The sequence below is a fragment of the Parasteatoda tepidariorum genome, chromosome 1 (assembly GCF_982258835.1).
Source record: "Parasteatoda tepidariorum strain Cologne lab strain chromosome 1, Ptep-v5.0, whole genome shotgun sequence".
NCBI lineage: Eukaryota > Metazoa > Arthropoda > Arachnida > Araneae > Theridiidae > Parasteatoda > Parasteatoda tepidariorum.
The window spans coordinates 75111934-75343686 of record NC_141755.1 but is presented as its reverse complement, the minus strand read 5'-3'; the positions used below and the strand labels follow the sequence as shown (position 1 = coordinate 75343686).

Genomic DNA, 231753 nt, shown 5'->3' with positions numbered 1-231753 from the left:
ATTGAGCAGCTTGCTCTAAACTATGTTTGTTTGAAGTTGAGGTTGTACAAGACCTTGTCTTCTTCAGACTGATGTGACTAAGCACGGCCGGATAACTGTTTTAAAGTGGTAAATAAATTTTAAAAAATATGCATAATTTGAAGTATTAACATCTGCTAAAAATAATTTTGTTCATCGTCATGTGAAGACTTCAAAACTGATTTTGTGAAAGTAAATTGTAAGTTAATTTTATGAAATTTTAAACAGTCTTGAGACAAATTCGTCACCTCTCTTTCATTTCTACAGGCTGTGGTTACCCTTTATTTGGTGAAGTACCTTAATGGGTACTTCACCAAGTACCTATCCTCTTCAGACCCAAAGTACCTTAATGGGTACTTTGGGTCTGAAGAGGATAAAAAGTAGTAACAACAAAAAGACGTACAGAGATGTCAACTACTCCGGATTCTAGAAAATATTTTAAAAAACGGTAGAGAGCAACATGCTAAAATTTGCAGAATTTCGTGTAATTTTTCCAATAATTTATATGTTTTAACACTGTTGAACTGTAATAAAGTGGCGTATTGAGAAGAAGTCGTGTGTAAAAACCCTATGAATCGAATTTACTGAACCCGGAATTATACATTAAAAGACTACAACTAGATGGCATTTGGCATTTCTGGACGCAGCTCGATCATTTAATACGTTTGTGATCATCTACTGCCGTTAAGGTTTAACTTAAATTTACTACTAATGTTTCATTTTTTTAGACCCGTCGGCACTTCTAACACCTTTCAATTTTAAATTCTTAGGACTATAGCGTGCATTTTATTGAAATAAAATTAAATGAATTTTAGTGCTATACGTTCAAAATTTTGTGTAAGGAATTTGTGAAAAGGGCATTCTGTGTGGTAGTAGAAGAAATTAATGTCTCGACATAAAGTTTAACTGTCACTATCACATTCATGTGTAGTGACTCTTGAAGCTGTTGTTGTTGCTGTTACTTTACGTCGCACTAGAGCTGCACAATGGGCTATTGGCGACGGTCTGGGAAACATCCCGGAGGATGATCCGAAGACATGCCATCACAATTTTGATCCTCTGCGGAAGGGATGGCACCCCCGCTTCGGTAGCCCGACGACCTGCGCGCGAAGTCGAGCACTTTACGGTAGCACAGTTTAACGAGGACCAATACCGCACACCCTCGGTCCCTACGCAGACTGATCCAAGTGGTCACCCACCCGCTCACTGACCGTAGCCAGTGATGCTTGACTTCGGTGATCTGCTGGGAACCGTGTCTTAACGATCCGTCCTCTGCGGGACGACTCTTGAAGCTATGGAGGCACTAATTATTATATCTTTCAAACTATACAATTATATTCATTTTTATTTTTGATTGGCATGATGTACTATCTACAAATTATGTATTCCTGAAATCCGCTTGAAGTCCATAAGATAAAGAAATATGTGAAGAGGATCATAGATTTTAATTTTTCTTTTTTTAAATCCGTAATAGTTACTTTATAGAAAAGATGTGGCTAGCAAAAATAAATAAAATAATTTTCAGCAAATAAACAAAATATTTTTTAAGTTGCTGCCCTCAAAAACTTTTATGGAAAAATGCACCATTTCGTCTTGCAGTTAATGATCGTTAAGACACGGTTCCCAGTAGAACACCAAAGTCAATCATCACCAGCTGAGGTCAGTAAGTGCGTGGGTGACCACTTTGACCAGCCTACGAAAGGACCCAGGGTGTGCGGTATCGGTCCTCGTTAAACTGTTCGGCCGTAAAGTGCACGACTTTTCGTGCAGGTTGTCAAGCAACCGAAGAAGGGGAGCCATCCCCTCTACAGAGAATCAAAATTGCGATGGCATGTCTTCGGATCATCCTTAGGGATGTTTCCCAGACCGTCGCCAATAGCCCATTGTGCAGCTCTAGTGCGACGTAAATAAAATATCTATCTACCTACCTGAAATATTAAAAAAAAAAACGTAAATATGCCAACGAAAAATGAAAAAATAATAATAATAAAAGTGACAAACAAAACTAGGCTAATCACCATGGCTAAGTGGGGCAAATCAGGGTAAAGTGTATTTCCATGCATTATGAAGAGGTAGGGAGGAGCTACGATGTCGTCAGCAAGAGAATTAACATTCATATGAATAAAACAAGATTACAGGTCATCAAGATGAGCTGACGTGACTTGGGTGGGAATAATTTTAGCATTGTCGAAATTGAAGTTATGCCCAATATTCCAATGTGAAGCAATTGATGATTTCTCGAATTCTTAATAACGAACATATCTATCGTGTTCCTTAAGTCTAGATTATAAAGTGCGTTTAGTTTGCCCGGTGTAACCAAGGTCACACTAACAATGAATGTGGTAATAAATGACCCAGTCATTATGAAAGCTAATGGGATCTTTAATAAGAGATTTAAATTTGATTTTGTTAACATTTACTATAATAGGGTTGTACTTTTGAAACCAAATTCACGTGATACTGTTACGGACTGGTTCCTTTCTGTCCTGCCAGTATAGTTTTCGAGACTGGCTGTCATTCGCGAGATCTTTACGCGATGATTCTGGAATCCTAGACGTTCAGTCGTCTTTGAGACAATTCGAGAATTTTGGAGATGCGGTGAAAAATTATATAAAAGGGGGATGCGGTGAAGAATTATATAAAAGGGGGGGGGGATTACATCATCCACGGTTAAGTGGATGATGTAATATCAAATGATTAGGGGCCCCCTTAAAATGGATTTGTTTGAAAATAAATTTTAAAATATTAAGAAAAACAATGATTTTTTTAAAAAAAAAAAATCAATTTTAAATATATATTAAAATTTTTTCAAAATGTTATGATTAAAATTTAGTTCCAATTTAACAAAATAAAGTAAAATTCAATTTATTATTATTTATTTTAATTTTAAACATGCTTTCTGAAATGAAAAAATATATAAATACTTTTATATTTGAATAAATAAAAAATATACGAGAAAAACAACAATCGAAGGGCCCCAAAAATTTGAATGGCCTAGGTCCCCGCGTACGCTCCGGCCCTGAGCATAGCATTTATTTCTGTGCCAATATATATATTTACTGTTCTTGGATCTTTAGGATGCCAAAACGTAAGAATTTAACAATTTTTAATTACTTTGAGAAAAAATCGCGACCTGGAATTAGTGAGGTGACAGCATCTAGTATCAATGTAAATTTTTCTGTTGTACAGAAATGTGATACTTTCGTTGAAGAAAACGTTTCTAGCATAACAAAATCTGATGAATGTGAAAGTGGCCCTCAAAGTGTTACTTCCCACCCATATGACATTGGACTTTTTTCAGAAGATATTACATTATGTTCTTAAACTTAAAAAATCAAATCAAAATTTAACCAAACAATGTTGTCTTAATAAAAAGTCAAAATTGTCTAGCTGTCTAAATTAGGGAAATAATAGTGCTTTATTACAGACTCGAATTTTTAGTAGTTTCAGAAAATTATGAACACCCCCCTTGAAAAAATTCTGCGTACGCTACTGGATTAGATTATTAAAATTTCCACTATAGTTTTCATTAAAAAACCCCCCAGCTTTTTAAACAAACCAGGTTACTTTAGATTTAACAGTATTTAAAATAAAACGAATAGCATAATTTCTTACCGTTTCAATCTTCAACAAATTGAGATGAGACTGCCCATATTTAATAATATAGAATTTATTTATTAAATAAAAACTAACATCATTTAGATATTTTATAAAAAATAAAAATATTATATTTTTACTTGTTTTTCGAGTTTTTTTTCTTTTTTAATTAACTGTTAGTAAATGTTCTCCTCTATTTCTTGATACATCAATTAAAAAAGTATTATTCGACATATTATTTATTACACAACACACAACCATTCTTACATAGCATGTTTTGAGTTGGTAAGAAGTGAAATTGATACTATTGATATAAAACAAACACTTTGTTTGAATTTTGTATCACATGAATGTAAATTATTTTAAATAGCTGTTAAACATCACTTAAATTAATTTACTTTCAATCACTTTGTCAAAATTAAACTGTCAAGACATTGTCAGAAACATTTGAATTGTATCCATTTTCATTCAGTATTAAGAAGGTCATATTATTGAATGATTAAATATGATTTTTGAAGGGGTATATGTCATTGTAAGTGCACATTGAAAATTAATTTTCATATTAAACTTATTCAAAAGACCATTAGCATGAAGCTTTTCCGCTTTTACCCAAAGCTTTTTTGTGTCATTGAAGATATTGTCACAGGTTTCACATTTCAAATAAATATTCCAATTTGTCAAAGTCGCTTTCACATGCATTTAATTTGGCTACCACTGCTGTACAATAGAAAAAAATCAACGTTCAAAATTCAAAATTGAGAATTTGGAATCTCTTTATGATAAACTACATGCTGCAAGAACATTTGATTCAGAAATAAATTTTGTTTTATCAGTTTTCTGAAACCCTATTTTAGCATTTATAGCATTAGCATAGAAAGAAAAAAGTTGTCAAGAAACTTTTCTCGGATTCCATCAGGAAGCACTTGCGTTGCTTTTTCGATTGCGTGGCAAAGGAGAGGAGCCATTTTCTCAGTGAAGGATCAAAATTGTGATGGTGTGTCTTTGGATCATCCTCAGGGATGTTTCAAAGAGCATCGCCAATAGCTCAATAAGCAGTTTTAGAGCAAATTAAACAAAGTATCACTACTACTACATAACAAAAATCACAACTTGGAAATGTAGAGCTCAGATAATAATTATCAACAATTTTAATAACTAATTATTAGAAAACTTCTGATCTAGTGTTGATTAAAAGCTACAAAAAACTTCTAAAAGCACAGCAAAAGAGCACAAATAACATCACATAAGCTTTTGTATAAATAAAATACCAAATAAAGTAATATGCAAACAGATCATAATTTTTTTGTAAGAAATTACTAACACATTAGTATAGAATAGGAGATCTAAAAGTTAACATTGTATTTTTTAAAAGGAATTTAATAATATTTTTCACATTAGTGCTTCTAATGCAACTTTAAGTTTCAAATTTGAAAAACCTATTAAAAATTTAGTTTAATACTTTAAAAAATATTTTTTTCTTCAAAATTTGGCAAATTACTACAGCTAAATCACAGTTTTTTCTTCTTCTAGAAAAAAAATCACATATTCTATCATTTATGAACAAGTGCTGCAGTAAATAATTTATTTACATGAAATGCACAGCTAAAACAGCTGCACAATCATAAAATCATAATTGAAAAAGATAAAAACTATATATGAATGGTTTCTCATATCGTTCCTTAATAGCTTATACATTATAAAATACCCTTATACTACTTTTCAAAAAGAATGTTCTGCTTAATCACACTACATGAATATATGTATCTTTTGAATGAACATGAGAGTGCTTTTTTAATTGAAATTTTAATGCAAAAGTTTTATCACACATGCTACAGGAAAAAGGCTTTTGTCCAGTATGAACAAGAAAATGAGTTCTTAAATTTACTCTAAAATTAAATCTTTTATAACACACACTACATGAATAGGGCTTTTTTCCGGAATGAATAATACTGTGTTGCTTTAAAGAGGACTTCAGTGCAAAAGTCTTATTGCAAACACTGCATGAATAAGGCTTTTCTCCTGTGTGAATAACAAAGTGCTTCTTCACGGAGACTTTGTATGAAAATGTCTTATCACACACACTACAAGAATACTTCTCCGTATGAACAAGAGAATGTCTATCTAAATCATATTTACTTGCAAATGCTTTAGAACACACATTACACGAATAAGGTTTCTCTGTAATGTGAACTAGACGATGGTGCTTATCCAAATGTGCCTTTTGTGTAAAAATTTTTTCGCACATATTACAAGGATAAGGCTTCTCTCCAGTATGAACACGAGCATGTCTTTTCAAATTGCTATTTCTCGAAAATGTTCGATTGCATACGCTGCAAGAATATAATTTTTCTTCCGCATTATGGGCACGGACATGCTGATTGAAATTGCTCTTATTTATAAAACTTTTACCACAAATGTTACATGAATAAGGTTTATCTTTGGAATGAGCAAGAGAATGTTTATTTAAATCAACTTCACAAGTGAAACTTTTATCACACACACTGCATGAATAAGGCTTGTCTTCTGCATGAACACGAGAATGTTTATTCAAATTGCCTTTTTTCGCAAATTTCTTATTGCATACAGTGCACAAATAAGGTTTTAAGTCTCTAGAAGTATGAACACGATAATGCTCATTTAAATTGCTCTTACGTATAAAACTTTTGCAACATATACTGCATGAAAAAGGTTTCTCTGTCATATGAATGCGATAATGTACGTGTAAATCGCCTCTTCGTCTAAAATTTTTGTTACATGTGCTGCATGAAAAAGGCCTCTCTCCACTATGAATAAGAGAATGTTGAACTAAATTTTTCTTTCTTGTAAATGTTTTATGGCACTCATTGCACGAATAAGGTTTCGCTGCAGATTGACTGCAAGAACTATCTTTGGTTGCAAGTGAATTATCACAATCATTTGTAGTTTCATTTTCCGTGTTTTCCATCTTAAAACAAATGTGTATATATATATATATATACTGCTATTTAGCATGAAAACGAAACTGTAGAGCTAATTAATTTTAGAGGATATTTCTGCAACGGTATATGTTCACGCTAACTACAATCGCCAAGCTGTAGTAATCTTTTAATTTGCAGTAAAAAAATTTAAAAAAAAAAAAAACGAACTTCGAGTAGGACACGTTGTGGGATGCTTTTTTCTTAGTTACTTGCAGACTGTAAGTCACCAAACCTTGACGTTTATTTGGGCTTTGATACCGATGCGAAAATCTTCCTGAATATTCAGTTGTAATAGATTGTTATACAATGTTTAGCTGCAAGTCTAATTTTTCTTACATGTAAATGGTTTATGACACACTCCACAAAAATAAGATACATCGTCAAAATGAATAAAATAGTTTATATTAAAATCACTATTCCAATTAAAATATTTACCACACACTCAAGAATAAAATTTCTTTTCAAAATGAATAGAAAAGTGCTTTACTAAAGTTCTTTTCAGGCAAATTTTTATCACACACATTGCATAAATTTTGTCATAGACATAGAGGTAACCCATTTTTTTTTCAATTTAATTGCGCGTAAGTAAAAATGTTTTTTTAGCAAATGTCTTGTTTTCCTACAAACAATGTGGTTCTCTTTAAATAAAAATTACTGATAGTGTTTTCTTCATCAAAGCTAAGTCAGAAATGCATCCCACTAAATGACTGTTTAGATTAGAAATTAAGAAACAGAAATATCAAAAAATCCTATATCAAATATTAAACTCTAATATCGAAACTTGGTAAACAAAAACTAGATAGACAAGTATCGAAACAGGGTAGTTAATAGCCTTGTTTTTGTCCAACTTAATCCTTAAAAAGGTTTTAACTGGTTTATAAGCCTGTCCAAATAATAGACTACGATAACTAAACCCTCGGCCTGCTTGGTTTTAAAAATTTCTGTTATACGATTTCAAGAGATGGCAATACTGCAGTTTGTTTTGTCTTCTGCTATTTTTCGTGAAAATTTTTAGCGGTAATTTATAAGTTCTTGAGTGAGTTCCTCCTTAACCAGATTTCATTGCTATTTACGCCAATTTGAAATCCCTCACCAATTTAAACATTTACTTAATTTTTGATTGTACAGGACAAATACATCGTTTAATAATTTTTAGTCAACTTTTACTTCTGTGTTTTAAAACTGTCGAAGACTGTATTTATAGTTTAATATTTTGTATGTCCTTTTCATATTTCTACGTTGTATTAAGTTTGTATAACTTATTTATGCTTTGTTTTTTTATGCTAAATGAGATTGTTTTAGGATGGTAAAGAATTGTGGTCCAAAACACTCGAACAAATACAAGCGGAAAAAATCGGAAGTTGCAAATAGCGTTTTATTGCTAGGCTATAATTTAATCAGGGTGTATTTTTGTTTGAAGTCTGATCTTTAACTTCGTGTGTTTATTTTTCGCATTTTACTAAGCCAAGAGACACGCATGTTTTGAACAAACAGCTCGATTGTGATACCTGTAAATTAACCGCGAGAACGCTCCATCCTAAAAAGTTACACCTGCTGGCACCTGGGGTATCTCATACTTCAATTTTTGAAATTCGATACAAATAGCGTTATCCATTTTTTAAACAGTTCTTAATTTATCATAACTGAATAGAACTTGAGTGATTAGAGAAATGTTTTAAAAATAAGTTTATAATCAAGTAAAATTCGTTCATTTGAAAATTCTAGTAAAATAAACATACCACTAAGTTTAATTACATAACTAATATAAAACAATCACCATGAACAAATCGTGTGTTTGTAGCATGTATTTATTGTGTATTTTTAAAAAAATTTTTTTTGGCATTTTCTTCCATTTGAACTTTGTCAATCAAATGTCATGGACTCATTTGAAACACATACCCTTCTTTTGCATACAGTATTTTTAAAATTTTTCTTTTTATAACCGTCGTTGAACAGCCGACTCAATTTTCGGGTTTACGACTACTAATGTTCAACTTCGTAGCCTTGTAATTTTGAACCCATCCAGAAGACTAGGAAACTTCTAGATCAGTACCCCCAGAGGTATTGATTTGTTATGGGAACATGGAGGACTTTATGACTTGACGGATTTAACGTGCATCAGTCAGCATTTACTACACGGAGAGTCTTCGACCGGCAGGGATCGAACCCACGACCTCTTAGGCATGGGCCCAGTGCCCTACAAACCAGGTTATCCCGGCCCTGCATGCAGTGTTTAAACTTCTCAGTTTAGTCTCAATCTCAAATTGTCATTCTAGGCAACTTTTTATTAACTTAAATAGAAAATCCTTTAAAAACAGATGCTTGCTTCTATATTTGAACAGGGATTAGCAGTTGAAGCTGAAATAAATCAAGCATTTATTGCAGCAATATTCAGGGCAGAAGAGAAACGTTATTATTAGCACACCTATTAGTTATTCTGGTAATTGCATGGTTTGCTAAAAGAGATTTAAAATGTAAAAATCTTGCAAGCAGAAATATTTGAAATGTTATGCAATAGAAGTTAATTTCTCTTACACACATTCCATATGAAAAAAACCGAAAAAAAAAAAAACCACACACACACAACTATGCACATGAGGTGTGCCATAATCATATTTCTACAAAATAAGCTAATCAATCCTTTTCTAAAACTCTTATTTTAAATGGAAACTTGTTCAAAAAGTCAATTAGACAGTTAATACTAAATGCAATGGGGAATTTTGGCTTCACAAGTTAGGAATATAAATTTTTTTTTTTTTTTTTAAAATTTGAGATCTGATGCATCTCAAGTCCATTTTCGCAGGTTGAAATTGGATTTGTCAATTTAACTTCTACTAAACATTTGTCTAAAAATTGTCCAGATTTTCACATAATGCAGAAATCATATCAAAAAATTTTAAAACCTGTTTTTTATTCAATATTCTTAAATTACAAACACTTTAAAACAAGAGTTTCAAATGAAATGGCATTTACCATAGTTATGTTGTCAATTATTTTTTCTCTCTATTAGGAATATTCAACTTTTTTATAGAGCTGGGCTATGATACACCCCACAAGCATCACATGGGCTAATTAATAAGGGTATATGCAGGACGTTATTTAGAAAAAAGGAGAAAATATTGTTTGAACTTTGTCATTGCATTAGTTGACATATATTATCTAGGTCTTGTGCAGGGTCTTAACTAGGATTTCATTTTGGCAGGAGTTCACATTTTAGTTTATTGTTTGACTAAATAACTCTTTGAATCACATTTCCTTTATTGTTTAAATTACATTTTTTACAAAATTATTTTAACTCATTTGTTCACATTTTTGTACCAACTGTAAGGGATTTATCGCATTCTTCAGCCTGAAGACTTTTAAAGCATAACATTCAGGATATATCAGATTCAATTAATTATTTGTAGCTTAAAACTTCTATTTTATTTTGATAAAATAAATTACATAATTACAATTATCTCATAAAATAGCTAAAAATGTATCAGCTCTACACATCTTTATTATATTCGATACATTGTTTCTGGTGATCATAGCAACATCTTCAAACTCTCCCTGTTACTATCAAATATCAGTCCTCTTTCACTTCATAGGGTGATAACCATACACAGAGTGTTTACCCTATTTTCTTAATCTTCATTATAGCAATGCACAAATTAGAGACATGAATTTATCGAAGAAAGTTTCTCCATTCATCAGCACACAGAAAACTGGTTTGTTGTAGAGGAAAGCAACCAGTTTCTGCATAAAACTGATGTTTGGTTCTATACTTAAACAATTGATCTGAAATTTCATTTTGTTTTGGTTATAAAATTTGTAACTATATTTTTGTATGTTTATTAAGTGATTCTTATTTTCTTTTAGTCAAAAAGGAAGCATAAAATGGCCCAGACCAGTAAATGGGGAATATGGCTTAAAAATGCAACCAAGAATCTCCTTTTTAGTGTGCCTGTTGTTGTTGTATTTTTGGATAATGTGGGATATGTTGCCAAAGTAGAAGGTATATCAATGCAAGTAAGAAATACCACAAACATTTTTTTAAATCTATTATATAGTATCTGTTTGTATAAAATATGTATTTTTTGTGAGTTGAAATCAGTTGTGTAATGCGCACTAGTTTGGTACATTGCTTACAACATTTTAACACTAGTTACTGCTACAGACAGGGATATATCTTAGGAATTTCACCTGGATATTCAGTTACCTGGCTGTAGTATACTTCTTTTTTTCTTTTAGTATTCATTTTTTTATTAATCAACTGTTATTATTTCATCTTGTTTTGAAATTTGCTTTACTAAGTTTTTTCTATGAATTTTAATTTTTGTTTAAGTTCAACTTGGTACTCTCTGAACTCCAGCCATCAACAATACCAATATAGCCTGACGTGCCACACATCTGGATCACAATACTTAAAAATTTACATTGTATTTTAAAACTTACTGAATGCATAAATCTTTCATAATATTAATTAAAACATTTTTAATTAAAACATTTTTAATGACTGATTTACATAATAAAATTGAATATTAAAAATGGAATTATGGATATCTATCTTGCTCTCCAAATGAAAATTTGAGGATATTTTAAAATTGCTGATTTGAAATAAAATGTACCCATGTTGGCATAATTTGCTAGTTACTGGGCAAATAGATCAAAATACTCAATTTTTTTATAAGAAGGAAGACAAGACAGCTTTCCCTGTCTTGGAAATTGTTTACAATAGTGCAAAAATATGAAAACTGTTTTTTATTTTTTTAAATTAACTGTTTTTTTAACGATAAATTTGAAATTCTATAGGTGGAGGTGGCATGACCACTCTTCAGTTTGGTATTAACTTAAATTATCAAAGATATTCAGATGAAACAATTGAGGATAATTGAGGTTTTACTGTAGTGTTCTATTACTTAAATTACATTTCGGTGGAGGTGGCATGACCACTCTTCAGTTTGGTATTAACTTAAATTATCAAAGATATTCAGATGAAACAATTGAGGATAATTGAGGTTTTACTGTAGTGTTCTATTACTTAAATTACATTTCATTATGTCCTTTAATTTTATGGTATTAAATATTTAAATGCAAAATGAAGATGAAAATTATTGATCTATTACCACAATTTTAAAGCATATTTTGTGTTTATTTCTTATTTTATTTATAAATTACAGTTGAACCTTGATATTACTAATACGAAAGGAGAAACTAAAACATCTCGTGATTTTGAACATTTGTGATATTGAATGTTCCCCCCCCCCAACAATTTAATTAAAATAATTACTATACTGATATTTTAAAAGATGCTCAACAAGTATTCACTTCAAAAAAAAAAAAATATTTATTTCAAGCAATATATTTTCTTTTCATTTGATTTGCAGGTTTTGCTAATCTGGTCATCTTCTTTTCTGACATATCTCTAGATCCCTTTGCCTCTTTTAATATTTTTGATTTATCATAATCACCATATATGAAACATTACAGTCCAAGGCAGTGCTGTATTTGTAAAAAAAAAATAATGATTTGGGGGAATTAATCTTTTTATAGGGTGTATGTCATAGTTAACTGATTTTTGTTAGGCCAAGCAACGACCAGTTTAAATTACTTGGCCAGCATTAATTTTTAAAAAAAGCAGAAATTTTTTTTTAAAAAAAAGGGGGTTTGCTGCCAATTTGCATTATTTTTATGTTTGATATATTTCGTCATAAAAGCTATTGATAAATAATTGTTTAATATAATAAACTATCTAAATTTCTATTATATATAACTGAGTTAGCACACAATGGACAATTACAGTCAAATTTTTTTAAAATTTTAATGCATTCAGAATCCCTCAAAACTCCCAGAAAACATTTTATTACTTTTCTAAGAAGGCTATTTATTTAGTTATTTTCAATCAAAAAACGCTTACTTTCGTTTTCGCCTGAAACGGGGAGTCACGTGATTATTCACGAACTGACGTCACACGTGTCCATCTCCCGTTCACTTACAATAGCTGTGCTGTGAAAAGCAATACGTTCTTGCTTTCGTTTAAATTTTCTAATTAAATCCAACTATTTTAGATGATCTAAAGCTATCTGAATAAAAAAATTGCGCCTTAATATCGCTTAATAAAAATGTGGATTTGATATAACGTATTTTTATAATGTTAAATTTCAGTGGTACCCACTGAAACATTGTTAATACTTGACGAAATTTTCTAGCATGGAATATTTATGATTTTTTAGTTCAATAAAAAAAGTGCATGGCATTGCTTATAAATAATGCGTTATAAATACAAAATAACTTCGTTTTTTCATTTTTTAACTATATTCTTAATTTTAGTGTATACTTCAAGTTCATTTATATATATATATATATATATATATATATATATATATATATATATATATATATATATATATATATATATTCCTGCAGATTTTATTAACTTCACTTTAATTGCCTTAATCTATGTTTTAAGAGTATTTGAAATCAAGCATATGCATTTATTTAGTTCTTTATCGCAGAAATAAGAATAAAATTTTATAAATGCATATAAAAATAATTTTTCGCCGTAGCAAAGTTCCTATTTACTCAAAGAATAAAAATATTGAGAAAAAATATCAACATTACTGTTTATTTTTTAATTATTTAATAAATAATAAGGAATGTGCATTAGAATTTCTTTCCATTTTGTATAAGTTAATTTTTTATTTTTGTTCTCTAACTTTAGTGAAACAAAAACTTCAAGCTTATTGATATTCGCTGAAATTTTGTGGATAAATTAGTTAATTAGATATGGATAAATGAGAAATTAAGTGAAATTTTAAGTATAACTAGATTATGGTGATGATGATGGTCAGATATATTTCAATGGACTAGATTCTTGAAAGTGTTGATACGTTTTCGGCTATACCGTATGCATAACCTGAGATTTTTTTAAAACTACTTTATTAAATTTTTTTAAATTAAAAATGTATAATGTATTAATTTTACTATTTTAGAATTCCTCATTGCAAGCACTGACAAATAGCTTTCAAAAATAAAGAGAGAAATGAACAATAACCATACTTTATTAATACTATATTACAGAAAAAGGAATTAAAATTTATAAATTTAAAAATAAAAATAATTTCGAACTGTAACGGAATTCCTATTTAAGCTAGGAATAATAAATATAAGCGTTAATGTGTATTTAAATATTTAATACATAGTGAAACAAAAAAAAAATGACATAAACTGCATAAATATTTACTTAAAAAGAAAATCCTTCTACTCTAGTAATAAATAAATAAATTAAAGAAGCAACATTAAATTACATTATTTGAATTTTTGATCATTAACACATAGATTGTAACGATGATGAACTGATATTTTTCAATGGAGTAGATTTATGAAAATACTGATTTGTTTTAATGCAATAGCGAATTATAAAATCATCCATCCTATATCAAAATGTATAAAATTTCTATCCAATCTGCGACTTATTTTAATTAAGTAATTAGGTTGTAATGAAGCATTATTTTAAATTAAAAGTAAGTGGAATAAAATAGTATTTTCTATGAATTTTAACACCACTGATTTCAGCCGAAAAGAAATGTTGATTCGCTGTAAAGAGCTACATAATCATTTCTTCAGATATTTTAATAATAAATAACAACGTTTGAAGTCTTAAAATCTTTCTTTCATTTTGCACACATTCTCAGAACCGTGAATTTAATTCACAAAATTTTTACTGATTATTTACAAAGGATGTTCATACGATATACGTGATATCAAAACTAAAAGAGCATTGAAATAGCCTTAGCGGATGGAGACGGCACGTTTCCCTTCGGCACATTTGACGTCATAACCAATCAGGGGTCGTTTTTGATTGCATCACTTACGGAGGCCTTTTGGGGCAATTTAAATGTTTAATAACTAAATAAATTAACATTTGCCGAAAAAAACAATCAGATTTTCGGTTTCAGGAGAGAATTTCCAATAAGTTAGGCATGAAAATAAAAAAATTTATGATATGCTGTAATTGTCCATTCTTTATTAGCACTTGAAAAGTACTATGCAATTCTTATTTGTTAAGCACATTGCCTTGATAGCTAAAAGATAGAAAATATATAGATGCATATACACAAAAAAAGATACAGATTTGTTTTGTTAAGAGCTTAGTAGTAAGAGAAGTTCACATTTGTATTAACTTATTTTACTTACTTTAAAATTATTTTTATTCAAATAAAAAGTGAATTTCCTAAGCCCCTCTTTTTCGTTATTGCTCGAAGATAATTATTTGATCTTAGATTGGTTGCCTTGCTTACCAGACTCTAAAATATGTAAAGCAGAGTTATAATAAAAAATAATCATATTTAATATTTTTAAAATTTTACAAACCACATGAAATTAACTAAAAGCAACTTTATCTAAAGATTTCACACTAATTAAATATTTGTAAATTCAATTTAAATATTTACTTTAATTACTTATCTTTTCAACAACGCCAGAAATTTTAAACGCTATAAACGTTTCCGAAATTAAGTTTTTTTTACTGGAACTATTCTTATATTTTCATTGCGTTTGTTTACAGATGAGCCCTAAAATTGCACCAATTGGATTTGAAAACTCGCTTGCTCTTTTGAATATAATTAGTACAATCGACACTTCTGTCAGAGTGAAATTTTTTTTTCTCAGAACCGAGTAGAAATGTTTTTTTCACTTTGTGACATTTTTTTTTGGATTCATTAAATTAATGTATTTTTTGTTATTTGATTAGCAAATATTATTAGGTATACGCACATCTTGCATGTCTACATCTTAAAACTGAATTGTTCAATAATATCTTTTCAACCTGGCAATCTGTTTCTTATTGAGTTTTCTGAATTAAAATTTAAAAAAGCATCTAAAATTCTTCAGAAATTAGGACAAGAAGTTTTTTGTGAAATCGGGTCCCTGAGAATTATATTCGAATAAAGAGGTTTTCTCCTAAGAGCAACATCACAAACGAAAAGAGCATTTCGATATTTTTCTGATATCAAAACATTTGTTTAAATTAAAGATCCATGATATCATGGTTCAACTGTAAAATAGAATTTTGACTTTGATATTTACTGTAACAATTATTTTAATTTTATATAGCCAGCTTTGAATCCTGAAGAAGATAAAACAAATGATTATGTGTTGCTAAATAAATGGGTGATGCGCAAGTTTGAAGTTAAGCCTGGTGATATAGTAGCATTGACGTAAGTCATGTTTATTTTTTATTTACTTATGCTTTGTTTTCTAACTCAATATAGGTGCTTTACAAAAGCAGTTTTTGATGTGTTAGACCCCCTTTCATTGTCAAATATAGAAGAACTATGATTATCTGAAGCTGTTTAATCTGAATACCTGTTAAACCAAAGTAGATTCAAAAAATTCATTTTTTAAAATATGTTAAAAAATATTTTACTATCTCTCTAATCAAAATGTTTTGATTATTTAAAGTAGGTTTGATATAAATAAAAGAAAACAGGTTTAATCATTCCTCTAAGTCGTAATCCTTTTATCTCAGCTTGTCACAATTTATTTAGAGCGATTGAGTCCTTTGTGCATAGATTGAAAGAGAAAAGGCAACAAATTGTTACCTCCTTGATTGTGGTTAATGTTTATTTTGGGATTTTTCCTGCTGTAAAAAGATAAAGTCTTGTATTAAAAAGAAAAAGAATTGAAAGGAGTAAAAATAGAATAATTGATTAATATGAAATTTTAATTTTCAAATATAATTTCTTTTTCTAATTTTATTAATATTTGCCTAGATTTAGTTGGATAAGAGGCTTTCTAATTAAATTATCTTTTTATTGAATGAATACATAGAATTGATCATTTTATGTGAGTAGCAAAATAGGGTTTTGTTATGGGTTTTGAAAAGGAAATCAAAAAGTTATAATTTTTGTTGCATCATCCATTTTTCCCCATTATCATTAGTTTTGTTTCTTGCCTATTCTAGTTTTTATTTTTGCTTAAAAGAAACTTATTTTGCTATCTGTGCAAGGGAAATATAGTATCCTAGTGCAGTGATTATTCTTTTTATGTGTTATAGCAGTGTTCCCCAACCCGTGGACCGGTACCAATCCGTGGATCAAAACCGGGCCACCCATTTCATTGAAACTGAATTTAAATTCCTAGGCTTATACCTCAAATTAAAAATATCTGTGTTCCATTAAAATTTTATTTATTTAAAAAAGGGGGCACTCGAAGGTAGTGACATAAATTTTTTAATGTTTTAAAAAGTAAAAGAAAAAAGGAAAAGAAATTAGTTTTAATTAAAAAAAAATCAATCATCATAACTGTAAATATCATAAATTAAACACGAAAACACGGCGCGATATTTACATTGAATAAACTGGACACAAGCAACACACGTCGGGTGTCATTGCCTCCGATTACCCCCTGATGGAACCGTCTCATTGCAAAGAAACAAGCTCAGGGTTCTCATTGATTTTATGTTCTAGTAAGTTATAATGTTAAATCCCTTTATATTTATTTTTTTGGTGCAACTGTATTTTATTTTGAAGACATGTTTAAATACAATTAAATTAAAATTAATAAATCAAAATAATCTAAAATATAAACAATCAACGTCCCCCCCCCCAGCGGGCCGCGTTAAAATTATCAAACGTTGACAGGTCCGCAGTGATAAAAAGGTTGGGGAACACTCTGTTATAGCACATCAAATATGCTAAAAGTCGTAGACCAAACACAAAAATAAAGTTAGGTCACATAATTTTCGAAAGCAGAAAAAATTGGGATGAGCACCACAGAATTGTTCTGATGTGGAAGAAATTAACCAAACTTTGAAAAAAGTTAGCAAAAGTTGTTTTCAGTTCCGCATTATCACCAGAAGTATAAACTACTTATGTGAATATCATATTACATACTTGCTTTTCTTTGATGCAGTTGTGTGAGTTTTTAAATGTAATTGAAAGCTTTGATTCTTCAATAATAAGTCTTTTCTTATTTGTCTATCATTAAATGGAATGCATATAAATGCACACATTAATTAGATGAATATAAGGAATTAGAGAGTTTGTTGACAACTGAGTATCACAGTTCATTTGTATATATTTTTTTCTTTTAAAAAATCTTGAAGCTTTTCTTTCTGTATGTTTTAGTTTTTAAAACTTAGTTTAAATTGCAATTTATTTTATTTCACATAAACTTTTGTAGATTTTATAGGTTTTAAATTTTAGCTTTTAGTAAAAGTAACATCTTTAAAAAACTGAAACATAAATAATTTACTCATGTGTAACTTTGAAATCTGAATTTATTCTGTTTTTAATTTGGACCTAAACTAAACTCAGTGGCATGACAGCCCATAGAGGGCCAGCCTACTGTGCCCATCTTAGTTTTCTTGACCTTGGGCTCTGGGATGCAGGAGCAGATGTTCCGGTCAGGTGGTCAGCCGAACGCAAAACCCCCAGTGTTTAGTTCCCTAGCACGCTTGGTAATCATTTATCGACCCACTGAAGGGATTAAAGGCTGAGTCAACCTTGCCCGACCCAAGGATCGAACCCAGGACCCGTGGCACGAGAGCTCGAAGCGCTACCACTCAGCCAGCGGGCGTCATTAATTTGGACCTACTTTTGCTATAAAAGGACCCAAAAGTTTGAAAATCACTGATAGTGAAAACGGAAAATGGAGCAAAGCTTTAGAAAGCTTTCTAAAGAATGTAAATAATAGAATAAACTTTGAAATCAGCAGACGATTCAGAATTATAGACTGCTTTTTGCAAAAAGTTTTTACAATAAAGAGTGAAAGAGTATTTCTGAGGCGAAAGTGTAACTTAAATTTAAAATTAATTATCTTCATATTTAAATGATGAAAGCATATTTTGTAATTGGACAAATTAAAACAAAGTTTTTATAGTATGGCATTATTATTTTAAAAAAAATATATATATATTGAAATTATGTTTAAAAAAAAAGATTTCCTCTATAATCTCAATATTTTGATTATTTGCAGTATGTCTAATATGAATAAAAGAAAGTAAATATAATTATTCCACACAGTTCTTATCCCTTTCTCTCATCCTGACTCAACATGTCAGACTACTGATGCCTGACTCAACTGGTTGAGCCCACTGTGCATAAATTGTACGACAAAGGACAACAACTTTTTACTTCCCTGATTCTAATTAATGTTTCTTTGTTCTTTCTCCTGATAAAAAAAGGATCAGATCATCTCATAAAAAGAAATCAAGTTAAAAGGATTAAAAATAGAATAATTGGGTATGAATTATTTGAAATTCATGGTCCAAGTGCTGCGATAACATGAAGCAAATTGAGTTATAGCAACAATCGAGTTATTGTACTTTGAGTTATTGCAAGTTGACTCTAATTCCTATAAATTATTTTCTTTAAAGTTATGTTGGCGTTTCAAGAAAAAATGTTTCTTGCAATTATATTATTAAAATACTTACTAAAAGCAAATTATTAATTAAAAATTAAAACTTTTTTGCAATTTTAATTTGAATATTGTCTAAAGTAGCTTCCTATTTGGATTTGAAATAAAGACTAGATTAACTACTAAGTACTTAATAATTGTTTTCATTTATACTACTTAAAATAAATGAATCCTTGAAAGTATTTTTTGTTAAATTTATAGCAAAAAATAATTTTTATGACTTAAATGGAAATTTCCTGCAAAGGACTTTGGACATTAATTAGTTACTAATAATTGACCAAAAGTTTAATTTATCTTTTGCTATTTATTTGGGATGTGGTGGATATTTAGTGTGAAAACAGCTTTTGCACTATTGTAAGGACTACAGGTCAAACTGTGACTTTATATTTGCTTGACCCTCTGTGATTTAAAGATTCATTTACGAATGCACCTCTAAGAAAGTTTTTATATATTTGATTTTGATTACTTATTTTTACTTTCTGATTGAATATTTTTGATTTGGATTACTTAGAAGAATTTTCAAATGCCTGCGTTTATAATTAATTTATTTTTAACTTTAAAATTAAATAAGTAAAATATTTTTTCGAAATAATGGGCATCCCACTCAGCAACTAAGCATTGATTGAAGTGTTTTGGCTGAATTTTTTTGGATTACTTAAAAAAGTTGCAATTTACTGTTTGTTATGTTTTTGTTTTATTGATATTTTTCTTATTTTTAACTATTGAAATTTCCATGATCTGGCAGTTTATATTTATTCCAACAGTTAAGTCTGATTACTGCAATTATCAATAGTTGCATTTTTTTAAAATGTCTAATGTTTCTAATTGAGTATGCAAAATTGAAATAATTTCTTATTTAAATTGACTAAATTAAGCATATAAGTAACAATCTGTATTTTACTTTGGATAACTTTCAATTTTTTTCTACCTAAACTATTGCTCAATAGGACTGGTCTTGTCTTAGTAGAAATTGATCTTCTGGGAGATATTTTTTATTTTTTAACTGTGGTAACATCAATCTAGCATTGAGGCTTCCATATTGTTATTGCCTTGAATATCTGTTTGCATTTCCAAGTGGTTGGTTGATTAAATTTTTTTTTCTTTTGCTCTTAAATTCACTCACCTCAATGATTTTATCTTGATATAGTTATCACTTACATTTCATTTTCATTCCATTGATTTCAGTTTGTAGAATACCAATTTTGTAGAGTCACGATGTCTCAGGGGATAGAGTGCTTGCGTCGCAATGAGGTGACTCTCAATGGGATAATAAATAAAAAAATTTGGAGACTGAAAATTGATAAGAGTGACTTGAAATTTTTAAATTATGTTTTCCCACTAGCTGTGTGTAAATTAATTTTCTGGTGATAAACATATTTTAATTTTTAATTATACCCATTTAGTTTTTTATTTATTCCAATACAATTGGTGTTGAAGCTTATTAAATACTATAATACTATAAATACTATATTTTGTACATGAATAATTAAAAATACTAGTGCAGAGAAATTTGAAATTATTATTTTTTCTTTAATGTATTCTGAACGAAACTAATTTACTCTTTATTGCATATTTAATTGACAAAGTGCCTCCGTATCTTTAAAATTCTGGGATGTGTAGCTTGAACAAAAATGACTATGCTTTTATTTTTTAGATAATTTTTGAATGATAATTTTTTAAACATTTTAGTTAGGAATATTTATTGTTTTAGTTATATTATTGATTTTGAACAATATTATTTATATATTTTACAGATGATTTGAGGGGTAAATATGAAAAAAAAAAATCTGATTTGAGTCAAATAAATCCATTTTTGCAAATTTAAAAAAAAAAAAAAATCATGATTTTTGCCTGTCTTGCATGCAGTAAAATTCGCAAATATAAAAGATCCTTAAAAATTATACGTAAGAAATTTATATTTTTTTTTAAATTTAGGTTGAATTTTATCCAATGATACTAAAAAATTGGAATAAATCCTCATACTGTTACATCTGCAAATAAGCAATAAAAGAATTCTTCACTTTTTATATTTTACAGTTTATTCCCTTAATACAGCTTTTTAATTTATACTAGACGCAAGTTTAGGAATGTTTTAAAAATGTATCTTAACAAACTTCCATCTGTGTGTTTGCTTGCTATTTTAAAAAAATAAAAGGAAAATTTAGATGAAAAGTAATCTGGAAATGCTGTAATACTCTCTAAGTGCTTTTGTAATCTTCAGCAATTGCAGCCTTGCTGGAGGTTTTCTGCTACTTTCTGGTTTATAAAGAGTTATTCAGAGACGTTTAATATTAAAATAACATGATTTTTTTTTACATGGGTGTCTTTGGCATGGGGATATTGAGTATAGGTCCAAATGTTTTTTTTTTTAATAGTCAGAATTCTCTTATAAGTCTTTTAGTATTTAAGACAAAAAACAAAAATTTTAATGAATCTTCATCGATTTAAATTCAGTTACCTTAAAGACAAGTGAAGAAACAATAAAAAAATAATCTTTTTTCAGTTATTTTTAATAAGTGGAATTTTTTATTTTCTTTTGATTTTTGTGTGTGTGAAATTTAGGGAACTGTTGTAGCAATGTTTCCTGATTTCGTCCCTCCAAAGAAAATTTGATGCCTGCGACATCTATGATTTAGTTTATTTATACATTTTGATGTGTACTTTGTACTTTTATTTATGTCACACTAGAGCTGTACAATGAGCTATTGACTGGGAAGCTTCCCTGAGGACAATGTGAAATAATATGCAGTAGTTTCTCAAGGCAATACTCATTTCAAAGTAACAATATTCCCCCCCCCCTTTATATTGAATAGTGTAAAAAAAAAAAAAATTGAAATAAACAAAAGCACTTATTGGATAGGCAGAATTCTTTATAATGGTTTTAGTTTATTTTTCTTAAAGAGGCATAGTAGTTTTGAAGCTTTATTGCTATTTATATTTAAAAAGTAAATTCCTTTTTGTTTCTAAGCATATTTTTTTTCTTCTTTAAAATGCATATAGTATACTTTTGAATCATTCTGATTTAACTCATTTTATTAAAGTAAGCTTTATTGCAGCTTTGACAAAACAAGCCATTGAAAATAATAGTTTCAATTCCTTAAGTTCATATCAATTAAAACTTTTTTATTTTCAAATTTTAAATTTTTTTTAAAATTTATAAAAAAGTGAGCAAAAATTGGTGTTTAAATTGTAATTAATAATGAATATATATTTAAAATTTAAAGCAAAAGAAAAAATTTTTGTGAAGGGTTAGGAAATTAAAAAAAAAGTGAAAAAATTCCATTCAACTACTACTTGTTTTTGAGTTATTCTTTGCATTGAGTTATTCTTTGCTTTTTAAAAAATGTGGTTTTTGAAACAAATTTAAATAAACTTAATTTCAGAGGTAGAGTAATTTTAAACCAACCCAAATCTGTTTCTTTTAAAGTGCTGTGTAGTCTGTAATATTGTTTTAAATTGTTTTTAATACCTAGTTTTAGTTGTAAAAATATTTTTTTTTTTTTTATACTTCATGAAACTCATCTTTCCTAAAATTCCAAATTTTCTCATAAAATTCCAAAAAGTTTTTATGCATACAGTAATTTATAATTTGAAATATTTTATTCAATATATTTATCTTTTCTTAAATATTGTTTAATAAATATAGATTAATTCAGTATACTTTTTTTAATTCTTTATTTATAATTCATCAAATAAAATTGATTTACGCCATAATTATTTCTGAAATCATGTACTATTAAGGAAGTTTATCTTTTATCATATTAAAATATTATTATTTTTTAAATAAAATAAAATGTACCGAGAGGTTTAGAAAACTTTTCTGATCCCATTAAATTTTTAGCTGAAAATGTGAATTCAGAGTTACTCTAAGCCAGTGTTTCCTAAATGGTGTTCTGCGGAACCCTAGGGTTTCGTGGAAGAGTGAAATGGGTTCTTCTTTTTATAACAGTGAGGAGTTTAGAAACCTCAGATTATATTTAAATCAGCCTATAATTTATAATTTATTTATTCTTCCGGTTGCTTTTGTGAAATTATTTCAAGTAAAATGCAATCAAAATAAATTAATTAAATTGAAATATAATAAATAAATATGTTTCCCTAATAATCATTTTCAACATTTATAGCAGTTCTTTTAAGTACCATAATTTGGATTATTTTATTTATTTTCAGATTATGTATATGCACTTAAGACAAAATCATATCTAGACTAAATTGAGCACAAGGACTACAAATTTAACTGTCATTTATAAAACCTAGTTTAAGGTGGTTAATGGTAAAATAATGAAACATCTTCATTCCACTAATTAAAGATTTAAAAATAGTCTTCTATAAGGCATAACGCTCACAATTACTTTAATGAACTTTATTTATGAAGTTGGATTCCGTCGAAGGAAGGTTGATTATTTAGGGTTCCATAGTAAAAAAAAAATTGGGAATCTCTGCACTAAGCTATGGTATTAGTAACTACTTAGAATAATAGATGTCGCCACTATGTGTTCTACACCGATAGTCTGTATTAGATATGCTTTTCTGCCTTTGTTGCAAAAAAATAAATAAATAAATAATTAAATTAAAAAAAAAATTAATTTAAAAGGAAAAGAAAACAGACGATGCCACTCTTTATTAATTTTCTTAATTACATTGAACATTACATTACTTAAGTAAAATGATATGAAGTGATTTTTTAATCTTTACAAATGTACTAGGCGTACAAATAGTTTGTACACAACGCACATAAAATAGTTTTATTTGTTGTTTAAAAAAATAAGTAAATAAATCTATAGTTTTAGTGAAGGTATGTAAGTATAGTAAAGCAGCTACGACTATTTGACAGGATAGTGGATCCATAAAGTAGCTCTTGGAAGCTTTTCTATTGCAATTTGTGAATTACTAATGTTTGTGTTTTGAGACATTACATAGCAATTCAAGATTGTATTGGTTTTGTGTTATTTTGAATTGGTTTCCACCTCTATGGTATCAAACGATATCGTTCACTTGTCACCTCCCCTAATTCTAAATGATATTCAGAACAAAGTCAGAGCCATTAAATGATTGCAGTTATCATTGATTCTGTGCTTTCTTCGTTGTTTATTTAATAACCAGTTTGGACTAAAATTTTTGATTTGCGAACATTATTTGTAGACCCTTTATAAGATTAAAATCTTTTATTGCATTTACTGCATTATAAGTTTTCCGAAATTTTTCTTTTCAAATTCATTTCTGATTATTGATTAGAGGTTGTACCCGTGGACTGATGTCCACTCTTGCCCATCTCTAGCTAGCCACTACCCGAACGTTCCGCTTCGGACATTTCCTATCCCCAATGTTCGGAGATAATTGACCCTTTGCGGTAGTATTTAGTTCATGCATAGTTCTCATACTGGTCAGAATTGGATTCCTGCAAGTGACGTCAATGTCGGTAAATCGTGGCAGTTGTCGATTTAGAAAGTTGATTTTCGAAACGCTCCGCCGTCGCATGAAAATATAACGTTTTTTTTGTTGCTAATTATAAGCTGTATTCATAACAGCTGTGAGTTATCAACAGTTATTCATAACTGTTAAGTCAAATTCAGCCCATCTTTGGCCAGCGCCCTCTATGCTGTTTCTATAAATGGTGCAAAACGGCACTATAAATAAGAGCCATAGTTTTGTAAAAATTAAAAGCTCTTGTGGTCTGATTTTTTGATATTTAAAAACTTGCTCCAGTGCTGCATCATCTGAGAGCATAGAAATTTGCTAAAATTGAGAATTATTCATTGATTTAAACAGTTTACAGCTTGATAAAAAAATCTCGCCGAATTGGCGATTTTTAAAGAGGTTTGATAAGGCCATTTGTCAGTTCTTAAGTCTGTGATAGTTATTGATCTCAAGATGGTATATGTAGTTTAAAATTATTGCTTTTCCTTAAATGTAAAACACTTAATAAACTGTAGTTTTTTTTCTAAAATTAGTTTTATTTTCCTTGGCTAAAGAGCTTTGAAAAACGCAGTTAAAAACTAACATTTCTAAATTCAGTTCGAAAACAAAAATTTTCAGCGACTGTCAAAAAGTTTTCTTTTGTGGACTTGTGTACTTAATCGCATGATAGATTGATAATTAACTAATTCACTGCAGTTTCATAAATTGTGAACTCAATTACATTGTGGTATTAAAACCTTTATATCCTCCTTTTAACGATGCGAACAACTATTATTTAAAGCATTAAAAAGCAATTTACCGAAGATGTGTCTCATTTTTTAAGAAACTTTTGGACAACTTTTGTAATAATGATATTGGGTAATGATCATAAACTGTAAAAAATAATAAAAATAAAAAATGCTGATGTATTTACTGTATTTTCTGAAGCTCTCCCCCCAATAACTATTTTATAGCGCTTGCCCTTAATCTTTTAGCTCTTTGTAAGTGTACAGAGGTTTTTGTTTCCTTGCCTTCTTTTTATTGCCCCTCTTAAATTTAGTATCTACCTTATCTGGGCCGTAAAACGAGCCCGCATTGGACAACTATAACTCTCCAACTCAGTAAGACCACTCTTTTTTGTTTTGTTTTGTTTATATTTAACATGAGGTTGAAAATTAAAAGTTACTCCCCAGACAAGAAATATCTTGCAAAATTATGTGTCGGTAAAGTATTAGGGCAATTAAATAGCCTCGAATAAGGGGTGCTGGGATTAAATCCCATTGTACTTCGTTTGATGGCTTAAAGTAATTATAGCTGTTTATTTCTTAAAAAAAGATTTAGTGTCGTTTGTGTGATTAAGAAAATGAACGTAAAGTGCTTAGGAAAAAAAAATATTCTTACATTTTCTTTGTCTTTACACATTTTTTTTCATTGTGGATATTTACGTTTTTTTTTTTTTACATTCTTTTATGTTTTATGTTGTATTTATTTAATTTATTATTTCTGTATAATTTTTTTTGTGCGTAATTTGTATTTTTTCTGACGAAACTTCGATTTAGGGAATAGTAGTACGAATCGAGGATCGGAGGGAGATTTAAAGTAGACAGTTGGGTTTGCTGTGTCTTCGAACGTAAATGCCTCAGATTTCTTAAGACTTATTCAGAATTGCGGATTGTGGTATAAAGTAAAAAAAAAAAGGAAAAATCGGACCACTTTTAATAACTTTTGATCTAAAAAAGTCGTCTATTTAAAATTTGATTTCTCAGGAACATTACTCTCAATAAATCTGATTACTCTCAAATTTTGTATTTTGCCATGTAAAATTAGCTACTTTAAAATGATGTAGAAAATTGTGTGCCTGACAATTCAAACTTTTTTTCGACAATTATAAAATAAAATAATAAATATTTACTAAAATTTATTTTTTGCATGAAATTGTCTATAAATAAACGAATTTTACAATTGTGTGAAAAATTTTTTCAATTCGCTTGAAAATTTTTCGAAGTACACGCGTAAATTTAACATTAGGGGATTTAAATTTTGGATCGCTCTCCTGACCAAACTATTAGGACCATATTTTTTAGATCGCAGCTTCCCCTATATTTTGTGAGTCAGAAATCCTAATCCGTTGAAAGAGAAGGTTTGCTTATTCAGGGAAAGAACGTTTTTCTGTAATTTCGTAACTTAAAATATCGTGTGCACTAATTAATTAGCGTTTTTATGGTCACTTCCTCGAACCATTAAGATGGAAACCTAGAACGTGAAGATCCGATCATTAGATGAAAAGTTATTCAGGGTGGTCCGTTTTTTTTCTTGGCGCACTGTACATGTATTAAAATTATGCTTTATTATTATATTTAAAGTATAAATATGCTCTGAAGATTCAGTTATCGCGAGCAAAATATAATAATAAACAAATAATAATAAAATAAAAAACAATTGAATAACTTTTGATCCGATGATCGGATTTTCCAGCATTGAAATTCATTCTTAGGAGAAAGTTATACCGCGGGATAAGTGCTTCATGGCAAATCTGCTGTACATGCATTAGCAATTTAAAGTATAGAAAAAAGTGAATTCAAGTAAACCGAGAAATTACAAATGCTGATTTTTAATTTTTTTTTTTTAAATATCAAAATGCAAACGTATTTTTAGAATTACTTCCTGCCGTGTAATCCTAAGCAATCCTCCCGCGGTAAAGCATCCTTTTAAAATTCGAGTGGTAGACCTTAAATGTGCAAACGAAATCAGTAACAAATCCCATTTTTTCCAGATAGACATATCTAATTTGTGATAAAGTTTCATTTACCTCATTTTTAACCTCATTTTGAAATTTTTTTCTTATAAATATGGGGGATATCTGCTTCCCAAAAAATATTTTCCCTGTAAAATTGCTCAGGAGAACAGCTCGAAAGTTAGAACTCTGTGTTATTAAATTTTCATTTTACGTATTTCACCATATCTCTGTATATACTTAAGCTAATAAAAATTTTTTTTTCTTCATTTGCTGATATAAATTTTTGTTTATCCATGGGTAACTTCCTGCAAAAAGTTTGTATAACTTTTTATTATTAAATTAATCTTCTCTTGTTTTTAAAATTTTGATATCTTTTTAAAATCTAAAATCTTTATTCATAAAATCAAAATTTTGGTTGCTAGAGGTTCAGTAGATACTCAGCAATAAAATTTTTTTTTTTTGAAATCTAATATTTAAATTTTTATTTTTTGGGAACTATTTGACTGGTCTCGTTCAAATTTTAAACTTTGTCATTTAAAATTACTAAGTATCTGAAAATGTAATAATCTGTATACCTTACTATTCAAAGCATTTTCAATGATTAATGTTATGAAATATGGACTGATACAGTGTGCGTTTATGCTCACTGTATGCCTATATGTTAAGCAGATTCATATTGGACGGGCAATTAGGTACCAACCATTGTATGTTAGGAAACTTTGATAGCTTGTATTTTGATTTATAGTTAACTGAAATTCTTATTTTACCCATATATTTTGGTTATAGAAGATTATCTTTTACTTCTGATGAATCGAGTTCTACGTTACGTTATTCATATAATCGATATATATGATGTTGAAAAACCGTTTATTTATTTCCGCATTGACAATGCCAATTAACGATGCGTTTTGTGGATATGTAAATTCGAATATTCGCATATGCGATTATTGATAATGTGCACTATCGATTGGATACCTGCAAGTGACGTCATCGTTGGTAAATGGTGGCATTTGTTGATTCAGAAACCAATTAGCTTCGACACTCTCACGTGACGTCGCTTACAGGTATCCAATTAAGTCTGATATAAATCACATCACATCGTTAGGCTTAATCATTTCACTTCTTCTCGAGTTGCAAGCATCCAATTCTTTAACGGTGATAAAAAAATATGTTGAACGTTTATTAAAATAAATGTTTGATATTTTAAGTATGAAGACGTTAAAATAATAAAAGATAAAAAAAATTCATGCCAAAGCTTAGATGGTTTAGTCATGTTCTAAGTATCAGAGAAAGTCGTCCCTGTAAAAAAAAAGGCAATAAAAAGCAAAAGCAAATTCCATCCGAAAATGGTGGATGTCGTCCCCAAGGGTAACCGGGAAAAAGATGGATGGATCATATCAAAGATGACCCCCAAGCTTTTTCCTGCTGTGATTGACTGAAAAAACAAAAACAAAATCCAGAAAATAGAGATGTTCCATAGAATAGTGAAGAAATAATCGAATGCTATGCTAGTTGAAGTTGTAGTATTTATTTGAGTTAAAAAGTTATTTATCGATAATTTAGTGTAATCTTAGTTACAAAGGAAAACTTTACATTCAGAGTTTTCTTAGAAAATGTGGTAAAATTAGTTTTCAAATTATTCCCACCTTACAATTTACTGCCACAGAAAAATTTTTATCCGTAATAATTGTTCTGATCTGCCTTATTTCGCCGAAAAATAATTTTTTGAAGTGAGCAAAGTTTACCAGAGAAAATGATTTCCTTAATGGATGATTTTTTATATCTTTTTCTAAATTTCAGTTATAAGTCGTTTTTTTTGTTCTGGAACAAAATAAGACGTATTAAAGTACTTTTAGAGTAAGAAATCATTGTACAGTTGTTTGTTAATTATGCAAAATTTGATAGATAATTTTAAGTCTTTTAAATAGAAAAGTCTTCATGGAGAATTTCCTACATTTTATCATTAGATAACACTCAGAAAGCTTTTGAATGCCTTCTTTCATACAAATTTTTTAAAGGAAATTTTCAGAATTAGCTAATCAAATTTCGCGTTAATCATTATTTATTTGCATGGAATAATTTTTTACCAAAAACATTATCTTTTTACATTCCTTAAAATTAATTTACATTCATTCAAAATTTATTCTTTAAAATAAAAAAATAGAATGCTTTATTATTTTAGTAAAATGATTCTATAAGTAGCATAGTTTTTAAAACACTTTTTTTTTAACTGCTAAGTTTATTTTTGTTTACTTCCCAGAAGTTGTCTTAAGAGGTACTTTTCAATAGAAAACAACTTTGCAACTTTAACTTTGCCCAACAGGTTTTTGATTTTTTTTACTGAAATAGAATATATCGAAAAAACATTTGAATACCATTAATCAACTTTCTAAGTTTTTCCCCAAGTCTAGAAATTATTTTCCTTTTTTTCAATTGATGCATGATTTTACAAGTTTTTTCTAGAAGTATAAAACTAGGCGAAGTAACCACGGTTGACGATATAATGATATCCAAGCTGTAGTTACTTCACTTAACTGTCCACTGCAAATCCATCAACGATCACGCAGTTACAGATGTAGCCAACGTCCAATACAAATAGGGCAAACTGAAATTGATTGAATGATCATGTAACACTGATCTAGGTCAGCCTCTGACTTAAACATCCCTATATTTTAAAGTATTTTTGTATTAATAAAAATTTCTATGTCGAATGGCAAACACACATACTTTTTAAGTTTTAGACAGAAAACAATATTTTTCGAAATGCTGATGATTTTTAAGGTCCTGTATTAGTTAAATGTTATTTGCTTCTGTAGTTTGGAATAATTGTTTTAGTAATTCATTTTGTTTGTTTAATTAATTGGGATATAAGTTCCAAATTTTATACTTTTTTTTAATGTTATGTCTCTTATTTTGAAGCAATTTTCTTCTGAAAAAAAAAAAATGAGAGTATGTATCATTGTTATGTCATTTTACACACTTTCAAAAGAATTTGTGTGCCAAGAATGGCAACGTTCAACCATCTGTGTTATTTCTTCCGATGATTGTGAGCTGAATCGGAATCTGGGAATTAAAGATAATTCGTATTCTGTTCAGTTTTCTCAATTATTTGTTCTTGCCTGCTATAGTCTATAATTTTGGGACTTCACGGCTTTGTTTTGCTTGGAGCACTTTCAGAATTGTTATAAGATTTAGGTGACTTTGTTTTTGAAGTTAAGAATATTTATGCTTGATGACAATTCATATTTAATATGATTGTATTAAAAAATAATTCGTCTGCGTGAAATTCCTCGCTTAGTAGTTGAATGTGGGTTGAAAACTGAAAAGGCTCATTTTTCCCTAATGCTCATATTTGTAAACACGTATTTTGAGCTTTGTCCGTTTTCGTAAACACGCATTTCGTGCTGCGTTCATTTTATTAAACACGAATTTCGAGCAGTGTTTATTTTCGTAAACATGTATTATGAGTTTTTTTTCCTTCCATTTTCGTAATCACGCATTTTGAGTTTTGTCCATTTTCGTAAACACGAATTTTGAGATATGTACAGATCATAAAAACTCACGGGCGACCTGTAAAAATATTTTAAAACATTCCTTTTTCGCACTGATTAATTTGTGTTTGGATATGAACCTTTCCGGTGTGACTAAGCTTTTAGGTTCTAATCCTTCAAGCACTCCTTAATTAAATCTTCTCAATCATGATAATATGAAGCATCCTCCTCATATTGTGATCCAAAAATAGCTTAGTTGTTGTGAGACACGAAATCTGATGCATCAAATAGGATGAAATTTGGTAGTTTATTGTAACATCGATCGTGAGGAAGATAGTGTCAAAACTTGAGTGAAATTATTAAAAAATGCAAATTAGAATCTTTTTTAAATATTAAGAAGCGCCTTAGGTGGGATTTCGCGATTTTCTTATTTTTGCAAATAAGAGGAAGGAAAAACCAGTTTAAAAAAAAAAAAAAAAAAAAAAAAAAAAAAAAAAAAAAAAAACGACAACATTACATCCGGTCAAAAAGTTCTCCTTAAATCTGGTAACAAAAACCTCGAAAATTTTGAAAGTTTTTAAATTGGTTAGGTTTACATTTTGCGATGAAAAAACATAGCGCAAATGTAGATTTTTGCCTTTTGCTTATTTTTGTTGACGAGAGGGGGGAGTTTAAAAGGGTGATCAAAAATATGTTTACTTACGATTTTAAACGACCCTTAAAAAATTTAGGAAAACAAAGCAAATAGTGAAATAAAATTGAAACAAAGGAAAAAAAATAGCGAAATGTCAGAGTTAACAAACATAATCATTTTAGTACTGTAATGAATTAGCTTCTTACAAAACAAAACACAAGAAATAGAAATACTTTATTATACCGAAACGATAGTTTGTAGGTACTGCATTATACACTGAGGTGACAAAAGTCATAGGATATCTCTTAATATTGTGTCGGACCTCCTCTAGCTCCACGAAGTGTAGCAACTCGATGTGGCATGGACTCAACAAGTAATTGGAACTCTCTTGTAGGAATATGCAACCTCAATGGATGTCCATAACTGCAAAGTTGCGATTGCAGGATTTTGTTCGCGAATTAACCTATCGATAAGCTTCATATCAGATGATTTAGGAGGCCGAATCTTCCGCCAGAATTGTCCAGAATGTTCTTCAAAACAGTCGCAGACAATTATGGCATGGTGAAGCGGCGCATTGTCATCCATAAAAATTCTATCGTTGTTTGAATGCCCATGAATGGTTGCAAGTGGTCTCCAAGTAACTGAACATATAACCATTTACAGTCACTGATCTATGCAATCAGACCATAGAACCCAGTCCATGCCATGAAAAAGCAGCCCAAAACATTATGGAGCCACCACCAGATTGCACAGTGCCTTGTTAACAACTTGGGTCCATGGCTTCGTGGGTTCTGCGCTACACTCGAGCTCTTCCATCAGCTTTGACCAGCTAAAATCGTGACTCATCTGACCAAGCTACTGTTTTCCAGTCGTCTTGGGTCCAACCAATATGGTCACAAGCCCAGTTGCTTTTGTTTTATTCCATATGCGGATATATTTATATGTTGAATTGAATGTAGGGTTTAATGACACAAGGTCCACAAAAGGACATGCTGCACTATATATATATATATATATATATATATATATATATATATATATATATATATATATATATATATATATATATATATATATATATATATATATATATATATATATATATATATATATATATATAGCGCTGTTTTGTGAAAAATTTTGTATTGCATCGACGCAAATTTCATTGAAATAATCCTTTTCTTAATGACCTCTGTGTTGTTTCCTCTTAATGTAACATATTTAACCATCGTGTGTTTCTAGTAGTTTTTTTTTTTATCTCTTTGAATTGTCTAATGGTAGTGATGCTCACCGCTTTCTAACTCTATTGTCTTTCTTGCAAGGTTCATTTACACATCGCATTCAAAATCACCATTAGATAAATCTTTTGTGAAAACTTTGTTGAAGTTAAAACTTTTTCCCCTAAAAAGTTTAACAAAGAGAAGAGACTAATGATAAAAGTTCATTCGCGATATCCTTTGTTACATTTATAATGATATTTTTTTTAGAGGATGCTAAATTGTTCTAACAGTTTTGGAACTAAACCCACTTCATTATGGAATCAAGCATCAACTTATAAATGTATTTAATTAAATATTTGTGCTTAAATTAATCCAAACTTGTAAAAGTATTATATGAATGTCAGATTGGTTTGAAATGATGTAAAATGTTTGATGCTCTTTTTTGGGACGTAACTTTACAGTATGAAAGTAAATTTTTGTAAAAGAAGGTTAATGTAGTTTTATCAGCAATAATTATTCATTTTATTAGTTTCATTGGTTGTATTAAGCGGAAGTGAGATTCGAAAATCATTTAGTTTCTCTTTCAAATAAGCATGTAAAAGGTAGAATTTTATTTGTATTAAATTTTGAACAATGCTTTTAAGTTGCTTCTACATTTATCCTTTAATCTATCTAAACTACATTTTGCAGTAGATAGTGATGAAGCGATTCCTAAACTTTTGACTCAGTTCAATTTTAAGGTATAATTTATGCCACTTTTTTTTCTTCTTATCTTTTATTTTTAAATGAAGACTCCAAGAAATGTTTCTATGGAGTACCATTAGAAATATTCAATAAAATGCTTTTAAAGAAGTTGATACTTGCAAGTAACTTCATTGTAGGTATGTCGTGGCATTTGTCGATTCAGAAGCCAATCAGGCTCGACACGTACAGGTGATGTCGCTTACAGGTATCCAATTAAATCTGACTTAAATCACATAGTTAGGCCTAATCACCTCACTTCTTCTCGAGTTTTAGGTACCCAATTGTATAAGCATTAATTATCTGGTGTTGCAAAAATAGCTAATGGTTTAAAAATCTATTCAAGGAAAGTGGAAGGAGATATACAGAAATTGTACAATTTGCTGAGTGCTGCTTCGGAAACACCTCACTATTTCTCACAATTTTCGGAATCACTTTTTATTTTAAATTTTAAAATTAGTTACGAGGAAAAAAATTGTAAAGGATTGTTTCGAAATAGCACTCATTTGTTGGAATTTTTTTTCTGTCATCAGTGCTATCTAGAGACGAACTTTGTAATTAATTTTGAAAGATGTTGAGAATTAGTTTCTAGTTTCTTAAAAAGAACGTTGTAAAACTTGCATTTCTATGTTATTCCGTTTTCCTTGAATTTTCGATTGATCAATTATTTTTGGAACATAAGGTTATAAAAAGGAACTTGTTTTTAAACAGTAAAAATTTAACGTAAAGTATTGAGATTAAATAAATTTTTTTAAAGTGTAAATAATTAAAATTATATTGCAAAGTATTCGAACTATTGTTCTGTGTACCTAGTGTATATGTATTTTTTAAACTAAATTGTAATAAAATTATTCCTTTTATAACTTTTTCCAAAATAATTGCGAGAAAAAGATAAACCTTTGACTTCCCTCACAATATTGTAAATTATGTTTGTTGTTAAAACTTTTATTTTACATTTCCTTTTAAAAATTTATAAGAATATTAAGAAATTATTTCATTTTTATATAAAAAATATCGATAAAACTGCATTTAGAGAAACGAAGGAAAATCGTTATAAAAATATTAATTTGCTTAAAAACATTCCTAAACAGCTAAGCATATTTTTAAAACCACTCGTAATTGTTTACAATTGTGTTTAATTTTATTTCAATTACAATATTTGGTTTGTATAACGATTTTTGTGCCTGAAGTAAGCATTTAAATTATTTTTATTTTCTTACATTGTAATTTTTAATTCTATTGTAATTTTTAATTCTATTTGGCTTAGTGTGGCATAGTTTGGTTTAATGTGAAAAGTTTGTTTGCAGTTATAGATTTTAATGTGGTTTTTAAATGTCCAAAGTTTAACCTACTATTTATTATAAAAATTTTCCTGGTATTATGATTTGTCTTTATTGTTTAAATAGGAATTAAAAAAAGTTGGTTATTGTTTTTACAAATAAGTCTCAATATTTTTCTTAAATAATAATGTAAAACAAATAAAAGGTGTATTTATTAATCTGAACATATTACATTTTGCTGGCCATTTTTGCTCCAGTATACATACATAAATTATGGAATTTTTCGAAAATATATTTCAATACATAACATTTTACACATAAACATGATTAGCTGCCTGTTTATCGTAGATTCTTCAATCATGAAATTTGATTAAGAAATTCATTTAACTTTTAAAAATTTATAATGTATAACAATGTGTCTTATATATTAAATAATTTGAGATTAAGTACCTCAATAATTTTTCATCTCACAAACAACGTTTGAAACAACTTTTGATGTGAATATTCACCATTGAAAAATAAAATTTCACTATACAGTACAAGCTTCATCTAATGTACAAACATTTTAACAAAACATCTAAACAAAATTATTTTAATATGTGTTTGCGCTACTTTAGCTTTTCTAAAAAATTCTAATGTGATTCAAATGTTCTTTTTTAAAAACTTACTCTTTCAAGGGAATCATGTCCGCTGTCCAGATAGAAATTCATCATAGTAATGATCTAGCGATGATAGAGCGTTGCCTAGCAACGGCAAAGAGATGAATAAAAAAAAAAAATCTTTATTTTGATTGCAAAATTTTGCTGCAAAGTATTCTTACCAACTGTTTTAACAATATCCTCCCCGAAAACTGAGAAATAATATTGCCAAAAACATCAACAAAAAAAAAACTAACTTTATGATGCCCTAATTTATGATGACGCAAAATAGCTTAAGTTTTTTTAAAATTATTTTTGTCCTCTTATTGCTTCAAATTTTTGCAAAGTTGTGAATGTTTTCCCTAAAATCAGCACCAAAATAATAGTAATAATAATAATAAACATTGTTTGTATGTAGAAGGAACTCCCCTCGCCACAAAAAGTCTATGCTGCTATGGAAACAAGAAATAGCACGCTTCAAAGAGGGGAGCTTCACTCGGTCCTGATTCAGCTTATCTCTCCCACGTGACCCAAAATCTGTCTTAAATATTGACTTATTACCCTACTGGAAATAGTTGAACCTCGTAACCATAGTCACCGACACTGTCTAAACGAATGGCGAAATGAGTTCTTTCCATCGATAGAAAAAGGCATAGACTATATATGCCTTTTTCAAATTTACTTGGTGCGAAAATTTTACTCTACGCCTGAGAGCAAATTCCCCGATTTGGTAACCCTGCATTATCGTTGCTAGGCAATGAGTTTGTTTTAAGGGAAACATCATGGAACAACGGATAGCCTTCCCTTGTTGCACTGGTATTCTAAAGTAATTCTTTATATAAAGCATTTACATACAATGGCGCTTTAGCTTGGGCTATTTTAAGGACGTGGCATTTATGCGTTTTCATGCTATATATTATACTTCACTATAATATTTGTTCACGATCCTACATGAGACATCAGTGGACTATGTAGATTTTCCATAGGTATTTGAGCCATATTGCTTACCAGTGATTTTTCGGGTGTGTCGTATTGTCTTTGGCGATATTTCCTGGCGGCAACTGTGACGACACACACGACTACCATCATGGTGGTGATGATACCCAGAACTGCAGCTACAGCGACATTGCTAGTGTGGTGTATGCCCTGCATCATGAAGCTTTCATCTTTAGTGCGGGCTGAAGTGCAAGAAAATTGCACGTACTGTCTGTCTTCTTTATTCTTGACGCCGATGCAGAATTTATAAGTACTTTTTGGCTGAAGATTGTTTATGGTGTAGGAGCGAAAGAACTGACTCACTGTCACTGATTGGTATTCTTTTTTCGTATTCGTGCCATTTTCCCTTCGATATATTATTTCATACTCAGGGAAGGAATTTCTAGCTGTACCGTTCCACACGACGGTCACGAAAGTGGACGCTATACCCAAAGCAAAAATGTTAATGTCTATATTTTCAACGATTAAGTTAGTGACGGCTACAACTTCACCCATGGGGTTTTCTGCTATGCAAGTATACGTTCCCGAATCTTTGGGCTTTATGTGATATAGCTCCAGGCTGCCAGTGTTCTTAAACTGGATATGAATATCATTGGACGTTTGGTTAAGGACAGCGCCATTCGGTAAAATCCAGTGGATGTTTGGGACGGGTATGCCGTTTGCTCTGCATTGAAAGATGTATTTTTCTCCTATCTTTTTATCAACTGTAATGTTGGAGGGTCCCACAAGAAAAGGTTGGCACGTGTCAGGTATTTGCGAGGCCTTCAAGTCTTTTACCGGGGTTTTGTGAAACTCTGAAGGTTGATCACACGTCATGATGTCTGAATTGAGGATCTCAATTCGACTTGCATTGCTACATAACATTTCGTGTATCCATTTTATGTTACAGTCACATAGAAGGGGGTTATCATAAAGACTTATTTGCAAAGGTTTTAGAAACGTTTTGATTACATCTCGGTTGATGGCTGTTAAGTTGCTACCGTGTAGGGACAAAATCCTTAGGTTCGGGACATTTATGAATGCGTGGGAGTCCACGAACTGGAGCTTCGTGTTGTGGTGTAAATGCAAAGTTTTTAGGTATGGTAAATCCCAAAAGGCACCTCGGTCGATAAGAGTCAAATCTGCAATGTTTTCCACAAAAGCTTCTTCGAGTGTTAGGTGGACAAAATCACCCGTATGCAGCTGTGGAAAAAAGTTTCCTCCTAATTTCAGGATTTTAAGATTTTTAGTTGCCTGGAGAGACGTTGATGGTACTTTGAAGAGTTGATTATCCTCGATATAAAGGGAAGTTAGATTCTCCAGTCCATCGAATGCGTGGTCGCTGACGCCGCGAATTTTGTTACCGCTAAGTGAAAGCTTTCGGAGATTGCCCAGTGCCGTAAAAGAGCCGCTATTAATGTAAGAAATGTGATTGTTTTCAAGGTGCAATTCTTCCAGTTTTGGAAGTTCCTTGAACCATTCTGGAAATATGGCATTCAATTGATTGTGATCAAGGTTCAAGCGACGTAGTTCTCGCAATCCATCAAAAACATGCTCTTCAATGAATTTTATCTGTACATGTGTCATGACCAGTATGCGCAATCGATGGATGCCTCTAAAAACTCCGTTAAAAACTGTCCTGAAGTCATTATAGGACAAATTAAGAACTTGTAAATTTGTAAAGTTGTGGAAAATAAGACCTCGGCCGAGTTGTTTGATTTGATTGTGGGACAAGTCTAGCAACAAAAGACTATTTAGTGGAGGTAGTTGATTGTAGAGATCAGTCAGATTGTTGCTTTGTAGGATTAGAGCATTCGTCTCTGGCGGTATTCCTTCTGGGACAGAAGTTAAGCGATGTTTGGTACAGTTGGTGGTCTTCAAACTGACGTTACCGAGGAAACTGAAGATCTGAGAGGAGCAGCTGCAGGAACTTGGGCATGGGGCTACTGGCGTGGTGACTGTAGTGGCAATTGCTTGATGGAGAAGCGGTGGCAGCAGGAAGAGCAGATGTATCAAAAATGGATCTTTCATTTCGGACCACGACTGCGGTCCATACTCTGTTCACAGGACATAGCTTTTCAATCCATTGTTGAAATACTCAACTGTTGCCTGAAATAAAATGTTAAATTTTAGTAATAACATTTAATACAGTTATTATGATTTTTATTCTATATCAAGTGAATCAGTTATCAGATCCATATCTATTTTGCAATTTTCATTTTAATGAAACTCGGTACACATTTTAGTATGTATCTAAAAATCTAAGCTCGGCGAAAGTTTCAGATGGAGAAATTTTATATTGTAATAATAACGTAGAGCATATGAGAAATTATCATAAGCAAAGGAAATTCAAGTTTAATGGGACATAATTTTTTAAAAAGTAAAGAAATTTCGTCCCCAGATTTTGTGTTGATTTTTCTATTAAATAAATCATGTACAATGAAAAGTTTTAGATTTTTAAAATTAGCAGCACATTTGTTTTATTTTAAAAAAACTTTTCTTAAAATACCTAACGCAACCAAATTTGAAAATTTGTGTTTTTGCCTATAAACGTTATGTTTTTATTTCTAATAGTAGTTGTAAAATTACGATAAATTCAGCTAAACAGGGATTACGAAGTAAGTTTATTGAAATTTGTGATGGAATAGAAATTTAAATTATTACATTTTTTTGAAATCTGCAATAATTCTAAAACTATTTTTTCAAAATATTTTAAATTTTTACACCTGTCTAACATTTATTTATAAAGCATCTACACAAAATCTTTATTTGTTGCTATAAAAACTATGCTGACGTGGAGTAAACTTGAACGTTTTCTGATCACAATTTGAATCCTCACTTAAAACTATTGTGTCAGTTCTCCAATCTGAAATCTTTCTGCATTTTTTTATACATCTTTCTATTTCTGAAAATTGTCCTGAAACATAACTGGAAAGTTTCACCCCTACCCTTAATTTTGTAAACTGTGGAAATATTAAATTGGGAATAGATATGAAAACAGGTCCACTTGAGATCTAACTCTCCAACTCAGATATAAGTGATGAAATAGTTTGTTTGAGAGCATTTAAGATGAATATAAATGTTCAGTCATGAGATTAATGCTCTTAAAATAGTTCAACGTACACTATTACGATTTTGATAGGCAGAAAGTTTGCTTAATGTGAACTTATTCGTATGGTGTTTACTGTTTCTGGCGAACACTTTCTAGGACAATCGGAAGTGAGAAATTTGAGTAAGAGTTTCTGTGAATATCGGATTTGTCAAGACCCCGGCAAGCAAATGCCACGTTCTCTTATGAATCCTATGCTGCTACTATTTCTATTAACTATTTCACTATCAGCAAATGCTGATAGTGAAATAGTTCAAAGTAATCAAAAAGTTACAACTTGTGACTTTCGTAGATCGCTTTGCCTGACGTGGGTAAAGGCATGGTACAATTACCTTTAGTTATATGTAGTCTGTGAATAACTGAAGGTGTTAACACCCCATTTAATTATATAGGGAACGTTTATCTTTTTAATAAAATTTGAAGTCAAATTAATCTATGTGATTAAAGTCAAAGTCATAAACTTTAAACATGTACAATCATTAGTCGCATGCGAAATATCCCTGTGATTGAACTTAATCTTTTATAAACAAATAACATGCACGTCTTAAATTGAGAAACTAAATGTAACTTAATGTAAAATATAAAGCAAACAAATGTTGAATTGAAACTATATAAGTGGGTATGCAAACAATTTCATTTTTTAAAATGTTTTTTATGTAGGTTGCTATTGCATGCCGAATTTTGAAAAATCATTCTACCTTACCCAGTAATGTAATATATGTTGACAATTGGGTACTTGCAGCTCGAGATGAACTGAAGTGATTTGCTTAACCATGTCATTTGAATTACATTTAATTGAATACTTGTAAGCGCGTGTGTGTCGAATCTGATTGGTTTCTGAATCGACGAATGCCACGATTTACCTACGATGACGTCACCTGCAAGCATCCGATTGTGAATCTTATATTAAAATACAATTCAACGGTGTAGAGATGAGAAAAAAAAATATTGATTGTTTATCTCTGTACAGAAATAACATTTAAGATTGAGTTTCTACTAGTCGCTGATTGATTTAGTTACATGCAATATTCAGTTTTTGTGTTTACATTAAAATAATATAAATAGTTAATCACATTCTTTAATTGTGATTTTTTTTAATAAATTTTTACTAGCACGTGAATTCTTTTTGAAGACTTTTTCTTTATTATTGAAATTTGTATTGTTTGGAAGATTTTAATTGTAATTTAATTATAAAAAAGCAAGAATGGGTATCTTTCTAAAATATTTCTACATTATTACAATACTGAATTATTAATTATAGTTCCGAATCGAGCAGAAATGCGCAACTTCTTCCGAACACATTTTGAAATTGCAAATGTCATTTTTCAAAATGCAAGAATCTTACTTTAAAGTATAATTACTGCAATTATAATGCAGTTTAAGAATTAATTACTTATTTATTATTTTTTAACTATATTTTATATTGACTATCAATAATAAAAACTGCTTGTTTTTGAGTAATCAATTATTAAGATGATTGATGGAATTCACGAATTCCCAACCGTTCTCCGTTTAGCTTTCTTTTTTTTTCTGTACTCATTATCTTTTCAGTTAAATTTTCTTTCGTTGATTTTCCTTCGTAATCCCTCACCATCAGAGCTCTTAATTATGTAAAAGTCGACTTCTTTTAATTACAAAAATGCCCTTTCCCTTTTAGTCGCTAGATAAAACTTAATTAGGCTCACGTGAAGTTGGGTAAATATGACGAGATAGTAGTGCATTTAAAGCGCAGTTTTTGAGATGATTTAAGTATGAAATTAAAGCACCAGAGAAGGAGGCAAAAGCATTTTTTTTCGAGGAGAGAAAATTATCTAAGCTTTTTTAATTAATAATGCAAAACGCGATTAAATAGAACTCTCGTGCCGGGCATAATTCAAGCTCATGAATATGATATGGTGTTGCAATCTCTTTTTAAATAGGGTTTGGACGATAACAAAAGAACTTAACATTTCTTGGTATTTTTAATAAAATTATTCCATTTGCTTGGTATAATTAAATAAAAAGATTGTTTTTTTTTACTGCTTTGCCAGTGTTTTTTGTATTACCGAGGACGTTAAAATATTTACCCTCATCAAAGAAACTTTTAAAAATAAACGATAACAAATTATACAATTCGTACCTCGTGTAAAAAAAAGTTTTTTTTTAATTCTTGTAATTTTTTTCCGTTTTCTAAATAAAAACGCTTATTTCAGTTTTGTTAATAAAATTTAACTTTGCTCTTAGGGTTGAATTTGACAGGGAAGCAAATGTTAGCTTTCTAATGTATTTGGTTTCCTGGATGCGAAGTTATTGCCATTATTTAGATGAGAAATCGTAACCCCAGTGTTTGAGTGAGATATTTATGCCAACACTTGAAAGAAAGATCCTTGCCAATGTCTGGGAGAAAGAGAACTGCCAATGTTTGGTTGAGAGATCATTGCCAACGCTAGCATGAGAAATGCTTCTGTAAAATTTCTGTAGATAGAGTGATCCATTCTCCGAGCCAAACACCTCCTATGCTAATTATCAGAATGAAAATCGCATATAAAACGACTAATTCGAAACTTTGGTCACACTCTATAATTGCAGTGAACAGTGAATTTTGTACTTCAAACCTTACTGAAATGGTGATAGTATTGGTGGTATGGTACAGTGCGTAGTACTTACAAGTAAATATTTAATTTCAAAAATGTTTTATTTTTAAATTTTTATTTCTCAAGAACTATTTGACCAATTGTAGTGATTGGTCTGTAATTTCTTATTTAAAATTAAAATGTTATAAAAGTTTGTATATTTTATAATTTGATACCTGCAAGAGGTGTCATCGAAGGTAAAGCGTGGCATTTGTCGATTGAGAAGCCAATCACACACTCGCGCGTTTGACGCACACGCGTGACGACGCTTACAGGTATCCAATTCAATCTGATTTTAAATCACAAGGTTAGGCATAATCACTTAATTTTTTCTCGGGTTACAAGTACCCAATTAAAAATGTTTTCGACTAATACTGAGTTAAATGATAAAAAATAATAAATAATCAATAAAATAATTTTTTGTATGTATTTGTCTGTCTTTTATGAACAAGTTTTATAATTGTGTGGAATAAGTTTTCGATTTGCTTACAAGTATCGAAATATACTGAACTACGCTAGCATTAATTTTAAGTGACCTAAAATTTTGATTGCTCTTCTGACTAAATTATTAAGACCATATCTTCCAGATGGCGTCTAAACCCATATTTTCATGGTTAAGAATCTAAATCTGTTGCAAAAAAGGCATGTTTTGAAGAGAGTGTTTAAACTCGAAATTTAAATCGATTCTTTGCTTCGTGGCAAAAAACTTTTTTAATAAGATTAATCTTCGTTCACATTGCACTGCGAGGAAAATCATAAATTTCGCCAATAGTTGAATTTGTGGAATATTTAAATTATTTGTTTTTATTAAATCATTAGAGCAACCCCGCTATATATCGTAATTTTTAGCAATTCAAGTGGTAAACATTTTTAACAACCATATTTTTCTTTTCTATATCTTCAAGTATTTGGTTAAAAATAATACTAAACAATAATTGAAATTTGAATAAAATAAAAAATAAAAATTTGCAACCGCATAATAATTTTAGAAGAAAAAGGATATTCTCCTCGCATAACTAAATTCGCAAAGAGTTCTTAAACTAAGTAATCTACCGAAATCATTCCGTATTCAGTTTCGAGGCACAATAAATTTTGTGAAAGTCGTAAAAAGTGCGTAATCCTTTTCTTACCTACGAGCCTAAAATAAGATAAAATATTTTATTTATGTATACAGCGTGCAACACTATTACTTTGCGAAGTGAAAATTTCATTTTCTTAAAAGGTTCTACTTGTTCATGTAATAAATATAGCGATTCTTTTATAAATAATAAGAACTGTGTTAATATATTGTTGTCATATTGTTAAAGTAAAATATTTTCCGATTATTATTTAGTTAAAAAATACAAATAGTTTCCACTTTTGTTTATCTTATTTTTTTTTCCTTATATGAACATAAACTTTTGCGCGGATTAAGTAATTGACTTTAAAGCTCTTTGAATCGATCAAGTCCTTACGTTGAAGTGCTTTTACAAGCAGTGCTTATATCTTTTTATATATTCGAGGTAAGTAATTGATGGAAATAATACAATTATGGAGGATGCACCTTTATTTTAGATGCTTTGAAAGGAAGCATTTTTTTATGTAGTTTTTATTTATTGATATTTACTTAAAAAAATCACATGTTGACAAATTCTAGCATAATAATCTTTTCAATTATGAAGACTCGTATTTTATAATTATTTATTTAATAGCAGTTTTACTAAGGCAAATTTTACTTCATTACATTTTACATCATGATAAATATCCTTTTGATTAAAATATATGTATTTGTATGTTTTTTACTGTTTTATATTTGGTATACCATGCACCATTCTCCCAACCCCTCAACTTTGTTACACGTAAAGGAAAGGCTCTCATTGACAAACCGTCACCAACTTAAGGTTATATTTTGTTATCTTAGCGGCTTTTGGCTCTACTGGCCAATGCCAAGAAGCCTGCTTTTTGAAGCCAAGAATTTTTAATTCAGAGAATGCGTTTCTTGTTTTTTTCAGTGGCACAATCTATTGCCAAGAATAGGAAATCAGTCACACACACACACGCCACAGCCCGTTTTACAGGGAGGACCCAAACATCCTCCATTCATGCATCCAATGATCGTAATTTTGACCTGAACCAGAGAACGATCAATATTCAATTCTATACCTCCAGGGGTATTGATTTGTTACCTGGAGGACTTTGTGAACCCGACAGATTTAACGTGCATTAGTCACCTTTTAATACTCGGGGATTCGTCGGCTGGTGGGATTCGAACTCACATTCTAATGAACATGAGCTCAACGTTCGTTAAATTATATATTTAACTTTAGATCGTGAAGGAAAAAAAAGAAAAAAAATTGCTGAAATAGCTTGAAATCGCATTTAGACAATCTATCTTAATATTAAAACTTGCACTAAGTCTTATGTACATATTATTACTAAATTTTCAAAGAGTTTTTTTTAAAGTTTATTATCGTAGTAGATATTAATTTAAATATAGAATTCAAAATAGAATTTAAAATTAATTCTTATGCGAATGGGGAAAAAAAAAGAAAAATTTCGGAAGATCTGAAAATGTTTGTAAAATACTGCATTGAATTTTGCAAACCGTTTTATTTTGTCACATTGTGTAGTATTTAAAATCTATCTAAAATTGATTGGATAAAGGAAATATTGATTTGAGAGTTAGTTATTGTGAAATTAAGATGAACTACAAACTTAGAAATTCATAATTTGCATTTAATAGTTAGATCGGTTTGTGTAAGAAATGTATAAATGAGTGCATCTTTCACAAACACAGATAATGAAAATCTTAAAATAATAAAAATGTGTACTAGTGCAATCATTTTATCACCCACTATTATAATAAAATTCAGGAAAACATGCTAAAATGTCACAAAAAATTATTTAGCTGTAATTTAGCGATCATAATAAATGAAAATCCGTTATGGTAAGTGAGGCCTTTGGTCCTTATTCATTATTTTGTTACATAATTTAGTCTTCCAGACCGTTTAAAATTACCAGATTAATATTACCCCAATATAACATTACAGAACATAGCATTACCCTTAGATTAATATTACTCTCCGATATTTTAAAAATTGTTTTAATTTCCCATAATAGCCAAGTAAATAAATAATGGCTGCTTTTATGACCTAGTTGCTTACTTGACTCTACATAGGTTATATTATGGTTTCAGGTCATGGAAATACTATGTAAATGTTGTATATAATGTGTTGAAACGAAAATTCATTCACAGTAAAATAAAGCATCCCATTTTTAATGAAAGGGTTCTAGTGCTATTATTATTTATTTATTGTTATTTTTTTTTTAAAGTTAACTATTGATCGCCAACCATTGCATTGTGTGATTTCCATTTAAATTATTTTTGCCTCTCTTCACTTCATCAGTTTGGGATACATTATGCAAATCATCGTCTGAAGAGTTTTCGAACTAAAGTATTTTTTTTTCTCCCTCCTTCTCCCTTATCGATTATGTCAGAAACCACACGCATTATCAAAAACCACCATTTGCTGATCTTCCCTCATTAAACGGAATGAACTCTTGGGGAAGGGGAAGGAAAAAAAAAAACTGTTTCAACTGAGTTTATTCAGCTACTTCGGAATCGGTTTCTTTTCATAGATTGATAGAATATATTTATTGTTAGTGATGCATGAAAAGCGTTACGTGTATCGCCCACTAAAGGTATGATTTTTTTTTTGCTTTGCAGTTACATGGTGCGTAGCGTTTTTAAAAAGTGCTTAAAGGTGCTTGTTTTTAATTTTCGTCATTTAAATGTTCCTAAAGGTGCTTTTTTTATTGGGTGTTTTTAAAAAGTGCTTAAATTTTCCTTTTCGAAAATGAAATTTTTTTCATTACCTTGTCGATTTTTGACACGTATTGTGCAAAAGCATGCTTTTCACACTGTTCTGTTCATTCAAGCACAATTTATTTCTGCGTACCGTAGGTCCTTAGCATATGAAGGCTTCAATCATTTTACATGTTAGATGAAATATTTGCGAGTCCGCTTGTGTGTCTACTGAGCTGAGCTCGGTGAGATTATTGCACTTTCATGTGCAATTCTGCTGCATTTTGCAAGATATTCTCAATTTCAGGCTTCATTTTCCACCCTCTGACCGAAAAATCTCTTGATCATTTTATAATGGCTAATGTAATCAAGAAGGGTTCTTTGTCAGAAACTAGGTATTTTATCATGATCATCTAAAGACTTTGAAAATTATTTTGCATTTTGTTAAAGTATATAGTGCTTAAAAATGTATTTTGAGCACTTAAAAAGTACTTAAAAGGTGTTTATTTTTTGTTGAGAGATTTGGCTACGTACCCTGAGTTAGTTACGCCTTTAAATTTAAGTTTAGTTAGTGATGTAGATAGTGGTAGAGAAATTTGACTTAATCGATAACGATTTAAGTTATTTATTGATTTATGTACTTTTTTTTAATGAAGACTAAAATTATAAAATAAGTAATTGATTATATTTACATTTCAAATTACATTTTAAAGTTGATTGAAAAAATTAAATTTCAAAGTTTACTGGAAGAAAAAAAAATTTTTTTTGTTACACCTAAACCGGAAAAAAAAACAAAAAACATGGATTGCATAACTTTTTAATATCGGTTGTGGGGATTTCGGATTTACGAAAATTTCAGAAAAAATAATGCGCTTGTCGCTTTTTGTTTGAGGTGCAGAAAAAGAAAAAAATATTTTGTTCTTTTTTACCGATTTAAGAAACTTTTTGTTTAATTTTATGCTATTACTTTTTTCTTTTTAGTTTAATTTCACGTAGTGTTGTAATATAGCAAAGCAAATAATGGCTGCTTTTATGACCTAACCACTCACTTGATACTACGTAAGTTATATTATGGTTTCAGGAAAGGTTTTCAATATATATGTATATATATATATATATTGAAAAGTGGTCAAAACTCCGATTTGAAATGAATTCTGTTATTAATGGCCGGGAATGAAACTCGTATAGTCATCTTCTACAGAGCTCCTGTTGAAATTTGGGCACACTAGCTAGTCACAAAGTGATCAAAATTTCGATTAAAAAATATGCTCCCACAATCTAGTAAATCCAGAGACGAGTTACGGGGACAGTAGTATTCCGTGGGAGAAACTTTTCATCTCAAATTTTGTTTCACCTCCATAACTGATTAAAAATTTAAAGTATAAAAAAAAAGTGTGTTCAGACAGACCTGTAGAGTAAGCTATGAAGTTTCAATTGTCGAAAAAGAAGTTTCAAATTGTCGAAATGCATACAAATTATTGGAGGAAAACTTCCCCATTGCTCAATCGTAAGTTATTCTCTCATAATTTGTTTTCGGGGCCGGGATAGCGTGGCTTGTAGGGAGTTTTTCCCATATCCGAAAGTTTGATCTCCCATATCCGAAAGTATGAGTTTGATCTCCAAAGGCTGAAGAATTCCTGTGTACAAAATGGTGACTGGTACACGCTAAATCGGTGTCACAAAGCCCTCCAGGTTTCCACAATAACTTTGGGGTACTGGATCGTAGATTAATCATGCTCTGGTTCTGGTCAAAATTACGACATGCGCTTGGATGGATTGTGTGTGAATGTGTCCTCACTGTAAAACGGGATGTGACGTATGAATGTTGTCTCTGGATCATCCTCAGTAATGTTTCCCAGATCGTCGTCTATAGCCCACTGTGCAGCTCTAGTGCGACATGAAAAAAAGTACCAAATACCATAATTTGTTTTCATTTTGATAATTTTCAGCATTTGAAACTTCATGATTTACTCTATAGGTTTGCCTGCACTCACTTTTTCTATACTTTAAATTTTAAATTAGTTATGGAGGTGTAACAGAATTTGTGATGAAAAGTTTCTCTCACAATATAAAGTCCTCTTAAGTAGGCGTGAAAATAATATTGCAGCTGCCATTCATAGTTCGGGGATGCATGCAAAGTGTTTCATTTTTTTAAAAAAAAAAATAAGAAAAAATAAAAATATTTGTGTTATACTTCAAAATTTTTATCCTACAACACTTAAATACGTACTTAAAATAATAACTCAAATGGGATTTTATTGCAAATGGATTTGTTAATATTTTAGAACATTGAAACGTTAAAAATTTTAGCAACATATTTAATGCTTCAACGATAGATTAACTATATTATTCTATGAAATAAGTAGATAAAAAGTAGAGTGGGATGATTTTTTTTAATACGTTAATTGACACATGTGATAACCAGTAGGTATTTGATCAAATAGCGGATTTAATACTTCAACTCAACAAGCATAGTTTCTAAGTACATTAATTGTAACAAGTAAGTACGTTAATTGACACATTCAGTTATTTTATGTGACAGCCAGTAAGCATTTTATAAAATAGCCGATATAATACTTCAACTTAACAAGCATAGTTTCTAAGTACATTAATTGTAACAAATAAGTGCGTTAATTGACACATTCAGTTATTTCATATGACAGCCAGTAAGCATTTTATAAAATTGGGGATTTAATACTTCAACTTAACAAATATAGTTTAAGTACGTTAATTGACACATTCATTTATTTGTTCAGTTATTAACATGTGATAACCATCAGTAAGCATTCTATCAAAAAACGGATTTAATACTTCAACTTAACAAGCATAGTTTCTAAGTACGTTAATTAATACAAATGAGTGCGTTAATTGACACATTCAGTTATTTCATGTGACAACCCGTAAGCATAAACAGCGGATTTAATACTTCAACTTAACAAGCATAGTTTCTAAGTACGTTAATTAATACAAATGAGTGCGTTAATTGACACATTCAGTTATTTCATGTGACAACCCTTAAGCATAAACAGCGGATTTAATACTTCAACTTAACAAGCATAGTTTCTAAGTACGTTAATTAATACAAATGAGTGCGTTAATTGACACATTCAGTTATTTCATGTGACAACCCTTAAGCATTCTATCTATAGCAAGCTATTTCATACTTCAACGAAACAAGTATAATTTCATTAATTTTTATCAAAAATGACGTTAGTTTCAATTACGATGGTTCTTTTACCACTGGTTAAATTGCGGAATGGGTAAATTTCAATCCTATTTCATTAATAGTGGTTCAAATAGTTATATTTATGCACTTTTTTTTCAAATATCAGAACTACTAAAACTGTGTAAGGGTGGCAAGGAACAATATTTGCTGTCTGAATCGTCAGAGATACTGTAATAAAATCAACTATGTCCTTGAAACTCAATTTCATTATTGAATATCATTTACCGAATTCCATTATATAATGTTCAAAGATTAATAACATTATAACAAATTTTTTTTTATATATATTTCTGAAATATTTGTTTCCACTTACGTTGTTCCAATTATGTGGCTCGACGATTCTTTTTTAAGAAAAGACAATAAATAATTTTTTTTCGATCGGTAATTTTTTTCTCTCATTTTTATTTATTCATAGTAACTATTTCTGTTAACTTTAATGAAAAAATAAACCTTTCCATTATCCTTAATCAGAATATATCCATCCATTATTTTTCTTTATGGTTTTTCAGAATTTTTTCAATCGTTTTTTTTTTTTTTATGTTCTCCCAATGGTCTAATAAAGAAGAGAGCTTTATTGAAAGCCTTTTTCCGGAATAGTCTGTTGTTAAAAATGGATTGTGAGTCACGTTTCCGGGATCAGTTAAGATTTCGCCATTTCTCTTGTCCGACATTCCAGATAAACGTCTCCTTTTCTTCCTGCTTAACAAAGATCCCTAATAAAGTTGAGAATAGAGAAGCTTTTTTATCTCCCCCCCCTCCTTAAAAAAAGTGCATTTTCCAGTTAAAACAATTTTTTAAACTTTTATATTTAAAACGAAGTATTTTTTATATACAGACTATCTAACACCGCTATAGCACAGACCCAGTAACGGGTTTATTATAAATGATGGATTATTATATATAAAATCTTTGAAATAATATTCAGTTGTATTGTTGAAAATGGTGATTGAATAATTTGTTTTTTCAATTATCAACTAATTAAATATATAAAGTCTCTTCCTTACAGCAAAGTTCTTCTTATAACGAAATTTTTATATTGAACGTTAACGTTCAAAGTATTCTTCAAGTAACGAAGCGGCAGTCTCACTTAGGATGCGTAACGTTTTTAAAAAGTGCTTAAAGGTGCTTAATTTCGATTTTCGTTTTTTAAAAGCCCTTAAAGGTTCTTTTTTCATTGGGTGTTTTTAAAAAGTGCTTAATTTTCCCTTTTTCAAAATTAGATTTTTTCTTTACTATGTTGATTTTCGCTTCGAATTATGCAGGAAGACACAGTTCACATTGGTCTATTCAACGTTTTCATAATTAATTCAACCCCAATCTATTTCGGCGTATAGTCTGTCCGTAGCGTATGAAAACGCCATTCGTTTTACATGATTCAAAATTTCATGATTTTTGACAATTGTCAAAAACAATGCCAAAAGGTTTTTTTTTTTGACATGACGGTTAAAACAAGATAAAACTATCGATTGTCAAAAACTTTCCAACCCTGCCTAATTATGATATTTTTTAAAGTGCTTAAAAATATTTTTTGAGTGCTTGAAATGTGCTTAAAAGGTGCTTATTTTTTGTTGAATAATTTAGCTACGCACCCTGTCACTGTAACAAATTTTTTAGTTGTTTACTTTTTCAGTTTTTGTCAATTTTGGAAATTTTTAGATTATTATTTTTTTTTTGATTTTCGTTATTCGTGAAGAAAGTTGCAGTTAAAAGTTGTAAATTTTTCTGTTCAACCAATTTGCTCACTCATTTGTCTTTTTTTTTTTTTTTTTTTTTTTTTTTTTTTTTTTTTTTAGAATCACAACCATTATTGATTCCAGTAAAATGACACAACTTAAACTCTCCTTTATAGTGTGCATAACTTTACTTTTAATTAAAAGTTGTAATTAAACTGCTGTTTGTAGAAAATGCAACACCATGAAGGAATCATCAGAATCAAATGAAATTCGCAGCAAATGTCAATTATAGGATATTATGCAAATTAATAAAGTTTCAGAGCCATCGCGCGTGCGTGGCGCGCGCAGCGCCCTCTGAATTGATGCTGAAAGCGTATAAATAAAGTGCTGTAGCGGGACGTTGAAAATAGTCTATGATTATTTGTTAGTGGCAAACGTTTAGTGAGACCTGAGTATGCCTCCACGACGGAAGAATAAGAAATTCAAGCAACTTACGGAGTTTGAACGAGGGAGGATAATCGGCCTTCGAGAAGGAGGATTTTCCTATCGCGCAATAGCAGCTCGTATGCAGCGGAACAGTTCCACAGTGATGCGAGTTTGGAAGCAGTGGACCGACGAGCACCGAACAACTCGAAAAACAGGCACTGGACGACAGAAGGTGACGTCAGAGCGCGATGATCGACACCTGCTCCGCATGGCGGTGAATGATCGCACAGCTTCCTCCAGGCAGCTGGCAGCACATTGGTCTACTGCTACAGGTGTACAATTGTCGGCTTCGTCAATTCGTCGTCGTCTGCTGCGCCGTGGATTGCGTGCAAGGGTGCCATTATACAGGATTCCCCTCACGGCGGATCATCGACGGCTGCGTCGGCAGTGGGCTCTTGAGCACAGAGACTGGCGAGCTGATTGGCACCAAGTTGTCTTTTCAGATGAATCACGCTTCAATTTGTGGACCCATGATGGCCGTGTTCGTGTTAGACGTTATGCCGGTCAACGCTGCCTTCCTGAGTGTATTATTGAACGACATAGTGGTCGAACACCCGGAGTTATGGTCTGGGGTGCGATTTCGTATCATGGACGATCCAATTTGATACGAATTGAGGGTAATCTCAATAGTAACAGATACGTCCGTGAAGTGCTACAGCCCGAAGTCGTTCCTTTCCTTCAAGGCATCCCTGGAGCTATCTTTCAGCAGGATAATGCACGCCCACATGTTGCGCGGACTGTTAGAGACTTCTGTTCAGCACAACGCATGCAACTTCTTCCTTGGCCTGCTTATTCGCCGGATATGTCGCCTATTGAGCACGTGTGGGATATGGTTGGTCGGCGTCTCACTCGTGATCCGCGTCCTGCAGTTTCCAAAGACGAACTTTGGTTGCGCATACAAGCGATATGGAATTCTCTTCCTCAAGCAGATATTCAACATCTGTTTGACTCCATGCCACGTCGTATAGCAGCACTTATTGCAGCGCGTGGTGGCTGCACCAAATACTGATTTCGGACGCTTAATTTGTTTCTTTTGTTTTGAAAATTTCATCATTTATTTGTATCAGTACAAGTCGTTTCTGCATTAAATTTCATTTGATTCTGATGATTCTTTCATGGTGTTGCATTTTCTACAAACAGCAGTTTATGTACCTCTTTTTTGAGCTTTTCCCATAGTCTACAACATTTATAAAATAACATCAAAAAAGAAAATTTGAGTCCACTTAAACGAGCTACCACTTTCTCAGCTATTAACTACATGCGCATGAGACAACATTAGTTGAATAGCAATTTGAACGGAACCACTGAAAACGTTCACTATAACCTAGTATTCACTGTATTTCGGGTTTATTATTGGGGGGTAAGATTGTATTTTGTTTTTAAAAATTGTTTTATTTCTACCCTTTTTACAGAAATGCTGTTTAAGTTATTAATTTTAAAAATAATAATCAGATAACAATGTTGTAAGGTAACATCGCCAATCATCATCTAATAGTTAACATCATCAATCATTTCAACGATTCTCCTTCAGGACTAGGGTTAGGATTGATGTGTTACTTGGCATCAAATTCTAATTCCAGGTCTCCCATGTTAACCCATGGTGAGTTATATGGATATTAATTCCCTATTTATTAAGTCCCCAATCAATATTTGGAACGTCTTTGGTTTCATTTTATTAATTAAAATGTATCTTATTGAATCTAGATACTAAATTTTAGTTTTTAATATTTTTAAAAAATCTTTCCGAAGTTTATATAGTATCTCTACTTGACAAAAGTTAAAAAAGAGTACCCATTAAACTTTAAAATTTTAAATTTTTTAATTACAATGTGTACTTCTATTTAATACTTAGAGGACAACAGATTCGAGTTTTTTTTCTTTTCATCTACTTTAGAAAAGTTTTCTCAAAAATTACTCTCCTGTAAATTCAAAAAGTAAAATTCATTTTTACATTTTACTTTTTGTATTACATTAGTATTTACATTTAGTAAATGTTTTCAAAAAAGTTTTTTGTATAGTTTAAACATATGAGGTTGAACCCGCTTTTTATTAAGCTAATTTTCTAATTTTATTTTAACATAATAAAATTTCCTAGCTGCCACTATTTTACAGCATAAGATGTTGTTTATCTTTTTATATTGTAAGGTTTTACTTTCTTTAGATATGAATTACCTTTTCATTTATGATTTTTAAAGAGTTTAAAAGGTGGGTCAAAACTCCCTACTAGAAAGAACCAACTTTAATCTAATCGAGTTATTACGCTAAGGAAACTAAAAAAATATAACTTACTATAATTGTGTAATATGAAATATGTATTTACGGATTAAATTTGAACTGAAATTGTTAAAGAAATTTAGTATGCAAACTATAATTCTCTTTAAACTGCATTAGTAATTTTAAATTTAAAGTATAGAGGACAGATAAACCAAGAATAACTTTGAGTTTTTGATGAAACTTTTTTTCCCAAACATGAAATTGCAAACTTTGTTTTTGATTATATTTTGCTGATTTTCGGTAGTGTAATTGATCCAATTATTTAAATATAACGTTATTTAGAGTTTTCTTAAGTTTTGATTTTTTATTTCAAAAGTCATTAGCATTTGAAGTTTTTTTTTCAAGTCATGTGTTTTATCCATTAATGTAAATCTATCCTAAATTAATTAAAATAAAGTAATATTATATTAATGTTAATTTTATCTTCGTATTTTTAAGAGGAAATATGTAAAACATTGTAAATTTTACATGTTAATCCTTATAAAATTTTGAATTTAATATGTTAAGTCTGTGATGGTTTTAAAATTTAAATTCAAAAGCGTTTCACTTTTTATTGTTAAAAAATTTCCAACTCTTAAAAATAATGAAAAATAAATGTTTTATCTCAAATTAGTTTCAAAAATTTTACTCTATTTTAAACATTTTATTTTTGAATAAATATAATATGTTTGAGATGAATATATTTTAAATGCATATTGTTTATATTTAAATATTTTTAATATTTGAATATTTTTAACATTTGAATATTTTTAATATTTCAATATTTTTATTATTTGAATATTTATAATATTTGAATATTTTTAATATTTGAATATTTTTAATATTTGAATATTTTTAATATTTGAATATTTTTAATATTTGAATATTTTTAATATTTGAATACTTTTTGATTATATTTAATATTTGAATACTTTCTGAATATTTTTAATAAATGAATATTTTTAATATATGAATATTTTTAATATTTGAATATTTTTAATATGTGAATATTTTTAATATTTGAATTCATTTGATTATTAGAATTTGGTGATTATCAAATCTGCTTATTTTTCCATACTTATTTTCGATAAATCAATAAGATGTAATTACAATTTATAAACCGAAGAAGTCTGTTTTTAAATGATGCTTACTGGAATTCGTTGTTCAATTTTGAAATGAATTTTATTGGTTGATAATGCTTTGCAGGGTACACAGGTTTATGGAATATGGCATTAGGTAATTTACAAAATCCTTTTGTTAAATATTCACTATCAAAAATTTGAGACGAAACATTTATTTGATTGTATAAATATCTTAAAATTACAGTGACTGTTTTGTTAATGTTTATAATTACGAGAATAGAATTTTAATACTATGTTTTATTTTGCACTATGTTTTATTTATTATTAAGTATAAGGTAAAATACTTGTGTTTCTTTTTCTTCTTCTAGAAATTTATATAGAATAATTATTCTATTGCTGTAGAAAGTTGATAAATTAATTTTTTTTAAAAACTATCTAACTTCCAGGACTTCCAGTTTCTACATATATATTATGCATACGTATGAATTAAAACAATTATTATTTTTAAGTTTCTACTTGATCATGTGTAAAATAACTTAATAACAGATCTATCAAGCTTAATTTTGTACATTTAAAAAAAGAAAACATCTAAATCAAAATTTGCATAGATTCAATATGATTCTATATAATTATATTATTATCAAATACATAGAATAATAGAGATCTAAATTGATTTGATATAATATAATTGTTAGACTCAAATCAATTTAGAGATTCGATTCTAATAATTATATTAAAATCAAATCTCTAAATAAGTCGCAAAAGTAAATGTTCAACATCTTATAAAAAATTTTTTCGATGCCTATTTTATTAGATAATTAAACTTTTTTCATAATTGCTTTGTACTGTTAAAGAATTTTTAGTCCTATTTCCAAATTAGTATTTATGTTAAATATAATAATGTTTTTTTTTTTAAATTGCCAATTGTAGTTATTATTTTAAACCATTTACAAGTTAACGTTCCAAATTTAAATAACAGTTTGTTTTTAAATGTAATATGTATTTTTTATAAATTTAATTTAATATTATTATATTAGATTAAAATTTTATGCTGAAAAATTTCACGTATCTTCATTTCTTTAATGATTTTCTCATTCTCAGCCCCTATTTTTTGTTTTGGTAAATTTTAATGGTTTAAACCAACTAATGGTCAACCGTTAATAAACAATGTAGGTTTAAACCATTCAAACCAATATTGATGTCTAACAGTCAACTTTGCTGCTTGGATATATCTTTTTCATGTTTGCTTCGATAATAACTACAAATTTGGTACAAAGTCTACAGAATAAAAGAAAAAAAAAACATTCGTTTTAAATATTTTATAGTTAAGAGAAAAATAATGAGTGAAATTTCTTGTCTGTATTAAAATATTTCAATAGAAATAAATTCAGCTGTTTTATGAAAAAAATATTTTTCAATCCGTAACAATAATTATGGAATGCATTCAAGATGGCAGCGTTTATTTTATCTTTACTTTATATTAATATCTACTCATATGCTAATTTTATTAAAAAAAGTACTTAGTTGTACCTTATAAATTTGAATTAATAGTTAAAATTTATTAACTTTACGATAATATTTCAGACTGCAATTTAGAACGTGAAGAATTTAAATTTTGTAGCCAATTTTTACCCGTGCATTAAGTGGCCTCCATACGTGTTTTGTATTTTTTTTTCGATAAATATAACTTGCTTGAATTTCATATTTTTTTCTTAATTTCTGTATTCTATATTTCACATCAATTTGTTAAATAACATTAAAATAAATGAAATTTTTTATAAAGGTATAAATAATTTCATAGATAATGTTATTTTTGAATATTGTTCCAATATTGCTTTTAGTATCGAAGACCAGAGGTTGAAAAACGAATTAAATTTTAATTTAAAGAACCGGACAGGTTAAGTATGTATCGAAGCATCAGGAAGATGTATACAAAAACATCTTCATATATCCTTCTTATTGGTATTAAGAAGTAAATTAATATTCTCGGTTTATAATCGAGCATAAATAGTTCATAAACATCGAAATTCTGATGTTTAAAAACTTGACTTTAAAAATATTTTATAATAAAGACCTTATTGGAATACACGCCTTTTTAAATGTTTTTTTTCCAATAAATTGTTAGGTACCAATTGTTCCTTTATAAAATATTGACAAACTTTATTGAAACAATGAGAAACTTTTTTATTATCTTTTTTTGTGGTTGAAAGTATACTTGTAATTCATCAAAGTCTTATGTTTAACTTTTTATTTGTTTCATTCGAACCAGCTAAGCATTTATTTTTACGAAGACTTAAATTTATCCGCAAGTTCTTAAATATCCCTCATCGTTATCAAGTCCTTTTCCTTTAACTCTTTACATACTCGTTAACTTATACTCTTGGCCAAGATAACTCTCCTGCCTTCAATTGAAATGACAATACAATTGAAAGCAGGAGAATTTTTATATTTTGTCAGAGCTTAACCACACCGTTATATAATTAAAATGCATTTCTCTGCATGTTTAATTTTTTTAAATGTAGCAATAGTCAAATTATTTTAAATTAAATTTATAAATATAAGAATTAAATAAACATAAATAAATTTTTCTAATCAGTGAATAACTACGATTTAATTCAATGAGATACCTTCAAAAATGATAATGGCACAATGTTTGATATGTGGGATGTTAAGTCTAGCTTGTGTTCATTATTGCATTAATTGACGAAAATATAAACAGAAAACGAAAAAAGGAAACGCTTGTTTAACAATTTAATGTGCTATTTAAGGAACTAAATATATAAAACATAACATAAGTTTTTTACGTTAGTGATTGAATATTTTTAACGCATGAATAAATGTAATTTGAATTGCACATAAAATATTAGGATCGGCTTTGAAACATAAAGGGAGGCAGAAAAAAATTTTTTTTTCGCTATCAACTTACTGCCGAAAACTTTTATATGGTAGATAAAAAATGATACCGAAATTTTTTTAAAATAAAAATTTATTTTTCTGATTTAGTATACCTTTAAAAGAGACACTAAACACAAAATTGTGCAATTTTTTAAAAATGATTTAGTTAGCCGAAATTTTTGTATAATTTTGTTTTATTAATGCAATTGTGCATAATATATGTTTTTGTCAAAACTGTAATTTAATGTGCTCTAATGAGCTTAAGGGCTTGCTGATAGAAATGCATTATTTTCCTGTTTTTTTTTTCTATCCCTACAATTTACAAACATGTTCTCATAACGTACCAATAATATATATATATATATATATATATATATATATATATATATATATATATATATATATATATATATATATATATATATATATATATATTCATAACGTGCTAATATATTTTAATTATTTTTTAAAGAATAAAAGAGTGCCTAATTTATGTAATAACAATACAATGTAATAATAACGAGGTAATAAATAATAATGTGTAATCGGGAAAAATTTTGGGTTAAAAAAAACTTATAAGAACATTTTTATTTTTATTAACCTGTACAACTTTTGTACGTCTTAGCATTAGGTGGATTGGATATGTCTTTAGCCAGCCTTTGTATATACCATATCTGTACACCATCCTTAGTTAAATATTTTATAAATATTTGTTATAAATATTTATTTATTGATATGTTTTAATATATTTCAACAGCTGATAATGGTTTTATACATCGTTGTAACATTATTATTCATCATTTAACGATGACATTAAATAGTTGATCATCAACAGTTGATTATGGTTTTAAATAACCTTTTATATTTATTATTAAAATTTTGACATTGACATTAAATGTGAGCTAATATATTTCAATAGTTGATGAGGTTTTAAATATCCTTTTAATGTTATTATTAAATTTTTAGCATTGACATGAAAAGCGCGCTATGAAATTTCAACTGTTGATTATGCTGTTAGTTACAGCAGATGCTTCTTTCAATTTGCATATGAAATGCATCATCATCTTGTATCTAAAATATTTGCAAATATATTCATAATTTCATTGCAAATTAAAGTTACCTTTTGATTACTTTTAAGTAAGTTCCAAACTTCTGCAAACATGAATCGAATTAATTTCTTATACTATTTTTAATTTATTCAAATTATTTGAAATCATTAAAATAAATTTCAAAAATGAGGAAATATTAAATTTTTTTTCTGAAATTGAGCCTTTAAAAGAGCACCACTCTTAACAAACTCTTTGAACAACTGTGACCTAAATAATTCAAGAAACTGGTCTATAATTTATTAAATTTCTTTTGCCGGATATCCGGCAAAACAGACTCATGCACGATTGACAAAGGTCAGCTCTCACCTGATAGATATTTATTCCTGTCAACTACTATGACTCTTTCGCACACTTTTCAATAATCCGAAAATATTTTTTCTCAGTCCGGCAGATGTATTCCCGGACTCCCGGATGGATGAGCAACAATCCGGTTCACGCGTTCGCTGAGGATCGTCTTCTAGCTGAATGATGAGAGTCTGCACGAACAGTCAAACAGCGCTTGCGCCCTTTGTTTCTGCGGCGCCCCTGTGCCGTTCCCAATCGGTCTCTCTTAAGCAGCTTTTGAATTTTGAGTTGAGAATATAAGATTATTGCATCCATTCGTCTTCGCCGTTTAAAAGAAGCAATGTTTGTTTAGCGCCCTAGAATTGATTGTTTGTTGTTCGTAATGTATACATTATGTGAACGATAAACAGTAGATCTATTAGCTTAAGTGCTGCTTGTTTTAGGAAATAGATCATAAATAATAAATTTTGTGAAACCGATTTTATGCATATTGTTGAAAACTTATAAATGGGTTTTGGAGATTTACTAAAGAAAAAAAAATATTCTGGTTTTCTCAACTATAGATTATCTACAAACTTTTTTTCTTCTTTTCTTTTCCTTTTTTATTTACACTTTCGAATGTTTTACAACTCAAGATTTTAATCAGAAAAAAAGATTTCCTTCGAATTATTTTTACCTGTTGATTTTATTTTTAGATGATAAAACAAAGCTAATTTATTTACTAGTTTTGTTTTCGTTTATGAGTTTTTTTTAAAACTAAGTTCAGTTAGTTTTTTTAGTTAAAGTTCTGAATTTAAATTGTCATATCCAATCTTTTTTTCTAACTTATTTGTTTTTTATTTATAACGTAATAAGAAACGATTGTTTTCGATTGCTAACTAATTGAAAGTAATAACTATTTAACTATAATATAAGTTCTGGTTGATATCAACACACCTACCACTTTTTAACTCTGGGCATCAACCCAACTTCGTTATTTAATTCTCGATCTTTTAATGGCTATGGTTGGAATGCCACTTAATGTTGATCCCAATCATATGACAAGTTTAGCACCTGAGCTTTCTCCAAACACACCAACGAGAAGAGTTTCTGTCACGACATATTTAACATACAACTTTTTACGTATACAGTTTTCACGACCACCACCTTTCCACAAAGCTATATGTAAATCAACATTTTGCACTTCTAATTCTAAATCATTTGCAATTCTATGTAAATCTTTTTGCAATTCTTCTGAATTTGATTTTTACAAGGTACCGTTACTTGTTGTATACATTACGTTTTAAGCATGTAAAAAAACTCTAAATTCAATATGGAAATGAACTGTTCATTGATAGTGTTGATATAAAAACCCTGTCATTTTTTTAAAACTTTAAAAGCCTATTCTGAAATGCGCTATTTTTTAGATATAATACTATAGGTTTATGTTTTGTTTTTGATGTCTGAAAAGGTAGTGATACTAACTGTACCATAATAGGTGTTTTATTTTTGATGTTTGAAAAGGAAGTGATACTAACTGTACCATATAGGCTTATGTTTTGTTTTTGATGTCTGAAAAGGAAGTGACACTAACTGTACCATATGAGTTTATGTTTTGTTTTTGATGTCTGAAAAGGAAGTGATACTAAGTGTACCATGAAGATTTTTTTTGGAGGGCAGCTTAAAAATGCTATTTTAGGTCCCCAAACCTTCTGAAAAATGTTTTTAGTACCTTTAAATAAGCTCCATTGATGTAGGTGAAACCGCTTCCACCAATTCACATCAGGTTTAAAATTCAAACTTATCTGAAAATTACTTTCATTCGTTTTCATCAAGTTTTTAATAATTTTGTTGCTCAGATACTTTTGAAATTGACATTTAAGTTTTATTTTAACTTAAAGTTTCACCCGTAATTACACCAATGATAATTTCTTTTTAGGTAGGGGGTTGCCGCAATCTGGGAAATATGGTCCGAATAGTTTGGTCAGGAGAGCAGTTCAAAAAACGTGATCCCTTTATGTTAATTTTACTTTTTGAGAAGTACGCCATATCTCGAGAACTTTTTAAGCGAGTTGAAAAAATGTTTGCACGCAATTATAAAATTCGTTTATCCCAAAATAATTCCATGCAAAATATAACTTTTAGTAAATATTTATTATTTTATTTACTAATAGTCGAAAAATATAAATTGTAAGGTATATAATTTATTTTAAAGAACGCAATTTTAAATGGCGAAATACAAAATTTGAGTGAAATTGATCAAATAGTTCTAGAGAAATCTAATTTAAAGCATGACGTAGTTTTAAAATTAGATTTCTCAGGAACTATTCGACCGATTTTGTTTTCATTCTGTACCTCCTATGTTTTGGAGATCAGAAATCTAAATCCGTAAAAAAAAGTATGTTTATTCAGAGAAATCACGTTTTTGTGCCTGATTTCGTAACTTGAAATGTCGTCTACACTAATTAATTAGCATGTTTGAGGTCACCCTTTCAAACATTTAAGATTGAGTTCGAGAACGTACAGATCCAATCATTAGATCAAAAGTTATTCAGGGTTGTCCGTTTTTTATTTTGCACACTGTACTTTTCAACAAAAAATGGACTAAAAATGTCATTAAAAAAATGAAGCTTAAAAAGAAGAACTAATTGCAGTTTTGAAATAAGCAATGCGAAAGTATCTAAAATCTAATAAAAAAATTCATGCGACAGAAAACTAAAAAAAAAATTTTCTCCAATTTTTTTCTCAGATGATTTTTCTTTTAAATAAGTCTAGTGAATTTCTTTGTTCATAATCGACCTTTCACTTGCAATGCATTTTCTCAAGTTTTGTTTATGCTTGATCAAATTTCATTTCTGTTGTGTTCCCAGCTTATTGAAGTGTCTACCAGTTAATAAATTTTTTTTTATCTGTCATTCTGTTATTGTGTAATTGGGTTGTTGTAATTTTCCATTGATGATGTCATTTCTCTGAATTTAGTTTTATTCCCGTTTACTGGGGAGCGAAATTTTGATTTTAAAATTTATAAGAAAAATTTAATGTACTTGTTTTTTGTGTTACATATTGTGTTAGTCGAACCCCGCTATAGTGAACCGTCTGCGGACTCAGTAATGTGTCCACTATAACCGATGGTTCACTATATCCAAATTTTTTGAAGAATATTTTTTGCATAAGACAGTTGAATGATTGAAAATTGGATTTGCATTTTTGCATAAGTTATTTAAAAAAATATTAACTAATTAACAGATAATAAAGTCGCTAAATATTAGTCTAAATACGTCGCTAAATATTAGTTTTATTTTCACTTTTTATGAAAAAAATTTGTGATTTTTGATTGAACACAATTTGATTTTAAATTGAGTTCATCAATTTTCTTATCTACAATGTACAAAGAATGCAAGATTTTTACATTTTGAACAAGATTTCGAACCATCTTGACAAAGCATCTCCCACGTTTTCTCTTTGAGCTCCACGCAGTTTTTTCGATGAAACCATGTTTTTGTCGTATGCCGCAAGAATTGCACTTCGATTTTTCCAAATGTTTGAAACTGTCGATTTTGACAAGCAAAATTCCTTAAACAGTGTCGATTGATTGGTTCCATCATCAATACGCTTTACAATTTTAACTTTGTCCTCTATCGAAAACGCTGCTCTCTTTAGAGAATTTGCCATTTTCACTGCTTTTGAAATAAAAATTTTGTCTCAAATAGATAATGTAAGAATATGAAGAGAGCATCTGTAGAATGAGTTAAATTGTTCCCCTTTTTGATTGTCAAGGGGTGATTTGTAAAGAATATGGTTTGAACAGATAAGAAAATTCCAAAAATTCAGCAGGTGGCCAAGTTAACTAGTTGTAGAGCAAAAAAGAGATATAGCGAGGCTTGTCAGGGAGGGGGGAGTCTAAGATCAATGATCTGTTTGACATTTATAACAGTATAGTTAGAAGTGATAAGCATAAAGGAGAGTAATATGACACATTTTATAGGAATGCATTCATTTTCAGTCCCAACACCTACAAGTTTAAAGATGGAGGACTGAAAAAGATATTTAAGGAGATGAAATGTGAGTCCACTATAACCGAGTTTCCAAGTTCTAAGCTGTTCACTATAAGCGTTAAAAATAACATTATTTAAATAGGAATACGGACGGGACCGCTAAAAAAGTTCACTACATCCGAGTGTTCACTATATCCCAGGTTCACTATAGCGGGGTTCGACTGTATTAGTTGTAAAAATACACGAAGAACTTCCTATTCCTACGAATGGATTCGTATATGGATCCATTTGTCGTAGATTTTATCACACAATAAAGTATTTCACCTCATTATTTTATCGTTTCAACTCACATCCTACTCTCATATTTGGAAAAGTAAGAAAACAAGTTCGGACTAATATCGTCGCCAAATTAAAAGATTCTGTGCCTATGCCTTAATCCCTCACGACATAGATTTCTCGACGTTCGAGCAACGGCTTAAAGGGGGGTGGATGTCCAATTAAGGCTTATTCTCTACACTCGTCACGTAAGGCGTAAAGATTTAGGAAAAGCCTTGTTTGTTGGGCACTCTTTGCTTTTCCTTGTTTCACTTTATTCGCCAGAAAATCTCAGCATTGGGAATTTCTCTTTTCTTTTTCTCCTCCTCCCCACTTCTCTTTATTCTTTCTGGGAAGCACATCTTTGGCTTTTTCCAATTCCGAGCTGTTCCAATTTGCCGTTAGAACGTTGTAGTGATCATTGATTAGAGTTGCTGACGACGACTCTTCGTGTAGACGTGTTTAAACAAGTTGTGTTTCGGTAAAATGAGGAGCTGGTTTGTTCTGTGTTGAAATCGAGGAGATGTGGTTTGTTTATTGGTTATTGCAGCTGAGATTCCACCTTGCTCCGCTTTATGAGCAATTTTTTTTCCTGTAAAGCGAAATTCAGGTTTCAGTGTATAATTTTTAGTTTGTTGAACTTGACGAAAGTTATTTCACAAACCATTTTATATGAATAATTTTCAAGTTCATACAAAAGTGCCTCTTCGTTTCATTGTTCTTGTAATATATTTGTCTTTAAAAATAACTTTTGCCGGGATAGCCTGGTCGGTACGGTGCTGAACTCATGTACAGTAGTTCGTGGGTTCGAACCCCGCCGACCGAAGACTCCCCGTGTAGTTGGTGACTGATGCACGTTAAAATTCTGTCTTGTCGCAAAGTCCTCCATGTTCCCATGACAAATCAATACCACTGGGGGTACTGGATTGGAGATCGATCGTTCTCTGATTCAGGTCAAAATTACGATCTGTAGATGAATGAATGGATGTATGAATGGGTCCGCCTTATAAACAGGTGTGGCATGTGATGTGGCAGAAGTCGAATTCTTGGCCATAGATGGCGCCACTGAAAAACAAGAGTCGCACACTCTACCTTAAATTTGCTCGGTTTCACCAAGCAGGCTTGCCCGTGTGGCAAGTGGCATTAGAACCAACCAACCAAAAAATAACTTCAAAATTAACCAAAAATTTGAAGTTATTGTTTCTAATTATTTACCATTTTGATATCAAATGAATTATTATTCAAACAAAAATGCCTCTGCCTCACCCTTGATGAAATATTCTGAATCTGACGGAAGAGGAGAGTTCCATTGAAATTAGAAAAACGATTCGAAATGCTCCAATATTTTTTAAACTTTGGTCTTTTAACCCTCAACTATTCAGAACGACTAACCTACGGTAATCGTTTCTACATATAGTCTTAAGATTATATTTTATCACCGGTGATCGATTGGAAGGCATTTTCGTATTTAATTACGTATTTTTGTTATCCAGTTCAAAAGCAAGGGAACTTCTCGGGTGGCTTACAACGGCTTTTTCCAGTTTTGGTTAACTGTTAATAAGCAATATTAGTTTAAAGCAATAGTAACGTCAATCCTATCTGATTGCTCTGTTCAAGTCAAATCTGATGCTTTGATGTGTATTTTTCTCAATTGTGCTTTGATATCGCTTGCAATTTTACGCTGGATATAATGACTAATAAGAAATATCGTTAGAAATATTTTATCAATAAAAGACTGAGCTCATAAAAATAAGGAGTATGCATTCCTGTTTGCATTTAAATATTCAAGACAAACAAACAAAACAAACTCCTTCTTAAATTGCTTGAAAAGGGAAACCACGAAAACCTCCCACAGTTAGACCAAACTTTTATGACCTATAATAAAATATTCATCACTGGAGGAATTCAACGTCACCACTGTGGCCGGTAATGTACAGTGCGCAAAAAATAAATTAATAAAATAAAAAAAATGAACCACATTGAATAACTTTTGATCTAATGATCGGATCTTCACGTTCTAGAACTTATTCTTAATGGCTCGAAGAGGTGACCTCAAATAAGCTAATTAATAAGTTCACAGACGATATTTTAAGTTACGAAATCAGACACAAAACATACTTTCTATGAATAAACATACCTTTTTCCCAAGGATTTAGATTTCTGACTCTCAAAATATAGGGCATAGCCGCAGTCTGGGTAAATATGGTCCTAATATTTTTGTCAGGAGAGTGCTCTAAAGTTTGGACCCCTTAATGTTAACTTCACTTTTTGCGTATTTCGCTATTTCTCGAGAACTTTTGAAGCGAAATGAAAATTTTTTGCACACATTTACATAAATCCAAAGATTATTCCATGCAAAAAATAATTTTTAGTAGATATTTATTATTTTTTATTATTCTATTCAATTATGGTCGAAGAAATGTTGAGGTGTAAGGTATACAAATGTTTGCTGCTTTTTAAAGAATATAATTTTATATGGCAAAATACAAAATTAGAGCAAAATCGAATTTTAAATACCTGACTCTTTCGAAATTCATTTTCTCAGGAACTATTCAACTGATTTTGTTCAAATTTTGTATTTTGCCATGCAAAATTATATTCTTTAAAATGATGCCAAAATTTGTATACCATGCAATTCAAAAAAGAAAATAAAATCCGTCATTAATTAAATAAATAATAAAAAATAATAAATATTAACTAAAAATTATTTTTTTCGATATATAAAAATCTTATAATTAATAATTTAAAATGCACCCGTGGTTTTTTGAAGCACTTTTGCTAAAGAAAATGAAAAAGCCGCAGTTGAAGTACATTACGTTTGAAGAGCAAAGCTATAATTTTAATCTACACATGCCACCTTGGCGTGAAGAGTTATCTTGGCTTTAGAACTGACGAAACACTTAAATATTTTAATAGTTATTATCCCCCCCCCCCCGCATGTTTGGAGACATTCTTCCACGAAGATGAAATTTATCAAAATCAAAATTCCGTTTTGATGAAAATGCTGAAATTAAAATAAAAACATAAATTTAGTTAATATAGCGAGACGTCAAAAAAATTTCTTAACTGAAATCCGTTTGTGAAAATTTCGGCTGTTGTTTCTCTGACTTATTGGTTTGGTTTATTTTTACTACAATAGAGGGAGCTTCTTGTCTAAGAACATTATTCATCCTTGGTAGAAGAAAGTTGATAGAGAAATTTTGAGAGTTGTAAAGTTACCGAGTTACAATTGTTTTATGCTATATTGCGAAAAACGTTCTTGTTTTTTTTTATGCTGTCATAAAATTTAGATATAATTTAATTTCATTATCTTGACGTTAATAGCTTAAATTTATGAATAAAAAATTTACAGGAAAATATTTAACTGGTTTATAATAAGAACAAAATATCATTAAAAAAAATATGGAATGAAAAGCTATTTATAAATTTTTAATAATTTATAATTATTTTGCACTTGGTTTTCCTACATACTTGTTTCTAAAGAACGTGTTTTTAGAAGTTATGTAATTTCAAGAACAAATATCCCAGAAACTATGAACCAATTTGTACTATTTACTTATATGACGTCAAAAAATAAAATAAAGTCTAGTAATTATTTTGAAACTATTTAATGTAAAAAAGGAAATATTTAAAATTATGAATTTGTTCTGAGTGTGTGCACATGCTGAAAGTGAGTAAAATAAACTGAATAATGGTAGTGGGATTGGTTTTCAAAAATAATTTTCGAAATGGCTTAAAAATGAATGTGTGATAATAGTTTTCAGAAAAGAACTGCCATGAACGTTGGAAATAGTTGTCAAGAGAAACGTAATTTTTTATTCTTGATTTTTTGAATTTTATTTTGAGTTGAAAAGCTTGATGGGCTCATTGAATCTTTTATAAATGTCATATTTTTTTAATAATTTAATCAAAACATTGTTATTGAAAAAATATATTTTAAGTGTTGTTAATTTCTTTTTTCATTGCTATTTCATAAATAATCCTATCCAAATTTCACACACACACAGATTATAGATTATTTTTTTAAATTTAATATTTTTAAATTGAAAAATAATTGCTGTTTTTAGCTTTTTCGAAGTTTGTACTCTAGAATAATTAACATGCATGTATGCAAAATAAAATATTTTAAAAATATTTTGATATGTATACTGCGTTAAAGATAATTATTATTATTATGTTCTTTCTTTCTTTTTTGTTCTTTCTTTTATTTAAGTATTTTGCTTTCATTTTTAATCGAAAAGTATTTAACATTTTTTCTTTCATTTATTTTTATCTCAGCTTTCTTTTCTTACTTTAGTTGTTTCTAGACGAGTTGAATTTTGTATCAGTACATTCAGCATGTGATTCAGTTGGGGCAACCATAAATTAACTTTTTGTCTTTTTAAATCGAAAGTAATGCGGCAATTGGTTGTCGATGAGGTTATCCCCTGCCTTATCGATAAAGCTAATGAATTTTCCCTTTTCCCTTTTATCAATCAGACGATAAGGCTCTCTTACCGTGTATTAAATGATGACTTGTGTACGTTAAATCTGTCGGGTCACAGAGTCCTCCTAATTCTCTTAACAAATCATTACCTCTGGGAGTGCTGAATTAGAGATTGATCGTTCTCTGATTAAGGTCAAAATTACGATCTGTGGATGAATAGATGAGTATATGAATGCGTCAACCCTGTAAAACGGACTGTGACGTGTGTTTGGCTAAAATCGTATTCCCAACCATATGCCATTGCGCCACTGACAAACAAGAAACGTACCCTATGCCTAAAATTCGCTTGCTTTCCCAATCAGGCTTGCTGGCATGGCAGATAGGCAATTGAAACAACAGTGACAGGTTCTGTTAAAATTTGGAGGAGGCTTCGGCCTACCTCGCCTATCATCGCGTATTAACGGCATAGCCTCACTGTTTGGCAAAATTTTTATGTATTATTATAAAAAAATTTCTCTTTTAAGCTACTATGTATTTTTGATGCGCAAGGATTTAATAATGAAAGTCTACTTATTGATGGGTATATATATATGAAAATTTATGAAATGTTTTGTCATTCAATTTTTTCAAGAGTGATATTAAAATTTTGGATTCTTTGATGGGAGAATTCCTGACAGCCTATTGTGATGCATAGGCAATTTCGTTTTGTTTGGAGTAAATATTAGTTCAGGATTTTGAAATGTGTTTTATAATATCTCTTTGTTTTGTATTTTATTGTAAGCAAAACATTGATTTTATCCAATTTCCCAATCATTTATTTAGTTATTTGTTAATTTTTGCTAATTGTATTAAACATAATTGTAGCATTCAGTTAATTTTCATAATTCAGCATATTTATTGATTTAAACCAATTGATTAATTCACCAGGATATTGTATTAAATATAATTGTAACATTTAATTAATTTTCATAATTCAACATATTTATTAATTTTAACCAATTGATTAATTCACCAGGATATTGTATTAAATATAATTGTAGCATTTAATTAATTTTCATGATTCAACATATTTATTAATTTTAACCAATTGATTAATTCACCAGGATATTGTATTAAATATAATTGTGGCATTTAATTAATTTTCATAATTCAACATATTTATTAATTTTCATAATTCACCATATTTATTAATTTTAACCAATTAGATTAATTCACCAGGATATGCGATGGATCGACTGAGTTATTCGGAAACATTCATTGTACCCACAGTATCTTAATCATCAAGATAATTACTCTTGATCACGTGCGTTAAACTTGCTTCATTTAATTTTAATTTAATTTAATTACTTCTCCCTAATGACTTCCCTGAACACTTAATTAAACCAGTCTTTTAATTTGAAATATATTTTTCTTTACCCCCCCCCCATTTCTGTAAAATCAAATACAAATCTTTATCACACATACATATCAAATTAGAATCTTTTCAAGTCTTATAAGAATCTAAACATAAAAAAAAAGTTGGAATCTCTTCAAGTTTTCTTAGAATTCTCTGAAAATCTTTTCAAACAATTTTCAAACCTATAAAATCATTGGAATATTAAGTTTTCCTCTGGGGAATTAAAAATTTCAAGCCTCTTCAAAGTTCGAAAACATTGTTCGATTTATTTGCACCGATCGTTTCTTTTTTTCTTTTTTTTCTTCTTTTAACTTTGAAATGTGTTCTCTGTGCGAGTAAGAGAAGCAGGATAAGGTACTCTTAATGAGATTTCATTTTTGACATTTTTTCATTCAACATCAACAACATCGGGGAAAATGCTGTTGTCAGAAGATCCGAACGTTCTCTGTATGTTTTGTAGAAATCCCATTTAAATTTCTTCTTCCTCTTTGCTGTAAACAAATGAGGGTAGGGGAAACAGTAGGGGACATAAAAGCAGAAGCCCGGGTTCAGAAGAAGTAAAAGATTCGGAAAGATGGAATACGGCTGTCTTTCTTTTATTTCTTTACCGTATATATCCTCTTCTTACAAAATAGAAAGATTTTTAAATCCGCAACTCCTTTTGATCGACGTTGCCCTAGATCTTATTCAGCGCATATTTTTTTGTATAAAAGTCCCTCCAAAAATGATTTTTAGAAGAAGGGATTATTCAAATATATGATCTTGTTGAGAGAGGAAAACGAAAAACCGATTTTTGCAATATTTCCCCTACAGATAGATTTATATTTTGACTTTTTATCGAAAAGAGATTTTCACTTAATAAGGACCTGTCAAATAAGATGCAACTTTTATTTTGTTTCTTTCATTTAAAAGCCGAATCTGCGAAATCCCAGCGGCTTTTGGTTGAAGCTTTGTGAGCAAAAGAAATCTCATATTTCTTTTTTTTTTCCTGCGTCGATATTTTACGTTATGTTATAGTTTGGTATTCAAAATATTCTCAAGTGAAGGTATAGTGTGAAGAGAGTATATCCCTATTAAGGTAATCTAGGATGAATGTCAAACATCAATGGGCCTTTAAAGAATCTTCGAAATTCAGATCGCCCATAAACAAGGAATATCGGCAGATAGGTGTGAAATAGTCTACCGACCTTGCTGAAATTAAAAAATTTGGAAAAGTTCTAAAAAAAAGAGACTGGAGATTTACTTGGGGAATATAATGTCAGAGTTTTTGTCAGAACAAAAGAAGGATTATTGTTTTGGTTGAAGCAAAAGAAGTCTCATATTTTTACGTATATATTTTATGTTATGTATTAGTTAGGTATTCAGAATGGTTTCCAAGTGAAGAAATACTGTAAAGGTATTATATCTCTGTTAAAGTAGCCTAGAAATGAATGCCAAACATCAATGGGTATTTTAAGAATATTCGTCTATATTTTATATTATGTATTAGTTTAGTATATAGAATTTTCCAAGTGAAGAAATACTGAAAAGGTAGTCTATTAAAGTAGTCTAGTAAAGATAGTATAGTAAAGTAGGTATCTCTATTAAAGTAGCCTAGAAATGAATACCAAACATCAATGGGTATTTTAAGAATATTTGTCTATATTTTATGTTATGTATTAGTTTAGTATACAGAATTTTTCCAAGTGAAGAAATACTGAAAAGGTAGTCTATTAAAGTAGTCTAGTAAAGATAGTATAGTAAAGTAGGTATCTCTATTAAAGTAGCCTAGAAATGAATACCAAACATCAATGGGTATTTTAAGAATATTTGTCTATATTTTATGTTATGTATTAGTTTAGTATACAGAATTTTTCCAAGTGAAGAAATACTGTAAAGGTAGTCTATTAAAGTAGTCTAGTAAAGGTAGTCTAGTAAAGTAGGTATCTCTATTAAAGTAGCCTAGAAATGAATGCCAAACATCAATGGGTATTTTAAGAATATTCGTCTATATTTTTTGTTATGTATTAGTTTAGTATACAGAATTTTTCCAAAGTGAAGAAATATTGTGAAGGTAGTCTATTAAAGGTAGTCTAGTAAAGTAGGTATCTCTATTAAAGTAGCCTAGAAATGAATGCCAAGCACCAATGGGTATTTTAAGAATATTCGAAATTCAAACAGCCCAAAAGCAAGGGATATTTTTTCCCCAATACCCACCCGAATATTTATTTTCGTTATTCGGTAATCAGAAGAGCATATTTGTTGACCACTCTCTCAGGGCCACTATACTGGCCAACATTGCTCCCACATTAACAAGGACATATAGTACAGTGAAGAAAAGAACATCATGCCTTATCCGGGATTTGAATCCGGAACCTTTCAGACTTGAGGTCAGCTCTCTGACTAACATAGAGGCCGGTCGGCTACGCAAGAAATGTTGACAGATTGACGTGATATGACTACTGACCTTGCTAAGATCAAAAATTTTTAGATTTTTCTAAAGGAGAAGAGACTGGAGATTGATAGATTGATTTGGGGAATTTAGTGTAAGAGTTTTCATTGAGAAACTGACCAAAAGGGGATCTGCTCAAATAAAAGATTAATTTATTCTGCACATGACTCGAAATTAAATTCATATTTTGATGGAGTTTTTAGTTAACTTCAAAATAAAATTATCATAAAGCAAATTCGTGCCAAACATTTGATGACGTGGTATGTATAGTATATACACGAATAATTCGCGGTATGGGAAGAATTATTTAATTCTTGAATAAGTTGTGACTCAACATAATAATTTTCAGTCACCTTTGTGCTTCATAACTCAATCGATTTACCAACTAATTGTAAGTTTAAAATCGTCAAGTTGCGCACGAAGTAAAATAAAAGAGAATAAAATCAATATGATTGAAAGGATGTTATTTTAAATTAAATATTCAAATTGTGCAATAACTTCTCCCTTTTGTTTGCGAATTTAAAACAATGGAGATATGAGTTTTCCTTAGGTTTGATAACATTTGAATAAATTGTCATCAACTAAAACAAAAATTATTAAATATATATTGATTATTGATATATATTGAATATATATGTATACACCGAAGAGCCATTACATTATGACCACCCTTCATCTATAACAATGGGCTCGCCCAGGTTTTCATGGTTTCTGGCCCAGGAACAATGTTTTCATGGGGCACATTAGGACCCATAATCCTCATAGAATAATCCCTGACGTCTGTAAGCTACTTGAACATAGTTGCAGACCAGGCTCACCCATTCATGGCAACAGTTTTTCCTGCGGGGGATGGTGTTTACCAACAGGATAATGCACCATGTCATAAGGGTCGAATCGTCGAGGAACATTCCAATGACTTTCAAGTCATGTCTTGGCCTCCAAATTCACCTGACCTTAATCCAATAGAGCAATTGTGGTCCTACTTGGAAAACCAAATTCGTACTGCCACGCTACCCCCTCGCAATGTGAGGGAATTGCAGGACCAGTTGGTGAGCGCTAGGTACCAGATATCTCAGACTACCTATCAGCACTTTGTGGAATCAATGCCACAGCGGGTGCTAGCAGTTTTGAGGGCTAAAGGTGGTCCTACATGTTATTAGCAGGGTGGTCATAATGTGATGGCTCTTCGGTGTACACTGAAAATTATAAATGTATTGATTTTATTCGTTTTTATTTTGCTTTGTACGCATCTTGACGATGTTAAACTTATAATTATTTGGCAAAGCATTTGAGTTACAAAGCGCAACGGTCCCTGAGAATGTTTGTATTTTGTCACAACTTAATCAAGAATTAAATGATGTTTTCCATACAGCGATTGAGGGAGCTAATTTGTTTCAGTATGTTGCGTTTTAGTTGTTTAAAATTTTTATAATGCAACGGATAAACGTCTAACCAGGTTCATAAAATTTTTTTGAAGACACTTTTGATAGCTATTTTTTTTATTCATCATTATTTTCGACTTAACGAAATTCTAAGGTGTGAATGTAACATTATTTGTAAGATTTACTTGAAAACTATAGATACCAACTCATTTCCAAAAGCATATTAAAAGTTCAATTTTCACCCACAAAATATAAAATATTCAGCATTGCATCTCGAATAAAGTGAGAGTAACAAACGGAATAATTTTAGATCTAGTTAGAACTGTGCAGCAGTTAAAACTGTTGTAGTAGTATTAGCCGTGCAACAGTATTTATAAATAATGAGAATGTTCAAAAAACGAAATTGCTGGAACATATTTAAATATCACACTGTTAGAATTTTCATTTTCATCCTAAAATTATGGTAAAATAACCGGCAGCAGTGCGTCCACCCGATTAATTATAAAATTTACGGTAAAGAACTTTATTTACGTTTACGGTTTTGAAATCGTTCACAACTAGTATGATTATAAACCAAGAATACAAAATTATACGGTTTTTTAACCATTTACAACTAGAATGATTTCAAAACTGTAAAAACGAAATTTATGGGCGTAGGAGCTAGACTTTTCGTTAGGTAATGGGCATTGGAGAGTGCAGACTCGAACGCCAGCTCTGTCGATTATGAGATTGGCAGATTAGCTCTCTCGGTTATAATATGTACGCAATTGCAAGAAACTAAGTGGCTTCATTAGGTTAGCTTAGTTGGTGTGATAAAATTCTGGTTGTTTAACCGTATTGAGTGAAAGCAATTATTGAACGGTTTTCTCGCAGTTAACAGTTTGATACCGTCTTATTTATGGTCCTTTGACTGTTTTGTTTGATTATGGCAGAATAACAAATAAATTTTCAGTTTTGGTTTTTCCACTGGCAACAAACAGAAAGGCTCCTGTACACACAGGAGCCTTTGTGCAGGAGCATAGGAATAGTGTTCCCTGGCACTATGGCTATGCTCCTGTGGGACATAGGCATAGTGCAGGACAGGAGCATAGGGATAGTGTCTCCTGAAGAAGTGCTTGCTGTCTTGCCAACACACATATCTTTTCTTTCATTACTTTTTCCTGCTTTAATTGTTTTTTTGAATATCTAAAATAAATTGTTATTTAACCATTTTTTCCGAAAAAATTTCTGACAGTGCATGTCAAATTAAAGTTTTTTTTTTTTGTGTGATTTTATAATTTATAGTTATAACTGCTTGTAAATCATTGCTAACTACTCCTTTATGCGAAAAATCCGACGATTAGGTCAAAAGTTATTCAACGTCTATATTTTTCTAATTTTTTTTTTAGTCTATCTACGTCAGTAAAAAGATTCAAAAATATTTTTTTATGTCTTTGTCTGAAACAATCATGTGTGCTTAATCGGATTAAGTGCTTTATCATTAAAAAGCTGAGAATAATGAAATTACTCGACTAGCTTTAATTCTTTTCTTCAAACTCGATAAAGTTTCGAATTATTAAAATGTTCTTTCAAGGTATAAAATAAGAATATTCTTCATTGCTATTCTGTGTCCCACGAAGTAAATTCAGCTTGTTGTTATCGGTAAATTGCAGACACTTGTGCTATAGTAAGATAAAATGTATATTATAACTAATGGTTGTGTTCTCAAGTGTGTTTATTATTTACACTTATCGTTATTAAGCCTATCAAGCTGATTATTGTTAATTAAAATCGTTAGTGTTCAGAAAGTAATTTTTTTGAAGGGTTTAATTTACTTATTTAAAGAGTGCATTTTACAAATCGGTTAATCATGTATACTTCTATTCTTTTTTAAATAAATTGTTTTACAGAAGTTTTTTAACCTTTGTTACAACTATTTTAGAGTTAATTAATTCAGCGGTTATACATTTTTTTCAGCTGGGAAACCCTAAACGATCGAACTTCTTTTGGCCGAACCCTGACGTTTAAAAAACGTTTATGAGAAAAGTATAAAGATGCTAATTGAAAAAAAAAACTACAATTAATTCAGAAACATTTAATGTGAATTAATTTTTAAAAAATACTAACAATAAGTCTGTTAGGCAGTTGAATTCGCAAGTCTGCAGCGACTTCGGTTTTGCTGTATAAGTTAAGTCTAGTAGTTTCTGCTGCATAAGTTAAAATTGAATAAAATAAACTGATTATTAAGCTGGTGTTTATAAAAGAACTGTTATAAACTGTGAGAAGGGTTTTCAAAGAAAAATAATTCTTATCATTGAATTTCAAAGTTCGATGAGAAATACTGATGCATTCATTTGTAAATGCATATCCTTTTGGTAATTTATTCTATTATTGTTAAAGGAAAAGCTTTATATTGCAATTTTGCAAAAATGAATTTATAAAAATAACCTTAATATTAAAAAAAATGGTGGATTATTGGTTGGATACAGATCTATTACAAGTTTCAAAAATCTTACTGGTTTAAAAAAAAAGTCCTAACTCGCGGAACCCTAGGGGTCCGTGGAACACCATTTGCGAACCGCTGTACTAATGTACTGATATAGAATGTTTTCACGCTATTACTTTCGTCCTAAAATAGCCTGTTTAAAAATATTCTCTAGTGGATTTTCAACTTATCGCTCGAATTCATAATTAGGAATGTGCTCATTAAAATAAGCATCAATTGTGAAGGCATTTTCATTGTTAAACGAAATTTCATTTTAAATTATTGTGAGTAACAGGGCAATCAAATGAATCATGGGTATGTAAAGGAACATTCATCATATGAATCCCTTCGAATAATATATCATAAACATTTTAAAGAATTGTCATAAAAATGTGTATTGAAAAGCTATGATAAATATTAGAACATATTGTCTGGAAAAAAATTATGCAAAAAATATGTATAAAAAACCTATTTATATGTGGTTATAAAATAAATTAAATAGAAAGTCCATCATAAATGCTTTAATGAATCGCCATAAAATAAAATGTGTTAAAAATTTCCTTAAAAATGTAATTATTAATTTTAATAAATTAATTCTGATGCAAAATAAATCATAAATGTTTAAATGAATTGTAATCAGAGGAATTGAGAGAAAAATCCTAGAAAAATATATTTATTACTTGTAATAAAATGAAGTAAGTAGCAAAATTCACCGTAAATGTTTGTGAATAAATTGTTATCAAGTAAAATGTGTTAGAAAATTCTTCAAAAATTTAATTATTATTTCTAATAAATTAATTATACTGCAAAATATATCATAAATTTTGAAGAATTGTAAGATTGATATTGAATTATAATCAAAGGAATTGTGTAGAAAAATGTTTGAAAATATTAATTGTAATAAAATGAAGTATGTAGCAAAATATGTCATAAATTTTAGAATAAATTGTCATCAAATAAATTGTATAGTAAAAGTTGGACATAAGTATTTGAATGAGATGTAGTAATAAAAAAATTGTATTTAAAAGTTTGTTCTAAATATTTGACTAAATATTTGAACGAATTTTGATAGAAAATTAAAAAGAAAAAGAACTGTTAATTAATTTTAATAAAATTTATAATATAGCAAAACCAATGATAAATGTTTGAAGGAAATGTGTTGGAAAATTTATAAAAATATGTTTATTAATTGCAATAAAATGAATTACGAGGCAAAATTTATTACAAAAATTTTAATGAATTGTTTTTGGAAATTTATCATAAACAATTAAATTGAGATACCGTCCAATGTATCCATATCAGATATTTGAACTAATTGTCTTTAAATGAATTATGACGAAAAAATATTTGGAAATACCTGATTAAATTGACTTAAAATGAATTGTATAAGAAAATTCCCCATAGATATTTTCATTTTTACAATAGCGGTAACTTGATTAAATTTAATGCTCGAAATATCTAAACCTGATATATCTGATTGTGTCTAATTAAGTTAGAAATACATACTTAAAATTCCACTCGTTTCTTTGCAGAAAACTCTCCATTTATGAAATTGGTTTCGAACTAAGGGTTTTCTGGGACTTCCGCCATAATCACGTATACAGAATTGTAATTACATTTATTATATTCTGACAGGGACACTTCCAAAAGTTAGGGACACTGATATAATTAGTTTCGGAAAATGCGATCGCTGCGTTTCGCTGATTGAGTTATAGCAAATGAATTATCCCTTTAATTTTGATCGTAGAAACTTGTCTGGACATGCATCTCAACACTTTTGCTATTCCTGTTCTTTATTTTAGTAATTGCAATTCTCCTATTCTTCTCTGAATATCTATTAAAATTTTATTTGTTATCAAGGTGGCTTCGTGCACAAACGCCCATGATTGCTTGCTGGGATTTTTTATTTCTTTAACATGTTGTCGCACTCTTTTAATTTGACGGTCATGCTCAGAAACACATGTTTTTTTTAATTGTTTATGATTACCATGTGAAATTGATTGTCAGTTTTTTGTTTCGAAGAGAAAAAATTATCACGTTTGGTCACAGTCTTTCTATGAAAACTCTTGACGGCTGCAACTGTCATTTGCTCATCGTAACATTTTTTTTCAATACCCCTTAAAAAAAAAAACTGATTTGTTATCTGGAATGTTACATCTTTTTTTTTCTCGGTGTATTACTGAATAATGAAACAATTAAATTTATTATTACTCTTCGTACTAATACTGTTCCTTTTTTTGTATTCAGTGAACGTGCAGGACCAGGTCACCTATTGGTCACGAAACTTTTCTTGACCATTATTCCAAATTCAGCGATTTTCAAGATTATTTGAGATAACTAGTTTTCAGGTCAAGTTATCAACTAGTTATCAAGTTTGATACATTCGATTACCGCAAACTCAAACATGTTTATCACAAATTCAGAGCAGAGACTGCATTTCGCCTGTCTTTTCATGTTGCAAATATTTTTATTAAATTTCTTTACTCTCTTTTTAAAAATTAATATATTGACGTAAAAAAAATTTTCTTTTAAAATTTATTTCAATAATTTTTTTTACACTCCTTGAGGTATCATTGTGATGCTTTTTTTCGTAAATAAAATGAGTTTATATATTTTAATGAGCTGAAATTTTTAGCAAATTTAGTCCCATACGTAGTCATTAAGATATCATACAGCCAAAAATAACCTTCAGTTACTTTTTGATGTTCGATACATTTTATGCTACTAAGATCGTTAAACCTAACAATCTTGGAGCTTTTTCTGGTTCAATTTTTCTAACGAAATAGCTCCAACTAGATGCGGGAGACTTCCTCAAATTTTAGAAAGTGGGATGCAATTTTTTCTCTTTTGTTGCATGAATTTGCATAAGATCAACATTTTTCAACTTTTGTTGCGATCGTAAAACTTTGAGGCTCTTTGATGTGAGGGATCAAAGCAGTTTTAAGACCAGGAAAAGTCACGGAGGGACTATAAATGCTGATTGAACTGTGAAATTCCGAACCAAAACAAATTTAACTAGTCGCAGGATCTTAACTGGGCCAACAGAAACATCTGCAAGAGAAGAAAAAACTTTCAGTTCAAACTCTTCACTATTTCAAGATTATCATCTGTATCTTTCATTTTTTTCCCTAGTTTATGACGTTTATTTTGATCTCTTTTTTTTTCTTCCCCTTTCTGCTGTGGTTATTACTCTCCTATTCCTCAGTTTCTCATCATCTTTTGAAGGCACAAAAAAGTTCTTTTTTCTTCATCTTTTTTTTGGAACGAAAAAGTTGTGAAAGAAGAAGGAAATAAAGTGAGGGAAATAAAAAAAACTGGAAAGATGAACCAGAAGCTTTTCGAAACTCCTTTTCCGGAGAAAGACAACTTCGCGGTTTTTCAATGATAGCTCCGGATTAAGTAGACAGGCGGAGCAGTTCTTTCCGCAGATTACTTTTCTTCTTTTATTCCGCATTTTCTCCCGAAAACTTCCATTTTGTATGCTTTTCCACGACTTCAAAAGCGTTAAAGAAAATGTATTCCTAAATTTTTCTTTCTTTTTTTATTGCATTCTACAGCGTTTGATTGAATTAAATTTTGCCATTTTCCCATGGAGCGGTGATGTTTGCATATAAGAACATTTTCTTTCCAATGTTTGCCATCTGCCTTTGGCTTCAAGTACTTGAAGTATTAGAATGTAACTAAAGGTTTGCGAACAAATACCAAGGCTATAAAAAAGAATTGTTTCGAGAAGAAAAGTTACGTAACAATAGTTGACATATTCTCTAACAAAGATTATTTTGACATATTAAAATACTTAATTTGATTTTAGGCTCCCGTGATAAAAAGTAAGCTGTGGTGGAATTGAAAAATTTTAAACCATTTTATTGGATGTTGCAAACATTACGTTTCTTTCTTTTTTCTTTGTTTGAATTTGTTTTTAAATATATTTCCTCGCCTCAGCAAATAGTTTGTTTGAAATACGAACTAACTATGCGCATACTCTACATATTTTTTGCAAAAAGAAAAAACCTCCGATGAAACTGTTGTATAATGGCATATTGATTCCGGTTTTAAAAAATGTGATGCGAGTAAGAATGTACCATAAGCGAAAGAAAGAACGTCCTACCCTAGATAATATTGCAGTGCTCTTATTTTCATGTACTAATTGATTTTCATGTACTAATTACCAATTTTAATGGTTTGAAGAGATAGTCACAAGTAGGCTAATTAATTTGTGCTATCTTTCAAGTGAGATGCGGAATCAGACATTAAAAATTAGAAATATTCTAATTAGTGCTAACTTTAAACTAAGGTACGGAATCAGACACTAAAGCATGGTTTCCCTGAATAAATTTACTCTTTTCCAACGAGCTGAGATTCATGACTATCAAAACATAAAGGTAGCAGATATATGGAAAATATGGTAGAACTCATATGCTAAATAAATATCCAAAATTTGTGTGCTGAGTACGTATGCTAAATTTAAGTGCTGAGTAAAGGTCTAAAAAGTGTATGCTAAGCATGAGTCCAAAATCACATGCTGAGTAGGGGACCAAAATCATAAGTTGGCCATATGTCTTTAACTTCGAAATTGTTAATTTGTTGTGATATCGATTTTTTATCTGCGATCACTTGCATACCTATTTCTAACTTGATAAATTAGACATCAATCTAGATTAAGAATAAACGTTGAAAAATGTCCTTTTTTAATCATTGAAATTTTCTTTATTTTTCATGTTCTGAAAATTAAATAAAAAATGGTGGAATTTTAAAGATAGCAAACGATTTTAAGCAATGTTTGTGCATCCTCTTTTTTGTTGTTGTTGTTGTTGAATGTCTTGAATGTTTCATTCAATGAATTATATTCAAATCCCAAGATTTTGAAACGAAACTGTAAAAATGTTTTGTGCATTTGAATACCAAAAATGGTTGCAACTTCTTTTCACCAAGGTGGTGTTTCACTAAGTGTTCCACTACATAAAAACAAGGATAGTGTTCGTGTAGTCAAACACCTAGAATGTTCTTTTACACTCTTTGTTCTAAAGCAGCTGCCACTATGTTTGTTATTCAGTTACACTAAAATTTATAATTACAGTAATCAGTAAAGTTACTTTTACTAAAGCAAAAAGATGCATATATATAATATTTCTTTAAATAAAATTGGTTTATGTATATCAAAGATACACGCAGCACAGACATAATATTAATATGAATTCGAATAAAACCGAATTGAATAGAAGTTAAATATTATAAAATTATTTTGTACAATTGTCAGATTCATGTAAATCTTATGAGAACATAATTGTACATATTTTATACAACTTAAAACATACATGTATTTTATAACAGTTTTTATGAGTAGTATGCCAAATCAATCCGACAAAATGATTGAAATTACTTGGCAAATAATCGACCATAATCATTATTTTTTATCAATCATTAAATATAATTTTACAACCGTCGTTGAACAGCAAACCCAATTTTTGGGTTTGCGACTAGTAATGTTCATCTCCGTAGCCTTGTAATTTTGAACACAATCTAGAAAACAAGGGACCAAGAATTGGGAGAAATGTGCCTTCGTGGAAGACTATTTGATGGAACTCACCCGCGTTTGCGTTACATGGAGAGGATAAGCACGAAAATATCCCACGGTTAGCCTGACGGAAAGGGGACTTCAACCCATAAATCACCACTGAGGATATTTTACTTCATCACTGTGGTCGGTGCGAGCCGTATCGACCAGCCATCCAGCCTACCATAATTCATATCGACCATCCATCGCTGGAATTCGAACCCAGTTCACTCCATTCGAAGGCGAATGCTCTATCCCCTGAGCCGTCACGGTTCAATAAAAGATAATTGATACTTACTTGGCTATAATAAGTTTTCAATTAAATCCGATAAAAAGCACTCATGTTTCACTTATGCGCTTTATGTAAACAAACCGCCACCTTATCTGCCATGTTTACAAAGAATAACTACACCCTTTAAAGTGTGCAAGAAAATTCTATTTGGTTAACCAACCAAACCAAATTCGGATAGGTATTGCACAGTGTATATATATTTATACGTTTCAGTAAGTTTCATCCCTAGTCTGATTTTAGTTTTACTGCAAATTTTAACATTTTTAAGAACAATACGAAACCTATCACAGTAAAATAATAGACAGGTTCACATGTTTTTGATTAAAAACGTTTATGAACATGTTTATTTCTGTACAGCTTTTTTTTCTATAATATAAGTATTTATTTGAATAAACCATTTAAAGATTTGATATGCTCCCATGACCTATAACAAATAAATTTATTTCAAAGAACTAAATGAATTTTTCTTAACTGATTTAACTGGAAAATAAAGTGTGGTAATTTTTGAAAAGATGTAATTTTTTTTAAATAATAACTAAAAAGTTTTAATTGAATTTTATTTTTTTATATTCTTAAAGTTACATTTTTGAAAGGTTCAAAAAATTTATTATTTACTTTAAAGTCTTAAAAGGTAAAACAATTATTAAAAGAATTAAATATACAAAAAGGGCTAAAATCATTGAATTCAACTCTAGAAAATATACCTTTAACATGGTTTATGCCTTTAAATTCCCTGAGACGTTACGCATATTTGATGGGGGATTTTCTTAAGTCACTTTAAAGGAAAAATTTTGATCTACCATACTCTTCAAGCATTTTACTTTATTCCAAACATTCCATAAAGAACGTAAGAGGGGAAAAAAAACGAACTTAAAATAACTCTGAAATTTTCAAAGAAAACTTGAAGTGGTCGCAAGGAAGGATTTAGTTGGAAAAAGCGCAACCTTTTTTTTCTTCTTCCTCCGTCTATTTTTCCTTTCTTTCTTTCTTCATTTTCGTTGAAGATGAAGAGAAAATGTCGAGGAAGAAGTGGATAGAACTGCAGACTTTGGTGCATAAAGGGGGGACGATAGAACATTCCTCCGAAGAAATATGTTCCATTCGCAAGAATATGACAGCTTGCGGAGGTGGACTTTCGAGGAGCTGAAAGGAACTCCAACTTTGAAAAGGACAAAGAAAGAAAGAAAAAAAAATAGGAGCTTGCTTGGACAAAGTATATATTTATGAACCTCGTATATCATTTAAAGAGCAGAGCCATGGCGACGAAAAAATGTACATAAATATATAGATCTTCTTTTACTGTGGGAACTAAAGCTAGGCAGCGCTGTCTGGCGATCATTCCCTTAAAGACTATATTTTTACACATGTGACAGTTTTAATGGCTGCTTCGCAAATTTTTCAATCGCTCCTAGAATATTAAAGTTATTTATGTGTTTTGGCACGTGAACGTGATCAATGAATTACTTGATATAGATGCTTTTCTTTTGCGGTCAATGTTGCGGAAGTTAATGTTTGAGTTACGAGATTTTGTTAGTTGTAGTACTTACTTGCTGTTTTCGGTTGCCATATTTGCGTCGTGCTTCGTTAACTAAATGAACTTTTCAAAATTCTTAACTGGGACATACAATATATTATTTTTTGTCTATGTATATGTTTTATCTAAATCTTAAATCTTAATATCCAAGTTATTTTAAGTCATTCAGCTCTATAACCAAGTTTAGACCAACAAGTATAGAAAAGCACGTGCCTGTAATAATTGTAAAAAAGTGGGATGCGCCCGCTTACTTAATTTCTTAATTTCTTCTGTGCTGTGTTCTTTTGGCTCGTATGCAATGGATTTCGCTAAGAAAAGTAAATATGTTATTAATTTAAGTAATAACCAACGGTTGCTTACAAAAGATTCAATTAAATTATTTAATTATGAACATTTTACCTTAGCAACGTGGAGATGAAGTAATTTAAAGGTACTTCTCCGTTTCGGGGGGGAGAGGGGGTCATAAAAATCTATTACAACAGCATCTTGCATTTGGTTCCTATATAAATTATTTATATTAAAATATTAGTTACTTTCAATTAAAATCAACACCTGAAATATCTATAACAATAATTAATTAAGCATTAATGATGCCAGTCTTATAGCTGGATAAAAATCGAAAGTGCTTCTAATCATCATCTTTCACCACCTTTCAGTTACATGGGACAATCAAACAGGTTTTGTTATTTTTAATCTTATCCTAATCATCATTAATCATATGTCTTGTTCGGATAAGGCGTTTGATTTTTTTTCTTGTGCAAACATTAATTTTCTATCCTATATTTCTATTTTTTTACAGGGATTTTAATAATATTTAATAATAGCTCTGTAAAAAAAAAGCTTTTTGTTTTTACTTCTCAAACATAATAAAGTTGTGCAACGAATTTTATTAATTAAAATGTCTTCTTTTTCATGGAAAGTCAAAACTATGGTTGAGAACTTTTTATATATTATACCAATATTTGTTAAATTATTCTAATCTGAATTAGGTCTGGAAGTCTGCAAATTAATTAAACTCAATGGAATATTTATTTTGTTCGAAGAATATAGATTGAAAAAAAGTGTAAAGAGTTAAGAGAATTCGTGAAGTATGATGATGAAATTTCTGTTACGTATCTTCGTTTGCATGTTGATTTGATCATAAATCATATTTCTTTAGGATTTCAGTTTTAATCAGCTAACTCTTCTTATAATGTTTGCCAATCGTTTCTACGCCCAGCACTGAATTTGCATATCAAATATTTATTTTTCTATTTTTTTTTTAAACTCTTTGTTAAACATTAGCTTTAGATTATTACAAAATAATGAGATCAGTTCAATTGGTGCATGCGTCTTCTAATCTGATAAAAATTCTATGTTCGAAAAATTCCTGGTAGATAGGCAAATAGGCCTCGGGTGTTGTTTGAACTTTACTTTGGGGAAAAAAAGAATTAATAGTGATTACCATTTTTAATGCAGGAATAAAATAGTTGAGAATTTTTCTTGTTCGTAAAATAAAAGCGTTGGTGACAGATTAACGTGCTGGACAAATCATTATCAACTCTACGCGTTGACTCTTTTTATTTGAGTTCTTCTCGTTTTTCTTTTTAATCTTTCCTTTTTCAAGAGCCCATTGACTGTCTTGAGTCAAAGATGTTGATTACTGTCTTAATAAATTACCATTATTGCTTAGGCTTAATGTCTTTGGATGGAGGAGCTATCGATTTTCCTATCAATGCTATTGTTCTCAATTTTGCTGACTAAAGCATTTAATTATGCTGGTTAATAGCTTTTTACTTGTGTTTATTCTAAAATAAGTTTAAAAAAACAGAAGACAATTTTATTGTAGTTTATGGTTGCGTTTTTTGTGCGTGTACTAATTAAAGGAACTGACTTCAATGCGTATTATAATACATAAAGTCTAATATATTTCTGTCTATAAAAAGATTCGTTTTTTTCTAAACAACAAGATTGTGCCATGGTAAACTCGTGCTCGGGAAATTAGCTACCTGACATGAATCTGATAAAAACATATAGTAGAAGTAATTAAAACAGCAGCAATTTATTCTATCTATTATGAAAAGTATTGCTTTTCAGAATGCCATTCTGTCGTCAAAAGTATTTTCTTTTTTAAAAAAGACACAAATCAAAATTTCAACCCAGATCCAAAAAATGTGAATCAAAATTAACCGAAGTTCAAGATAGTGGAGAAAGATTCTTCTAGACAATTCAAGATTCTGTAATATCAAACATTAATTAATTTAGAGTATCTAAGTTAAGCTTCTCAAGCAAAAAAAATAAAAAAATAAAGAAATAGCCCTTTAATACTAATTATTTCACCTTATTTACTTTATTTCACATTATTTACTTTATTCACATTATTTACTTTATTTCACCTTATTTACTTTATTTCACCTTATTTACTTTATTTCTCCCTATTACTTTATTTTACCTTATTCATTTTACGTCATCTCATTTACTTTATATCCTCTTATTGACTTGACTTCTTGACTTATTTCGCCTTTATTTACTTTATTTCGGCTTATTTACTTGATCTCAGTTTATTTACTTTATTTCAGCTTAGTTACTTTATTCCGTCTTATTTACAGTATTTCACCTTACTCACTTTATTTAATCTTATTTACTTTATTGTACCTTTTTTGATTTATTTCACCGGAGGTTTATTAGTTAATCTTTTTGCAATCGTATAGATATATACAGCTACTACAGCTGTATATATCTACACGATAGCTGTATATATCTATACGATAGCTGTATATATCTACACGATAGCTGTATATATCTACACGATAGCTGTATATATCTACACGATAGCTGTATATATCTACACGATAGCTGTATATATCTATACGATAGCTGTATATATCTATACGCGCACACTGATTTTATTGCGTTGAACAATACTATAAACTTTCGTCTCTAATTTTCGGAGACATGTGACATTCAAAATAATAATTTACAAATTGTGTTTAAGTGTAATAATATTGTTTCTTCTTAAAAAAGAATTTTTTCTTCTTCATTTTCCTGCATAATATGTTCGTCTAACAATTTTGACAAGCATTAAAATTATATCTAAACTTAATACCATAGAAAAGGATTAATTACTAACTCTTATGGTACGTGTTTACTGACTATTCTCTTAACTATCATGTAACTCACAATGCCTTCCTTTAGTTACACAAACTGCAAACCAATAAATTTTATACATTTATTTAATGAGCCGCTAAACAATTTGAGGATTCTGATCTCCGATCGTTACACTCTATTCTCAATTGGAACAGTTCCTACCTGCTTTGGAAGTCTCTCTCTAACAATCGGTCCTCATTAAAGCAGCCCAACCCGAATCGTGTCGCCGGTCCCTTGTTAGTTTAGATTGTGATTTAATGAGGGGCATTAGGATCCCAGAGCGTCCTTACAAGATTCCTTCCTCTAACTACGCCTTCTAATCGAAAAAATTATGGTCTCCCTTTTAAAAGGAGGTAATTGTAACAGAACCCGGGAATGCTGTTGTCTTTCCGATTGGTGTGTATCGGTGGTACGCGAGAGTTAATGACTGCCAATTTCATTTTGTTTTCTGTGAGTTAATTGTTTCTGACGGATGAAAAGAATGCTCGAGTGCAATGAAAAATGTGTTATTGGGTATTGATTTCTCAGGAATTCGTATGGTGACGCTACAAGTTTTTGGAAATTCAAATATGGGAATTTTAAAAATGGAAATGTTAAGTATTGTGTAAGTCTCAAAATTTTTAATAATTCTTAACCCTTTGACGCAGATGGGACACTGATGTTTCACTTATAATACTTTTCACTTATTTTATTGCCGACCGGGCTGTGTAGGGAGCAGGGAACTGTCCTTGCAACAGAAAGGTCCTGGGTTCGAATCCCGGGCAAGGCATGGTGTTTCTTTCTCTCTCTCTCTCTGTGTTCTATGTCCTTTTTCCTTTGTGTGTGAATGTGACTCGCCCTATAAACGGGTTGTGGTTGTATGAATGGCGTGGCAGAAATCGAATTCCTGGCCATAGATGGCGCCACTGAAAAACAGGAACAATCCCCACTGCCAAAACAGGCATACGACAAAAAAAACAACTTTTTTTATTATATAATAATTTTCACTTATTTTACTAAATAATACTTTTCACTTATGTTGGCCTAAATTAATACGAGATGAAAAAAGTATGAAAAATATGTTAAAAAGAATTCTGCGTCGAAAGGTTAGGAATCAAAACTGACAGTTGAAAATTGTTACTTAATTTGAATGTTTACAAGAGTGGATGAAATATAAACTAGACTGAACTTTTATACTTTTCCAACGACATTACATACTTTTATCGGTGATTTTCTTTCTTTAGTCTGATCAGTATCACATGAAGTTAGTGTGTGTGTGGGGGGGGGCAATCAGTTTCCATGTAGTAAATCGTTATCTATTAAGTTTTTGTCAGAGAATGAGGTTAATTCTTAAATTTTTTTTATATAGGCTGGCTACGGGGGCGCTTGGTAAAAAAAGGCAATCCACTATCAGCAACAAAACCATTAATATTTGAATATGTAGAAGTTGGCGACATTTGAATATATAGAAGTTGGCGATTATTACTTGGATTAACGTTACTTTTTGATTATTAAAAGAACAATTTAAATTATTACAAATTTATTAAAATATTTTTAATAGACTGAATAATGACTAAAAATTGAAATAATAACAGTAATAAATGAAGTAATAACGATGATTCTAACAGCAAGAGATCAGGAGCATAAATGGTAAAAAAATAAACCCATTTTACCTCTTTTTTTAACGAAATCCAACTTTTGCCTTGGTATACATATCAAATAACCAATCAGGCTTAAAAATTTTGATGGTGTGATCGGATCTTCAAAATAATCTCCTCGAAATATCTTCCGAAAACCTAGTTTGGCGAGATTTAAAAAAAATCGTCATGGGGTGGGATATTCTAGGATCCTCTCGAGTTTTCTATCTTATCTTACGATAGAGAAGGATATAATTTTAATATTTTTGTTACCTACTATGCTGAAATGTGCCGAACTCTAACTTACGGTGATTTGAGTGACTTAATGGCTACCCGGCAGTTTTTAAATTGCCACTAAAATTCATTATATAAAGAACTTCGACAACATCACTGTCATCTCTTGAAAATCTAATATATATAATTCTCTTACGTGGCTCCCAAATTTTGGCTGTATTTCTTTTCCGCCGGTGGCAACGTTTGCTTTGTTTTGTTTACGTTACTATTTCTCTTACACGGCGACAAAAAAGCCTCATTACAACTCCCCGAATGGCAACGCTAGAAAATAGATCAATGATTGCCGCCAAAAATGTCACATGCCAAATCTAGCTGAGGTGGCTCAACCTATAGCTCTTTTAAAAACGGAAACTGAAGTAACCAGAGAGCATCAGCTGTGGCAATCTCATACTATTAAGCTAAGCAGAAGTGAGTAGTCTTTGTCGATAGATCTCTATTTTAGTATTTTGTCGAAAGCGCTAAATTTCACGAATTTCTATATTACGAATTTATTTGACGATTTTTGATTTATATCACGAATTATACTATAGCACATTTCTAATAGGTTTAACGAATTACATGTCATTTATTTGAATTCAAATTTATTTAAATGACTTTAGTATTTACTAAAAAGATGTAATTTTTTTTTAAAAGAAAGTTTTTATATGGATTTGAATGATTGTTTTGAATTCTTAGAATTCTGTGCATTTGCAATGTACCTAAGTTAGTAGCGAGCGAAGCTTGCTTGGTTTGCGAAGCAAACTATATAAGATTGCGTAGCAATTTTCGGGGGTTGGCGAGCGTTAGCGAGCAGGGGGCGCAGCCCACTGGTATAATTAAAATTTAAATCAAAGTACATCCGCGCGAGCAACAGATAGACGGTAAAAATTTTTTGTTAATATATTGTTTAAAATATTGTAATTAAGGTGTTAGGATTGGAAGAGAGGGTGAAGAATTAGAATAATTAATTACAATTCTGCTGTATATTCGACTTTAAAGTTTATATGTTGTACAAGACTGTTATGAAAAATGTCCAAGATGGTTGTCAAATCCGACTAGTTGCAATATTTTTAACATAATGTATCGACCAAAGAACGTCACCGCTGTTTATTACTAAGAAATATATTTTTGTAAATCAGTGGAGCGTAACTACCACTACGAATATTAAATATTAATTCACTAGTATATAAGACTTGCTAACTCAATTCTGTCATGAGGTACCTTTTGATAGATGAAGGTTGACGTAGTCAATAACTCCTGTTCCCACATTGGTGACCCGAGGACGTGCTATGATCACGCCTATTTCGATAAATGGTAAACATTAATTAGTTGACTTGCTTATTTGTGACTGCGTCATCGTTCTCCTCGCGCTGTTGCTTCTCAGTCTCATTTACACAAAACGGGATCTTGAACGCACTCGACTGCTAATAGCAACACAGGAAGACCACACTCACCACACAACTGTAAATTTAATACAGCTCTCACCTCAAATGCTCAAAATGCGGTTAACTTAACACAGCTCTCTCGGTCTTTCACAAATATGGCTACTAGTGGTATCCGTTCATCGAATCCTTTCCCTGATAAAATTCTGCCTCGGTAGTGCTGTAGCATAACTACCACTACGAATATTAAACATTAATTCACTAGCATATAAGACATGCTAACTTGATTCCGTCATGAGGTACCTTTTGATCGATGAAGGGTGGCATAGTCAATTAAAGATATTGTGTACTGATACTAATGGGAGTTGTAAAATTATTTTCATTCAGAATTCATTGAATTAAATATATTTTGCATTACAAATCTGAAGAGTACTTATTTGGGCGTTCTAGTAGTAAATGAATTGGCTACTTTTTTTTTCTATCTGCACACTAACCGTGCTTTCCATCATTAAAAAAAGATGAATGATTTGAGATCCCATTTGGTCTGTCATTTTCTCGAGCTTCTTCCACGTGATTCATGAATGTCTCCAAAATATTGCCCCTATTCATTTTTTGAAAGGCATCCATTAGAAAGAAATCAGCTCACCCGAGAGCACCACGTGATTTTTTTTTTTTTTTTTTGCTTCTTGAGACGATCTCCGATGCATCATCCATCTCAACTGCTTTTGATGATCCAAGATTTGTTTTTTGTGTACATTTCCCCAGTCGATAACCGCATCATTAGTTTTGAATTTTTAGAGAATAGTTTTGAAGATCATCTTTCCTTCCAACTTCTAATGCTTCTTATGGAGTCTAGCGTTTTCGTACTTGCGATTTTGCTTATGAAATCTGTGTCTGCTGCTCTGCATTTTAGCGTTTGATTGTCTCAACTTTAGGTTGTAACTTTTTTAATCAGAACTGGCTGCTGATAATTAAAATATGTGTTATCTATTAATGAATATACTTTCCTTTATTTTTCCCCGAAATGCTTCTTAAGGAGTCTAGCTTTTCATACTTGTGATTTTGATTATGAAATCTATATCTGTTGCTCTGCATTTTAGCTTGGGATTGTCTCTACTTTTATGTTATAACTTGTTAGTTGTTTAATCAGAACTGGCTACGGATAATTTAAATATGTGTTATCTATTAATGAATATACTTTACTTTATTTTTCCCCGAACTGCTTCTTAAGGAGTCTAGCATTTCGTACTAGTGATTTTGCTTATGAAATCTATGTCTGCTGCTCTGCTTTTCAACGTTTGATTGTCTCTACTTTTATGTTGTAACTTGTTAGGTGTGTAATCAGAACTAACTACGGATAATTTAAATATGTGTTATCTATTAATGAATATACTTTACTCTATTTCCCCCTGAAATGCTTCTTAAGGAGTCTAGCTTTTCTTTTCATACTTGTGATTTTGCTTATGAAATCTATGTCTTCTGCTCTGCATTTTAGCGTTTGATTGTCTCTACTTTTATGTTATAACTTGTTAGTTGTTTGATCAGAACGGGCTACGGATAATTTAAATATGTGTTATCTATTAATGAATATACTTTACTTTATTTTTCCCTGAAATGCTTCTTAAGGAGTCTAGCTTTTCGTACTTGTAATTTTGCTTATGAAATCTATGTCTTCTGCTCTGCATTTTAGCGTTTGATTGTCTCTACTTTTATGTTATAACTTGTTAGTTGTTTGATCAGAACTGGCTACGGATAATTTAAATATGTGTTATCTATTAATGAATATACTTTACTTTATTTTTCTCTGAAATGCTTCTTAAGGAGTCTAGCTTTTCGTACTTGTGATTTTGCTTATGAAATCTATATCTGTTGCTCTGCATTTTAGCTTGGGATTGTCTCTACTTTTATGTTATAACTTGTTAGTTGTTTGATCAGAACTGGCTACGGATAATTTAAATATGTGTTATCTATTAATGAATATACTTTACTTTATTTTTCCCTGAAATGCTTCTTAAGGAGTCTAGCTTTTTGTACTTGTGATTTTGCTTATGAAATCTATATCTGTTGCTCTGCATTTTAGCTTTTGATTGTTTCTGCTTTTATGTTATAACTTGTTAGTTGTTTGATCAGAACTGGCTACGGATAATTTAAATATGTGTTATCTATTAATGAATATACTTTACTCTATTTCCCCCTGAAATGCTTCTTAAGGAGTCTAGCTTTTCGTACTTGTGATTTTGCTTATGAAATCTATGTCTTCTGCTCTGCATTTTAGCGTTTGATTGTCTCTACTTTTATGTTATAACTTGTTAGTTGTTTGATCAGAACGGGCTACGGATAATTTAAATATGTGTTATCTATTAATGAATATACTTTACTTTATTTTTCCCTGAAATGCTTCTTAAGGAGTCTAGCTTTTCGTACTTGTAATTTTGCTTATGAAATCTATGTCTTCTGCTCTGCATTTTAGCGTTTGATTGTCTCTACTTTTATGTTATAACTTGTTAGTTGTTTGATCAGAACTGGCTACGGATAATTTAAATATGTGTTATCTATTAATGAATATACTTTACTTTATTTTTCCCTGAAATGCTTCTTAAGGAGTCTAGCTTTTCGTACTTGTGATTTTGCTTATGAAATCTATATCTGTTGCTCTGCATTTTAGCTTGGGATTGTCTCTACTTTTATGTTATAACTTGTTAGTTGTTTGATCAGAACTGGCTACGGATAATTTAAATATGTGTTATCTATTAATGAATATACTTTACTTTATTTTTCCCTGAAATGCTTCTTAAGGAGTCTAGCTTTTCGTACTTGTGATTTTGCTTATGAAATCTATATCTGTTGCTCTGCATTTTAGCTTTTGTTTGTTTCTGCTTTTGTATTGTAAATTGTATAGCTATTTCATCACAGTTAAATACAGTATATTGAAATATACTGTATTTCTAATAAACATAACATTTTATGAAAAGATAATATCATCAACACAATTCTACTGCTTTCATTTTTTTTTAAAAATGTAAGTAATGAATGAATTTATTCCAAAGTGTGTTATTTATTAATGTTCATTACATTTAAAGAAATAATTATTTTTTCAATGTTTGTTATTAAAATATTCATTACATTTAAAGAAAGAATTATTTTTTCAATACGAAACATATGCATTAATCTTCCGACTAGCGCGTCACTATAAGAATGTGAACGAATGACTCAGTTTGTTATAATTCGCAAAAAAATTCGATTAGTGATCTTATTTTTACGATATTTTTTGTATAGGCCGGTATAGCCTGGTTGGTGGGCCCCTGGGCCTGTATTCAAGAGGTCGTGGGTTCGATCCCCGCCAGCCGAAGACTCCTCTTGTAGTAAATGGTGACTGATGCACATTAAATCTGTCGATTCACAAAGTCCTCCATGTTCCCATATCAAACCATACCTCTGGGGGTCATTTATTTCCATTTAAAAAATTTTGTTTCAGTAATTTACTATTAATTAAAAAATATTAATTTTTAAAAAAGAATTCGTTTTAAAAATTTTAATAATTGATTGTGGGATTTTAAGCTAGAATGAATTACAAATGGGTTTAACTTAGTATCGAGTGAAGCAAATGCTCGCTTACATTCTGTCTTTGTAATTACATTTTTTTTTGAAAGGAAAATTTAGAACATTTCATAGAATGTTTGATTCTTATTGCAATTTATTTCTTACTCTGGAGATTCGTGTCATCACATTGCATCGTGAATGAAATTTTCCAAAGTTAGTTTCTAAATCCGATTTAAACTTTAAAGCTCCTTTTCTACTTCCCGAAACTTTTCCAAAAGTGTAGATATATTTTCCCGTAGGAGTCTTGATACAATTAGAAGTTCAGGATTTGGAAAGATGCCATTCTTAGAAGAAGAAAAAAAAATCACTTTCTCTCTTTGTTTCGCTTTCAAGATTTTATTTGGTTTGTCGAGAAATGTTTTATCTTTTAGTTTTACTAAATAAGTTTCAAAGTTCTGTGACCTTTTTATTTTTTTTTTTTTTTTTTGCACCTGAGTCATTCTAAAAGTAAATCAAAAAAGTTCGTTGAACAGCCGACCCAATTGTAGGTTTACGACTACTTATGTTCAACTCGGTAGCCTTGTAATTTTGAACCAATACAGAAGACAAGGAAACTCCTGGATCAGTACCCCCAAAGGTATGATTTGTTATGGGAACTTTGTGACCCTACAGATTTAACGTGCATCAGTCACCATTTACTTCGGCCGGCGGGGATCAAACCCATGACCTCTTAGACATGAGCCCAGTGCCCTACCAATCAGGCTATCCCGGCCCCAAATTGAAGTATTGAAAAACTGAAAAGAAATATTTTCAATAATTAATTTTTTGTAATTTGGAACTGATTCCTTTTTTAAAAAAAGTTACATCACGAAGAGTGGAAAAATAATTTTTCCTATTATCAAATTTGTTTTTATTGTTTTTACTACTACATTACTATTACATTTTTTTCCAAAAGATTAATTTTTCGTCTATTTTTATCTACGTTTTCGAACGACAGTTCCTTGTATAAATGGCTATACTTTTCAAAGTTAACCTATCTAATAATTTTTTTTTGAAAATTATATTATTCATACTTTTATTAGTACCGAAATGAAATATGTTTGACGGATTGGATTCCTTATAAGCTTCATCAAAAGTAAAATAATTAAGTAAAATAAACTATTTAAAAGCTGTAGTTTTCAAGTCAACTAAAAAGGTGAAAATAATGTTATTTTTGACACATTTGTATATGGCGCATCACTTTCGAATAAAGTGGAGGTGAATTTTCGGTAGAAAGGTCCCCGTACAAATCTTATGGAAATTAATTCTCTTTTCAGATTGGGTAAAAATTTAATGTGTTCAAAACATTCTCATCAAAAGTTCTCCTCGGCCAAAAATTGACGCTTTCCGTGATTCGAAACCTCGAAGCAAAAATAGTAACAGTCAATTGTTTAATTCCGCCTTATCCTTCCTGGAAAATATGCAACTTCAATGTCAAAAAATGTGATTTTTCTGCTGCTTACTTTCCTTTCCATCTTTAGTAAAACTTTTATGTAAAGAACTTTATAAAGAAAGTTAATTTAGGAATATATAATTAAAAAAAATTAAAAACCTATAAATATATTTTTTAAACACACAATATTTTTTTTTTTTTAAAAAAAGTTTATAATTTAGAAAACACCAAATGCAGCTCTCGATTTTTCGGCTTGCCACTAACCTGGCGCTCCGGGCGATAGTCCGCCTTGCCCGCCCCTTTCACTGGTTCTGAGGTTAAATAATGAAAAAGCTAGTAGCACGTCAGCTCGTCCGGCGCTAGTACCTAGCATTACCATTCACCTAAGCCAGTGTTTCCCTAACTTATCACTTTTGTGTACCCTTTCTAAATTTTTCGTAACGCTTTGCACAAAATTTAAAAATCACAACTGGCTATTGACACCACTCACTGCTATTATTCACTGCTAACTGTGCAAAAAATAGCCAATATAAAAATATTTAATCGTAAAATTTTCCTTGTTAGCTTTGTTTCTAAATAAATTTTTTTGAAGTTTTCGTTTGCTGCAAGATATTTCGCATAAGAACGCGTACCCTCTAAACTGTTCCCGTACCCCTGAGGGTACGCGTACCACACTTTGGGAAACACTGACCTAAGCCAATGTTACGCGTTTCAAGCATCTTTCACCACAATGACCACTGCCCTTATCTCTTATGTTTGAGGCTTCTCACGTTGAGATATCTCAGAATGTTTTGAACTACAACATATTAAATTTTCAGGCAATTTGACTGAGAATTAATTTCTATAAGATTTGTGCGAGGTCTTTTATTTCAAAAGGGATGCTTTCTGCGTTTTTCGTTTTAGATGTGATAAAAGTGTAATTCTTTTCCCTTTTTGCATCATCTTGAAAAACGAAGCTACTAAAATTTTTGTCTTATTTTAATACTTTTTTTTAATTTTAGTTTTGTGTCTGTTAAATTTGTCGATGTTGGAAAGTAAATAAAATTTCTATTGGTTATAAATTTTGCTTGAAATATTCAAAAAACAGTTGTAAATTTTATTGTCATCAGACGCAGAGTTCCTGTTGTAATTTGGCTCTTGTAATTCCCTTCAAGCTTGCCTGAATTTCGATTAAATGATAAATTATCTTTAGCAATAATATCGTGGTAAATTTTACTCTAAACGATTGGGAAGTGAGCGCAACTTGCATTGCCAACTAACGCAGAGCTTCATTCAGAATGTCAGTGTTCTAGTTATTCGAATTTTGATTGAAGATTAAATCCCTTTTGTAAAAATATCGTGATAAATTCAGCATGTAGCGGTCAAAAACTAGCACAGGGCTCCAATAAAAGTGTCAGTGCTCTCGCCATTTGAAAAGAAGTCGAATTTTGATTGACGATTAATTCGATTGACCTTTTGCGAAAATATCGTGATAAAAATTGTTGTAACAGACAGAAAATGAGTGCATTTAGAATTGTCATTCAGTAGAGTGCTAGTTTAAATTTGAGTCCGCTAGCTATGAAAGTAGATTAAGAATGAACATGACGTTCGTGAACAGGCGCCTGTTTTTAAATAACAGTATCTCGCAGTGAAATAAACAACGTTTTTATACTTTTTTTTCTTTTTTTCCAGACGTGGACACGTACCTAGGTTTGCAAAACCCTTATTCGTATAGTCCACGTCTGGTCGACAGTCTAGCTCGCACAATACACAGCACATAAGCAAACAATTACAAAATTCGTAACTACACCACAAATACAAAGCACAATTGCGTTATGCAGATGACAATGTGTATCACATTAGTTGATAAAAAATAAATAAATAAAAAAATGAAACAACAAATGAAGCAAGAACAATAGTGAGTACACCAGTACATATAGGTGAACAGCAAACAGCAAATGGATGTGAAAAACAGCATATGTAGTTGTTGACAAAAAGAAACGTATTTTTTCTTTTTTAAAATTTTCGTTGTGACAAATTTTGAAGAATAATAAAAAAAGAGAAAGAAAATTTAAAGGTTTTTCAAAAGTCTAAAAAGTTATGGAAAAAGGTTTTTTTTTTTCTAAAGTTTTTTAAGGTTTCATGAAGATCAAAATTTTGTAGGAAAACATTTATAATGTAAATGTATCTAGCTGTCGATGAATTTCATTCTTAGCGAATGTAGCATTTGTTGGTATGTCGGACAGTCTGAGACGAAGGCTGAATGATCAGGGTTGTAGCTGGTACCTTTGTACGTGTTCGAGTGCCAACAGTTAATGCAATAGCACTCATCGCAATTGCATTCATGGGTGTGATGATTTCCGCCACATTTTGCACAGGTTGCAGAATCAGCCGTGCACTGGTTCGTATGGTGATCCAGGCCTTGACACCACTGGCACCGTCTGAGAACTATGGTTTCTTGATGATACACTTGTTAAGACCAATGAAGATATTTTTCATTTTCAGATGATGGGTAGCTAGTCTATGCGATACATTTACTACGATGTGTTTTTTTGTGTGGAATGGATTTAAGATACTTTATAACGTTGTCGTCGTTCGATGAGTAAACGGTTTTATACTGGCATACGAGCTGACAATTTTTTTTTCTCTGCAAATTTAACAGATTTTTTTTTACCTGTATGGAAAAAGAGAATGAACGATTGTACGCCGTCTTCATTTTTTTATTTTATTTGAATGTGAACAATCCATTTTTTCACAAATTAAATTTCTACTGCAAAATTGGATTCTTCACAATAAAATTAGTATTTTTCATACGTCTTAACTCCAGAGTATTCTCTTTCGTTAATATTTCATACAAATATAAATTTATCCAACAATCATCCGTCTCTCGTCATTTTTTAGTTTGCTTTTATATCCAGACCGGCAATACCCTGCAAAAAATGACCAATAGAAATCAATAAAAAAAAATGTATTGATCTGTACGGGGAAATGGAACACTGATATCAATAGAGTAGATCAGTACAATGGACTGGTCATGATATATTGATATCAGTAGAGTAGGTCAATACAATGTATTGGTCTATATCAGTAGAATGGACTGATATCAGTAGGGTGTACTGGTCTGTACGGGGAAATGGAACATTGATGTCAGTAGAGTGTACTGATCTGTACGGGGAAATGGAACATTGATATCAGTAGAGTGTACTGGTCTGTACGGGGAAATGGAACATTGATATCCGTAGAGTGTACTGATCTGTACGGGGAAATGGAACATTGATATCAGTAGAGTGTACTGTTCTGTACGGGGAAATGGAACATTGATATCAGTAGAATGGACTGGTCTCTACGGGGAAATGGAACACTGATATCAGTAGAATGGACTGATCTCTACGGGGAAATGGAACATTGATATCAGTCGAATTTACTGGTCTGTACAAGGAAATGAGACATCATGGTCCCATCAGAAAAATAGACTGGTCTAAGTTAGGGAAAACAATATTAATGAAAGCATATTAGATAGGTTTAAACAAGAAAATGCAACATTATTTATCTTTTTTAAAATGCAAGATTTAGCTGAATTGGTCAAATGCTCTGTATGCACCATAATAAATTTTCTACTAGCTGCAGCCAGTGGAAAATTTAATTAAAATTAATAAAATATAACAGGACAGTATAAAAAAAATACTTATTTAAAGCATCTAAAAATGTTTTGAATATTTAAACACTGCTTAAGTGGAAGGATAAAAGAATTATATTCTAAAAAAACATACTTCTTTATACCTACACTATGCTAGTTTTAAAGTTAACTTTAATTTCCTTTTCATATTTCCAATTTAATTTTAAATATAATTTATTACTAAATTATATTTTATTGCTTAATATAACTATAAAAATAAACTTAAAATGTGAGTTCAAGAGGGTACTTTATCGGAAAAAATTCCTGGTATAAAAAAAATCATGCCGGCGTATGAAACACCGGTTCTGGTATGATACTGGATCGGGAATTATACCAGACCCAGCGTTTCATCAGCCAGTATCATACCGAAGCTGGTGTTTCACAAGTTAGCAGGATACTGGCTCCGGTATAATACCTAAATTGTAGTTTCATTATCTAGTATCATGCTAGAGCCAGCATATACTGGTACTAGTGTACTGTGCTCAGCATACTGGAATAGTGTTTTAAAAAACGGTTTAAAACGGTTCTTAAAAACGGTTCTTAAAACAAGCGTATCAAACTGTGTGTTACTACAGTTTGATACAGGATTGTTAGTGAACAGCTCTGAGCGGGAAAATAAAACATTGATACACAATTGGGTAAATAAGTTAAGTCACCTGATCTATACAAAGAAATAAAATACTGACATCAGTTAACACTTTATCAAAAACTATAGTTTACATTATGTTTATAAAAACAAATTAACTTTTTTTTAAGCTTCTTTATAGTTAATTAAATTTTTTTAAACAATAAATTAAAATGTTAGAAAATTATTGTCAATAATTTTTGAATCTACAATACTACACAAAAAAATGTTTTGGAGATGGATGGATGGATTAGAAATGTTACTTTATAGATAGCCAAAAACCTGACTAAAATAAACAAGTCAATTTATTGTCATTTCAAGACCCCCCTCCCCCCCCCCCCATTGTGTTTGACATAGCATTCTAAGAGTAAAAAGTTTCAATATTTAAGAAAGAAAAAAATGACAGAACAATCTTAAAGTATACCATAGGCTTTAAATCCTTATACACACAAATGATATACCATTTATTTAATTTTTATCTATATATAGCTTGTGCTAAGCATTTGTCATCTTACCAAATATGCTAAACTTGAAATTTGGCAAAACAAAAATGTTATTTTGGGGAAAGTATTGGCGAATGCTGTTTTTGAACAAAAAGAAAAAATTATCCATTCATTGTTCATTTACTCCTCCCCAACAGCAAAATGATTCTTAATTTGTAGTTGCATTTTTATAAAATAATTCAATTTATAATAAATATGCATTTTCCTACAGAAAAAATCAATCATAAAAATTTTTTTAAGATTTACCTTTGGCTTAGAATTTTAAAAACTGGCTAATAATTTTAAATCCTTAGCATGGGTTATGTATATATAGATAGTAATATCATAATTAAAGGTCAGTAATTAAAAAGAGCAGGTAAACAAATAAAACACAACAACAGCAGCAAAATTATAATGGAAAATCATACTTAATACAATGGGAAATTAAACAGTAAGAATAACCTAATACAAATTTGCAAAAAATTATAGTTTAAAATTAAATAAAATTAGCATTATTAAGAGAAAATAATAAAATGTCATAGTAAAAGGTAATAATATACAGATAAATTTGCTATACAGAGTGAAGAGTATATTAAGACTCGTGTAATGTAGGTATTTATAAAAAAAGTTCACATGTTTCGCACAGAACTTTTAAATTAAAACATATTTCAAATTTTGAAAAAACCGAATCACGCACTCTTTTTCAATTTTCACTACTTAACACAGTCAAAATAATTCAGAGCAATAGTAACGCATTGCAGAGGAGGCCTAACCAAATCTTTTTCGCAGCATCCACGTCTGGCTCATTCATTTTTTAGTCTTTCACTCTTACAATGGTCGAGAAGATATCATCAAATGGTGGAGAGTAAAAACGAGTGGAGGAAATTAACAGCAGTATTTGTGAAGTGATCAGCTTTATCATATCCAGAAATGTCGCAATGGCTCAAGGAATAGAAAGTTTGCACTGACCACAGTGCTGACGTAAAATATCCTTAGTGGTAGACGGATCATGACGCCAGACTAACCGTGACATGTTTGCCTGGTTTTCTTCTCCATGTACCCCAAATACAAGTCTTGTCATGCATTCCATTCAGCTAGAAAATTTTAAACAGAACTTATCAATGTAAAAGTATTTTATTTGAATAAGATGTTAAAAGTTTTCATCACAATGTACACAAATACATTCATGAAGATTTTATTACATTAAGAATAGGTTTAGCCAAAATAATTTTTAAATTTAATATTATTGATAATTTAATATTATTGAACTAATTTAACACGTTGAATGCCATAGGGGTCACCAGTGACTGGCGCTGAGTTTGTTTGTAGCGCCCCAGGGGTCACCAATGAACGGCGAAGCCTAGATTATTAGAAACGCATAATTAGAATACATTTTTAATGCTCCTAATTTTTTTTATATTATTATCATTACTAAGAAGAAGGTTAGGAGAAATTAGGTTGGAAGAAATTAATGCAATACATACTGAAAAAATCATTTTGGCCAGACGGGCAAGCCGTGTAAAATTAGCGTGGCATTCAACATGTTAAAGAAAAGAAAAAAAAGTTAAATCCAGCTAAGATTAAATTCATAAGAAAGTGTAAGGATTGTTTTTAACCCATAACAAAAATGGAGTAAACAAAGAAAGTTTAAATGCAAATAGAAAAGTAATTATTTATAAAAATAACTACTTCTAAAAATAATTATTGTTCATAAAAATATTTAATAATTGAAATTTTTTTTTGCATTTGCTTGAACACAGTCAAGACAGAGTAGCAAAAAAATATTTAATTATATCATTTAGTTATACTAATAACATAAATTTTATGTAATTAATTAATTATACTAATAATATAAATTTAGATTATCCAAACATTAAATTGCCTTTCAGAGAGCAAAAAAAAAAAAAAATTTCACTGTATATAAAGTTTTTACACATATCTTTACCTTAAAATCAATATATATTTTTTTTAAATATTGTTATCAAGCTTCGCTTCATATTTTTTGGCTACAGTTCAGGAAAAGCATTAAAAATAACAAAAGAATTTGTGATTAACACTTAAAATATAATGCAAAGTTTAAAAATATTATACACAACTAAATAAATAATTAATTTGTTACTAACGATGATATTAATGGGAATTTATGTAAATAACATGTGAACAATGTGCTTCTATTAAAGTCTCATAAAGAAACCCAGAAAAAAAAACATAAAAAATACTTTCTTCTCATGCAATGGATGGAATCTGTATATGATATACGAGTATATCGTAACCCTACCTATGCATGCACATGCAGTAATAATTCAAGAATAATATACATGTATAGATAGCTTAAAATATCAATAAAACTCAAGCATACGTTTTAATATTTCTGTAACTAACAAAGATGTAAATAAAAGTAAGAAATAAAGAAAAAATTACACTTACTAAAATATTTCTCCCCATAATATGCTTCATTCTTTCCATGACGCTCTATTGTAAACATTGAACGTAAGTCGAAGTAATGTGATTGGCTGTAACTTCAGACTGAGAAACGGAATGAACTGGGGAAAAAGTTGAAAAGGAACTTTCTCAAAATTGGGAGTGTAGGCAGCTTGATATGATTTAACGAACGATTAAAACAGATTTAACGAACGATTAAAAGTCGATTCTCGTATTTTGCATGCTCCCCTTTCGTTTCTGAATTAATAACTCCTTTTTGCTTTTATAGATTCAATTGGATTGAATTAACTATGTTTCTACAAAACAAATTTACTTATTTAATTCAAAAAAGTTTATTTTGTTTTATGATCTAAATTTATTTAAAACAAATTTCAAAAAGGGACTGAAATTTATAAATTTATGATGGCGAGGTTAATGTTTGAAGGTAAAAGGTTTGAGATTTTACATGAATTTTTAATTTATGTAAATGTATTTCTTTTGCTATGAAGTTGTTTGAAACCTAAAATAATTAATTTATTTTGCGAATAGTTCTAGTTTAGTATAAATTCAATAATAATAATAAATCAATAAAAATTAATAACAACTTATAATAAAATTTAAAGTGATACAATTAATAATATTTTTTTTTGCCATCATGACTTTGATTAAAATAAATTTTGTAAATTACAAAATAAATAAGTAAGTAAATGATAAACTAATAAAAACAAGTTTTATTATTAAATTACTTTTATTATAAAATTACTTTCATTTGAATGACTTTAAGCAGATTTTAAAGTTATTAAAATGTGTAAAAGTTTTACTCAAAAACTTCCTTTCTTCCAAAATTATAAATTGATTTTAATAATTTTAAATATGTATTCTTTAATTAGTGCACATAGAAAGTGTACGTTTTCACTACCCTTAATATATATGTTAAGAATCCTTATAAAAATCGAAGAAATTAATTATCGGAAATCAGTATATAATCAAGAAAAAAAAATTATAAAATAATGAAGAATTATTAACTAAGTAATCTAATTTTAAAAGGTCGTAACCTGTTAGATTTCTGGAAAAATATGTATTGTAAGCAAACGTATGTAAAGTAATTCTATAGGCACCTGTTGATGTATTAATGAAAACAAATATCGACTAATAAAATACCTATTGATCAATAATTGCTAAGTTTTACTGGTGTCAATAAAAATCTGTAGATATCAGTTCATACATTGATAAAACAAGTAGAATACCTAACTGATCAACATCTATTGATACAAGTACCCTACTGATGTCAGTAGTCATCAGTTGAAGTGTGAAATACAGACAAGTATATACCAATAGAGTACCTACTGATCAATATCCATTGATACCAATACACTGCTGATATCAGTTGAAATGTCAATGGGAACAAGTACAGACCAATAGAATTCTATTGATCAATATCTATTGATACCAGTACACTACTGATATCAGTTGAAATGTCAATAGGAACAAGTACAGACCAATAGAATACCCTATTATTCAACATCTATTGATGCCAATACACTACTGATATCAGTTGACATCAGTTGAAATATCAATAGAAACAAGTACAGACCAATAGAATTCTATTGATATCAATAAATGTTTTTATTGATTTCTATTGATCATTTTTTGTAGGGTAGTTTTTATTCATTTAAAATTGAAACGTTTCATAGGGAAAGTATTGGAAACATTTCTATAAAAAACAAATCAGCTCTTGCTTCGTCACAACATGAGAGAGAAATTGAGTTTGAAATGAAATCTTTGTGATATCCGTCAGAGCTGCGAGATGACAAATTGGAAGAAAATGACGACAGTCAGTCGATATCGGTTTTCCGGTACCGGTAAGACAGCCTCACGTCCCTTTATAACTCAGCCCGCCTCCTACTTTTAAATATACTTCATCGTTTAATCAATGACCTTAGGGCTTTCCGCTTGAGACAAATGAAGTGATATTGCACTTATCCATAAAAAAATACACCAGTTCAACCTATTCAATAAACACTATCGACTGGAAAATTTTTCTTAAGCACATGCTCGTTTTTTAAAATAACTTGACTACCTTTTAAAACTAGTGTGAAGGAAAACATTTTCAAATTTTCTTTTTGAATCGTATGTATAAAAAAAAGCAATATTAATGAATGTCTTTTTTTATATTAGTTTGAATGAAAATCTTTTGAAATTGTTTTTGATTTTTTTTTATGTATCAAATCGAATTTTTTAGTTTTTTTCCCCCTATGTAAGAAGTATTTTTGAACTTTCAAAAATACTGCCTACTTTTAAATTCTGTATGAAAGTCCGATTATGGTTACCAACGTTTGGAAAGTTTGCATTATTTTCTTCAAAAATTTGTTCGTTTTTTTTTAAATAACTTTTTTTTTTTTTTTTTTTACAAAAAATATCTTTTAATTCTCAAAATTTTGATTATCTATAAATGGGACAAAATCGTTCAGTAAGGCTCAATCTATCAACAATACAGCTCTATGAGCGCAACACTTAAAAAAAGACTCTTGGTAATAATAATTAGATATTGCTAGCCAAATCAAGGATTCTTCATTGGAGAAGTTTACCATCACCTTATATGATTTCATAGCAGGAAAATGTGCTAGTCAGGTTTCAGTTGTATTTCCAGCCCATTATTTTGTCACCGTCATTAAACAGCCGACCCAATTTTGAGTTTACTACTTCTAGTGGTTAACTTTATAGCCTTGTAATTTTGAATCTAATCCAAAAGACAAGGGAACTCCAGAATCAAGTATTTTGAGAAATTTGTCGATGTAAAGTTTCTTTTTTTTTTTTTTTTTTTTTTTTTGAGGGAATTAACCTGCATTGGCGTTGTATGGAGAGGAAAACCACGAAAACTTTCAGTGGTTAGCCTGATGGCTAGGGGATTCTAACTCACGATCCGTCTACCACTGAGGATATTTTACGTCAGCCCTGTTTTCGGTGCGAGTTGTGTGCGGAATTCATTTGTATTATTGTATCTGATATTGTACTTAGTACTTAAACGTATCTAGTACTTGAACGTATCTTGAAAACGTATGAACATCATGAAATGAACCGGTACATTTAGTATCAGTTAAATTTTAAAGTATAAAGTTTAATAAAGCTCCTGAAACTTGTAAAAAAAATTCTGATAATCAGCAGTATATTGGTATCAGTTAGTAACAGATATAGATAATTTTATTACTTACCCATTTCTGCTATTAAACATTGCAAAACAATGAATAAACCAAATAAAGTGAATTAGTAAAAGTGATTTTGGTTTGTTACGATATCATCTTCAATGTGATACACTGGTTTTTAAATTTACCTCTTCCTTAAAATTTTCTGGGAATTTAATATTATGAAACAAATGCTTGCTCTGCATCACTTTAAAATTTGAAATTCATATTGTATTATTTTATCTAATTAGAATGACGTAGATTCACAATATTTATTTCCATTAGTTTTTTTAATATTTTTCGACAAAATTAATTGAAAATTCAATCCCTCGTGATATTTTAAATCTTCAATCGCTTAACCATCTGTTACTTACGAATTCCCTTTCATTTTCAGAACCCCGTGGTTTATCGATTATTGTAACTAATTTAGGGTAAAACTCAAACCACTAATTGCAGGAAAGTTGTTATCTGGAAACGCTTCAATTAGTTTCATTAACACATGAGGGTAAATCGATTTCGATTCAGAGGCAATTTGTTGGAAAAAAGTGGAGTTTTCCCTTTTACTAATTACCAAATAGTTTAGTGCACCGCCCTCTTCAATCCACTATCGAAACGGTCAAAGACAAATAGAATTAAATGATACCCTATTTCGAACGAATAATTTAGTTTAAGATGTAATGTCATTCTAGAAATTTTTTTTAATCGATTTTTTAGTGTAAAAGCTACTTTTTATTGCCTAAAAATGGAAGAAAAAAAAGAATTATTAATTGTAATGGCAAAAGTATCCAAAGAATGTACAATAAAAATAAGAACTTAGAATTTATTGAGGAAGAGAATGGATTTATAATATTATAAGTGCAATTAAATTTTAGGGTTTTTTTAAAGCCCAATATCCAGGCTTTATTAAAAAATATGTATACCAATTGACTATTCAAAGCATTTTCTGTTTTGCCGTCTACTTCTCCCTAGTTTACGAATTTGTGATTAAAAAATTATTTATCTCAGAATGGATTAAATTTTTTTTTTACATTTAGGGTAAGAACCCTAAATTCTGCTTACTCAAGCTATGAACCATTTATAAAAATAAGCTTTTAGGAACAATGCCAGGAGAATGACTTGAATTTGTAAAATATTTCAGTGTTTCCAAATACTAGTAGGGGAGAGTGGGGTCAATTGTAACATTTTTTACTTAACTATTTTTAACTAACAAAAAATCCAATATATTATTTGTATTAATTGACAGACGAGTAAAGTAGACTAGCCTCTGCTAGAAAAATATAAATACCTTATTTTAAATGTTATTATATAAGTTATTAACAATTTTTGACAGTCGTGCACTTGTTACAATTGTCCCCACTTACGGGGTCAATTGTAACAGTTCATAAATTCAACTAAAACATAGTTAATTATACATATTATCATGGTTGTGATATATTTTTTATTGATCAAAATAGTAGCGATATTTTAGGAGTAAAAATAATAATGAACAGAGACCTAAAGGGTTAAACTTTTAACTTTAAGGGGTTAAAAATTTTAATTTATGCTGTGAAAGGTGACAAATAAAATAATGCACATGCAACATAATATAAATGATATAGGAAACTATTGGTGGTTCTTAAAGAGTTAAGTAATTGTTTGTAAACATAAGAAATGGGACCTAAGGGGTTAAACAATTGCAATTGAAATTATGAATTTTATTTTCAGCTGTTACAATCGTCCCTTTACTTATTGTTACAATCATCCCCAAGACGCCATTTCAGCTTCATTTGTTAAAAAAAATGCTAGTTAATTAACAAAACTAATCTTTTTTTTGAAATGCTAATTAAGGTGTCCACTTACATATTCGGTTAATAATTTTTATTTATTTAAACAAAATTACTTTGTTACAATATGATATTCTTATGCCAAAAAAAGTACTTACGTAGCGTGAAAATATCTTTTGTGATGTAACTCTTTCAAAAGTACATAAAAATGGTTGTCAGTAGGGGGGTGTACATGTAGATTTATTAAATACACCTTGTGTGCCACCTAGGAAGTAAATCTAGAACTCGACACTCGAAATTTTTGCTCTGTCACAATCGTACCCTGTTACAATTGACCCCACTCTCCCCTAGTTTGAATGTCACTACAAATTTACTATTCATGTATTTTGATTTGTTGCCTTGCTCTTATACTACTCCCATAGTTTGGCATAATTGAGATTGCTTGTTAAATCCTTCCCAAATGTTCTGAAAATTCTTTTTGAAACTCGTTTACGTTCAATATTTTCAATATTACATTTTCAGATCAGCTGTGAGTTTCTTAATCTGAATACACCACATAATGCGTGTTTGAGAAAGTAGACTTTGCTTAAAATGCGTTCTTTACGAAAATGAATATATCGAAAATGTGAATTTTCAGTTTTCAACCCAAATTTAACAACTAAACGAGAAATCAATGTGCTTCTGCTTCCTTATTTCTTTTAACACTTACCATAATTATTATGGGACAAAGCTCCGTATTCCGGAGTACATATTACACATATTACAGACATAACTTTTCAGGCTCTCGTATTCAGATTCTTATTCTATTCATATTCAGAACTCTAAATGATAAAGTGAGTTTTGAAACTATAAATTCCTACAACGAAAATTTACTGTTATAAATTTATAGCGCGTGTTGTTACTATGTAAAAACAAATGTTGGCTTTTGAAATCTTTCTTTTTAAAAAAAAGACGAATTTAATAAAATTTGCCAAGTGATTTATGCAAATGGACGATATCACATTATAAATTTATTTGGATTCATTAGTTTATTCTTTTAAAAAAAGAGCGGAATCAAATGTCATGTCCATTTTCGTAAGAATAAATTTCGAGATGTGTCTACTTTGTTAAGCACATATTTTGAGCAGTTTCTGTTTTCGAAAACACGCATTTCGAGTTATGCCCATTTCCGTAAACACGCATTTCAAGCTGTGTCCTTTCTCTAACAACCCACATTTTGTGCTATGTCAGATTTCGCGTTTGTAAAATAAATAAATAAATAAAAATATTAAGACAAATTTATTTCAATAAAACATGGAAAAAGATTATTGACAAGTGCATCGGAATTTTTTTAAGAATATTTCCCCTTCAATTTATCGAATATGAATAAATTGACCTTAAATTGATTGCTGCATTTATTTTTATGTATTTAATATCGATTAATTTGATTATGAACCCAACTCGTGACACGAAAGAGTGCAATAAAAATATGATTATCGTGTTAGTTTCAATTTTTCAATTATTATTTACATGATAATTTTTTATTTTCTTTCATTCTAAGTTTTTTTTCATGCATTTCTCTATTGTAACTTATGTTACAAGAATTATTGTTTTCCCTAAATAATGGGTTCTAACTTCCCAATTGTTGAAATAAATCGTAACCTCGAGGAAGTACCGAAGTGCACTAAAATTTTAAATCTTTTACTAGATCAATACAAGCGTCAGATTGATGGGTACCTGCTTGTCTCAGAAGTAAAAGTGGCCTGTGCGCAATGCTGACCACATTGCCACACTCATGCCGTTGGTTACGAAATTGTGGAGCCTTAACCTACATCGCTCCTGGCCCACATAGGACTGTTGCGGGAATGCTTTACTTAACTAAATTACTAATATTATTTTTTTTTCGGAAATGAAATTCCAATTCGGCAAAAGCAAATGGGGTTCTTTTGTCCCCTAACTAGCGATTACAACAAAACGACTATCTTTTTGAGGACAATCATAAAGTGGTAAGTAATCCTGGAGGTTGCCCCCTGACATCCTCTGTACTGCTGAATTGTGCTATATTTTCTTCTTTTTTAAAGTGAGTTTTATCTGCTGTTATAGCAAATCTAGTCCTGATTGTATTTCTGTATTAAAAGAGAATGGATAATAAATACGCGTACCTGCCAAGTCTCCTGTTTCTTAACGAAGACTCCTGTATTTTACAACTATCTCCTGTTTACCTGCATATTCTCAAATTTCTCCGTATTTGTTGCAGAAATTAAAAGAAAAAGGGAAATAGGTGATAAAATATCCACTGATGGCAAAAATACTTCTCTTATTCCTCAACAGATTGTGCTATTGCCAGTACTGCAGTATGTTGAGTGTTAATTGCTTAAATCGAGTCGTAAAGGCTCAGGGGATAGAGAGTTCGCTTTCCAATGAGGTGAACCCAGGTTCGAATCCCAGCTATGACTGATCGGTACGAATTCAGCATCCGGCTTGCACCGGCCGCAGTGCTGACGTGAAATATCCTCAGTGGTAGACGGATCACGGGTTACAGTCCCCTTGTACTCAGGCTAACCGTTAAAGGTTTTTGTGATTTTCCTCTCCATGTAACACAAATGTGGGTTAGTTCCATTAAAAAAGTTCTCCAAGAAGCAAATTTCCCCCAATACTTCATCCAGGAGTCCCTTGTCTTCTGGATTGTGTTCAAAATTACAAGGCTACGTAGTTGAACATCGTAAGCCCAAAATTGGGTCGGATAGTAAAATCTCCGTTATTTTATTTCTCCAGTGTTGGCAGATATGAGTACGAAACAAACAAGTCGCCATTATTTGCAATTAAAATTAATTTGGTATGCTCTATTTCGATTACTTTATTTGAATTAATGCGCATATAATATATTCTATTGTTACTCTCTTTATAAGTAGTATTATGCAACGATAAAGCAACGGAAAGAATAATGCCGATATGTTTTGGAAAACAAAACTGGTATTGCAGGTACATTTTTCCTTAAAAAATACCTTATAAAGATATGTTTCGAGTTAAAGAACGACTATTCACTTTCAAAACATATCGTAGCTTTTTGTGCAGACGGAAGCATATCGAAACTGCGTTTTAGAAAAGAACATAGATTTGAAGTATCCTCGCTTGAGTACTTTTTGAAGCCATTTCAAAAGTTTAAAGGTATATATCCTTTCTTTTCTTCTGAACATATGGTAATTTCAAAAGAAAGACTTTTCGCCAACTGTGCCAGACCTTATGCGAAGTTGGAATTGAGTTTGCTTTAAAAAAGATTGAGTTTCTCTTGAAAGTTAAAGCGCTAGAACAAACAATAACTTATATTTTCTTCGAGAATGTATTGAACTCAAAGACTTACACATAGTTCGATGAATTTCTTTCCTTGTAAAAACATCTTAAGCTAATATACTTCCCATTTCTTTTTTGCTTTTCAGAATCTAGAAAGACATTCGTTTAAAGTTTTTATCGTTTTTATATTATTGCTATTATTTTTTAAAAAACAAGTCTAGACGAAATCATATAGAATTAATACATTCTAAAAATGTTCACTAAATTGTAATTGTGATATAGGTACAACAGACGCTTGCGTTAATAAATAATGACTACAAATTCTTTATTGTATTACAAACTTTCTCTTACTGAACATGAAGGCGTTACTTTTTAAATGTTACTTGTGAAAATGTAAGTTAAAATGTAACGATCTTAATTTATTGTCATTATGTGTTACACTCATGTCATATTTTCCATTTTGTTGCATCCTTTATTTTCATTTTGTTACATGCATCATTATTATCATCATTATCTTCTTCATAACTTTCGCCTTACAGTTACTCATATTTTTCATGTTTTGTTTCACAATTTTTAAGCTTCTTACAGTTTTTAATTTATTTCATCTTCGTCTTGCCTTATATTCCCTTTGAAACAATTAAACTAATTCCTTGGATAACGCTCATTTTTAGCTTTTTCTTCTGAACTTGTCAGTTGGTTGAATTGAGATATTTATGCCATTAAGACTTATTTTTCAAAATGTCTGTTTAAGCTTAAAGAAATCAAATGAGTATTTAACGTAAAATCAAAAAATATTTTACTGGAATATTTCACACATGTAGCTTAACTAAAAACATAAAATTTTTATACTTTTTGAGTGGTAAAATCCAGACGAAAATATATATGTGTTAACTATACCATTTGCGTCTACCTTGGTCCAGTCTAATATACAATATTGATTCTAGTTTAAGGTACAATATTGAGCTAGGTCCAAGGTGCAACAAGCACGCTCTTTTTTAATTTTATTAGACCTTAAGAAATAAATTATTTTTCCTAAAAAAATTGGTATTTTATATTGCAGAGAATAGCATTATGGTACTTATTCATCTTAGTTTTTTTTTCCAAATGTAAATATAGCAAGGTTTTACTTTTCAATCAAATTTATAGGGAAAAATTACTCAGCAAGTGGAAAATGTAAAACAAAAAAAAATCTTTAAAATATGCCAAGAAAACTTGAAATAGTCCCCAATGCAGCAGACAGTACCTGTATCAACCTCATACACTGAATGCAAAATTTCTCCTCTGGGATTAAATATTTACCCTTGTCCGAACTATAAAATACTAGTAAATGGTGACCGATGCACGTTCAATCTGTTAGGTCACAAAGCCCTCCATCTTCCCATAACAAATCAATACCTCTGGGTATTGATTTGTTATGGGGGAACTAATTCAGGAGCTCCCTTGTCTTCTGGATTGAGATCAAGATTTCAAGGATACGGAGTTGAACATTGGTAGTCGTAAACCTAGAATTGGGTCGGCAGTTTAACGACGGTTATAAAATTTAAAAAAATACTCTATCCTTCTTTCTCAGGCGAAAAGAATGCATTCCTACTATTCTGTAATTTCACTGGAAAAGATGTCACATTGCGCTGACTACTCAAATATTTTTGTTTCGTTTCTTTTTGAAAAATGTTAGCTCTTGGCCTGTCACAGATTGTGACACTTAAGTTGTAAATCTCTTTACTGCATTCCGATCCACAACGAAAGCTCCAAACTCTAGCTAGATCGAAACTATCGACCACATTATTCTCCTATGTTGATGTATAAATTTTCAAGAAATATTTTCCAAAAACATCTCGATCCAGGGGGTTTGTCATTCTCCTCATTCTTATTCTCTTCATTGCTTATGGACACATCTGAATAAATAAAAAAATCATCTCACCTAATGATTTTCTATATACTAAACGCTGCTAAACAATTAAGTCTCCAATTTTATCTCCATTTGTAATGGAAGGTATTTAGACTTCCTACAATATGCGATTTTGGATAAATACAAAACAATTGGCGACGCTATAACATTTAATATTTACTGCTATTTATAAGTTAATATATAATTATAAGCATAATTAATTCAGTTTTGAAAATACATAGTTAACGAGCAGAAATATATTTGCATTCATTATACCTTCAATATCAAAGTAGTTCAACATAGTAATTGTACATAAAGTTACGTTGTCCTAGAAACGCACAGTTTACGTTTATAAAAAATAAAACATTGTTGTGTGTGATTTTATTGACCTTGCACACCACAGTACTCACCCCCCCCCGTAGTGAGCTACTCAAATGATGAAGAGCTGTGTAAAGAGCTGGAATGCGGACTGAGCGTGTAGATCTAGTCACTTGAGATGGAATGCCAAGCTTCTCTCTTTTGACTCCATTGTCTTGTTCTGTTTGCAGTTTTAGATCTTGTAGATCAGTGGTTTCCAACTGGCGGCCCTGGGGCCACATCCGACCCGCGAACTAAAATATATTAGTTGTCATTTTTTTGCGGACAATTTTCGTAAAAAAATCTGTATGGATTTAAAGTACTTTTCTCGTTAATAAACACCTAATTTCTTCGTTTCTGTGAAATTTAACATACCAACGGTGCAAAAAAATTTATTTCTCATGTTTTGCGTCCAAGAAAGTATTTATTCAAATACAAAAATAATCGTATATGTTGCTTTTTTTTATTTCATTTTTTTGTATTTTGTGAATATAATTTAGCATGTGTGTGTTAGAAATTTTCTCGAAGAAATTCTCCGATTTAACTTTTTGAAACCACTCATTTGGGACAAAAATATCTACACGCACATTTGTAAATTTTAAATTTAAAATGTAAATATCTATTCTCTGGTGGTTGCAGCAGACAAACCTCAATTTTCTCATTGAACATTTTGTATGCTACTATGTAAGATTTGATACCAACCGTTTTAAAGTTTTATATCTTAATGATTAGATATCTGTTGCACATTAATTGTTTAATACATAGGTGCACATTAAAGTTATCGTACCCCGAATTTTTTAATATGCAATTAAATATTTTTAAAAATCTACTTTAAAACTTTATATGGTCCATAATACGGTTGTTGCAAATTGTCTCGAACACTGTCGATTACGGATAAATACGTGTGAGCAAGTTTTTAATTCTTTGAATACAAATAATTTCTGCTTTGAGCGATCATAAAATGAACGGGCTTCAATTTTTCTATGGTGCTTTTTAAATTCTGATTGGGATTCGATATTTGAATTATCAAAAAAAAAAAAAAATCACATGATAGATTTTAATTTTTCCTATACACGAGTTTTGCTGACGTGGCTCGACAATCATCGTGCGAGATAGTGCGTAAATCAAATAGAATAATTTGAAGTGACTTCGTCTAACTTGGATTTTCATATCAAATTATGCTTGCTTTCAAAGTACGATACCAGCGTTCAACAGCCATGAGCTTGTGGGTGATATGCAGTAGTTCTATTTCTTTTAAAGCCAAAAAAATTTAAAAATTCTTGAAAGAATTTAAACTAAAATTGATCAGTAGTAATTACGATTGGAATACCGTAGCGAGCGAAAAAATTCTTCAACAAAACATCAGAAACTGTTTTTGCTCAAATATCAGGTAAAGGAATGACTTTTGCCCATCGCATGTAGTGATCAATTATCGAAAGGCAATATCGAAATCATTCTTCAGATGGCAAAGAACCAATTAGATCTAGATTAATTTTTTAAAACCGTTGGCAAATGATAGGATATTCTTGTAACGGAGTTTGAACATGATTAGAAATTTCAGAGTTTTGACATTTTCAAACAACTTTAAGTCCAATCGCGAATGTCTTTGTTAATTGTTGGCCAAATGAATTTTCATATGACTAATCGAACATTCGCTTTAATTCCAGGATGTAAGGGATTGTGAGTACTTTGTAACACTACTTTTCTAAACTTAACTGGAACTTCTATGGCAGCATCACAATATAATGATTTTATTAATTTTTGTGGAAGCATCACAACATGACCAAAAATTGGAATTACTGCAAATTTTAATGAAGAATTTTGAGATGTCATTAGTTCTTTTAACTCATCGTCAATTTCGTGAGGTTTGGCTAAAGATTCAAAATCAATTTGAGATGAATTTCTTATCTCCTCCAGTCTTGATAGTGCATCAGCAACCATGTTGTCTTCCTGAAATGTGAATTTCTAGAGTGAATTAGCTAATATACTTGAAATGCCTTTGTTGTTGTGGGGATAATTTCTCTAAATTTTGTTGGAATGCGTACACCAGTGGCTTATGATCAGTGAATAACGTAAATTCTCGACCCTCCAACAAATAACGGAAATGCTTAATAGACGAGTATGCAACTAGCAGTTCTCGATCATACGTGCTATAATTCTTTTGTATTGGTGTCAGTTTAACAGAAAAGAAACCTAGTGGTTGCAAATCACTACTCACAAGTTGTTGCACCACTCCACCTATCGCTAAATCCGAAGCATTTATCATAAGGACAAGTTTAGCAGATGGTACTGAGTGAAACAAAATTGCTGCGGTTTCTACAATTCTTTAGAGGTTGTAAAAACCTTTGAAGCTTCGTCTGACCATTCGATAATTTGATCATCATTATTTTTGCTGTTTTTTTAAATAATTGTATAAGCGTACTTGGTGTTGAGCTATTTGAGAACTTGGGAATATATAAATTTATAATTCCCAAAAATATTCTAAGTTGTTTGGCTGTTTTGGGTTTGGTGAAATCTTTGATGACTTTGACTTTTTCTTCTGCTGGGAGAATTACATTTTAGAGACACAATATGGCCAGTAAAATTTACCTCAGGCTTAGCGAAGTTGCAATTACTGAAATTAATTGTTAATCCATATTGTTGCAATCTTTCGAAAACTGTTCTGAGATGATGTAAATGTTCCTCGTTTGAGCGAGATGCAATTAGTATGTCATCCAGATAGACGAAACAGAATTCTAGACCACGCAGAACGTCATGCATGAATCTTTGGAATATCAGTGTCGCGTTACGGAGTTCAGAAATCTTTTAGGGAAATTCAAATAGTACGAAGGGCGTACTAATAGTCGTCATTTCTGTCTGATGATTCCGTAGGAATTTGATGATAAGCTCGGTGAAGATCGAATGTGGAATATACAGTACAACCTTTTATTTGTGCATAAAATCAGGCTGGTGTGGTATGGGATATCTATCCGGTAGTGTAGCTGCATTTAATGCGCGATAATCCCTGCACGTTCACCATCCGCCTTTTTTTTCCTTGACGAGGTGTAGTGGACTAGACCAAAGGCTGCTTGATGGTCAGGATGTGTCACACTCAAGCAACTAGTAGAATTCTGCTTTGACGATTTTTAATTTATATGGAGCCAATATACTTAAGATGTTATGGGTAGACCTTTTGTAATAATAGCATGTGTGGCATTATGAATGATGTTAACTTTAGCCAGTTTCATCTTTTCTGAAGATCTTTTGAATTCTTGCAATTGAGAATGTATATCTGGATCTTGATGGTTACTATCGATGGGTGTTAAAATGAAGCAATTATTTTAGTTTGTAATTATTTTAATTATTTTAGTTAGCTTGTAATTATTTTAGTTTAGACTGATAATGATGTTAAAGGATTAATAAAACGCTTATGTTTAATGTCGACCAAAAGTCCACGTGCCTTAAGAAAATCTGAACCAATTATTCGCTTTGAGACATCTGCTATAATAAAATTCCATTTGAAACGTCTTTACAAGCCTAATTCCAAACTGATTAGTTCCTTGCTGATTGGAACGTGTAATAGTGTTCTGTGGATTACTATTTGGGAGCCGCTACGCTAGATAGATCAAATAAACAAAAATGTTCATCCGAAAGTAATACATGGTTGAAGTTTGATTTAAACACGTGTCTACCTTGTAATGCAACACCAATAATCTAATATTCTAATAAACAAATGAAAATAGAAATTATGAAAATAAATATTTTTTCCCGTCTGTTGAAATATTTACCGAAATTGAAATATTTATCCTATTACATTAATGATCCTTTCAAAATTCTCTTTCATAATAAGTCTTTGTTATTTCTTTTTATTAAATTATTAATTTCTTAAAATAGTCCAGCGTTTTATTGATATGCTTTTATACATTTTGCTTCGAATTGCCATTGTTACCCAGCTCTATTCGTATATTCCTTATAGAACTTGATGAAATATAACTCGCATGCTGAATCGGGAATTATTGCAGATATTTTCCTCTTCAACTAAGCTCTTGAAAAGAATCAGATATCTTTGTTCTAGAAACGAAGAGTATCGACGTATTTCGTATCGACGATAATAATAAGTACATGCTTCTTGGAAAGAACGTTATCGGTCGAGATGGGGGGAAACAAAAGATTTTAACAAGCTTCACTGCGGATTTCATGTCTCGTATTCTCATTCCTTTATGTCACGTACATTTAAACGATCACCAAGATTATTCTTTTTTCTTTTGTTTGGAATGTTTTTCCCCCTATCAATTTAGAATGAATTCCTTAGAGAGAGATGGGAAAATCTCTTTGAATGGAATTTTTTTTCCATCTTATTATTATTAAAATCATTTTTTTCTTATATCAAAGCAGCTGATTTGCTTGTTTGTTTTGCTTAGATATTTGTTGCTTTTTTGTAGCTACTAAACTCTTTTTTTCTTCTTAAAAAATTCGTTTTTTATCTGACTTTTGTAAGAAAGCCGCCAAACACCACGCTCGCGTGTTTCCGGTTATTGTGTAGAAATAGAACTAAGTCATTTCAACTAAACCGGAGTGTAGGATTAACCGTTTCACATTGGTTGTAAATGGGAGAATCATGTCATATTTTATCAATTCTCCCCCATTGAAAATGGTTTTACTCTTGTTTCCATAGCAACTGACAACCTCAGTTCTCGTGAAAGCTGGTCAATATATTGTCGGGGATCTGAAATATTTTTATAAGCTATTTCTTAAACATTATAGTTTACATTTAACTTCATTACCACGTTTTTAATTTATTCGCTTTATTATTTGTGATAATAGATTCTTGCAGTTGAGATTGTGACCACTGTGGGTAGAACGTTCAACTTTTAACTGTGCTTTTATCCCTGATGACAATGCAAGTTTAAATCGTCCCCTGAGCGCAACAAGCAGAATTCATCGTCAATTAAAACTTTTAACCCTTTCTAGCTATCTAGAATAATCTGATTTAAACTGCATCTGTGCCTGCTTTGCCCATTTTCTGCCAAAGGTGCATAAACGCTCTATTTAAATATATTTTTTTTTTATAAATATTGTGGCTTATACTTTTCATCAATTTTATTTTTCTGCTATTATCAAAGGTTCTGAAGATGCTTTTGAAATATTAGTAATTCAATTGGAGTAAACACTTTCTAATGAGAAATTTTTAAACTACGCAAATTTTTTTTAACTTCAACACTAGAAAGACTGAAACTTAGTATATACCCATATTGCCCAAAAGCAGTCAAAATGACTGTATTGTGCAAGAGTAACTAATTTGTAAAGAAATTTGTTTAAAATTCATTTTTAATATTTTTTAATATTATTTACAGTTATATAACGAGTTATAAGTAAATATTAACAATAAAAAAAATTATGTGTTGCACAAAAAGTCACAAAATTCTAAGAAATTGTGTCATCATTGTTTTTCTAATTGAAATTAAAAAGCAGTCAAAATGACTTCCTTGGACAATCTAGTGTTAAATGGTTGTTGACAAATTCGACTTTCTGAAAATGTACAATAAGATACCTGCAAGTGACGCGGTGTGTGTATCTCGATCCCGATTGGTTGTTGAAACATGGCATTTGTTTACGAAAGCAACTGTTCTTTCTATTCTATTTCGAGTAAGTCAAGCCCATCAAGCATTAATTCTCTTAAGTGACACATTCTATATTCTTACATAAAGATTCTTTCACAATTTCAATTCTTTCACTATGATTCATTTACCATATATTTCTTACCTAACACAAAGACAGGAAAAAGCCGTGTAGAAACAAAGTAATTATGCATCGAAGTTCCCAGGTACACAAAACAAAAATGTGCCACCTTTATTATAAAATATGTAAACAAATTAAAAATCAAAGTTAAGTAAAATATGTACACGAGAAAGAATAATATTTCAGTAAATTCAGCTAATTTGATGGGTGATACACCGTTGTATTTAATTAACTTCACGTTAGCTAACATGAGGTTAAGTAACGTGACATTATGTGGCCACGGTTATATTCAGTCAACAAAAGACATCTCACAGAGAGAAACAGCGGGATTCGAGACCGCAACCACTGGGTTTGTAGTCAGGAACGCTGATCGCTCCCTTTATGATCTTACTAATTTAATTAGTAAACAATATTTTTAGGTAATATCTTTATTTCTTTTCATTCCCGAAAATGCAATCTTCAAGATTTTGCTTGAAAATACATAGCTGCCAAACGCTTCCGGTTTTCCCTGAAGATTTTATTTCCATATTTAAAGTGGTAGCGAAATTCATGCTATTCCGCTAAAAGTTTTGAATTATAATAATAATTATAAATGAGTTTGACCACCACTACATATAAATAATTACAACAAATATATAAAAGTAAATTAGTCTTTACGATAGCTAATTTCAACCTGTTTAAAATATAAATATAATTTTGAGGAAGATAGTTTTTCGGTAATTGTTTTACTACCACTTGGAAAATCTATTCTCGAAAAGAGTAAATGTTGGCAGGTATGAAAATATAATTGGTATCTTTTAATTCTATTTTTTTTAAATTAATTAGAAAGTATTAATTAGATTATAGAGAGAAAAATAATCTTTATATATTTTTTGACAGAAGTTAACAATAAAAAAAATGAAAAGTAAGATTTCAGATCTTCAAGTAGTATTTAGAATCATTAAGGTTGTGTGCCTTCCTTTAATTGCATTTGAAAATTCTAAAACTGTTTTGTATAAAGATTAATTGTTTTCGTATTTTTTTCTGAAATGGTAGAAATTCCGAAATCTAAACCACAATAAACTTCCTGAACTATAATTAATTAAACAATAAAAATCGGAAGCTTTATATGAAAGTCTCAGAATCGCTTTAAAATATATACCCATCAGTGCGTGCAAACTGGGACTAAATTATAATTGAAATGGCCGAAAGAATGCTGTTGTTTTGCTGTTTGTTTATTTCTTTTTTTATTACCGAGGGAAATCTTTTTGTTCAACGTTTCACAGACGTGAGATTGCTCACCTGGAAAAAGACCTGCAGTATAGGAGGATTATTTGTCCATTACGAATTCCGAACGAGGATTCTTGTGGGATTTCGGGATTTCATTGGGGATTCTACGGATATCGAGCTGGTGATTCAAAAAATTGTTTCTCTCTGGGCTTAGTATATGCACAAATAAAGTTTTTTTTCTCTCCCTCTTAATTTCTCTTTTTATTTGCACGCATTATTTAACGTGAGCATTAATTCGAATTACTAACAGACGCTCTTAAACTCTCGTTATCGAAATGCAAGATTCATCTTTAAATATGGTATTAAATATTGATTAAAGGTTTTGTTTTGAATTTATTTTTCTTTTAAAATAACAGTTTATTTGAAATAATTTTTGTTTCTTCTCATTTACGTCTGGCAAGTCTTGAAAATGGGTGCCTATTTTTGAGTGCTTGAAATATGTCGGATTGATATTTCCAATCTGTATATTTTTGAAGCGAATGAAGGTTTTTAATCCAGTAACATCTTACCACTTTAGTTTCTTGGTATTATTTATTTAAATGGTTTCTTCATTTCGGGATGGGGGAAATTGCATTAAAGACAATCTTGATGTTTAAAGCGATCTGTAAAGATATTTAAAGAGGAAGCCATCATAAAAACGTTATTATAACAAAACAATCCATTTTTATACTCATTCATTTGTTTGCTTGGAAAAAATGGAGAACTGTCTATAATTATTCTGATTGATTTTGAAATAAATTAGTACTAAAAACAGTTCTGCATTAACGATTTCTTCGTTTTTTTTTAAATGTGAATGTGAGATTAATCAACGCATTGTGTTTTACAGTACTTTAGTAAAGGCCTGGAAAGATTAACAAGTTTTGAAAATAATAGATTGATCCCAACAGTACTTGTTAACAAGCTAGAAATTGGTTATTTGTAAAAATATTCTTCAGAGGATTGAACCACCTTTTAAATAGATAAAATTGGAGAATTACGCCGTTGTGATTAATACATAGTTATAGGGATTATTCAGATGAAGGATGATAAGTTCGCATGTCATTTAAGTCCAAGTTCCTCCATCCCAAGAGCTCTATCGTCAATCCAGACTTTATAAGTCATAGGATGACGTCTACAATGAGTCGAAATTAAATATGTTCAAGTAAAAATCATGTTCCTTTGTACTTTACCTTTAGTTGATCAATTAGTTAGTTGAATGTAGCAACAAAAGGAGTATTGAAAATGCATTGCAGCTATTAGAAATTATTTGATAGATTGCTTAGGATCAACTGATTTGCATGTTCAAAAAGTAATTTCGTTTTTTTAAATGAAAAATACGACTTTATTTTAATGTATAAATATTTTATTGGATGATATATTGTCGATTCTGGACCCAATACCTTTTGGCATCTTTCTAGCAGTAGCAGGATTCCATGATCATAAAATGTTTTTCTTTGCTGTCAAAAAACTGGTTTAAGAAATTTTTGAAGTAAAAGATTTACCATCAAAATTTTTTTGTTGAGACCAGATAATTGTTGTAGAGCTTTAAGATTAAACCTTAGGCTTTTCAAATGATTATGAGCGGTCGAATTCGATAAATTTAACCTCTCCACGATCTCACGAGTTGTTTATTCACAGGTTTGCATCAATTAATGCCTTTATTGTGTCCTTATCAGCTTAAACTGGTGTGGTGCAATCTTCGTGCATTGTAATCCAAATTTTGCAAAACAGTTTTGGCACTGGCGTACTGCCGTTACATCTTCTCTCCATGCACATCGGATAATTTTTTTTGTTGCTTAAACAACATTGTATCTTCTCGATACTAAAAAATAATATATACCAAAAATTCTGCTTCTCACTTTTTATGTTAGAAAGGGCACTAACCAAAAACTACTGCTTAGAATCAATCGCACTTTTTCGCAGCAAACCTTACTATATCTGCCGTTAAGATATATAATGATTATACTGCTTAAATGTGACGTTGGCTTGTGAAAAAAAATATATAATTAAGTTCTCTGTTGGGAAAAAACTAAATTACTTTCCGAACAACCCAGTAATTCAGTCTCGTACGTTAGACATCTCTGTAGGATGGCAATGTAAAAATGGTAGTAAATAGTCGATTTCAGCTTTGATTCCACAATTCGATATTTATTCTGGATTATATTTCGCTTGATTATTATAAATTAATTTAAACTGGATATATTCTTGATAAATATACAGCAGTTGCGGAATGCAGCAAATCAAATACCTTCTTGATAAGTTTTCAGATTATGATAACTAAACTTTTTGTTTTTGGATAAAAATTATAAACAGCTTTTTTTCAAGATTATAGATTGAACTGACAAATTTTTGAATATCCTGACTTTTAATTTACACCTTCTTTACGCTCATTTATGATACTAATTTAATTTGCTTATAAAGAGCTCATTCAAAAAATATTACAGTTTTTCAATGCTAGTACATTGTATGAAAGTTTAAAAAAAGTACTTATTTTTGATATTTTCATAATTTATCATCAGTGTCTCGACAACTCAGGGTAGGTCCTGGCCTTCCCCAAGAGCTTTCTTATTTACCCGGTAATACCTTTTAATGCGATAGTGCTGCAGCTTTCATTCTCGCAATTAATTCACCAGATCACAGGCTTTCCTTTCGAACGATTGCTCGAAAACTTGTCATTAATGTCTCAAAAGGAGCTCGTATTTGGCTAGCATGCAAACCGTATAATCTGCCCTTCTCATCCTTTGTGGTTTTACAAACTTAACATTGTTACAATCGCTAAAGATATTGTTAAATTTGAAGTTTTATCTTCTTCGTTACACTCCGTTAACCTCTAAGACCCCAGAAATGTTTTTTAAGACTTTTCTTTTTTTCTTTCTAAATTTAACAAAAGACATTCATGTTTTGACCATGGCCCAAGTCTCAGAGGCATACGTCGAAATCGGACAAAATATTGTGTAATGCAGCAGCAGAGATTTAATTTTAGTTTGATATGATTAGGTTAAAGATATGTTTTTAAACCATAAAATACACGATTGGCTGCAATAATTAATTTGTTTAGTTATGGTCCTCAATCTTTAAGAGAATCAATTTCGGATCCAAGACAAATGAAACTGTTAACAGCCTCAATTTCATGAGAGTCAAATAAGGAAAAGGGAATTCGGGACAAGATGGCTAAATACTGGGTAAAGCATATATACTTACTTTTGCCTTGATTGAATGCCAAATTAACTTGTTTTGCTTCTTGTTCCTGTGTCAGAAATGCCTCTTTCAAGAGCGTTTGGGGTTCGAGAAATTAGATAAAAATCGCATTCAAAATTCAACATTCGCGTGTTTTTGATGAAAATTAAACCTGCATTAAATCTTACACTTTTGATGAATCTTTTTATAATTATGTTAACAAGCATGTCAAAAAGTCTTACACATTTCTTAATTTCCAATGCTGCTGTATAATGGCTGTACTAGAATTTTAACTATATTTCTCTCATAGTTAAATTAACAAGTCTGATGAGCTGTTTGAACTCTACCTTGGCATTTGCTATGGAATATCTATAAAACTTTTTATAGGTTCCGTAACTTCGACATTTTTCCAAAATCCATTTATATTAAAAATTTGATTTGCAGTAGATTTTAGCCTTTGAAAATTAAATTGACATTCTCCATTCACGTTGTCATAAACTCAAGCCTACAAACGAGCTTAGAACAAATTGAACTCATTGATGATTACTTCAATAATTAATTTATTGTACAAACGATTAAATTAAGGCGATAAAAGGAATAAATAAATAAATGTAAGATAACAAATCCTGGAAAGCATTGATAAACTGTTAAGAATTCTAGAAGCCAAGCTTTTTTTAGATAAAATTATTGGCATCAATTTTTAAAAAAACTTCTCAATCAAAAGAGTGTAAAAATTATTTTAAAAAAATCAATTTTAAGAAATGGCAGTTGAATTATTCTTTTTTGAGAAATTGAAAAAAAAATCGATAGCTTGAAGAAAATGGTTTGTGACTTTTTCTCAAAAAATTGCGCGAAGAGAGAGAGAGACAACCCATTTATAAGCCGATTAGAGTGCACACTCAGCAAAAGCTTATGATGGAGAGTGTCAAAACTGTCTGGCATTCCCGAGCAAAAGCCTCAAATCCTCGCCGTAAGATGTCACTAAAAGTTGGCAGCTGTTGGCGAGAGAAGAAAGCAAGGAAAAAGGCAACTTTGTCGCAGAGGATTTGCGATAGAATTCCTGGTTGGAGAATTTTACTTGACAGTCTATTCTTAAAGGCTACTTATGGAGTGAGAGAAAAACTTCAAACTTCATGACGTATGCAATGTATTTTTTTTATAAATTTTATTTTATTGTGTTTGAGCCCCAGTAGAAATTCCGGTGTAAAAAACAACAGATTCAGAATTAAAACAAAAATACAATTTATGAAAGTGGTTTCTGACTGTTAAAGTCAAAATTACTTACACACATACGAATAAAAACCGAACTGCTAAATTTTAATTTAAAATAACTTGCATACTATTTATAATTTATATATTATAATTGAACTTTTTTTGCGCTAAAGAAATAAAATGCGCTTTTATTTTCTTATCAAATATTTTATTTGTATCTACAAAGTATCATATTTCTGAAATTATAAATTGTAAGTTTTTATTAGGAGTAGAGGAAAAAAAAGTTTGTCAACGATCAGAATGATGAGAAATTGAGTTAAAGGTAAACTGGTATAACAGAAAATTAAAAAATATCTGTATGACTTGAAGAAAGAAAATGAATTTTTTTTTCAGCCAGAAAAAAAAGAGAGAAAAATATTACCAGTGTAAAGGGTATTTCGTTTGTAAATTACATATTAGATCACACGGCAAAACATGTTTCTTTAAGACATGATATCTATTATAGTTCTTAACTTGTATCTTAAACATACGGCTTGTTGAACATTAGAGTAAATACTATAGGAATTATTTATCATGAGTCATGAAAGTTGAGGATGGGATTTGTGTACAGATAACACATCAATTTTTATAATTGGAATAATTACAAGCGTATAGAAACTATTCCTACATGCAATAGAAAAATCAACGCAAGTGGCAAAAAATTGAGAGTTTTATATACTTGACATTTACATATGATAACATATTGCAAAAAAAAAAAAAATTATCTGTTTTCTACAATTTAATTTTGGCTTTTATATTATTAGCAATAGAACAAAAATAACTTGGCAAAATGGCTTAAACTCGATGAAATGTATCCGCTAAACTTTGTGAACTCACTTTCTAAACAGGCAGTTATTAAGCCTAGAGGCAGAGTTAAGGGTTTTGAGGACTAATTTTCATGTTTTTCTTAGGGGGCAAATAGTATTTTTTTTTTTTTTTGTACGGAGAGCTTATATCTAAACGAATATACTGGGCCAGTACCTAAGTACCCGCCTTTTTTTTCGAGTTTTAACATTCTGCATGGCATTGTTTTGGCATAATGTTTTAAATTATTCAAACGAGGATACCTTGGATTTCACTGGAATCTTATCTATAATTTCTTTTCTTTGTTTTTTCTTCTCTTTTTCTTTCTCCTTTCTTTCTATTCGAGTTAAAGTGAATTTTCAGATCATTGAAATGAAGTGACAAGTGAAAGAAAATAAGCATCTTCTCTTTATTTTTAATAAAGGTTCAAAAGCCACAATAAACTGCTCGTAACATTTGTGCTGTGTACGGAGAGGGTGCTATAGCTGAGTGCTTAGTATGTTAAGTTAAAAAGAAAAAAAATGGAAAATTTAACTTTTAAGTCGCGTCATGTTCTAACCGTCGAGTTAAGTTCCAAATTTTCGAGTCGAAACCGGGTGACTCCTAATAACGAGTCATTGTAAATTTTGCTGAATGATGGGAAGTTTAGAACAACAAAGAAGAATTCATTATTCCTTAATTAGTTGTTGATTTGTTTTGAAACGTAAATATGAATTTTTTTTTAGAAATTACTGGGGATAATTTCTTATTGGGGATACAGAATGCTTTAAGTAGAACGTGTTGAAGAATTTCTTCAAAACAAATTTTTAGTTCATTAACTAACGTGGAATAAAACAAAAACGCAATTCCATCTCCATCTAGCTTTTCAGTCAGCAGAAAGCTAGTTGGTAGTCCTCATAAATAAACCTCTAAAATCAATCTGAATGCTATATTCAAATTTGGACGTTATCTAAAACGAAAAGGTAATTCCATCTCCATCTAGCTTTTCAGTCAGCAGAAAGCTAGTTGGTAGTCCTTCTTATAAATAAACCTCTAAAATCAATCTGAATGCTATATTCAAATTTGGACGCTATCTAAAACAAAAGCGTAATTCCATCTCCATCCAGCTTTTCAGTCAGCAGAAAGCTAGTTGGTAGTCCTTCTTACAAATAAACCTCTAAAAATCAATCTGAATGCTATATTCAAACTTGGACGTTATCTAAAACAGAAACGTAATTCCATCTCCATCTAGCTTTTCAGTCAGCAGAAAGCTAGTTGGTAGTCCTTCTGATAAATAAACCTCTAAAATCAATCTGAATGCTATATTCAAATTTGGACGTTATCTAAATAACATCGCAATTTGTTTTTCTCTGTACAAATAGTTACGATAAATAATCGTCATCCCTTTTTTTCATTCCATCTCTCGTTCGAATTACGTTCTACCAGAGCTTTCTGTTTGCACGATTGTTCCCCTCAGATATAACGGATTTCTCATTTCACGCACCAGAGACTCGATGCGGTATGGAATCTCTCTGGAGATTGTGTAGACAGAAGCACCGGGTACAGAATATCAAGAACAGAAAGAAGAATAAAGAAGGAAAAAAAAGGATAAATAAAACCCCGGATGAAATCTCTGGTCCTAAGAGATAAAACTTTCGACATTGAATTGGTTTTCTAAAACTTCTGTTTTTGCTGAAAACGGGAAAATGATGAAAGAAATTAATTTTCCTTCCGATGATAATCCATAGTTCTGATTATACATGGAAATGGAAATGATATTTTTTTTAAAAACCATTTTTGTTTATTAGTTTTATTTTATGAGGTTATAATAAATGTGGATGATACTGTGTATGGATAAAAACTTTGTAAAAGTTTATATTTTGTTGGTAAAAGAGTTGAGAAAATTTTTAGTGCGTGGAAGACCGTGAATAAGTTTTGATGTAATATTTGAGTTTTCAAATACTAAGACTCAATTTTAATGGTTCAAGGATTAACTTTAATCAGTGGTAGACAAGGCCGGGATAACTTGGTTGGTAGGGCACTGGGCCCATGTACAAGAAGTCGTGGATTCGATTCCCGCCGGCTGAAAACTCCCCTTACAGTGAATGGTGACTGATACACGTTAAATTTGTCGAGTGTCCAAGTCCACCATGTTCCCACAACAAATCATACCTCTGGGGGTACTGATCCAGGAGTCTCCTTGTCTTATGGATTTTTCAAAATTACAAGGCTACGTAGTTTAATATTAGCAGTCATAAACCCAAAAACTTGAGTCTTCTGTTCAACGACAGTTATAAAATAAAATAAAATATATTGCAGTTTATAATCTTTCTTTACGTTACTTTCCATACATATGTATCAATACATTTAGGTTTACATTTGCACTATGTTGGTTTACAAGGCGCAAAATGAGGAAGAGAGCACCTTAATTTTTAATCTAGTGGTCAGATTGTCATGTGGCCATTATGCGATTTCAGTGATTCAATAGCCTAACCTTATTATTGCTGATGATATTTTAAGTTAAGAAATCAGACACAATAGCGTACTTTCTCTGAATAAACATTAGTATTTTTTTCAACGGATTTAGACTTTTAAACCTCCGCAATCTATAGTATACTGCGACTTTCAGGAGAAGTCCTCCAGACATTAGTTTCGCGTCATAGTGGGTACTATGGTTACGAGGAAAAGTCGCTTCGAACAGGGGTGAGGGGTGAATAGTTTTGTCTTAATTTTGGCATAGGTCGGCGTGAGTAAACCAATCAAATCCTCCATTCTTCCATTGCACCCCCATTAGAAATGTGCTCTCGCTTGTTACCATAGCAGCTGACAGTCCCAGATTTTTAGTCTGAAGGAGTTGTCCTCAAAGCCGCACTATAGCAATCTTAGCTATTTCGCTAAATTATGAGACCCCTACTATGGGTCCCATAGTTTAGGGAAGGTAACAACAGAAAGTTAGAGACCCTTAATGTTAATTTCTCTTTATGTGTATTTTGCTATATTTTCAGAACTAATAAGGCGAATCAAAAAATGTCATGCTCTTCATTAGTTTAGAAAATTATATTTCCTATTTTCTTTTAAATTTTAGTTTTTATTTCAAGTTTTTTTAAAATTAGTCTCGGAATTATCAAGCGTTTTCTGCTTATGAACGGTCAATGTTGAATCCTATTTGATAGTGGACAGTATGTGACCGTGCAATTAGCACTTCCCATAACTTACTATCAATGCCCAACCAATTAATAAAAGTTTACTGTTAAGACTTCTGAATAAAATCAATGAAATAAATTTAAATGTCAAGGCTGTTAACATTTTTTAGAGCTATTATTTTGTGAAGATCCTTTAAAAAAAGTTGGTGTTTTAAACGATGATGGATCTGAACGTTTCATCCATAAAACCTGTTAAACCAAACGGTTTTAACAAATCCTATGTTGTTTAATTGCCAATCTTGTGCAAAAACATGCATTACAGAGACTCTTAGTATTTAAATTTCGATTGTAGATTTTTAAAAAATTTTTAACTTTAGAGGATATAAAAGCTTTCATACTGTTTTTAAAATAAAACTATGTTTTTCGTTCATAATTGAGACCGTTTTCAAATAAGTTTATTACAAAAAAGTTACTGATATTGTGTCAAAAAAGATGTTTAAAAATACTATACTGCAGCTACTTTAATCGATCTAATGATTATTTTCTGGTAAAGCATAAGATTTATTTCAGCTTAAGTTTAAAATAGAAAACAAAGTGTTTTACGATCTACACGAATTTCAGTTAAAAGTGTCATTAATGCATCTAACGGTGTGCGTTTTGGTACAGATTTTGCTTATCAGCTTTGTAACATTCCATGTAAAAGAAATATAGCTTGCAAATTTGAAATTCAAAGTTTATTTTAAAATATTTACTACAGAAATTGCGAATGAATGCAGAAATTGTGTTTTCCCTATAGATCACAAGAGAATGACTAATTTAAGTAAATTATACCCCTTTAAAACCTAACAAAGCTTACATATTCATAAACTAACTCACATAATCTCTCACTGACCTTCGTTTGAAATCTCACAACTTTAAATAAATACATATTCTGCAGAGTCGTTGGTTCAAATTAATCTCTTCCTTCTGTTTGTAAGGTAGATAATTCATTCATTTGCTGTTCGCAAGCAAACCAATTCTGCTTCAACGATATGAATGAAACTCTAAGTAAATGGAGAAAGACGCTTTAGCCTCAACAACTAGAATAATACCTGATATTTCCATTTTAATTCTCTAGCTTTTGTATATTTCATCCTCTGCTTTGTCTTCCTTGTTTAGACAAAATTGATAAATACCCTCACCAATGGAACTCTTTTGGAATAATTGTGGTTAAGATTAGTTGAATGGCAGCTATAAAATCTATTTTTAAATTAATATGGAAACATAGATCAGAATATTGGTCTTTATTCAGATGATTTTCTCCATAACTTGTAAATTTAAACAACTTATTTGTGGGAATATATTCAACACTCCCGACTAATACAGTTAGATTTTTTTTTATTATGTAAGTAAAGATAAACTTCACAAATAACGCAAGATGAAACGGTAGGAATTAACAAATAGAAAGAGTCACAAATGCAGTAATTGTTTGTTTATTCAACCCTTTGCTTACGGTGTGCAATGTTGTACCATCACATGTGGTCCACATATTGTACCATCCGTAAGCTAAGGGTTAATTCATCCCTGTACTACAACTGCAAAATTATACGACACCCCTCAAATCGATATTTTAAATACCCTTGTTACCTAAACTACTATTAGAATAGTCTCAAACAGAAAACTATTAAAAAAGAAACTTTAAAAAACAGTTTTGCAAAGATTTATACTTTTTAGTTAATAATTTTCTCTAATTAAAATAATCATGCCACACTTATATAGCTATAAAGCTTTATATTGAATAAATAATGCGCTGAAATACATTTGGCTCCTGTTCGTAATGTGCGACGTACGTAACAATCGAGTCGTTATATCTTCAAAACATTTAGTACCTTATCCATAGCCCTTTTTAAAACACACTCTCAACAATAACGAAAATAATCTCTCAAACGAAAATAGTAGAGTCAGAGTCTTGAATTGGAAATAAGGCTTAAACTGTAATTTATGCTATCTCGCTGAAACACATTCACGGGACTTAAAAGAGACGAATGCTTTAAGCATTGAGAAAGTTACTTAACTGTTACAAAAAGAAAATCGCTAATCAGACAAGATTTTTTGCACTTTGATAGCCATTGAAATTCTCAATATTTGTATATTTCTATGCATGTTTCTATCTATAATGCAGGGAGTGCATAACTTTTCAAATGCTATAACAAATGGTTTTTCTATGTAAATTGCTAGAATTTTTCTCACTGACATTTTGCACTATTTTTATCAACACGTTGAGCAGTATCAGGTGCATTTTTGAGAAAATACGAATCACGTATTGTATAGCAATACGAATCACGCTAATAACAGAAGTAAATAAATAAAAAAATTTATTTGTAATGAGTAAAAATTAAGTAAATTATATATAAATTTTCAATAATTGCTTAAAACATGTAAATTTTTTTGTTCTATATCATATTTTACACCGTTAGTTATTGATGACTGACTGATGTGGCCTAAACAGAAATTAGAGTCACTCACTGGGTTGACTGAGTCACATTGTAAGTCAAAGTGTGAGTCAGTCACGTTGACTGAGGTTTCTGTCAACGTGTTTACAGCATAAAGCGCTAGCGAGAGGTGGACAAAGTTAAGATTAATAATTAAAAACGATTGACACGAACTCGCGACAGTAATGAAAGTACCTTATTTCGTTAATTTTATAAAGCGAAAAAGCTTCCAAAAAACAACTGGATGACTTATGTAGCAATAGAATTGTTACCAGCTTTCTTACAGCTGTAAAATGGTTATTAACTTATTTTAAAATGTTTTGAAATTTTGTATTCTATTTACATTGGTAGACTAGACCCAATTTTTTAGAATGTTTATTATAATAATTAATCGAACTTATTCTCATTGTCATAAAAAATAGTGCACCTAGAAAGAGTTGTCGGAATGACACCAAACTTTACATACGTAAGTACAACAGTGATATAAGTAAGTGATTAAAATTCACAGCATTGGCCAACGACTGTCCAACTTTCCGTCCCAAGTGGTCTAGGTATGCTCGCTTGGTGACAAATCTGGGGATCGAGCAAACCTCAGAAGGGTGGTAATATGGCGGTAGAATTCTGTGACAGTCGTGCAATATGTGGCCGAGCATTGCTGTGCTGAAAAATGGCTTCTGAGAGACCTGCCATGAGTGGCATTACGTGTGGCTGAAGGGTGTCACGAACGCTGTCCTAGCCCCGTGGGTCAATATTAGGGATGATCGTTTGTTTAATGAGATGACACACCATGCCATCACACCTGCTGTAGAAGCGATGTGCTGCTGTACAGCTTAGTCAAGATAGAAGCGTTCACCATGAGATCGCCACACTCGTTCATGATGGTCATGACTGCCCAAATTAAGTCTAGATTCATCTCTGAAGACATCCATTCGGTTGGGGAAAAAATTACTACATAAATGCACAATATGAAGAGATTTCAGAACACTAACCTACATTCACGAAATCCTATTTTTTTCGAATGAAGCGAGAAACAAACACAACTTAACTAATTCACCTAAGAGAAGTATTCCATTCCTCTATGCTATAATTATAATCATCGTTCATGATGTGATCATTCCGAAATAAACAAAAATAAGACTGGCACGCTAAATTAGAGTGACAACTAGTCGACTCTACTGTATCAACTAACCGTTTCCCTAAACTGTTGCTAGAGGGCGCAGGCGATGCCTTCTAGAGAGATATTGGCACAGTAAAACTTTTTGAAAAGCATCGTGTTAATGTTTTAGTGGATTGTCCTTATAAGTATTACAGTTAACGTGTGAAACTTGAGATGTTAAACAGTTATAAAGTACGCTGAAAGTTATTCAATGATGCAATTATTTCGATTCACTGCAGCATTATGATACACTAAAAGATAAAGATAAAATAAAAAACTTTTCTATCACACAATCGGAATTTTAAAGCTTTGTATTTTGGCATTCAAATTAAAAAAATATTGAGATTTTTAAAGCATCACATTTTATATATTTTTATTTTCAAAATCAAGAATTTTATTCTGAAATAGTTACATTTTGTTGCACGTTTTACTCATTCAACATTTTATTTTAATACCGATATTGTTGTTTTCAAAATTTTATGCTGAAATTTAGTATTCTACTCTCAAAATTAAATTGTAGCTTCGTTGATTCTAATAAATTAATTTTATTCTAATCATTTTCGCGAAAGTAATACTTGTAAACATTCTTTTTACATTCTTTAAGTGTTTCTGATCCGTTATGAAGAATTAAAGACTTAAGAATTTTGAACACATGCCAGACTAACATTCTTCATTTTTTTCTTCCAAATAAAAGCTTAACTTTTATTATTATTTTTTTCCCCTTCCATTGTTTTCATCTCCGATCTTGAAAAATTCTTTTTTATTTGAATTTTCAACGGCAGAGAATTTTTTTTAAATTTTTGTTTTCACAATGAGCTCTTGATTTATGACAGAAAATTAAGGAGGAAAAAAAAATTATGATAAATTCCTTTTGTATTATGTGTAGTATTATCTTAGTCTTTAAAGTGTGTTTTATGACTTTGTTCTTTATTATTGTACCACTTGGGGGAAAATGTAATTAACTCTAAAGATTTTTTTTCTTCTTTAACATAGGAAATATTTTAGTACTTTAACTTAGCCTCCTTCTCATTTTAATTGCATTTGCTGCGCAATCAAATCTATTTATTAGAAAAAAACTTTTTCCAATATCCTTGTTTTTATCTCCTTTTGTCTTCTTAGGAAAAAAAATATCATTAATGTTTTTGTATTTGACAATTTTTTTTTTCAATTTCAGAAAATGGTATTGTCAATACAACTGAAGAATCTAAGTAGGATCAATAATATAAACTAGTTAAATTCATGGTCGCATTTATTTTATTTATTTATCAGAAACATCTTTCAGTTTTGAAATTTTTAAAAGTATTTTATTTTTGCGATAAGTTTTTTAAACTTGTCTTTCCATTACATAAAACGAATGCTTTACTATTTAAAACTAATAATTTAAGAATATATTGAACATAAAATTGAATTTAAATTTGTACCTTTGTATTTGTTGTGTAAAGCCCTCTTTTTCCATGTAGCATTTTTCATTAATTGCGCATTAGTTAGCATAAATATTTGTTAAAATGTATAGGATTTTTTCCTCTATGGTAAAATTTGGTATGGTATTTTTACTTTAGCCTTAATGGTACATGGGTGACTTATTACAATTTCTGATTTCATGAAAGATGACTTGTTTGTTTTATCTTACACACTCTTAACTTTTTCTCTAGCTGTTGAAAAAGGATTTTCGCGCTATCATTGGCGAATTCTTCTTTTTTTTCTGGTGGCGACCATTTTCTCCGACGAAGTTTTTTTCGCCATTATGGTGTTGTGGTAATCTTTAATGGTTTGTACGTCATTAATTTCATTTGCTATTAATCACTCGTTGCGAGGGAAAGATAATCTTTACCATTGTTCTTTTAAGTTCAATTTAAGTAGAGATGTTTGAAATATTTCCGTTAAAAGAATAATATATTTAGTTTTAGAGGTTAGAAAAAAACATTATTGGCTTGAAAGCCTATATTTGTATATTTTTATTGCTATAAATGAATAATACTTTAATGGAATTATTGATTAAAAATGCTAAATGAGAATTTTAATGTTGTGTGTTTGAGAAAATAAAGTGTCCTATTTTTTTTCTTTTTTAAAAAAGAATACTGTAATTCAGTCCTAATTGTATTATTGAGTTTTAAAAATAAGTAATTAATTTTTTAAATTGAACCAATTAGAGAAATCGAAACTCATCCGAAAAAGTTTCTGCCTAACAACCGTCTTTTCTCGTTAGTTGTATCTTTCACAGTTTAAAACGTTTTTTTTTTTAACATGATATTAATTAAGTAACGGTAATCACCAAAAACGTATTTTCTATCAACGAAATTAACTTTTACTAATTCAAAATTTTCTAAAATATAATTGCTGTTTTTGAAAACTTACATCAATAACCATCATAAAGTAAAAATTTTAAATTTCTCAATTTTACCACGCTTATATCAACTTGCCTTCGTGTATGTCTGTTCAGGTGGAATTTTGTAATCGATTTTAAACTAACTTCCCGACTAGCTACAAACTTCAAATTTGGCACATAGTTCAGAATTGGATGGCAATGCATGAAAATGAAGAGAAAAAAGACATACTAAGTAAAATAAAATTAAAATTAAAGAAAAATTAATATTTTCGCCATTGTCTTTTGTTGTCGATTCGATTATTTCAAATTAGTGTCACATGTCAGTTGAAAAGTTTTGTGTACAGTGAGTGAGAAAATTGAGATTTTGGAAGTGAATACGAAAGAAAAAAAAATTAAACTAATATTTTTAAAAACCACGTTTCTGTAGTGGTGAATAATAATTAAAAAACAAAAATTTGAAAAACGAAAAACGTGGGGCGCATCGAATACATAACAGTACATATACACATACATATACACATTTTCTTACTCATGCACAACCACATACACATATACATCTACATACACATGCATATACACAAACATATTCCACATACACATCCACATTCAGATACAATTACAGATATACAAACACATATTCTCATGAGCACACATACTGTTACTGTTATGTATTTCATGCTCCCCACGTTTTTCGTTTTTCAAATTTTTGTTTTTTAATTATTATTCTCCACTACAAAAACGTGGTTTTTAAAAATATTATTATTTTTTTTTTTTTTAGTTTTAATTTCTAAATTAAATTTGACGTATTATTGGTCGTATTATTGGTATTTTCAACCATACGCCGATACGAATTTATTGCAAACTTAATAAGATGTTGAATTCAGCTATGTTTCTACTAAAGTTCAATCAGTATATTATTTGCCACTATGATTTGCATCTTCTGAAAATTTCATTTCAACCACGTCATCCTTTTATGGTGCAAACATGAATTTATGTACACTCGTGCCTCGAGTTCGCCGATTTGGTGAACGCCACCTAAATTGTAACTCCTCAACAAAATATTTTATAACCGTCCTTGTACAATCGACGCAATTCTTTGTTTACGACAACCAATGTTCAACGATGCCAGCCGGGGGCAAAATTCGCCTCGACCAGCCATCGCTGGGATTCGAACCAGGGTCACCTTATTGGAAAGCGAGTGCTCTGTGCTCTGAGTCGCCACAGCCACTGCTTTTAATAAAATATTGATTTGGTTCTCGCATTCTTAAATAGCATAAATTAAACGAAAAAATAAAAAGCGATAAGTGTCCGCCGCAATTAAGAGACTTGCCGCGTTTTTTTTTTTAAATTTATTTTTTATTTTTAAATTTTGTTTTTGTCATGTTTTGACGAATTTACAAAATAGACTCTGACTCACTGTGGTTTTCTGCGTAAAAAGAGCATTGTTTATATTTTGCCAAAAATATTCGTGTCCGTCATTCAAATTACTTTGCAATAGATAAAAAAAAGTCCCCTTTTCAGCACATTAAGTGTGGTAATTGAAAAGTATCACTAATTTTATTTATGATGTATTTCTAGTGCAGTTTCTGTAATGTTTTTACAATGCTCAATTTTGTTTCTTTACTTTGATTTTTTGTTTCTTAACTTGTTTTTTAGTTTATTCTATTTCTTCTTTTAGATGTCCCAGAGATCCGGATCAAAAGCTAATAAAACGTGTTATTGCTTTGGAAGGTGATACCGTTAAGTAGGTATAATGTTTTAACCATAAAAATATTTTAGTTACACGAATAATGTTTCTAATTAATCCATTCTTTTTCATGACCTACTTTCAATTAATAGTATCTACACCCTTGTGCAAATTAATTGAAACAAACTTTTTTTTTCGTGTTTTTTAAAGAAGATGTTTTGGGGTTGTTTCGGTTACAATGGGGTTGAACCTTTGCAGCCTATTGACGGTATGATGCGTTCTGAGCAGTACATTACTATTCTGGGTAAAAAAGTTGTTCCAGAGTTGAAGAAACGATACCCTGATGGAACAGGGATTTTTCAACAGGATTTAGTTCCTTGCCGTACGTCCAAAATTGTCAAGAAATTCATGTCTGAGAATCAAATTGAGACATTGGAATAGCCAGGGAACTCTCCGGATATCAACCCAATTGAGAATCTCTGGGCCATATGCAAGAATCGCCTATTAATTATGGACTGTACAACTATGGAGAAGCTAATCACGGCGTTAATTCATGTGTGGTACAAGGACACAAATATTATAAATGACAGTAAAAAATTAGTGGAATCCATGCCGAATCGTGTCCAAATATTAATAAAGTGTCGTGGAGATCATATTATTTACTAAAAATTTTTGAGTTTGTATAAATTTAAATAAAATAACATTTTCTCTTAGTTTTCTGAATTTATTGAGTTTGTTTCAATTAATTTGCAAAAGGGTGTATAACTGATTCATTATGATCTAAAAAGTTTTAATTATTTCCTATCTAGATCTAGATTTTAATTATTTCCTATCATTTTGATTCTTTAGTTCCTAATACATTTTCTTTCACAAAAAAGCAGGGTTCCCACGGGTCAGGGAAAGCCTGGAATTGTCTGGAAATTTTATTTTAACTCCAAAAATCAGGGAATAGTCAGAGAAAGTTGCAATTTTTTTTACGAAAACCCGGGAAATTCCTGGAAAAAACAGTCTTAAAATTGTCAGTAACAGTACTCAGTTGTTGAGATTCGAGTTAAATAATTCTAACAACTATTACAATTATTTATTGTAAATATTTCACATTTTAGTCAAACTGAAATGCTTCTTTCCTCATATAAAATATTTATTTTACATAGAAAATCTAATACTTAGCATTACAAATAAAAGAATCAAAATTTTCTGATGAAAAATTTCGTAACGTAGATAAAATATGGTATTGATTTTCATTAAAATTTACCTGATATACATGGAAAAGACAGGGAATTTTTTTTCTGAAATTGAGTGGGAACCCTGAAAAAGTTTAAAAAACATTATAATTTGCAAATCACCAATTTCTTTTTTTAATGTTTAATATCAAAACAAAATTACAGCTTAATCTAAATATATTTGTGAGAATTTCTTTATGTAATTTTAATACTTCATTCTATGAATGAAAAAAACTTACCGCTTATGAATACATTTTAATTTAAATATTAACTTTTTTAACCAATTCACCTGCTTTAAATTAAGGTAATGTTTTACGTAGCATGAAACAAAGCTTTTCAATTATTGGGCGTCATTTTCTTTTTAAGTAAGGGGCTGATATAACAAATTTACTTTGATTTGATCATTTGGTTATACTATTAATTTTTGGCCCAATCAAGCACCATATTTTATTAGCACTATTAATCCGCTATATAATTCTCATAGCCGACAAAAGGCCAGGTTAATGCCTGTACCGGTTGTTTTTCCTATAACAACAGGAGGTCACAACACCTCCAACAAAAGATTTCGGTACTAGGGCATTTATTATCTCATTTAAAAAAAAAGTTTATTATTTTCTAAAACAACAGAAGAGTGAAATTAAGAAGAAGCGAGTGAAAAAATAAGTATTTATAATTGTTAATAGTCAGGTGATTCACTTTTTTTTTTAAATATTTTTTTTTGTTGTATTTTTTGCCTTAATTTATACTTTATCCAGTTTTATAAATGAAACAAAATATTTTAAGCGTCTATTTTAATATGACTGGATTAGTTCCAAAATTCCTTTTGGTAAGATATTTTGTTTATTTTGAAACGCTTTTTTTTTCCTACGTATTTTTTACTGCTTAAATCGAAAAGATCTTCCTACTGCTAGTGAGCTTAGGATGATTACTGTACCAAGTAAATGTTTTGAGAATTAGAGCAGTGAGAATTAGAGCAGTGATGAAGTCAGCACTCGTTTTTAAGGAGGAAAAAGACTCTATAACATATGCGTAGATTTAAAAAAAAATTAATTATTAAAATGTGTATTTATCTCTTTGCGTTAAAGGAATACTGGACGTTAAGATTAAGAAAAATCGTTCAAAAAACCATTATTTTGTTTCTGAGATATTAAGAAAGTTCATACTTTATTAAGTAATATGCAACAAACTGTGTTTTAATCGAAATTTTCCTTACTGAGTTTACGCCCATAAAAATACATTAGGCGTTATTTTCTTTCTAAATTACGTTTGAATTCCACGATTTTATTGCAAATTTTCTAATTAAATTTCTTATTTAGGTCCCGTTTGAGAAATTTAGCTTCATAACAAGAGAGTATTCACAAACCTGTGCAGATATTTACTAGGACTGGGCTATAAGTCGATGTATTTTATTTTATAATATAACCGTCGTTGAACAGCTGACCCAATTTTATGGGTTTACAACTACTAATAACAAGCTTAAGCCCGTCCCGCCCCCGTCAGGGGGCATCCGGGGGCACTCCGAAAGTTCGAAGTGAGCGTAACAGTTCAATTACATGAGCAAACATATTCAAAATTTTCAAATTAGAGTTTTAACAAATAGGTGGAATATTAAATATGAAATCCAGAAAACGGTGCTACTTAGAAATAAACTAAGGAAACAAACATTACAAAGAAAATAAACAGTAACAATCAGAAGAGATATTGATGTCGCATCTTCAGTAGGGGTGCAAAGTTAATAAAAGGAAACAATTTCACATGGAAAATAAAGGATGTTTGTAACTCAGAATATAATTATGGCTGGCACAACAGTACTAAAGTTATCAAATTCCAGTAATTATTATTATTATTTTTTTTTTAACAGAAAGGACATATATATACCATATATAAAAACTCTAGGAACACAAGTGATTAAAATTTTCAAAATGAGGAATCACATAGGGGCAGAGATTGACAAAGCATGAGACTAAAGCTCCAAAAAAAAAAACATTTTAAGAGAAAATTCAAGTAATATTCAAACCATAACAGGTAAGTTAATAAGCCGTGATTTAGGTGTATTTTTCCTAACAAGAGGCAGCAAAAGGCCATTAGGATTCAGGGAGGTTACTAAACAATTGTTACTAAAATAATTGTTACTAAACAATTTTCTTATTATTTCCTCAATTCCCTTTTTTATTTTAGGGTTTGACCAATGCTGCTTTATAAACTCGTAGGTGGTTTTTGAATGAAAAAATTTCTCTCTAATGTGCTTAAAATTTGTACACTGGATTAAAATATGTTCCCAATCCTCAACAAGCTGACAGGTACTGCACAGCTGAGCTCCCCCAAAAAACCTGGCTTGATGTTGTCCATGACAGCCGTGATTAGTTAGGAATTGATTTAAAAAGAAATTCCCCATGATTTTCCTCGTTTGAACTTTCGGGAGGAGCTCGAATGTGTGCCTTCCCTTTGTGAAGCTGTCACTCCATCTCTCCTGCCATTCAATCAATTTTTCGCGTTCCAAAGTTTTTCTTGCAGTCCGCCTGCTAGGATCTTCAAACAGGTCGACCGTTGATCTCTCACAGGCTAATTTGGCTAACCTATCAGCTTCTTCGTTGCCCTTATGGCCTGCATGTGCTTTTATCCAATGTAAAGCGATATTGTTTGTGAATTCTTGTTTTATTAAGTGGACTAAATACTCTTTAGAGTTGCTGCTTTCCAAAGCTTGCAGGCTAGACAGGGAATCCGTATAAATTGAGATATTGTCCGTAATTCCTTGTTCTTTAAGCCAACGAATCGACTGGAGAATGGCCCATAATTCAGCCTTAAACACGGAAACGTGATCAGAGATGCGAAAGGTTTTTCTTTCAACAGGTTCTCCCTCCAGATAGGCCACGAAAGCGCATCCTGTCTTAAACTCATTGTTAACTAATATTTTTGATCCATCTGTAAATAATTCTAGTCCTTTATAAGTAGGTAAATGCAGTTGATATTTAAGTAAAATTTCTTCAGCCGGATGATAAATATAAGGTGTAGGTATTGGTTTATAGATTGTATGTTCTTCTTCATGTTGAAAAATATTATTAAGTTGAGCTTCTATGTTTACTGCCATATCTAGAGGAATTGTTCCAGCAAGTACTTGGAGAGAGTCAGTAGATGCAGTCTTGTATGCCTTAGTGATAGATAGTAAAGAAGTTCTTTCCATTTTTTTCAATCTATTAATGATTCTTACCTGTTGGGAAAACCAAATTTCTGCTCCATATAAGATAAGTTTCTGAGTGCTGTTTAGGTAGATGAATTTCCGAACATCAGGGCCAATCCCCCAGTCGACCCCAGAGATTCTATTTAGTTTAGCTTGAAATTTAGTAACTTTGCTATAGATGAAGTCAAGGTGAGGCAACCAGGAAAGCTGATAATGCAATCTAAATCCCAAATAATCTATGGTTTCCCTCGTTGCAATGTTAGCCCCACAGAGTTTTATAGTTGGTCGTCTTGAGACCCGATTGGCTTTAGGAAATACAATCGCGACAGTTTTCTTGGTACTGAATTGAAGATTGTGGGACGTAGCCCAGTTTTCAAATTTCGTCAAAATCATAGTTGCTTGGGGTCCAAGTCTATCAAGAAATGTTCCGTTGAGAAGTAAAAGGAAGTCATCAGCGTATGCGATTATTTGCTCATTAGATTCCCTTTTCATATTTAAAAGAGTGTTCGCTATAAGTAGCCATAAGATCGGTCCCAGACTTGAACCCTGTGGGACTCCTCTTGCTAGAGGTCTCTCCAACTTCTCATTCTGGATATCAAACAGGATCCTTCTGTTGTCCAAAAAACTTGAAATCAACTTAACTAAGTCATAGGAGCAGTTGCAGGAATTCAATTCTTCTATAATTTTGTTCCATAGCTAGGACGCCATCAAAAGCACCTTTGATGTCAAGGGAAATACCCAGTGCGTGATGTTCATTATCCTTTATTTTCTTAGTTTTCTCAAGTAAGGACTTCATAGCTGTGGTAGTCGATCTACCTCTCCGAAAACCGTGTTGATCTGTATGTAGAATGTTATTAGATTCGAGGTGAAAGATTAATCGATTTGTTATTATTTACAACTACTAATGTTCAACTCCGTAGCCTTGTAATTTTGAACCCAATCGATAAGACAAGGGAACTCCTGGATCGAGTATTGGGAGAAATTTGCCTTCGTGGAAGACTTTTTGATGGACCTAACCCGCATTTGCGTTACATGGAGAGGAAGACCACGAGAACCTCCCACGGTTAGCCTGACGGCAAGGGGTCTCTAACCCATGATCCATCTACATCTGAGGATATTTCACGTCAGCACTGTGGTCGGGGCAAGTCGGATGCGGAATTCGCATCGACTAGGATTCGAACCCGGTTCGCCACATTGGAAGGCGAACGCTCTATCCCCTGAGCCATCGCGGCTCTAAATCGATGTATAAAACCCAAATCGATGTATTGCGAAATATCACTTTAACGCATATATCGGCAGACCGATATAATGACTTTCGTTTTAGGCGATGCATCAGAAATCTGATTTGGTAACCACTGGAGCTATAAAGACGATGTTAGTTTCGTGATGTTAAATGACGAAGAGTGAATTGAATCATAACTCCCGGTTTCTAGCGTGAGGATCAGTGTTGAAATTCTCGTTTCTTTAAGCGCCATTTTTGTCTTGGGGTTTCTTTTCCGTTTTAGGGTCCATTTTTGTGTTTGGGTGTTGTCTTTGGGTACGTTTCTTGGAAGTTACAGCGGGACTTACGTAATATTGCGATCGGTAAGTGCCTTTTGTTTCGTTGGGATTTAACCTTTCTTGTGAATTATTTTCAGTGAGACTTTTGCTACTTAGCGATCGTTTCGTTGTGCATTATTTCGACACTTTTTTTTTTCTTTTTGTCTGTCGGGATTTAATGATTTTTGTCAATTATTTTTGACAGACCTACTGTTACTTTGCGATAGCTGCGCAATAGCTCTTACATTTTTGTTCTGAACTTAATCTATTAATGAAAAGAACATATGAATAAACGAAAGATTCTTCATTGATTTTTTTAATAATTGGTTTTCATTTTAAGCGATACAATTTAATAGGTGTATTTTGTATTTAACTTTGTTATAAAAGGTTTTTTTTTTTAAATTTATTTAATGCACGTAAATATTTGATAGAATTTGATTATTTTAAACCAATAAACCTTCAGTCTTTTTTAATTATGAAAACAATTAAAACAAAGCCTACATTAATTTAATTTGCTTTTATTTTTGAGAAAATTAAAACTAAGTTAGCGTTATTTTTTTTTTTTAAATTTGGCTATTAGTTAAAACAAATATATTTTTTTAATCAAATAAAAAGTTAAACAATGTTTTGAAGCTTTTTAATGATAGTACTTAAAGTATTTTTTTTTTTAATTTTTCTTAAAATTCTTTCAATACTTCTTTCTTTCATAATTTGTTAGATAGTCAGTATCATTTTTAAACAAATAAATCCTACGTAGCTTTTATTTTCGAAAAGGAAAATAATAATAAATAAATAAAAAACTTAATTTTTACATTTATTAAGTATACAATTTGAGTATTACTTAATACAACTTTATTATTTTGAATAAATAAATAGAAGAAGATCTAACGATGTTTCAAAAGCACTGTTTTTTTCAACAAATAATTTCAAGTGAACATTTATTTGGTTTATTTTCGTTTTTTTCTTCTTTTAATTTTAAATGCATGTTTGTAAAATATTTTGTTACAGTTTTATTATTATTTTTATACCAATAAATCTTAAGTCATTTTTAATTCATAAAAAATTAATATAAACCTTGGGTTTGTTTTTACTTTGACATGTTTATTATTTTAATTGAAAAAATTAAGCAATGCTATTGAAGTTATAGAAGCATTTTTTTAGAATTAACATTTTCTTTTGTAATAGATTTATTCCTTTTACTTATTTTTGAATGAGTTGAAGATTTCTGATTTTTGAAAATTTCTGAAGATTTTTTAAAAGATGCTAAATCGCGATGTCTAACATTCGATGTATCACGATATAACATTTCTTACATCGCCCAGTCCTAATATTTACAAATGTGTAACAATATTGAAAGGAGGATTCAATGAAATAATAGTTTACTTTTTTTTTAATCTATAGGATATATTATATGCTTACTTTAGATTTAATAAAAAGAAAATTAATTTGTAAAAATGACAAAATTTAAAAAAAAAAAAAAAAGGGTTTGCTACCCTGTACTTCATAGTAGATTTCTTTTAAATAACACATATTATTATGGTTACTTTCCAGGGCAGCTAATAAATTAAGATACGTATCAGTTCCTGTTGGTCATTGCTGGATTGAAGGAGAAAATTTAAAACACAGCATGGATAGCAATTTTTTTGGTCCAGTGAGTATATTTTGGCACTCTTATTTCTAATCCGAATTCTACTTCCGTTTTGGTAAAACAGAAAGCAAAATACGCTGAATAAATTTTGATATCGTGATTGAAATTGAATATTCATCCAATGGATGGGTGGTCTAATGTAAACAATAACAAGCGTCCTTAAACCGGAAGAAATTTAGAAAATTTCCGGTGTATCCCTCCGCTTATGTTATGGCTACGAGGCGATGTGTGAACAAGCCTAATATTCTATGCAGTTTTGTTGTTGTAATTTGGGTTCAAATCTAAACATAATTGTACCATTCATAAGAGCTTTCAGAAATGTATTGATTCTCAGAGGTCGTAAGGCCAAAAAAATTTTTGGAAAGTTAATATCTCATTGTGAATAATTCTTAAGGTTTGCCATGTTTTGTATTTTATCCCTTATTTGGCTACATTTGAGAAAAATGTCGCCAAAAATAACTTTAAAAATATCTTTTTAAGATAGCCCAATTAGAAAATATTCTAATGATTATAATATTAATATGATAATGCTGAAGTTTAAAGGCTGAAAGAAAGAACTCGGTACATGTGAAATACTGCGAAAGATATGATGCAACAATATGATGGCGCGTTTTTTCAATCTGCGGCGTAAAAATATATCGGAAGCAGTAACCCGGAAGTCCTGAAAGAGCAATTTTACCACTAGCGCCACCACCCTTAGCTTTACACGATCACCCATCCATATGTTGCAATTTTTTAAAAAAAAAAAAAAAAAAAAAAAAAAAAAAAAAAAAAAAAAAACTCTCCAGTTATGAATTATGAATGAAGACAAAATTAAACGAAGCAGACAAAACGAAAAGTTAGACACCCTGAATAGGATTTGATAAAATTTAATTAAATTTGTATTCCTTTATCCACTATATTGCAATAAGGGTTTTTAAAATGGTTTCCAGCTACGAATTTTAGTTCTGAAAATTAGAATCTTAGCCTGCTATCCACCGCGTTAGACATTGTTTAGGATGGAGTATCATTGGGTTGGTATATCAATTATTTAATTTTTTTTTCTCTCTTCGTATACTTTTTATTTTATGTAACAAACGGATACAGTTTGTAAAGGCAAACTTTTCTAGGATTTAAAATGCTCAACGCAAACGTGATGAACAGTTTTAGTTTGATATTTATGTTTGCCTCATAAGTAAGGCGATCTCCGATGCAAGGGAAGCTTCAATCGATTCTATTACGTAACATTCTTTGCTGCGTGTTTTTAGGGAAAAGAGGAAACCTCTTTGCTTGCTTCAGAACCGGATTTTGCTTACATTCAGAGCAAAGAAGTGGCTTTTATGAGGGAAATATTTACGTTTTGGCTTTAAGCTCGGTTTACAGTTAATTTAGCTACGTCACAAAAAGAAAATTTGACTAGTTATCCTTTGTCCCCATGCTTGTTTCATAGGTTTGATTTCTATGTATCCATAAACCTAATATACTTTTGAAGTATTTTCCGTTGACTCTACGATACAATGCATTGTATGTATTCTAGGATGTGATATACTCAGCCCGTTTAACTTACATGCTTTAAAGTGTTGGTGACACTACTAATAAATTGTTTCACTTTACATGTTGGTGTACATTCTTCGCATGTTTACAGAATATGATGCTCTGTGTTCTATTGCAAAATGTGTTTGCATAATTAATCTATTGACCTACATAAATGTTAACTAGCACATAAATTTTTTAATGTCTGTTAAAATCTTCCATAGTAATATCTAACAGTAGATGCAATTTGTACGAAGTGTTATTCTTTTAAAATATAATGATAACTCAGTTATTGAGTTATAATTAATATCACGCTCTTAACAATAAATTATTTTAATGAAAAAAATTGTATTCCTTTATTCTATAAATTTTTTCCAGGTTGCTGTAGGATTAATAATTGCCAAAGCATCTCACATCGTGTGGCCTCCCTCCCGATGGCAAAAGCTAGAATCACGACTTCCAACTGACAGGGGGCCTCTAAAATGGCCCAAAGCAGATTTTTAGTCATCCTTACAGAATAAAAAAAAACTAGTTTCGTAGTTCAATTATTATTCAATTGTCTTCCCTTTAAATAGACGGAATTCCATCATCAAAGTCTCTCTGAACAAAGTCTTCAAATTTGTGTACTTTATGTTTTCGTGGTTATCTTTATGTATTCGTGGATTTTTTTTTTAAATTCATATTTTTCATGAATAGCCTTAATAAGTCATATATTAATTTAAGTGAAGCTGAACTAATAAGGAATTTCTTTAATCGCAGAAATGTTTACTGGATATCAAGCATGTCGCAGGTTTTAAATCAAAAAATGCCATTTTCAAATTTTTCGCGTTTCTTTTTCTTAATCATTTTATTATGTGTTTATAATACACAAACAGATTTTAAAGAAACAGACCTGTTAAGTACTAAAACAAACTTGTCTCACCAACATCTGCATTGTTGTCATTGCATTTTCACGGAACAAATGTGTATATAAAATTTGAAGACAATCCAAATCTTTAGCATAAAATAAAATATGTAATCACGGTATTTGCATGCAAATCATTATCTCTCAAAAAATTATTTAGGAGAATTTAAGTATACTATTGGAAACATCTAGTATATAAAAATTAGAATCTCAACTAATTAAATAATAAATTGATAGAAATAAATTGTATTATATTATCGAAATAATTATATCATAGTTCTTCAATTTTTGAGAATTTAAGTATACTATTGGAAACATCTAGTACATAAAAATTAGAATTTTAACTAATTAAATAATAAATTGATCGAAATAATATTGTATTGTATTATCGAAATAATTATATTATAGTTCTTCAATTGTTGAGAATTTAAGTATACTATTGGAAACATCTAGTACATAAAAATTAGAATCTTAACTAATTAAATAATAAATTGATCGAAATAATATTGTATTGTATTATCGAAATAATTATATTATAGTTCTTCAATTGTTGAGAATTTAAGTATACTATTGGAAACATCTAGTACATAAAAATTAGAATCTTAACTAATTAAATAATAAATTTTTCGAAATAATATTGTATTGTATTATCGAAATACTTATATTATAGTTCTTCAATCGTTACTAGCTATTTCAAACAATTTTTAAACTAAAAGTAAGCACACTGAAGTTAATTATAACTATTTATTTCTTTTTTGTAAAATGAATACTCATTAAAGAGAAGCATGGATATTAATCTTTATCTATAACGCAAGTTTTATTTGTACGAGTACTATAAAGAAATATGTATGCCATAAATTTTAATCGCAACGTGTGTGAGTATTTTAAATGAATGAACTTATTTTTGTGTAAATAAAAATATTTTGAAATCCTTTGTTTGTTCCTACTTAATTACGGAAAAACGCAAAAACAGGTTACTATTTATGACAATTTATGAAAAGTAAGCAGGCAATTTTATAGCGTGTTAGAGTAAAATTATGTATTGTTTATAACATAAAAGTAGATTATAACTTTTTAGAATCCATAAAGTTACTGAATTAGAGAAATAATTTCACAAACTGCTTTGTTTTCTAAATATTCGCTAATTACAAAGGAAATGTTTTAACTTTTCATAATTGAAAAAGTTCATTTCGAACAAAGAAACGAGATCTGGATATCGGTTAAGAACTTTTGATTTCGCTCCTAGTCTAGATTATCTTTTAGATCAATGAACTATAAAGACGTTATAATACTGCTATCATATAACTACCTTAAAATGTAAGAATGAACCAGCCCTTCTCTATCTTCTCTTTAGCCCTGGACTTTTCTATAACTAATTTTATAGTATAAACGGTGTTTTTTTAAAAAAAGAGAATCATCCTGAATAACTTTTGATCAAATGATTGGATTTTCATGTACTCAAATTTAGTTGTTCAAGGGGGTGACCTCAAATATGCTAATTAATTAGCGCAGTTTATATTTTAAGCTACTAAATCAGACATGAAAACATAATTTCTTTGAATTAAGTAGTAAGTATTTCAACGTATAGTAAGTTTTATAGTTACATAAGTATTTTATTTTATTTTATTTTATCCGTCGTTGAACAGCTGACCCAAAAAATAAAGATTAATGATTGATAAAAGTATTTAATAATTTTATATAAGCTTGGTTGTTTCTTGGTTGAAAGTTTTTATGATAGAAATGACAAAAAATAAATTCAAATAATACTTCAAATACTGTACAAATGTAAATGCTGTTTCGTGTAATATAAAAATTAAACTGCATCTTAAGCTAAGTTTGCTGAGGTATTCACCCAATGTCTCTCTTAATTAAAGGCAATGTAAAATCCTTCACCTTTTTAGCGAAATTTAAAATGCTTTTATTGTGTTATCGTAACGATGGTGCGGTTAGAATTTGTCTCTGTGCAAGTGTAAGGGTTTTGCATTTTAGATGTATGCAAATCGAACTTTATTTATTCATATTTTGTTTTAATGAATATTGTGATTTAATCAAACAGTTCTCTTGATATAAATCTTGAATAAGAAAATACTAAATATAGAGAAGTAAAATATGAAAACAATCTTTTCCTGTTTGAGTTAATTAATCTACGTAAAGGACTCCTTGGATTAGCATATTAGATAAATTATTTTAAGCAAATTCGAATGCATATTTCTGACTACTCAGAAATAATTGAAATTAAGAAAGAATATATATATATATACTTTCAAATTTATCCTGAATAATTTACATGATTTGGTTTGTGATAATTTTACTAAGTGTCTATGATGTGTTCGTTGAGATTTTTAAATGTCATATCTTCCCCACAAAATTATTCAGCATTTAGAAGTACAATATTTGACACTTTAAAAAAAAAGTTATGGTTTAAATTTCAAAACAGTTATAGTTTCGGTTTAAATGCTCGTAGTGTATCAGTACTAGATGATTTACTAGAAATAACACATACTTAATAACAGGTAATATTTTGATGGTGATCGACCTAAAACGGGATCTTTAAATTGGTTGACATAGTACCTGACGCACTAGTGGATCTACCAGGCTGTTGTCAATATATATCATTTTTGTGGTCAATTTGAAAAAAGTAAGCATATTTTTTTTGCTCAAATACTCACCATATTTTGAAGTAATTTTCATTTTCTTCCAATACACAAGATAAGTATAATGTTTCTAATGAGATGTTCAATATTTCCTTCCTCTATCGAAGTTATTGAGTTAGTAAGGAACAGTAGTTATGGAATAATCATTCTTTAATCTTGAATCCTGAATTTAATCCTTGATTACCTAAATAAAAATTTTAAAAACATGCTTTTTTGAAACTTTTCAATCATCATTTGTCTAAATTTAAAAAACAATGGCTATATACAATTGTTAAAACTAATTTTTCAGTTTGGTAATCATTTCATAAAAATGATTACCTAAAACGTGAAGATCCAATCACTAGATCAAAAGTTATTCACGGTGATCTGTTTTTTGTTTTTTTCGGGCATTGTGCATTTGAAGGATAATAAATACAGGTGCTGGCATTAGAACAAGAAGAAAAAATCTATTTTGTTTTGGAAACTTTTTAAGATAAAATATAATTTTTTTCTTTTATGTTTTTTTTTTCTTCCTTCCTTTTTTTTCTTTTTAACAGCGAATGAAGCATTCAGTTTTAGAATCATCGTTTTCGTTTCAGTGAAAACTATTTCGATTTCAAACGATATCTAATACAATAATTCTACGCTAAACGGAGTTCTCTAAGATGTTCTGCTTTCGAGGATCAATCTAAGTATGAAAGATTATTCGTCGGGAATGATAATTTAAAATTCTCAAATTTCGCTTGAGAAGAACTGATCAAAGAAAGTGCCAATGTATGATATCGACAAGAGAGTGTTTTGTTCAGTGAAACAAATATCCATTTTAGAAGTTGAAAGAACCAGTGAGATATTAAGTTATTTAGCTTTAAGAGCTCAAAGTTCCGAAAGAAATGAGTTCTTCATACGAGTAGCTTCAGAGTTTGCATTTTAAAGTAGAATTTTAACGAAAATGGGGTAAGAAGGTAGCGGCAATAAGTTTTCCGTACGCAATAGTACAGGAGTATTAAGGCTGTTTTCTAAAACTTATTTGTTAAAGAAGTTCTTTGAACTTAACTAATTCTTTAATTTTATACTACATAAACTACTCGCAGAAAAGATTTAATAGGAACTAACCTCCAACACATACATATATTATACACATTCCAACACATACTAAAAATACCAACACATATTTTTGGTTGTAATTAAAGCATCAGAAAAAAAATATATAAGAGGGGCACCGGGGTCCTATCTGCGTCACAAAATGTTTTCTCCGTCTAACTGCTTCTCCCGGGCAAAAGTACTTTGATTTCAATTTTAACTATTTTCAAGAGATGTCATTTTCAAGACTATTAATTTTAACTATTTTCAAGATGTCTGCGATATTTCCAAAGTTCGTTAAGTATTGAATTTTGGTAAGAATTTAAAATTTGTCCGGTAGCCATTAAATCACACAAACCACCAGAGTCCCGATCTAAATCTCTTAGAACACTTTTGGGATGAATTAGAGCTCAGATTACGTAGCCAGCCAATTCGGCCATCCTCACAACAAGCACTTGTGGCGTAACTACCACTACAAATATTAAATACCAAACACTAGTATATAAGACATGTTAACTTGATTCTATCATGAATTCAGTGAACTTAAAGACTTGCTGAAGGACCAAGACGTGCGGCATCTTCTCACAACTTTAATCCAGGGGAATTCCCCATCCAACTGATGTACTACTGTATCAACTCATGCCTCACCTCATCATGGACTTATGATCTGATCCTAACTTTGAACTGTATATGACCTCTAGTCTAAATGCCAAAACAGTATAGATGAATCGGTATCTTTAGATAGATGAAAGTTGACATAGTCGATAATTAAAATCCCTTCAATGGTGACCTGTGGACGTGATATGAACTTGCCAACATTGATCAATAGCCCACATTAAACAATTGATTTGCTTAAAAATATACTGCTCAAAGAAAAAAAAATCCGGTGAAGTAAATAAAGTCTCCCTTTCAATATTGAAGAAAATAAAAAAAGTAATGAGCGAAATGCTATAAACAAAAATTAAGAAGGAAAAAAAAATTAGCGAAATACCATAAACAAAAACGAAAGAAATATAATGAGCAAAATTGATGTAAATAAATAAACAGCATGAATCAACTAGAGTTATTCGTTCATCGAATTCTATCACAGATAAATTCTGGAAGGGGAGTAATGTGGCGTAACTACCACTACAAATATTAAATACCAAACATTAGTATATAAGACATGTTAACTTGATTCTATCATGAGGTACCTTTTGATAGATGAAAGTTGACATAGTCGATAATTAAAATCCCTTCAATAGTGACCCGGACGTGATAATTTAACATAATCCACATTAAATAATTGATTTTAAGCAAATCCACTGTTTAATGTGGGCCATTCATCAACGTTGGCAAGTTCATATCACATCCAGGGGTCACCATTGAAAGGATTTTAATTATCGACTATGTCAACTTTCATCTATCTAAAGGTACCCCATAATATAATCAAGTTAACATGTCTTATATACTAGTGATTGGTATTTAATATTTGTAGTGGTAGTTACGCCACACACTCACTTTAATTGTGATAGAAGTCAATTCCAATGGCCAGCTATCAATAACTGGTGGAAAGTCTTTCCAAACGTGTGAAGGTTGCCATCGATGCAAAAAGGAGACCAACATCATATTAATAAGTGTCTCAGGACGCTCTGAATCCAAACCACTGGGTGTCCGGATAATTTTGGACAGATAGTGTATACACATAAATGCTATTGCTCGAAAAAGACAAGCTCCGTCACCAATCAATGATCTGACAGTATGTGGCACCATAGTACCGTTTATGTTTAAAATTTCTATAGCCGTCTTAGAAAGGATAAAAAATCTAAATAATTACTTCGAGTTTTTCTATCTGTAAAAATACAGAATTATTTTAAATAAATATTTAGCGTATAACTAATTTTTTATCACAACTTAAATTGTTACTGAAGCCAACCTAACAAAATAGATTATAACTTTAGTATTACTTGTAGATAGAGAAATTCCCGAATTTATGGTCCTAGTCCTGTCGGTTGGTCGGGGTGCCTGAGGCCGAGGTTGCCCTTTACCCCTTCATCATGGGATGTGGATCCTTGAGGTCCTTGTTTCCTAAAATTGGAAGTAAAGAATTAGTAGTGAGCACATTGCTCGAGTAAAATCATATTAAATGATACATTTTGCAGTACATAAGATAATTAAGTAAGAAAAAATAAAGATAAAAAGTGTACTTCTATTAAGAAGTTTGTCAAAAATTTAATTGTACTCTCCAGGTACAATTCTCTTTCTCTCTTCACATTCTCTACTCACATTATATTATTCACATTTTATTATTCTCTACTCACATTATTCTCACATTATATTCTTATTTCATCCATTCCATTTCATAGTGCCCCTTTACAAAGCTTAGCCAAGTTTCATAGCAAATCAAGTCGATTTTTGTCAACCGAATTCAGCGTTAATAGGCAAAGCATAACAGTTACTAATAACTAGTGCGGAAACAACAATGACCTTAACAGCATTGCAGTGTCAAAGTTAAGTTATTAATCTAAGTTAATTATACTCAATCGCTCTATCCAATTCGTTTGCATCATTTTAGAAAAATAACTAAGTTTACTAGAATATCGATGTAAATTTTCCTAAAATTCTGTATTTAGAAATTTCGTTTGAATAAATGTTTTAAAATTCAGACGCCATACTTGACGCTCATGATTTAATCTTACCAAGAAATTCTCTACGAAATTATTTTTTAATCTGCTATAGTTGAAAATAGGGAAAAATTTAAAAAGAAAAATACAACAACAGAAAGATTTAAGACAAGCGGAACGTATAAAAAAAGGAAAAAAAGTAACTTCAAATTGCTTTTTTCATAACTTTGACAAATGAAATAAAAATAGATTATTGTTATCTTTAAAAACTTTAACACCCATTAAACAAAGCAAATCTAAAATAATCCTTTTCAACAATTTGTTTCCTTACTTAGTTATAACTTCAAATAAAACAAGTTTTTCAAGTGTTTCTGGAGGAAAGAAAAGAGTGTTTTCGTTTTCTCAATAGCTACTTGAAGATCTTCAAGGGGCTGTTCTATTTCTTTCGTCTTGATTAACTCGATGAGTTGACATCGCCCAGACGCTTTCCATAAGGGGTATTTCGGAAACGAGACCTTCTCGTTTCTATAACAACTTGTTTTAACGCTTTAATTTTTTGATAAGTTCTTTTTTTCACTATACAAAAAAGCTTCATAGAAATATAGAGCCAAAAGAAAAAACACAATATTTCTTCCTGCTGTGAAGTTTTTTTTAACATGCGTTCGAAGAAACTTGTTGATTAAGTCAAGTTTTAATTGCCGACCCAAGACAAAATTCTTGATGGGACCAACAAGATTTTTTGATGGTTTATGTTGGTTTCATGTTGGCCCAACTCTACATGATGGTAACCAACATCCAACTATTCCCATCATGTCATAATGGAATTTGATGGGCCAACAAACTTCCATCATTTCATGTTGGAAGATGATATTTGACGATATGATGGTCCACCAACATGTAATGTTGGAAAATTTTGGGCCAACAATTTCCATCACTTCATGATGGAAAATGATGTTTTTCAATCTTTCAAATTTTACATCTGATCATTTTATCAATCTTAAAAATATTGTTTTTGAATATTTAAATTGTCAATAGTTCGCAATCAGGCATAAAATTCTTTAGTTTAAAATTTAAAAATAAATGTAAATATAAATAATATCACAAAAAAATGGCATATGTTCTTTTTAATCATAACTTGCACTCAATATGGATATAACTCATAACTTGCACTCAATTCACTAGGATTATTAAACATCAATTCACTAGTATATAAAACATGTTAACTCAATTTAATATTGAGGTATCGTTTGATTATATTTTATTTTTGGGTTTACGATTACGATAGGTTTTAGTTTGCGATATTTTTGGGCACAATTTTTGGGTTTACGACTTTTAATATTCAACTCCGTAGTCTTGTAATTTTGAATCCAATCCAGAAGACAAGGGAACTCCTGGATCAAATATTGGGAGCAATTTGCCTTCGTGAAGGACTTTTTGATGGAACTAACCTGCATTTGCGTTACATGGAGAGGAAGACCACGAGATCGTCACGCGTTTAGACTGATGGCAAAGGGACTTTAACACATGATCCGTCTACCAATGAGAATATTTTACGTCAGCACTGAGTACTTTTTGATAGATGAAGGTTGACATAGTCGGAGGATCCTATAACAGGGATCTAGTTCCCACCCAAGCAACAACATCTCCTTCAGGAGCTCCAAAAATACGCTTTTAAAAGCATTAATTAGTCCTTTCTTCTAGCTAAATCTTATTAAAAACAGGATGTAATTCCCCATGGCTTCTCCGGTGAGTCTTTTCCAGCCTCTGGCGCGCCTATTTTTCCATTTCTGAGTGTTTGAAATCCGATGTTCCATTGATCTAGGCTTAGAGTATCAGGCCGCCATATTAACGTGTCATCCACTGCAAGTGGATTCTATCGCAATTTTCAACAACTAATATTTTTTTTATCGTCTTCATTTCCGGCTCAAAACACTTCATTGCATTCGCCCATGCGATTATCTTTCCTATTTTATAAAGTTTTAACTTTCCGGCGGCCTGGTACTCTCATAATCAGTATCTTTTTAAAATATGTCACGCATAGGTATAGGCTGTCGCTATGTTGAAGTTTGTCATTTGTAAACGCTGACTTTGTACACTTTAAATAATATCTTATCGTTGGTATTTTAGTCTAATTTTTTTATATGTCTTTCCCCCAACTGCTTTTGATCGATCGCCATTATAAATTTTAAAATCACATCACTTTTCAATGTTAACTGATGTTCCATTCCCAATAGCGACAATCGAAACAAATTTCATGAATACAATTACAGTTAAGTGCTTCTCCTCACGCCTTTTCCATCATTTCTTTATTAATTAATTTTTTAGTATCTTTTAATCTTCTCGATAGATATACCAAATTTTTGTTGTCACATTCCAATATCAAAGTCAGTGTTTACAATGTCATTAGTTTTTGTTTCTTATTCTACATATGTTCTTTCAAAGCTTTTTAGTATCATCTTACATATGTTAGGGCATTATTATTCTTCATTATGTTTTACTTGTGTACCATTAAAGTTTTATTTTGCATCTCTGTATATTTTTAATCTAACTATGTTACTAGCATGTACTTCACTATTATCAACACAACGCCCAATGGAACAGTACTACATAGCTTAGGGCTATACTCTTTCTCCAGTTTCCAGTACATCGGAAGAAATTTGCTGCGCTTCAATAACTTGTTTTAATGACATTCCCTGGCCATACCATTTGCCGAAGCATACAATCACGTTTAGAACAACATTCTTTCTATCTCATTTTATTTTTATAAGCTAGTCAATGTCGATATAGCGACCGCCTATACCCATATCATTTAACATCTTCTTTAGTCAACATCTCTGGCCAAGAGTTAATCTGATGCATAAAAATTTTAATTCTTGTTCAAATGTATTTATGCGCTCAATATTCCCCGTATCCATCAATGTTATTTCATTGTATCCTATCATATGCTTTTCCATCCCTTAACTCAACCTAAATATTTCATTGTTTTTCTTTTTCAACTTTAATTTGAGTTTATACATTTAACTCTTTTTTAAATTAATTTTTGCTCGTGTAGTACATCATATACTTCTAGTTTTTGTATGCATGTCGCCACTGGTTACACCGTTATCATTCTGACTTCTGTCCCAATTTGAAGTTGCCTTGTTGCTTGAAGTTGCTTGAAGTTGCCTGTTTTTTAATAGTTTCAATAGCTTTTAGTGACCTCTTATGTGTATAACCGGGGGGCGGCATCATTATTATTTGCAATGGAGCATCGGATTCACATCTAAATATAGTGTATTAACATCTCAAGGAACCCGCGGAGGTTGGAACATGACTCACCACTGCCATTTTTCTCATTTTGCTTAATTTTCCAAAAAAATTTCAATTTCCCTTTTGTTTTCTCACTCCCCATTATCCCCATCTCCATTAATTTCTGCATTATGTCCTCGTCTGGTTACATAGATGTCATGCAAACTTATGGTGAACAAAGTGGTGTATCAAGATCCAAGGCACGTGGAGATTTCCCCACGCCATCAATGCATAAGAAAACTGAAAGACCATATAGGAGAGGTGTCAGCTCAACTCCACTCTTCTCCGGTGAGCCTAGGCATTCTGCTGGGCATCCCTCATCTTTTGGCCATCCCTCTACCGGCAACAATATTCTACTAGAATCAGCATCAATCAATCCACAATGCAAACATATCATCAACAGTAACAGCGAACAGGAACATACTGTTTCGATTTCATCATCGCCTAATTCTACTCCAACTGACAACGCCTCAACTTCAGACTGGCCCCTCCTAGATCCGTTTGATGACCTGGATAAACTGCTCGCAAATCTCATCAACAGCATAGATTACAAAACCGGAAACAAGTTTAAACTCCTGATACCTCAGAGAAAGGTCTGTCAAGACACCGTCCACAAAATTAGAGAACTTTTCAACAAACAGAATAAATTTTAACTTCTCTCAAACAGCCACGATCTGACGAAGTCGAACACTCCACTAACTTGAAGAATTTAGAACATCAAATCAAGACAATTTCCGTTCAACTTGCTGACATGAAGAACACTTGCTGCGGCCCTCTGAACAGTGAGACCTTGATGAGTACACGTCCACCTGTCCCAATCATTATCACCACAGAAGATGGCTCCAAACCTGACGACATAATAAATATCATAAACAAATCTAATCCAAAACCACTTGTGACAAACGTATACAAAACGAAGAATCTCATTGAAATAAAATTCCATACACAAGATGATAAGGTCAATTTTACAAAAAGCATTGAAAACAAACTCCACTTCAAAGATAAAGAGCAACGCCTTACTCCGCTCATTATACTTAATGCACCAGCTCACTTCGATGGCACAGACATCGCTAATATTCTCCAAAGAAACTGTGACACACCCAGCACTAATAACGTAATAAAATACGTCAAATCCATACCTCATAAAAGAGCTACAGACAAACACCACATCATAGTCATCGTCTCCCATAGACTCGCAACTAATCTCCTTTCGGCTAGATTCATCTTCATAGGACTGAATAAGTGCATAGTTAAGAAAAGATTAATCCTCGGGAGATGTTCATGGTGTCAAGGTCTTGACAACCAGACTCATCAATGTCAACAGGAATTCGCAACATGCGTGACCTGTGGTAGCCAACATCACTCCAGTGAATGCAATTCAAACACCCATCACTGCATCAACTGCTGGCACTCTAATACGTACTTTGGTACTTCACACAATCCCCATCACCCAGCTTATGCTGCAGATTGCCCAAGCTACAAGACTGCACTCTCCGCACTTCGATCAAATTTTAATCCACATTAACTTATCCTCCTGTGCGATTTTTGCACACAGAGATCTGTATCGATTCAAAATTCTACGCCTCCACCCCGGCAGTTTCAGTGACTCCTACATTCTTATAGTCAATGACTACTTCAAAACTTTAATTTATTCTTCTTGAATTCACAAACTTTCAGTTGAACTCACAATTCTCCATGAGAAACGCTCAAAACTTTCTTATTCACAAACTCTAGTTGAATTGATCCCCTTAAAGAGAAACTCTAAAAACTCCTTTTCTTCTACGAGATTCAATTACCTTTTTTTTTTCAAGTATTTCAAAATTCCTATTTTACAGCCTCTTAGAGAGCGCTTCATACCATGCATGTAGCAACTCTGATCTTTTCACCTTTCAATGCTACTTATCCATTAAGTTTTTAATTACTGTCATCTATTGTAACTTTCTTCAAAATTTTGTTTTTCATTTACACTTTCTTTATTCGTTTTTTTTTAAACTAATGTGATGCACCTATGTATTATGTGAGCTAGACCTGTGGCCAGACGTGGACTATACGGTTAAGGGTTTTGCAAACCTAGGTACGTGTCCACGTCTGGAAGAAAAGAAAAAAAAGAAAAGAAAAGTCGAAGGATCCTTTCCCAACATTGGTGACCTGCGGACGTTTTATGAACTCGTCTGCATCGAAAGTAGCGCCTACTTCGATGAATGGTCCACATTGAAAAGTTGACTTGCTATTTGTGACTGCGTCATTTTCTTCCTCGCGCTGTTGCTTCTCAGTCTCATTTGCACACAACGGGATCCTGCACACACTCGACTGCTAATATCAACTCAGGAGAGACCACACACGCAACCGTGAACTTAATACAGCTCTCCCAGTCCTTCGCAAATACAGAACTATCACTAGATATCCGTTCATCGAATTCTATCCCTGATAAAATTCAGGGAGGGAGATGGTATTGTGGTGTAACTACCACTACGATTATTAAACATCAATTCACTAGTATATAAGACATGCTAACTCAATTCATTAATGTAGTACCTTTTGTTAGATGAAGGTTGACTTTGTCTATAACGACTTACCCCACATAATCAGCAGAAGCATAACAGAGGAATGTTACAGAGATTATGTAATAAATTCAAAATATTTTTAATTTTGAGCATGTAAATTTGCACTACATGTGCATTAACATGTAATACAAAATAAAAATTGTAAAGAAAATACTGCAAAGAATGATAAGTAATATTATAAATAAAATTTTTACGTAGTTGTAACAATAAAATAAATTATGGATAGATAAAAGTTATCGCTTCTAATTTTCCAATCTATTGAGGATAAACGCTAAACATAGAAGAATTATCATTTTTACTAAAAATAGTCAAGTAATTTACATTCAAATAATATCATTTTGAAGCAATGGTTGCAAGTTTATTTTTGTCATGAAAGGACATTTTCTGCTTTATGCGAACTGGGAAAACAACAGCTGTCTTAAATTAGATGGGTGGATTGAAAACAATACTTATAAAAAAATAAATCATTGAACGATTTTAAGATTCAGTTTCATTGTCCTCTAAGTCATTACTACTTCATTATAATTTTTGCAAATTGCATGGAACATTACAGTCACAATATAGGGTAAGTCTAGGATAGATGTCCATAGTTTTTTTCAAATCGAAATAAAAGTACTAAGATTAGAGATACAAGAAGTGCATATGCGTATTTTAAATTTTCATACACGTTCGCAACATATTTTGTGCAAAAAAAAAAAAAAAAAATAACGAAATATAGAGCACAACAAATGAATTTTTAAAAAAAAAAATTAAAAGTGGTTATCACTTTTTATTGTCTAGGTGAGTTGGCCATCCAATGCAGTAAAGGAAAAATGAAGTTAACAAATGCAAAATAACACATTTTTTTGCTGTTAACCAGGAAAAACTTAAGTTGTAAAGAATGAATTTTGTCATGGAAAAAAAAAGAAAAAGAATATTGTAAACAAAATATATGTACACTCCTGGTGTATAATTTGTATATTTGGTGTATAGTTGCCACCATTTTTGGTGTTGAGCTGAACTAACTACATTAATTACAGAACTGTAATTATTGGGCAAAAAACTAAATAAAATTGACAAAATAACAATTGTTTGAAAGGAATAATGCGTATATATCACTAATATGTGCTAAAAAGACATGTTAAATTTGTGCTAAATGTGTGCATGGAAATATGTGTAGTCAGTTGTGGTCTAGTATTCTTCTCCACAGCTAATACAGTAATTATCTGGACTGATCAAATGTTAATGAAAAAGTGATTTGAAGTATGAATCTCAAAGTTGATGTTAACCGTATATTTAACATGTACACGCTTCATGTCAGTGCATGCACCTTACGCATCTTATACAGTCATCACTTTTAGTTGTGGTCTAGTATTCTTCTCCACAGCTAATACAGTGATTCTCTGAACTAGTCAAACGTTAATGAAAAAGTGATTTGAAGTATGAATCGCAAAGTTGATGTTAACCATATATTTAACATGTTCACGTTTCATGTCAATGCATGCACCTTACGCATCTTATACAGTCATCACTTTTAGTTGTGGTCTAGTATTCTTCTCCACAGCTAATACAGTAATTCTCTGGACTGGTCAAACGTTAATGAAAAAGTGATTTGAAGTATGAATCGCAAAGTTGATGTTAACCGTATATTTAACACTTCAATGGTTGATTCGGTCCTTGCTAAACTCACCAGTTACTAATCCTAACGGTGACTTGTTCAATTAGCTTTTTTTTACTTCTCCCCTTCGATATTGAAATTACTAATATCCTCTCTCGTTTTAAATTAAAGTCATTTTCAGGAATGTCAACAAAGGTAGAGTCTCTTAAAAATCCTATCAGCATTGTAAATCCTATCAGCATTTGTACACGGGGGGTGTTCGGCCGACGGGGATTGAACTCACTACCTCTCGGGCATGAGCCCAACACTCTACTTGCCAGGCTATTAGGACCCCGTGAGAAATTTAATCTGGCCATCTCTCCTCTACGACAATTTGATCTAGACATACCTTACATAATCTTACTTTTTTAATACAATAAAATTATAACTTGTAGAAACAAAAACAATTACATGACATTAATGTGAATACAACATACATTAATTCCACCCATCCAAAAAAATTGTATTTCAAAACAATTTTATCGAAAACCGCAGTTCACGTGGAACAACCTAACATATTCCAGATTCAATTCATTGCATTTTCAGTTCAATAAATTACATTACGAACTCAATATAACGCATTCTAGTATGAAGCTGTTATTTGGATTCACCATATTGCATTTCAAAATCAAACATTGAATGCGAGTGATACCTTATAACTGAACTTATGTAACTTTTTATACGCATGTTCATGAGTGTATGAGCAAAGAATGTGGATTTCAGTGATGAGGATATAGAAAAGGAAAAAATGATTATGGTTTTTGAAAATCTTTTAAAAACAATGCTTGTAGTTTGGAATAAAACAAAAGGAATGGGCTCAAAAAATGCCTTTTACTCGTAATGTTTATCCTTTTCCCTATTTATTTCCCAATGCCAAATACGGATGTACTATTTTTTCTATCTGAAAAGATTCTTGTGCCTGTTATAAGGATTATTTGTCCATTAAAAATTCCAAGGAAGAATCCCTAAAAGAGATTTTCGGATTTTAAAAATAGTTTTTTAGTATCGCAAATATATTCGTAATTTTATTTTTTTCTGGTCTTGTTTTGTTTCAAGAAAAACATTAAGGTTTTTATGACAATACTAGTTATTTTTACTTTGTTATTTTTGTAAATTTGCCTATATTATATATACTGTATCTGCATATTCGAAATTAACTATAATAAAAGGTATATTCGAAATTAATTGGATACTAAAATAGTATTTTAATGAAAAGAAAGAATAAACTTAGTTTATCTAACGCTTTAATGTGGAACTTTTAAATTGTTTGAAGTTTCAAAACCTTAAGCGCCTATTATCAAGAAAATGATTGTTTTGAAATTACGAGGTGATTATGAAGTAACTTTGCCAGCTATGTCAAGAATAAAAGAATATCCAGAATATTCTGTATTTGCACTTCAAGAAGAAGATCACGTATACCCACACATGTAAACCTATAATATTATCGCCATATGATCGTTTTATATCCGTCGTTGCACAGCCGACCCAATTTTGGGTTTACGACTACTAATGTTCGACTCCTTAGCCTTGTAATTTTGAACCGATCCAGGGGACAAGGAAACTCCTGGATCAGTACCCCGAGTGGTATTGATTTGTTATGGGAACATGGAGGACTTTGCGACTCGACAGATTTAACGTGCATCAGTCACCATTTACTACACGGGGAGTTTTCGGCCGGTGGGGATCGAACCCACGAACTCTTGGACATGTGCCCAGTGCCCTACCAGACAGGCTATCCCGGCCTAACCAGCTGATCGTTTCTAAACAAAATGGCGTGTTAAAGTTGAACTAAGTTTCTCACACATAAGTTAGAATGTTAATTAATGTGAAGCTAATTAAACACATCGCCGTATCGCAAACAGAATTTATTAAAATTTAATTCTTTCTCTTCTACGTCTTTTAATTAACTTAGATAATTAACTTCACGATGCTATTTGTTATTTCAAAATGACAATTAAATTGAAAAGCTTAGAAACAATGGCTATCTCTATTAAGCTTTTTCTTTTTGGCTATCTCTATTGAACAAAAGGAGCAGTTTTTGTAGAAAGTATTCAATGATGCAAAAATCTGCTCCGAACATAAGATATAAACTATGATCTGAAGAATCTCGTGTCTTAAGATGCAGTCCTTAATTTTAGGAAAATTGGTATGGACGTTATAAACTATCCCGTTTCAGCAATAGAAATTAGAGCTATAAGTTTTGTTTAAAATTACAAGCTGCAAATTTAGATTAGTGCTTTATAACAGTAGCTTTCTACAACAACTTTTGAAGATACGAATGTGTCGTAGTAGCCCATTGAAAAGAGAATCGAATTCTGGTCCGAAATGGCCATGTTTAGATCCTCGATTTCGCCAAGACCTACGCGTAGCGAGTGCATGTGATATACATGCTTGTAAAATCTGAAGAATCAAAAGTCTTGTGGTCAGACATTAAGCAATACCAAGGGTGTACAGTCCGCAAAAAAAAAAAACGAATCACCCTGAATAACTTTCGTTCTAATGATCCGATTTTCACGAACTAAGTGTCAATCTTAATGGTTCTTGGGGGTGATCTCAAATATGCTAATTAATTAGTGCTAACTATTAATTAAGTTACGAAATCAGACACAAAAACGTACTTTCTCTGAATAAACATATATTTTTTTTTACATATTTGGAATCTAGACACTTGAATTAGGGGGGGTAGACAAAATTTTAAAAAAATTGGGTGGTAAATTGGGTTGCAATAAAGGTTTATATATTTGGCGATAGTCCAGAAAACCGCCAAAAAAAGTCGCCTGCGCAAATGAATATATTAAGATAACCCATTGACTAATTCAAAAGAGGAATGCGTAATTTTACTAGGTTGCTAGGCAACCACGCTCTGACTGTAAAAAAAATTGAAATAATGTTTGTGACTGATGGGAGAGGATTAATTATTTGTTAATAGTAAATATCTCGAAGTTTCTAGGCAATAGACAATTTTTAAGCTGATTTCTGTCCAAAAAGCAAAAAAAAAAAAAATAATATTTTAATCCCCTTTGAAAAGAAAATTTATATCGATTTATAAATTATTTATGATTTTCTAAGTTTTTAGAATTTAAATACATGAACTTTTTATCTGATATTATATAGATTATGCTGTTTTTGCTATATTTATTCGAGGATTTCATACTAAAATTAAATTAACATAACTTATTATAGCAGAATACAAAATTTTAGGGATAATCATTTTTACAGCTTTAATCGAGTCTTCTAAGCAAGAAAGTTTGAAGAAAAAAAAGTACTTGAAAAATAAAATTAAAGATTGTATAGTAATTCTAATGCACATTTACAAGGTTTTCTATAATTTACGATGTTTCCTTTTTCTATAACTCAAGGAATTGCTGAATGTTTAGTGCCATTTTAAAAACATTGAAATATGTTATGTTTAAGAATAAGATATTGAAATAATATGTTGCACATTGTATGATTCATTTTTTAAAAAATCGCTTCATTCTGCTAGATATTTAGTTTACATGGCTTTCTTTGGATAAAAATGATTAACAAATAGCATCCTTACGTTTCGATACATTCTGAAACTTACGTTCGCAAATTCACCATAAAATGTCGCACAGCATATTCTTCAATTACGATACGCTACATTTACCACCAAATACTGCTACTATGATTAATTTGTTTTCTTACATATATCTGATACTTTCTTTTTAAACAGAGCTCGTACAAGATACTGAAATGGGGGCACAAAAACTTAAAAGATAAAATATTTAATTTCATTAACTCAAAATATCTGGTCTCAAAATTTTAACTTTTAAAGTTAAATATAACTTTTACAATATTGATGCTCTTACATTTTTAAAGACCACATAAATCCTGTTAAAATATTAAAATGCATATGCTTACTTTAACGAGTGTAAAATCCTTATCAAAATAATGATCAAGACCCAAATGTAAAGCAGTATAATTGGCGATAAAAACTCAACTGGCTTCAAAACATATGAAGAGGGAAGCAAAAGTCAACATGTTTCGAGCGTTCAAATATAATCGCCCATACTCAAGACTTGTCAGGCTTGAATAACTTGTGACTTCTATTATTGGACGCTCAAAACATGCCTATTTTTATTATCATCCATTATTTTTTTAAAGCAATGACGTTATTATATTTTCGATTCCGTTTCTTGGGATTATCCATTTAGTTACACAACATATTAAATTATTTCACTCTATATTAAAATAAGTTTAAAATAAGTTAGAGACACAGGTTCTTAGATGGAAAAAATAACAATTCACTACTTTGTAAAAAAAAATCAATGCAGTATTTTTTTTATTGCTACAAGCCTTAACATTTTAATTTAAGGACATCAAAAAATTCCGTTTAAAATTGAAATTTATCTTTATATTATTTATTATCTTTGTAAATGTAGTGAATAATTATTACATCATACCTTAGACACCTTAATAAACTATGTTTACTGACTAAAAATAATAATAAAAGCTTGAATGGAAAATTTCTTTGCATGCTTTTGTGCCAATAATTAGCCAAATTTTTATCTTATTGCGGTCTTTAATGTCCAAACGGGAACTGGTAGGAAAAATCCATTTAAAGACAATCATCCAGGTAAAGGGTTTTTAAGGCGACATCCACCGATGACTCAGTGCAATGCGAAGATAATTTCAAAAAGCAAAACTTCCCTTAGAGAATAATATTCGAAATACTGATTTTAAGAACTTTAGAAGAATCTTTAGGAGGGAAGTAGCCCTGGCATCCTTTTAGAAAGTGATTGCATTTACAATGCGGACGAAGTAAGAGTTGAATACTGCCCTTAAACGGGAAAAATTTTTGGCCCTAAAAATTATAAGGATTTATATTCTAAAGTACCCAGAAAAGAAAAAGTACCTCCCTTGGTAGTTTTTCCTTACTGAAGAATTCTTTGAGATATTACAGAATCAGTCCCTGCTATATATTTCATTGGAAAAAGCGATTCATGAAATGAAACGATGACGGCAGCAACATTTTACAAATGTATTGTAAATACTTCTACTCATGGCTAATTAAAAATGCTATCAAATTCCCTATTTTGCTTGTTCTGGATAGGTATAAATCTCACATCAATTTGAAACTGAGCAAGTTTTGTTTATCAAAACAAATTTTCTGGTTCAATTTTCTACCTAATTCATTGAAATCTCCCGTTAGATCTTGAAAACAAAAGAATTGTAAAACAATATGTCGAGAAAATTTTTGCATCCATTTTTAAATAAGATTTTGAGGCATCAACTGATGAAGTTAAAATGCTTTTATGAAATGTGATATTTTTCCATTTGATGTAGAAAACGTTGAGTTTAACGAATGCATGCAAAACAGACACCAAGAGTTAATGAGCGAGACAGCTTATCAACAAAACACATGCTTCGAGAGTAACGATGCACTATTTCTTCAGAAGCTTGAGATGGAAATCTCCCAAGTTATGTGGCAAATTTTTAAAGGAACACTGACAGAAAAGTTTAATCTCCCAAATATCCAATAGCCTGTGCTTTTCTCAACATTGAAGAATTTATTTCTAAAAGAACATTTGGTTAATCAAATTTTGGCACTGAAGCTGAGACAACTAACATTGATAATGAAAGTATCTTGAAAATTGATTTTGAGATAAGTCCTCTTGAGGCATTGTTAGTTTGCAAAAACAATCAGTTCCACAAGTAAATGGTAAGTACTGCTGATGACCCACTAGATATAAGTCAATGAGAGATGGATTTTACACAAACTTCGAAACTCCTTTTTCTAATTTATTATCCAGTGAGAAATTCTAGAAATGGTACTGGAAAATCAAAAGAAATTTGGAAGACACATTTACAGTGGCCAAAGTGGAAAAAAGAGGAAGGTTAAATCAAAAGAAAAATAAATAAATTACTTTTTTGCATTAACTTTAGAAAAAGAACGAAAATTTAAAGAGATTGAAAGAGCTGAAAAAAAGTTAAAGCAGAAAGTATGAGGAAGAGAAAAAAAATACTTAAGATAAAAAAGAAGTTCAAAAAATATGGGGAAAAGAGTAAACAAAAAAGTGATCTAATTATAATAATAATAAAAGCTTTATCGGATTACACAATAATAAACATTCATAATTTAAAATTGACTATTAAACTGTGAGGAAAAAAATTTAAAAATTTTTTTTTAAATTATGTATTCAAACATATTTTACTTTCCACTCCATGACTGAAAAAAAGTAACATTTTCCAAGTTAACTGTGGTTAAATGTTGCAATTCCAAGAAAAATCTTGTTTTTAGACATTTGTGTGGCCTATGGATTCCTAACGAGCATCAAACATTCTCAAAATTAAGTATTCATTCACTTGAAAATTTAGTGTTTATTCACTGGTAAGAACTGTTCCTTCACTTGGTTATCTTACTACTTATTATTTAAACCACCACAAGCTTAAAACAATTGCATTTAATAACAAATTTAGAAATTTTTATGATTTTTTTTAAAGGCAAGCTAAGCTTAAGTGTTTCTTCATTGGTTAGTTTACCCTATAAGATGTTGAGAAATTTGCGATGTTGTGTTGTGAGAGATGCTAAAAAATGTTGACTACGTGTTTTTATTAATATTTATGAAATATATATTCAAAAAATTGATAAATATATTACTCCAAATCTAGGCATACGTATGTATATTATTGAAATTGTATCAGTTATTGAAAAACAAAATCAAAAAATAAAAAATAATCACATTAAATTAGCACAATCTGGTGTATAATAATATTCTATCAGAAGCACGCTTTTATAAAACTAGACATTCGTTGAATAAAGTGTTTTTTATTCAAATTTCTTTACTAAATAGAAAAATTAAATATTAAACGACTAAAAAAGAAATATCCTATTTTATAGTTTGAAAGAAATAAAAGTAAAAAGATTAGCAAACGATTATTAGCGAAAAAAATATGAATGAAATTTTACGCTACGCGCGCGAAGTCAAGTTCCTCGCAAGTTTATCACATTTTAATATTAATCGCCCCATTTAATTATTTCTTTACTGTCGCCAAATTATTTTTTTAAAAATAATTAGTTTTAATTTTTCTCAGCTTCTAATAAATAAAAACGGTTGAAACTTTAGATTTTTCAATTGAAAAACATGTAGATTAATATGGTATAAAAAAATTCATACCTTATAATTCAAAATTTTTTCATCCTCAATTTAATTAAATAATAAAAAATAATTAATAATTATTAAAAATTATTTTTTTCATGAAATTATCTTTGGGTAATCGACTTTTATAAGTGGGTGCAATTTTCTTTGAATTGCTTTAATAGTTTTAAAAATATGACTAAAAACGTAAAAAGTGAAATTAACATTAAGGGGTACGAACTTTGGATCGCTCTCCTGACCAAACTATGGGAACCATATTTCCCAGATTGCGGCTACCCCCTATATTTTGAAGGTTAGTAATCCAAATATGTAAAAAAAAATATATGTTTATTCAGAGAAAGTACGTTTTTGTGTCTGATTTCGTAACTTAATTAATAGTTAGCACTAATTAATTAGCATATTTGAGGTCACCCCCCGGAACCATTAAGATTGACACTTAGTTCGTGAAAATCCGATCATTAGAACGAAAGTTATTCAGGGTGATTCGTTTTTTTTTTGCGGACTGTACAGAAGTCTCGAGAAAAATCCCTTCACATTCAGATCTAAGTTTAAATTGAGACTGTGGCCTCATGAATGAGTGGTGCTGCTATCTATCCGTAAGGTTTTGAGATAAGCCGTATTTTCACTATTGCGACGCTCTCTTGTCAAATGAAAGGCTCGCCTTCCTGACTGAGGCCAATGACTGGCGAGCTTGGCTTGCCCAAGTGTCATCAGAAACAACAAAACTTGAATGTTTTAAAATAAATTTCACGTTAAATAATGCCATATCTATTACGCAAATCTTGAATTTTATGACATTAAGGTACAGATTACAAGTTCAAGAAACTCTCGTCTTTAGATTCATACTACAATTGTAATAAAATAATAGCAAACTGGTAAGACCACTTTTGAAGATATCATTTGCAAGCTGAAAATTAAAACAGTAAATACTGTTAAAGAATTAAAATTCTGACTTTCGACTGTTTCTCGACGACAGCTTCCGGAACAGTTCCAAAGATATGAACGTTCTTCACATAACTGTTACTTTAAATAACGTAATCTCTAACATGCAATCTTCGAGCGTTAACTTGGCTTAACCTTTTAGTCTGCCGTTAAATCGCTGAGGCTCAGGGATTTAGGAAATAAACCTTTTATCTCTAATTTCATTTAATGAAGAGTAGACAAATATTGTTACACGTAAAATTGCGTTATTTCGCCACCTCCTTGGATAAAGACTGCTACAGGATAATAATTTCCGGGAAATGCCGGAGCACAAAATGTCGACGCAGAAGGCATTTAATTTACTGCCATTATGAACAAAAGATTCTGGAGTTAATTTGTTTTTAACTCTAAGAGAAAACAATTTGTGATGGAAGCGCAATTTCGAAGGAATTTTCTTAACCTTGTCATTTCTCGATTAAAAATGTTTTATATTTTCCATAAATTTGATTAAGGAAACCTTTTAAAGGCCTTAAAATTTAAGCTTTATATATATACTTTATATCAGATAAAAAGAACCAATGATATTTATTCGAAACTTTCATGGGGGGGGGGTTGGCTTAACTTCTCTACTAGTCATACAGGAATGGTGACTTTTTTAGTGAATAACAAAAAAGTTGATAATTACCATGTAATGCGTCAAAGAGTAACATTTTACAAAATATTACTAGAAGATAAATTTCTCAATTAGGAAAATGCAATGATTTAATGGGAAATTGCATAAAAGCACTAGAGATATTTTTTTCTTCTCTGGCATGTCATATTTATGACCGGTTCAACTAGTAGCCATAGTTGTAGAGTGTATAAGCATAGTTTTATGAAATTAGCGCCAATATTAAAATCGGTAAGAATAGAAAATCATTATACTCTTAGTATGAAATCTGTGGAGTTAACTTCAACTACGATTATTAAGCATCAGTTCACTAGCATATAATACATGCTATTGAGGAACGTATTGAAAGACGAGGGCTGTCATTGCCGAATTAACATTTCATCACACGTTAACACCCAGAAATTTCAAAGATTTGTAAGGAACTCATAATAAGTTATTATATGTAACTATTGTTTTGTAATTACATTGATTATGAATAGACCAATGTTAAAAATGTTCATCACTGTAATATTTAAAGAAATGAAAGAAAATTCCTTTAAAAAAAATATATATATATTTTAATGAATTGCCTTACTTGTTTTTCGATTTTTCAACCCGTAAAAATTTTATGGAAAAAAAACAACAAGAGAATTCTCATTTTACCAGAGAATTATCTTTATTCTCATTCTCAGAAAATTATCATTATTCTCATTCTTAGAGAATTATCATTATTTTATTCTCATGGACACTTTCTTATCATTATTTTATTCTCATGGACATTAAACATGGACATTCTCATGGACACTTTCAGGTAAGAGATATACTGCTGATGAGAAAATAAACGGGTTCATATTTTGTAATGGAATAGAAATATTTCTCATACATCATTCTATTGCAAGACTGAACTTATCGATTGAAGAGGAATGAGCTGATCATTTCTTCCATAATTCGTTACTCGTAACACCTGGAGGGGTAAAGGGAGCTACAAGCTGATCAACAGAATTCATTAACGTGTGAAGCAAGATGGATGAGTGACTAAATCGACTTCCAACCTAACTTTATTGGTCGCCATACCTCATTTTTCACGGCTTCCCAAAATAGTTACATAAGATTGAATTACTCTTCCGGCTCTTCTATTGAATAGTAGGAGCAGTTTTAAAATGATACTTCAAACTCGTAATGTGAAAATAAAGTTCAAATGATAAAAAAAAATTACAGTGAATGTTCGTTATAAAAGTAGAGTTAGTGTTTTTAACTTCTAAAGTTTTTGCTTTAACAAAAATGATAAAGATTAATTTTTTGCAAAAAAAAAAAATAATAAATAAATAAATAAATAAGTAATCAATGTAGTTAAATATCGCAACAGATCTCTTTTTTCTGTAATATAACTGAATATTTTTGATTAATTATTTTAAAAAAATTAGGTTCAGAAAGTTATAGATTTTCTAAAGAGGCGGGAAATTGCTAAATTTACAATTTTTCGCATAATCACTAAATAAGAGCATAATTTATTTCTTTTTACTTAACAAAACATTTTAATTTGCTAGATAAACTTGGCCTGTAGGCTCTTTTTTCATATAATTTCGCACGTGAAGTCCTAAGAATCCTTTTGTACCTATCTTTGCTGCATCAGTTAATGGTTTGAACCTGAATGGCAACTTCTTTAGGCTGTTGATTTTTAATTCTATCGGATATTGCTCGTATGCTGCATTGAAAGAATATGCTAAAGTCTATTTTTTATTACTTAGCAAAATATCTTAATTTACCATAGAAACTTGAATTTGCGTTTTCTTCCATGTAAGCACTCCAACAATTTCAGTTCAAAGAATCCTTTTATACCTATCATTGCTGATATTCTTTGTAAATGGTTTGAATCTGGAGGTCATCTTCTTTTTACTTTTAATTTTAGATTGAATTGGAAATCGCTTGTATGCTGCATACAAAGAATATGGTAAATATTTTCTTTTGCAATTTAGCAAACTATCTTATCTGAACATGTCTTGTTGCATGAATAAAGAACCAAATTTCTGGTTTGAAATCTATTTCAAAAAATTTTTCAAGGTGAGTAGGTTTTTATGTTGTCATTTTCCTGTCTTCTTGAAATGATTAATTACATAAACTACCTAGATCTGTCTGAGTTATTTCAAGAAATCCTGTTGTTTTCTGTGGGATGTAAACGTCTTAGGCAAAAATGTAAAATTAAAGTAAAGTTAAATGCTATAAAATGGCAAATTCGTCATCATCCTGGCTGTCATTTTCCTGACTTATGAAAGCCAGGACATTGGCGTGTTACCAGAAAACTTTTCAAACAGTATATTGTAAAGAGAGAAAGCAAGTATTAACCTAATACCAAGTTTATGTATGATTGTAATATGCTTGAATGCAATCAAAGTTATTTATTTATTTAATGATTGAATATTGTACGCAATTTTATTCTGTACATATCAGCAACAAATTTTTTTCGATTCTTTCTACAGTGAATAAAAAGAATTAATTTAAGCAATTTATGGTCCATCTAACATAAAGGCTTAAGTTGAGTTACTTACCATTAACTTAAAATGACTGTTTTTTAAACTTTTAAGCTAATATGTCATTTTCCTGGCATTTAAGATTTGGTGAATTTCTATTTTACTTTTTTTCTCGATCAAATGTCAATAAACTACACTGCTCTCTGTAAGATAATAATAAATGAAACTAAAGAAGTATACAAGAAAAATTTGGATTATATTGAAGACCAAATTTGAGTAAATTTTTTGGTCCGAATTGTCATGTTTCCAAAGAATCACCCATTTGCGTTTTTTTACAATGTAAGTTCTCCTGCATTTTCAATTCAAAAAATCCTTTTATACCTATCATTGCTGATATTACTTGTAAATGGTTTGAATCTGGTGGTCATCATCTTCCTACTTTTCATTTAGATTTGTTTGGTTATTGCCCTATACTGTATACAAAGAATATGCTATAGAATGTTCAAACCAGTATTATCAGATTCTGGAATATAAAGGCAATCTCAGTGAGAATTCAAGTATTGAATTAAGAAAGGCAAGGTAAGTAGTACAAGGTAAGTAGTAAGAAAGGCAAGGTTTAGTAGTACAGAGAGCATTTGCTCTCTGTACTACTAAATTCCGTATGTTTTAAAAAAGCTGTATTTCGTTACGGTCAAATGATTACGAAAATGTTTATCTTCTGGATTATTTTTACTTCAATAAACTTAAAAACTCGTTGTGGTGTGGAATATTGATTGGGAAACTTAGCGTTATATTCAGTCCAATAATTAAAAAAAATTTAGTTAAAAGAAATAAGAAAATTAAAAGTGTATTTTTTAAAATTGAGTTTTTTTTCCGTTTTATTTATTTTTCAGCTCATTTGTAACATGTTTGCATAATTTTTTTAAAAAAATTGCCACATCCTTGTCGAATAAAAAAAAATTGATTTATTCATCGTTATCGTCTTTAATTATCTAAAAATATTATTAGTCTCATTTAATTGAAAATATCGATGCACAATTGATATAAATATGATATACGCATAATTAATAATACACACATAATATATAATATACACATTATTTGCTTTAATATACACATAATATATAATATACTAATGATATATAATATACTAGTACACAAATAAATAATGTTATGAATTTTGCAACTTCACCGCCATTAACTCTTTAATTAATAGTTAAATGTACGCGAATATATTACTGAACACACTTAAAACAATCAATAAAATCCAGAACCATGATTGGTGCATATAATAGTTCCGAAACATAGTATCGTGACTATTTAATGCATTCTTAGTAAAGTCATAAGTTATAGTAAGTAAAATACCATAGTTTTGTATAAAGCTAAACTATGATATCGTGCAATCAAACTTAACAAATTATTTGCACGTTAGTTCAACTCTTAATAACATTAAGGTTAAGACGAATTTGCTCGATTTGCTTCTAAATTTGTTTGAATCCACTCGATTTGTATTAAAACGTAGAAAATAATTCCGAATAGATTCCGATCTTTAGGATTTAAATAAACATTCAAGATTACGGAGTTAAAATTGAAACAGGGATAAATTTCTGTATCCTGCAATTTTTTTTCTTCATTTCATGTTTTTTGTTATCACCAAAAAACGTCCACAGAAAATTTTAATTTTTCATAAAGTATTTGGTTAGCTTATTCAATGATAAAGCACTTTTGTGTTAGTTACTTTCAACTTCTTAATACATAAAAGTTAGTTTGTGAACTTTGTTCCATTTTTGAACTTCTAATTTTTTGTCAAAAAATATATCAATGTAAATTTTATTTTATTTTGAAATATTTCAAGGTACAAGATTTTTGAAAAAATCAATAGATGTTCAAGTTGATCATAACGTAGAATCTTCTAGTTGTAACAGACAAAAATGTCCATCATAGCAAAAGAAAATCAGAAATTCATACCATAAGTTGACAGTTTCTGAAGGAAAAAAAGTTGGGATTTTTTAAGGGAAAAAAGAAATCCATGAGATAGTCGTAGCAGAGTTGGGAAAAGTATTTCCCTATTGAAAAGTTTTCTTGACAGCCTGTTACAAAGGATTCTGAAAGGAAGTCTTCTAGATGTTTGACACTTCGTGCCTCTTCTCTTCACTTGATTTCATCTTTAATTTAATATTTGTAACCTATCAAAATTTTTATGGATTATTGTTGACAGACATGATTGAAGGAAACGTGAATTAATGATTTAACTTTAAAAGCGATGGTATTTTTCATATCTGTTCAGGTAAATTTTAGTTATTATCTTTTGAATTTCATTTCTTTTTTGGAACCTAAGACTATTAATATAATTACAAACAAATTAGCTTTCAAAAAATATTAAATTTCCAAGACAAGCTTTTTAGAAATATCTAGATTAAAAAACATATTATAAGTCTTTACCAGCAATAGATTTTTAAGAAATTATCATTAGAATTGCCTAAAAATTTTAATAGGACACTTAAGAAAAGGTATATTAAAATTAAAAAAAAATATTATTCATGCAAAGCAATAGTTCTTACTGAAGTTCTTTCCTATAAAGGACCCTGCACAATCTTATAGAAATTGATTCTCTGAAAAATTGGCTAAAAATTTAATGTTGTAGTTGAAAACTCCCGGTGGCTGAGTGGTAGCGCTTCGCGCCGTCGTGACGCAGGTCCTTAGTTCAATCATCGGGCTCAGTGATGGGTAACTCAGCTTTTCAACCCTTTAGTGGGTTGATAAAATGAGTACCAAGCATGCTTGGGAACTAAACACTGGGAATTCCGCGTTGGGATGACCCATGGATTCTAAAGCGACTCCCTCCATGACTCCTTGGGATGACCACTCAACCTGAAATGCTCTTGCTCCCCAGAACCCAAAGGCCAAGAAAATTGATACGAACACTGTAGACCTTGACCCTCTATGGGCTGTCGCGCCACTGAGTTTAGTTTAGTTCAGTTCAAAATATTTTGATAAAGAGTTCTTCTTGACAGGAAGTCCAAAAATTGTTAGTTTCCGAGATGCGAAGTAGTAATTCTCAATTCTCTATTACCGTCATAACATTGGCATTAACCAATGTGCACCATGTGGAGGTTGTCAGATAGGATTTTGCACATGTTATAGCTCTTATAAGGGCTGATTGTTTGAACAAAAAGTTACTTGGATGTATACAAACATATATAATTACGCATAAACATAATTATTCATCATTTATTTGAATATTATTTACATTTTGTTGGGGAGGTCGATTCGCTGCATTATAAATACATTCTATTAACTTTGTAGATGAATACTCTATACCAGGGGTTTCCAACTTACATTAGGCCGGGGGAAGCAATTAAAAACACCAGTCAAATGGCGGGCAGCAACTTTGTTAAAATTTTTTATAGTACTCTTTTATTTTTGAAGGAACAAATATTACTGTCAGATTTTTATCGAGTTGTTCAAAACAAAAGTATTGAATTACAAATAATAATAAATATTTTCTTGAATAAGTATTTCCTGGGATGCAGAACCTGAGAAAAAAATTTTTTTGCTCCGTTGGAACTTTCACAGAAACGAAGGAATTAGTTTTTTTAAATTATTTTTAACTAAAGAAGAGTATTTTAAACCCATATAGATTTTTTGCTAAAATTGTCCGCAAAAAAATGACAACTAATCTATATTAGTTTGCGGGCCACAAATAAAAGGCTTCGCGGGCCGGATGCGGGCCGTCAGTTGGTAACCACTGCTCTATACTGTGCATATCTTAAAAATCAAATAACACTCGTAATGTGTGCGCGAGTAACCATTGTCCAACGCAGCCGTTGGCTATATGTATCTTTTATGTTTAAGGCTCCATTTTTCGGAAACTATCTATTTTTCGACCTTGTGTCAAAGATAATTTTTTCCTATGGTATTCTGAATTAAAACACATTAAGTTTTCAACCAATTTAAAGGAAAATTAATTTCCATGAGATTTATGCGGGGTCTTTTATGTAAATCTACTTGAATACTGAGCAGATACAAAAGTAAAAACCTGAAAATAGTTAAACGTTGCAAACATGAAATTGTAGTCATTAATCTGGAACAAAGTTTGTTAGAATCTTCTCTAACTATTAAAGGTTTCTCGGAGAAGCGCTTTCTTGTTATTTGCTTTTCTCTGTTTCAGGGAAACATCAATACATACATCTTCGTTTATTGAAACATTAGCTCCTATTCTTTTCAAGAGAGTTGCTCGAGAAATCGGGTTTATAAATGGGAATTCGATTTCAAAAACAAGTGTTCTCATTTGTTCGATACGTTTCGTCATTTTCCCCTCTAGAAATGTTCCCTCTTAAAAAGGGAATTAAATAATTCGAAAATACAATAGTTTGGTTTATTTATTTTTGCGAATGCTATTAAATAAGGGTACGTGAAGCAAATAATTTTATTAGAAAAGCATGCTAGTTTTGATTAATTAATATATTAAATGTCTTTACTTTTCGGGAATATAAACAATAAACTTATTTCTTTCGATCTATTCTTTCTTTGGATTCATAACTATCACCCGTATAGGCAATAAGTGTATATGTATAACATGATGTATTGGTATGTGTATGTATAATACAGTAACAAATGTCTTTTAATTTCGTTGAATGGTTAAGTTTAGACGTATTGAATGAATGTAAGCAGTTTTAATTTCACTATTATTCTGCCTGCATCAGGTTGTATAAGACGAATGCTCAAACTTGTTCCCGAGAGTTATCATTTTTAAATAACACTAGGGAACAATTTTTTTTGTTGCATTTATTCAAGCACTTGATCTTATCGAATTCGGGAGCGAAGATTTCAAATCAGAAATCAGTGTGAAGATTTCAAATCAGAAATCAGTGTGAAGATTTCAAATCAGAAATCAGTGTGAAGATTTCAAATCAGAAATCAGTGTGAAGATTTCAAATCAGAAATCAGTTTGAAGATTTCAAATCAGAAATCAGTTTGAATGCAGTTGAAATCTTCCGTTGCAGATTTGATTAAAATGACACTTTTTTGCCTATTTTTTGTAGTAATGTACACGTCTAAACATGCTCGATATAACAGGATGCCACGTAAATGTTGGGACAAACTTTTAAGGGAGTTAGGCATAAGGATTAAAATTACGTTAGAACTTATGCCCGGAAATGTCACACGTGACTAGGGGTGCTTTCCTATTATGACCTGTTCAGAAGCATACGAAGAAACAGTTCATAATATAGAAGCGGCCCTACCGGCATATGACGACATTTTTTAACATGCGTTTCTATGCAATTTTAATCTTGGTTATGTGCCCTAACTCCTCTAGAAATTTGTCGCAACATTTATGTGAAACTCTGTTGCAAACAACGTAATTAAATTTTTAAATTTCGACAAAAATAGACTAAAAAATGACAGTTAAAAATAAACTGTAGTTTGGAGAGAAAAACTGGTTGCAGATTTGAAATCAACGATACGAAAGCATCAAAGATCTGTTAAAAAAATCTTATGCATAAAATTTTTTTTTTATTAGTGTAATGTTTTGTACCGATAGCGTAAGGGCATTGTTAAAGGTTAGTGAAATAAATCACATCCGTTGAACACAACGTGATTTTTTAAAAAAAAATTTCCAATTATATATTTTGTATGTTAAAGTACAGAACTAAAATATATCCGCAAACTTTTTTACGGTTCTTCCAGACGCTCGATTTACAGAGGCCACAGTTTTCTAAAAGTTTTGTCAAAAGTTTAACCATTAAAATATTATAAATCTTTGTTAATATTTACATCTTTTCGGCGGAATTCATGAATTTAATGGTTGAATACAGAATAGACACATTTTTTTCATAGACGCTCTTAGTTATGATTAACGATACTGACTTTTAAATTTCACTTCTTTTTTTTCAAAAAATGATTTTGAAAGACAATAAATAATGTAGTCATCAATCTTTTCTTGCATTCATGTTTTTGCACTTGAACGATACGCATCAAAATGCAGCTGTGTAATGTATAATTTAATTCAAACTTGTTTTAACCTTATTTAAACCGAAATTGAAGAAAATTATCTTATATCCTTAACTTTTGATCTCACAATTCTACAGTTCAATTTCATAGGAAAATTTGCTGGGTATTAACATCTTATCAATAATAAAGCAAATTTGCTATATATTAAGGTTCAGCGTTGTACGCGAACCATAATATACAGCAAATATGTAATATCATGAAAAAAATTTATTACATATTATGGTACAACGTTCAACAATTATTTTTATTTTCAGTTGAAAATAAAAATAATAAAATAATCAAATCTATACATTGATATGTAACGTTACAATGTTATCATGCATGGAGAAAATAATTATGGTAAAATTATTGTACTGATGCAATAACATTTCTGGTAAAAAAACATAATTCTGGTTAATAAAACAAAAACATATGTAACCAAAAAATGGTTTTACGTACATAAGAAACCAAATTAATGGTTTAAATTAATGATTGTTCCGCTCATATGATAATTGGTTTACCGGAAATTCTTTTTTTCAAAATTACAATTTTTATTGCTACACAATTAGTAAAAATATACTAAAATCAAAAGTATATTTCTTCAAATCAAGGGCTTTTATACCCTGCTTTAAAGTATCATGATAAAATTACAAAATTTAGCCAAATTTTATCTCATATTATAAAACCACTTTGGTAAAAATTACCGAGCTTTTTGGTGTTTCCATAGAGCCAAAAATGAGGTAAGTGTAACCATATTCTGGTAGTTTTTACCCTACTTTTTCCTTCAGTGTAACTGAAAAAAAATATATTAAAAAATACATTGCCACTTGAAAGAAAAGTTACAAAATTAAATTATTAAAATTTCAACTGTCAATTTAATAGTTTTTTTAAAATCATTTTCATCTACCAGTCGTAACGGGTATTGAATGAAATATAAAGTAAATATAATCATTAAAAGCAAATATAGGATGGTTAAATTAAGCTGACAGTTTTCGGAGGTTCGTATCTCCAGTCACTTCGAATACATGTTATGTAGATCATGTGGTCGAGGTTTCCGACGAAAATAAACAGTTTGAGATTTTTTGGCGTAATACTGATAAAATCATATGCGAAAATCAATAACGCAGCTCGTTTTATTTATAAAAACAGAGCCAATTGCTTGATGAAATCATTTGAACGCATTTTGAACATTCATCTGAACACGAAGGAACAGCCATTGGTTGTGAAACTATTTTTTATCAGAATAAGAGCTTTTGGCGGATTAAAAACTTAAGAAGACCCATTTATATGATCTTCTTAAGTTCTTCTATAAAAACATGATTCGCATAGAGGACGACAGTTTCTACTGTTTTCATTTTGTTTAATAGCGACACCTAATGGAAAAATTTCCAACTATTTTAATGTCATTTATTTGAATACATAATATGTTTATCTACATATCATGTATTTGAAGTTTCATCTGGGTTCATTCAGTAGAACAGTAGCTACGGGCCTATGAGTACGGCCAGTTTATAAAATGAATATGAAGACCACTTAGTTTCCAACCGATGGATTCCACCTTGTATAGGACGTAAAGACGGTCGGTGCGCAATGCTGACTACACTGCAACTGTAATGACTGGAGTCTGGAAGAAGTAAAGTAAGATCATATATGCAGGCCTTGTCGATGTGACAGTTAAGTTACTAAGAGAACTAGGAAGGGAAACAGCGTACAGATTGGAACATTTTAGAACAGTATTTTATGTAGGGTAAGTTTATTTTATTTTTGTTTTACTTGATTGGAAGATTGCTCTTTTACTGAAGATTATTGCTACCAGTGCGATTTTGTCAAATTAATGATTATGTGTGATTTTGGCAAATTAGTGATTTTAATCATTAACTACTACTAAGAAGAAAAACAATATAACTGTTATAAGGTAATAAAATTTAGAGAAAATATATATGACATTAAAATTGATTCGTTATCTGGAGTTTCGTCAAATTAATGATTTCAAGCATTAACTGCTAATAAGAATATGAGTATTATTTTAATAAACAAAATAAAGGGAAAAAAAATACTTAATTAAAATAAAACTTCAAACGTTAAAGTGTTATACATAAATACCATATTCGAGAAGAAAATATCAACTTGCTGCTGTAAGTTGTCTTTTCGGTAATTTAAGAAAGTTTTGGTTAACCAAAATTAAGATAAAACAATTACGCTTAACACATAATTTTTTCATATTAAATCAATAATTGAACGATTTACCGCAAAAAGAGTGTAAATAAATAAAAAATCTCTTTTCAGATAATGTTTGAAGTAGATTTAAATGTTGAGTTATTAAATAATCGGTTTTGTTGTTTTACAAAATCAACAAAGAACATGTAAAAAAAAAAAAAAACTCTTTGAAATCAATTTATGAAAACAAGTTTTATGATAAAAATATCATTTACACGATTCTGTGTAATTATTAAAAAAATCAATGTTCTAATATGTTCTGCATCTGTTTTTTTTCTTATTACTCCATAGATCAGTTCAGTTCATTAGTAACACATTCTTATAATCAGTTACCGTTAATAGAATGCTTCTTATAGGACATTGACACATGAAGAAGGAACAGCAATATGTTACCCAACAAATACAAATCAGTTTATCAGAATTAATTCCCCAGATACCCTAAAGTATGGAATCCCTGGTCTAGATCTAGATCAATTATGCAATTACAGGTCTAGGAGAGAACTGGAGCGCATCGTAATTAAATTGTATACTCCAGGGGTAAAACAGTGCAAATAACTGATTAACTTTCCAGAAAATAAGTTTCAAATTCGTGGCATATCTAATTCTCTAAGGAAGTTTGATTATTATTTCGTCCATTGTGCTAATAGTTATTTTGGCACAATAAGTATGTGCAGCAATTGATTCTATAACATATAGTTTAAAAGTAGTTTATTGATTTTTGAGTCAGCAAACAGAAAGAGAGATATATAGATAATTCTTTTTTTCTCTCAGCAAAATATGTTTTGAAAGAAATTTTTTGAACTGTATAAAATGTTAACTTACAGCAAAATAATCTCTTAACTTATTTTTTGAAGTTATACTTCTTATGCGACTTCCAACAAGGTTGAGTTAAACGTTTAACGCTACATTTTTATTGGCGGGGAAATCAAGTGGTAGGATCCAGTTTTCCCTCATTCATTTCCATATTGTTTTGGTTCTCACTAGCATAAAAATAATAAAAGTCATAAAAGTATTGTTTTTCTATAAATAATTTTTGAGTTTGTTTTGATACACATATAATTTAATAGGGTAGTATTTTTTATTTTCAAATTTAGTGGATAACAATTGTAAAAAATGAGTGAAAACAATCCCATGGACAATGCGACGGATTTAAGGTTATGTCAAGGTACGTCTCTTGTGAATAGCAATTGATTGTTAGGTTTTCGCTTCTGAAATTACAATATTCACATACATTATTAATACAAATACATTTTCCAGGGCAAGACGATGAGGCAACCACAAGCATTGGTTCAAGAGGACCACGAGGGAAAAATGCACAATATTACCGTGATTACAGAGCACGGAAGCGAGCGGAGCAGGAAAAAGAGTAGTTGAATAGAACTAGTGATCCTTCTACGACTGCCGATTCTGCTACAATTAACATCGCAGTTTGCTAAGTTTAACTTCTTCCGCGCGGAGGGACTCCACACACTATTTTTTTTTTAATTGGAAATATTGCAATACTTGAATTGCTTTAAATTGTTTAATTGCTTTAAATTTGTTTTAAATTGAATAGCTTATCCGAATAGCTCACAGACACTTTTTGCTTATCTAACTTATAAGAGAGTTTCAATTCTACATTATCGCCTACTGTGAAACATATTTTCACCAAGTGCAACATCTTAAAGCTCTAAGATAACGCAATTTTGCTAGCTTTATCATTTTATTGCTTTTATTAATTAGAAATAAATCTTACAATAAATTATACCTCAAAGACGCTGGTTTTCCTATATCAATTTAGCTTTTAATTCAAAATAATATTGTTTTTTAAACCCAGTTGTAAGTGTATAGCCATAAAGGTTCTTACACCAATAACTATTGACTTATTTAATTCTCGTGTCATCTAGCAAAGCCATGCAAATTGCTTTAGAGCCTGCAAACTGCTGCCATCTTGCAGTGAAACTATGAACTATGCACATTTTTTAACTAAGCCAAGTGTCAGAACTTGTTTCAATATTTTCTCATTTTGGTTTGAGTTAACTTCTATGGAGTTTCTTCTTTCCTCGAAAGAAAAAGAAAAAGTTCCACCCCAACAATCGATTTTAACGATCCGATTACCATTTATATGCTGTGAGGCATCTTTTATAGCATTGTTATAAAATATCTAAAAACTTTAGATTCGTATTAAAAACTTTTTTTCTACTCTACACTGAGAGAAACATTATAGTCCAATCTGCTAGAAAATGGTTAAATTTACCATGTTTCCGTTTTTTAGGAACACCAAAAAGCTTGATAAATTTTACTGAAATGCTTTGGTAATGGTTTTGCTGAAATTTACAATAAAATATGGCTTTCTAATCTGAAATGAAATTTAGAAAACGTAGTGAAACTTGGTAATATTATAATAATAGCTTAGAGCATGCTGTTAAAAACCATTTTTTCGGTTAAATTTACTTATCAGTTTTATATTTATTACTAAATCTGTGTAATAAGAACTATAATTTTGAAAACCAGAATTTCCGGTAAACTGTTACCATATGAACGAAACATTTATCGAACATTTTTGTTGTTCTTGTCTATATCAGTGCTAAATAGTCTATTGAAGATTATTACCACTGCGCTAGAGAGAAATTACAACATGAATTTCGAAACGTATACTTAGATTTCATTATCCTAACTAAATTAAATTCAGAGGCGAGACAGCCCATAGAGGGCCAAAGCCTACTGTGCCTCTCTCAGTTTTCTTGACCTTTGGCTCTGGGGTGCAGGAGCAGATGTTCCGATTAAGTGGTCAGCCGAACGTGGAACCCCCAATGTTTAGCTCCCAAGAAAGCTTGTTACTCATTTGTCGACCTACTGAAGGTATGAAAGACTGAGTCAACTTTTCCCAGCCCGGGGATCGAACCCAGGACCAGTGGCACGAGAGTGCGAAGCGCTACCCCTCAGCCACCGGATTTTATTATCCAAAACTGTTTTTTTCTTCGTCTTTTTTTGCCTTTTTTTCTTTATTAGAGATGTCATTAACATACAGTCCAATTATTTTACCAAATTCTTTCCTTTCAGCGACCAGAGTACGTGTATATAAATGCCACGTGTATAATGCTCCCATGTTTTGAGAACTGCTCACAAAAAATTCTAATATATTAAGTAATGTTCACTGTTTTCTACTCAAGAACATTCCTATGTGAAAGATCGAGGAAACAATCAAGGAGAAAAAAAATGATTTAACAATCATTTTGAGGATTATTCCAGACGTTGAGGGATATGAAATTTTAATTAATATCTCACCAGAATTTCCGGTGAACAGTTTACCATGTAAATGGAAGAATTACGAAATTTAGATACCGCATATTTTGGTTTTATTGACCAGTATCACATGGATTTCCTTACCAGAGTTGTCATTTTTATTACCAGTATGTTTAATTTTACCAGATTTATTTCCTCTGTGTACTTAAAAAATTATACCGTTTTTCATATTCATCAGTAACCAGGTACTTTTGTTTGAATTAGTCAATCTCATCGGAAATTAAAAACATAAACCATAAATTTATAAAAGTAGTTAACAAGAGAGAAAGAAATCTAAAAAACACTTTTAACACAAGTAACTTTTATTTGAAAAATTCAATTTCATTTTCTTCACGGAATGGAGAAAAAAAAATCATCTCGAACAAACGTTGTTTTTTTGTTCCAATTTTAGTTAACTTAAAAGGAATTTTCTTTCGGAAGGCGAAGAAGGCAATTTTCTTTTAGCCCCTCTAATGAAAACTGTCTTTCAAGTCCCTACTAAGACGTAGTAACAAAAGTAAAATAAAAGTATTGAATGCTAAGACACAGGGAGTGTTCCGGACCGGGTTGATTGATGATTTTCATGTTAAAACCTTGTTATTACAATCTTCGTCGCAATCTTCGTTTTGTTGGAATTTCTTTTAGAATTTTCGAAGTTTCATCCTTCTTATGTTTATCTAACGTTATTCAGGTGACTTTTTTTTCTTGACTTGTAAACAAAGATTCTTGAAATTTGCATTTTATTTTATTCAAAAACTAGTCCCCCTTTCTTTTAAGTTTACACACATTTAAAATTTCAGCTTTTTTATTATGCAGCACTTAATTCCAAAGAAATCTTTAATTTAGGATTTTCTATAATTGGAAAGATGAGTAAAGCATACACGCAACAGCCCGTTGTGGGCCAGGAGGGTAAGGCTGTACAATTTAATGGCCAACGGCAAGATTGCGGCAATGTGGTCAGCATTAAGCTCAGACTGCCTTTTTTCTACACAATGATCAAGGTCAAGGATCTGCACATAGGTCAAAGAAAGGTCCTGGGTTCAAACCCCAGACAAGGTATGGGTGTTCTTTTATTCTTTGCACTATATGTCCTTAATGTGGAACGAACGTTGGCCCACTTCATATGGTGCCCCTGAAAAAGTGGCCAACAAACCTGTGCTATTAATATCTGAATGACGAGTGTTAATTGGGTGGGCATCGGAAAAAAAAAACTTTCCAGACAAGCTGGTACCCAACGATCTGAAGCTGGTAAGGCATCAAACAGCCACTGAGGATCAAATTTCTTTAATATATATATTTCAATTATATGGCATCAAAGGCATAATATTGCAACAATTAATAGAAACTATTGGTAGAACAATGATCACTAATCATTTGATCCTTATGGGTTACCAAGAAGAAAATATTTAATCTCGAAGACGACCATTTAAATTTTTTTTGTACGTAGATGAAAGTTCTCCAACTGTTTGTAATAGTTTTTTAAACATCTCCCACCAAAACAAAATTGACGCTTTTTTGTGTTTTTTTCATATTTGCACCAATTGAATAGTTATTCAAGATGGTAAGTTTTCAAATGGTTTCATATTGCACATTTTTAAAGAATTTTTTTTATTTAAAATGATGACTAGGTATGATGAAGAAAAGTTAAATAATGTTAAAGTTAACTTAATAATTACAATAAAAAGTCCTATATAGTCTTAGTAAATGATTTAAATATCATAAATTTTGTTTTTATTGAGCAGTTTTAAGTTTTTTTACTATCAATGACTCTTACTAAACAATGCTGTAATTTCAGCAGAATTTTGCTTCTTCGTGGGAGATTTTCCACTATATGTCAACTGTTATAATGAGTGATTCTTGATACACTAATTGAATAAATGATAAAAAGAGCGAAAGGATTAATGTAGTAAATCGATGAATCGGTTTATTAGAGACCAGATGAATTAGTTCAATATTTAAATCTATATGAAATAGATATATGAGACAAAATCAATTATCAATATATAAAATGTTTATTTTATACATGAATTAAAAACTATTTAATTCAGAATCGTCATATTAATTTATTTAATTATTCTTAAAAAATTAAATAAATTAGCATTCAATTAAATCTGTTTTAGTAAAACTCAATTTAATCTAGATATATAACAAAAACAGATAAAATGTATAATAAAAACTTGGGTTGAGAAAGTTAGCGTTAAAATCATTGTCCCATAAAATATGGCAGTAAAAGCAAACCCATAAATAAACTTCTTAATTTTTTTAATATAAAGAATTCTGAATTTCTTCCCTCTCAGACTTGAAGCTAAAGTATTGTCCCCTCCCTTTTAATTTAAAAAGAGTCATAAATCAGACTATAATAAAGAATAAGAAAGGGAGGAAAAAGCTTAATCTCCGAAAGAAATTAACTCAACCTCCCTGTTGGCGTAAGGAAATGTAACTAATGAAGAGAACGATTTTACGAGATTGAGGGAGTGATAAAATAAAAGAAGAGAATATTTTATAAGAAGGAAGAGAATCTTTTTATTTCTTAAAAAATTAGTTTTATTCTGACACATGTTCGAATGTCACAGTATGGCAAAAATGTTCAGCAGTATAGGAAAATATTGAAAAACTGCTGTTTAAGACAGAATAAAGGATGTTCTGTGAAAACCAACTTTAATTTTGCAATATAACTGGGCTTATATTGTATATAAAATCTGTTTACTTATCAATAGAATCGGAATATTTTTTCTTCGTTAAAGTGTAAAAATATTGCTCTTTGATAGATAATGTTAAGGCAGAAAATAACTGGGCTGATATTGTATAAATGTTAAAATCTGTTTACTTATCAATAGAATCGGAATACTTTTCTTAATCCTTAAAGTGTAAAAATATTGCTCTTTGATTGATATTGTTGAGGCAACGCTCTTTCTCGTATAGGGGAATAAAACTGTCGGAAGTAATGACATATTGATAGTTAAAAACCTATCATTACCTAATTGATCATTTTGATGAATTCCTATCAATAACTGGTTTTTATGCTTGTTCAAGAGGCAGTATAAATAAGTGCTTTTATTGTATTTCAAACTGTTTAAAATTTTTTCTATACGCAAATACTACCACAAAAAGTAAATTTTTTTGGCAGTATTTGCGTATTGAAAATTGTTGTACTGTTCCCTGGTTGTTTCTTTTTTCTTTTCTGGACAGTAAATTTGTTTTTAGTTGAAATAAGCTGCTTTTGTGTTTATTTGAAGGAAAGAGTAAGTATCTCTATGGAATTGTAAATCGTTTAAACCTCTCGAATCATATTCTTTTTTGACCTCATTTTCTGATCCTCGGGACTTTATAGTCTTTTTTTAAAATTTTTTTGTGCTGAAATATTGTTCTTTACAATTCAGGATAATTTAACTATTTGTGTGGGTTAAAAAATATCTAATCTCGGGCTTGATTAGTTGTTTTCTGAACTATCATTGGCAAATACTCTAAGTTAAAATATATTTTTTAATTATTAAAAATGGAATGGAAGCACGATTAATAAAAAAGAGTATAATATAAAGATGAATAAAGAAATTTTTTCATGTGATTCTAGGACATTTCTCAAAAGTTAGGAGCAATAACCTTAACAACAACTAATTCTGAATTCTGTTGCCATTCACGTTATATGCACTAAATATTCACAGTTTATGCATTATACTGTCCGATTTAAATAAAATTTACACTATAATAACCTATTTCATCGAATTCGGACATTTATAGGCTCCATATAATATTAAACAATAAATTTGTGAAAAAACAATAGGCGTTGCGTTACATATTTTGTACAATCTCGTTCTTCACATGTATGAAAAAGAAATTTTTTCTTAAAGTGGTTTCATAAAAATAAAAAACTCGAAAAATCTTTTAACGATGAATAAACAATTTTCAAGTACTCTCGTTAATCGATGCGTATTTTGTTAAAATAATAGTGCAGTATTGTACGGGATATTTTTGGCCATGTACTGTAAAAAATTCCGCATCGAATTACGGTTAAAAATTACTGAAATTCGTGGTACCGGTACTTTTTAATATGAAATCAATTTTAACCCTTAAATTTATTTACAAAAAATCTGATATATCGTAATTTTTATAGTAATTTTAACAGCAAAATCGCAGAATTACTGTAATTAAATAAATATTTCTGAAAAATTAAAAGATTAAATTTTATGGTACGGTAAAAGGAATATTGCGGTTGGTGCCACCAGGGCTCCAGTACTTTTTTTACCGTGATTTGATCTGGAATCCTGAGCACAAATTTAAGGCAAATTGCTTTTTTTTAAAGAAATCCTCCACGCTATAATATTAGGGCATAAGGGTATATTTTTAAGAGCATTTTCAAGCAATAGTCTTGTTTAAAATTTATACTCTTAATTATGAACATCAAGACGCTATAAAAATTTTTTTCAGTGTTATATTGGCAAAGTTAACATCATAAATGCTCAAAATTAGCCATTTTGGTTGTCAAATACCAGTCAAATGGCGGGCCACAATTAAAAACACAAGTCAAATGGCGGGCCGCAACTTTATCAAAATTTTATATAGGACTCTTTTATGTTTGAGGGAACATTAAATATTACTATCAGACTTTTATCAAGTTGTACAAAACAAAAGTATTGAATTACGAATTAAAATAAGAAGTAGATTTTTACCCGAGAAATAAATTTTTTTGCACCGTTGGTATGTTAAATTTCACAGAAACGAAGAAATTAGGCTGTTCTCAGCGAAAGAAAAGTATTTTAAACCCATATAGATTTCTTATGAAAACTGTCAGCAAAAAAATGACAACTAATATATTTTAGTTCGCGGGCCACAAAAAAATTCTTCGGGGGCCGGATGTGGCCCGCGGGCGGCTAGTTGGTAACCACTGTTCTAAATTAAAAGAATATGGTAATACTTACCCTTATTCTGGTTCTATGGTAACCAATCGCGGTAGTTTTCACGGAAATCTTTGGTAACGATTTTGGTAAAACTAACAATGTAGTTTTATATTATGTCATAAAATTCAATAAGCGTGGTAAAATGCAGTCATTATACCATGATACCTTAGAGCGTTGTATATAAACAATTTATTCGTAAAAATTTACTTTTCAGTTTTGTATTTTTTACTAAATGTGGTGTAATATAACTAGTTTTAAAGACCAGAATTTCTGTTAAATCGTTACCATATGAGCGGAAAAATTACCTAATATTTTTGTTTTTCTTCTCTTGTCTATTACAGTGTTAAATATCCAATCGAAGATTATTGCCACTGCACTAGAGAGAAAGTACTACACGAATTTATGTTTTACAAAATTATGTTTTTTCTCCTTTTTTTAACTTTTTTTCTTTATTTATATGTTTCGTTGTATGTTTAGAACACGCAGTGCAATCATTTCACCAAATTCTTTTCTTCTGGTAATTTTACCAGAGTACGTGTATAAATGCCACGTGTATAATGCTCCCATGTTTTAGAGAACTGCCCTCAAACAAATTGTAATATATTCGCGATCGCAACAAACTATAGGGGGCGTTGTTGTATGAGACTAATACCTGCGATTTCTATATGAACAGTCATTCTTTTACTCTAAAGACGTCTTTAATGTAGCACGTAGCATTGCAACGTTCCTTCTTTATTGTGGCAAATTAAATTTAAAAAAGAAAAATGTTTGATATTCTTTCTAATGCAAACGAAAACAAAATGGTATCTCTTTTTATTAGAGAAGGAATATCCAAAACACATCAGAAAAATATTTGTACATTAACAGAAAAAAATATGTATATTCATATAAGAGTTGAAACCTGATGGCCGAGAAATAGTATTACTAAATTTAATGATATAACATGAAAGGCCCATTTAAACTTTACATTCTATAGTTTTAAGAATCATATTACTTCAAAAATTAAAATGAACAAAAAGTATACATAATTTTATGAAATTTAATTTTGTAAACAAAGTTTTTTGACAACAATTTTTATCAAAAAATTTCAAGTTTCAATAAAAATCATTATTTAGAAACTAAGAAACGTAAAATAAAGAATGCTGACGAAACAAAAACAATTCTTTTTTGTCGCCATTTTTAGTGCTACGAAAATTCGTCTTTGGGATTTGCCAAAAACAAAACAAGATGCAATTTTATTTTTTCAGGAGGGAAATATTTTACCGAAGAAACGAAAATGTACCAATTCCCACAACATAAAACTTTATCTTGGTAAACGTACGTTTTGGAAATGTTATTTCATTTGGAATCTTATTTATCAGAGTTCATATGGCGATATGATTGTTTTGAATCTATGCTAAACTCTATATCGGCTCATTTTCCACCGAAATCCGATTGACTATTTTGATTTTAAATAAAGTGTTTTATTTTATGAATTGTCGCAAAAATTGTAAGTATAGATTGGCGGCACTTAAAAACCGCCAAATCTGTAGCGGCGGTGGCGTTAATACGTAAGTACCGAATTTTTATTCCATACTTTTCTGAATCATATTACTTCAAACATTGGAATATACAAGAAGTATACATAAACGCATAATGTTATAAAATTTAATTTTTCAAAAAAAGTATTTTGAAATTTTGAAAACAATTTTTATCCAAAAATTATAAACTAAAAAACGGAAAATAGAGAATTCTTAGGATAAAAAAACGATTTTAAGAATTCTTTACATTGAAATAAAAACTTTCATATTGTTTCTATTTTTATTATTCTTATAGTTCTTAATCAGACGTAAAAAACCATTCTGTAGAGAACCATCATCAAATGAAAAAAAAAATATTTACAAGCAAATTTTTTATTGTAAAAATCATTCCACTTACCTGATTTATAATTCCCGGAGAATTCCAAAATGATAAGTTCCTTGTTTGAAAACTTTATTCTCAAATAATAGATACATAGTTTATACCTTCATTACTTTTAGATAACATACTACACAGCAAAATTTTATAATTGATATGAATTTGAATATGTAGCTAAAAACAGAATAGCTGAATTCTAGTTGAACTTATTCTTTCAAAATTAAAAAAAACTTACCAAGAAAACGATTTAAATTAATTAAGAATCAGCACAAATGGCACTATTTCAAGTAACTTGGATAATTTTTTATTGTTGTTTTCTGAATTATATGGATACAGAAATATATACTATTCTATAACGAAGAAGAATATGCTATAACTATTACAATTCTGTATGTTCTGAATTCATATTTATTCACTGGAATGACGAAAGTAATGTTGACTTCACTTTAATTCGTAATGAATTGAAGACAGAAGAAATGCATTTTACTTTAATACACACATCTGTAACAGTATCCGAAATCGGAAGTCATCAGTTGCAAGTTTGTTGATAATAGAAATTAAAAATTATAGAGGAATTTTTCTTCAAATGTTTGGCGTGTTCTGTTCCTGAAAGATTTACTAATATTCTGGAGATTTTTTTCAAGTTCTTCGGCCTTTTCCTTAGGGAAATTTTGTTTCTTATTTGCTGCTAAAAAATGGTGTCTGATTCTGTCAATGATTTGGATGGAACTAAATGAAAACGTGATAAATTAATGTCTGATATTTACAGGCTCCCGCTAGACTGCGTACTCGAGCGTTGCCATCGCGAATTAAGTAATGCTCACTGTTTTCTACTCAAAAACATTCGTGCACTAAAGTGTTAAATCAAGAAGGAAAAAAATTATTTAACAATCTCTCCTAATTTTGAGGATTATTCCAGACTTTAAGGGATATGAATTTTAAGTTATTACCAACTCTAATCTCGTTAAAATCCAATTCATTACAGAACAAGCTACGTGGATCATAAAGATAGAAAAATTGCGTCCATAATTAACGACTTCCAACATCTGGTTGAAAAGAAGGTGTTACAAGTTGATCAGATGCGTCCATTAACGCCGGGTGTAAGATGAATGGTTCGCTTATTCAATATCCAACCGAGCTTTATCGGTCGCCAACACCTCATTTTTCTCAAGCTTTCGAAAATTGTTATCATTGACTCAATCATTTTTCCTCGTCAATCGATTAAACATTAAGTGCCGTTTTGAGAAAGGGCCACTCATATATCTTAACGAGAAAATAAACTTTAGATAAGGAAGAATACTGAAATCTTTAGAAGAAAGAGTAAAACTGATGATTAAATGTCTACGATAATCAAATATTGAAAATAAAATAAAAACGTTTTTGTTAATGATAATGCAATAATTTAATAATTAATTTCCTAATTAGGAGCGTAGTTCAGTAAAAATGTTTTTTTTTAGTTTTGAGGAGTGTTTGTTGCTTTATGAAAAATTATTTCTTGTTTCTCTACTTAGCTTAAATGTAGCATTGTAGGTTACATACTCATTTTATACACAGTGAAAAAATTCCGGATAACATTACGTTATAAAGTACAGGTACTTTGGGTGCATCATCCGTCATTTCAATTTTAAAGTAAATTCGCTTTTTACAGTAAAATATTACAACGTAATTTTCATAGTAATATTTAATTAGAGTAATTCAGTGATTTTACATTAAAAAGTACTGGTGATTTTTGCCGAAATTGATTCCGGAATTTTTTTACAGTGTGGATCTGTTTAAGTCTTTAATAAAATGGAGGGGGAACAAAAAATCTGATGCACTGTAATTTTTACAGTAATAATTACCATCAAATCACTGAATCACTCTAATTAAATAAACTCTTGCGTAAAAATTACAATATAATTAGATAAAAAAAAGATTTTGTGGTAAAATGTATTTTACGGATGATGCACCCAAAGTGTCGACATTTTATACCGTAAATTTTTTACAGTGCATTATAGTCAAATTTGCAATTATCACTTATAACAAGTCTTTCCGATCAATTTATGACTAAATATTAATTTTTAAATTCATATTTGAGCATCACTGTTGCAAATCTTTGTAATTCTATAAAGGAGACTGTTGCATTTTAAAAATAACGTGTATAAATTTTAGTTTTTTGTGCTTTTGCAAAAGATGCTCATAAATTTTTATGAGACTTTTAAAAAAAATTACGAAATTTTCAAAATGTATGTTTTTATTCTTGATATTTCAAAAACTTTTATGTAGTTGGGTAATTTATTCTGAGTGCAACTATCCATACCTTAATTTGTCTTCCATTTTTGCTATTAGTGTTTAAAAAAGTAACATGGCCACCTATATGTGGATGTATGCAATGTTAGTGTGGTTTAATAAATTCAAAAGTACCATTTGAGGGAAGTTCAACACATTATTCCGCTGGAGTAAGATGAGTAGAACCAGTCTCACCCAAAATAATTTCAATATTGCTCTGTGATACACATTGCAACGTCCTATTTACTCGTATATGAAAGAGGAGAAAAGTAAAATACTTCAATGAGTCTTAAAATGATTAAGAGTCAACAGGAGTCATTGGTGATTTCGAGAAAGATCTTTAATAGATGATTTAATGAGATCTTTAATAGAAAATAGATGTGCTTAAACAGTAAAAATTTCCAGATTAAATTACGGTAAAAAGTGCTGGCACTCAGGATGCCGATATTTTTTACCGTAAAATCTATTTTCAATGGAACATGCTAGGGAACAAAAAAAGCTGATGTACCGTAATTTTTATAGTAATAATTATCATAAAATCTGTAAATTACTCCAATTTAGTAAATATTACTATAAAAATTGCGGTGTAATATTTTACGGTCGAAATGGATTTTTCAGATGATGCAAAGTACCGGTACTTTATACCGTAATTTGATCCAGAATGTTTTACAGTGTACTCGAAATATGACAGCCTTTAATTTTACTAAAATCAACGCTGGTTTATCAAATGTTAGTACAGTCGAACCTCACTAACTCGAACATCGATTTCAAGAAATTTTTTGGTATCTCGAGGAAGAAAAAATTCCCTTCAAATTTCCTATACACTCAATGTTAAAAAAAACTTAATTTCACAAATTTTTTTTTCTAATCCCTCAATAACTTGAATTTTTTTTCCATAAATAGTGTAGATTTTTTTTCTAAAATTAAAAAATTATTCGAAAAAAAAAATAAAAAATTTTAAGAATGGCTGACAAGGCATGGAATGATGTGTCTTCCTCTACGATAATGAATGGCTTCAAGAAGTCTGGATTCATTAAAGATCACGAAAGTAGTCAAACAATCAATATCGTTAATTCTGCTGAAAACTACACCGAAAATGATTGGAACAGATTGACCGGACTCATGAAGCTTGATGACATGGAATTTCATGACTTTGTAAACGTAGATGATGCAGCAACAGTGTGTGGTCAGTGGGACGACAATGATATCATCGCTCAAACGAAAGCTTCTTGTGAACTATCAGAAGAAGAGGATGAGGAAATCGAAGATTTACCGCCCAATTTTACCAACAAACAAGCACTTTCTGCAGTGGACACTGTAAGGAGATTTATTGAGAGGCAGCCGAATATGTCAGAAGAGACATTTAAAGCTATAGTTCACTTAGAAAGTGTTATAGACAAACTTTCTTACACATCTCTAAAGCAAACAACAATTGAATCTTTTTTTAAATGAAAGTGTGAAAAGTGTTTTTAGAATAAATATGGAATAGTAAATAAGATATGTAAAGAGCATTTCTCTTTATTCTACCATCGATAACAGGCGATTTGCGATAATTCGAATTTTCGATATCTCGAATTTTTTCTCCTCTCCCTTCAAGTTCGAAATATCGAGGTTTGACTGCATAAAAAAAAGCTTGTTAATAGTGTATCTTAACCGGCATCCTCTATTTTGAACTCTTGCCATTCATAAGCAGCTGGTATTCATGTACTTCAATCCCCAGGAACAAACCTTGAAAAATGAAAATTTCATAAAAAGGACTTATCATCACTAAGATTCTGTTATTTCTAGAGGGAAGCTACCCTTCCTAAAACGCGCCATGATTGTTTCCATAACACCAGACGGCCTCAGACTTTGTGGTGGGAGGAGTTCTTAGCTTAGACAACCTATACTGTTTTTGAGTTTAATTTAGACAGGTTGTCAACGTATAGAGGCATATGAGTGAGTGTTTTCGTTTATCACTTCTCATATCATTATTTTTAGCTGTACAATGTTCTATACATATTTATTATATATTACCAATAAAAACAAATGTAATTAAATTTTTTATTTTAAAGATTTATTCAGCAAATACCCCATTTATTTTTAAAAAAAGAGATCAATTATAATTTGTTACGTAAATTTAATATTAAACTGATTATTTTAAGAAAAACAGAAATTCATATTTGTTAGCGATGCTTGTCAGTTACTTATAAAATATAATTTCTTAAAATCTCAATACACATGATCATATGTGTAATTGGAAAATTTAATATTAAATTTATTTCAACTTTTTAAAATTTCGTAAGATTTAATTATTTTTTACACTAATTCTGTCAAATGTAAATTTTCTTATAAATATTTAAAATAATATTCTGCGTAAATATTTCAAATTTAAATTTAAGAGACTTAATTTATTTAAATATTTTCGAAAGAAAAAATCTACAAATTAAACACCAATTTATTATGTTAATTAAACAACACTACAATAAGTAATTTTTTATATTTCCCAGATTTTTAGATTTCCTAAATGTTTTTCGCAAATATTTCTTTTTCGCACAAAATATCCTTTTCCACTAGATTTGCAGCTTTTATTTTCGAAAAAAAATTTTTTTAGCAGTATGATACGCATTATAACAAGGTATAAAAGATTGATGGTGGCTTATTTTTTTATATAAAGGTTAGGTAATTAAATACTGCCGCAATAATTAATTTTATATTTTTAAATCTTTTTTAATAATAGTTTTGATGTTAAATACTAACCTGATTTACTCTATAGATTTATTTGAAATTATTTACGTTTCAAAGAAATTTCTTTCGCTATTTTTTTAAAAACAAAGATTTTACATTGCAAATTCCAGATAAGAACTCAATTTATGACCAAGAACATTTTGCTGAGAAATAAAATCAGATTCAAACCGATTATTTTTAACTGTAACCACCCGCACACAGTCGTAAATAGAAACTTTGTAGAATAAAATCATTGCTGGCGTGAAGCCTGGATACTCCATGACGGTGTGTTAGATGCATCAAACTCATAAAACATTATGGCCTCTTTTTTTATATTTGAATTGATTCATGTTTATGCGTTTTAAAAATAAAACATCTTTCTTTTGTCTGGAAAAAAAAGCAATAAAAATTTTCCATATCTGGCTAGTTCGAAATCGTGGTTTTTTACAGCATTTCTTTTCAACGTGTAGCAGTTAAAATACTGCTCTGGTACAATAAGAAGAAATAGGTTTTCCTTGAAAAGATTGGACTCAAGGCGGTGTTTTAACTACCTTTTCCAGTCGTTGGTTTTTTTTATTGTTTGCAGAAAAAAATAATTTACAATACGGCACCAATACTCTTTTTTATTGTTAAAATATTTTTTTTTAAAATTTCAAATATCTGTTTTATACAAATTGTTTTGTAATGACTACCCTTAATATGAAATTTTAGAACTCTTGTAGAAAATGAAGTCAAAATCTAAATACATTGGTGAGTGTTAAATAATATTTAAAAGGAAACACTAAATAATCATTATTTTAATCGAAAAAAAGTAATAAAGTTATTAAGAACTAAATATTTGTATCTTGTGAAAATTTCTATTTAGTTATAAAGACATGAATTATTTATAAATGCAGATTATATTTTAAAAAGTAGTTTAACAGATTTATCCGATGTTGCATAAGTTAAAATAGAATTAAATAAGTTAAAATAGAATTAAATAAGTTAAAATAGAATGAATAGTTAAAATAGAATGCATAAGTTAAAATAGAATGAAACTCCAGTGAAGAAGAATTTGTTTATTACTTCTCTGTAACAACTTTTGAAGAAGAAAGTAATATAAAATTGCAGATACTTTGATTTCAGCCAAGCTAAAAAAATCTTGATTAATTGACACGTGGTACACAACTTAATTTTTTAGCAATATTTACTTGTGAGTATAAAGATTTAACACAATCGTAATTGGGAACTTGTAACTCGTGAAGAAGAAATACGACAGAAATCACATGGCTCTGCCTAATTACGTGGTTGTGCATGGCATGTTAACTTACACCAGTTAGGTTTGATTTCTTATCACGCGGAGTCAATTTTCGAATCAAATTTAATTGAATACCTACAACCGACGTCACTCGTGAGTGTCGAACCTGATTGGCTGATGAGTCGTCAAATAAACAAATGCCATGTTTTACCTAAGCGAGTCTGCTTTGCAGGGATCTAACTGTAATTCTCAAAAATAATCAGCAAGAAAAATAATATTCCTATAAACATGTTTGGCAATTTAGTACCAGTACTTATTTCGAAGGCCGTAAAGAATCGTCAAACTTTACCGACGCCAGTGACTATTAATTTAATGTGTTGTCAAACTCTTCTGGTATTGCAGATTTTGGTGTTGGGATAATGAGAACCTATTGTACCAGTATGTGTGCCTAATATAGTTTCTGTGGTAATAGGTTTTTACCTCCTTCCAAAACAGATAGGGGAGAGTGGGCTGAGACAGGGTACCTCAATTTTGTCAAATTGTTTCTGTTTTTTAGCGGACAAACTCTGATTTGCACTTTACTAGTCAAGAAGAACTTACTATATTGGCGGGGTGTTATTAATTCACGGCATCCATATAGATCAGTTTATTTTGCTACGTCAACTCTCTAATGCTTTTTAACTAGTTTTATTTATTGGTCATTACAGTTGCAAAAATTAATTTTAGTCCAGTTTATTAGAAGTTTTTTAAAGAATCATATCTTAACAAAGAATAAGCATTAATACTATAATAGCACTATTCTGTTACGTTTCGATTACATACGCTCTTGGGGTAAGACCGGGTACTACATGATTTCCCTCCCCCCTACTCCCCGGATGTGAGTTTGAGCTGGCCCACGAAAGCTGCAGTGCAACGGAGGGAGAAGATAACTACATTTAAGATTGAACAAAGGTTTTACGGCCTCTATGACGAAATTTATAGAGGGTTTCTTTTTCAAAGCAAGAAAGTCGTATTTTTATATTTTGTGGAATTTTTGAAACCTTTATAAAAAATTGCTATTGTAATATAGATATTCTCAATAATTTTATTTTTAAAAACCAATTAACAAGTGCTATATTTATTCTGAGAAACTTCGATCATGTTTTCAGCTGCCTCGATAGTTGCCTATTCCTCTTTCCTCTTGAGTACGGTCTTGATTGCGTCACCTTAAATTACATGCCTAATTTTCTTTAATTGTTACATAAATTGTAAATGTCAGCTATTTTTTCACAGAAATTTTGTATTTTTAAATTTCCCATTTAAATTTCCAGGGGATTTAACTTATTCTAGAAAAATTTTTAATAAAAATAGTTGTACATGTATGATTTTTCATGAGTGATATATTGCACACAACTAAACAATGAATATCTTGATTAAATCTGACAGTATAAAGGTCGAAAAGTGTAATTCCAACTGGCTTTCGAATCTCAGCTACCCGCTCTTACTCCACTTTCCCCATAGTTGCATAATATCACCCTTACTCATTTATGGCACCTAATACACACCCTTAATTTGTTATTTTTTGTATATTTCGTAGCAGATTTACCATAATATAAGTTAAAAGTTCAACTTACCAAAAGGAAAAATTAACTATACGTATAGTGTTACTTAATTTGTGATATTCAAAATTTACCACAATTGCCAAAGGTTTAATAGATAACTTCAACTTTATTTTACTAGTTCTTGTTGAGTTTCCATTATTTAAATGTATAGACATTCAAAAGCATAGGTATCAATATAAGAAACACGTGGTTTCATATACTTTTTAAAATACTAATGGGATACCTACAAGTGACGTAGTGAGGGTATCTCGATCCTGATTGGTTGCTGAAACGTGACTTTTATTTGAGTTAGCAACTGTTCTTTCCATTCTATTTCGAATAGAACAAGTCTGTCAAGGACCCATTGTCTTAAGTAACACAGTCTATATTCTTTCACAAAGATTTCAATTCTACCACTGTATATTTACGCAAAGACAGACACGAAGCCATGTAATTTGATCATAAACTTATTATGCATCGAAGTTGCCAGTTACATAAAACAAAAATATATCACGATCACAATAAAATACACAAACAAATAATAAATCTGAGTTGAGTAAAATAAGTAGACGAGAAGGAATTATATTTCAAGAAATTCGGTGTTCTATACGGCTCAGTATTCAATTAACGTTAATAAACATTTTAAATTATGTCGAAGAACTTAGCTCAACTTTAATGCTTCATATTGCTGATAAAGAGTAGCTGAAACTGACGTCTTGCCATAGGTCACATGCGTGGGTATTTGTTGTCTTCTTCTGGGAGTGCAATAAAGCTCCTCTAATTAAAGGGCTCTAGAGTGCAAGTCCCGATGCCGTGTCGTCCTCACAACTCATCTCAAAATTATTAGCATTGATATTACTTGTGATAGACTAATATAAGAGACCGAAGTTAAATAATTCATAAAAACGTACTATAAAGTTTATTTTTGATTGAGTAGAGCTGCAAGCTACGAAATCACTCAGATTACATAATATTTATCAAATTCTATGAAAAATTTTTTCTATGGGATGTAGCGCGCAATCAAATGAAGTTTTAAAGTAGATAATTAGGTCCGCTGCGTCTTCGAACTTATATGCACCCAATACATTGAGGATGGGTTCAGAATTGCGGATTCGTATGAGGTATATGCACAGAGATCCGTGCACATGCACGTAAAATTTCTGTTTTATTTATATACATAAATCCGAAATATGCTTAGAAAGTTCAGGTATCGAACGTAAAGTAAAATGAACACTTGAATAACTTTTCATCTTTAAGAGGAAGCTATATGACTCGAGAAAGGCTTCATGGTAAATTCTGATTTAGCCACAGCAATGAGTAAAAATTTAAGTTTTTTTTTTTTGAAGAAAAAGTATAAATTTGAGCTATCTAGCTTCTCGGAAAGTGGTCGAAATTTTAGTTGACGATAAATTCTAATTTGCAATAAATCTATCTTGCAGCTTTCAAGAAACAATTGTAACCTTGTTGTCATCCACTTGAAAATTGAGCTCTCTAACTAGTCAAAAAGAGGATTTATAATAATGATAAATAAAAATAATGTTGATAAAATGGCAATAAATTCTGTTTCCAGTGGTGAGAGAAAGCATTGGAATTTATATTGTCATCAGACTAAGAGTTTCGGTTGAAAGCTTATCACCTTATCTGGGGAAAAAGTGGTAAAATTTCATTGAAGATAATTGCAATGTGACGAAAAATTCTGTTTTTAGCAACCACAAAAAAGCGAAACTTTAGTTATCATCTAGAATAAAGCCTTTGGTACAAATTTTAACATTTTCAGCAACTAGTAATTCTATAATTTTTATTTATGCTAAACTTCATTAGGTGATAAAAGTATAATGATGACAAATTCTGCATGCATCAGCCGGTTTGTCATTATTAATAACAAACATTACTTGATAGGTTAGTAGTCTAGTAATGTTAAATCAATACGTCCCATCATCAAATGATGGGAGCTGTTCAATCACCAATACCAAACTTCCTTTGATGGTTGACCAACATAGTTCTGAAACAACATTTTCCAATCATGTGATGATGAAATTTGCCGGTAGAAAAGTATCTAACATATCATGTTGGTTGACCATCATGTTGAAAAATATCATCTTCCAACATTAAAAGATTGAAGTTTGTTGGTCCATCAAAATTAATTTCTCCAGGATGGAAGTGTTGTTTGATGGCTACCATCAAATTGTGTTGAACCCTCAAAAACTCAACATAAACCATCAAAATATCTTGATGATATCATCAAGAATTTTGCATTAGGTTTCAACATAGAGCCTTAACTTAATTATTTTTACTCAACGAAATTGCACCCGGAACAGCAATATTCAACGCGCTAATCAGTACCCGCATTTCACTAAAACCTCGCTTTTACATACATTTGTCAAGAAATGTGTAAATTATGCTTTTATATTATGTGGTTTTAGAATTTAAAATGCTTTTGCAAAGAAGTAGCGAAATTTCAGTTGCAGTTATTTCGTGCAAGGTTTTGTATTACAGTTGCGCTTGCAGAATAGAAAAAGTTTCCTCGTGTTAGAAATAAAAAACATTTTAATGATATTTTTAAGCAACAAAATTTATCATTTCGAAAGCATGAAGTTGCTCCAGAAATGGTAAATTTTGTTATTTAAGAAAATCGTTAAAATGTTTGTTGTTAGAGTGAAAACAGCATAATATTGTTCCTGAGTTTTATTTTCTCAATTTTTTAATACTCTAACCTTATTTAATTTTGTCAAAATTAAATTCTAAATTGTATAATTATTTACTTAATTTTATGGAACATTTATAAATAACGCTTTCTTTAGAATTTTATACATTTCTAAAAATTGGAAACTATTTTTAAGATGCATTTTCTTTTCTTTGTTTTTTGGTAGAGTGGGCAATTCCGAAAATTATCCCTTCTGAGAATGGCCTGTCTCTTTTGCTCGATTAGTGAGTTTTATGTGACGAAATTTAAAATTGATTTTACGTTCTTTTTATCCGGCTCTGAGTGTGAAATGGAATGAAAAGGATTTATTTGAATTTATGTTCCTATAATGGATTCTGTAACGCTGTCAGAAAATGGCAAAAAGACCTTCAAGAAAAAAAAAGTATTTTATTTTCAGTTCAATTCTTTTGAAAATGAAGATAGAATAGGATTTTTTTCCCTAAAAACTATGCTCTCAAGTTATAGTGACTTTTAGAAGGTAAAAAAGTTTTTTACAGTGAAATAACGTTATGTTTAAACTAAAGTAAATAACCTTTGTGAATTTATTCAATCCATGTTAAAATAAAAATCTCAGAAAAAAGTTTTCTTTCTAGAACATAAATGGTTTTTTAAAAAGATCTCATTACAAAACGTTTGAAATAAAATTTTACAATATGAATTCCGAGTTCTTTTAATTCTTTTTAAAACGAAGATTTCTTTTAAATCTTATTTTCTTTCATTTTTTTATTTTAAAAATTAGGAATATTTTTGTAGGAAATAAAGTAGCATATTAAGAAATAATGCAACGCAGCGTATGTAACTTTTGATACGTAGTAATTTCATTTAATTCTGATTTTTTTAATTCTTATTAGGAAGGAAAAGGGAAAACGATTACAAATAATTATCACGAGTTTTGAAAACATATAAAAAAAGATTAAATTTTATTTAAAAATGCAATTTTGTGCGATTTAAAATGATAAATCGAACGTATTTTTTGCTATATGAATCTAAACAATATTCGCAACATAAATATTTTAAACTAAATTTAGAATATGAATTGAAACTAGAATTTTGAAATGACAGCACTATAAAAAAAATTGAGCAAAGAAGTTCTTTCTTGTAACCGAGACCTTGACAACTTTCTTGAAAGGTGGTCATATTTTTTCCAGTACAAATCCGTCAAACAATCAAAGCGGTTTTAAAATTGGAAAAAATATGTTTTGTTAATTCGAAAGTTCACGTTTCGTTAAAAATAATGTGGTTTGATTGGGAGAATAATTACCGAAAATTGCAAAATACATCTCAATGTTCTTGCTTTATCACCAGAAAATTGAGTGTTTTTGTTTCTGCGAGAGTAGATCACGTGGCGGAAATCACAATACATCGCATGACAAAAAAGTACATCGCAGGAACAAAAAGAAAACATGATTGTAAACGTTATAATTAATATATTTAGAAAATTCAAATTTACCACAAAACTACATTTATTCAAGTTTTTACAGGTGTTCAATATGTGCCCCTCCGGTGACACGACAAATGTCTACACGGTAATCCAGCTCCTGCCACACTCGTGATAGCATATCCCCTGTGATGGAGTTCAACACTGCAGTTATCCGCTGCTTCAGTCCCTCTAAGTCCTGGGGAAGTGGAGGCACAAACATCTTGTCTTTAACGAAACCCCAGAGAAAAAAATCACAGGGCGTTAGATCTGGTGATCTCGGCGGCCAATGAAGTCATGTCAAATCCTGTGGCCCAGCGATGGGGTAGACGTTCGTTCAGGAACTTACGTATGTTGTTATTCCAATGTGGGGGAGCACCATCTTGCTGCAAAATTAAATCAGGAACAGTTTCCTCCAGCTAGGGGAGCACCATCTTGCTGCAAAATTAAATCAGGAACAGTTTCCTCCAGCTGGGGGAGCAACCACTCAGAGAGCATGTCTTGGTAAATGTCCTCAATTATCGATTTTTCAGCAAAGAAAAATGGACCAAAAACACAACTGCTTGATGAAGCGCAGAAAACGCTCACCTTGGGAGAATCGTGCTGATGTTCTAATGTTACAAGGGCATTTTCCGTGCCCCGAATCGCAAACTATGGCGATTAACTTTGCCACATAAGTGGAACGTGGCTTCATCGGTAAACACCAGAGTGTTCTCGAAACCATTCACATCGAGCTTTTCACACAGAAATTCTTACGCAACGGTTTGTCAGTAGGTTTTAAAGCCTGGACTATCTGATATCTGTGCGGCTTGAATTGGAGACGCTTCCGTAAAACACTTCACACCGTTGTGTGTGGGTCAGCCAGTTCTGCACGTCGCGTTGATTTTGAGGGACTCCGTAAAAACGAATCACAAATTCTTTCAATCACTTCGGGTTTTGCTTCCTTTAGTCCTGGGCTTTTGTTCTTGCATAAACAGCCGGTATCCTGGAACTGCTTCTCCCACCTGCTTATGTTATGCTTATGCGGTGGTTCTTTACGAAATTTCGTGCGAAATATCTTTGCACAACAGTTACCGAGGAGGTTTTGGCATATTCGAAAACGCAGTACGCTTTCTCCTGCATGGACGACATTTTGTTTAACAGCGCCTCTAGCGGCGAGTTCGTCAGTCGATGATTTTTCACTGTTGCCAAATAAAACTTGTATAATTGTAGTTGCAGAATAAATTTGTCCCATTCAATATGAAACACCCTGTATATAAAACCTTCTTCTGACCATAAAATTTTCCTCTTACCATTTAGAATATAAGAAGAAATTTAATATAAAAAGTTGTTAAGAAAATGGAAACTTCTTTCTTAAATCGTTTTCTTTTTTTTCTTTTTTTTTTATCAAAAATTTATTGTCCGGCACTTGTGTTTTGTTGGAAATCACATAATGTTTCGCCTGACGTAAAATACAGCATAGACTTTCCCTATCGAAATAAATCAATCAAACTATGCAATTTACGGTTGCTTTTTTGCTAATACTATTTCATTTATTCAGTATAATGATTGGTTTGTTGCATTATTGTTCCCATAGCCATCATTTAACGTTTGCTTATACGATCCTTCACTAAAATATTTACGTTGTTTGAGAAAGATTCCATAACAAAGAAACATTATACCGGTAATAATAATAATTCTAACGTCAAGAATTAATGCCCTTGTTTTGCTAAATAAAATATGAAGTTACCTTTGAGGATTGAGAAGGAAAATGAGGAAAAATTATCCTCCTGAGGAGAATTATCTGCGATAAGAATCTCATATTTATTTAAAATTGCGAATCGAAGTGTGTACGTGCATGAATATTTATTTTGCAATCTACTGATTTGATTTAAAAACTGTTCTAATTATAATTTGCGTTTTTATTTGTAACAATTATATGTGAATTTCAAAATAAGTATGCCATTTATTTATATACTTTTATTTCAAAATTAGGATATTTTTATTATTTTAATATTAGTAGGAGTCATCATTAATTATTTCAAAATAAAACTACTATAATTATAAACAAAATATATCTGATAAGAAACTGTATTGCCAAAAAGAGAAATGATTAAAAGTGTTTAGTAGGATTTATCCTTAGTTATTTCAAAACAAAATCAAGATCGTTTTATTCAAAATTATATAACTAAGAGATTAAAGGAAGATTTTAGGCTTATTTTTCTTAATATTTATGCATTTATCTGTGTAATGATTTAAGCTTGAAGGTTCCTGAAATATTTATAACAGAGTGCAACATATTGATATTCACTGAAATCTACCTAGGATATCTTAAATGTTATTATTAAAAAAGGGTAAATTTTACCTTAAACTTGCAAAATAAAGCTTTATTTGTTTAAATTTTTTTTTGCTTTGTTAGATTGTTAAGTTTGTTTTATGTAAAATTTCCGTCCGTATCAAAAATGCTAAGAGTTATATTTGAAATTTTGTGTTGCTTAAAAATTAAAAAGAAAAGACTATTACATTAAATACAAAACGAGAAATATTAAAAATTTTGTTTTGCAGAACTAATTTAAAGTTCGAGAAAAAAAAATCACATTTCAAACTTTATTTGCATGAAAATTAAAAAGAAACGAAAAAAAATTGTGGTTTTAGTAAATTTTTATGAAAATTATGATTGCTTGGATTGTGAGGGGGATAAACTGCCTTTGGCGATTGGAATACATTAATAAAGTGGATAGAAAACTCACATGAGTATTGTTAGAAGTCTACATCAAGTAAAAATTTAAGCAAATGGGAAAAATTAAAAATTGGAGAGATCCTAAATAATATGATTTTGAGGAAGGTTTAGGAAAAATTATGGCCATTTTGGAGAAGTAGGGTAGTTCTCCCCTCACGGTGCTGAAATTTTTTTTTGATATATTATTAGATCTGTGCGAGAATTTTTATAAATTTCAAACTTCGACTAATTATTCTCCTCTATTTTGTTTCGTTGAAATACTGAGAGATCCGTTATTCCAGTAGTCATTATTCGTATATTCATAATTCTTTAATTTATTGAACGAGATCCGTCATTCCACCACTATAGTCATTATTCGTATATTCATAATTCTTTAATTTATTGAACGAGATCCGTCATTCCACCACTATAGTCATTACTCGTATATTCATATTTCTTTAATTTATTGAACGAGATCCGTTATTCCACTACTATAGTCATTATTCGTATATTCATAATTCTTTAATTTATTGAACGAGAAACACATTATAGGTATGGAATTTGAAGGAAATTTATACTCATTTTCAAATTTGCCATCAAAATTTTCTATCTTATACAAAAAAAAGTCATGAAGAAAAAAATTATTCAACGGAAAAATTTTTGTTGTAAAAAGTGGGTTTATGCATCTAAAAACATAATTGTAATTAAATTCTTCTAAAGAACAAAATTCATTAAAAACTGAAGAATACCGAAGTGATACTTTCCTTCTCATCAAAAATAGATTTATAGAGAAAAACAATTTAAAGATGGAGAAAAATAATGGGATTTTTTTTTTAATATTATTACGTGACACAAAAGCTTATTTTAAAATAGATTAACTGTATTATTCAGGAATGAAAATAAAGAAATAAATATTTATTAAACAATATAAATGTAAATTAAATATTTTAATTATTGAAATTTAATGGTGTCTAAAATGATTTGAAATAAAACAAACACATTATAGCTCAAAGTAAGATTCAACAATCAGTTGGGATTCATTTGTTCAGTTCAGCATATTTACTACTTTAGGACGTATATATTTAGTGAATTATAGAAGATTTTATGAATGTGGAATCTTAAATGGGTTTTTAACACTTTTCTTTTTTTAAACTACGAGAATTTAGACGCAAAAATGTAAAACAGCGCACAGTTTAAAAACTTATGTTCAAATTTCTCGTGTTGTAATAATATTGTAATAAAAATATAGAGTTTAAAAAAAAACTGGAAATGAGTAGCAATAACTAAAAAAAGGGTTGAAGAAAAAACCTGGATTGATGATGAAATAGTTAAAAATAAATCACGTCTAAAGTGATGATTAAAATGCGCGAATCGAAACTCACGCGAAGACTCCTCGTGTAGTAAATGGTGACTGATGCACGTAAAATCTGTCGAGTCACAAAGTCCTCCATGCTCCCATAACAAATCGTACCTCTTGGGGTACTGATCCAGGAGTTTCGTTGTCTTCTGGATTGGTTCAAAATGACAAGGCTACGGAGTTGAATATTAGTAGTCGTAAACCCGAATATTGGGTCGGCTGTTCAACGACAGTTATTAAAGGAAAATATAAAATGAACTGACGTTTGGTGATAACATACAAACTTGTGATTTTCGCGTCAAAAATTGACTAAAACTTGATTTGATTGTAAATGTTTTTTTCTTCTTTTTTCGTAAATTTTTAATGTAACGTTTAAAGATTGTAAAGATTTTGTAAAAGAGATTAGCGTCCGATGTCCGACTGTTTCCATGTTCATGATAAATTGCGTTTTGAAAAAATTTCTGCTTATAGTTGGGTAAAGAAGCGCTTGTCTTCCCTGTACAAATACTCAATCAAAATTTTACTGCTTTTCTGTAAATCATACTAATTTTGAATAACGATAAAATTGATATGAATACCTTTTTCTAACTAGTCGGAAGGTGGTCTAAAATTTGATTGCTAGATTACATCCTCACACAAACACAAAAGTCAGTTTACTAAACTATTGGATGATATTGGATATTTTGAATTAATATTTTTCACAAAAGTACTAAAAAATGCTACTGATAAAACTTGATACATTTTAAGATAAATTACATAATTTTAATATGGATCAAATTTTGAGCATTTCTCAAATTTAATCTTTTTGAACTTTAAACGATATACTTATTTTCCAGCTTTAACCTTTACTTTTGAGTGAAACCTACTGCCTTACAGAATGTACTTTTTAGGAAATAAATAGTAACAGATTTGATAGGTCTACATTTTTAAAGCTGATCTTCATATTTTTTTTCATAATGTATGAAAATAAAGCATGCCCTATTATGAAAAATCATTAAAAACTTAGATATTTACCATACACTTTCTAAAAAATTTGTTCAAATCCTCATTTAATAAACAGTTGTATACAATTTAAAAATATCTTCATAAAACTCATTAAAGTATTGTTTCAAACATAATTTTTAATAAATAAAGTACTTTTAAGGAATATATGATCATTTAATATACCCATTTAGTTTGGAAAAAGCAGTTTTATCGTATGTAATAGTGTATAAAAACCATAATAAAATTTGCCTGAATCTGCTACCTTAATTTCGAAAATTACATACTAAGAAATAGTAAAATACGAGATCTACTAATATTTTGTACTATATAAATACAGTGAATATTGTGTAAGCAGTTTGTATAAAGTGAAAAAAGACAGCTCTTAATGAATTGAAACAAATATAAAAAAGAAACTTACCTTTTAAATTTCTTGATGCTAATTCAACAAATAGCAATCATAAAAAGGTTTAGGAACTTTTATAAAAGATCAACAAATTTCTTCAGAAATGTGTATAAGTTATTTACAATATACATCATTAAAACACACATGTCCGTTCAAAGAGTTTGAAACATTTATGTCAAAAATGGATGTTTCTTTGTTTAGCGACAAAAGATTTAAATTAGTTTCAAAGTTCATTCTCATAACTGATTAAATAATATTATTCGAATATGAGTAAACACAACTGTAAACAATTTTTTTTTACTTGAATTGACAAGCATGCAATGGGTTGCTATTCAAATTTAATAAATAAACACCTCCGACCGAACTAGTATAATCGCCAAATGATTATCCTCATGACAAAATTCAGTAAAATCTTGGAAATCCTCGCCAAACCTGTTTTTACGAAAACACTGTAAACTTGATTTTATCTTGATTTGTTCATTACTTCTTTCAAAATTACTAACAACAATGTATTAATAACGCAAGAATGAATCATTAATCTTATTTTTATATACATTAAATGTAAATTTCTTATGATTTTTTATTTAAAAAATCCTATGTTATTTGAATTCAACTATTTTGCTTAATCATGAATACTTGGTATCGATAAATAATTTCTACGTTACAAAATCGTTGATACATAAGTATTTCCGAAGGTTAATTTTTATTTTTGGGGCATTCTGAAACATTCAAAAATAAATTTATATATGCCGAAAGTAAAGTTATACGCTAATTGCAGTTTAGGGGATTTCCATAAATAATAACACATATTTTTTCAATAATTTTTACAGCTTTCTTCCCCTTAGTCACTAAGTGTTACACTTTACTATATCCCCTACCTCTTTGTCATAGGTCACGCCATATCCTCCAAACATATACTAGCAGTTCAGAAGCGAAACACATGCTATATTTCGAATTTTATTTTTAAACTTTCAACTATGTATTTTAGTGGCATTTATAAGCCTAATAATGGATTACAAGCTTACTTATTTTGCAAAAAAAGATTAAAAGAAAACTATAAAGGCACGAGTGATATAATACTATTTTATTTGCAGATTATATATTTATTACTTGATCTTGTATACTTCTGGTTTCCCTCTCTTTCCCCTTTGTCTCAAATTGACACAATTTGAGAGACGCCCTCCTTTTCTTAAAGCATGACATCATTTACTGATGGCCGCTGATCAGAGTCTTAACTAATCCTGATTATTTTATTTTAGTGGAGAATATAACAATTCCATCAATTTAATAGTTTTAGTAGTAATTAGTGGTAATGAATTTAGTTTTAGTAGTAATTAGTAGTAATGAATTTAGTTTTAGTAGTAATTTTACAAGGGAAAACATTGTACATTTCTCAAGTAATATAATTATTTGTGAACTAATTCGATCATACACTTAAAAAAAATATTTTCTAATGAACCGAAACTTTCCCTAAAACTCAGGCTTGATGAGCCATTAAATGTTACTATTTGGATTCATTGAGTTCTTTTTTTTTAAGCTTATTAGTTCACTTAATTTCGATAGGCATGCAACTTAACTTCAATTTTCATGTATCATAATAATCATACGTGTGGAACCAAGGGAAATTTTTAAAAATGTATAGTTTTAGTAAGAATATGAAATTTTTTACTTATCCTGGCATAGTCCACGTGGAAATAAATGTATGCTATTTTTTGCATATATCTTGAACCTCCAAAGTACTTTCCCATAGTACAATACGTACACTTTCTTATAATTTTGTTAGGCCTGGAAAAATAAATTAAATTTTTTGAAAAAAAAAAATTTTATTACCGGATTGAAAACTTCACTCGCTTCAGAAATACAAACAAATATGAATTAACAGTCGACATTTTTCAAGCGCTTAAAAAATAGGCGTCTATTTTCAAGACTTGCCAGAAGTGAATGCAACGAAACAAAAATGATTTGAAATTAAAAACGTAAGGTTGCCGACGATAAATGAAAAAATAAAGATAACAAACAAAACTAGAAAAACCACAGAAGTCGAGAGAGAAAAAGAATGAAAAATAGAACAAGAAAAATTGCAGTGGTTGAGAGGCAAATTAGGGTAAAATGCATTTCTACGTGTTACGGAGAGTGGGGAAGGAACTAATGTCGTTAACAAAGGAATCAGTATTCAAATGAATAAAGCAAGATTCCAGGGCATCAAGATGAGCTGATGTAACTGGAGTGGAAATAATTTTAGAATTGGGTATAATATGAAAAAAGCACAACTACTTCCACTTACTAGGAATAACATTTACCTTTTAGTTTAATTAATAAACTGAGTTTTAAATATGCTTACTAAATTCATAAACTTCAGTAAAACAACAATATAAATTATTTCCAAAGGAACTAGACTAATACAATTCCAACCTGGCGAGTAGCGACTTATAACAAGACACTTCGTTTGATGCTTTTACTTGTTGCTAGAAATCAGGTTCGCAGAAAATGCTGTTTACTAGTTAAATTTAGTAGGAATAACACGATCTGTGACGTAGGCTATAGTATACTACCCAATTGTCGAAATCTGACTTATGCCCAAAAATCCAACAATGTGAAGCAGTCTAAGATTTGTCAAATTCTTGATAACGGACATATCTATCCGGTTCTTTAAATCTAAATTTTAAAGAGCGTTTAGTTTGCCCTATGTAGCCAAGGTCACACTGACATGTGAATGCGGTAAATGCCACAGCTATTATCAAAGCTAATAGGATCTTTAAGAGACTTAAGTATGATTTTATTATCAGGCTTGAAAATGACTTTAAAACCATAACGGGGGAGAATATTCGACAATTTATAACAAACGGGAGAGAAAAAAACTGTAAAGCTACGAGTTATTTGTAAGGATTAAAAAAAGAGGTGCGTTTGGGTCTAATATCCGAAACTGGATCTAATACTATTTATTAATTTTTTCTTTTTAATACTGAAATAAAAATCTTTTAATTTACCTTCTTTTTTTGCAGCATAGTAATTTTAGTAATATATTTTTACCCTATCCTAGTAGATTTGACCATACGTTTTTTCTCAGTGTAAAATGAAAATCTATAAAGATATACTTTTTTGACATCATCGGAAAAAAAAATTTTATTTAAGGAAAACAAGTGAAAAAAATTCACAAAATTATTTAAAATTGAAATAACTTTAAAATAAATTCATCTTTTGAAAAAAATTCGCTTTTAGTTTAAACTTGAATGAGCCTTCCAGCACGTTGAAATTTAATTCCTTAGTTACATCTCAGAGCGCAGTAGATTAGCCATATTACCTTTTTTTTCCTTCAAGTTTAACAATCGACAATTCTTGAACTAATAATCAAATCTTAAATTTTTATATTCCATTAAATTGTTTGCACATTTCTCTGCACACATTTCTAAAATTTTAAGTTATAAATTTTATAGTTTTTGAATAGTAGATAAAAATGTAACGTTAAACACCAGAAACAGCGGCGGCGTTATTGTTAAATGTAAAAAGAAAAATTGATGTAATTTTTTCAGTTATACTGCATAGTAATTCTTTTAATAACTTATTATGTATAAGCTTGCAGTCTAAGTAATGTCGAATTTTCAGATTTCTCTCTCGTATGCCTGTTAAGGCAGAGGGGTGAAATTGTTATCGCTTTCCAGTGGCGCCATCTATGGCCAAGAATTCGTCTTCTGCCACACCGTACAGTACACCCGTTTATAGGGCGAACCCATTCATACATCTATACATTCATCCACAGATCATAATTTTGACCTGAATCAGAGAATCTCGAATTTAGTACCCCCAGAGTTATTGATTTGCTACGGGAACATGGAGGACTTTGCGACTAGACAGATTTTACATGTATTAGTTACCATTTACTACACGGGTAGTCTTCGGCCGGCAGGGTTCGAAGCCACGAACTCTCGGACATGGGACCAGCGCCCTACCGACCAGGCTATCCCGGCCCCGAATTTTTATGAGCATATTTTTTGAACAAAAGTACTAAACTACCATTCTTGTATCTGGTTAAACCGAAATGAACTGCCAAAGATATTCCGGGATATATTTTATACTTCAATTTCTATGAGAAAAAGCATTACAGAAATTACATTTAGAAAAAAATATCTAATTTAGAAAATCCTACTTTTGTTAAATTAATTCTCTTAAACAATGAATTAGCTTAATAAACGATCCTATAATTTTACTTTTAACAAAAAAGTAAAAGGTTTATACGGTATAATTAAATAAGTATAATGTAACTGATAAATGCTATGAATTATTTTCCGTTTCAAAAATAAATTACATACAAAAAAACTACATTTTCATTCGGCAATTTGCAAAGCTAATCAGAATAATTAGATTTGTGGAATAACAGTAACTAAGAATCGATACCCAATTAGAATACAATTTAATTTTTGCATCTTGTCTAATTAGCATGGAAATTAAAGGGTAGTAATTATCATTTTTTTGGGGAGAAAACTATAATTGAAGCATAAAATATTTTATTCCCGATTTACGCAAAAAATATGCAATTGAATATTAGCTATGTGTTTTCTTTTCTTTCGAAACAGAAATATAATGATAGCTCTAACGGTAAAATTTGAATTTTTATTAATTCAAACGTGATATTGTTTTTTCAAAAGAAAAATTTTAATTAATAATTGTATCTTAATTGGGATATTTTCTTTATTAACGTTATTTTTGAGAATAAAAAGAAAATAGTTGGTATAGTTTAGAGATAACAAGCAGCTTTTTTAACATCATATCAAACGGCTTAATTTTTCAAATATTTACAAATATCGTTTATGCATTGCTATTTCCCTTTTTTTTTATTTCTTTAACAGATTTAATCGTAAATGATATTTTATGATATTTAATGATATTTATAGTTATGGAAGGAAACAAGCAAATTAAATTGCATTGTATAAAATACTACTATAATATTAAATGTGTTAAAAAGGAACATATATAGCAGTGCTTAGTTCAAATATGTATAATAAATTTTATACAATAGTGAATTTATTTAATTGGAATGCTTTTAATGTTCTTATAAAAACTTATTTTTAATTAAACATCTATCTAGTATATTAAGTATCTCCGATTAACCATGTACAGTAGCCACTAAGGCAAAATATATTTCTAAATAACTTTTCTTCTAATGATCGGATTTTAACACAGTAAAATGCAATCATTATAATATGAATTTAAAATACTCTGTTTAGAGCTATCTGTGAATTAGGTATTAAGGGTAGAAAAAGTATCATATTTTCATTGAAATATACGTGGGATAAAGAGTTCCGAGGAATAAAAAAATTCAAAAATTGGAATTCTTATTTTTTTCAGGAAATAGTTTACTGTATGAATAGTTTACTATTGAATATATTCAAATATATACAAATATATCAAAATATATTTCTAAATAACTTTTTTTCTAATGATCGGATTTTAACACGGTAAAATTCAATCATTATAATATCAATTTAAAATACTCTGATAAGAGCTATCTGTGAATTAGGTATTAAGGGTAGAAAAAGTATCATATTTTCATTGAATATACGTGGAATAAAGAGTTCCGAGGAATAAAAAAATTCAAAAATTGGAATTCTTATTTTTTTCAGGAAATAGTTTACTGTATGAATAGTTTACTATTGAATATATTCAAATATATACAAATATATCAAAATATATTTCTAAATAACTTTTTTTCTAATGATCGGATTTTAACACGGTAAAATTCAATCATTATTATATCAATTTAAAATACTCTGATTAGAGCTATCTGTGAATTAGGTATTAAAGGTAGAAAAAGTATCATATTTTCATTGAATATACGTGGGATAAAGAGTTCCGAGGAATAAAAAAATTCAAAAATTGGAATTCTTATTTTTTTTAGGAAATAGTTTACCATATGAATAGTTTACTATTGAATGTATTCAAATTTTGCATTTTGCAACTAATAATTGCATTGTTTAAAAATATGTATAAATTTCTTACCGTATTGTAAATAAAAAAAAATACATTTATTGAAAATTTGCTTATACTTAGTTATTTATGTGAAAAGAAGGATTGTAAATGAATGTAATAATTTTTTGATATAAATAATTAGATTTTTTAAAGTTAGTTTAGTTTACGTTATTAGTTTTTTTAAAGAATCACAAACTTACCGAGGAATAGGCAAAAGCATGCAATATTGGTGACAAACAGCGAACCTCAGTGTCTGCTTCCACCATCAATCAATCTTCCACCATCAATCAATCTTACAATCAACTTCCACCATCAATCTACTGATCAGAGTATAATTAAAAAAATTCTTCTTATGGAGTTATAGATCATCTGTCCACTCGTGTTTTTTTCATTTACACTGTATTTTAATCTAGCATATAAAAATATTAAAATGGATATTTCAGAATTTCCTTGTTATGTAATCATTTATCTCTATTTGGTACTTGTAAAATGATGCATAATCATGCGATTTGAATCGGATTTAATTGGATACCTTTAAACGACGTCGTGCGTGTATGTTGAACCTGAATCACGTCTGAATCAACAACGATTACCTTCGATCCAATTAAAAGAAGAAAAGAAAAACATTTTTTGAAGCGATCTCAAAGATATTCTTTCTTAAATACTAGCTTTTGAAAACAGTTTATTTCATCAAATTTTGAATGCTCTAAAATTTTACCTTTTGACGCAGATGGGACACCGGTCTCCCTTTTATATATATATATATATATATATATATATATATATATATATATATATATATATATATATATATATATATATATATATATATATATATATATATATATATATATATATATATATATGTTACCGTTAAAGTATGAAATCCGTTATTTTATAGAATACCTAGTTATTCCATGAAATAACTGATCGTGTCCATTAAAGTGTAAAACTCTCTTGTATTTCATGGTTTAACTAGTTATTTCATAGAATAACCATCTGCAGCCCGTAAAAGTGTAAAATAATCCATAACTTAATGTTCAAAGAGAAAGAGAAAAGTCTAAAAAATGCTTAAAAATTCAAGCGAAAAAGATTAAATTAATGTCGAATAAATCTCATTCTGAAGCCTCTGTGGGGTTTACCGTCCGTATCCCAGTGCCTGAAGTTGACAGAGGAAAAGGTGATGCCAAATCTATTTTAGCTATCATCACAAAAATAACCGAAGAAGGATTTTTCCAATTGGGCACAAGAAACGGTAGCATAAAACAATTATATTCCCGATCCCAGTTCAGTGTCTGCGAACAAAAATTAATTAAACTCGAAGAAGTACCCGATGTAGAAATATCGCTCCGGTCGGTTGCTACAGCTCAAAGTTCAGGTACTGGTCTGGGATTTAAAAAATGTTCGTGTAAAACCCAGTGTGCGAACAAAAAATGTTCTTGTTTTAGAAATAATGTTCTTTGTAATTCCAAGTGTCATTTTAGTAATCCTTGTTGTAACAAATGATTTTATGGTACGTTTCCATAAATACCATTTATACTCCGCATAAATTAGATAAATTGCTTCTTTTTCATTTCAATTGTCTATCATTAGTTTATTTATAGAATAAATAGTTATTTTATTTTGGATAAATTGTTTATTTTACACTTTAACTGTCTCTCATTAGTTAATTTATAGAATACCTAGTTATTTCATAGAATAACTAGGTATTCTATGAAATAACTGCATTATATACTTTAACGGTAACATATATATATATACAGGTGATTATCAAAATAATGGAAACACTTGTGAATAAAAGGGACATTTAAGAATTCGCTTCATAAGCATTAAAATTTAATCTCAGCTACCAGTTTTTTTAATATAAAAAGTACATATATTAGGTGGTATGAGAGAGCTTTAGCAGAGTTGTCTACGGTTTGATTTTTTGTCATAAGCGTAAAATGTCAGACCTCACAGATTTTCAGAGAGGCCAAATTGTAGGAGCCCGACTAGTTGGAGCAACAGCGACCGAAACATCCCAGCTTTTAGGCGTTTCTACAGGTACAGTGTCTAAAGTCATGACAGCATAAACACAGCGCGGAAAGAGAAGCTCAGCAAAGCAAAATTGTGGACAGAAGGAGAAGGTGAGTGAAAGAGACCGACGGGTATTGAAGCGGATTGTAATGTCTCAAAAGAAAACAACTGCAGCCAAAGTGACCGCAGAGCTCAATCAGCAACTGGATTCTCCACTCTCAACAATTACAGTTAGGAGATACCTTCAGAAAGAGAACATTTACGGCAGAACAGCAATTCCCAATCCACTTGTCACAGATGCTAATGCCAAACGTCGTGTAGAGTGGTGCCACAACCACAAAACCTGGTCGATTGATAAGTGGAAGACTATTATATGGTCAGACGAATCATCCTTCACACTTTTCCCCACAACAGGATGGGTACATGTCTGGAGAACACCTGCACAAGCGTATGATCCTGATTGACTCCGTCCAACTGTCAAGCATGGAGGTGGATCGGTCGTGGTATGGGCAGCCGTGTCATGGTTTTCTACTGATCCAATCGTAGCTCTGAATGGAAGGATCACTGGGGAGAAGTTTAGAGAAGTTTTAGCTGGCCAGGTCCATCCTATGATGCAAATTTTGTTTCCTGCAGAAGATGGAATTTTCCAGGATGATAATGCCCCTATTCATGCAGCCAGAGTTGTCCAATCATAGTTTGATGAACATGAGGATGAAGTGGAACATCTACCTTGGCCCGCACAGTCCCCAGACCTCAATACAATCGAACCGTTGTGGTCTATTTTGGAGCTTTCAATCCAGAATCGATATCCTCCAAAGACATCTCTCACGGTACTTTCACAATATCTCCATGAAGAATGGAACAATATTCCTCTAAACACTATTTAGAATTTGTATGATTCGATTCCTATGCGAATCCAAGCTGTTTTACATGCCAAAGGCGGTCCTACGCCATATTAATAAAGGATTCCTTCAAAATCTAGGGTGTTTTTAGTATTTTGATAACCACCCACTTTATAATTTAATTACAAGCAAAATTGTATTTTGGAATTTCTAATTATAAGAAATAGTCTAATAAAAACTTGTTAGGTTATAAAAAAACTAAAAAAAACTTGTTAGGTTATCGAAATTATATTTGCATTAAAAATAAAACCTAAAAAAAGTTGTTTCAATCTTTTTTTCATTGACATGCAAAAATTTATCAATAATTGCTTTTAAGCATTAAAGAAATTCCAATGATGAATATCTGTTTCTCTCACATTTAAATAAGCGCAAATAAGTGAAAATTTGACCAAATATTGTTTTTAAGTGAGCCATATTCCGAATATTTTACCTCTAACGCAGGAAAAGACAATAGAGTTTCATATTATATTTCCTAACCTCAAATTATTAAAATGATAAATAAAATATCTTTCACTAATTTTGAACCTCGATTAATACAAAACAATGAAAAAGTACGAAAAATATGTTTAGTAAAAATTCTACGTCAAATTGTTAATTGATATGTCAGATAGTTTTTTTTTCCTATAGTAACGAAATTTTTTAAGTGAAACTTTGCAATTGTAAGCAATGTAGTAAAGAAAGATGCAGAAAGCAGCGTTCGAAAAAGAATTCATGACGCGAAATTGAGTTTAAGTCATCTATAAAGCCCTTGAGTGTTGGTGTGTCAGGCGAGATGACAAATTTGGAAACGATGATGACAGGCAGTCGATATCGGTTCTCCGGAAATAACGGAACAGCCGCTCTCAAAACACTCATTATTCATTCTTTTCCTCGATTTCCTCTTTTCTAAACAGAGCTAAAAGCTGGCTGTTTTTGAAATTGACTTTACTGCCCTTTTAAGGCACTAAACTCTGGTGTGAAATTTTCATAATTTGATTTTTATTCTATATTTTCATATGACTTCGTCTCTTGTATGCACATTTGCATGTATGTATGTTTGAGAATAATGTCTTAAATGTTTGAGAATGATGTCTCTATGTTTGAGAATAATGTCATAAGAATGAAAAAGATGTAGGATCTGGATTGATAGAGTTGTCCTACATCAAATCGAAAGACCTCACAATCTGACCACTTTACACCATTGTTAAAAAATTTATATTAACTTGCTAAAAAAAATGCTTTAAAAGCTGTTTTTCGAAAGCTCTGCATCCATGTGAAATAATGCTTTTTTTACGATTATTATACTATTTTCATATATACTGTGCGTTTGTAACTGCCATTCACGACTGTTAGGTTATGTTAACCTGTCTATGAGAAGTTTAATAACTTCTTTAAAGCACCTGTGATGCAATTTTTTAATGTATAAAAGAAGTAACTCCAACAATACATAACCTGGGCTCTTAAAAATCTGAAATAACTGAGAAATATTCATCGATTTTAATAATTTTCATATAGATGGAAAATCTCTCGCCAAATTCTCAATTTTCAAGAAAGTTTAGTAACTTTTTGTCGGTACGAAAGGCCGGAAATATTTTTAGGAAAAGATGGTTTATATATTTTTAAATCATATAACTTTGCTCCTCCAATGTAAGGTAACTGTAGGTTTTTCTTTCCTTGGCGAAAGAGAGTTGAAGCACTTTGTTAAAATAATTATCTAGCTAAAAATTTGTCAAAGGAAATAAGAATTGAATTCTTGCTTTCATAATCAATTATAGCAAATCAACGAGTATTTACTACTGCGTTTTCGAAAAGGTCGGTGAATTTAAATACCTTGGCATAATATTTAATATTATAGACAAGCTAAGAGCAGAAATCAATAACAATAAAACACTAAATGCGTTTTTTGTTGTTGCAGAGAACAAAAATCAAAATGATAAGACTTATTAGATTCAGCAATTAAAATCTTAATCTATCCTTGAGTCGTAACGCAAAATTAAAAACTTATTAGACACTAATACAACATGTTTTACTTCATGCAAGTAAAACATGGACTCTCCCTGGGATGGGCCTTTTTTCCTGTATCAGACATCAAGAGATCTAATTTTATATAATGCGCACTTTTTTGCCAAGAGCAGACATATCGATGGTTTATAAAGATACCGGCACAAGTGCAAAAAATGACTTTTTGAGTATTTGGTATCAAAATATTTGTAATTTTATGCTCTATTTTACTAGGATAACGACAGTTTTGTAACTTCAAAAATGTACCTCCTGGAGGCACTAGTGTCTTTAGTGTTTTTAATTTTACGCGCGATTTTGAGCCTATACCAGCAGCCGATAGTGACGCTTTGTCCGTTGTGTCAGTCGTTCGCAAAACATTGATGGGAGAAGTCACGCAGCTGGTGAGTAAATTTAACTAATGGTTGTTGTGTCATTATCTTTTTAAAGTCTCTCTGTATATTGATATTGTTTTTATGCTATACCGACACTTCTACTTAAATAACATGGAATACATCGGTACTAGATAAAACTTGCCTCACTTACAGGGCAAAACTTTAAATCTTATAATGACACATCTGCAAATATTTTCAAAATTTAAAGGTTTATATGAAATTTGTTTCATTTTCCTCGTAGATAATGTAGAAATATAGGTAAGTGCAAAACATTATACAGATTGAATGAAAACTGAATGAATAGGAGCATTTTTACCAGGAGAGTTTTCATTAATAACTTTAAATGAATCAAATCTCAAAACTATAAATTTGCAGATGCGCCGGTATCTTTATAAACCATCGATATCTCGCCTGATGATGAGATGGATTTTATACAGTCTCGTTTTAAGAGCCTTTTTAATATTCTGGTTATAAACTAAATGGATGGATTTTTTTTTCATTGTCTACTTTTCTAATTGTCACAGTTAACAAATAGAATTAAAATAGTGGAAGAAAGCAAGATCATTATTTAATTTTTTCGGAGGGATAATCAACTTCTGTTTTAAGTTTGCGGCATTTAATAATTGGTAAGCAATGTAATTAGAACTTAGACTTTAATCAAAAACGCGAGGGTAAAAATAATAGCGCGATTAAAAACGTTTAATATACATTTAAAAAAATTAACATTTATTAAAATTACGTTTTTCAAGTGGATAATAACTTAATAGGATAATGAAATAATAGGCAATAACTTTATTTTTCTGAGTCTTAAGACAAAAAATGTAGAGCTCAGCATTTTCGAAAGACGTCAGGGGGAAGGGGAGTTTTTCGATATTGAAAGAAGTTTTATACTTTAAATCAGTGGTAACCAACTGGCGGCCCTCGGGCCGCATCCGGCCCGCGAGCTAAAATATATTAGTTTATATTCTAGTTATTAAAATATATTAGTTATTAGTTTTTACGAAAATTGTTCGCAAAAAATCTATAAGGGTTTTAAATATTTTTAAATTTTATATCTTAACAATTTGATATCTGTTGCGCATTTATTGTTTAATACATAAGTGCACAATAAAAGTTATTGTAGCCAGAATTTTTTAATATGCAACTGAATATTTTTAAAAATCTACTCATTTTAATTTTTAATTCAATACTTTTGTTTTGTACAACTTGATAAAAATCTGACAGTAATATTTAATGTTCCTTCAAACATAAAAAGAGTCCTATATAAAATTTTGATAAAGTTGCTGCCAGCTATTTGACTGGTGTATTTAATTGCGGCCCCCGGTCTCATGTAAGTTGGAAACCCCTGCTAATGACGCTAAATGATACGCTCTCTGTTAGTTAAGACTTGATACCTATTTTAGTCAGACAATAATTAAAACATTTCTCTACTTTAAAACATTTTAAAAAAGTAGTTTTTTAAATTTTTTATTTTAGTCTCATGTCTGTAAGTTTCTTTGAGTTCCTACCTTAATTTCGATAAATAAAGTCGTGATAATAGTGACATTAATTTTATTTGCATCTTTTAAAAAACAATATTAAATTGGATTAGCAGCAGGCACTATTCGGAATTTTAAACACGATAGCTCGTTGGAAGGGGATCGAAATTTCGGTAGAAATTAAGTTATGTTAGACGTTGAAATAGCTAAGAAAAATCTGATAAAAGCTGTTTAGAAACTGATTGATACGTGTATTGTCATCCATCATAGAACTCCATTTAAAGTTTTTTTAAAATTTAAATGGAGTTTTATGATGGATGACAATACACGTATCAATCGCTTTCTGATCAGCTCTTATCAGATTTTTTCTTAGCTATTTCAACGTCTAACTGTGTAACTTAATCCTCTTGCGGCTAACCATAAGGTTTTCGTAGTTTTTCTTTACTCGTAATGCAAATGAGGGTTCATTTTATCCAAAAAGTTCTTCACGAAGGCTAGTTAATCACAATACTTGATCCAGGAGTTCTCCTGTCTTCGGGGTTAGGTTAAAAATACCATGGTTACGGAGTTGATAATTAATCGTCATAAACTCAAAAATCGGTCGGGTGTTTATAGTCGTCTATAATATAAAAAAACGACAATTGTATCTTCTTATGACATATAAGGAAATAAACTTGATTACAATTTTTTGAAAAATACCTGCTAAGGCTATTGCAATTTTTACTTGTTTAGCTTACTAGCTGAACTTATTAAGCATGCTTTACCAATTAAAATTTTACTAACTGAAAATTTATGAACATATTATTTCATGATGAAAAACTTTTGGCATATGACAGTTTCTTTGAGTTCTAGAAATTTTTATTTAGAATTAAATTTCTTGAAATTTTTATTTACGATTGAGATTCTTGAAAAAGCATGTTTTCAATAAAATACAGAAATACTACTTACGTCAACAATTTTTCAGCTGTACATAAAATAAAAAGCATAGTTGTGGTTATCAATCAAATATATCAACTATAGTTGAAATATTGGTTGAAAACTTAATAATGGAGGAAACTTTTCTTATCAGTTGCAGACAGAATTGCAGTTCAGTTACAGAATTTAACCCTAAGCACTCTAAATGGTCGGAATCGGAATTATCGCCATCAGCCACAAAACTCTATTGAAGTGAAAAAAAGAATCATTTCACTTCTTCATGACAGGTTCATTTTTTTATGTAACCCCTTTATGGCTTTATTGCTTCGCTGAAGTTGACGACACAATCTTTTATTGAAAGATAGTGTTGTTTTATCCGTCATGAAAATATTAACTTTACAAAATACTAGAAAAGGCAATGCGTATTGTACTGTGAAATAGTTTCTTAAAATTTATGTTTCGTACAAGCGCATTGAGAAAGAAAAAGAATGGTCAAAATTACTAGAATATGGTAAAATTTGTGTTTTAGCCTCCATTGAAACACAAAAAGCTTTGTAATTTTTATCGAAGCGCTTTAGTAATGACTTTGGTAAAATTAGCAATAAAATACGGTTTTATAATATGCGATAAAATTTAGCAATTTTATCTTGATACCTTAGAGTATGGCAGGGAAACTATTTATTCGGTTAAATTTACTTTTCAGTTTAGAATTTTTTCCTAAATGTGTGGTAATAAGAACTATGATCTTTAAAACCAGAATTTCCAGTAAACCATTACCATATGGATGGAAAAATTACCAAACGAAAAGTTTAAATACCATATATTTTGGTCTCACTAATCAGAATTGTGTTTTTTTTTTCTTCTTTTTTTTTTACCAGAAATGTCATTAGAAGAGTACGGTAATTTTACCAGAAATTTTTTCTTTATGCGGTTTTGTTGTTTGAACTGTTCCAAATAAAAATAATGGAAATGATTTAGTATATAATATTCTATCAATGCACAATGCGATTGCCAAAGACTTCTGGTTAAGACTAAAAGCAGTCTACATTGACTAATAAAAGCTTTCTTAGAGGATCATGTGGAATCAAAACTGGTTTTGTTAACCAGTAAACAAAGCATAGCAAATCAGCTTTTCTTGTTAATTTCAAACAATATATGTGTCTATAAAACCCCTTGAAAGTCAAATTCATATGTGTTTTAAATATCTGTTTCAAAATAACAAACTTCTGCCTTGAAGTATTTAAAAATAAACGCAATGATTAAAGAGACGTAGTATCGTATCATAAAGGCTGTAGTGTGTTAATTAAAAGCAGCTGTAACAGCCCAGCTTTAGTAAGTGAGTGGCTTATTTTTCATATGTTTCAAAAAGCTATTTGGCAGACTATTTGAATTAATAAGCTTTTAACTTAGTCACGCGATCGATGTAATGGTTTAGGAAGTGTAAAGTGATTGTTTACAGGCGTTTATTACTGAAATAGGCTGTTCTCATTTGCCAAAAAGAATAAAACTATGTGTAGCATCCATGAAGATGCGCAAAACTGGCTACTTTTGGCTTTCTTACCGCAGAAAAGTTGCCTTTCATTTATATGAATGTTTCACTTATGGTAGGAAAAAGGAGAAAGAGAATACTAGTTAAGAGTAATTTTTGAAATTCTTTAATTAAGGAAAAAAAATACAGTTTACGTGTCTTAAACTCGCAGCAAAGCTGTACAATTAAACAATACATACCATTATACCATTTATTCATACCATAAGAATCATCATAGATAGCTGGCAACCTTATGGAAAACGTTGTATTTTCATTTGGTTTTGCATAGAAAGGTTGACTAATTAATACTTTTTTAAAATCAGAAGAGATATTATTATTCCGAGCTTGCTTCCTTAAAGTTTAAATAGAAGCATGCGAAAAACTCAAACAAATCTCAATTTTTAGATTTTATTGCAAACCTAGTTCTTTCTCTTTTTGCATTCTAGCTTTGTTCAGGCTCTCAAAAATGCAATATTTTGTTTGAGTAGAAAACTTAATGATTAGACCATACTTTACTTTAAAAGTGTTAATAAAAGTATTTAAAAGCCTGCGAAAATAAGCCTCTTTTCAGTGACAGTCATAAAATCTAAAATAAGTCTTGAAAAGGTGAATTTATTCTGGGTTTGAAAACGCTTTCTTTCTCTAGATGATGCTTCATCCAGACTTGTTTTTTTTAAGGCATTTTAAATTTCGATACAAAATAATTAATATGCAAGCTTAATGAACCTTATAGCACGTAAATTAGCATAGTTAAACTTGATAATTTTTCACGCTTGCATTTGCTAATTATTTACAAAATTTTCGAACTTAAATAATACTTTCGTGAAAAGATAGAATAAACATAGTTTATCTAACTTTTTAATGTGAAACTTTTAAATTGTCTGAAGTTTCAAAACCTTAGACGCCTACTATCAAGAAAATGCTTGTTTTGAAATTACGAGGTGATTATGAAATAACTTCGCCAACTATGTCAAGAATAAAAGAATATTCAACTGGGTATTTTCACTTCAAGAAGAAGGTTACGGATACCCACCATGCAAACCTATAACATTATCACCAGCTGATCGTTTTATATCCGTCGTTGAACAGCCAACCCAATTTTCGGGTTTACGACTACTTATGTTGAACTCCGTAGCCTTGTAATTGTGAACCAATGCAGAAGACGAGGAAACTCCTGGATCAGTATCCTCAGAGGTATGATTTGTTATGGGAACATGGAGGACTTTGTTACTCGACAGATTTAACGTGCATCAGACACCATTTACTACACGGGGAGTCTTCAGCCGGCGGAAATCGAACCCACGACCTCTTGGATATGGGCCCAGTGCTCTACCTACCAGGCTATCCCGGCCACCAAACCTCATAATGTTACTGAGACCAGGGCTATAGAACAAACAAATAGCTTAAATATTTAAATAATTATTTAACTCTTTGCAAAAAAAAAATTACAAAATTCAGCGAAGAATTCACAATTTTTGTAAAATTTACAAATCGAGAAAATATAGCGTTGGAGTAATTTTCTAAACATTAAAAAGAAAAATCACTGCTGCATTTGCAATAGCTCTTTAAGGCAAGAGTCAACTAACTCTGACTTAAAGAGCCAACTCAACTCTTGCACTAGAAACAAAACTAACTTATTCATATTGACAACTTGCGCTATTTTCATAATTGGCAAAGAGGGCGATGGCTAAGATAGGCCAAGCTAAACCTAATAATCACGAATAGATCTTAGAAACTCAGAAATTTTTCTTAAAAAAATAGTATATTGTTCTCTAAAAAGGATTAGCTGTAGGTGCTCAAAGGATAGAGAGTTCTGCCCCCAATAAAGTGAACCAGGTACGAATCCCAGTGGTGGTTGATTCCTACGAAATCTAGTACCGATGAACGCTGCTAGTGCAAAATATTCTCATTGGAATACGCATCGTAGGTTAGAATCATCTTGTCGTCTGGCTAAGCATGGGATGTTTTCATTGCTTTCATCTCTTTATGCAACGCAAAGTGGGTAAGTTCTACAAAAAATCCTCCATGAAGGCTATATTGACCCAATGATTAATACAGAAGTTCCCTTGTCTTCTGGGTTGGGTTATTTAACAGTCGTGAACTCAGAATCGGGTCGGCTGCTCATCGCTGGTTATAAAATAAAATATAAAATAAGACGGGTTATTTTATGAAGTGTTATGAAGTAGTTATAATCGTTAGAAACATTAAGTATTTATTAATTTAATTGTCTTTGTTTAAATGTAGTGATGTATGCATAATTTTTAAAAAAAATACTCAATTTGAAAACATTTAAATAGTTCAAATAGTTTCTTGCAAATAATTCTAAAAAATGTACATAAAAATCCGTCATAACAAAACACCCCTTTATGCAAAACTTTCATATACAATGAATATTGCAAAAGTAAAATATATTGTTAGAAATTTTTTTTTAAATGATTTCTTTCGAGACCAACCTTTTTGCAATTATAAAATTCGTAATGCGTATAGTTTATTTTTTTTAACAAAAACTTCAAATGCTCTAAATAGTTTCTTTCTTTCAAATATATTTTAAAAACGCTCCTATGAAAAAATAATGTCAAAATGTCGTTTTAAACTCCAATAACAGAGAAAAGAAGAATCAGAAAAAAGGTTATCTATCTTGAAGACAATTTGAGATCTTACAAAACCTTCCCTCGGGGACAAAAGGAAAAGGAGAAGGAGTGTAAGTTGTAAAAGTGAAACAAAAATGATCCTATGTGTGACGGGTCAATTTTTTTTCCAAATGAAGAAATATATTTCAAGAACTTTTTTCACGTATGGTTTTAAAAAGAGATATGGTATTTATTTTTAAAAAATGCGAGACAATAGAAAGGAGAATATTGTCACTTTATGGCAACCATTTTTTAGTCAATAGTTCGATATTTTTTGTCATATAGCAATAAGGAACATGTAGAAAAAGTTTTTCAAAATATATTTTATCATTATAAAGTTCAAATATTTTTGGGAATGGTTATCTAGTGCTTGTTCTTCAGGAACTTATACATAACTGCTTGTATATTATTTTTTTAATAACATTACATCTAAATAACGAAGCAATTTTCTTCGTAAAACCTGTTACCAATAATAACAATAGTTTCAATTACCTTTTCGGCAAAATAAATTACACATTGACCTTAATAAACAAAGAAGATAAAAAATTTATTAATTATAAATTTCAGATAAAAAAGCTATTTTTTACTTTTTACAAAAACTATTTAATAAACCTATTTTTTACTATTTAATACTCTTTTTTATCAACCATTGTCAATATCTATTTTAGAATTTTCATATAGCGTAGCGTCTGTAATCCTCAGAGCCACTAACGAGATTTAAGTATAGTTTGGTTTGAAAATAGGTTAATATGTTACAAACCGATGTTCAAAAATTATATTGCCCGAGAAACCCGGGCAATGACACGGAGAAAAAAAAATCTGGAATAATTGTAAAAATGTAATGGCAATGTAAAAAGATTAAAATTTTTCGAGCCTCTTACGAACAAAATATTCAGAGAGCCACATAACGCAGACACACTATAACACTGTATGGAGGCAAAGGGCTTGGAACATTGCTCACCGAATCGATAAAAACAATAGGTTATGAGAGCGAATGCTCGCTTTTTAATCTATTTTCGCTATTAAGTTTCACATCGTGATTACGCAGGAAATGTAAGGAAGTTTAGAATCCCCTGTGGCAATTAGTTCGTTCTTCACACCTTGATGATTGCTGAAGATGCTTAACTGCGATTGGCCTTCACAGGACTCAGACATATCCATAATGGTTACCTACCTAACCAATTCATCCGGAATATGCTCTTGAAAAAATAGTCAACTTAGTCAAACAGTCAATAGTCAAAATGTGAATATAGGACTCCAAAACCTTATCCCTATATGCATAGCAGGCAAAACGCTTTTTTAAAATATATGGGACTTTGTGCGGCCTTCCAACGTAATACATCGAAACTGAGTTGCAATAACAATCGATTTAAGACATTGGAGTGTAGATCTATTCTTAAATACCTGAGCAGATCTATTAAGGTAGTGGATGTTCCAAGATCTGAGCAGGCATCGTGTTGTTTGACCCGTTCATGTCTTTAAAAGAAGCATTGCAACTGATATGAGTATATGGATAACGTAGTTTTAAGGTCCTGAATTCATTTTAACGTACAATAAAACTGGACTATACGAAGCCCAGTTTAACGGACGGTTTTCTGGAAAGTGAACATACTCATTGTATGGATTTAGCAACCAGATATCCAAACTTAAACCGTTATGAACTATATCTGGAATATTCCAGACAGAACATTTGGAGTTTGCAACCCTCTCCGGCCATCATCAAGAGTATGAAAAGATATCGAGTTACACCAACAATAACATCAACGCCTTAACTGTCATATTACCTTAATAAAGTCATATTGCAGAACTAGAAACAGACTGGGAGAAGAACCTATCTTCTATTAACGCTGTTGTCACCAAGGAAAATAAAAAAAGCCATAGTTTGAGTATCTTACACTTGTAGTAATGTGATGATTCTAAACTAGTATATATATAATCTTGCCGTGAAGAATTATCTGAGCGTTAGAACAGACAAATAACTTAAATAATTAAAAAGTTGTTAAACTTTTTTTAAAAAATCGCCTATTTGGCGACATTTTTTCACCTAAATGAAAATTATTAAAATCACTACCTTATTCTCAGTTTTCGCACATTTTTATGAGCCCAGGTAATGCAGTATTGGAGTAAGTGTTTGAATATTAAAAAATTAGACCACTAACGCTTTTCAGTTTCACTAAACTGTGGTTTTACTTCATATTAACGTTTTGGGCATTCTCAAAATAAGCGTTGAAAGCGCTGGCTTTAGGTAGGCTAAAGTTCACCTAACAGTCATGAGTAACAGTTACAAACTAAAAGCAGTTATGAAAATTGAATTTCATTTAAATTGTTTTAGTGTTTCTGGAAATAACTGACGACATTTAAAAGTACTCGTAATTTTAAAAACTTTTAAAACCCAGTTTATTAATTTAAGTAACTGCATAGAAATCTCTGAAATAGATATCTTCAGTACACGCAACAACCAAAAGTGCTAAAGACTTAATTACTAATGCTTTAAATAATAACAATATTAATAATAATAAAAATTTGGCAAGTGAAGTGTGAAGTTATTTGCTTCATAACTTCTATGAAAGACTGAAATTAAAAAAGGGATTTTTTTTAAACTATTGAGGCTTCTAAATCTAATTAGCTTTTACTTGAGAAGCTAATAGGAATTCCTTTTAATGTAACAATTTAGCCTCAAGATGGCTCAAAACTTAGTTAAAAAAAACAGCTGTATAAGCTTTATTTAAAAAGAAAATAATAATGGGAAAAGTTTAAGAGCTTCTAGATAATAATTATATTTAAATAAATAAATTCGATTCTTTCAAAAAGAAAAAAAAACAGAAAATGCTAATGAATAGTACCATGGAATTATGAGAGCAAAAACAGAATTTAAAAAGAGAAAAAAATATTCTGAATAATTATTCGAGAAATACAGAGGATCAAATAAAATGTTATTTAGAAAAAAATAATGCTTCTGTGTTAAAAGTTTCCTCTCGCCGTAAATGAATTTTAATGCAAATTTTTAACGAAACTAAAAGCATTTGCTTAAAATTCTTTTTTTTTGGCGATAATTATTTATTTAAATACCATGCTCTTATAATGCGTGGTAGTATGTTGTGGGGGAAATAAGATAAAAATTTCTATTGAATTTAGTTTAGATTTGATATTTCGTTAAAATGTTGAAACTTTTACAAATTTTTTTCTCACCAGTTTATTAAAGAGTTCACTAAAGGAATAGATTAACATCTTATGAAAGAAATTTTTACTCAAATGTTCTTTCAATAACTAATTATTGATTCATTTTTATCTATTTCTAGAATAAAGTAGATTAAATCGGCACAAAATTTCAAGTTCTCACAGAAACATTTTCTTTTTGTCAATAAGATGTGTTAAATAATTTTACAGTTCTCACTTACAGATAATACATATCATAAGTTTAAACTTTGACATTAATATTTATGAGCGCATATTTAACGTATATTACGGAATTCATTTAAGATAAATATTTGCCTTCAGATCTATCTTTCCCTAATTTAATACAGAAATCACATTTTATATACTTTTAATTTTCATTTGAATTTGAGACATTTATACAATTTAAAAAAAATTATCTATCCATTTTTGATAATGTCTTTAATAGACTTAAACAAGGGCAGTATTTGATATTTGACTTCCTTAATTAATCAATAAATTAGTTTTTGAATAGTTTCAAGTTGCATTCAAATTAAAAGACATTTCATTCCAAAATATCTATGAACGCGTTTTCAATGCAAGCGAATTTTGCGAAGAAAAATTTTTACTTTTTAACGATTTTTTCTTTCTTAGCAAATTAGTAAACTACATTTGCTGCAGTTTTTACTAACATTAAAATTTGAAAATAGTTTCATTTTAAAATATTTGCGTTTGCTACACTTTTGTAACCAAATTTTGTAAGTGCGAGACCTTTGATCATGATTTTTCCTTTTGGAAAAAAACAAACTATACATTCAATAATTTTTACTTGCTTTCATCTGTAAACATTTTCCTTTTTAAATAGTTATGAAAGCTTTTATTAACGAAGTGTGTAACCAAATTTCGCCAAAAGAAAATAAAAATATTTGAAATTTTTCTTCTCTTTTAGCAGACCACAACAGTATATAGAATTTTTACCAATATTCATATTTAAAAACATTTTCGTATTAAAATACATATGTACGCGTTTTTATCAACGTCTGTAACCAAATTTATCAAAAGCAGTAGCCGCCTTTTGATCTATCTTTTTCTACCTCAAACTGTGTGTTTCATTTTTAACGAGCAAAGCGAAATTGACGTCTCAGTTTGAAAGAAAAGTTGAATAATACGAACTTGGCTTGTCAGAGAAAGTTATTGGTTCCGAGGAAGAAACAAAAGACTTTAACAAGCTTCGTTCCAGATTCCTTGTGTCTAAGTTTCACTTCCTCTTGTGTCATGAATTTTTAAACGATTTCCGAGACTCGTTTTCTTTCTCCCTCAAGTTTTCACATTGGAATATTCAGTTACTATAGAAATAGAGAAGAATAAGATTTATTAGAAAGAGTTTTTGTGGAAACGAATTCTTTTAGTTTTGAATGTTGTGCGTTAAATATTTTTTTAATCGAATGCGTGGAAATGGTTTCTTCAATACATGGGAAGTAAGTATAGGAAGTATAATGAGAAAGAATTAAAATTGAGAAAGGTTTTAAAGAAATGCTTTTGGTATGATTTGGGTTTTGAGTTGATCATGTAGCTCAGAAATCAGACATTTGCTTGACTTAGAACATTTTGGGCCATTATTAAACCATCTAGATGCTCTAATGAAATTAGAATAACAGTAAATACAAATTAAGGGTTAAAAGAAGCAGATTGAATTTTTCAAAAAGTTTTGAGAAGACCTTCATCTATTTCTATCATTTTCAAGTAAGAGAGCTCAAATTTCAACAAGACCTCTGAGTCTGATGATAATAAACAATCCTTTTCTGAATAATTCAAGCTAAATTTATGGCCAACTAAACTAACTAAACTGTAACTGACTGTATATAACAGGCACAAAACTAAAAAGTAGAAAATAATAAAATAGAGTAAAAGCTTTGAAAGCTACGTTTTTCCAATCAAATTATTTTCTTATTTTTTAATCCAATTGAAACGTTTTATTTTATTACAATTATTCATTTTATCCCAATTTACATTTCATATTGCGACAACTCTTATAAAAAAAAACCACATATAGTTGTACTTTAAATTTAATGATAAATACTCATATCTAAAAAAAATTTCTTCATTTGGAAACATTAAAGTAAATATTATTTCAATGTTTTTTTCCATGATTTTTAACATTTTATTTGTGTATTAAACATACTTTAAACAGTTATCATTAATTTTTAAAGCAAGTAAAAATAATAAATACCTGAAATTATGAGATTCCGCCAAATAAAAATACATTGTCAATCTCTCTATGTTAAGTCTACGAGAAAAAGTTTGCTTCGTTTTATTTCATTAAATTTTGATTCTCGATAAATCAGAAAATGTTACATGTATGTCATAAATCTCTAACAAAGTTAGATAACAGGAACTCTAGCCGATGTAAAAAAGCCAACTTATACTGTATTCAACAGTATTTATTTATTTATAAAACACACTTGTTCATAAAATAATCAGTATAAAATAAATAATTACTTTATAAAAAATAAATCTGTTCTTTTAAGAGGAATTTTTAAAACCATTTCTGAAAAATACATTATTATATTAAAGAATAAGCTGCCAGAGATCACAGAACTCCCTTCCTTACTAATAATTATTGCATTATTAGATTTCATTATTTATTTCTTTTTCGATTCTTTAGATATTTGATTCTTATCGAAATTCGTTGTACCTGTTAACTACAGTGAGGAATACAGATTATTTGCGAAGACCAATCCTAATTCACGTTGAACATCTCAAACTATTTGAATAGAGTTTTGCATCAGTAAACACCGAACCTTCCCCCCCCCCCCCCGTGTAATGTTACATTCTGATTTAGAACTCCTTCAATTGATGAAGGGCGTACACACAGATGATCATCCAAAAGCTCACGATCGATGATCAAAGGTCAATTTCTAAATCACAGTGGGTCTGCAGATAGATTTCGAATTCCGTAGGATTATTGTTGCATCAAAGAAAGAGAGGGTGTAAGACTATTGGTTACTCTTATTGCACGGAATATTGCACTGCATAAAATTTTAGTGTATCTTAAGACCAAAAATAGTGAAAACTCTCTTACACCAGCGTGGTGTGGTGAAACAATATTCATAACTTTTGAAATCTTAGTATTTCACTTCACAAGGATGTTCTTTTACACTACACTGTAGAAAATTCCTGATTGAAGTACGATAAAAATTACCGGTACCCAATGTGCCGGTACTTTTTAACGTTAAATCCATCGTTACTGTAAAATTTTACGGAACAAAAAATCGTATATACAATAAATTTTATAGAAGTATTTGCTGTAAAATCATTAAAACATTTTGTGGATGACGCACCCGAAGTACCAAAACTCTTTACTGTCAATAGATCCGGAATTTTTTACACTGTACTTGATGTAAAGAAGCTGCCACCATTGTTATTCTGTAACACTGAAATTTATTACCGCAGTGAGACATGAAATTAAATTTTTCGATGAAATATAAAGCAAGAATTATTAATTTATAATGTATCTATGCAACATTTCTTAAAATAAATTAGTTTCTTAATCAAACATACACACAGCAATAGAAAGAATATTATTGAATTCGAACTAGGCTTAACAAATAAGAAAAAGAAGTAAATAGAAATTAAATATGTATTTAAAAATTATTTGATGTAATTTTTTCGATAAAATATAAAGCAAGCATTATTAATTTATAATGTATCTATACAACATATCTTGAAATAAATTAATTTCTCAATCAAACATACACACAACAACAGAAAGAATATTATTGAATTCGAACTAGGCTTTGCAAATAAAAAAGCAGAAGTGAGTGAAATTAAATATTTAAAAATTATTTAACATAATTTTTTCGATAAAATATAAAGCAAAAATTATTAATTTCTAATGTAGCTATACAACATTTCTTAAAATAAATTAGTTTCTTAATCACACATACACACAGCAACAGAAAGAATATTAATGAATTCGAACTAGGCTTAACAAAACATTAGTGAATGGAAATTGGATAATTAAAAATTATTTAATACAATTATCTAATGAGAATATAATAATGAATCAAACATCTTAAGAGAGCTAGCTTTAATATACAACTAAAAACATGCCTGTCTTTTATTAGAATTTATTACTCTTTCTGTGGAATGTTCAGATCATGACCGAGGGAAACAAATTTCAACCATCCCGAATTATAAACAAAGTCATCTGATGGTTCGCCAAAATTGGAAAAAAAATAATTCACGAATGAAGTAAAGTCATTTGATCTCGGTGTAAGCTTTCTCATTTAGAGGAGTTTAGATTTGACTACACCGTTTAAAGATTGTATAAATGCTCAATTCGGTGTTAATTTGAAATAAGCCACAACATCAAATTTAGATAGGTATTACACCAGATTTTACAGAGTAGAAAAATAAAAATAAAAGTGGTTCAAAGAAATGATTCAGGACATTAATTCGAAATTAAACTTATAAGTTAATTATTTGAATCTTAATTTCAAATCATCTGATTCATTTATTCAAATCAAAAACAAATAATGTTTTAATATTCCGTAGTTGCATCAAAAGAAAATCAGGTATAAAACTTCGGGTTTAACTTATTGTACGAAGTGCTACAGAAATTTAAAAAAAAGTTTTAAGAATGAATTAAGACAATTAATTTAATTGGAAATTAAACTTAAATTCCTTATCTGAACTCTAATTTTGAATTATCTGATTAATTACTTTGAATCGAAAACTAATCGATAGATTTAGAATTTTGTTGAATAATGAAGTGACGTAGTTCGTAAAATAATGAATTCTCAAAATTGAATTCATTTATTCAATTCATTATGAATTTCCTATTAAATTAAATGAATAAAATAATGAATTATTAAAATAATAATGATAAGCACAATCCTGGGGACAAGTGAGCCTCTCTCTAATTTTTTTAAAAAAAATGAAAACTAAAGAAAATGCGTCTAACTTTAAAATAATATTATTTATGGTAAACTAAATTACGTTTTCATTTTTCATTTCTTATTTCTTATTTTTTGTACTTTTTGTCCCATTGAGAACACCATACAATTTAATTATTTGCAAAAAAACTTTTTTAAATATTAAAATTTTATTCTTCTTAATTTTTTAATGCAATTTTGCGGGGACTTTGCAAGGAGGAATTGTTGCTTTGTCTAAAAGTAAATTAGGTTCTTCTAAGAAAGATCTGAATTATTCATGCATTTAGATATTAAGTTTTTTCCCCTTCATCTTCTTAATTTGTTTAAGAATGCTGCAGAAAAAGCTTATTTATTATTTGGTGAGATTATCTTCCCTGTGCAGCTGGAAAAATCTTTAACGAAGTTTAAATCTGAAAATATTCTGGAAGTCTTTCACTCTCTAAAGAAATTCTTTTCTGCGTTCTTCCATGCAAGAAATGAAAATGTCTGAGATTTAAATTCTTTTTATAAATATGTGTTTTAAGCATCATTTTAAAAATTCAATGCATATGAAAGCCTTAAAAGTAGCAAAAATGCAGGAGATAAATAATAGCTGTATTGTGTCTATATTTATTTTTAAATATATATTTTAGATTTTTTTTTCTTTCAGATTTTATTTTCTTCGTTACAAAATTGTTTGCTAGGCAAATATTTTTCTGATATTTAATGGGTTTTTTTGTTGTAAATAAATTCATTAGTAGTTTTCTGAAACACTGATTATTACCTTTTTCTTGTTACGTTTTAAATGCTTGTTTTTCCTGATAAATTTATTGATCCCTAAATAAAAAAGTTTGTGAAAATAAATGTTTGTAGCTTTACATGTCAAATTTTATTATTTTGCACTGAAACTGTTAGAACAATAAAAAAAAGTTCAAACGGAATTAACTCCAA

At 30.3% G+C, this 231753-nt stretch overlaps 2 protein-coding genes and 1 long non-coding RNA gene across 11 annotated transcripts; 1 reads left to right on the top strand and 2 right to left on the bottom strand.

Moving 5' to 3' along the window:
* The first annotated feature begins 7480 nt into the window (after positions 1-7480).
* LOC107443405 (mitochondrial inner membrane protease subunit 2) lies at positions 7481-145278 on the top strand. 9 transcript variants are annotated; one of them, XR_015434953.1, is made up of 7 exons: positions 7481-7608; positions 10434-10583; positions 15669-15772; positions 134333-134398; positions 141833-141932; positions 143820-144536; positions 144799-145278. XR_015434953.1 is itself a non-coding variant. In XM_016057255.4 (6 exons), the coding sequence occupies exons 2-6, from the start codon at positions 10452-10454 to the stop codon at positions 143943-143945; spliced, it is 528 nt and encodes a 175-aa protein (XP_015912741.3). In that variant the 5' UTR covers positions 7481-7608; positions 10434-10451; the 3' UTR covers positions 143946-145278. The 9 variants fall into 9 exon arrangements, 3 of the variants coding, with proteins under 3 accessions (XP_015912741.3, XP_015912740.3, XP_042900261.2); XR_015434952.1 differs by having other exon boundaries at positions 144668-145278; XR_015434951.1 differs by having other exon boundaries at positions 143820-144797; positions 144930-145278.
* Positions 34665-58819, bottom strand: LOC107443404 (leucine-rich repeat neuronal protein 1). Its single transcript, XM_016057252.4, has 2 exons — positions 58623-58819; positions 34665-38196 (listed from the first exon to the last, which is right to left on the bottom strand). Exon 2 carries the CDS (start codon positions 38116-38118, stop codon positions 36052-36054), a length of 2067 nt encoding a protein of 688 aa, XP_015912738.1. The 5' UTR covers positions 38119-38196; positions 58623-58819; the 3' UTR covers positions 34665-36051.
* LOC147816527 (uncharacterized) lies at positions 98077-101046 on the bottom strand. Its single transcript, XR_015434947.1, has 2 exons — positions 100928-101046; positions 98077-99594 (listed from the first exon to the last, which is right to left on the bottom strand). It is a non-coding gene; the product is annotated as an uncharacterized LOC147816527 (long non-coding RNA).
* Positions 145279-231753: the final 86475 nt, after the last annotated feature.

What these genes read in the sequence shown, in the direction of transcription:
- LOC107443404 (XM_016057252.4), bottom strand. Translation starts at nt 38,118, where the DNA reads ATGAAAGATCCATTTTTGATACATCTGCTCTTCCTGCTGCCACCGCTT.
- LOC107443405 (XM_016057255.4), top strand. Translation starts at nt 10,452, where the DNA reads ATGGCCCAGACCAGTAAATGGGGAATATGGCTTAAAAATGCAACCAAG. An exon ending in TAGAAGGTATATCAATGCAA is followed by an intron (nt 10,584 to 15,668) that starts GTAAGAAATACC and finishes AATTTTATATAG; the next exon opens with CCAGCTTTGAATCCTGAAGA. An exon ending in TTGGAAGGTGATACCGTTAA is followed by an intron (nt 134,399 to 141,832) that starts GTAGGTATAATG and finishes GTTACTTTCCAG; the next exon opens with GGCAGCTAATAAATTAAGAT.